General features: G+C 42.8%; 1 protein-coding gene across 1 annotated transcript; it reads left to right on the top strand.

The window, feature by feature from the left end:
* The first annotated feature begins 81,285 nt into the window (after positions 1 to 81,285).
* Positions 81,286 to 244,278, top strand: PLCXD3 (phosphatidylinositol specific phospholipase C X domain containing 3). Its single transcript, XM_073346169.2, has 3 exons — positions 81,286 to 81,439; positions 175,442 to 176,150; positions 241,694 to 244,278. The coding sequence occupies exons 1-3, from the start codon at positions 81,337 to 81,339 to the stop codon at positions 241,848 to 241,850; spliced, it is 969 nt and encodes a 322-aa protein (XP_073202270.1). The 5' UTR covers positions 81,286 to 81,336; the 3' UTR covers positions 241,851 to 244,278.
* Positions 244,279 to 288,358: the final 44,080 nt, after the last annotated feature.

Here is a 288,358-nt window from a genome sequence, read left to right as displayed (position 1 = left end):
ATTTTCCTCTGAAAACTTGGTTACTAGAACTGAAAGAGACAGGAAACAAATAAATATTTCTCTCTGTTTTGCCAATTTAAGTTGTCCATTGGAAAGCTGCTGATGGTTAGTCAGTTTCACTGTTTCATTGATGGTCATTTGCATTTCTCACTCATACAGCTCTGGGGTAGCTCTCAGGCCTGCTCATTCTCAGGCACTGCAAGAGGGTGTTTACAACACCCAGCAAAGCTGAACCTACAGAGGTAGGTCTGTACCAAGAGAAAAAGTGGCATGGGAGGGGATAAAAGGGAAGGCATTGTTGCCTTTGGCCTGCCCAAAAGACCCATATAAACACAGCAGAGGGACAGAAAAAAACTCAATTATCATTAAGGTAGTAAAACCCATAATTCAGGCTGTACTATTTGAAGAGTGTCGTATCAGATATTTTTCAAAAAAATAAAATTTGGCAGTGCAACAAAATTGTCCTTGGCGCTCTTAGAGAGCAGAGATGCCTGTCAACTGAGCTAAGTTTTGCCTTTATGCTTCGATTAAATCCCTTTGTTAAAATAGATGCATGTACTGTACACTTACCACACAGTGTGAGGCACTGCTGGAAACACTGATTTGATAGAGGAATGAATGTCATTAATGTCTAGAAGGAAAGAGAACAGTTGACTATCTTTCATAGTCTGTTTTAATACTTCTAAATAACATGATCTGTTCCAGACTAATCTGTCATTTCACAAATGAAAACCATGTTTTTAATCACTCATTTATCACTTAAACTGGATGCTTTTGTGGATTGTTTGCTTTTCACATAAACTGAACCTGAGGAATGTGGAGCCTTTGTTTTCTTATAGGTATATTTAAACATTTCTGTTGCCATCATCAAAATTTCATTAATTTGTTTTAACTCTATTAAGATAGTTTCATGTTTGAAGAAAATGTGTATCCCTCCATTCCTTTAAATATGTGATTTATTGGATTTACAGCATGCATAAAATATTTTATTATCTGTATTACCGTAGTGCCTGGGAGCCCCAGTCATGGCCTAGGCCCCCATTGTACTAGGTTGTCACAAATTTTAGCGAGCATCCCCTCCTGGCCACTCACTAGGACTGCTGTGAGAGGAATCCAATCCTCTATTGCTCTGGATCCGTGGGGTGTTGCAAGCTCCTGGAGCCATTGCTACAAGCTCTGTGTCCCTAGGCACATTCTCGGATTGCACACTTTCTATTTGGCATCCCCGCGCTGAGGATTGGAACCAACTGTTCAGTCACTTCACCACTTTAGGTGCAGCACTGGCCCTTCTGACTCCCTGGCACTTAAACACACCCCTCTCCTAGAACTCCACCCCAAACATGTGAAGTGTGATAGTTGTAAATGCTTAACATATACAGGTAGATCTAAAGGTCCCAGCTCTGCAGATGACCCATGTGGGGGCCAATTTCTGTATTTTCTGTTAGAGTTTTGGACAGCTAAAGATATCACATAAAAAAAACCTGTGTTAAACAAAAGTTAAGGTGGTGAAGTCAAGCAGTCAAATGTTAGGAAATGCCAGAACATATGCCAGGTGCCCTAGAGAACAGAACAGGTAATCACTGAGTGATCCATCCCGTCACCTATTCCCAGCTTCTGGCAATTGAGGTTGCCTGTGCAAGGGGGCTGAATTAAAAATGCAAAGACAACTTTAATTCTGGCATTTCCCAGCATTTGAGTGCTTGACTTTTCAGAATTAATGTTCTTTGAATGTGGATCTTTTGTTTGTAGTAGAATCATATAAATGTAGGGCTGGAAGGGACTTCAGTATGGTAGCTAGTCCACAAAGCAGACATAGAGCAGCTAAATTACAAATTAAAGCAGTTCTCCATGCTAACTCATTCCCAGCTCTTTGAAGTGTTATACAAGCTATGAGCGCTTTTCACCATCCTCTGAAGAATCTGGCATTGGCCTCTGTTTGAGACAGGATACTGGACTGCTGGGACCACTGGTCTATTCTGGTATGGCTGTTCTTGCATCCTTAATTGTTACAATTTAAAAGGAACTTTTAAGAAGACAGGAGAGAAAGACAGGGTGGATCTCTCCAAAATTGTTCTGTTCTGTACACTCCCCCAGAAGCGCCACTGCCAGAGACAGGATACTGGGCTACTTGGACCATTGATCTGACCCAGTAGGGCAGTTCTTATGTTCTCATCACTCAGGAATTAAATGAGCTCATTGTTCCATTAGTATGTGGTTGAAGGTAGGCACAGATTTAATTAGAACAGATAATGTCATAGGCACAGAATTTTGATATAAGATAATGTCTCTTGGCAGTATTTAAATGCCAAGACATTCATAGAAAATAAGCGTTCAAGTGACACAATGATATTTTAATTATACCAAATGATTGGTGTGGGTGCAAATGTTACCATCTGTGTAAAGAGTTCTTGTGCAGGTGAGTGGACTTTGCTCTTTAGCAATATTCTGAGTGAGCTGCTATGTATGTTTACCACTGCTCTCTACTGGGCAGAATCAAACCTCTCAATTCAGTGTCATTGGCCTTATAAGAGTAAAGGGCATTATCTTTCAGTTCTATTGGGAGAGGCCTGTACTTTGGGAACAAGGAAATCTAGGTTCTCTCCCCATTGCTCATGTGCAGTTCCAAGTGATCACTGTGTACAGTGGAGTAAGAACCATAGGTCCAAAATTGTTACAATATTGATTCATACAGAACAAAGTCAATGGCACATCTTGTACATAAGGCAAGCAGCATTTGGCCCTTGTGCTGTGTTCCAGCCACTCAGATGCCTGTGTATCCACGAAGCAGAAGTGGGTAGCAGGAGAGTCAGCTTTTGGGGGCTCTCTCTTGAGCCTATGTTTGTACAGCACCAATGTGATGAATTGGGAGTATGCCTGTACAAGTTATGAATTCTGTGTGAGATGTGTCTGTGCTTGTGACAGGCTGCAAACTCCAGTGTGAACCTGCGGCCTTTTGCCTTCTCTGTGGTCTGATTGCTTCCATGTTGGATTGAAAATTTCAAAGCCTGGTGGCAAAACAATAACAAGAGAGGGTAGTTGACTTTTAAGTGCACAATCATTGACAGTCTGTTCACTCTAGACAAAAGGCTGGTCCCTGCCAAGAAGAACTGATTTAGCAGGAGGAATATTGCCTTTGCAACTCAACTAACCAGGCAGAGGTTTGTGCTCCTATAGGGAAACTGGCAAAGGTGTCACCTAACATGGGGCTGAAGGTTTTTAAAGGGCAGAAGTTGGTCAGCTCAGAGGCCCGTTTTCTCTGGTTCATGAGGGAGAGATCACTCACCATGTGCCTGTCTGCCTTAAGACCCAGATGGTTCCCCAAGGATTCACGTAGGAAGGGTGTGCTAGAAAATTAGGGATATTTGCAATTTCAGATGTCTGTTGTTTTGCATGATCTGTATTCTCCTGTGCGCTCTCTGTTCAGTAAAGAGCAAAGGCACCAGGAATTGGTGTCCCATCACCCCATCAAACTTCTACTGTGCAGTCTATGATTTATCAGAAGCTTATAATTTGGCCAAATTGGAGCATTCTTTCATGGGAAGAGAAAACAGCACATTCCCAATACCAGGGAAATCCCATGCTAAATTTCAAATACTTGTGCCAAAACATGCAGGTTTCTCAATGAAACTGTTGTAAAAAAAAGTTTACATGGGCAAAAAATGTATTTTTACACAACCTCAAAAATGGAAATTTGCCCCCAAACATTTAAGCCTAAAGCAGTTCTCTAGCATGGAAAATTTCAGCCCCAATGGTTAAAGTTTGACAAGTTATAAGCAACTGCAAACAGGGCTTCATAATGCAAAGTGTTAGGTAAAATTAATTATAGGTGTCACTGCTGGGTCTCCTTATAACATATTTGTGACACTGGCTGGCCAGGTCATGCTAGAGTGTATTCAGGTCACTTCACTACTGGGTAGACAGATTGTCAGTTTGCTTTCTGTGTGAAGATACTCTACATATGGATTCCAAGATCCTTTAGCTGTTTGGACTCTTAGAGTGTGTACCAAATGCAAAGCAAAGTTATTCTGGGTAGCAGGAAAAGACTGTTGGAAGACTGGTAGTTTATTACATCACTGCCACCATTTGGACTTACAAACTGTTCATATATTTTATTTGCTTTAGCCTCTCAATAAGTCTCATTTCCTTTTCTTAGCTAATAAACCTAAGTCAGTTTACTATAAAATTGGCTGCCAGCATTGTCTTTGGTGTAAGATCTGGAGTATCAATTGATCTAGGGTAAATAACTGGTCTCTTGGGACTGGGAGAAACCTGATGTGATGTGATTTTAGGTTTAAGTAACCTTTTATCAAAAAGTTCAGCTTGTCTGGATGGCAAGATAGACTGGCGTGTCTAAGGGGACTGTCTGTGACTCCATGGTAAGACTGTTATAATGATCCAGGAGTTCACATTTGTTACTGGCTTGGTGAAATCGAATTAAAGGCCCAGAGAAGGAGAGCAGTCAACGGCAACAGAGGGAAACCTTACCACTGTTGGGACCCTCCTTCCAGATGATGTTGGGGTATCCTCTTGCACTGAGGTTACCTCTCCGGGGGACGGAACTCCAGTCATTAGGAAAAGGCAGGTGTTCATAATGGGAGATTTGATCATTAGAAACATAGATAGCTGGGTTTGTGAAGACCGGGAGAACCATATGGTGACTTGCTTGCCTGGTGCAAAAGTTGCGATCTCTCGAGGCATTTAGATAGACTTATGTGTAGTGCTGGGGAGGAGCCATTGGTCGTGGTACATGTAGGTACCAATGACGTAGGGAAGGGTAGGAGAGAAGTCCTGGAGGCCAAATTTAGGCTGCTAGGAAAGAGACTGAAATCCAGGACCTCTATGGTGGCATTCTCAGAAATGCTTCCAATTCCATGGGCAGGGCCAGGTAGGCAGGCAGAGCTTCAGAGTCTCAGTGCTTGGATGAGATGATGGTGAATCAAATGAAATAAAAATCTTAAATGAATCCACATTTCCATAGAATCTCTATGGATAGTAATTCCATGCTGTAATAAGAATATAACAGTAGGGATCTATTATCGACCACCTGACCAGGACAGTGATAGTGACAATGAAATGCTAAGGAAGATTAGAGAGGCTATCAAAATAAAAAAACTCAGTAATAGTGGGGGATTTCAATTATCCCCATATTGACTAGGTACATGTCACCTCAGGACGAAATGCAGAGACAAAATTTCTCGATACTTTAAATGACTGCTTCTTGGAGCAGCTGGTACAGGAACCTACAAGGGGAGAGGCAACTCTCGATTTAGTCCTGAGTGGAGCGCAGGATCTGGTCCAAGAGGTAACTATAACAGGACCATAATATAATAACATTTAACATTCCTGAGGTGGGAAGAACAACTCAACAGCCCAACACTGTGGCATTTAATTTCAGAAAGGGGAACTATGCAAAAATGAGGAGGTTAGTTAAACAGAAATTGAAAGGTACAGTGACTAGAGTGAAATCCCTGCAAGCTGCATGGACACTTTTCAAAGACACCATAATAGAGGCTCAACTTAAATGTATACCCCAAATTAAAAAACACAGTAGAAGAACTAAAAAAGAGCCACCATGGCTTAACAACCATGTAAAAGAAGCAGTGAGAGATAAAAAGGCATCTTTTAAAAAGTAGAAGTCAAGGTAATAACAAAATGTTTTTTAAGTACATCAGAAGCAGGAAGCCTGCTAAACAACCAGTGGGGTCCCTGGATGAACGAGATACAAAAGTAGCACGTAAGATGATAAAGTAATCGCAAAGAAACGAAATGAATTCTTTGCTTCAGTCTTCACGGCTGAGGATGTTAGGGAGATTCCCAAACCTGAGCCTTTTTTTGTAGGTGACAAATCTGAGGAATCGTCACAGATTGAAGTGTCACTACAGGAGGTTTTGGAATTAATTGAGAAACTTAACATAACAAGTCACTGGGACCAGATGGCATTCACCCAAGAGTTCTGAAAGAACTCAAATGTGAAATTGCGGAACTATTAACTATGGTTTGTAACCTGTCCTTTAAATCAGCTACTGTACCCAGTGACTGGAAGATAGCTAATGTAAGGCCAATATTTAAGAAGGGCTCTAGAGGTGATCTTGGCAATTACAGACCGGTAAATCTAACGTCGGTACCGGGCAAATTAGTTGAAACAGTAGTAAAGAATAAAATTGTCAGACATGTAGAAGAACATAAATTGTTGCGCAAAAGTCAAAATGGTTTCTGTAAAGGGAGATCATATCTTACTAATCTATTAGAGTTCTTTGAGGGGGTCAACAAACATGTGGACAAGGGGGAATCCAGTGGACATAGTGTACTTAGATTTCCAGAAAGCCTTTGACAAGGTCCCTCACCAAAGGCTCTTACGTAAATTAAGTTGTCATGGGAAAAGAGGGAAGATCCTTTCATGGATTGAGAACTGGTTAAAAGACAGGGAACAAAGGGTGGGAATATATGGTAAATTTTCAGAATGGAGAGGGGTAACTAATGGTGTTCCCCAAGGGTCAGTCCTAGGACCAATCTTATTCAACCTATTGGTAAATGATCTGGAGAAAGGGGTAAACAGCAAGGCTGCAAAATTTGCAGATGATACTAAACTGCTCAAGATAGTTAGGACCAAAACAGACTGTGAAGAACTTCAAAAAGATCTCACAAAACTAAGTGATTGGGCAACAAAATGGCAAATGAAATTTAATGTGGATAAATGTAAAGTACTGCACATTGGAAAAAATAACCCCAATTATACATACAATATGATGGAAGTTAATTTGGCTACAACTAATCAGGAGAAAGATCCTGGAGTCAGTGTGGATAGTTCTCTGAAGACGTCCACGCAGTGTGCAGCGGCAGTCAAAAAAGCAAACGGGATGTTAGGAATCGTTAAAAAAGGGAGAGAGAATAAGACAGAGTATCTTATTAGACTTATATAAATCCATGGTATGCCCTCATCTTGAATACTGCATACAGATGAGTTCCCTTCATCTCAAAAAAGATATACTGGCATTAGAAAAGGTTCAGAAAAGGGCAACTAAAATGATTAGGGGTTTGGAACGGGTCCCATATGAGGAGAGATTAAAGAGGCTAGGACTTTCAGCTTGGAAAAGAGGAGACTAAGGGGGGATATGATAGAGGTATATAAAATCATGAGTGGTGTGGAGAAAGTGAATAAGGAAAAGTTATTTACTTGTTCCCATAATATAAGAACTAGGGGCCACCAAATGAAATTAATGGGTAGCAGGTTTAAAACAAATAAAAGGAAGTTCTTCTTCACTCAGTGCACAGTCAGCCTGTGGAACTCCTTGCCTGAGGAGGTTGTGAAGGCTAGGACTATAACAGGGTTTCAAAGAGAACTGGATAAATTCATGGAGGTGAAGTCCATTAATGGCTATTAGCCAGGATGGGTAAGGAATGGTGTCCCTAGCCTCTGTTTGTCAGAGGGTGGAGATGGATGGCAGGAGAGAGATCACTTGATCATCACCTGTTAGATTCATAGATATTAAGGTCAGAAGGGACCATTATGATCATCTAGTCTGACCTCCTGCACAACGCAGGCCACAGAATCTCACCCACCCACTCCTGCGAAAAACCTCACCTATGTCTGAGCTATTGAAGTCCTCAAATCGTGGCTTAAAGATTTCAAGGAGCAAAGACTCTTCCAGCAAGTGATCAGTGCCCCATGCTACAGAGGAAGGCGAAAAACCTCCAGGGCCTCTTCCAATATGCCCTGGAGGAAAATTCCTTCCCAACCCCAAATATGGCGATCAGCTAAACCCTGAGCATATGTGCAAGATTCACCAGCCAGATACTGCAGAAAATTCTTTCCTGGGTAACTCAGATCCCACCCCATCTAACATCCCAGGTTCACTCCCTCTGGGGCACCTGGCATTGGCCACTATTGGTAGACAGGATACTGGGCTGGATGGACCATTCTTATGTTCTTATGTAAGGTACCTGACCTGGAGCTTTTAGCTGGAGAAAGTAACTATTTTTCTGAATTTGTATGTCCCTGTGGAATGTAATCATTCTACAATGAATACATTTGTACTAATAAGGTGGATACTTCATGTCCTGTTTTCATGATGCTACTTGGACAAAATCTGTGTACTGTGCTTTCTGGGTACCTCTTCCAAAAAGCCTTTTACCCCTGACACCCATTCCCCGTAGAGAAGAGTTGATTAACAATAGCCTAAAAACCATAAACATGGAACAGAACAAAATGGAAAGGAAAGAGCATGAAATGAAAAATATCCCAGCAAAAGTCATGTTGTGAACAGAGCCCAAGCTTGGCACCACTTATTTTCGTTGTTTCCTACCACTCTTTCCTTGTCTATTTCTTATTTGGGGCTTGATCTTGTTGTGCATGTGTTCTGTTCACAACACAATTTTTGTTGGGATTTTTAAAATGTATTTTGGATTATTATTCGTTAACCCTTCCCTGGGGGGGACAGGAGTAGAGGAGTAGGACACAAATTAATGAAAATAATTATTTTCTCCCGCTAAAAGCTTCAGATCAGGTACCTTCATGTATTAATTGTTATTGCTGAAGTCCTTCTGGCACTATATTTCCTCTCCTTAGCACATCTGGTAGTTGCCTTTATTTAAAGATAAACATCACTCCCATATGTACCATGTATATTATGCCCTGCGCTGAAGGTACTCTCTCTCTCTCTCTTGGAATGCAAAATTCTAGTTCAGGTCACAAAGTAAAAATTGGATCAGCTTGTCCTAGGTGAAGTGGGTTCAAGACTAAATACACCCTCAGGGGTTTGTATATATTTATTCTGAAGTACTAATATATGAAATCACAAGACCATTGTATTAAAATGAGGAAATTTTTTTGTCCCCCTTAAAGAAAATGGCACACACTTTTTTCTCAGCTCAGTTCTCTAAAAACATGAAAGATAAGAAGCACTTCTCATCAGGAGGGAATTGTGACATGTGCTTGAAAATAAATGACTTATTGTATCATTTTCTGAACATAAAAAATGTGCCCATCTTACTTGGAAAAGAAGTCATCATGGGACTGTTCCTTCTCTCATTGCAAATCATAGGACCCATTGTCAGCTGAGTCAGGCCCCATGTGGTATTAAATACTGGAGCCTAATGTAAGAGATTGCAAGCATTTTTAAAGTGTGCATAGAGTGTAAAGTAGATATAAAGTGCTACGGCTGTTGTGAGTGGAGAAATCTGATTGAAGTAGCATTTTATCCTTATTTTACATAGGTGTAAATGACTACACAAGGTGCAAATTGGTGGAGGATCAGGCCCTGAAAGAGCACTAATGCAAGATGATCCAATAATGAGACCTATTGTAAAAAGCCATGTTATTCTGCCTTGTATCATGTCAAGGAAAAAATAGCATTGATTTTTATTTTACTTTTGGTTTCAAAATTTCATCTTAATGGTGTTAGTGAAGTTACTCCAGATTTACGCTGGTGTAACAGATCTTGCCCCATTTGCAAAAACCATCTTGAAGACCGTGAAGAAACATAAATCTAGTGGCATATCCTTTTTCTTACCTCTTACCCTGCCATTTCATGTGCTCAGTGAATTCCAATTGGGACCCTCCTCTTCCACATGTGGAAAGATGTGAAGCTTCCTTCCAACATGGCTTCTTTGGCACACAGCCCATTTCGGTCTTTCATCATATATTAGGTATTCTGGGTACTCCCAATCAATCCATCTCTTTTTAACAAAAGCCGAAAGATCAAAAATGCCCAGGCTGTGAGCAAACTCGTCATTGTGAGTGCTCATGGTTGCCATGGCTTCTCTGGCAGCTTGGACACTTAGATCTTTCAGCTTCTATTTAAAAAAGATAAATTGGAAGGATTAAACACTAGTGATCTATGTTTTTTAATAGATGATGAAAGATCAAATTTGTCCAGCGGCCAGCAAAACCTTTTGGGAAATGTCAGCTGGGCCAGAGTTGAAGGGAGCCATAACTATTACATCAAGGAAACAAACCCATGAACTACAGCCTTTGGGCAGCTCCATTATTCTAAAACCTGAAACACATTATAAAATGTGTGTGTGGAGAGTAATAGTGGCAACTTGTTTGGAATACTGATTTCTACTGGTGCCTTAATCTTTCTGCAGGGAAAGTACAGCTTAAAATGAGTTGGTGACACTTTATATTAAGGTTCTATTTATAAGCCGTTTATAAGGTTAATGATTAGTAGATGTTTTAATAAGGGGTTAATTGTTATAAGTTGTTAGTCCACAGGTCAATATATTGTCTACAACCATGGCTTCTAATGATCAATAACCTTCTCTAGATGTAGTTATAACAGTCTATAACACAAACTATTCATATGTGTAACACGCTATTACATCATCTATTTATCGTTTAGTGACCCTTTTTAAACTTTTTACAAATCAAACCGTAATATAAAGTATCCAAAGATTTTAAAAGTTCGCCCAGTTTAGATTATAATTTAGAATATTTTTCTCATGAGAAATGTAAATTTTTATAATTATTTTTTAAAAAAACTTGATGAATGCTTTTAAATATATGCACTTCATGTGTTCATGACTTCATGCCTAAAAACTAGACCCTGGCAACATTTTATGTGCAAATTGTTTTGGAAATGTTTGCATCTTCAAAATATCAAAGACACACATCTTTGGGGATTTGTGTGTGTGTATGTTTAATATATTGGCTTGTGAAACCACTTTTGGCTTGGCATGGTGTCAAGGTTCCTCCCCCACTCTGAACTCTAGGATACAGATGTGGGGACCTGCATGAAAAACCTCCTAAGCTTATCTTTACCAGCTTAGGTCAAAACTTCCTCAAGGTACAAAATATTCCACCCGTTGTCCTTGGACTGGCCGCTACCACCACCAAACTAATACTGGTTACTGGGGAAGAGCTGTTTGGACGCGTCTTTCCCCCCAAAATACTTCCCAAAACCTTGCACCCCACTTCCTGGACAAGGTTTGGTAAAAAGCCTCACTAATTTGCCTAGGTGACTACAGCCCCAGACCCTTGGATCTTAAGAACAATGAACAATCCTCCCAACACTTGCACCCCCCCTTTCCTGGGAAATGTTGGATAAAAAGCCTCACCAATTTGCATAGGTGACCACAGACCCAAACCCTTGGATCTGAGAACAATGAAAAAGCATTCAGTTTTCTTACAAGAAGACTTTTAATAAAAATAGAAGTAAATAGAAATAAAGAAATCCCCCCTGTAAAATCAGGATGGTAGATACCTTACAGGGTAATTAGATTCAAAAATATAGAGAACCCCTCTAGGCAAAACCTTAAGTTACAAAAAAGATACACAGATAGAAATAGTTACTCTATTCAGCACAGTTCTTTTCTCAGCCAATTAAAGAAATCATAATCTAACACGTACCTAGCTAGATTACTTACTAAAAGTTCTAAGACTCCATTCTTGGTCTATCCCCGGCAGAAAACCAGCATATAGCCAGACACACAGACCCTTTGTTACTCTCCTCCCAGCTTTTGAAAGTATCTTGTCTCCTCATTGGTCATTTTGGTCAGGTGCCAGTGAGGTTACCTTTAGCTTCTTAACCCTTTACAGGTGAGAGGAGCTTTCCCCTGGCCAGGAGGGATTTCAAAGGGGTTTACCCTTCCCTTTATATTTATGACACATGGCATGCCAAATACATCACATTCAGTTTTATCATGTAGCAGTGCACCCCCACTAACTTCAGTGTCGTTGCACTGATGTAAAGAAGAGCGGAACTTGGCTCTTCTAGTTACTGTTTCCAATCAGATTGTCAAGGTTCCTTCTCTACTCTGAACTCTAGGATACAGATGTGGGGACCTGCATGAAAAACCCCCTAAGCTTATTTTTACCAGCTTAGGATAAAAGTTCCCCAAGGTACAAACTATTTTACCTTTTGTCCCTGGACTTTTTTGCTGCCACCACCAAGCGTCTAACAAATATAACAGGGAAAGAGCCCACTTGGAAACATCTTTCCCCCCAAAATCCCCCCAAGCCCTACACCCCCTTTCCTGGGGAAGGCTTGAATAAAATCCTCACCAATTTGCATAGGTGAACACAGACCCAAACCCTTGGATCTTAAGAACAATGAAAAAGCAATCATGTTCTTAAAAGAAGAATTTTAATTAAAGAAAAAGTAAAAGAATCACCTCTGTAAAACCAGGATGGTAAATACCTTACAGGGTAATCAGATCCAAAACATAGAGAATCCCTCTAGGCTAAACCTTAAATTACAAAAAGACACAAAAACAGGAATATACATTCCATTCAGCACAACTTATTTTATCAGCCATTCAAACAAAACAGAATCTAATGCATATCTAACCAGATTGCTTACTGACTTTTTACAGGAGTTCTTACCTGCATTCCTGCTCTGGTCCCGGCAAAAACAACACAGACAGAGAGAACCCTTTGTTCCCTCCCCCCTCCAGCTTTGAAAGTATCTTGTCTCCTCATTGGTCATTTTGGTCAGGTGCCAGTGAGGTTGTCTTAGCTTCTTAACTCTTTACAGGTGAAAGGGTTTATCCTCTGGCCAGGGTGGATTTAAAGGTGTTTACCCTTCCCTTTATATTTATGACACAGATGTTTCAGTAATGTTGGTTGTCCATAAAGACTGAATTTGTCAATTTATAAACAGCCAAACCAATATTTAGTTAAGTGTCATTATCATGTGCTTAATATGAGAGCCTACTGGCTGTTCTTCTTTACACCATAAACATCAGTTCTGAATAGACTGACATATATGATTTCTTAGCATCCCCAGCACATAGGAATCTTACACATTTATGTCTTAAGAAGATAATAATTTCCATGTTTCAGAGTAGCAGCCGTGTTAGTCTGTATTTGCAAAAAGACAAGGAGTACTTGTGGCACCTTAGAGACTAACAAATTTATTTGAGCATAAGCTTTCGTGAGCTACAGCTCACTTCATCGTGCATCCGAAAAGCTCACAAAAGCTTATGCTCAAATAAATTTGTTAGTCTCTAAGGTGCCACAAGTACTCCTTTTCTTTTTGCGAATAATGTCCATATCCTTTAAAGAGGGACTTTCATAGTGAGAGAACGCAGATGCATTTGCTTATTACCCATATTTAATAACTATTCCCTCTTACAGTCTATATGAGTGGTGGGCAACCTGCAGCCCGTGGGCTGCACGTGGCCTGTCAGGGTAATCTGCTGGCCGGCCATTAAACAGTTTGTTTACATTGACCATCCGCAGGCAGCCGCCTGCAGCTCCTAGTGGCCGCAGTTCACGTTTATCAAATTAACATTGTCTTCCGGAATTCCGTAGTGTTTCAGGATCACAAGGCTTCTCTGTAGAAACTACTTTTGTAAAATCAAGTTTAAAAATCATCTTCTGCTGGCATTCTAAGGCTTTCTGAATAAGTCTTCTCAAGCTGAAAATCTGGTCTCAACATGACTGAGTACACTGAAATCCAGCCTATTCTTCCCTGAGTACTTTTTCAAGAGCAGTTTTCATCCTATTCCAAATGGTAATGCAAAGCACTTTTCCGGGTATACATAGAAGTGTCACCCTGCTTCGATTATCACAAATAAGCTGGCCCTCCTCTCTAGGGATTTTGCAGGCAACACCTCTTCGCCAATCTGTAAGACAGATCTCCTTTTCTCAAACCATTCTCTACAACCTGCACATGTGTGATTCAACATCACTTCCTCCCCAGCTTTTAACATTTCACCATCTAACTTATCATTACCTGGTGCTATACCATTCTTCAGCTGGTTTATAGCCTTAGTTACTTCCTCAAAGTTGATTAATTCTAGTGATATTTTCACTATTTCTTCACACCTCTCAATGTGCTAGTGGTTCTGGCTGGTTAAGCACAGCCTGGCAATTTTCCATTTAACAGCCTCTCTGTCCTTTATCTGTTAAAACTATACCATCTCAGCCCTTCACAATGGCTAAAGAATCGTGATGTCATTTGTTTAGATACTAGAAAAAGCTTTTTAGAATCCCTTCTTATATGCCTCCTCAGCTTCTTTTGCTTTGCTTTCCATCCGTTCTTGCTGATCTATTAACTTCCGTGCCTTTGTCCACATTCTTGCTGCAGAATAGCTCTTCTAGTGCTTTCTTGTTGCTGAATTCTCTTCTTCAATTCTTTCTTCTCCTCAGCAAGCCTCCATGTTTTTGGTTGGGGCCATTCTTCCTTCTAATGTCCTCTCGCCCCCACTGTAGTCTTGGCTGCATTCACACTTGCTTCTTTGGAAAAACTGGGCATTGTTCCTCTGATATCCAACAGTGTCTTTAACTTTTCAACTCTATTGGTAAGTTGAAGCTTAAAATGTGCCTTCACTGCTGGATCTATTAACTTTCTAGTGTCATACATATCCTCTGCCTTGCATTCTTTTGTTTGATTTGATTGTCCCAATAACAAAATGGTGGCCATTTCCACCAGCAGTGGTATACTCCCTGGCATCCACCAGCAATCTTCTCCAGCACCTACTAATGTGAATAAAGTCTAGCCGTTTCTGGGTGAAGCCATCATTTGATCTCCATTTCAGTTTATGTCCTTCCTTGTATGGAAATAGTGTACCCCCCAATGCGAAGATTGCTGAATTCTGAAGCCTATGCAGAACATTCTCCATTATCAGTCTGTCCTGGGATACCACATGTGCCTTCAGTGTTTTCATATCCAGTATTATCACCAGCCTGGGCATCTAGATCTCCCATGAGGATATTGTCATATTTACTGATCTTGCTAAGGACACGCTACAATATTTCATAGTAACAAACAGATCGGCTTGTTGGCACATAACACTGAACAGCTGGTTTTTTGTTTTGTTTTTTGCATAGATGTCACAAAGCAAGCAGTAGTATTCTTTAGGTTATGATTTCTGCAACAATATTCCAGTGACAATTTTATTCAGCTTTCATCCGAATAATAGCAGCATTACTCATGCAGGCTCTGATTCTCCAAAGAATCACCCACATGCGTAACTTTATACATGTGAATCATCCCATTGACTTCAACAGGACTGCTCACATGTGAAAAGTGAAGTGCACAAATGTAAAAATGTTTCCAGGATTGGTCCTTCAACTGTTATGGTTTCAGAAGAGATGGTTGGAGAATAAACAACATTTTCTCAGCCTAAATTCTATTTCTAGTTATTTTCTATCATTTTCTACGGGGATCACTTTTAAATTATGATGATAAATCTACATTTTAAAGATGCTCTTGCCACTTGCTGTTCAAGTCAGCTTTGCGTTATTCTGGCATGCAGCCAAATTTTCATATGCTCTATAGTACCTCATCAGAAGTGATTCATTATACTTTACGGAAGGCCTCACTTTTCATTCTTTTATCATTCTGCTTTATGTTCATTACAAATCAGTCATTTATTTACTTTATTTACTACAATTGTGACAGTCTGACAGTATGTCATGGCAGTTTGTTTTACTGTACGTGAATAGTTTTTAAGATGCACCAGATGATAGTATTAGAAACCCAAGTGCTTCTGCTGGTACAATGTAGGCAGGAGTAGTGCAAGCTTCCCCACTTATCCATCAGGCAATGTATCTTATCAAGCAAGGACCACTGGTTTGTAACGGGACAGTAATCTCTGCTCAGATTGCCACGAGTATGTCAGTTAGTGCCAATTATTGTCTACTACGAGGATGGTCTTATGGCCCATGGACACCAGTTAGCCATGCTGACATGGGAGCTCATTTCACCCAGGACACCAGGTGTGATGAGTAACTTTGGTGAGATCTGGGTACCACTCTGACCCTTCACCTCTCTACTCCTCTGCTGCTGTGTTCAGAGTTTTTTGGATGTGACGAGATTGTGTCTTGAGGTAGTATGGCAACTGGTTTCCTTACAAACAAACATGTTAAACAACTTTGTGACCCAATCTCCTCTTGGCCTTGTTTCAGCACTCTGCGCTTCCTTTCAGCTTGCCTATTGCTCTGGTTTTGGTTGTCTCAGCGCTGCCTGATGCTGTATATGGCCTAGAGCAGTGGTTCTCAACCTTTTTCCCAGCTGGGGCTGGGAAGGAGGAGGATCTCTCCACCGCCACAGCAGCCACAGAGCTGGGGCTGGGAAGGAGGAGGGTCTCTCCCAGGCAGCCGCAACCGTGGAACTAGGAAAAGTCTCCTCTTTCTCTGGCCTCCACAGCCCTGCAGGCCCCAAATTCTCCCCACACCCTCTTCTCACCCCACTGCCCTCTCCCACCTACCCCTTATTCCCCCTCAAGGCCACCACCTCACCTTACATGTGTGTCTTCTCCAGGTCCAGGCATCTAATTAGTGGAGCCACGCCTGCACGGCTCCACTAATAAAGTGGGTGGTCCTTCATCCTTTCATCTGTGGCCTCCCAGGCGCGCACCTTAGAGGGAACTATCTGGACCACCTGAATGGAGCTCATGGACCACAGTTTGAGAACCTCTAGGCCCAAGAGGAAAGTTCTGAGCATGGCCACACCCTAACGCCTCTGCCTCCCAGAAATGTCTGCCTTTGAACCTACTGAGCTAGATTCTGTTCACACACTAATTTTACATTGCTGTAACCCACTGACTTCAATGGAGTTACCTTGATTTACACTACTGTGAGATCAGAATCAATCTCTCTCTTCCGGTTTCCTCCCAGTCTTTTCTCATCCCCTCCTGGCATATTCTAGGGATGGATTTTTTTTTTGAAGGAAAACAAAATTAATGACCTATTTTGTTTAAGGCCTCTTATCTAAGTGAGTCTCTGAACACTATTCCTGAAAACATAATAAAACCTATGTCTCACTTCTTGTAAATATAGTCAATGTCTTAGTCAAAGAGCTGCTGCACAGACACGGTTTCTTTTTATTGAGTCACCTGAGGCAGGGTTTAAGCAATACATTAATGGAATATTTTGACAGGTTTCAGAGGAACAGCCGTGTTAGTCTGTATTCGCAAAAAGAAAAGGAGTACTTGTGGCACCTTAGAGACTAACCAATTTATTTGAGCATGAGCTTTCGTAAGCTACAGCTCACTAAACATCTGATGAAGTGAGCTGTAGCTCACGAAAGCTCATGCTCAAATAAATTGGTTAGTCTCTAAGGTGCCACAAGTACTCCTTTTCTTTTTATTAATGGAATAAATTTTTTTCCATAATGTATATTTCTGAAATGGCAATCCTTTGGTAATATTATATCTGTATTAAATCAGATGGAAATAAAATCCTTCAGAGCAAAGTACAGCTGTGATTTTTTTTAACCAAATGGAGTCCTGCTCTCAATAAAAGCAATTTCTATGCTGTTTCTATCTGATCAAGTTCAACGTCAGGGTGAAAAGTACATTTCATGCTGCATTTAATTTTCAGTCATGGAGCATGAAATCCTTAACTACAAAAGAATGTAAGAATAAAACTTCTGTCTGCTGTGTCTTGAGGGGAAAAAAGTGATCCTGAGAAGGAAAGATGAAAGTTTCTTGGGGGTTGGGGGAGATTATTAGCACTAGGCCTGCACTGCTGTAGCTAATCTGACCCTAATTCTGAAATGAACCAAACTACCACAGAATCTCTATGGATAGTAATTCCATGCTTGAATAATAAGAATATAGCAGTAAGGATATATTACTGACCACCTGACCAGGATGGTGATAGTGACTGTGAAATGCTCAAGGAGATTAGATAGGCTATAAAAATAAAAAACTCAGTAATACTGAGGGATTTCAACTATCCCCATATTGACTGAGTACATGTCACCTCAGGACAGGATGCGGAGAAAAAGTTGGGTTGGTCTGATGTACAAAGTCCAAGGAGATATGGGGAATGAGGAAATGGTCCCAGGAATAAATAGTGCTTGGGGGAAAAAAATGTTACTGTAGCTTTTAGGAGCCCTGGAGCCTTGCAGGGTGGGTGAGGCAAGGCTCCTGTCTCCCAAACAATTGGGATGACCTTTGGGAAGGGGACCAGCATATATGCTTTTCCTCCCTCATAGCAAGATAGACATCAGCAGGAGAAGGCTTGCCTGCTGCACCCCCTAAGCTGGAGGACTAATTGGGAAAAGGTGCCTAGCTGATGGCAAAGCTGGCTAAAGCCCTTCAGCTGGCTTGAACCATAACCCCACCTCCATGGAGGAGAGCTAGGGAGACTCCTAGTCAAAGGAAGGCAACACTGCCAGCTTGAACCTCATCCCCAGCTCTGTGAAGGAGGACTAGGGGAACATGTGCCCAAAAGAGAAGGTTATTAGTGGTCCAAACCGTAACCTGAGCTCCAGGAAGCGGGCTAGGGGAAACTCCCAGCTTAGGAGAGGAACCATAAGGACAGTTTCGAGTCTAGCCTTGTGTGTGCAAAGAAGCTGAGGAGCCGCAAAACCAGTGTCTTAGAGGAGAGGACTATAAGACTGAACCAGAGGGACACTTACACTCGCTGTATCCACCCTCCACTGCTCAGTTCTTCAGAGCAAGCAGCATTTGTGGAACATTTGTCAGTGGCATATAATAGTCTAATCTCTTGTGGGCTATAATACTTTGGTCTAATTTTGCTTGTGGGTGTAATGTGTGGGTGCTGAATGGTGTTGATGGCCTGTGACAATCCGAAGAGATTATCTGGTGGTCCCTTCTAGCCTTAAACTGTGACTGTATTTCTGTATTTGAAATAATGTGCAAGGATACTACTCTGGGAGGAAACCGAGCCAAAGGCGGATGCATCAGGCTGCACATCAGATAACTGTGAACCAAAACAAAGCTGCTAGGTCTAATTTTATGCCTACCACCCTTGGCAGTGTCACTTGAACACAGGGAATGTTTAACTCTTCCCCCTCCTATCCAACCCATGCCAGAAGAAATTATTTATCACAGCGGTAATTTTAATGGTGCATCTCTCATATACTTTCCTATGTCCTGGAAAATGATACGACTGACAAAATGCTGCTAAAACATGAACATATTGGGTATGTCTATTCTGATGCTGGCAGGCCTGATCCCAGCTCTTGCTCAGTCTGCAGAATACATGGTGGCCAAAGTATGAAGGAACATATGAATCTTTAGTGCATCTGTCACATAAATATCTTGTGACACTGGCTACAACAGTGCCATGCGAACACCTGTTCTCACTTTCAGGTGATACTGTAAACAAGAAGTGGGCAGGATTATCTCCTGCAAATGTAAACAAACTTGTTTGATTGGCTGAACAAGAAGTAAGACTGAGTGGACTTGTAGGCTCTAAAGTTTTACATTGTTTTATTTTTGAGTGCAGTTTTTTTTGTACATAATTCTACATTTGTAAGTTCAACTTTCATGATAAAGAGATTGCACTACATTATTTGTCTTAGGTGAATTGAAAAATACTATTTCTTTTTACTGTGCAAATATTTGTAATAAAAATAATAATATAAAGTTAGCACTGTACACGTTGTATTCTGTGTGGTAAATGAAATGAATATATTTGAAAATGTAGAAAACATCGAAAAATATTTAAATAAATGGTATTCTATTATTCTTTAACAGTCCAATGAATTGCGATTATTTTTTTTAATTGCGTGATTAATCATTTTAATTGCACAATTAATTTTTTAACCACTTGACAGCCCTAGTAACAATAGTAGTATAGACGTGATGGCAACCGGTGCTAAAGTCCTTGTTGCCACGTCTACCCCACTGTTGTTACCCATGCTAGCTAGATTAAACTTAGCACTGGAATACCTACCTATGCTACAATCACACCTTCCCTTGCAGTGTATACATAGCCTAGGTGAGAACAAACCCTTTTGGTCAGAGGAAGGGAATAAAACCAATTTCTTCTCAAATTCAGATTCATTGTAACTTTTGTGATTTGTTTTGAAGTCAATTTGGTCAAAGTTTCACTGTTTTGGATAAAGAAAAGGAGTACTTGTGGCACCTTAGAGACTAACCAATTTATTTGAGCATGAGCTTTCGTGAGCTACAGCTCACGCATCCGATGAAGTGAGCTGTAGCTTACGAAAGCTCATGCTCAAATAAATTGGTTAGTCTCTAAGGTGCCACAAGTACTCCTTTTCTTTTTGCGAATACAGACTAACACGGCTGTTACTCTGAAACTGTTTTGGATATTAATGTACAACTCCAGGCAAGTGTTTACAAATCATCACAAATAGCAGGTGTGACTATGAAATCAAAATAAGAGTCACATCACGAGGAGTAAACCAGCTGTGGTTATCAAATGAATGGAATATTCAGGGATTATACCCAAGCAATCTGATACAGTAAAGAGAATTAATGCTCTGTGTAAAAACTATAACCCCATCAGTCAAGCTATCCAACAGACCTCTTGTACCTTCACCCTTCCTCAGGGATGAGTTTAGGTTTGGGTGCTGATACTGAGCTCTATGGTAGTCAAGGGCACTCACTGCAGTGCAAAATTGGCCTATAAATTACTTGTATACCTGGAAGAAATCACTAGAATATCCTGGTTTCCAGCGATTTCCACCTTAATACAGAGTTGATATGGTTCTTTTACCACACTTTGTAATAGTGTGTTATGAGGGGTATCAGGCCATAGGTTTTTCTCCTAACCTCTTAATCTGCCTAAAATTTGATCTTTGATACCAGCCCAGCATGGCTTTGTGGGAAGATAGAGCCGGGAAGTGGGCACAAAGTTGGGTTTGGGACTCCTTTGCAGCTCCCTAATCCTGGGCTCACTGGCTATCAGGCCAGCCCCAAAGCACAATTTACACTAGTCTCAGGGCTAAATTACACCTCAGCATCACGCTTTGCCAGCTGCCAATGGAGGCTTTAAAATTAAGTTTTAGGCTTAGTAATAAAGCAGTTAATCAATGAGGTAGCTGCATAAATTCCAAGGCCAGAAGTTACATTGTGATCATCTAGTCTGATCTCCTGTATAACACAGGCCATATAACTTCCCTGAATTAATTCCTGTTAGAACTAGAGCCTAGCTTTTTTACAAATAAATAAATAAATAAATAAATATTTTAAAAAATCAACATTAAATGATTGTATTTTAAAATATTTTAAATAGTAAATCCTGGCCCTTTGCAGTCAATGGTAAAAATCCTATTATTTCACTGGCACCAAGATTTCAGCCAGCAGCTTTAAACTTTCCCAGCTATTTTAACTGAAACAAGTCATATAGCAAGTGTATGGAAGCCCTGCAATCAGATCAGAGTGCGGGCTCTTTACTGTTTTTTATCAGGGAAGACACCATTTTGAGACTTACTCACAATTTCAATATTCCTTGTTCAGAATATCAATTTGAATGTGAACAGGACTGTAGCATCAAGTGTAAATATAAGATTTTAAAAGAATCATTCAATCCAAGGCTACTTTGTAATATTAACGTTGCATTCTCTCTTTTAGAGACCACAATCTAGGAATGCAATCACTCAAGCCTGTCAATATGGTAATTGAATGCATTAAACAAGCTATCTGATCAGCAATATCATAGACTAAGTATAACAAAAATGTTTTTCTCTGAGGGCTGGGTTTTGCAACTTGGTCTTGCTCTCAATGGCAAGACTCCCATTGAGAGGTGTGGATTCAGGCTCATTTTCCTCATATATGTTCATCTAAAATAGTGGCAAGTTGTCATCTGTTCTCACTCAAGTGTAAAAATTAGATTTCTCCTATAATTTAAGAGGTATGAAGCTTTTCGTCTTGTTTATAGCTAGTCAGTCTCTTTTTAAAATATATATATATATATATATATATATATATATATATATATATATATATATAATTGCTGTTTTCTTATAAAGTTGTGTTTATGAAACAAGTCTCTTTCTTGTATCCAGGTGTTTCAACTTGAGTAATATTAGAGAGTTGATTGGCATGCATAGGTACAACAGAATTGATACTGGATATGCAGAACAGGTACACTTAAACCATGTATATTCATGTTTGCAGCTGTCAGGTGAGCATTTTTTCTCATATGACAGAATCAACTCAAATATTTTTAGTTATCTCTCTGAGAACTCTGCAATGCATTTCTGCTATCTGCTAATCTTCCACATGCATAATGTCTGTCTGTATAGCTGCTTCTACTGATGTCATCAGCTGCCACTACCTCTGTGCTATGCACACTGGAATTCTTTTCACATCTGAGCTGATTGAACTTTTGAGCAATCTGATGTGCATAGGCTCTCTGGGAGCTACAGTTGATGTTGCTTTTGTAATGCTTAGGGGAACTATTTCACTGCTTATTATCTGAGCAGAAACATTCTTCTGCCCAGGTATTGTGATGGAGTTTGGTATTGTGGGTGAAATGCAGGAAAATACCACCACTTTCTCCCACTGTAAACTGACCCCTGTGGCTGTATCTCCAGCTAGAATCAAGCATCAGGCCTAATACTGATCCCTGAAGCACCTCCACTAGAAACATGCCCCCCCCCCATTCTATAATCATTCCAGCTGATTTTTTGAGATCACTCAGTGAGCCAGCTCTTAATCCATTTAACATGTGCTTTATTGATATTGTATAGTGGTCATTTTAAAAAAAATCCGTGTCCTACAGTACTAAGTATATTACATCTACAGCTGTTTGCACCTACCACCCCACAGTGGAACCCATACAGGGGTATCATCAAACAGTTACAAGCCATATTTGATGGGGACTACATCCTGAAGGAAATCTTTCCCAAGCACCCTTTCCTGGCCTTCAAACAACCTCCCCTCATCCATCTTGCCAAGCTCATAATCAGAAGCAAGCTCCCCACAAATTAGGAGACACCAACTCTAAGTTGCACCTGACCCTGCCATATCAACAGGTGCAAAATCAGCCGACATATCTCAATTTTTATAACCATCAATACCCCCCACAGCATCCCTTTCAAGATTAATGGGTTCTACACGTCTACCACAACATGTTGTGTACCTCATCCAGTGCATCAAATGCCCCAACAACTATTATGTGGATGAAACCATACAATCACTATGCTCTCAAATGAACTCTGATAGAAAAAGAAGACAATACCACCATATCACTTTTCACAAAGTGATCACTCATATTTGCCCTCTCAGTCCTTGTCCTCAAGGGAAACCTGCAAAACACCTTCAAAAATCAAGCCTAGGAACTTAAATTCGTAACTCTGCTCGACACCAAAAACCATGGACTCAACAGAGACACTGGTTTTATGGCTCATTTCAACAATTTGTAGCACAAGCCACTGCTTGCCAACCCTTAATTGCCCACTTCATTCAAAGTGGTCTCCTACAGCCTGTGCTTATGCTTGTAATATACTCAGGTACTCTGGGTAACTTTTCCAGACCTGAAGAGAGCTCTGGGAAGCTCAAAAGCTTATCCCTTCCATCAGAAGAAGTTGGTCCAATAGAAGATACTACCTCACCTACCTTGTCTTCCTTTTACATTATGTCTACTAATAAATTTGTAACATCCTGAAAGAATGAAATCAGGTTTGTTTTACAAGATTTATTTTCCATAAAACTGTGTTGAATATAATTTATATTCCTACTCTTTATCAACTGAATCCCATACCAGTTTTTCCATTATTTTGCCCACGACTGATGTCAGGCCTATAGTTATCCATATAATTTCACTTGCTCTTTTTGAATATTTGCACAATATTAACACTCTTCCAGTCTTCTGGAATTTCCATGGAATTCCAAGATTTTATTAAACTAACTACAGTTAAGATCAGGGCCAGAGATCTCAGTCAATTCTTTTAGAACCTCTTGCATACAAGTTATCCAGGTCTACTGATTCAAAAATGTTTATCCCCAATAGATGATGTTTTTACATCCTCCTTAATACTAATGGAATGAAAAGTACTCCTGCATCATCCTCATTTGATACAAATACATCATCCTGCTTCTTTCCAAATATAGGATAGAATGGAAATACTGATACTTCCACTTTTTCTGTATCAACAATTTTATCATCACTATCTAGTAATGGGCCTATATCATTGCTAGGATGTCTTTTGTTCCTAATACTTTAAAAGCTCATTGTCTTAAGTCATGTCAGCTATAAACTTTCCTCAGATGGATTTGGCATCCCTCATCAATTTTCTATGCTTCACAACTTCTAATTTATACTAATTACTGTCTATTTGTCTTTTTTTCATTTGTTATATATTTGCTTTTTTATTTCTAATTGCTGCCTTCACATCGCCACTGAACCAGAATGGGCTTTTAGCCTAGGTTGTCCACTTTATTGAGTGTGGGATCATGGCTTTTTGTCAATCTAATAAACTGTCCACATTTTTCTGTCTAAATTTTTCCTCCCAATCAATTTCTCTCATAATTTTCCTCAGTTTTGGGAAACTAGCCTTTTTGGAGCACCAAGTGTGTATATATATTATTGGCGAGGACTGTCCTGTTTCTCTGTATTGAATGGAATTAGATCATGATTACTGATGCCTAGGCAACTATTTTGTGTTGGGTGCAATACCTTTTTGTGTTAGCATGATCTATAATTTTTAAAACTGTAATGATGTTCTACTATTGACTCCATGAGACTTCCAGCATATGTCTCCTAAACTGAAGTGCCCTATAACTACACAATTTTTCTTTCTACGCACTACTGAGATAGGTGCTTAGGGCATAACTAACTCATCCTGTTCTCTGTTACATATATATTCACGATCTCATGGTTGAGTTATCAAGAACTATAGAACAGTTTATTTCATATACTAGAAATCTCCTCTCTCTTCAAGCAAAAAGGAAACATGGCAAATCCAAGGGACATCACAACACTTCTTCCCTTGTCCTCCATATCTGATACCAGATATAGAGCCCCCCTAAACAGAAGGGGGACTCATCATCTAACAGGGGTGTTTCTAGAGGGGTTCTGCAGGGATTGGTATAAGGCCCAGTGCTATTCAACATTTTCATCAGTGATCAGAAAGTAATTATAAAATCACTGTGGATAAAACGTACAAATATCACACGGAGTGGTAAATAATGAGGAGGCCAGGACAGTCACACACAGCAATCTGGATTCCTTGGTAAACTGGGCCCTTTCAAACAAAATATATTTTTAATATAACAAATGCAAAGTTATACATCTAGGAAGGAGGAATGCAGACCAGACCTACAGAATGGGAGATTGTATCTAGGCAAGCAGGGACTCTGAAAAAGATGTAGGTAGAGGTCATAGTGGACAATCAACTCAACATGACTTCCCAGTGTGATGCTGTGGCTAAAAGGGCTAATGCAATGCTTGGATCTATAAATGTGAGAGTAGAGGTAGGGAAGTGGATTTTACCTCTGTATGTGGCATTGCGTGAGACTGCTAGTGGAATGTTGCATCTAGTTCTGGTGTCTACATTTTTAAAATAATGTTGGAAAAATTGGAGAAGGGTGCAGAAAAGAACCACAGAAATTAAGGGCTGGAGAAAATGCCTCACAGTGAGACACTAAAAGAGCTCAATCTCTATTTTAACAAAAAGAAGATTAGGAGGATACTTGATTATAATGCGCAAGTACCTTCATGGGGAGAAATTACTGGGTACTAAAGGGCTTTTTAATCTAGTGGAGAAAGGATGAAAAAGAACCAATGGCTGGAAGCTGAAGCCAGCCAAATTCAAATAGGAAATAAGGCACACATTAATTGTGAGGGGATTAACCTTTGGAACAAACTGCCACTGACAGTGGTGGGTTCTCCATCTCCTGATGTCTTCTAATCAAGACTGGATACCTTTCTGGAAGATATGCATTAGCCAGATGCAGGTTACTGGGCTCAAGACGGGTAACTGGGTGACATTTAATGGCCAGTGATATATGGGAAGATAAACTAGCTGATTTAATCGTCCGTTCTGCCCTTTGAATGAGGTACTCTTTGAATTCAAAGTCTTTGAATGAGGTAGTGACAGCTGCTACAGATCATGCCTACACATGTATTGTTGATGTCCTAAACTTATGATTCTGAAGCAACTGTTTACAGACTAAAGCATATTATAACCAACACTGTATATTTAAAACATATGAAACATGATGCAACTGTAGATTATTCCTAAATCAATTTTATAAAAGCAGCAATATGCTTTAAGGACTAGATCTGTCATTGGTGTAAATCAGCATAGCTTCATTGAAACAAATGGAGCTATGGTGATTTACAGCCTGAGGATTTGCTCTAAACTCCTATTACTCTGGGAGCATTGGGCCAGATTCTCATCTGGTGACATCAGTGTAAATCATAAGTAACTACACTGAAGTCACTAGCATTACACTGGTATAAAACTGATGCAAGTCAGATGAGAATCAGATTAATTATTTCACTGTGTGATTAGGAGAAAGTGTTTTGAAAGTTTTCTGGACATTTCAACACTACTGAGTACTGGGCTATATAAGAGAAATGATATCCTTTGTCATAACTTCAGTTGGGTCCTGAACACAACTCTTGATTCTAAGAGACTTTATTTTGGGAGAAGTCCATTTAAAAACCTTCTGTTTAAGGGGTTTTGTGTGTTTAACCAAGGACCAAGCCTGGCCTCCACTTAAACTTAACATAGTAAAAGGATCCCAGTTGAAGTTTCTCCACTGGTTTGGATGCAAATAAAAAAGCCACTTTCTCCCAACTGTTTTTCTTCCTATAGTTTGTGGAACATAAAACGCCCCTCGGGCTGTTGCTCATATAACTGTAGAACATGTCTCTGCTATCTATTGGCAAACACAAAGATGCAGGCTAGATTAAAATGCAATACGTGTGAGACTAAACAGTAATCTGTTGTGTGAATGGTTCCACCAGTTAACATACTGGTACTACCTGGGGCAGAGGAGAGGGTTGGTGTTGCTTTTTGCAATCATTCTCTGTAAAATAGCTGATATAAATAGAACTGAGATAATAAAGGTGACTTAACTTGGATGATGGAGGTTTGCTCACTGATACTGTTAAGCAAGACTAGCCAAATTTTGCTTTCAGTCACCTTGGTGCAGCTCTCATTGATTCTGAGCTGCATACCGGTAAATGAGAGCAGATTTGGGCTCATCAAGATTATGGATATCAACAATAATGTTGTTCCAGTACATAAGGAATGGTCCTGAACAGCACAGGTACAGAGTGTTGCATAGGCAAGTGGCAGCTTAAAGTGAGGGGAAGAAAAGGGAGAGAAGGGGAATCCAAATCTGCATTAGTGTGCACAGTACTGCAAGACTACCAAAGTAGTCCTGCCTAGTAGCAGGAATGAGGTCAGAGAGGGAACTAAGACTCTAACTTGCAAGCTAAGTTCCTTCATTTTCAGATATTCTGTGCCTAACCTCCATTTTTAAACCTGCATCCCTGAGTCAAGAAAGGGAAACTTAAGGAGCTTGAGACTTGTTTCTCCTTAGCAGGGAGGATAATGCTAAGGGCTTAATCTTACTTGGGACCATGTGTATCCTCTGCTAACATGTGCTAGAGCATAACCACCTTGTGCACCTTATGAAAATTCAAGGCTTGAGTGTATTTGTCCAGATTCTGCAACGCTCTGCCAGTTTACAACATTGGCCCATTGTCTATAATAGCAATGGAGGGTCTGCTTCCTCACTGCCTTGTACTTTATGCCTTACGCTTTACCTGTGCAAAAAAGTGTAAAATGACTACATAGGTGCAAGGCAATAAAGAATCTGGCCATTGTGTTTAATGTTTATTGTATGTGATACACCATGGACAGGGGACTGGAGGGAATGTGCCATGGCTTCATAATGTGATGTCATAAAGGGATTCGAAATGTAAGCAAATCAGGGAAGGGAGGGATCAAGAGAATGCGCTAGGCACATTTGGACTAAAAAGGGCAGGTTTCTGATTTTAACCTGTGTGCTGCAGTGGGGCTTCTTCCGCCAGAATTTTATGTCCAGTTGGTCTGCAGTCAGCTCTCTTCACCATCTGAGATGAAGTATCTCACTCATTGCCAGCAGAACTAATTTTAAGGTGAAAAACTAATACACAGGAGTGAAAATGGCTAAGATACAACTAAGAAAAAGGCAGACTAATAATTACAGTGAATGAAGTAGCAGGGACTTCTGGATGAAACCAGGTCAACGTTGCAATCCAAACGCAGTTAGCAGTGGCAGGAGTGGTGTCTGGCTAGTAAATCAAGGGGATGTGCACTATGTTGATGACTCGCACTTAGGTAGTTTTCATTTGAGAACTGCAATACACCAATATAGTAATCTTATAACAACAGCTCTGAGAATTTTAAACTGACAGCAAGGAAATTAATTGAACAGAATCAAAATGGGGTTTCAATAGGACTTGTGTATCCAGGGGCTAGTGCTCCTTCAGTGCAAAAACTGCTTATTAAGAAAAGTGAAGACTCCTAATGGCTTGGACAGAAGGCTGGGAATATATCAGTATCATCAGCACATTCCTGACCCTACAGCTGTATTGATTCACAGCACCTAGGGACAGATTGTTCTGCATAAGTACTGAGCTGGGGTACAATCCTGATTGGCACAATCCTTCTCAGTAATCACAGCAGATCATGGAGGGTAATACCTGTTACCCCTCCCCCTCACCCACGAGCGTGCATTATGCTCCCACCTGCACATGCACCCAGATCTTGATGGGTAGGGCCATCCCCTTCTGGCTGGGATGGCTGGTGCCTGCTGGAGTCAGAATTTGATCCAAAGAGAGAACCCTGAAATGTCACCAAGAAGTGTGTGCATTTAGGAACTAAATATGTGACTTGCAATTCATTAACAAGCTGTGGGTGTGATTCTGATCTCAGCTATGCTGGTTTTACACTAATGTAATTTGATTGATAGCAGCGTGAGAGCAGAATTTCTGACACTAGCATTGACTAGGATAGACTCCAAGCCCATTCTTGCCTTTAGCAGAAAGAACTCATTTTCCCCAACATTCTCTTGCTGAGATAAGTTCCTTGTTAATAAAACAGAAATCAGTGTATAGCTACAATCCTAAAACTGACAATTTCTGGCTTACAGTGTTTTCTCTGTCAAGTCACTGGGTCCAGTTCTGACTTCAGTCTTGCCTGCACCCTTTTTGTATTGATTTGACTATATCTCTTTAGAAACAGATATAATGAAATCAGTGAAACCTTCTAGGGTGGACAGTTATACCAGTATAAATATGCTTATATCAGTATAGCTTATTTCCATAAATTTGCTGAAATAGTGCAAAAACCAGTGTGGATAAAGATCAATGCTTTTTTTAATATCTAAATCTGATTTGTTTTTTAATTTTTTTAAATCCATTTTCTTTTTTTAAAAATAAACCCATTTAATTTGAAATTGACAACTAGCTTAAGGCCTAAACATACAATAATCTATTATATCATTTAAATAAATAAAATAATATCCAAGCAGCCTATGTTTGCTGCCCAGGTTTTAAAGGAAGTCAAACCACTGACCTGTTACTAGCCACTGATTAAGCACCTGGTACCAGAGTTTGCTGAAGGGATAAACCAGCTTTTAACAGAAATAGCCTCTTCTGCCGGGGCAGAAAAAATATTTTCTTCATTTCAGTTTATTCAACTAGCGATACTCTAAACCACAGGACTTATAATGGGTGTGCTAAGCGTCATTGGCAGCTGGGGTTTCCTAGCATGGGGCATGCACTGACCATCCTCCTATACCTGGAGGGCAAGAAGTGGGTGGTGTAGAACCAATACTCTGGGGTGTATTAAGAGGGGTGTTGTGTGTGAGACATGGGAAGTAATTGGCCCACACTATTGAGCACTGGTGAGGCCTCAGATGGAATACTGTGTCAAATTCTGGGTGCCACACTCTAAGAAAGATGTAGACAAATTGGAAAGAGTCCCAAGGACAGCAACAAAAATGATTAAAAGTTTAGAAAAACTGACTTTAAAAAACCAAAACCTGGGTATGTTTATTGTTGTGAAAAGAAGACTGAGGGGGACCCTGATATGTCTTCAGATAAAGAAGTCAGTGATCAATTGTTCTCCATGGCCAGTAAGGTAAGACAAGAAGTAATTGGCTTAATCTGCAGAAAGGGAGAATTAGGGTGGATATTAGGAAAAAAATTCTAACTATAAGCTTTGGAATAGATAGTGGAATCCCTGCCATCAGAGCTTCTTAAGAACAAGTTTGACAAACACTTGTCAGGAATGGTCAAGGCTTACTTGGTCCTGCCTCTACGCTGGGGGCTGGACTTGATGACCGCTCTGTGATGTTACACCCCATATTCTTCATGGAAATATGGTTATGACATGAATATGGTATAACTAAAATATACTTTATGTAAGATGGCTCACGTGAGGTATCACTGGAAAGTTTAGGATTTACTGAATGTGTTTATCCAGTTTGTATGAATATATCATTTTTGTATCTGAAGCTGGGAATATTGACCATGTCTATGTATTTCAAATGTGCTATATTGGATGAGGCCAAACAATGTTAGTGGCTTATTGAAGAAATGCACACAAGCATAAGGATTACCCCAGGAACTGTGTGCAATAGAAACCTCTCAGAGATAGCACTACACAATGGGAACTGTTTGACCCAGGTTCAGATAGCTCTATACAATGGGAACTGTTTGACCCAGGTCATAGCAAAAATGCTTTCCAGCAAGTTGGGGGGGTGGGGGAAGAGATATAAATGAGGGACAATGACAACAGGAGGGGACTTCACTCTTTCTACAACACCACACCTGAAATTATCTGCAGAACAAAGACTGAACTGTGGGAAGTGATGGTCCCAGGCTGGAAGGACTTTTAGCCTGTGTAAGAAAACCTGGGAAAGCCAAGGCAACTTGTGCTTTAAGAATCTGCCAGCCTGTTTATCACTCAGGGTGAGAATTTGCTAATTTGTATCCTATCTATCTAGTGTGTTAAACTCAGTTTACGGCTTTTGTTTATTTACTAAGGTAATCTGCTTTGTTCTGTTTGCTATCCCTTTAACCACTTAAAATCTACCTTTTGTAGTTAATAAACTTATTTCTTGTTTATTATGAAACCCAGTTTATGTAATTTCTAACTGGGGAGAGGGGACAAGAAGTCGTGCACATCTCTCTTCCCATTGAGGAAGAGGGTGGATTTTTATGAGCTTGCGCTGTGCAGATTTTTCTGTAACGTGCAAGACAATATTATTTTGGGTTTATCTCCCAAAAGGGGTGTGCACATGAGTGCTGAGGGAGTCCTTTTACACATAGCTGACTTCAGTCTGTGTCTGCAGTGGGGTGTGATCCTAGCTGTGTGTGCATGCTGCAAGAGGCCAGAGAACATAATTCAGCAAAGCAGGGAGAGGGAACTCAGGCTTGTTGAGCAGGAGAGGCTCAGTGAAATCCCAGTACATCAGGTGGCATCCCAGAAGGGGGGGTCCAACCTGTCACACTCTCCAAGTCCCTTTCAGCCTTACATTTCTATGATTAATGCTGCTTTTACACCGTCAAACTATTCTCTTACTCTAGGGAAACCCTCAGCCTAGTTACGGCACCTTTATGCCCTTTGTGTGGCAGTGGAGCTGTGCAAAGGGGTTGTAGCATGTGCCAGCCATGACCCCTGAACCCCAGCTGCCATAGTGACCCTTAGAAGCAGTTACCAGCCATGTGGATTAGAATAGTATGAGTTGAACAAACAGAAATGAAGAAAATAGTTACATATAATTTATGCTCACAGAACCAGAACAAAAATATAAGAAAAGAAGGAAAAAATAAACAAATGGAAAACAGCATGCTACACACGTTTTAACTGAACTGTATTTTTTCCTATTTGCAGGAATTTAAAAGGCTGTGGCTTGTAATACGAAGTAACACTAGATAACAAGAACACTCCACTTCCTTCCTTAATGCTAACTGCTCTCCAGCTCAGTTGTTGTAATACATTCTATTCAAATGTGGCGTCCTCTTTCATTTTTCACTGTCAATGGACAGAATTGCGGGAAAGTCTTTAACTCCCTCTCTGTGTGATTAAGAATATCCAGCTTTTTAATTTGTGCGTCGGCACTGAGAATCTCTTGCAAGTATCAAGCACAAATGGAAGGTCGCTACTTGCATTTTCAAATCAATTCATTTGGCATTAAAGTACAAAGGAGGATGAATTTGAGGTTATAATATTGTCTTAACTCTTCAAAACAAAAAATCCTATTAAAGCCGCATATCACTCTGGTAAGCAGACATGTCCCAGGCAGATGAGCTATTGTATGTGTACTGGAAGATCACACATGAAAAGCTTTGCAATACATTTCTATGTTACTGTTATCTAGGTCTTCTTACCGCACTCATCATCATGATATCTGGGTGCCTGCAAAACTGGATAGTAAGGTTAGGGCCTCAAGTACATCTAAAAAGGGATGCCTGCAGAGTGATTGACATTTTATAGGTACTTAAGACAGACAGATGTTGTGTCCTGACAGATATCTTGAGCCACATTGTCAGTGTAGAATCTTGAGAAGACAAAGGGCCAAATTCTGCTCTCAGTTACAATGATGTAAATCCAATGTAACAGCTGATTTAAGCAAATACTCATAAAGGAAATTAAAGAGAAGGTGGGGGCCTATGCAGTGGCTACAAGCAGCACCAGAAAGAAGAGGACTAGCTGATTTTCCCTTCTGCCTCGCTCTTGAACTGTACAATCCAGACTTTGAGGATACAAAGCCCCTGCTGCCCCACCCCAGGATCTGGACGGGAGCCGTCCATGGAGGACCCAGAGGATATCAGCTATCTGGTGGACAAGCTCCCACGTCACCCATATACACCAAGATTTTAAAAAACATCCTTTCCATTTTGAGGTTGCTTACTGTTAATTCAGTACCATTTTGTCTGATCACTTAGAGCTGGGGACCAAGAAAATCAAATATACAATAGTTTGAGTAACTCCTTCTTTAAGATGCAAATTTCAGATAGAAGTGTGTCATGTAGACTATGATTTACCGTATGACAAGTTCTGCTAACTCTTTTGTTGCAAAAAGATTAGCTACTACTTAGCAATGAGGTTAATACTAGGACTTAAGGCACTAGCAAGACGTATTAAACCACCGACAGTGACTGGCAGCAAGAGATGGGGCTCTTCAAATAAATAAAATGTACAATTAATTTAAGAAAAGCAGCATGCATGTATAAAGTAAATCCTGGAGAGAAGGATAAAAAAAAGAGGAATGAACTTTTAAATAGAGAGGTGCTGTAGGGACATTCGGGAGTTATAAGATCTAAATGCTTTTCATCACACTCAAGGAAGCTGGGGTTCTCAGATTGCTTTGCCAAAATGTGAAGCCCTTATTAATTTATCGCCACATTTCTGTCAAAACTCCCATAGAAACTGGGAAGTACAGGCTGATTAAGTAAGGACTAAGTTAAAAAGTGGGTAAGGATTCAACATTTGGGCTGGAGTCTTTATATATGCAAAGACTTAAATCCTATGAAATAAGAAGATGGTTAGACCTCCTACTGTGTGTAGTCCTGATCACCATATGTTAGACCTAGACATCATACCTGACCATCATATCTTAGACCGTGAGCATGTTGAATTGTTAGGGCCAGATTCATTCAGCAGAGGAACACAGGCCATCTTTATGTTTTCTTGGCCCTGCATGGGACCTGCAGGGCCCCTGATGTAAGCTTGAGCAATGAGTGACTGCAAGGGCCACATGGTGCTATTCTTGAACCCAATAATAACTGGAGCTTAGCACCCAGCTATGCCCTCCCTTGGCCCCACCCCAACACACACCCTTCTCGGTGGTCCATGAGGGTGGGGTAGCATAGAGCTATATGCCAGCTGCTTTACAGACTCCTGAATGGTGCATAAAGGGGGCCACAGTTGAACTGAGTATGGAGAATTAAGAGGCTACCGAGCCAAGTAATCACATTGATGATTTCCAAATGATAAAGCTTAAATTCTCTGATCTGTTGTTGTAAACCTTATCCTGTCTCCCTCCATCTCTCTAGTGTTCTTCACCCTCACACATCATGCTACAGCTAGTATTTATACTGTATGCTCTTCGGGGAAGAGACTGTGTCTTTCTTTGTCTTCTGTGACACAACCAGCATGCTTCTGGATGCTGTGAAATACTATATACAAATCAGAATGACTTTCTCCTAATGCTGGGGCCCCCCTTTGTTCCCACTGACCTGCATTTTAAAAAAATGTATGCAAGTCAAAAAACCAAACCAGAACCAGGGATATGGATCAAAACTTGGGAAAACTGACAAAAAAAATCAGACAAAATATTTCACTTGGAGGGTTCCACATAATCTTCATGGTACAAATGAATCCCTCTCTCCACAGAAAAAGAAAAACTGTAACAGTCAAGAGAATCACTCGGATGCAGACAAAGTTGAGGAGGGTTTCTAAACACTAAAGAAGCTGCCAAAGGAAGTGGTGGATTTTCCATCTCCTGATGTCTTCAAATCAACCCTGGCTTCCAGTCAGACACAAGTTGCTGGGCTCAGTACAGGAATAAAAATAACAGGCCATAGCCTGTTTTGTACAGGGCTGACTAGAAGATTTACTAATGCTGTCTTATGGCCCTACAAAATCTGTGACTCTATGAATTAGCATGGTGGGCCAGGTTCTGCTCAGTTTCACTGATGTCTGCCTGGAATAACTCTATTGAATTCACTGCAGTGGTTCTCAATTCACACTGGTGTAGCTGCAAGCAGAATATCCTCCAGGGATATTAGAGCGCCTTGAAGTGAAAATGGCTAAAGATCAGGTTAGTAAATAAGAGCTATGACTCATGGGTTCAGATATCTTTTGCATTTCCTGGCATTTCTTACATTAAACAGTCTATATGGTCTTTTGATTTCTAGAACCAAATGCTAATCCATGATGCACGACACAAGTGCAGTATTGCTAATTCTAAATTATGCAGTGATGTGTGGTGTGCTTCAGGGGGCAGATTATAGCAGCAGGTTGTTACAAATATAACAGCATCTTGATCTATATTTTAGCATGTAAAATATTACACTTTAACTGATTTCTGCAATTTTTCTGCTTAGCTATCCATTTCTTGTTTCATAGAATCATAGAATCATAGAATATCAGGGTTGGAAGGGACCCCAGAAGGTCATCTAGTCCAACCCCCTGCTCAAAGCAGGACCAATTCCCAGTTAAATCATCCCAGCCAGGGCTTTGTCAAGCCTGACCTTAAAAACCTCTAAGGAAGGAGATTCTACCACCTCCCTAGGTAACGCATTCCAGTGTTTCACCACCCTCTTAGTGAAAAAGTTTTTCCTAATATCCAATCTAAACCTCCCCCACTGCAACTTGAGACCATTACTCCTCGTTCTGTCATCTGCTACCATTGAGAACAGTCTAGAGCCATCCTCTTTGGAACCCCCTTTCAGGTAGTTGAAAGCAGCTATCAAATCCCCCCTCATTCTTCTCTTCTGCAGGCTAAACAATCCCAGCTCCCTCAGCCTCTCCTCATAACTCATGTGTTCCAGTCCCCTAATCATTTTTGTTGCCCTTCGCTCGACTCTCTCCAATTTATCCACATCCTTCTTGAAGTGTGGGGCCCAAAACTGGACACAGTACTCCAGATGAGGCCTCACCAATGTCGAATAGAGGGGAACGATCACGTCCCTCGATCTGCTCGCTATGCCCCTACTTATACATCCCAAAATGCCATTGGCCTTCTTGGCAACAAGGGCACACTGCTGACTCATATCCAGCTTCTCGTCCACTGTCACCCCTAGGTCCTTTTCTGCAGAACTGCTGCCTAGCCATTCGGTCCCTAGTCTGTAGCTGTGCATTGGGTTCTTCCGTCCTAAGTGCAAGACCCTGCACTTATCCTTATTGAACCTCATCAGATTCCTTTTGGCCCAATCTTCCAATTGGTCTAGGTCCTTCTGTATCCTATCCCTCCCCTCCAGCGTATCTACCACTCCTCCCAGTTTAGTATCATCCGCAAATTTGCTGAGAGTGCAATCCACACCATCCTCCAGATCATTTATGAAGATATTGAATAAAACCGGCCCCAGGACCGACCCTTGGGGCACTCCACTTGATACCGGCTGCCAACTAGACATGGAGCCATTGATCACTACCCGTTGAGCCCGACAATTTAGCCAGCTTTCTACCCACCTTATAGTGCATTCATCCAGCCCATACTTCCTTAACTTGCTGACAAGAATACTATGGGAGACCGTGTCAAAAGCTTTGCTAAAGTCAAGAAACAATACATCCACTGCTTTCCCTTCATCCACAGAACCAGTAATCTCATCATAAAAGGCGATTAGATTAGTCAGGCATGACCTTCCCTTGGTGAATCCATGCTGGCTGTTCCTGATCACTTTCCTCTCATGCAAGTGCTTCAGGATTGATTCTTTGAGGACCTGCTCCATGATTTTTCCAGGGACTGAGGTGAGGCTGACTGGCCTGTAGTTCCCAGGATCTTCCTTCTTCCCTTTTTTAAAGATTGGCACTACATTAGCCTTTTTCCAGTCATCCGGGACTTCCCCGGTTCGCCACGAGTTTTCAAAGATAATGGCCAGTGGCTCTGCAATCACAGCCGCCAATTCCTTCAGCACTCTCGGATGCAACTCGTCCGGCCCCATGGACTTGTGCACGTCCAGCTTTTCTAAATAGTCCCTAACCGCCTCTATCTCCACAGAGGGCTGGCCATCTCTTCCGCATTTTGTGATGCCCAGCGCAGCAGTCTGGGAGCTGACCTTGTTAGTGAAAACAGAGGCAAAAAAAGCATTGAGTACATTAGCTTTTTCCACATCCTCTGTCACTAGGTTGCCTCCCTCATTCAGTAAGGGGCCCACACATTCCTTGGCTTTCTTCTTGTTGCCAACATACCTGAAGAAACCCTTCTTGTTACTCTTGACATCTCTGGCTAGCTGCAGCTCCAGGTGTGATTTGGCCCTCCTGATAACATTCCTACATGCCCGAGCAATATTTTTATACTCTTCCCTGGTCATATGTCCAACCTTCCACTTCTTGTAAGCTTCTTTTTTATGTTTAAGATCCGCTAGGATTTCACCATTAAGCCAAGTTGGTCGCCTGCCATATTTACTATTCTTTCGACTCATCGGGATGGTTTGTCCCTGTAACCTCAACAGGGATTCCTTGAAATACAGCCAGCTCTCCTGGACTCCTTTCCCCTTCAAGTTAGTCCCCCAGGGGATCCTGGCCATCCGTTCCCTGAGGGAGTCGAAGTCTGCTTTCCTGAAGTCCAGGGTCCGTATCCTGCTGCTTACCTTTGTTCCCTGCGTCAGGATCCTGAACTCAACCAACTCATGGTCACTGCCTCCCAGATTCCCATCCACTTTTGCTTCCCCCACTAATTCTACCCGGTTTGTGAGCAGCAGGTCAAGAAAAGCACCCCCCCTAGTTGGCTCCTCTAGCACTTGCGCCAGGAAATTGTCCCCTACGCTTTCCAAAAACTTCCTGGATTGTCTATGCACCGCTGTATTGCTCTCCCAGCAGATATCAGGAAAATTAAAGTCACCCATGAGAATCAGGGCATGCGATCTAGTAGCTTCCGTGAGTTGCCGGAAGAAAGCCTCATCCACCTCATCCCCCTGGTCCGGTGGTCTATAGCAGACTCCCACCACTACATCACTCTTGTTGCACACACTTCTAAACTTAATCCAGAGACACTCAGGTTTTTCTGCAGTTTCGTACCGGAGCTCTGAGCAGTCATACTGCTCCCTTACATACAGTGCTACTCCCCCACCTTTTCTGCCCTGCCTGTCCTTCCTGAACAGTTTATAACCATCCATGACAGTATTCCAGTCATATGAGTTATCCCACCAAGTCTCTGTTATTCCGATCACGTCATAGTTCCTTGACATCACCAGGACCTCCAGTTCTCCCTGCTTGTTTCCAAGGCTTTGTGCATTTGTATATAAGCACTTGAGATAACCTGTTGATCGCCCCTCATTGCCAGTATGAGGCAGGAGCCCTCCCCTCACATTCCTTCATGAGATGCTTTTGCACACAAACTGCCACCTTGGCATTCAAGATCCATTCCATCCTGAGTCATGTTGTGTATTACAGAATGTATTCTATCAGATATTGCCCCATCCCTCAGATTCAAAAAGGTTAAAGAAGCGAGGGAGGAGATATCACGTCTATGTATTGTCTATGTTTCTCTCCAAGAAGTTATGTTTATCTTCAGGTTGAATGAACTCACAATCTAAAGAAAACCATGTCATCAATGAAACTAGCAAAGTCTACATTGGACAAAACAGGCACACATGGGCCATGTACATAACCCTAAAAGAGATAGAGTCAAGCTGATTCATTCATTCGTGTATTTCCATTGCATTGCTTTAAACTGTGAATCTCAAACTTTGTCATAGCGTGGATCACCTCTTAATAGAGGAACCATGTCATGTATCTGCCCCTTACAGAAAAGACAAATAGAACTTAGTACAAGTGAAAGCAACAGGTTCTATGGAAAGTACTCTGCAATCCATTCTTTCTATGAGTTTTTTAAACTATCCTCTAGAATTCTAGATTAAATTATGATCCTGTATTAAATTCTATAAGATAGTTTTAAAATTACTTAAAGATTCTCACTTTTTTTTACATTCTGTGGGTCTTTCCCATGAGGGAGCTTTCCTCCCAAGTATTATCCCCTTTCTGATAGCACATCATCCCCATGACAACTGCAGTTGCTGCTTACATGAAAAATACAGTGACTGCCCTTAAATAGTTCATTCTCGTTGTAGGAGTATTATGGGTTTTGAGCAGGGAAATGAATCCACTATTTGTATTTTAAGCTGTCTTCAGTGGAGTGTTTTCTACTTTGGGGGGGAAAAAGCCAACCATGCTGTCTCATCTAGCTCTTCCTTTCATCTCCCCATCCCATCTCTCCTGTTCCTCCTCTCCCCCTGATGCTGCTTCTTCCTTTCCATTGCATATTTCCTTACCACTTGGTCCCTGCACTTGCTCCTGGGCAGCTTGTTTCTCATCTGTTCTTTTCCCCGGGAAATGCTGGCCCCTGCTGCCCCCCAATTCCCTTCTTTTCTGCTCACCTGGAGCTTTCTCTTCAACAGCAATTGGCCTCTCCTGCTGGCAGTTGCAGTCCCATTCATAGCTCCTGTTTCTCTCCTCTTCCTCCTCCAATATAGTCGCATCCTGTAGAGGAGAATGGAAAGTTTGGACATGGAGTTGTGCTATTTTCTTATGGCTGTTTTTGGCAAGCATTGACTCACATGCCATTGCTGGCAGAGATCAGCAGCAGAGGATTCAGAGCACCAGGCAGGAGCATGGGCATGGAGGGGGATTCTTACTGTCATACCCCTGTACTGGCCTGCCCTTCGGGGGACTGCTGTATTGACCTTGATAACTTACAAAAATTATGCCTAGGCTATTTGCACTGTTTCTGGCAGCACTGGCAAAGAAATCCTTTCTCCTATCTGAAGTGTTTATCGTGTTTATCGTAGGATGACCACCCATCCCTTGTTTTAAGGAACCGCCCCTTATTTCATTGATTTACCCCTTATTTTCAGATGTATTGAAATGTATTAAAACTGATCATATGTACCATTTTAAACATTAAATTGAAGCTTATGTTAATTGCATTGTATACCTGAGGGCAGTAGAAATGTACACTTGAGAGAAAAATACATGATATGCTAAGGGAAATGGTGTTTCCCTAAAATGTCCCTTAAAATAAAGCGTTAATAAGCGTTAGCTCAATACCAGGAGCAGATTTACCATGAAACAAACCATGCAGTGGCCCGGGGGCCGCAAGGACGGGGCGGCCCCCAAAATGCAGGACAAATCTCATCTGACAACCTGCCCCGAGTCTCAACCAGCGGCGCAGCAGGGTTCAGGCAGGCCGGCTCCCGGAAACTCCCAGGAAGCCCCCACCCTGGACAGCGCATGGCGACCTGCTGCCCCCATCCCCTGAAGGGGTGTGCAGAGACGTGCCAGCAGCAGGGCTAAGGTGACTCCCTGCCCGCTTTGCCTCTCTCCCTCTACCCTGTGCCACTCCCAGAAGCGGCCGGCACATCCCTGCGGTCCCTGGGGGTGGGTGTGTCTCCGCGTGCTGCCCCTGCCCCGAGCGCCAACTTCGCAGCTCCTATTGGCCGTGAACTGTAACAGGGGAAGTGCCCTGCCACCCAGTGACAATGGAGAGCATCTCCTTCACCTTAGAGATCTGTTGGAACTCAGAAACTTTGTGCAGGAGTCCCTCTCTATGCCACATAATCTATAATGAGCACCTGGAGGTGCTAAAACCGCATTTACAGTGTAGTTCCCAACCAGCCCATGGCCATAGAAATCTAGTTATTATATTGTCCTATGTCATATTGCCCAGTGCTGCTCTAGCTACAATTATATGGCCATATACTCTGCTCTATGCTCCTGGAGGATTCCAATCTCAGAGAGCCTACCTATAGCAAACCTGAACCACAGACACCTAGAGCACTTAGCCATCACTCCACAGCTCCCTCAGGACCTTACCCAAAACCCACTGAAGTCAATGGGAGCCTTTCCATTTGGCCCCAAATCAGGAGACCAAAGCTCCTGGTTCAGAGTGGCACAAAAAGTGGGAGTCTCCCATCCAGTCCAGAGCTATTTCCTTCACCCCACACCACTGCTACCATATACTGGCTGGCCATCTAAGCCTGGTGTTGGTGGGGTGAGGAAGATCATGCTGCATTTCCAAAAAGAACTTGTACATGTTGTTCCCATGTATGATACCCCCAAGCAGTCACAAGCTGACTGTATATTTTCCTGACACAGAACATTGTGATTTATATTTTATTTTATTTCATTTACATAATTAATTGTAGAGTAGCTTAAAATGCAAATCACAATCCTAGAGATGCTTGGAAAGTCATTATTGTCCTTTACATGGAGCACAATAACATGCAATATTTCCCAGGGGGAAAAAGGACAAATCATTCCCTTTTTAGTACAAACCCCACAGCGAAAAGTAACATTTTCTCTGCGTTGTAAAAATAAACCATGCTGCGCGAGCTAAGACACTACTTGATATATGTATTTAGCCAGGCTCTTTGCCTTTACCTTTGGTCACGCTTCAGCGTGTCCGAAAATGTTCTGTAAAGAAACAATCAACATTCATGTGTTTGAGGAGGTGAGGTTTGGATCTATTTATTTATTTGCAGTATTTGGAATGAACAAGATGACAAAAAACATATCTTTAATGAGTTCTGCAAAGAAAAACAGTTTGTAAAAGAGGCCCAAAAGCATTCAGATTTTTTAAAATGAGAAATATCAGATCCTGAATCTTTTTTAAAAATTCTATAGACGACTGGAGAACCAGTGGGATTATGAAATCACAAGGAATTGAAATCTATGGGGAGGGTATATGTAGCCAGACTCTTTTTCATGTCTCAAATCCTTCTTATTTCCTTTTTAAAACTCCACTTAAGTGCTGCACAAGCCATTTTGCTCTTAATAAATACATGTGAGAGTATCTTATGGGGAAGACATTAGAAAATGGTAAAGTAACTGTAATCTGTTTAATCAGTTACAAGTTTCAATTGATTTAATTTGCTAAATGAAAAATGATGTAACTGGAAAGGTACAATATTTGCTTTTAAAAGATGGCAATTATATTGACTATGTGGGTGGAGAATAAAAGTGGCAGCTGAGTACAATTCTTCGACTGAAGAATCAAATGAAAATTATGTCTGCATGTGTTAAAGAAGAGACAAATAGGCTAGTTTGGTGTGCTTACAATGACTGTTAATCAGTTTTGTGGAATCACAGAGCACATAGCTATTAATAATACTTTAGTGCTGCTTGAGGAAATTTTAAATAGAACCACAGTAATTCTTTACGGGTTAATGCCCCTACTTGGGACCCTTATTCTTAAAGCAATGGCTTAGTTGGCTCCACAATGAGAAGGCGCTCGTCTCACAGAAGTGTTTTTCATATGGATTGGATAGTTAGAGCTCTAGGGCTAACGTACATTTATGCTTAAAATATGGATATGAATAACTATCTTATTAGTCGTCTTAAAGCAATGGCTTAGTTGGCTCCATAATGGAAAGGCAGATTCTTCTCACAGAAGGGTTTTTCATATGGATTGGATAGTTGGCGCTCTAGGGCTAACGTACATTTACGCTTAAAATATGGATATGAATAACTATCTTATTAGTAGTCTTACCGAAGACTCTGTGGGATTATTTTTAAGGCACTATTTTTCAGTCACATAAAATGGAGAAAAATTCTCATAAAAAGAAAACGAATATGCATGGCATCCAGGGGCAATGGCAGAAAAGAGAGAGACAGTTCATAGACAGCCAAGAAAAAAGCCACAAAAAAGATGAATGAAGCCAGCTGTGTTCCTAACTGCTCCTAGAACAGATGTTTTAGGGTTTAAGAATTCAGTCTCAGAAATGCCATGCTCAGCTGTTTTACAGTCAACATTCCATTTCTAGATCAAGAGTAAGAGGAGGAAAGAGGAGAATGTAGGATTCAAGGCCACCAGAAACAAAAGAGGAGGTTCGTCAAAGGTTAAAGCAACGTGATATGTCATTGCTGTTTTATTCAGGGTGCAACAGGCCACTTGCCTAACATTAATTTACATGTACCCATTGAGCTGGAATATAGAGGTTTGTTACACTCATGCGTTGTGGGCCACTTAAAAATACATAGAAATCTGACCTTTCCATCATAGGTCACCAGTTATTTGCATGGGATTTTAACTCTTCAAGTGGCCTTACATGTGTTTGGGAGGAGCAATTTAATTTATACGTAATTTCTTCCATGAGCTGGTCATGTTTTGTGTGAGGCCTCCAATTTGTCAAGATGAAGGTTATCTGGCACCATCAATTCTATTTATCACATTTTAGCAAAGAAAATTTCCATAAATGTTTATTGGGTGGGTGATTATTTTAGAAAAAAAATCACATTCACTTAGTGTTATGAGATGATGAACTTTTTCATATGTGGGTTACATGTTGCACTATGGTATGTTTGTTTATAAGTTGGTATGAGAGAGTTAATGCAAAATAGTGGTGTAAAGAAAATGGCTTCTTCCACCCATTGGCCAATAACAACTGGTAAACAAGCATATCCACTAATGGCCTGATTCACCACTGAATTTCTCCAGATGGATTAAAACTGGAATAATCCAGTAGTGAATCAGTCGTGTTCTTGAGTTATTACAATAATCTACCTGTTGTTGTGTTCTTTTTTAACAAACACTGGAAAAACTTAAGCAGTGAAAAGCTGCATATTTATGAATAAGAGTCGACAGATTAAAATAAAAGCTTACATTTACCAATCACAGGCTGTTCTCTTTGATTAAAATACTAAAGCTAAATAAAATCATGACATTCAAAAGTCGGAGCTTGCCAAGGGCAAGCAAATGCATAACAGGCATAAATACTGGTAACAAAAGGGGGACTGGTGCCAAATAATATAATGACACTTTAAACTTTTTATAACACCTTGATAAAAGCATTTCAAAGTAGCCTAAAAGGAAGGTAGCATCATAATGAAGGGGGTTTGGCCCAGAGAGAGTTAAGATGTTTTAGAAGTCTTTTTTTACCATTCCAAACCTAAACAATGTGGTTCAGGGGTTCCATAAATTACACTGATTTATTCCCATTGTCAATGACCACTATGAAAACCTTTTCATAAATAAACATATTTAAAGAAGGTAACTGGTAAAGCATTTGAAAATTTATAAGTAAAGCTTCATTTTAACATTTTCTCTTATTCTGCATGGCAGTTCTTTAGATGCTATTAAAAGTCCTTATTGAGAAAAAGAGAGGCACTTTTAGATGATAGCTCTTGAGATGTGAAAGTCTGCTCATGTTTCTCTCTAAGACAAAACAAAACTAATGGGCTCACAGGGAGAGCTGAATATTGAAGGAAACAATGAAATAATTAACTCTTTACTTCTGTTAGTTGTGACTAGGGTCAGATTTTCCTCTTAAATTGGTTTTACACCAGTGCAACTCATAGGAACCATACTGGATCAGACCAGTGGTCCATCTAGCCCAGTATCCTGTCTTCTGACAGTGGCAAATGCCAGGTGCTTCAGAGGGAATGAACAGAACTGGGCAATTATTGAGTGATACATCCCCTGTCACCCAGTCCTAACATCTCACAGTCAGAGGCTAAAAGACATCCAGAGAATGGGGTTGTGTCCCCGACCATCCTGGCTCACAGCCATTGATGGACTGATCCTCCATTAAATTACCTAATTTTTTTAATCCAGTTATACTTTTGGCCTTCACAGCATTCCCTGGTAATGAGTTCCACAGCTTGATTGTGTGTTGTGTAAAGAACTTCCTTATGTTTGTTTTAAACCTGCCGCCTATTAATTTCACTGGGTGACTTTTGGCCCTTGTGTTATGTGAAAGGGTAAATAACACTTTTTCTCCACACCATTCATGATTTTATAGACCATTATCATATCCGCCCCCCTTAGTCGTCTCTTTTCCAAGCTGAACAGTCCCAGTCTTTCTAGTCTCTCCTCATGTGGAAGCTGTTCCAAACCCTTAATCATGTTTGTTGCCCTTCTCTATATCTTTTCCAATTCTAATATCCCTCTTTTGAGATTTGGTGAGCAGAACTTCATGCAATATTCAAACTGTGCGCATACCATGGATGTATACAGTGGCATTATGATATTTTCTGTCTTATTATCTGTCCTTTCCCAATGGTGTCTGACATTCCATTAGCTTTTTTGACTGGTGCTGCACATTGAGTAGATGTCTTCAGAGAACTATCCGCAATGACTCCAAGATCAAGATCTCTTTCTTGAGTGGTAAGAGCTAGTTTAGACCCCATCATTTTGTATGTATGGTTGGGATTATGTTTTCCAATGTGCACTACTTTGCATTTATCAACGTTGAATTTCATCTGCCATTTTGTTGCCAAGTCACCCAGTTTTGCAAGATCCTTTTGTAACGCCGTGCAGTCTGTTTTGGATTTAACCTATCTTGAGTAATTTTGTATCATCTGCAAACTTCAGCACCTCACTATTTACCCCTTTTTCCAGATCATTTATGAATATGTTGAACAGCACTGATCCCAGCACAGATCTTTGGTGGACCTCTCTCCTTTGTGAAAAGTGACCTTTTATTCCTACCCTTCTTTCCTATCTTTTAACCCAGTGGCTCTTAATCTTTACAGACTACTTTACCCCTTCCAGGAGTCTGATTTGTCTTGCGTACCTCCAAGTTTCACCTCACTTAAAAACGACTTGCTTACAAAATCAGACATAAAAATACAAAAGTGTCACAGCACACGATTACTGACAAATTACTGACTTTCTCATTTTTACCATATAATTATAAAACAAATCAACTGGAATATAAATGTTGTACTTACATTTCAGTGTATGGTATATAGAGCAGTATAAACATATCTTTGTATGAAATTTTAGTTTGTACTGACTTCACTAGTGCTTTTTATGTAGCCTGTTGTAAAACTAGGCAAATAGCTAGATGAGTTGAGGTACTCCATGGAAGACCACTGCATACACTCAGGGGTACATGTACGCCTGGTTGAGAACCACTGTTTTAACTACTTACTAAACCATGAGAGGATCATCCCTCTTATCTCATTGGTTCAATGGAGTTTTCCTGATTTACATTGGTGTAAGGGTCTGGTTTTTTTTTATATTCCTGTGATGGGGTATACCTGCCTTGCACTGGGCAAGAAGGGGTTAATCTCATATTGTGGACTGAGGAAGCCACACCCCCTCACCACTGCTGGGCATGCTCCAACTGGAGCCTCAGTATAAAAGGGAGCAGCCCTGGTCAGTCTTCCCTGATTGCTGAGGAAGGAGGACACACACTGCAGGCTCCCTCCTGGGAGCTGCTGGAACCCCAGAGGGCAGGTGTGCCGAGATCCAGGCTGATACCTAGCTGCCCACAGAAGCCCAAGAGGAGATGGAACCATTGGGAGTTTCGCCCACGAATGACCCCAGAGACCCAGGAGACCTGTGGACGGCAGCTCTGGAAAACATTTGTCCAAGGAGACTAGACATTGATCTGGTTGTGGAACTGGGACAAAGGCAGCATGTTTTGGACAGATCCCCGCTGACCTATTGGTGAATCCATTCACTGCTGACAGGCCCTGGGCTGGGACCCAGTGAGGTAGGAAGGGCCAGTTTCCACCTGGCCACTAGGCAATACAGTCCTACAAGGGAAGGCAGCCATATTGACCATGCAGCCCTGCAAGGGATGGCAGCTATATTGACTCTGGCCACTAGGCTGTGCAACCCTGAGGCTAAGGGCAATCATTTGGACTCACCCTTTCGGAAGGGCATCATAGCCCTGCAGCTGACAAGTGTACCTGCCCTGTGACACTTCCCATGAAGTGCTAAGCAGCAATCATCCATTAGTATCAGGTGGGCACATGCAAAATTTCCTTCACTTGTAGGGGAAGGCACTGGTGATCCTTGATTATCGTCTTTATTATAATTCTTTGTGACACCATCTTCAGTAAGTAATGTACATTGCTACAGGTATTTGGAGACTGGCCCAAGTCACGAAGTGCAGATCAGAATTCAGAATTAGCAAGGTACATAAGCAAGGATGAAAGTTTAAGCAAATCAACAGCCCCACTGACCCTAAGGGAACTGTTCACATGCTTAAAGTTACACAGATAGGGCCTGATCCAAAGCCCACTGAAACTGATCATATACTTAAAGCCCACTGAAACTGATACTTCACTGTATCAGGGCCTTAGATCTGAACATACTCAGAGGTTGAGAGATTAGAATTTGGTGTTGGGTTTGGACCTAACTCTGTGTGTAATCTTGGTTGGAAAATAAGCCAACTGTAGGCCCTGTATTTGTGCCAAAAGTTGAAAGGTGACCACCTCTGAAGATTTCTTTTCCCTTTAGATACTCACAAACACTCAGATCCAAGCTTCAGAGTCTGAATCTGGTCTTCAAACATCCCATGGTTCAGGGATATCAAATTCCAGGTTTTGTTTTAGCCCACTATAGAGATGGCATGGGGCATTTGCAAAAATTTAGGTCTGGAGCATTTGCTTCCAATATTTTGGATCAACCCTGTGCCTGTTTTTTTTTCCCCCTTCACAAAAAAGATGAATAAAGAAGTGCCACAGTGAACAAAACTTTCAGGAACATCTTCAATAGTTTTTTAAAAAATCAACTGTTGGCTATCAAAAGGATGAGAATTCCAGCAGATGAGTTACGAATTTTGTAATGAGAACGCTCACTCAGAAAGGAAACAATGAGAGAAATTCATTAGGGTAAAACCCACAGTGATAAATGTTTTAAGGGTGAATACACAATAAAATAAGATGTTTTTCCACAATCAGCACCCAGTAATACATTTTTCCAAGGACTAACCCTGCAGTGATGTTTCAGTGGGTGGGGAGGTGGACAACCACTCAACAAGAGAACAAGATCCAAGTGATGTGAACATATTTGCAAGGAAGTGGGAGGAGACAGCCCTGCTGTTGTGCAAATTTATTTAAAGAGATATCCCACAAAGAAGGCTCCACTGCATAGTTAAGCTGTTTAAATAGAACCCATAGTAGTGAAAAATTGAAAGCTTGAAAGTGATGGTAAACACAGTTGTACTAACAAAAATGTGCAGTGGTTAGCTGGGTTAGAATAAAGCCATGACAGATGCTGCCAGATGGGTCAGTGATATAAATGTAATTCTAATTACCTGGCTTTTTGCAGACCTCCAAAAAACCTAAGCTGGCATTGCAGTAAAATCACAGACCAATCCCCACCTAAAGGAAAGAATATTCTAATGAAGGAAAGAATGATTTGACAGCTAAGATAAATGATGTATTCTGACTTGCACATTTTGAATAAAGATTCTGACAAAGAATCTTTGACTTTAAACAATAGACTGAACCCTGTCTTTTTTATGTGTTCTAATAAAATGGTTTTGTCGTGACTACTGGCTGCTGCTAAGTTTCCTCCGAATGTGAAGCATTGTCAGAGCAGAAGCACTTCAGAAGGAAAGTCAAAGCCTCTTGCAGTCAACTCTTTAATGTTCAAAATTACTGGCTTTGAAGTACAATGAACTTAAAGAAAAATATTCTGCAAATTAAAAATGACACTGCAGTAGCAAAGATCCCAGTAGGACAGGGAGAGAATATATTGGACTAATATAATTCCCATTATTGAGGTAAATTGCTTTGTTAAGTCATTCTGCCTTAATAATTGATATGTTTGGTGTGGTGATGCTGAGAGAACACTTCCCCAAACTACTCATTTCATGGTGTGCAAGTTCATTCAGAACCAGACAGAACCATGTAGACACTGGCATGGAGTTTCCCCCTGGAGCTCCCTAGCTGCCTGCTTCTTGCAGAGGACTTGGCCTGCTCCATGGGCTGGGGAATGTGGACAGCATGGGATCCTGCCTCCTCACTCTCTTGCACCCCACTGGGTTATTTCTGTCTGTACAGGTGAAAGGAGGGAGCAATCACTATATTCTCCCAACATCTTGGGAGGGAGGGACCAAGTGGAGCAAGGGTCCTTGTGTCCCCACATCTTACAACTCAAAATATGCTTTGTGAGGAGGTATCACTTGAAAATGAATATCTCACTGATCATTAATATTATTGCATGATGTATACACATGGAGTGTATTAAGAGTTATGGATGTATGCTGGAATTATAACTAAAGTGTGTTTAAACCAGGCATATCAGGAGGAGTTGGTAAACAGGTCTGCCATAGACAAAGGAATGCATATTTGCTTCTTGGACCAGCCCAGCCCTCAGGCAGAGACAATGAAGTTCCATTCATTGTACAGGGAGCCTAGGTGCCAAACTCAGGCTTTGTGGATCTCACCATTGTTCTACTGATTTTTCTGGGTGCCCGAAAGTTACACATTGCAACACTCAGTGTTGCAACACCTAAATTCCTGATGTGAATCTGGGGTAAGTTAGTGTTGGCTGTAATATTTTGACACCATGTAATGTTTTGTTCGCTTGTGTGGGTATAATCTGTAGGCAGCAGCTCTGCACTCAAAAATGATTCCATTAGGACATATCTAAATGAATGCTTAGTTCAGGGAAAGCTGGGGTGTAAATCTAACCCACACTAGCATGCTGAACATGAAGTGTACATGTTGACCCTTCTGGTGCACACTTAAAGTTCCCTCATGCACTTTATTCACATTTCAAAGTGGGGTAGATCAAAGTGCACTAAATGCAGTAGCAGAGTCCACATGGATACTTAATGTGTGGCATGCTAGTGTGCATAGATTTACACCCCAGCTAGCCATGAACTAAATGTCCATTTAGCCAAGCTCTTAGAGAAACTAAAGCAGAAAGAATAGATTTAAGCATTGATATGCTCCACTTCTAAAGTGAGTTGCACCACAACTAACAGTGAACATTTCTCCAAGTACTAGTTGTCTGTGCTGTCCTTTACACAAACTTCTAGTACTACCTGGAATAGCACCATCTGGCAACCCTCACTAATGTTACAGTTGCTGTTAGAAACCCAACATTTACCAACACTTGCAACACTGTAATATATGAGATGCAAAAGTAACACTTTACACTTAGAACTGGAAATAACTGTGATATCTCAAGTATGCAGTATGGCAACTGTTGGTAAATGCTGACTTTTTAATGGTGACCCATTATGGAAATTATTCTCTGATGTGACACTATTCCCCTTTTTCACATGAATGTTCTAAATTACTGTTCAGAAAACACCATGTTATCACATGGTGAGCCAGGACAGAGGCTAGGAAAGTAGGAACTCAGATTTCTGGGAGTAAACTAAATGCTGACTGGTTGATTTTGAATGCTTTTTTCTTCAGATATAGAGCATTTGGCAGACTAAACTGAGGTGCTTACACTATCTGAATTAGTTTATTTTCATCTCTTTCTTGTTTATTTAGATTTTTTGTTTCCAGTTTGATGCCACCTGTATTTTTGTTCCATTGCCTTTCCTCAACTACATTTACATACTGTGCATACAACAGTTAGCTTTACAGTTTAGTTTGTTGCCTAGAGACAGCTGTTGGGAGGCATGGTATTATAAATCACACCTGATTCTGTTGCTAAGGAAATAAGGACAGCTTCCAGCATTTTCCTTTAGGCTTTGTAATAACAGAGAAACAAAGTGTTTTGTACTCAGGATATTTAAAATATTGATGTAATTTAACAAAAATGGAAATGAAGTTATATTATGTATATCTGCTAGAGCTTTTCTGGGGAACAAAGACCCTTCCTTCTAAGCGTGATTATTGTAAGCACAATATTACTGCATGTTGTAAGACAGAAGAGAACAATTAGGCAAAGTCTGGATTTAGGGCATAACAACTCTGTTTTTTTTAACAGAACATTGGGGCAGTGCCTAGAGCTCACCCGCAATGTTTGTGGAGCTTTACGAAGAATGCTTTATGAAACAAGTATTTTTGCTACCAAAAGCTCTTCTATAAAAATAAGAATTGGACTTGAGGAGAAGAGACTTTTTCAGTCTCATTTAAACTGGATCTTCAGTAAGAAACATGAAAGTGTTTAATTTCTTGAATGAATTTATGCTTCAGTGTGATGCGTAGAATCACAGAGCACACACTTAGTTGACTTTCAGTATTTCCTTCCAGCAGTTTTCTCATAGTTTCTGTCCTTGTAGAACTCCATGCAGGCCCAACAGCTGGTGTAGCTTGCTGAGTCTCTCTGTCAGGATGCCGAGATAAAGTTTCTTGACACCTTAAATGACTGCTTCTTGGAGCAGCTAGTCCTGGAACGCACAAGAGGAGAGGCAATTCTTGATTTAGTCCTAAGTGGAGCACAGGATCTGGTCTGAAAGGTGAATATAGCTGGACCCTGTGGTTATAGTGACCATAATATAATAAAATTTAACATCCCTGTGACGGGGAAAATATCACAGCAGCCCAACATGGCAGCATTTAATTTCAGAAAGGGGAACTACACAGAAATGAGGAAGTTAGTTAAACAGAAATTAAAGGGTACAGCGCCAAAACTGAAATCCCTGCAAGTTGCATGGAAACTTTTTAAAGGCACCATAATAGAGGCTCAACTTAAATGTATATCCCAAATTTAAAAACAAAACAGTAAGGGAACCACAAAAGTGCCACCGTGTAAAAGAAATAAAAGAAGCAGTGAGAGGCAAAAAGGCATCCTTTAAAAAAGTAGAAGTTAAATCCTAGTGAGGAAAATAGAAAGGAGCATAAACTCTGGTAATTGACATGTAAAAATATAATTAGGAAGGCCAAAAAAGAATTTGAAGAACAGCTAGCCAAAGATTCAAAAAGTAATAGCAAAAAAAATTTTTTAATTACGTCGGAAACAGGAAGCCTGCTAAACAACCAGTGGGACCACTGGACGATTGAGGTGCTAAAGGAGCACTCAAGCACGATAAAGCCACTGCAGAGAAACTAAATGAATTCTTTGCATCAGTCTTCATGGCTGAAGATGTAAGGGAGATTCCCAAATTGGAGCTATTCTTTTTAGGTGACAAATCTGAGGAACTGTCCCAGATTGAGGTGTCATTAGAGGAGATTTTGGAACAAATTAATAAATTAAACAGTAATAAATCACCAGGACCAGATGATATTCATCCTAGAGTTCTGAAGGAACTCAAATGTGAAATTGCAGAACTACTAACAGTGGTTTGTAACCTATCATTTAAATCAGCTTCTGTACCAAATGACTGGAGGATAGCTAATGTGACACCAATTTTTAGAAAGGGCTCCAGAGGTGATCCCAGCAATTATAGGCCGGTAAGCTTAACTTCAGTACTGGGCAAACTGGTTGAAACTATAGTAAAGAACAGAATGGTCAGACACATAGATGAACATAATTTGTTGGGGAAGAGTCAACATGGTTTTTGTAAAGGGAAATCATGCCTCACCAATCTACTAGAATTCTTTGAAGGGGTCTGCAGGCATGTGGACAACAGTGATCCAGTGGATATACTGTACTTAGATTTTCAGAAAGCCTTTGACAAGGTCCCTCACCAAAGGCGCTTAACAAAGTAAGCTGTCATGAGGTAAGAGGGAAGGTCCTCTCATGGATTAATAACTGGTCAAAAGGTATGAAACAAACGATAGGAAAAAATGTTCAGTTTTCAGAATGGAGAGAGGTAAATAGTGGTGTCCCCAGGGGTCTGTACTGGGACCAGTACTATTCAACATATTCATAAATGATCTGGAAAAGGGGGTAAACAGTGAAGTGGGAAAATTTGCAGGTGATACAAAACTACTTAAGATAGTTAAGATCCAGGCAGACTGCAAAGAGCTACAAAAGGATCTCACAAAACTGGGTGACTGGGCAACCAAATGGCAGATGAAATTCAGTGTTGATAAATGCAGGATAATGCACATTGGTAAACATAAGCCCAGCTATACATATAAAATGATGGGGTCTAAATTATCTGTTACCACTCAAGAAAGAGATCTTGGAGTCATTGTGGTTCATAGTTCTCTGAAAACATCCACTCAGTGGCAGTCAAAAAAGTGAACAGAATGTTGGGAATCAATAAGAAAGGGATAGATAACAAGACAGAAAATATCATATTGCCTCTGTATAAATCCATGGTATGCCCACGTCTTGAATACTGTGTGCAGATGTGGTCGCCTCATCTCAAAAAAGATATATTGGAATTGGAAAAGGTTCAGAAAAGGGCAAAAAAAATTATTAGGGATATGGAACAGTTTCCATATTAGGAGAGATTAATAAGATTAGGACTTTTCAGCTTGGAAAGGAGACTACCAAAGGGGGATATGATAGAGGTCTATACAGCCATGACTGGTGTGGACAATGTAAAGAATTTACTCCTTCTCATAACAAAAGAACTAGGGGTCACCAAATGAAATTAATCATCAGTAAGTTTAAAACAAAAGGAAGTGTTTCTTCAAACAACGCACAGTCAAGCTGTGGAACTCTTTGCCAGAGGACATTGCAAAGGCCAAGACTATAACAGGGTTCAAAAAAGAACTAGATAAATTCATGGAGGATAGGTCCATCAATAGCTATTAGCCAGGATGGGCAAGGATGGTGTCCCTAGGCTCTGTTTGCCAGAATCTGGGAATGGATGATGGAATGGATCACTTGATGATTACCTGTTCTGTTTATTACCTCTGAGGCACCTGGCATTGGCCACTGTCAGAAGACAGGGTACTGGGCAAGATGGATCTTTGGTCTGATCCAGTATGACTGTTCTTATGTTCTCCACAACAGAGAAATGGAAAAAATGCTTTCTTCACAAGTTTGGTGTGTCCTAAATTTCAGAGTCCATTAACATTTTATCCAATACAATTGCTGATTTACAGATCTCATAATTTCCTCACTTATTATTTTGGTTGATTTATACAACCAATAAAAAGGAGCTCCTATCCCAGGGCCCTAGGCACTCCTGATACATTTTTAAATATACAGTCCTAAAATGACTAACTTTTATCCTTAATAGCCTACAATAGCCCTGGCAACAAAAAAGAAATCATGCATATTTTTAAAAACCACTTCCAAATTCCTACCATTACGGCTACCCCCCCTCATGAGGCTTCACCTTCTCAAACCCCAGGGAGAAGAGATGGCTTCTGCAGCATGACTGGAAGGTCAACAGATTGGGGATGTTGTGGGATGAACAAAGGGAACCTTGTGGACAATGTTCTGCTGGTGGTTCTCTTTCTATTATACTGAGGGAATTCCAGCTGAAGTGCTGCTGTAGCAGTATTATTGCACGGGGAGAAGTATGGTCTCTCAGATAGGTAGGTCCCAGGCTATTTAGAATGTATTAATTAGGGTGAAATCTTGTTAAGTCAATGGCAAAACTCCCATTAACTTCAATAGGGCCAAGACTTCACCCCTAGATATTACCACCTAGAAAAAAATAGGCAAAATTATTAATTCTTCTGATTGGGTGGCTGCCCCTCAGTGGCAGAAAAAGGGTTAGAAGGAGCTGTGCCGCAGGCAGCCAATCAGAGAAGGGCTGAAGGGAGCAACCAATCAGGGCCAAGCAGGCCCATATAAAAAGGGAGCTGCTAGGCACAGGAGGGCAGGTCTCTTCTGGGAGATCAGGGAGGAAGGATGGACTGTGTCTCTGGAGGGCTGAGAGGAAATACCAGCACCCTGGCCAGAGCAGTGCTATGAGCAGGATCTGGGGGAGTGAGAGACAGCTCCTGGCTGGCTGCTGGGGTTTGCAGACTTAGGCCCTGAGGCAAGGGCAAAGAGGATGCTAGGGCCATGAGGAAATGGCCAGGCAATTTGCTACACTAGCTATTAAGGGAAGTGGCTGAAGAGCAGACTGCAGGTCCCCTGGAAAGGGGAAGCACAGAGTGTGGCTGTGGTCCTTGGAGAGACATGGGTCCTAAAGCAGGAGTGATGGTGACAAGCCACCACCTGAAGAGGGCACACTAACATGCAGAGCTAATTCCCAAGATGACCAGCAGGAAGTGCCACAGCGGTGAGTGGACCCTGTTACAATTTGTATTATTTATTTGTATTACAGTAGCACTTAGAAGTTTCTGATCAGGACTCTGTTGTGCTATGCATTGAATGTATATATAATGTAAAGTCCCAACTCCAAAGAGTTTACAGGCATTAGTATAGGACAGGAGACAACTGGTAAATATGAGAGAGGGAGAGCATAAGGTAACAGTGAGACATTACATGATTGCTAGTGCGTACAGCACATCAGCTACCTAACCATTGTCATGTGTCTTGTAGGCATCATGGCATAGGTAGATTAAAAGAACAGATTTAAAAGGAGGTTCTTCCATTGTTGTCTATCTCTTGCTCCCTGATTCATACATGAGGTTTTAGCAAAGAATGCAGTTCTACTTTATCTTTTTACTTTTACTTTTTTAAACATTTCTTTAATGCACTGAATATATAAGGGGCATGAGAAATTCCTTCTACTGCTAGCAGGACTTCCATTTTACCAATTAGCAGATCCTCAATGAAAGGAATAGTCTGGTTTATCCCACCATATTTAACCAAGGATTTGACCTTCTTCTTCTCTTCTTTTGTGTTTTGTTTTTTTTAAGGCCTGGTAATCACTTCTTAGTCTGTGAAACAGCTGTCCATTAGTAGCACACTGGGCAACTTTAGAAAGCCACTACTTTCACATTTTTCTGCTTATTTTTTTGTTTGCCCTGCAATTGTTTTGCTGTGTAGGGTCTTGAGAGAGAAGGTAATGTTCCAGAAAGCTGGACTTCTTAATTTTAGGGTGGGATAATAAGAGGACGAATGGCCCAGTTCAGCAAGATTCTTAAGCGCATGCCTATCTTCATGTATGAGTAGTTCCACTCAAGGGAACTACTCACATGCTTACAGTTAGGTATGTGCTTAAGAACCTTGCTGAAGTGAGGACTCAGAAGTAGCTCACTGAGAAAGTTACCTTATAATGGCCTTTACAAATACCATATTGAGCATAGGCAGAAGGGAAAGGAGATTCTTCCCTGACTTCCAGGCAACCAGGCTGACCACACCCCAGCACAGCTGCCAGGACCACTAATCATGGAGGCAAGTACCCACAGTTGGCACCAATAAGGAAAACAAGCCCAGCTATAAAGGAAGGGGAACAGGGAGAGATGGGGATGCAGAATGGCCTGGACTAGTAGAGGTGGCCTGATGTGAAGCTGTTGCCCCTCCAAGAAACTGACAGGGAGACAATGGAAGACTGAAGACTGCAAGCCCTGGAGTTTAAGGGCCTATGGACTGGGCTAATTTGAGATGACTAGAGGGAGACCATATAGGAGAAAGCTGAGACCACCTCAAGACTGCTCCAAGAGCAGTACCAGAAGTGTGGTTGACTTTAACTGTCCCTGCAAAAAAGGGAAGCTCAGAAAACAAACAAGCCCCACCACCCCTACACACTTTTTTCTTCTGGTGTGTGTGTGTGTGTATATATATATATATATATATATAATGGCAAAAGACCTAGAGAGGTGAATCAGCACTTGCAATGACTGGCTGACTTGCAAGCACAGCAGCAACTGTTTGAACAGATGGCATTGCACAAGCAACAGTTGTTACAATAGATGCTGGCCCTGGTACTGGCTGCTACTTTTCTGGGGCCCAACACTACAGGAAATGGGTCCCCAACACTTCAGGGAACCACTCCAACTTGCTGTCCCAAGATAATGACAGATGACCCAGAGTAATTACTGGTAATTTTTGAAAGGGTTGTCAGCCTCTCAGTGTCCCCCCAGCCCAGTGGGCAATCGAGTTCACTCCACTCCTCACTGGAAAAGCCCATGCAGCATGCCAGGGGCTTGACAATGCCACAGCCAAATACTATAAACAGGTGACGGCTGTCATATTGGACTGGCTCGGTCCACATGACAAAACCCACCATCAGCATTTCCACCACAAGTTCTACCCCAAAACACCACCACAAGCCATCATCCAAAGGCTAAAGGACTTCTGCAGGTGCTGGTTAAAGCCAGGGTCTCGAACAGGACCCCAGATAGCAGGACCCATTCTTCTAGAATAGTTTGTACAGATTCTTTCAATTCTGACAAGGCCAAGACTGGGTTTCCAGACACCAACTGGTAACCCTAGCAGATGTCTCTTGCCTTAGAGGACTACATGGCTCCTCAAGCCATCTGGGGGCCCTCTGCTGCAGAAGTACCCACTCCATGTACACTGGAAAAGGAAACTGACCAAGTATCCAAGGGTGGGGGTGGCCCATATTGGGTAAGCCCCAAGAAAACCCAAACACCTGACTGGTTTTTGGGCAGGATAGGTGACAGGGCAAGATTTTTCCCCTAGATAGCAGGTCCATGGCTTTAAATACCCCACCGGCCCCACACCCCATGCCAACACAGGAATGAGGATCCAGTGAAGTTCAGAAAAGATGACAAGACACAGACTTGATAGTCTGTCCCTCCTGTGGACAACAGGGACACAGGTTTAGCGACTCCCATACATGGAGTGTAATTTTGGGCAGGTGTGGACAGGCAAAAATAGGGCCCAGAAAAAAAGCCCCAGGGAAACTCATGACTCCAGTAGAGGTGAATGACCAAGGAACACTGGCCCTCGTAGATTCAGAGTCTGTCCAGACATTTGTCTGGATGGGGGTAGTGGGACCAGTAGGGAAGCTGGCAAAGGGGTAAATCTGCATTAAATGCATCCATTGAGATACTGTACAGTATCCCAACATGATCGTGACATTGACAGTTGATGGGAACCCAGGACAGATGAAGGTATGCATGTCTCTGGATCTCTCCTATCCAGGGATATTAAGCCAAGACTGGATATATTTCACTAAAGCTTTACAGAAACTTCCCTTAGTGCTAGAGCCTGAGGAAGACACTCCAGAAGAAATGTTATGGGTCCTGTTAGGGGTCCTCCTGGCCTAGAAGGAAAAAGTCCTGCAGAGAGAAGTGAATAGAAAGGAAAGAGTGGTGAGAGAGGCAACCCTTGCCATAGGCATAATCGAAACCACTGACTCTGTAGTAGATTCAGGCAATGCAGAAGATTGGGGGGGGGGCGGCTTCCACAGGCCCAAATGTGATGCCCCCTCTGCAACTGGACCCAGAGAGGCTAACAGGCTTCTTAGGTTTCCTCACAGAGCAAAGAAACTATGGCACTTTGAGCCAGGCCTTCAAGCAAGTAGCAGTGACAGACAACAAGGAGGTGGATCCCCTGAGGGCATTGCAGTACCCTTCACTTGTCTTTGTTCTACTGTGTAAGCCAACACAGGAGATATGGATGTAATTACTTGTGTCCCAGGTATATTGTCACAAGCTCCTACATCTAGCACACGCAATCCCAGGTGTGGGACACCTTGGGAAGGATAAGACGGTCTAGGATCCTGGCCTGATACTTTTGGCCGGGGGTCCTTAAAGAAGTTGAAAATTTCTGTCCATCATATTCCTGAATACCCATTAGTGCCCTGTAAGGGAGTCCCGCAGACTCCACTAGTACCCGTTCCCTTGGTGGAGACCCCCTTTGAATGAATAGGAATTGACCTTATAGGCCCTCTAGAGAACAGTGCTTCCAGAGAGCAGCATATATTTGTGAATTATGCCACTCAATACCCAGAAGCCATCCCATTTTGGTCAACAAATGCCAAGACTATTGCTAGTGACCAACTGAAGATCTTTGGGCAGGTAGGGATACCCAAAGAGATCCTGACAGACCAGGGAACGCATTTCACATCCTGGCTGATCAGAGAGATCTGTGGCCTACTGAAAGTCAAAGCATTATGTACATCCATGTACCACCTGCAGACAGATGGCCTCGTGAAAAAATCAGACTCTCTTGAGCATTCTCTTTAAAGTCAGTACCCAGGACCCTCAACATTGGGACCAACTACTCCTTACCCTACATTTTGCCATTAGGGAAGTACTGCAAGCTTCAACAAGGTTTTCACCGTTTAAACTTGTATACGGGTGACAGCCAAGAGGCATGCTTGGCCTGGTGCAGGAGACATGAGAAAGTCAGGCTCCAAGAGCTAAAACCTTGTACAATATGTTTTGAAGTTACGTGTGAGAGAGAAAGGGCTATGGAGGCCTACATTAGAGAACCTCAAAGAAACACAGGAACAATAACAGCAACATTATAATAAAAGGGCACAACTGCATGCCTTCCAGCTGGGTGTCAGCGTTCTGCTGTTTCTTCCAAGCTCTAAATCAAAGCTGATGGCCAAGTGGCAAGGCCCTTATGAGGTAGTGAAGGTAGGAACCGTGGACTAGTTAATCAGACAACTGGGGGGGGGGGGGGACAACAAATTTACCAGGCAAATTAACTGAAGCCATGGAAAGCCAGGGAATCCCTCTTCATCATGCTGTATCCTGAGGAACTGGACCCCCAAATTAATGACTCTTTCAGATGGCCAAAATTTCCCTGAAGGAGCCAAGTGAGAATGGAAACTACAATTTTTCCCAATTTACAGCTCAGCTAAATCTGAATGGAGTTTCATGAGACAAAGGCCCTCTTCTAATTTGCGGGGAGTGCCACGTGTCAAAGGCCTGCTGCAAATGATGGAGGTGTGAACTTCTCACAGGAAAGGGTTGCAAGAGTGTGCCACATATCTGAGCTGCTATTCACAGGGTCCTCAACTGGAACCCAGTAGACTAGAGAGCTGGGTTCCCCTACCACTGGCTCTTGCCATGGAACAATGTGGCCCAGATCACCACCATTAGGCAGTGCTGCCAGGTTTGGACTTCAACCCCCCAACAGTAGCTATGAGTTTCATTTTCTCTTATGAACTATTTCAGCAACACTACATTGTAGCTCATGCTATCACCCAAAATCTCCCAGATAGCAGCTGTAAGCAGTACCCCATCTCTGTGCTCAGAATGAGAACAAAGGGAAATGGGATTATGGGACTGTGATTTCTAAAACTAATGTGTTCAGGTCAGAGCCACTCATTTGAGTAAACTTGTCCTGGCTATTTATTAAGGCCGAGCAATGCCTGGAAATAAGGAAAGATGGATCTTCTTATGTAAAGGAAATCTAGTTGATATTTTATCACAGCAAAGTGCAGTGCATAGGGAGTCATGCCCAACAAACTGTTACAGTGTAAGTATGTCCATGAATAAAACCAAATTGGGTATGCTACTATATTACTAGTGTTGATCTAACACGGCATCCAGGCAGGGCAATGGAAATATTATTTTGAGACTTCCATTTTGCTGAATCTTAAGGGGGAGGCTGGTACATGCTATTTTTATTAATAAAGAGCTCTGAAAATACATCTTCTGCACTATGGAAAATATACTTCATTCTGTTGTCTTTTTTAAATAATGGGTAAAAGGGGAGACCTCAACCCAGTGATAAAACCTGATTGCTTATTTACAAAGGGATTTATTATTATTAATTTGTATTTCAGGACTGCCTAGAGGTCCCAATCAATTGTGCCTTCTATTTTTAAGCAAAAAATCAATAGCGGGTTTTGTCTGAACACTGATGGCATGATAAAGTGTAAAACTGATTGAACTGTAGAATTCTAATTCTATACCAGCAACATTAAAATCAACATCATGCTATGTATCTGGAAGACACCAATTGTATGTACAGTAGAAAACAGCATCTCGGAATGAGAGATCTTTCAGAAGCATTACCAGTGTTTAGGTAAGGTGTACGTATTTTATGTTCTAATTAGAGCTGTCAAGCAATTAAAAATTAATTATTAATTGCATTATTAAACAATAGAATACCATTTAAATTTTCAAATATATTTCAATTAGAACAGAATATGAAGTGTACAGTGGTCACTTTATATTTTATGACATATTTGCACTGTAAAACAAAAGAAATAATTTCAATTCACCTAAGACAAAGACTGTAGTTCAATCTCTTTATCATGAAAGTACAACTTACAAATGTAGTATTATGTACAAACACTACACTGAAAAATTAAAGTACAATTTTAGTCTGCAAGTCCACACAGTCCTACTTCTTGTTCAGCCAATCACTCAGACAATCAAGTTTACATTTGCAGGAGATAATGCTGCCCACTTATTTACAATGTCACCTAAAAGTGAGAGCAAGCTGTTGTAGCTGGCATTGCAAGATATTTACTTGCCAGATATGCTAAACCTTCATATGTCCCATCCGGCAAGTAAATATCTTGCAATGCCAGCTACAACAGCTTGCTCTCACTTTTAGGTGACATTGTAAATAAGAAGTGGGCAGCATTATCTCCTGCAAATGTAAACTTGTTTGTCTGAGCGTATCAAGGTTCCTTCCCCACTCTGAACTCTAGGGTACAGATGTGGGGACCTGCATGAAAACCCCCCTAAGCTTATTCTTACCAGCTTCAGTTAACCCCCACCCCAAGGTACAAACTTTGCCTTGTCCTTGAACCATACACTGCCACCACCAAGCATGTTCACAAAGAACAGGGAAAGAGCCCACTTGGAAACATCTTTCCCCCCAAGCCCTACACCCCCTTTCCTGGGGAAGGCTTGATAATATCCTCACCAATTGGAACAGGTGAACACAGACCCAAACCCTTGGATCTTAAGAACAATGAAAAAGCAATCAGGTTCTTAAAAGAAGAATTTTATTTAAAGAAAAGGTAAAAGAATCACCTCTGTAAAATCAGGATGGTAAATACTTTACAGGGTAATCAGATTCAAAACAGAGTCCCTCTAGGCAAAACCTTAAGTTACAAAAAGAGACAAACAGGAATATACATTCCCTCCAGCACACCTTATTTTACAAGCCATTAAACAAAAGAAAATCTGACATATTTTCTAGCTAGATTACTTACTCACTTTACAGGCGTTATGAGGCTTGCATTCCTGATCTGTTCCCAGTAAAAGCATCAGACAACCCTTTTTCCACCCCCTAGATTTGAAAGTATCTTGTCCCCTCATTGGTCATTTTGGGTCAGGTGCCAGTGAGGTGGTAACTTCTTAACCCTTTACAGGTGAAAGGATTTTGCCTCTGGCCAGGAGGGATTTTATAGCACTGTATACAGAAAGGTGGTTACTGTTCCCTTTATATTTATGACAGAACGATTGTCTGAACAAGAAGTAGGACTGAGTGGACTTGTGGACTAGAATTTTACTTCTATTTTTAGTGCAGTTTTTGTACATAATACATTTGTAAGCTGCACTTTCATGATGAAGAGATTGAACTACAGTACTTGTCTTAGCTGAATTGAAAAATACTATTTTGTTTACAGTGCAAATATTTGTAAAAAAAATACTGATTTCAATTACAACACAGAATACAGTATATATGAAAATGTGGGAAAACCCCCAAAATTTAATAAATTTCAATTGGTATTCTATTTGAGTGTGATTAAAACTGCAATTGTGATTGGTTTTTTTAGTTAATCATCTGAGTTAACTGATTAATCAACAGCCCTAATTCTAATGGATTTTAACTCTCCTGTTATAAGATACCTAGAGTGCTAAAGCGGATAAAAGCCATGAAATGGTATATATTGTCTTGGAACTTAGAGACATTGTCAACTTGATTTTTTTTTTTTTAAACTGACTAACTTAAACTTATCTGACAGGACTGTTCGTTTAGTATATCCTGAAATATTTTTAAATACATGTACTTTTTTCTGGGGCCATGGTTAGTTTATAAAGGCTGGTTAAAAAGCAATAATAATATGGTTCAGGCCATATCTTTCTCCCATTCATCTTTTCTGTGTTCATATCTGCCTCCTGTCTCTTCAGATGCAGATTTGTTGTAGCTCTTACTGATAAATACCCTTTTGCAGAACCTAAAAAAGACAGCATGCACAAGTGTGGTGTGGAAGTGAAACATTTAGTGCAAATGACCATCCGCAATTAACTAAAATAGAAATATATGCTGGAGCTACCACTACTCTGCATGAGTAACTGCTTCAGAATTGGGGGGTAAGAATCAGGAATTGGACTCTACAGTCTTAGTTTGCAGGCTATGTGCTAACTTCTAAATCACCCAGCAATATGCCTGCCGATTTACTATCTAACAAGTTTCCATTCCATCCTCAGCTAACTCAAATTTACAGATATACTTGAATTTAAGCCTGCCTAACTAAACAGGAAATACACTTCAGACTGATAACTATTTCTTGGTAATGGCACAGCTATCCTGACCAAACTTGAGCTTTCTGTAACAATCGGAACTGACATTCTATGGCTTTCCACAAACAAGACCATGTTTTAATTATGGTTTTTGTTTTTTGTTATGTAAATTGCTACCATTGACAATGGAAGTGCCTTTTAGTGGCTGAATTCAATGTACTTTAGGCATCTTTGTCTGTTTCCTCTAGAAGCAGGCTTGGAAGGATTAAACTTTGACGTTAACCAACATTTCCTGGTAAATTTCACCGCACACACACAAAGCAATGAAAAAAATATTTCCACTGATAAAAATCAAAACTTACAGATAGGCACAGTAAGTAAAATGCTGCTTGAAAAGTCCTTAGTTTGAATTAAGGACCGTTACTTGTATATTTTGACATGGGATATTGACAATTTGTTTTTTCATGGTTAAAAAGCTTTAAACTTTTTGCATCTCAGTATCCATTTTCATTAAATTGTCTGGCCCACTAATAGTTTCCTGAAACTGAAAATTTAAACTGATACAAATAAAGTGCTTAAAATTGACAGATAATATCCATGTTGATTTTAAAAATATTTAATTCTGCCCAGCCTAGCTATAATCTTGACCTTTGCAGTACCTGGAGTTGACATGATACAGTTAGTGTTGCACAGTATAGTACTATCCTGGTTCAACCAACTAAACACATAAGAAAATAAGTATCAAAGATACCTGTACTATTTAAAAGTAGCTTTCAGTTCAATCTTTTTGTGCTGTTAGGCTCTGATTCAGCAAAGTTTTCATGCATGTGATTAACGTTAAACACAAGCTTAAGTCCCATTGCTGGATGCAAGACCATATAGATGTACTTTGCTGCACTTGGGCCTTTATCCTGCCTAAAAACTAGTGCATCTAATGAGGGTGGGTTTAAATACAATTAAAACTAAAAAAAAGTTCAAGATAATTGCAAACCAATTTGAGTGTCTGCAATTCCTAGTTAAAGTTTTACTTATTTTTTGATTCAGGAGCCCAATGGCAGTTCCATGCAAGGAATACTGTCAGGATTGGGCTCTGAGAGTGAAATTCACAAGGCTCATGGCTTCAATGAAAACTGCAGGCGCTTAGTCAGCTGCAGCTGAAAATCAGGCCATTTTATACTCTATCGGCAATGACTTCCAGCAAAAATTAGCAAATTAACTCTACTGTAACTTGGTCTATATGCCTTCAGCATTTCTTACATGACATGAACTGGGAACAGGCTTTGGGCTTTCTCCTCCAGAGCAGTTAGAATAGGCAGTTCCTTTGTTTCAACTTAGTAGTTTTCATAGTTTGAGTTTTTTTATTCTGAACTGGTTTCTAATGGTTGCAGGAAACATTAGGAGAAGTCTCCTATGGCCTATTTAATGCCTGTCTTTCTATTGGGTGGTAGGCAAGTCCTGGGCAGCACAATGGCTGAAGTGTATAGCTTATATTGCCAAAATAATGAATTCAAATACTATAAGGATTGTATTAGAAATTCTTCATCTCTTTTATTATCTGTCAGATGAATGATTACATTTTCAACATTTAATTATCTTTAAAATCCAAAACTACTCTGCATTTAATGAAAATGTTTTACTTGAGCAAAAAACTGGTATGAGATGCAGCATTTTGGGCATTCCATAAGCAGAAATGTTTGGTTTGCATTAGGGCTGCTGAATTTTAAATAAAATGGTTATGAACTTTGGGAGCATGCATCCAGGTCACTATGAACCAGAGAAGTAATGCTAGTTACTAATTAGACACCATTATAAATGGTAGAGGCTAACAGCTTGTGACCGCTATGTAATAACCTCACAACCCCCTGAGGGGTCCCAACTGCCAGTTTGAGAACCCCTGAATTAGACTGGTAAACATACCTTAATCTATTGTATGGGCCAATGTTTAGCCAGTGGCTCTCTTCAGAGGTGAAGCACAGCTGTAGTCTACTATGGGAAACTTGGAAAGGGAGGTATGTCTCAGTAAAGCACAACCCCTGTGAGGGAGTGGCAAGTCAAGCTCCCTCTCTGTGCCCATGCCCTAAGCAATTGGGGGTCAAGGAGCAGGGCTGACCTTCCCAGCACTACTGCTGACATATGGAATGGGGAAGGGCTTCCATGCCCTTATTGGAACTTGCAGTACAGAGTGAGACTAGGCAATCTGCACCTTCCTTTATAACTGTCCTGCTCTGTCATGGACATACTTCCCTTCTAGCCTCCTTAAGGTGCTCCACTGAGGGAGCAAACTTAATTATGCTTTCTTAGGTTGCAGAGGCCCAGATTACACCTTCCTGCAGGAAAAACCATGGGGAAAGAGCCCTGGATAAAGAGGAAAATGGATTCCCACTGTAGAGTTTTCCCAAGATCAACCAACATGGGTTCTTCCCCAAAACCCACAAATCACTGCTAATTTGTGCCAATGCCAAGGGATCTGCAGAAGACTAAAGCCTTCTGTGTGTGTAGGACCTGAGCTTCCCCATTGGATCAGGATTCCTCTGAATCCCTTCTGGTTTCTGGGCAGCATTGCTCAAACTCACATTGCCAGGGAATCCTTTCCCCACAGTTGCCCCTGCAATCCTTCTTGTAGGGGAATTCCCCAGCACAAAGAGGACTCATAATTTAAGTTATTACACCTTGAGGCTATGTAGGCTTGAGGCTTCATCAGATTTGCCATGAGTTGTAGGACAATGCACATCCCTCACCAGCTCCTGCCCCCTCCCTAAATTCCTACTGGTCTCCTGTACACACGGGAAATCCTGCATGGGAGACATCTCAGTGCAGAAAAGCAATTGCTCAGTACTGCCCTTTAAGACCTTTCAGAGAGGAGGGAACAGTCATTCAAGCAACTCCATCCAGCCCTTTTAACGGGCTGCAGGCATGTTAAGAACACTAGCAGGCAGATCTAAAGGAATCAGCATGGCCACCAGCTTTCTCCATTGCTATAAGGGATCTTCTTCCTCTGTTCCTTCCCAGAATCCGTTCTGCTGTGTTCTTCCTTTCTTTGTTTTGGCTTGGTCGCTTTCCCACTCAGTTCTCCTTGATTATAACAGCAAATATTTCCAGTTCCAATTAACACACTGGTACAGAGGGCTTCACTGCTTAGCCCAACCTTTGCAATCCTTCTCATAGGCAAGGGATGCAGCACAAGGCTGGGGTAGCTGGGAGACCATAAAACTAACCAGAGAAACAACACAGCTTGAAGTTCAGGTCATTCCTGTGCCCCCTATTGTGATAGGATACACAACTCTCACTGGACAACCAGGGGTTAAGGAGCTGCTCTGAGCTCAGCCAGCTCCACTCTGCCACACCTGCAAGACATCCATAGGCTGGAGAAGGAGTAAAGAGGGAAGCAGAACAGCTCACCTGTGAGCAGAGCAGGGAAGAGAAGACCTGAAACCCTCTGCTCCAGAGGACAGGCCAAGGGAAGGCAGGAACTTCCCTGATGACAGCTGCCTGAAACTCCCATAGGGAAGGGATGACCTGATCCTGATACTCCCCGAGAGGGAGGTGTTCCCTTCTCTCTCATACTAACTCAGTTTGTTTGTGTTAACTCCCTTTGCTTTTTGTTGACAGACTACCCTGGAAGGGGAGAGGCTTTGAAGTGACCTGGATGGTGAACCAAGTCACAGGAACAGTGAGGCCACTACAGAGGTGGAGCAGCCAGAGGCAGTGCAGCCAGAGGCAGCAGACCCCAGTGGAGAGAGAGCTGCCACACCATGCCCAGCCACAAGGAGGCACTGGCAGTGAGGCAACTCCTTCAAACTGTCTTTTCAAAGGTATTCTCGCCTCTGCCTCCCAGGCAGCCACTTTTATAGCCCTTCTGTGAGGCATCCTGGGGCTACTTGGGCTTGTGAGGCACCTTGCTACCACTTACCCTTGGTGTGAGGAAGCCTTGTCTGCACCTGCCATGGGTCAGCTGCCCAACAACACACCCCTCCAGGCCTCCGCAGGCCCCATTCTCTCTACCAGTTGGCAATAAGCACATTCCAAGCGTCCTCTTGGAGTTTCCAGGCCCTGTTCCATTGGACACTCTCAGAATTCAGAGCCTCACCTTCCAGAGGAATAGTACAGCCCCGCTTACCAGTTATACCTCAGAATCACTGTGCCACTCAACACATGACACTTAAATATGTTGGTAGTCAACACAAGAAGAAGTTTATTTAACAAAGAACAGACTCAAGAAGAAGCAAGCAGATGGACGTACTGAAAACAGTTACATAAAAAAATCATTCCTTCTAGCACCTAGTATTGCTCACCTGTGTGTTTTCAGCGAGGTAGGCAGTGGCCCCTTTTTCATGAAACAAGCCAGGCTCTCTGCTTTTCTCTTCCATAAAGGTTCTCAAGTGTAGCTCTGTATCGACAGTTGTTGTCCAAAGGACCGTTGTCTTCCCTTGTAAACAGAACTCCCTCCTGCTGGTGTATTTCTTCTTGTAAATTCCCTTCCCTCTCTGGACGTTCTCACAATCCCTTCATTAGCATTCAGCTCACTGTCAATGGGTGTTTGTTGTGAACGAATATTCAATTTATCTGTAGCCAGACCGATAAACATTGCTCTCCTTTAAAAAAAAAAAAATTCTCACCCATTGGTGACCAGCCCCAAGTAACAGACCTTCAGAATATAATTTTCAGTGTGTGTATATATACATAGCTCCTTGCATACATTTCAGTGATTACAAGAACCAGTGTGACAGACTTTCAGGAGAGACCTTACATGACACTCTTTGATGAACAAGTGTCCCTGTAACCCTTATGCACCCCTGTGCCCTTTCTCCCTGGCTCACACCTTCTTCAAAGCACCTGCAAAAGGAGTGGGGAAGTGAAGCTGGAGTCATCTATTACACCAAGGACCAGACAGTGCTCCTGCATTCTGTTATATCCATTCTGCAACTGAGTGGGGGCAAACTAGACTAATGAAGCTGGTCATATTGATTATAGTGTGTATTTAATATAAAGGGTATTGTCACTCCCAATATGCACTTTCAGTTGTGGATTGTGAGCAGCATATTGATTTAGGTGGTTTGCATAAAATCTCATCAGTCCCATTGACTGTTTTCAGCATCTTTTGTCATTGCTTCATTACCATGCAAATAGAAAGAGATCCTTTGGGTATCCTAATGCAGGATATCAAAATACATCTGTCATGAAGCTAGGATAGTAAGAATGAAACTGACCAATATCATTACCTAAGGTAGTGTACAATTCATATCTGATGGGCTAGATATTATCCACCACGCTCCTTAATTAGAACCAAAGACTCCATGCTAAACCAGGGCAAATAATAGAGCAGTACTGGGCTAGAGTGGCCCTATCCCTCAGCAGCTGCAGGGTGTGCTCCAGATGGAGGGATAGTTTAAAAAGACACTGGTTGCCCTGGGGAAGGGGGCAAGAAGCTATAGTCTGTACCAGGAAGTGATGCTGTTGCCTAGAGCTGTGAGAGAAGTAGCTACAGCACTATTAAGGATCCTCTGGAAGCAGTGACCCAGATTTCCCTCCTCCCCTCCCCACACGGCCTTGAGAGTTGGAAACTCCAAAGAGATTGCAAAGAATGGGATGTGGTCCCACTGGAAGACTAAGTGGAGACTCCTAGGTCTGTTACCATGCACACAACAGAGAAGCCACAGCCTGGTAGGAAGCAACCAAAGGGGCAGCATAACTTGGGCTGGACTAATGAGTGGTCTGGATACTAACACTCCTCTAAGGCCCTGGGTTGGGACCTAGTGACATGGGTTGGCTCATGTCCCCCTACGTTGCTCTCCTGCAAAAGGTATTCTGGAAGGATTGAGGCCCATCCAGGGCCCCCTCAAAAATAACCAGTTTGGAAAGAACAGTGGAGGCGCTGCCTGACCACTAGGCTAGCTGGCTATCAGACTGACTCACTACAAAAATTGGAGGAGAATGGGGGCAGCAGGCACTCGGGCATAAAGGAAACTGCAGGTATTTAAAAAAAAATGAGGATCATAGAGATGGATCTCAACAGGTTGTTAGAATGGTTCATGGAGAATTAACAGCAACAATAAAAGAACCAGTTACTGCAGCAACTGATGACACAACAGCTTATTAGGGAGCTGACCACATAACACAGAGCAGCAGCAACAGCTGGTGCAACAGGTGGTAACACTGCTGCAACCCCAAAACATGCCACCCAACGTGGTTCCAAACCTCCTCCCTAAAACTGACAAAAGTGGGACTGGAAGATGAGCCTGAAGCACACCTGGTGACATTTGAGAGGGTCACCACAGTGGCCTGTTGGCTGGTGGATGGAAAGCTAGGTGATCCTAATCGTCCCCCATGTGACTGGCTATATACCAAAGCCTTGATGTGACAGCCTCACAGGACTATTCCCTACTAAAGGTGGCCATCTTGGGTGCTTTTGGCATCTCTGACAAGACTCACCTGTCACAGGTTCCAGGGAGAGAGCTTTTCAACCAAAGCTCCAACTACAGTGGCGGACCAGGTCCGAAAGGAATATTGATGGCAGTGATTCCAGACTGAGGAAAGGACAGGAATACAGCTGGCAGAGAAGATAGTGTTGAAATAATTCCTCCAGATTCTCCTGCCTGAAGTTTGGGAGATGGTGGTATGATATCAACTAGGAACTCATCAGAAGCAGTGATACCGACCTACAACTACATGCTGACCACAAGTGTTTTGATAAACACCAAGAGGGAACCCAGCCCAACTCAGACAACTGAAGGAAGAGCAAGAATGGAAGGGGCTAAAGGAACCAGGCTGCCCAATCCAAAGTGGCCTGTCAAGCACAGACTGACCTCAGGAGTTTGCCCCCACAGAGAGCTGGGACAGGAAGGTGGTTCCCCACATCAAACATGAGAGTACAAACAGCTGAAGCCTCTCCACTGTCTGGCAACTGCTTCCCTTGCAGGCAACTGGGCCACTTCTGATGGGATTGCCCATACATGGACTCCAATGAAGGTCAGGTCTGGGTAGCAGAATCCAGAGCCAACAAGAAGGGCCTGGAAAAGTTGATGGTTTCAGTATAGGTTAATGGGGTCAGGGTCCAAGGCTTATAGCCTCATTGTGTAGTTAGATGATGGTCAGAGAATACGTGTCAAGGGAGTGCCTTCAGTTACCCTATTTCTTCAGTGCATTCATGGGGACATATGAAAAAAGCTAAAGGATGGATTGAGTCCTGCTGCATATGATCCAGTCAGAGCCTCCTTTACAATAAACAGGCTGGAAAGAACTATTGGAGCCTCTGCCTGGCCCTCTCAAAAAGACATATCAGATTGTCAAATCTGTCCCTTGAAATCTTACATTATAGATTGGAGATATATCTGCTATTAAACTGATACCTGCTCTTTAGACTCTTTAGAAAGCTCTTTAGAAAGCTTTAGAAAGCTCATGCTCAAATAAATTGGTTAGTCTCTAAGGTGCCACAAGTACTCCTTTTCTTTTTGCAAATACAGACTAACACGGCTGTTACTCTGAAACCTGTCTTTAGACTCTGGGGATCTTAATCCAGGATACAGAAATACATCTGTCATGAAGCATAACTCTAGGACACAAAGAATGAAATTGACCAATATTAATACAGCCCATATCTGATATGCCAGGAATCCATTATATTTCTTAATTAGGATCAATGACATTAGAGCTAGAAAAGTTGTATCATTGTCAAATCCATCCCTTGAAAGCTTAGGAGATAGTTTAATTGCTCTCAAATCTCCTCTATCTTCTCTTAGGAACTGATACATGCTTTTCACTAAGGGACTGACCCAAATCCCACTGAAGTCAATAGAAATATTTTCATTGACCTCAACTGACTTTGGATCATGCCTCAAGAAACAAAGAAGTGATAATGAATTATCCCATTAATTGTTTAAGTAGTCATTAAGTATCTCTTTGCTTTCAATATCTTTTGTACTTTCTGTTCAAGTCCCCCTTAGAGGTCCCTTCTATTAGCCATTTGCAGGATATATAGCCTATAGTCATGTAGAAACTAGTATAAACTTTAATTTGTTATATTTTAATGGATTTAATAAGTAGCTTTGAAGCAGACTGACTTTGAGCCTTGACAGAGTGAGGTGATCTTTCACCAAGTTTCCCAAATGTGGTGACAGTTTTGCCAGTTCTTATTTTATGTATGAGCCTTTCTCCATCTTGAGGAAGTAAAGCATGAGATGTGAGTAGTAAGGAACTACTTTTGTATTCTTTTTGTTTGGTAAGTCAAAGGGCAATGGCTCATAAGTTATGACCAGGAAGACAACAGGTTCGATAGTCAAGAGGCCATTGAAGAGTCTGTTTTTCACCTTTAAAACAAGGGATACAGACCATATTGATGCAATCATCACCTTCTATTATTCCCTCAGTGTTTTTTGTCCCAAATAAACGCAGAGTGGTGGAGGTACTACTTCTTAGTCACCCTAAAAGGAGAGCCCCAAAAGTGGACCAAGAGTCACAATGACATCAGCAGGACTGGACAAAGCAGTTGGAGTGAGAAACTTGTGATCTCCTGATTCAATCAGAAGATTACAGGGAGGTCTTGTGGGATGATCCCAGCCTGTGTTTCACCCATACAAGACCAGGTAAATGGGGAAGAAGTGTCATCACAATGACAACTTGGCTGATACTCCTTTCTCTGCCAAGGAGAGTAGAGACAAAGATATTACATATCGGCCAGCTGACCCGAGAATGATGCCCGCTAGCGTGATGGTACCTGAGCTCGAAGACTTTGCCTAGTTCTCCAAACCAGTTACTGACTGACTTTGACATTCCACAAGACAAGCAAGCTAAAGTCCAGATACTTTTTCTAAATAACTTTATTCTTTTTGTTCCCTTAATAGGAGACACCTATGCAGTGACACCTGCCAGGAGACACCTGTCCTAGCCTTTGGGTGGTGGGAGGGGGGAAACAGGTGGCCATTAATAGTAATCGCATGTGCATATAAGCCCATAGTGTAACCTACCATTGGGTATTCACAAGCATAGGTTTGAAGCAAATCTTATCATAGGTTTCTAAGAGTCATCTGGGATACATAGGTTAAGTTTTAAATCTTTTTCTTTCCACAAGGGAAAGTATAAACGGCATAGAGATAGGAAGATTAAGTCATTTAATCATTTGTGTTAGGTTAATTTTGTGATTTGATTACTGGTTGTGTTCATACAATAACTTCATCATTTGTTGGTCTTAAGTTGTTCTCTTTATAATTACCCAGTTTTAAGTTGCATTATTGTTAACTCCTTGATTGGACTAACTCAGTTTATATTGTAAATCAGTATTAATCATATTGTTTAATAATTTAGGGAAATATAAGAATTTTTTAAAATTTTGTTGGTAGTGCTCTTGAATAAAAGTTGTAATAACACACCACATTTGGTTTTCTCTGATCAACTGGCAATGAGGTAAAAACAACCTTAAATTAAAGGGACTTTGAGTCCAATGCATATTTAATTAAGTCCTAAGAAAAGCCTTATTACACATTATAGGTCTAGCTAATCCTACCTCCTGATTCATATCTATGAAACCCATGAATATTTTTGCTATTTGATATTTTTGCAATGATCCTACACTAAAACAATCAGAACTGCATAAATAATCACAATATAGCATATATGACATTCAATCATAATTAAGATTAATTACAAGGTGTTATGCAGAATGTCTTGATGGTAAAAGAAATATACACCAGCTGTCATATCAAAGACTTGCATTTTTATAATTGTTCAGAATGTTTTGTATAATTTTCCCATTTAACTAAATTGGTTTATGCAGAAAATAATTTCTCTATTAAGAAGTCTGTGTAGACACTTTTTCACAATTGTCTAACATTGTGTAGGTATCCAAAATGACTGAGCTATATCTTAAACTGATAGTACAAATGAATTATGAGCAATCTATGCTATCCATGTCTAATAACCTTCTGCATCTGAGCCCTACTCTTCTCATTGATTTTTTTTTTCTAACCATAATGCAATAACAAACTAAATATTATCACTTGGTTTTTGACTGACGCTGTCTTCTCACATTTTCAACACTTTTTAAATTGTTCTTATCTGCTTATTATCACTTCATCTGCTGCTAGATAAAATCCACAATGGTAGGATCCCAGCAGGTGGGAATAGGTGCTAGAGAATTTAGATTCCTTCGCTGGACTACACTTCCTATGATCATGTCCAGTACTTTGTGAATGGTTTTTGGTGTCTTAGGTACATTTTCCATTAATCAAAAAGTGATTTTGCCAAAAAGAAAAGGTTTAATATTTTTTTTTCAAAACTGAAAAATTGGGGGCATTGCTTTGAGGGGGGGGTTTCTTGGACAAAGGATAGACATTTTCTACGGTGGGGCGGGGGGAGAGCTCTAGTTTTTAGGCTGGCTGCCTTGATGATGGCTATGGAATCTGTGTCTGAGCTGCCCACGGCTAGTTCAGCTGCTGTACTATTTTCTGGTCTGGATCTCATTTTTGTTTGACATCCTTAATTTTTGAGAACTTGCTGAAATCAACATGTTTGAAAACAAGGTGTTAAACAAGTTCTTTAACTAAGCCACACCTGCTCTTATTTATGAGAAAATGTATTTGTTGGCATTACAGTAAATTTCAGGTTGATGGGTCACATGGCAAATTTCCAAAACTTCTCTCCTTTGCTAAATCCTTCCCACCCAAATCTATACTTAAATTCTTTACATGGTCACATTAATTGGAGAATAGGGCTCTGAGTGATTTTTTTTTTCCCTCTTTGCAGTCAATAATTCCGTTACATTATTTGCAGAAGTACCAGCATTACTGATTTCTTTTTTCCCCCATGGAAAACCAAAAAAATATAATCCATTTTGCAGCAGTGCCACATTCCCAGTCATCAATTCAAATAATACATTTTAGGTGATAACTGAAGCTCCTTCATCTTTTAAGTTTGCACAGAGTTGTGCAAACTCAAAAGCTTGTCTCTCACCAGCTGAAGTTGGACCAATAAAAAGATACTGTATTACCTCACCCACCTTGTCTCTTTAACATCCTGGGATCAACCCAGCTACAACAACACTGCATAGGACAGATGTGGCATCTTTTCAAATTCAACAGGAACTAGGTGGACACCTTTTCATGGTAGTATAGTGAATAACTCAGCTGCTAACTTAAAAGTTTACGCATTCAGATCACAATGCAAGAGACACATTCATTTGTGTTTGTCTGAAAATATAAGCTGTGTACAAATCTTCCTTATAGAAGGAAGACCGGATTAATTGCTTTGGGTGTTTTTTTGTTCCTTCAGAACTGCTGCAAATTATTTGGAAAAAAGTAATGTTAGTTAATGCTGCATTCTTAACAAATGCAAGGTAAGGCTATAAAGAGATCTGTAAAAAGACTGTGTGGCCCCTCCTACACATCGTTATTGTGACTGTCAAAATGGCACCTTCATACTCAGCAGGTCTGCTTCCTGTGACTGTATTCAGAGTTATATTTTCTCACTTCGGGGATGAAAATAGCATTTTACTCCTGTTTGCTGTACAGAGCAGTGAAACTGAGAGACAATTATTTGGATTTGTGTGTGTGGCAACAACATAATTGATAATTAAGTTCCAATTAGTTATAGGCAATGGTATTGCCTGGGTGTCACTGAGGGAATAATTTGAAGACCGTGGAGTACACAGGTGTAAAGTTTGTTCTGCAGAGGACTTTTATTAATAGACATGAGATATGAGAAGGAGAGAAAACAACCTGAGTTCCAGAATTTGAGCCAGAAAAATCCAAACCCTGAAATTCCAGTGAAAAGTAGGAAAAACGCCAATTTTTTTTCTGATCGGTGGTGCTCATAAAACCGTTTTGAGTCTGTAAAATTGGTATTTAGATAACTATCTTTATTTGTAAACTGAGCACATTTAATTTGTCAAATGAGAGCCAGTGCCCCCCAAGGCCATTTTTCCAGAGTCACTTTTCAGAGTAGAAGTGTACTTTAAGGTGATTAAAGCAAAGGATCTTGTTACTTCTGTTTTTCACGTGACTAAAATAGAAGCCATTTCCTAAACCCAAGGACATGTGAAAAGACCATCTCTGGTAGCTAAAATAACAAAGTTTATCAGTGAAGTTTTATCATAAAATGCTACTTTTACTAGAACTAAAACTACAGGAACCATTTTCATTAAATGCATGTATTACTGCTAGAAAGTGCTAAACTGACATTTTTACTGCCTGAAATATTCCATTTTTCTACACAACTGCTCCAGAATAGGCAGGGGCACTTACTACTAACCAGCATGTTTACAGCCCTGTTTCGGAGGGAATACTACTAGTAGTGAAAGGGTAGTTCAGTCTTCATGGTCATTCATTCCTTGGCATATCTGAGTCTAACATAGTTGGTATTAACTGACCAGGAATTGTATTTCTAGATATGTGGAGATTCCCTTAACTTACTTTTTTTTCACAATCACCCACACTATTTTAATATGGCTCTCCCTGAATCCACCTCCTTTGAGACTCAAAGCTTGTTTGCATGTAGACATCTGTTTAACTGAAAGTTTTTTGATTGCTTTTTAAAACCTATTTAGTTGAACAGATGCAATATCACAGGGTGCTCCCTTCACTATATGGTGTGCCATGCTGCCTGGCCCATTTGCATGGTCTCTCATTCACTATATACACACACTCCACTTCTTTTTCCCATGTGTACCTTTAATCTTTAGATTCCAATCATTATAAAACATAGTGCAGGCATGTGTCAGGAGGAGCATCCCACCCAGCTTTTTATATTGCACTCAGCTCACTCTCTGAGCTTCCCCCCACCCTTTTCTTGTACCTTCCACTATACATATTCCCCTTATTGAGCTTATTGCCTCATTAGCCCAACCATTGCCCCCAAGTGTCAATAATCTCATAGCTTATCAGGGTTGGAAGGGACCTCAGGAGGTCTAGTCTAACAGCCTGCTCAAAGCAGGACCCATCCCCAACTAAATCATCCCAGCTAAGGTTTTGTCAAACCTGATCTTGAAAACCTCTAAGGAAGGAGATTCCACCACCTTTCTAGGTAACCCGTTCCAGTGCTTCACCACCCTCCTAGTAAAAAAGTTTTTCCTAATATCCAACCTAAACCTCCCCCACTGCAACGTGAGACCATTACTCCTTGTTCTGTCATCTGCTACCACTGAGAATAGCCTAGATCCATCCTCTTTGGAACCCCCTTTCAGGTAGCTGAAAGCAGCTATCAAATCCTCCCTCATTCTTCTCTTCTGAAGGCTAAATAATCCCAGTTCCCTCATCTTCTCCTCATAAATCATGTGCTCCAGCCCCCTAATCATTTTTGTTGCCCTCTGCTGGACTCTTTCCAATTTTTCCACATCCTTCTTGTAGTGTGGGGTCCAAAACTGGACACAGTACTCCAGATGAGGCCTCACCAGTGCCAAATAGAGGGGAATGATCACATGTGGCAATGTTCCTACTTATACATCCCAAAATGCCATTTGCCTTCTTGGCAACAAGGGCACACTGTTGACTCACATCCTGCTTCTTGTCCACTGTAACCCCTAGGTCCTTTTCTGCAGAACTGCTGCCTAGCCACTCAGTCCCTAGTCTGTAGCAGTGTATGGAATTTTTCCGAGGACTCTGAACTTGTCCTTGTTGAACCTCCCTCAGATTTCTTTTGGCCCAATCCTCTAATTTGTCTACATCCCTCTGTATCCTATCCCTACCCTCCAGCGTATCTACCACTCCTCCCAGTTTAGTGTCATCTACAAACTTGCTGAGGGTGCAGTCCATGCCATTCTCCAGATCATTAATGAAGATATTGAACAAAACCGGCGCCAGGACTGACCCTTGGGGCACTCCGCTTGACACCAGCTGCCAACTAGACATGGAGCCATTGATCACTACCCATTGAGCCTGATGATCTAGCCAGCTTTCTATCCACCTTATAGTCCATCCAGCCCATACTTCTTTAACTTGCTGGCAAGAATACTATGGGAGACCGTATCATATGCTTTGCTGAAGTCAAGGAATAACACGTCCACTACTTTCCCCTCATCCACAGAACCAGTTATCTCATCATAGAAGGCAATTAGGTTAGTCAGGCATGACTTGCGCTTGGTAAATCCATGTTGTCTGTTTCTGATCGCTTCCTCTCCTTGAAGTGCTTCAAAATTGATTCCTTGAGGACCTGCTCCATGATTTTTTCCAGGGACTGAGGTGAGGCTGACTGACCTATAGTTCCCTGCATCCTCCTCCTTCCCTTTTTAAAATGGGCACTACGTTAGCCTTTTTCCAGTCATCTGGGATCTCCCCGGACTGCCACCATAACACGTTAATTGCTTTGAAATAAGTCTGTAATCTTCTCTGTTATACAATTACCTAAGTGACCTGGATGCTAGCTAGCACTCTGTCACATGCAAACCAGGCTTATTTCAGTTTATATTAAATTAGTTAGGTACAGGTTTAAGCTAAACCAGAATAAGTCACTCTTAAATTGAAATAAGAATGTCTGCACAGGAGTGTGTTTTGGTGTTACCACGCTGGTGCAAGTTAATGTGTAGACAAGTCCTTATTCTGACATTCCAAACTTCTGAGCAGCTTCAAACAGCCATCATTTTACTTCTAATCAACCTTCCACAGAAATATTTCTTCAAGCTACCAGGCAAATGATTACTACTTGAGGAATTCCTCTCCTTCCCCTCTCCCTCCAAATTACACTGATCCACGGTGCAGGTCAGGAAATATTCAGTCCTGAGACAGTGACAGATTTAAGAATTGCAGTGGACTAGAAACAGGGACAAAGATTTTCAAGGATGTTTAATTTGAGACCCCTTTAAAGGGACCTGATTTTTAAAAAGTGCCAAGTACTGATGGTCTGAAAATCAGGCCCCTTTAAGGTGTCTCAAGTTGGGCATCCAAAAATTGAGGCACTCAAATCACTAATGGCTTGTGAAAGCTTTAGCCAGCGATTTTATACCACTGCAAAGGGGGAGATTCATGCCTCTCCAATGAGACAGAAAACAATGACTTCCAGCCCTGGAAAGTCCAAAATAACAGACAAACCCTGTCATTTTTAGATGTAGAAAAAAGCTTCTGAAGGTGTTTTGTTTTGTTTTTTTCTTGCCAGGAGTTCTATACAGTTCAACTCATGGTCTCCTGGGTTTTACAGGTGGAACGATACAAGCACTAGTACCAATTGTATGTTTAACTTTTCTAAACTCTTTATAAAATCATTTTTCTGTAAGAAAATGTCATCTACAGAATATACGCTGGAGTGATATAAAGATTTATCAGTACTTTTTGAGTTGCCCAGCACAATTCATTTGTAACTTTTGAGTAATGTGACCAAGCCTGTGTTTGATAAAAACTTTACCCTTCACCCCTCCTGTCATGGATTGTATTGATTACAAAACTTAAAGCACCAGTTTGAAAATGTGTAGTATTATATTGTATCTTCTTTCATGTCACTCTAAGATGATGCAAAATGATACCTTGTCTTTAGCTATAGAGTGCAGTTTGTTGTTTTGTTTCACAGCATGGACCATATGGACTTTTGTGTTCATTTATGGCATATAATAAGGCCAGTTACTTTGGAAGGAATGGATTTGCACATTAACCGGCAAGGAGTAAAGAATTGCTTATATTGGAGAGAAACATGGTAGCCTGGATGCCTGTTTGCCCACTCATCCCACAAATGTCTCTACACTTCTTTTCTATACTGCTCACTACAGATCAAACATCTTTCCTGGGGTGGAGCATCAGTTCAATACCTTCTCTTTATTCAAATCCCTCCTTGAGATCTACTTCTATTGAATACCTTCTTGTGGGGGTTAAAACAAAAACATCCATTTTTTTTATTTAAATGTTTTTTAAATGCTCCATATGCCAAGAAGTTGCTCCACTGTTCTTGGGACTAGAGAGATGCTTGTCTTATCTGTAGTGTGAATTTGACTTAAACGAGTAACTACTTCTTAGGGTTTTTTTTGTTTTTGTTTTTTGAAACTGAGTTGTTGCCTGCCACATTGAGTAACAATGCAATGCCACATTATACATCAGTTTCCTCACCATTAGATTCCAGAGAAGTTGATAACCTATAATGGTCCAAGTGGTTCATTTCAATAATTTCCTTTCACCTATCAGTTCAAACACATCACATCAAGCCTTTACTATTATTATTACAGTCAAATGAGCTAGCAGAGAAGTCAAAACAAATATCAAGAACTAGATAAAAATAAAAAGAGATAATGCATTCAATATTTAGAATTGTCAGAAAAAATTTGCAACATCCTCAGATGCTTTAGTAGGCGTACCAGTTGAGTGGCACTATTCAAACATTTGTCATTCAGCCTAAGTTTAATAATCTTCCTGAAGTGAAGGCACTTAACTTGGAAGTAGCTACAAAAGGAATTTAGAACCAGAAGAAATACTATGACAAAAATGCTCAACAATTACTCCCATTGCAAGTAGGAGAGAAAGTTAAAATCCAAACAAAAAGAAGCTGGCAGTTTACCAAGAGAATAGATATACCATGCATGCCAAAGCCACCTGTCATAACTATCCCTGACAGTGTGTCCTAGAGGAGGAGAAGACATTGAAACAAGGACACAGAGGCCTACTGACTTTGCTCTTGTATTGGCAGAACTAACCCATGCACCCCCAGTTACTAAGAAAAACACCAGGAATAGAAAAGATGAAGTCCATGTGGCTGATCTACCTGAGCACTGAAGAGCCTGCTGCAGAAAGAGCTATTTTGAGAACAAGCAGCCATGGGATCAGAAAGCCACTGACAGGATCTAAGACAGAAACTGTTAACAGACTAGATTGTGACTGTTACTTTTAGCTGAGTTTGTTTTATTTTCATGTGAATTTTTTAAAACAAGACTCCAGTAATTACTGGAGTCGTGAACACTAAAACTTCTCATGTGACAGGGAATTTGTAACTCTGGCACAGGGCATGTCACTGAAGCCAGGACAGGAAGTTCAATTTCCTGCCAGTAGTATTTATCAGTCCCTTGTTACATTACTGCTCCCCATCAGGCAGTTGTTGCAAATGGCCAAGACAAAACATGTTCCATCTGTGTCATAGGGGACCAGAGACCTGGAAGTCCTGAGTTAGGTCACCTCACTACTAGTCTAGTTTATATAGGTTCTTAAACTATCACTGCAATATCTGAGCGTCTTCCAGTAGTGCATTAAGTAATGTGACTGACCACAATCATGTTTGGTTCATTCACTCCCAAGGGGGAGAATTGTGTATGTGTTGTAGTATTTTGGTTTTGGTAGGGTTGTGACTTGCTGCTAGTTTTGATGTACATGCTGCTCTGTGTTTGTGTCAGAGACGTGCACATTCCACTTAGCATGGAAAGTGATGAGGTTTGTTTGGTTGGTTCCCTCTCACTTTGTGGGGGAGTTTGTTACAAAATTTCAGGCTGACCCCTGAGAATGCTCTGTCCCCGGCACAGTTGAGCTTGACCTTTAGGATAGAAACTAGAAAGTTCCATTGTGTCTGAAAAGCCAAGTCATTGATCCCAGTTCATCCCAAAGCTTTGTGTGATATTTTAGATGTGCTGGGTCCAGGCCAAAGAGCACTTGAAAGTAAGGACCAAGACCTTGAATTTAACTCTGTACTGTCGGAGGTGCCAGTGTAGGGAGCAGAGGACAGCCCTTCCATAACAAAACACTACACAATTGCAAAATGGGGAATAACTGGTTAAGTGGCTGAACTAGTGAACAGAATCTGGTGATAATAGTGGATGACAAATTGAATATGAGTCAACAATGTGATGTAGCTGCAAACAAAGCTAATATCATTCTGGAGTGTGCTAACAAGAGTGTTGTATGTAAGACACAGGAGGTAATTGTCGTGCTCTACTTGGTCTCTACTGCGGTTTCAGCTGGAGTATTGTGTCCAGCTCTGGGCACCACACTTTTAAGAAAGATGTGAACAAGTTGGAGAGAATCCAGAGGAGAGCAACAAAAGTGACAAAAGGTTCAGAAAACCTTATACGTGAAGAAAGGTTAAAAACCGGGGCATGTTTAGTTTTGAGAAAAGAAGACTTGAAGGGAGACCTGATAACAGTCTTCACATATATTACAAAGAGGATGGTGATCAATTGTTCTTCATGTGTACTGAAGGTAGGACAAGAAGTAACATCCTTAAGCTGCAGCAAGATAGATACTAGACAAAACTTTTTAAGGGTAGTTAAGCTCTAGAAGAGGCTTTTAAGGGAAGTTGTGGAAATTCCATCATTGGAGGTGTTTGAGGACAGGTTAGACAAACACCTGTCAGGGATGGTCTATGTATGGTCCTGCCAGCCCCCTTCACTGGGGTTAGGTGACCTCTTAAGGTCCTTTCCAGCCCTGCATTTCTATGTTTCTATGCGCTTGTGGATAGCCTGTGTTGCTGAAACCTTCGATGTGTGCTAGATGGAGGTTTTTAAGGGCTGATGGCTTCATGCCTGCTCCTGTTTAAACACTCCCCACTAGTGTCCATGCCCAAGTGTAGAGGGGGGTGTCCTAGTTATGTCTCCACCCCCCACCTAAACTGCTATACACATCGATATATTGAAAGGGGTATTTGAGTTCATTCATGAACATACACCACCCCTCTCGATGTAAAACAGACACTTAGATCATCCTTTTAATCGCAGAATGAAGTGCAGAAGAGGCAACCCTGAGTTGTGCCCTAAAGATCAAAGAACAAAAGAGGATGATGTCAGCTTCTTATTTTTAAATAAAGGAAGAAGCTCACTGTGAGGAGACAGATTGAGGGAGATGAAAATCATGCTTCTGGAGAGGGCCAGCCCCAGAAGCAGAAGCCTCTGTGAGGAGCAGGGGGAAACAGACCAGAAAAATAAACAAGCCCCTGAGGGAGGAAGTATTCTGCGCCATTGATGAAACATGAATGAGCAAAAATCCCAATCAGAAGCAGGGTAAATTGGTTCCAGCGAGTCAGGCCGAAACAGCAAACAAAGTGGGGGGGGGGGGGGGCAGCGAGAGGCATATGGCAGCAGCGTGGACCCGGTTAACATGCAAGGCAAAGTGGCTGGTGGAAGGGCCGGCGTTCAAGCCGGCGCGGTGACCAAGCGCACAAGCTCCAGCCGAGCCCGGGGGCTGCGTGGCGGGAGCGTGTGGACTCCCGAGCATGTGTCTGCGCCATCCCGTGGGTGTGGCGCAGAGCGGAGTGTCGACGCCGGCAGGGCGGGAGGAGCGAGCCGGGGATTACAGGCAGTCAGGCTGCCCGGCAGAGGAGTGAGGAGGGCTCCGGTGGCCAAGGCAGCAGCAGCCGCAGCCGCAGCATGGCTTCATCCCAAGGGAAGAGTGAGCTGCCATCCGCAGACTGGATGGCAACTTTGCCAGAAAGCATCCACAGCCTCCCCCTCACCAACCTAGCCATCCCAGGTAGGAGACCGCAGCTACGCGGGGTGGTTTGTTCCCCCCCCCCATCCCCGTCATGTTTATTACATGGCGATATGAACTAGCATGTGCCAAGAAAAGCCTCCTTCGCTGAGAAATGGGGCGAGCTCTTGCATTTCCACTTCTTGCCTCGGTGGGTTGAGGGGTGAAATCTCTCCCGGAGCGCTGCTTGCAAGGTGACTGCTTTTCTGAGCAGCCTTTGTGCCTGTGGAGCCGGGTCTGTCCCCCCCTCATTTCCCTTCTCCGTGCCCTTATGCCCCCCCCCCCCCGCCATGGTTTTGCAGCTCAGGTCCCTATCCTCCCTCCACCACGGCCATTCACCTCCTCCTTGTTGACACTGAATTGGATGGATCTGGCGATTTCTTTGCCAGACCCTCCCAGAGCCATTAATATTCTCCTCGAGTCTCCCTTAAAGAGACTCAGCCCCTCCCGGCGAGAAGAGGCGAGGAAAGTTCGGGGTAGCCCCCCAGCCGCAGCAAAGCTGCTCTCCCCGGCAGGGCTGCTTGACATGTTGGCCCTGGGGTGATCTGGTGCAGATGTGCACGGGAACCAGCTATTCAATGAAATGCAGAAGCGCGTGTGTTTGTGTGGCTGTGGGAGAGCGAGCCAGCAATTGCTGTGAACTCCTGTTCTGTGCTTGATGCTTGTATGAAGTATGTGTAAAGGTTCCTGTATGCAGTCTTCTTGTAGCTATGCTGGTCCCAGGATGTTAGAGCGACAAGGTGGGTCTTTTATTGGACCAACTTGGGTTTGGTGAGAGAGACAAGCCTTACTTTCTTCAGGTCAGTTTGACTGAGGGAAAGAAAGACACTGCATGCTTACCACATCCTTCTGTAAAAGACTCACTATGGGTTGGAAGCTCATACAGCCCAGGACACAGGAAACATTACTTTGTCTTAACTTTTTAAATGACCGGCACAATCTGGAGTGCTAAACTGTTTGACTATCCTTAATGCTCAGCCCCACCCCTGCGCCTCCATCTCCCACAGATCAATGAGCTGTAATTAGCAAAGCATCTTCAGCTTTGGAAATTGAAAGAGAACTTATTTAGGACTATTAAAGCAGTATCATTATTACACCCTCTCGACTGCCAAGGCAGTGTCAAATGCAGGGTACCAGTTTTGTGAGAGCATATAAGGGCTTTATAGTATATGATATATGTATAGTATATAGTATATGTTCAAAATCAACAAGAGCTGGTGAGAAGTACTGGGCTGTCATTTTATAGGAGCTGTAGTAGGAATATGCCACATTTGCCTGCTTCTGAACTCTCATTGTTCAGTGAGGGTTTGCAGCCAGACAGAGCAAAGGTAAAAACCAGACAGATCTTTGGAAATGCTAATGTGTTCTCTCAATAATTACGTGACTGAAATGGATTGGTGTGGCAGAATGTTCGGCAGGGGGGAGAAGCAATACCACCAAAACAATTACCAAAAAATAAAAAGCATTCGTATTCAGCAAATGCTAACTGGTGACTATTAAATGCTAATAAATTAATTGCCCTATCAGAGTGTTAACAGCTCACTGGGCTGCAACATGTTTATTTGCCAGTTGCATTAGTCTGAATTTTTAAAAAACCCAATAATCTCCCTCACCCCTTTTCTCTCTTTTTGAAGCTGTTCCTCAAGTACCTGACCAACGGTTCAACCCACAGCCTTTGAATCCCTGTAGCTACTTGTCGTATTAAAGGGCTGCACATGTGGAATATCTGACAAACTAAATTCGCTGCAGCAGAAGATGATAGTCTGCAGGGTGTGTCACTTAACACTGTGCTACTCATGCTTATAAGATTTCTAAAGAAATGAACTCTTTAGGGATAACACCAGAAATGAGTGCCTTGTGGTTACATGAGTACATGATTTTGTATTGACTTGGATGCTTGAAAACCAAATGAGATTAAGCATCTAATGGGCATTAGTGACATGCATTTTTATTATTAAAGTGATATTACATATATAGGTATAGCCTGGATTTGTCAGGCATTTCAGTGTAACTTAGGATGTATCCCTCTTTCTTTATATGTCATGCAATTAGTTTGCTATACACAAATGTTCAAAATGATCTTGTCAGTCTGATTACAATTTTTGCTTCCGTTCTTTAAAAGATCGTGAAAGAATCCCTCTCCTCCCACCCATTCCAGCTAGTATCCCCAACGGACAAACTTAAAAAACCCACTGCCATTAAAAATGGTGGTGCGGGGGAGGTATGGATATGTTGGACTGACTAGTTCTAAATGTCTTCTTCTGCTAGGCCATGTCTACACTACAAAATTATGTCAACTAACTTACGTCAGCTTACAGCCACCATAACTGTTACATTGCTTGTGTGCATGCTTGGCTCCTTGTGTCGGCAGTGTACATCCTCACCAGGAGTGCTTGTATCAATTGTATTGTCAGTGTGGGGACATTGTGGGATGGCTCCTAGAGGCCAGTAACAGTTGACATAAGCAATACAATGTTTACACTGGCACTGTGTTGACAAATGAGATCAACTGTGACTGTATGCCACTTGGGGAGGTGGTGTTACTAAATTGGTGTAGAGAGGCACTTATGCCAGCAGGAGCCAAATTTAAGTGAAGACACATCCACAGCTAAGTCAACCTAACCCTGTTGTGTAGAACAGGGGTTAGTCTTCTCTAAATGAGTCATTCGGATGCCACAATTACGTTGTAAAAGGACTGGCATAAATCCACTGATTTTAAACACAGCTAAAGAGATGAAATTGTGAAAATAGTAAAGCTCTGAAAATAGCGCTTCTCTCTATATGGCACATGAATGGTGGTGAACTACTGAGGAGGTAAACTAGCGTAGTCCATGCTACTGTTATGTCTCTCTCTTAAATTATGGTACCTTATTCCATCGTATTGCCCCTGTACAGACAGGAACACTGGCTGCATAATATTTATTTACTGCTGTATATGGCTGATTCCAAACAAATACATATTCTGTGGGTATGTGGAGGTAGTTCTCTTACTCCACACACACACACACACACACACACACACACACACACACACACACACACACACACACACACACACACACACACACACACACAATTTCCTTGAGAAATACTGTTTCTTTGTGTTACTTTACCAGAGTAAAAGGGGCAATACAAGAGTAAAATGCACTATCACTTAAAATCATGATAAACTACTGGTGTAAAGTAATCTTGTATTCTAGGAATTTCAAAGGACTTTAAGAGAGTTAGGTGCCCAATGCACATTGAATTTCAATGGATGGCAATTAATTTCCCTGGGCATATCTGAAAATCCCAGTTTTGACTGTGAGTTATGGTGTGTGTGTGTGTGAGAGAGAGAGAGAGAGAGAGAGTAAATACTGTGTTTCAGTATGTGACTTCATTTTCTATAGCATTTCAAAAACATCTCATGTAAAATGTCAGTCTGGTCCCTGAACCGAATAAGGTAAAGAATGACAGCTCACAATGCGTGATTTGCCATGATTATTAGAGCAATTGTTCCCCACCTCCTTCTCTTTTTTTCATCAAAAGATTTTATTTAACAATACACTAAATTGATGCCCAAATTGGTGTCGCAGTCTGAAATGCTAATCAAGGTGGTAAACCTAGATCAACCTGATGGTTCTGGGATTAACAGGAAGCCTGATTTGTGGGAAATTTTCTGTTATGTCCTTTGGTACTGTACTAGGGCTCTAACAATCTAATGTAAATTATAATGGCTTTTAGGTGTCCCAGTAAACACTTATGATAAATGTCAACATTTCTTACCTCATTTCCTGCAAGCCCTAAACACTAGCTGCCAGTGCTATGACATTTGTATCCCCAGTCAAAGGTACTTCAAGTCAATGTAATTGCAACTGTTGTTTACTAGTGTCCCTCTGTCTTTTGCTTCTGTTTTTACACATCATAGTAGTTTCTTCTTCTTTACAGTTTGTGCCTCTATTTTTGTGGTGTGTTTGCCTGGGTCTCCCACTGTCTTCACAATACAAAATGCCTAAATGGCTTACCTTCTGCAGCATTTTTGGTATTGGCGTTAATATCCAGCTATGGAAATCTATGAAGTACCAATCACTAGGTCAGATTGTGCTTGTGTTATAAAAAACTTGCTTATTATTTTTTGTTAATAGCTTTTGGTTGTTGTTGTTGTCACAGTGTGTTGCATATAATGATAAATAAGTTAACTTTAAATGTATAGGGACATTTACAGACCAAGTTTCCCTTCAAAATACAGGGCTTGTTTTTTTTTAAAGAGATATTTGTGTTAGTTTTGAGCAGATCATCAAATTTATTTATTTCCATACATATTAAATTACATTTGATACTCATGAAGGGTAGTGGTTACTTGGCTGACATCACAAGAGCCTTAAGATTTTAATGGGGCATCTGTGCTAAGAAATTTCATGCCATTTTCCAGCAACTGCAGCTGAAATGTCGCAGTAAAATTGGTACTAATTTTCCTCGTGTAGCTTTGTCCAGAGATCAGGTGCAGCACAGTCAGTAACAATGCAAGTTTCCTCCCTGCTAACATGCGTCAACACTCTTTAGGAACAGCTATTTCTAGGAATGTGAGGGTGATTCAGTCTCCATGTATGTTTGATCTATGACTGCTTTGCTGAATCTGCTAACCGTGCCAGACAGCACCAATATTATTAACAACTATGGAGCAAATTCTGTGGTCTTTAATTGAACAAAATTCCCATTGATTTCAAAAGGAGCTCTTGCTCATTTAAGAACTATGTACTTGATCCTGCTCTCATTAAAGTTAATGCAAAACTCCCATGGATTTCATTGGCACAAGATCAAACCCTCTGCAATTTGGCCCTTTGCTCCTATAAAGCATTAACAATCCCAAAGCACATCTGGTTATCCAAATCTCTAATTTTGAAATGCTGGTGTTAGCTAATGATACTCTTTGAAAAAATAAGTATCATCTTTAGGAAGCCTGGGACACGACTGTGGCCCAGATCCACAAAGGGACATAAGCATTGTGATGCTCAGCGTCACAATGCCTAACTTTTAGGTACTTTGGAAATCACTGGAACAACAATGGGATCCACAAAGTCTGGATTAGGCTTCCTGTGCAATGAATGGGGAGAGAGAGCCACAAAAGCCAGCATGCAAGACAGGGAGCCACCTGAACTAGCCAATGGGAGATGCTGATGAAAGGACTGTGTCCTAAGCCCCACCCCTCTGTGACAGAGTGCTAGCAGCAGCACCCTGATCACTGGGGGGCGGGTATGAGCACCTGGGTGGTAGTTACTAGGCTAATGAAGTAATTGAAAGGATATAAGTAGCAGGAACAGGAAGCAAGGAGGAGGAGCTCAGAAAGTTAGCTGTATGAAGGAAAGAAGCTGTGTGGAAAGCCCCTGCTGCAATAGGCTAGTGTCATGTTCTGTTTGCAAAAGAACTGTGCAATAAAAGGTATAAGAGGTGAAAGGCAAGCAGATTGGGTGAGTTCAGGACTGTGAGAGGATAGAAACTGGCTAGACAGCGTGACACACCAGGTAGCTGAGGGAGCACCCTGTGACAAGTGGGGGTTAGTCTAGGGTCCTTAACACTCTTGGTTGAGGGAACGTGACCCACGTGAGGGTAGTGGGTTCTGGATGCGAGGGAGGAAATGCTACTCTGGCTAGCCAAGTAACAGATGGAGATGCAGAAGACCCAGCAGATGGAGAGAATAGCACTCCTGGGTAGGCAGGCAGGCAGAGGAAAGACAAAGAGGCTCTAATGGACTTTATTGTCCTAGAACAAACAGTTTTATGCAAAGTTTCCCCGAGGCCACGCAAATCTAGGTTCAGAGGCATCAGCCAGAATCATTAGAATCATTAGAGGCTGTGGTGAAACTAATAGAGGAGTATGTGGAAGCAGACTTCCCATGTAGAAAACTCTATCCCCTCCTTTCCCCCCACAACCAGGGAAGGGGAAAGAAGGTTGAGAAACCTCCTTCATGAAAACCTGGCAAGAACAGGTTGAAGGGGTGAGGGGTGAACAAGGGTGCCGCAATTGCCCGTACAGTAGTCTGTTACCAGTGGACAGGGGGAAAGGACACAGAAACTGCCTATACATGGACTGTGGGTTCATGGAGCTCTGTGGATAGGCAAGTGGTACAAGGTGGGTCTGGGATAAAGACTGTTCCCATCTGAGTAACCTGGAGAGCCACAAAGGGAGTGGTAGACTCAGCAACTGCATGTTCCCTAGTTGTAAGTTAAACCGCACTGGCAACAGAGAGGGGTGACAATAACCATCCACTGTGTGCATGGGGGAAAAGAAAACTTACCCTCTGGCTGTCCTCCTGTAGAGGTGGAAGGAAGACTTAAGTTGCAGAGAGTAGGTGTAATAAAGTCATTACCCAGTGTGGTCATGATAGGGATAGACTAGACTTCTTGAGTAAGAAGGATAAAAGATGGAGGGAGAGACCCCAATAAATGGGCCTGAATGCGTAATTCTGAATGAAGACCCTCCATATAGTTACAGTGGGGGAGGTTTAGGTTGGATATTAGGAAAAACTTTTTCACTAGGAGCGTGGTGAAACACTGGAATGCGTTACCTAGGGAGGTGGTGGAATCTCCTTCCTTAGAAGTTTTTAAGATCAGGCTTGACAAAGCCCTGGCTGGGGTGATTTAGTTGGGGATTGGTCCTGCTTTGAGCAGGGGGTTGGACTAGATGACCTCCTGTCCTTCCAACCCTGATATTCTATGATTCTATGATATAGCCCTCCAGGGATAATACAAAAGCACCTTAGATGTATATTAACAAGGACTTGGGTGGGGTGGAGATAAATTTGAGAAGGGGGCAGTGGATCAGGAAGTACTGGAGCAGGGACACCTAGAGAAGAAGGAGGGCAGAGGCTTGGCTGATTCCCAGGAGGAACAAACTGTGAGCAAGGCCTGAGAGAGGGGGCATGCTACAGAGAGGGAGAAGGGTCCTAATAATGAGGCCTTCATGGGCAAACTTACTATGATAATTCTGAGTCAGGGACAAGATAAGAGAGAGGAGGACCGAGACCAAGGTATTGCATCTCTAGAGGGGCAACTTACTTGGCTGTTTACAAGTCAGGGGTAAAAGAAAGCAGAGTTAAGGTCAGTGGGGTGTAACTAGCTATGACCTACAGGCTGAGACAAATGTGTGGTGGAAACATCTATCTTCAGGTGTACTTTTTGTGGGTGGAAGGCAGGAAACCGTCACCGGTGGCCTATGGAAGGCTGATCTGAAAGGGCAGAAGAAGCCCCATTAGAACTCCAACCTCATAAAGAGGGTAGGGCTTAAACAGTGAAGAAGACCCCTAGGAGGCAAGAGAGGTTCTCAGTTGAAGGAGGCAGGGAGGTATGTGATAGTTCTAGCTATGGCATGAAGAAGGTTGTAAGTCCAGCTGGAGGCTGTTAGTCACTTTCTGTTGGGGGATTATGAGTGCCAGGGTGGTAATTACTGAGCTAATGATAGAATTGGGAGGATGTAAGTAGAAGAAACAGGAAGCTAGAGGGAGGAGCTCACAAGGTAAGCTGTATGAAGAGGCGAAGGTGTGTGGAGAGCTTCTGCTGCAAGATGTCTGTATAATGTCTGGTTTGTAGAAGAAATGTTTGGTAAAAGGTACATATTACGAAAGGCAAACAGCTTGGGTGTGTTTTTGAGATAATGGAAACTGGCTAGGCAGTGTGACACATCGGATTGCTGATGGAGCACCCTCTGACAGAATTTATCTTGGAAGTCTAGACTGCTGGGAGTCACCAATTTCTGCTTGCAATCCACACCTGGGAACTCCTCTTTTGAAGTCAGGTAGCTTAGGTACTTAAGTAATTTCTTGTGAGAACAAGTTCATGCTTACTTCACACCACGCAAAGCAGCTGGAGGTGGGGCCACTGCTGCTCTTTTTACATCTTTTAGGCCAGTGGCTAGAGAAGTCAACTGGGATTTGGGTTCAGTTCCCTCCTTTGATGAGGAGACAGGATTTGAATCCAGGTCTCCCACCTCTCAGTAGACTGTACTAGCCACTGAGCTGTGGCATGTTCTGATGTGAGCCTCTCACGGTCTCTCCTGTTGAAGTTGTTCAACTTGATATAAAGACTTAGTCATTGGGCCATAGAGAGAATGACTCTGTAGCATAGTAGGTTGGAGACCCAGGATTCAGTCTCCCTCCTTAAATAACTAATTACTGATCCATAGTGAAACAGCTGCAACAGGAGAGATTCAGGGAACATGACCTCAGAATATCCCATGTCCATCAATGACTAGAACACTCTCCTGAGAGACATAGGCTTTGAACAGGGATCACTTCCTTTCTCTCCCTCAGGCGGAGAGGGGAGAATTGAACTTGGGTCTCCCAAATCACAGGTGAGTGCTCTAACCACTAGGCTAAAAGTAATAATGTGGGCACTACCCTAATTTTGAATGCAATGTAATGTAATAGGCAATCTCTGTATGCCTGCCAGATTGGGGCCCCATGGACAAGACAGGCCTGCAACTTCCTATCTTCTCTTGGTTCATGGCCCTCTCTGGGGCTTAGGTGGAAGATAAGCATCTGGATGCTACAGGGAGGCAGTAGTGTGCATGCCCAGAGCCAGAAATGTAGGTACCAAGGGAATTTTCATCCTGAAAATTTAGGCACCTACAGGGTTAGAGGGTAGCTGAGTGGCAGTTTTGTGGTTTTCAGTGCAGCATAAAACAAGGTTGTAAGCACTCCAGGATTTAAAGATTAATCTTTAATTAAAGATTGTCATGTGATGAAACCTTCAGGAATACATCCAACCAAAATTGGCAACCCTACTTAAAACTGGGATTTAGGCATCTATGTCTCGGGCTTAGGTGCCTAAGTACATTTGTGGATCAGTGTGTGTCTTCCTTAGTGTTTGGAAAGAGCTTAGCACACTTAAGCACTACCAAAATTGTAATCATAAAGTCTGCTGTTAATATTGTATCCAACATTTATTTCCATGGAATTATTTCCATAACTGACAGACTTCAAAGAGCCAAGGGGGGAGAGGTAATATATTTTATTGGCGCAACATCTGTTGGTGAGAGAGACAAGCTTTCTCTCACCAACAGAAGTTGCTCCAATCAAAACTATTACTTTTCTCACCTAGTCTCTTGAATATCCTGGGACCAACATGGCTACTACGACACTGCATAGGCTTTACTTGAAAGTCAAACATAGGACTTCATTGAGAAGAAATTAACATCCAGGAGCTCATATTGCCATCTTGCAAATTCTTCCCAGTACATACACATTTTAACACTTAAATCTGAGTGCACATAACTGTTAAATATTTGGACAGGTGTACTTCCGCTATGTAAGGAAATGTGCAGATGCAAAAACTACAAATCTTCTTGGTTTTTAAACTTGTGAATTCTTAAGTCTTAGGAAATCAAAATGTAGTCACTAATGGGTAAAATCTCTTGCAACTCAATTTATTTCCCTCCTGTCTTCATTTTCTGGTAAATAGAGGCAGTTTTATTCTTTCGGATTGGAACTAAACTTCTTTGGCAACTGGTGAAGTATTGATTTTAAACAGCAGAGTAGATTAGAGTTTAATTCAGAGCCTGAATATTTATTCCTACGCTGTTGTCACAAGAAGCAAAATATTAACATTACCTTCACTTCCCTAATAGATTTATAATAACTTATCCAATACAAAAGATGCTCCAGTGTAATAGGAAACCTGCTGATTTATTAGCAAGTATCAGTACAATTTCTTGTTGCTTGGAATTAGATACAGTGTTTTAATTGCATAGGCATGTATATAACTGTTATTGTTTCCCTTCAACAATCTATTTTACAGATGTATTCAATCCGCAGTATAGTTTGAGTTACAGTAATTGTTTTAGTTATCTTTTACAAGGTTCTCACATTTGCTCTGTCACTTATTAATCTAATACATGGAGTGATTCATTCAATTTTTCACTACTTAAATTCTTGTCAATCACATTCCTAGAGTCGGTATTAGATTTTGCCACTACCTTGTTTTAAATAGATTAGCTGGCTGCAGTCTCAATAATTCTAACTGGGTATCTGTTTGATTTCCTAAAATCTGGACACTTCTCTTACACCACAGTAATGGTAAACTAGGAGATATATCCCTGAAATAACTGGTGGGTCAACTTTCTAACAACCAGAAACCTTTCAATTTGGGATGATCCCAGCAAATATTAAGACGATCCCCTATACCATGGCGTTTCCTCCAGCATTTTGTGGTGAAGTCTATATCTATTTTGTTCTGAAAGACTCTATGCTAACATACCTAATTATAATTTTCCACTAGTATCATACCCAGGAGAGGGAACTTGCAACTTGTAATAAATTGAAAATAATCTCAAACTACTGGAAAGCAAAATATGCACATTTCATCTCCTGTTGGTAACTGCATGGAGCACTCAGAATGGATATATTCCACTGAGTCTGTCCTAGTTTATACCTCCTCTGATACTGTTAATTTACCATTCATATTAGAAGATCCACCCAACTAAAGTTATAAGTCTGTTTCCAAAACAACTCTGTCTTGTTTGGTAGTAAAGGTAAAGTAAAATGGACTTTGTACCTGGTTTTAAAAAATGTAGTCTAGGTCACTTTCTCTGCCTTTGATAATGCCAGTGTAAAGAATACTGTTAGATAACCAGTCTAGGTGGTGGTTTGAATCTTTGTGTCTGCAAACCAGTAGAACTAGATTAAATATTGTACTTATTTATTCAACAATATCAATGTGCCCAAAGCTTGTTATCTGGGTTCTGGATACAAATGTTCTGCAACAAAGTAAGCACTCAGCAATAGAAAGCATGCCCTTAAGAAATCGCCCACTGATTATATACACATATCAGTGAATGTGTAGCTAGTTTTAATGTGACTTGAGGTATTGCATGTACACATGCAGTGCAGAGGTGCTAGTCATGGGATAAATTAATTTGCCGTGTAGCTTTTACCACCTCACCTGCACTCTGCTTATTAATCTATCTCTCTTGAGCTACTTCTAATATTCTGAATCTCTGAGCTGCCTTAAATATAACATATCACAAGATCTTTTCTGTTCTGCCTTACCCCCCAGTTTGTGTAATTGTCCCACCAAAATTAGTCTGGACTAAGACCTGGCATGAGCAATATTTGGTCCTGCATTAGTGACATGTTTAAGGTTTATACGTGGTGTCTATATACCTCCCTTCTGACTGAGTGTGTGTGCCTGATGTTGGTAACTCAAGTACACAGTGTAAGGTCTTCAGCTGCCCTTGAATGATACAGGCTCGTGGGTAGCTGGGACTGTTGGAGGTTGAACCATTTTTTAGCAGGTGCAGATCTTGCTACCCTCATCCATCTCACTTTTTGAGATTAGTCAGCTGCAATGCAGTTCACACCTTAAATCTGTGTGGATAGTGCTGAATATGTCACCATGGCTTCTCACTGGGAACACATGAGACCAGCACACTGTGATCTTCTCTGGCTGCCTTTTGGTTTCCAAGTAATTGGTTTGACCTGAAAAGCCCTAAATTCTGTGGAAACCACCCACCTAAAGGACACATCTCATTTCTATGCCATACTGTTACAGTTGCAATTACTAGAGGAGGCAGAGCTGGAATGTCATCAGTTTGGATAAGGAGGAACTGCTGGTAAGATGTTCTCTGTGGCCATGTCTAGGCTTTGATGTTTTTTAAAGGTGACCTATTTCTGAAGACTACACTACGCTAGAGATGTTCTGAGCTTTGAAATTTATACTTCTCCTACCCCTTCTGCAATCTATCTTTATTTTAAAAAAATACCCGAATCAGTTGATCTTAAGAAAAGTTGCATAATTTTTTTGAGGGATTAAGGTTGTTTATTTTAAAAGAAGGTAGGTTACTATATCTTTAACACTGACTAATGAAACTTTTGCTGGGGGGGGGGTTAGAATTGTGCTGCTAAACTTGTATTAATAATATGTTGATGGCTACATGAGGCCAGGGGTGGATACTTTGGCACTGTTTTTGCGCCACTGGAAAAAGGAAATTTGTAGCTTTTCAGTGAGAGGGACACACACAATACATGCTTCCACCTTGAAAAGACCAGCTTGACTTAGAAGGGAGGTAAAAGTAGCTGTAGTGTGTGTGTGTGTGTATAAATAAATAAAAAACAGGTGGTAAAGAGGGGAGGTTGATGATTCAAGAGTCCACACTTCAAGAAGGATTTTGACAAATTGGAGCGAGTTCAGAGAAGAGCCACAAAAATGAGCAGAAGATTGCAAAATGTGTATTATAGTGAGACTCCAGGAGGTCAACCTATATAGCTTATCAAAGTGATCAAGATGCCTTTTAATCTTCTGTCTAGAACTACATGGGGAACTGAAATTTGATAATTAAGGGCTCTTCAATGTAGCAGACAAAAGCGTAACAAGATGCAATGCTGGAAGCTGAAGCTAGACAAATTGAAATTAGAAATAAGGGGTAAATGTCTAATAGTAAGGGTAATTAAACACTGGAAAAACTTAATGACGGTTGTAGTAGATTCTCTATCATTGAAAATTTTTACATTATGATTGGATCTATTTCTAAGAGAGATGCTCTAGTTCAAGCACAGCAGTCGAACTTGAAGCAGCAGTTAATTCAGGGAAGGCTTCTGGCCTGTGTTGCGCTGGAGGTCAGACAAGATACTTACAATGCTTCCTTTTCTAGTCTTCAAGTCTTTCTCTTTAATGCTGTGACACTATTATGTGGTTCTTTTAATAGGCTATTTTAGAGTAGGGTTAAACGTATCTGTATTTAATTGTATGTGTGAGAAATTTTATTCTTGTTTTGTGACCCTCTCTTTTTAAACTTCTGCGTACAAATATTCGGTACCTCGTTTAGTAGCCATTTTGTTCTGAGAGCTCAGTGCACTTTTGGATGAGACATGCACTGTGCGCTCTCTGAATGAGACTTACTTTTTATTCAGAAAAGATCCACTTTCTCATTATTAAAGGAGAAACGTGAGAAATCTGGCAGCAACTACGGGATTTAGAGTATAAGGGCACGGGAGGAAAGAGCTGAGAGAAAATAAAGGTGCAGTACACGGAAAAGCAAAGGCTCCTCAGTTTCAGAGCTACATTTGCCACTACAAGTCTTGCACAGTTAGACTTGTGGCTTCACAAGTAAAGAAAGAGATAAGAAACAGTCTTTATAAAAAATCTTATGATTTAATAACGTGTGTCATCGTCAGAATTTATAGAATCATAAGAATGTAGGGCTGGAAGGGACCTTGAGAGGTCATCTAGTCCAATGGCTCTCAACCTTGCCAGACTACCGTATCCCTTTCAGGAGTCTGACCTGTCTTGTGTACTCCAAGTTTCACCTCATTTAAAAACTACTTGCTTACAAAATCGGACATAAAAATACAAAAGTATCACAGCACACTATTACTGAAAAATTGCGTATTTTCTAATGTTCACCATATAATTATAAAATCAATTGGAGTATAAATATTATACTTACATTTCAGTGTATACTACAGAGAGCAGAATAAACAAGTCCTTGTCTGTATGAAATTTTAGTTTGTACTGACATTGCTAGTGCATTTTATGTAGCCATTGTAAAACTAGACACATCTCTAGATAAGTTCATGTACCCTGGTTGAGATCCACTGATTCAGTCCAGGACCACATATACCTAAGATCATCCCTGACAGGTGTTTGTGGAATCCCTGTCATCAGAGGTTTTTAAGAACAGGTTAGACAATCTCCCCTGGAAACCTGTTCCACTGGTTAACTATCTTTATAGTTAAAAGATTTTTCCTAATATCCAACCTAAATCTCTTGCTGCAGGTTAAACTGATTACTACTTGTCCTACCTTCAGTGCACAAGGAGATCAGTTGTTCTCCATCCTCTTTATTACAGTCCTTAACATATTTGAAGACTATTATCAGGTCCGCCCTCAAGTCATCTTTTCTCAAGATTAAATATGCCCAGTTCTTTTTACCCTTTCCTTTATAGATCAGGTTTTCTAAACCTTTTATCACTTTTGTTGCTCTCCTCTGGACTCTCTCCAGTTTGTCTACATCTTTCCTAAAATGGAAACTGGACACAGTACTCCAGCTGAGTCTTCACCAGCAAGAGGTAGAGTGGGACAATTACCTCACGTATCTATCTTACAACACCCCTACTAACATAATTCTGGAGTATATTAACCGTTTTTGAACTGTATCATGTTGAATCATATTCAGTATGTGATCTACTGTCACTCTCAGATACTTTTCACCAGTATTACGCCCAGACAGTTATTCTCCATTTTGTATTTCTGCATTTGATTTCCCCCCACCCCTTTCCCAAGTATAGTACTTCACACTTGTCTTTATTGAATTTCATCTTGTTGATTTCAGACCAGTTCTCTTACTTGTTAAAGTCCTTTCAGATTCTAATTCTATTCTCCAGTCTGCTAGCAACCCCTCCCAGCTTGATGTCATTCACAGATTTAATAAGCTTACTCTCCATTCAATTAGCACTTGCATCACTCCTGGGTGGCCGCCCGACTGCGCAGCTTAGAGGGAACACAGCAGGCATCTAGTCTCAGCTTCTGGACCTCTCTGCTGTGTTCAACACTGTTAAGCATGAGATATTGCTGTCTTCCAGAGAGGGGTGGCAGGGTCCAGGGTAAGGTAATAAAATGGTTTGAGTTCTTCTTGGAGGGATGCACCCAATTGTTAAGGGGCTTATTCCTTCACCCACTTACTTCCCTGGTCCTTCTCGCATGAACAGAGAGCAACAATACCCGAAGTACAAAGGTGCAAACAATTCGATGTTTATTGGGGTGAACTTCCAGCAAGCATGATTCCAGTTTCCTTCCTTAGTATCCTCCTTCCCAGCTCTGACACCACAGAGCCTTACACATGTGTCCCTGTTCCCATTCCTACCCTTCGCCAAACATGAATGGTTTTGTTCAATATCTTCATAAATGATCTGGAGGATGGTGTGGATTGCACTCTCAGCAAATTTGCGGATGATACTAAACTGGGAGGAGTGGTAGATACGCTGGAGGGGAGGGATAGGATACAGAAGGACCTAGACAAATTGGAGGATTGGGCCAAAAGAAATCTGATGAGGTTCAATAAGGATAAGTGCAGGGTCCTGCACTTAGGATGGAAGAACCCAATGCACAGCTACAGACTAGGGACCGAATGGCTAGGCAGCAGTTCTGCGGAAAAGGACCTAGGGGTGACAGTGGACGAGAAGCTGGATATGAGTCAGCAGTGTGCCCTTGTTGCCAAGAAAGCCAATGGCATTTTGGGATGTATAAGTAGGGGCATAGCGAGCAGATCGAGGGACGTGATCGTTCCCCTCTATTGGACATTGGTGAGGCCTCATCTGGAGTACTGTGTCCAGTTTTGGGCCCCACACTTCAAGAAGGATGTGGATAAATTGGAGAGAGTCCAGCGAAGGGCAACAAAAATGATTAGGGGACTGGAACACATGACTTATGAGGAGAGGCTGAGGGAGCTGGGATTGTTTAGCCTGCAGAAGAGAAGAATGAGGGGGGATTTGATAGCTGCTTTCAACTACCTGAAAGGGGGTTCCAAAGAGGATGGCTCTAGACTGTTCTCAATGGTAGCAGATGACAGAACGAGGAGTAATGGTCTCAAGTTGCAGTGGGGGAGGTTTAGATTGGATATTAGGAAAAACTTTTTCACTAAGAGGGTGGTGAAACACTGGAATGCGTTACCTAGGGAGGTGGTAGAATCTCCTTCCTTAGAGGTTTTTAAGGTCAGGCTTGACAAAGCCCTGGCTGGGATGATTTAACTGGGGATCGGTCCTGCTTTGAGCAGGGGGTTGGACTAGATGGCCTCCTGAAGTCCCTTCCAACCCTGATATTCTATGATCCTATGATTCCAACTTCCTTACTCCCATTCCCTGTTCCCATTTCCCCCTTTAGCAAAACATGATTCCAATTTTCTTACCCCCATTCCCTGTTCCCATCTCCCTTACCCACGTGCCCACGCCCACCCCTACCCCCACCCACTCACTTCCTCATTGACTACAGATTATATAGTAAAACTTGAGTTCTGCTTAGCTATACCTTAACCAATCATTTTCCTGAAATTTAACTAACCAATCCTAACATATTGTAACATGATTATGTAACCAATTATATCCCACCACCTTAATTAGTTTACACCCAGCAAAATTAATTATACAGCGGACAGGAACAATCACAGAACCAGACAGAGATTATACAGACAAACAATAGCAAAGTGGAAACTATAATGACAATATATAGTGGAAACAAGACAATACAGTGGAAACTGTATTTTTTCCATATAGTGGAAACAAGACAATACAGAAGTGAGGGTTTCACATCCCAGCTATTGATAAGTGAGTTCTTGCCAGACAGGATGCTATCAAACTAAGTTTCCTTTTACATTTTCTAGGCACTTCCCTTTCTCTGGAGGTGATAGGAATACAATCCTGTCCTGATAGTGCCTAACAGCCCAATAGCACCTTATTTCAATGTGACTAGTTTGGAATGTGAGGATGTGACCGTTCGCTTCCCAGCTTATGGCTGCCTCTGCTGCTTAGCCAAAGGCCTTAGCCTAAGAACAGGGCCTCAGACTGTCACAGTAAGAGAAGGCCCTTACACCAGCAGACAGTGATTTTGATTCTTTCTTTTATACCTCTATAATTAGCCAAGTGATAAGAATACACCTAAATTCTTAAAGCACAGGCCTTTGCAGACAGGCCTGAATATCTATATCCTAACACCAATGATGTGATGTGAAACTACACCTCCACTACTAAACCCCTCACTTTTGGGGTTCCACAAAGATCAATTCTCTTTGGTCCTCTTCAACATCTGTATGTGACTACTAGGTGAACTGGTCAGATTCCATGGACTCAAATGCCAGCAATATGCAGATGAGACACAGCTCTACTTGTAAGCTGACGGGGCATGGGCAGCCTACCTAATGGATGGACCAGAAGCTTGCCAGGTGGTTGTGATGGCAATTTGGGTAATGGCAAGTGTAGATCCAGAAATCAGGCACTGATTCAAGGGTGAAGCCAGAGTCAGGCTCAAGGTGCCAAGCTGAAGGTTAGAACCAGAGTTAGAATCAAAGCCTAAAGGTAAGCCAGAGTCAATGTCTGGGTGTAGCCAGGAATCAGAAACTGGAATGGAGCATGTAGTCTGGAGCTGGAGCAGGAGCAGGGCTTGGAGCAATGACAGGAAGCAGAACTGAGAGCAGGGCAAGTGCAGCTGTAGGTGTGGCTGACATTGAGTTGCTGCTGCAAGACTCAAGTAGCAAACTGATGGCTCCCATGCACAATCAGGAAGCACGGCTATTTGGAGGGGGCTCATTGGGTCCAACTGAACTTGCTGGGTTCTGACCAGGCTGGGAGTCAGCTTTGCCCCTGACACTACCTATCCTTCACCACAACTAGCACCAAGATGGTTCAGTGCTTGAACAAGATCTGCTCATGGAAGATGAAAAAGAGCTGCTTGAAGCTGAATCCAACAAAACAGAGGTGATGCTGATGTGCAGAGGACAATATTCTGAGGAGTTTATAGCCACAGTGCAATCTCCTCTGATTGAAAGTTTACATCTACAGTTGGTCAATTCAGTCAGTAGTCTAGGAGTACACATTCTTTGCTGAGCTCTCATATTGTAATAGTTGGGAGTAATGCTTTCTACTATCTCTAGGTGGCTAGGAGAATGTCCCATTCTGACTGACAAATAGCTGGCATCTCTGGTGGACTACAGCAATGTGATATATCTGGGCATGAAACATTCAGCACTTAGAACTAACTCCAACTAATACAAAATGCTGCAGCACTTCTCTTGCAACACAAGCTACCATGAACATATCACATCTGTCTTCTGTGCTGTACCTTGGCTTCCCATAGAACTTTGAATCAAGTTCTAGGTATTGGTCCTTATCTTCAAAGTGCTCCATGGCCGAGGCCCAGTTACCTAAAAGACTGTCTAAAGCTCTGGGACGAAGACTGTGGTCACCAACTTCACTCCTTTGGCACAATGGAACTCTCAGCAATATGAGTAAAGCTTGTCTGTGAAGGATACAGAACCTTTGGAGGGTAGTCCAGGACACTGGACTGAACGCCCCTAGAAACTAATGACCATCACAAATCTCGCCACTTTCTGTTTCAAAAAGTGCAAATTGCTTTCTCTAAGATAAACACAGAGGAACAGGTCTATTTATGTAATAATAAACAAACAAAACAAAACCATACTCCACTACACCTGCTGCTCCCTCTGGAGAGAGGATGAGAGAACAAACGTGACAGATGTGTAGTCATGTTGTCTAATGCACTACTGGAAGGCAGTCAGATGAGCATGGCATAGAAAAACATAGAAGAGTGAGATATAAAAGTTCTACTGGACTGGTTTGGTATGATTGGCATAACTCACATCTCCTTCATTCCTTGTGAGCTGTGTAGCCATTTCAAGCTCATACTAATAATCTTTCTCTTATTTTACTGATTTAATTTGTTTCTGGTATTTTGTGTGTTTTGGAAAGAATATTTATACATTGTGGGAAATGAATGGGAGCTCAAGAATAATAGGGATGCTTGAAGTTCATATTCTTTTTACTGAGGAATACCCTACATTTTGAACATCTAGTAATGATATACTTCTTTAGAAGCCATTCCTTCATCCTTTGTTCCATGTGTTCTAAGTAAATTTCAAACAGTTTCGGGGGGGGGGGGGGGTTTGGGGAGGGGCCTCCTGTACACATCATAATTTGCAGCATTATTTGTTTCTTATATTATGCCAGCCGTCACATGCTTGGATAATGACAGACACAAGACTGGGAACTCGAGGTGCTTAAATGATTGTTTCTTGGAGCAGCTAGCCCTGGAACCCACAAGAGGAGAGGCAATTCTTGATTTAGTCCTAAGTGGAGCATGGGATCTGGTCCAAGAGGTGAACATAGCTGGACCGCTTGGTAATAGTGACCATAATATAATTAAATTAAACATCACGCTGGTGGGCAGGGAAAACACCACAGTGGCCCAACACTGTAGCTTTTAATTTCAGAAAGGGGGACAACACAAAAATGAGGAAGTTAGTTAAACAGAAATTAAAAGGTACAGTGCTGAAAGTGAAATCCCTGCAAGCTGCATGGAAACTTAAGACACCATAATAGAGGCTCAGCTTAAATGTATACCCCAAATTAAATAACATAGGAAGGGGAATCTAAGTAAAAGAAGCAGTGAGAGACAAAAAGGCATCCTTTTAAAAAGTGGAAGTTAAATTCTAGTGAGGAAAATAGAAGGAGCATAAACTCTGGCAATTGAAGTGTCAAAATATAATTAGGAAGGCCAAAAAAGAATTTAAAGAACAGCTAGCCAAAGACTCTAAGTAATAGCAAACATTTTTTTTAAGTACATCAGAAGCAGCAAGCCTGCTAAACAACCAATGGGGCCACTGGATGATTGAGATGCTGAAGGAGCACTCAAGGACGATCAAGCCATTGCAGAGAAACTAAATGAATTCTTTTAATCAGTCTTCATGGCTGAGAATGTGAGGGAGATTCCCATATTGGAGCTATTCTTTTTAGGTGACAAATCTGAGGAACTGTCCCAGATTGAGATGCCATTAGAAGAGGTTTTAGAGCAAATTAATAAATTAAACGGTAATAAATCACCGGGACCAGATGGTATTTACCCTAGAGTTCTGAAGGAACTCAAATGTGAAATTGCAGAACTACTAACTGTAGTGTGTAACCTATCATTTAAATTAGGTATCCTCCAGTCCTTTGATATAGAAGCTGATGTGATGCTAATTTTTAAAAATGTTTCCAGTGGTGATCCTGGCAGTTACAGGCTGGTAAGCCTGACTTCAGTACTGGGCAAACTGGTTGAAACTATAGTAAAGAACAAAATTGTCAGACCCATAGATTAACATAATTTGTTGGGGAAGAGTCAACGTGTTTTTTGTAAAGGAAAATCATGCCTCGCCAATCTACTAGAATTCTTTGAGGGGGTCTGCAGGCCTGTGGACAAGGGGGATCCAGTGAACATAGTGTACTCAGATTTTCAGAAAGCCTTTGACAAGGTTCCCTCGCCAAAGGCTCTTAAGCAAAGTAAGCTCTCTTGGGATGAGAGGGAAGGTCCTCTCAGGGATCGGTAACTGCTTAAAAGATAGGAAACAAAGGGTAGGAATAAATGATCCATTTTCAGAATGGAGAGAGGTGGATAGTGGTGTCCTCCAGGGATCTGTACTGGGGCTAGTCCTAGTCAACATATTCATAAATGATCTAGAAAAAGGGGTAAACAGTGAGGTGGCAAAATTTGCAGATGATATAAAACTATTCAAGATAGTTAAGTCCCAGGAGACTGCAAAGAGCTACAAAAGGAGCTCTCAAAACTTGGGTGACTGGGCAACAAAATGGCATATGAAATTCAGTGTTGATAAATGGAAAGTAAAGCACATTGGAAAACATCCCAGCTATACATATAAAATGATGGGGTCTAAATTAGCTGTTACCACTCAAGAAAGAGATCTTGGAGTCATTGTGGATAGTTCTCTGAAAATATCCACTCAATGTGCAGGGGCAGTCACAAAAGCGAACAGAATGTTGGGAATCATTAAGAAAGGGACTAATGATAAGATGAAAAATATCATATTGCCTCTATATAAATGCATTGTACTCCCAAATCTTGAATATTGGGTGCTGATGTGGTTGCCCCATCTCAAAAAAGATATATTGAAATTGGAAAAGGTTCAGAAAAGGGCAACAAAAATTATTGGGGTAGGGAATGGCTTCCATATGAGGAGAAATTAATAAGACTGGGACTTTTCAGCTTGGAAAAGAGATGACTAAGTGGGGATTTGATTGAATATAAAATATATGTAAAATCATAACTGGTGTGGAGAAAGTAAATAAGGAAGTGTTATTTGCTCCTCCTCATAACACAAGAACTAGGGGTCACCAAATGAAATTGATAGGCAGCAGGTTTAAAATGAACAAAAGGAATTATTTTTTCACACAATGCACTGTCAATCTGTGGAACTCCTTGCCAGAGGATGTTGTGAAGGCCAAGATTATAACAGGGTTCAAAAAAGAACTAGATAAGTGCATGGAGGACAGGTCCATCAATAGCTATTAGCCAGGATGGGCAGGGATGGTGTCCCTATCCTCTGTTTGCCAGAAGTTAGGAATGGGTGACGGGATGAATCACTTGATGATTACCTGTTCTGTTAATTCCCTCTGGGGCACCTGGCATTGGCCATTGTTGGAAGACAGGATACTGGGCTAGATGGACCTTTGGTCTGACGCAGTATGGCTGCTGTTATGCCTAATTTGGTTCTTCATTGAATAGGCCGCCTGTATTACTGTAGCTGTATTTTACCTGGTTTTTATGCATTATGTAGCATTGCATGAACCGCACTGTAGCTCTGTTTCAGATGACACTTTAATTTCAGTCCTTTATATTACTTGTCTTATAACTGTTGAAAAATATTACCTCTTGAGTGGACATTTCTCATACATATTGTCAGCCAAGTGAGGAAACTTCTTGGAAAGTTTTAAGACAAATTGTTGAGCCATTTTTGAGATTTCCAAAGAATGGAAGGGGGGGGGGGGAAATCGGCTACTAAATATTGTTCAGATGTTTTGCTTTGAGCTTGAATAGCAGATAATTCATACTTTTTTAGAAACTTGACACATACATAGTTTCCCCATTTATTCTTACCTTTAATGTTAACTACCATTCTTGCACTGAGGTGATCAAGTGATACATATATTTCTGTTATATTACAATCATTCCTTCCTTTTCAGTCTATGCTATGGCTTTGTCTCAATTTACTCTTGTCCCGGGGAAGTGCTTTCTTGTTTCAAGACAATAAATGAATGATCATCTTCAAAAATTCTGTTCTCTTCTTCCTTGACCCTTCCCCCCCCCCCTTTGTTTCTACTAATTGTAACCTTGTTCTCGCTCCTCTGTTCTTGTACTCTTCTCACGTCTGCCCTGTTTGTAAAACAGTCTGTCAACACCTCTCCTTCTGCCATTACCGCAATTTCCACCTCTGCTGAAATCCTGAGCCAGGGCTTATTTTTCTGTTGCCTTCGCTATTAATCTCCATTCTCAATCATCTCTCTGAGTCCCAGCTCTCCAGACTCCAGCATGCTCTGAATGATGAAGCCTGCCTCCTCAGATCTCCTAAAAAAGCAGAATCACCTCAGCCTCCTTCATTAGCTCCCCATCTACTGTCAGCTCTGATTCAGAACTACCTTACTTCTCTTAAATAAGAGCTGCCTATTTAATGCATCTCTGTCTCTGTCCACTCCGTATTCGCTGACTTAGTTCCAGTAGAATTGGCTTCTTCTCTGACCCTCCATAAAATCTCATGATGTTAGCCTGTATTATTCCTGTCTTCCTACCTCATTGACTTCCCATCTCCTTTCAAATCATGGCTGAAAACATCTTTACTCCTTGTCTGTGCATCCAAACTCCTCTTTTCCTCTGCTACGATGTAACTCTGCAATTGTAATTGTGTATTGTAACTTTTTAAAGTTGTATCACACCTTTCATACAAAATATTTGTTTTGCTACATTGTATTTGTATTGCCACACATGCATAATTTAAGTGCTCAAAATAAGTGTGCCATATAATGATGATAAAATCCTACTTTATAGAAAGCAAACAAGTTAAGGTTATGGGAACTAAAACCGTGGGTTTGCAGAGAGCTTTTTCTATTTAAAAGTCTTATTCATCATGTTCAACGCTCTAATGGCGGGGAGGGGGGAGGAGGGGTTTCTTCCTGCTTTTAATTAAATATAATTTGGTTTCTGCTTTTAAGACACTTTTGATTATATACTGCTTAGATTTAATAGGCCATCTGTTCCAGTGAGAATAACCTCTATCCTAGCTCATTCTGTGCTCAAAAGAGTTATAATTTTAGAGTCCTGTCCTGCAAACAGATCCTCATGTACAGTCCTTAATTCCAGCTTGGAGCCCCATTGAAATTCACAAGAATATATTTTGAAAGAGAGATGAATCTAAATTGTAAAGATTGGATTTCAGTCTCAACTTTCCTAGTATGTAGGACATGTTTGGAAGCAGGATTTTCAGTTGACCTATGATTAGGGATTTTGGTTTGGGCCTGTCTTTAGCTGGAATACATCTATAGTGTCAAAGAACTCAGCAATCAGTTATATAGTAATATTGTCATGACAGCAATAAATCAGTGGAAACAAATGCAATGTAACATTTTCCCCCCCTCTCCTCACGTAGCAAGTCAGTAATTGGAATCCTTGGTAGTTTCCTGTAGTCGCAGCGGTTCTCAAACTTCATTGCACTGTGAACTCCTTCTGACAATGAAAATTACTACATGACCCTAGCAGGGGGACCGAAGCCTGAGCCTCTCCAACCTGGGTGGGGGAGCCAAAGCCTGAGCCCCACTGCCCTGGGAGGGGGCCAAAGTTGAAGCCCAAGAGCTTCATCCCTATGTGGGGGGGCCTGTAACCTGATCCCTGCCACCCAGAGCTGAAGCTGGGGGTTTCAGTCCCAGGCAGTGGGGCTTGGGCTTCAGCTTTGGCTCTGGGCAGTAGGGCCCAAGCTTTGGTCCCGAACCCCAGAAAGTCTAAACGCCAGCTCTGGCAATCCCGTTAAAACAGGGTCACAACCCACTTTGGGGTCCCAAACCACAGTTTGAGAACAGCTGCTCTAGGGGTTTTGGTGAGGAACAGCTTGTGCATATATTTTCATGTACAAATGCGTATGTGCTGGTGGCATAATTTTGTAATGGTGCTGTACATCTCTTTAGGCCAAATCACGAAGATCATGTTTAGGATATTTTATAGCAAGAATGCGATTTCATAATTGGGTATAGCTAGGTAGCAGAATGCATGTTGTGCTCTAAAAAGCAGTGGGTTGTATGAAGAGAGGAAACAATTTCTGTTTGTTTAGTTATATGAAAGGATATTTAAATCAAACTCTAACTTTTACATTTATAATAGCAATAATCATCCCTTTCTCAGATATTCTCTACCTGTCAAATGATTGTCTTCTAGGGCTTGAGGAAAAGTTAAGGCTATTTCTCCCCTAATTGATCATTGTTCAACAGATGACAGGCCTCATTCCTGATAGGTACTCTGTGCTCTCAGCTCCTATGGGAATTGAGAGTGCTCAGCATGTCATAAGATCAGGTCCAAAGTTTCCTAAATGCGTCACTATTGCTTAAATGTCCCTCCTCCTGAAGTGGAGTAGAATGATAAATCCATTTAAGAGCTGACATTATTTCAATATGAAACTAAATATATTTTAAATCTTTTTAAAAGTACAAATTCTGTCATCTTTAAATTTTTGGCTTTAAATCACATGATGGTTTTCTGGTAATGCAACCTAAAGCCAATTAACGGAACAGTGTTCAGCGGCCTACCCACCTGATTTAATATCCTCACTTGTGATAAAAGATGTTTAACCTTTTCCTCATCTAATTTAAAATCTGACTGGCTTACATACTCCCTGAATGAGTAAACCATCAGATGAAATCTTTTCAGAAAGTTGAATACTTTCCACTGCACAGGTTCCAAATTTAACTCCACACTGCACATCACAGTCAGACAGGACACTGCAGATTAGCTGAGATGTTGCTAGGGAGGCTGTAGGTTTATTGGATTATGAAAATTACTCGTGATTTTTAAAAGGAGAGGTATAGAGGCAACTGAACTACTCTCACCTTTAAATAATTCCTGTACTGTGCAAAATTCAGGTGTAGCTTTAAGTTATGCACTTTCTGGTTTTAAATTGCTGGCTCGCTTTTATCTGCAATCAATTAATGTTCAGTAGAAGACAATATTTTCTTTTTTTTTTATTATACCTCTAGCATGTAACTGGTGTTCTGGCAGTCATACAAAATGGCTCTGTAAACCTTAATTCAGTATAATCTCTTATAGTTAAATAGTGGCAGAAAATATTCAGATTCTGTATTACAAGTACAAAAAGTGCCTATGGAGTCAAGTGATGGCCAAAGGCCACACAGTCTCTTCATTTCTTTTTTCTCAAAATGTCAAAAGTTCTTCAGCTAAAGTAGGGAGTTCCACAGCCCCTATCAATGAGCCAGTTGCTGATGGGGCAGTCTTCATCGGACATGATGGGAATGTTAACTGGTGTAAATGAATTGGTGGGCTGCGAATCTGGGGTCAGTGAGGTATGTGGTACTGGGGTCCCTGGTATGCACTGGGGTTGCGTTCTTGAAATGGGCGACGGATACTGAAATGACAGATACTGGGGAATTTCGCCCCCTAAGAAATAATGGACTGCCCCACCTCTTCCTGCCCCCCATCCATCTGCGCCCCACCTCTTCTCTCCCAGTTCCAGCCCCTTCTCTGAGCGTGCCCCATCCCTGCTCCTCCCTCCTCCCAGCACCTCCTGAATGCCATGGGGAAGCACACAAAGAAAAGCCGCACAAAAGGTGAAGCAACGGATATGCGGATCGGGACTGACATGAATTGGAACACGTTTCCCTATTGATGAGGAATGGATACGTGAAATGACCGATAAAGGGGAGATGTATACTGGGGACCCCCTATAGTGGGAAGGAATGGCTAATGTGGGCCTAGTTCCCTACAGTGCCAGTGGCGCGAGTCACTGAACAAAAGGGAGGATTGGCACGGCTGGTCAATTTTGAAGGTGTCAGTTTGTCTGCTTAGTAGTGCAGCTTCTGCAGCATATGAAATCTGTAATCATGCATCTCACAAATCGTGAGCAATTGGTTCTTCTTAGGCTGTTTTCAAGTTGTGCAGTATTGTTATGCACAGTTGGCATAGATTTAACAAAGGGTTAAGATGAGTTAGAATTGCTAAGAGGGAGAGAGGTAAGAGTTGAGAGCTAATTTCTTGTCCTGTTCTTCTGCTTCCCCTCACCCTGAGTCAAGCCATCTTGGAGGGAGCTAACATGCTGTTCTAATCTAGTTACAGCCAGTACTAGGTTGAACTGACAGCTGCCTGTTTGGTTCCTAATAGAGAATGGAGAAGGTGTAATTCCCAGACCAAATGCAACACTTCATTTTTTTTTTTTATCTTGTGATCAGGAGAAGCTGGTCATTTGCTATCTTCCTTACCTACTCCCTGTGGCAGAAAAAAACAGCACCATCAACATACAGGCCCTGGGGAAGAGCTTTGGGTGTTTTCATTTTTTCTTCCTGTATAGACTTCTGCATGAACCTCGGCTTGCCTATCGCTGGCTCCTGACAGTGTTGCCAACCCTTGTGATTTTCATCTTGATATTTGGGTTTTTTTTAAATAAATTAAAAAAGCTCCAGTTCCTGGAATCATGTGATAATTTTGGCTCCCCCCGCCCCTTTTTTTTTCTGTCCTTCCTGGTTGCAGAGGACAACCTGAAAATATAAACCCCAAAGACTCAAAATCCAGAAAGTAAATAAAAAGAAGCCAATATGTATTATTTTTTATTAAATCTCATGATTGAGGGGCCTAGCTCAGGACTTTTGAATACTTGGGGTTGGCAGCTGGCAATAGTGTGCCTGTCTAATTCAGACATCCACAGCCGGACCTACATATTTGGAGAGGACATATGAGAATTATCTAGACTGAAACCCTAGTTTCTCCCACATGCATGACATCCTGGTCGAGTAGTGCGAACCCAGCTCCATCAACAGCCACCTCCTGTTCATATCAGTCATCTTCTCATTGCTTCAAAGGGAGAATGTAATTTTCTCAGCCTTATGTAGCACTGCCACAGCCCGGAGGAACTTCTTTTTTGGACTCTTCCCAGTCCATTTTGTCCTTTTCCAGGACTCTTTGGATGCTAGGCAGCTGCCAATGTTAGCACTTGTTCTGCTGATTTTACCTCTCCTTTGGAATTTGCTTCCCCAGCTGCTCCAGTGTGTGTTAGCCTGGCAGTGCAGCATGAAGGTCATCTATAGGTTTTTGTCTGATAGGAAGAGTGTTTGTTTGACACTGTCATTTGAAGATTTAATTGTATCTGGTTTTTATATTTTGACCATGCCCCTGGAAGTGTCAATAGGGGAGTTTGATAAATTGGAAAATAAACTTTTTTCTTGCGTCAGATGAGGGACATGCCTTTTTCTTCCGATAGTTCTTATATGAATAAAAATGTCATAGTTTCGTGTTTTAAGAATGCTGCAAGTTAAGGAAAGGAATAACTAATTGGAATGCATTTTAGTTTGTTTTCCGTTATGCTTTTTCTATTGTATGGCACAGACAACCCCCTTTCTTCTTTTCCTGTGTACTGCCCCTCACTAATGTGGAAAAAGAAAAGGAGTACTTGTGGCACCTTAGAGACTAACCAATTTATTTGAGCATGAGCTTTCGTGAGCTACAGCTCACTTCATCGGATGTAGCTCACGAAAGCTTATGCTCAAATAAATTGGTTAGTCTCTAAGGTGCCACAAGTACTCCTTTTCTTTTTGCGAATACAGACTAACACGGCTGTTACTCTGAAACCTGTCACTAATGTGGGTATAAAACCATTACAATATTCTGGAGTGTGAGATCACATCACATTTAAAAAGAACTTCTGAGAGCTGCCCATTCTTTCAACCATATTTTTCATTTAAACTTCTTTTTAATAGAAGTCTATTCAGTAATGACAGTTAAAGTCTACTCTGATCAGGAAAATATGCTGACAAGGAGATGTATTAGGTTTAATAGTCTCTCTTGGGGAAGTGGTGGAAGCAGTATTGCTTAGTTCCTGTAAAACTGGATAGCACAAAACACTGGTAAAAACAAAATAAGGATTTATTGCATTTGGTAGGTATATGCACTAGATCAGTGTTTCCCAATCTTGGGACGCCCCTTGTTCAGGGAAAGCCCCTGGTGCGCCGGGCCGGTTTGTTTACCTGCCGCATCTGTAGGTTTGGCCGATCGCGGCTCCCACTGGCTGCAGTTCGCCGCCCCAGGCTGCCACCCCAGGCTGCGGGAAGCGGCGGCTGGTACGTCCCTCGGCCCGCTCTGCTTCCCACAGCCTCCATTGGCCTGCAGCAGTGAACTGTGGCCAGTGGGAGCCGCGATCAGCCAAACCGGTGGACGCAGTAGGTAAACAAACCGGCCCGGCCCGCCAGGGGCTTTCCCTGAATAAGCGGCGTCCCAAGTTTGGGAAACACTGCACTAGACGACATAACAGATTTTTTTTTTTCCAATTCTCATCTCTGACTCTAAGAAATCCAAGCTGATACCTAGTGATTCTTCAATATACCTCGTTCAGAGTAACTATATATTCAAAGTATTCCATTTGGATGCTTATCTGAAGCCCAACTAAAGATCTCCAGCCTTTTAGAGGTTGTTCCCTGACATCAACCTCATCCTCTTCAGTCTTCCAATGCACTTTCAGTTTTCTCCAGCTGACTTTCTCTTCTCTGGATCATATGGATCTGTTTAGCTATCCTGAATCTGGAGTATAATTCTCTGTGACAGTGTCAGTCTCCACTGAGCATCCGTTTGCCTCCAGGAAGTTGACTATTTAAATGTGACTGACAGGAAAATGATGGTTTATTAGTAAGAAAACTTTTCTTGGAATGTTCTTAGACAATGTTTAAAAAAAGGAATGTTGCTCAGCATTCTATTACCTTCAGTCAGAATGAGGTCACCTGCTGGCAAAAATTCTTTTAAGGAATTAATTTAGAGATTGACCACTCTGTGCCTGTCTCTGACTAAGAAAGAGAAATCTGCATCAGTGGAAGATAGATAATGCAAATCATTGAACTACAGCAACTATTCCCTTTAAAAAAACCTAATCCTGATAGTGCAGAAGGCAAGGGAATTTTTGTCTTGCTGACTCAGTATAAAAAGTCTGAGGTGAGAGTGGGAGAGAATGCTTTAATCTGACTTGTCCAGCACAGACCTGCTGTCTGCAGGAGGCATCTTACTTTCTGCCAGAAAGTGATTCTGCTCCCAGGTCAAGTTTTGTGCTGAGTAACTCGGTCTGGTTGAGAGCTGAGATTAGCGACCTTGGAGTTTTTCTACATGGCCCAAACCTGACTATTCTGTGCTGAGTTGAGCCTTAATTGAATAAGAGGCCAATAATTATGCAGCTGTCCTTACTCGTTAAAGGCCAGATTGTGAACCTATGACTGCCACTGGGGAGCGGTTACTGACCCGAGTAATCCCATTGGTGGTACTACTCATGTGGCAAATAACTACCCACAAATAGGAGTTGATCATTTACAATCTGGCCCCAAATGATTAATGCTCTAATTGAGCAAAGCACTCTAATATTTTGCTGAATCAGGGCTTTAGTTTGTAAGCTAAAACAGCCATTGTGGTATATTTTAAAAACTGTGCTGACATTGTAGCTTGTCACTTTAAATTTCAGAGGTCCTGCTTGCAGGCTACAGAGCTCTGTTGAGAAGTGAACAAACTGGGCATAGCATTGGTGAATGTGCAGCCAGCCTAGAGTAAGGTGGATTGAGTTGTGCCTCTGTGTTTTAGGGAGCAGCCTGCTTTGTTTCTCTCTGTTTGGGGGCTCTTGTGTGTGATTGTTCTGAATTCTAAGAAACAAAGTCATGTTATATTGCAACCTTCCAGCAAGAGTATTTGTTTTTATCTAACTTCTCTGTGTGTATGCAGTGGTTTTGGGGGAAATGCATTAATAGTGTGGTGTCATTGTTAAAAAAAAAAAAAAAATAAAGACACTGTATGCTGTCTATTTAGAAATACAATGCCACCTGTATGTATTTTAGCATTTTTAACAGGCATTGTAAGATTCCAGGGTCATCTGAATGTTGACCCTGTGCCTTTGCACTGGCTCTGCCTCTTGGTAGAGAATCTACCCTGGCAGTGCAGTTTCATCAGAACCAGGTTGCTTGAGGCTCCTTTCCCTAGAGATCCTGAGATTATGCAGACTGCAATATCACTTTTGTCTATGCAAGCTGAATTGGAAGGGGTGGGGAGGGGAAAGATAGCTTTTCTGTCTGTCCTGTCTCCAAGCCTGGACCACATGGAGAGATCTCCAGAGGGTCGAGAGAAAAGATGATTCAACAGAGAAATCACCATGTATGGATCTAGGAAATGTGTTCTGTCCCTTAATGTAATATAAAAATCTCCCCTAACATAAGGAGAAACCAGAGATTTGGGTGTTGGGGAGGGAGGAGTAGTGAGACCATCTATCTTTTTAATACAGATTAAATTAAAATAGGATTTTTTCTTTAGCAGTGTATTTTTGCATACACTGATTCCTGAAAGTGTACATGAAAATGCTATGAGGCATGGCAGGAAGTCATTACTGTACAGTATCCCATTACCCTCTTCTCCTTTAGAGGTCTCTGATGCAGTGATAGTAGTTTTGTGAGCTTTTGTGAAATCTGTAAAGAAAGTAAAAAAAACTCCAACTATTACCAGTGTATTTTACTATTTTCATACTATTCATACTGCCTACACAGACATATAATTCCTAATATATTCCACACCCTACAGTTGTTAAAGTACATTATGCCTTTTGTTGGAAATTTGACACTTCTATACATGGCAATTGCACTCTCCGTCTAAAATGGATCATTCTTACTATTCTGCACTCCACAACTATAATAATCTCTCTGCATAAGAATAGTGCATAACTGTATAATGTGTCACACTAGAAATCAGTCTATTAAAGCAACAACAAAGTAAAAGGACTGGTAATCTTGTGTTCGATACATTTCCTGATTGATCTACCAGGTAATCTGTGCTGGCAGTTCTGACATGGCTGGTTGCCACTTTTGCAAGAGAAACACCAATGGTGGAACATATGACCTTTATTATTCTTGTAGCTGCTGTGCTTCCGGGTCAAGTGGAGATTGTTATCATGCTCTTTGTGCCATCCATGGTTAAAGTAGATAGAAACAAGGAGTTCCCATTGCACCAGCCGGAATGGGGGAGCTGTGGTGAGGAACTGCTTAGTTAATTCAGGCAAAGAAGGGAGAGCTTCCTCCTGCTTTTAGGAGAGCAGGGGAAGCTGCATTCCCTACTGCTTTCCTATACTTTAACCCCTGTGCACTGTGTGGTGGCACATTGTTTATCATGTGACATGTTCCCAGGTTCATGACTTAGTTCAGGATGATGTATACTAAATTTTTCTCTTTGGTCCCTGTCTGTCAGCTCAATAGCAACAAATGGGGCCGAATGAAGTGTTTTTTTCACCACTTTCTATCTCATACCAGTTTCTCAGCTTCGTCTTTAAACATTTTCTCTCTGTCATTCTTCACCAACGCATCCTCTGTTTCTAGTTCCTTGCAGATTGGTATGTATTGCCATGTAGAATATCTTGTCCATGGTCATTCTTAACATGTGTCCAAACCATCACAATGATTTTGCTTGAATCTTCTGTAACAGCATTATTTCTTGCCTTATTTCAGAGTAACAGCCGTGTTAGTCTGTATTTGCAAAAAGAAAAGGAGTACTTGTGGCACCTTAGAGACTAACCAATTTATTTGAGCATAAGCTTTCGTGAGCTACAGCTCACTTCATCGGATGCATACTGTGGAAAATACAAAAGATGTTTTTATACACACAAATCATGAAAAAATGGGTGTTTTATCACTACAAAAGATTTTCTCTCCCCCCACCCCACTCTCCTGCTGGTAATAGCTTATGTAAAGTGATCACTCTCCTTACAATGTGTATGATAATCAAGGTGGGCCATTTCCAGCACAAATCCAGGGTTTAACAAGAACATCTGAGGAACGGGGGGGGGAGGGGGGTGGTTGGTTAGGAAAACAAGGGGAAATAGGTTACCTTGCATAATGACTTAGCCACTCCCAGTCTCTATTTGTGCTGGAAATGGCCCACCTTGATTATCATACACATTGTAAGGAGAGTGATCACTTTACATAAGCTATTACCAGCAAGAAAGTGGGGTAGGGGGAGAGAAAACCTTTTGTAGTGATAAAACACCCATTTTTTCATGATTTGTGTGTATAAAAACATCTTCTGTATTTTCCACAGTATGCATCCGATGAAGTGAGCTGTAGCTCACGAAAGCTCATGCTCAGATAAATTGGTTAGTCTCGAAGGTGCCACAAGTCCTCCTTTTCTTTTCTTGCCTTAGTCATTTTCTTATTTTTTGCAGTCTTGAAACTCCAAGCATGGTACGTTCTTACATTCCATGTTCCAATATATGTCTTATCCTTCACGTTCATCATGTAGTTCCCTGTTCTGTGCGTGTTTTCGAATCATATAACTTTTTGCCCCCCACGTCAGTTCTTGAGTACAGAGTGTTGGCATGGGCTGTCTTGGCAATGACAGAGCCAGCATACTCTTCTTTCTCTCTCCATTTTTCATTTGTTTTTTAAGGTCCAGTATTCGTCAAGTGTTTGACCATGATTCCTTGGCTTTGGGGCTGACCAGTGTATCGTAATCCATCTGCAACACTGATTGTCTGAATATATCCACAAGCTTGCTCTAGCACTGTTTCTACCAAATATTACTCTTTTTGAAAGTTGCTTTGCTGTAGTGCACGAAGTTTTCTAACTTCATATACTAACTTATTCCATGTGTATTAAGTTGTTGCCTTTTTAATCTTTACCTTTGAAATTCGAACACAGTCAGTTGGCACAGCAAAACCAAAAAGTGAGAGACTCATTATCACAGAGGTACTGTAGGTTCAGAATACTACTAGAATTGCTGGAAAACTGTTTTTCCCCCTCACAAAATACAAAAGTGTTACTGAATCTAATTAAAGAATATAAACAATATTTATCAGGATGGTGTTCCAGTAAGATAATAACTAACACAGCATGCTGTGGGGGAAGCAAGAGCAGTGAAATATAAATGTCACTTCAGTCACATATATAGTGAAAGTGGAAATAAAGTATAAGCTTTTAACAGCAAGGCTCATTAACCATTAGAATAATTTACTATGGGAAGAGATGAATTCTCCATCACTTGAAGTCTTTAAATCAAGATTAGACATCTTTGTAAAAGATATACTTTAGCACAACCAGACGTTATAGGTCTGGTGCAGGAATTACTGGGTGAAATTATTCTATGGCATGTGTTTGATTTCTGGCCTTAAACTCCTATGAATAGGGGCTGATCCAAAGTCCACTGGAAAGAGTCCCATTGCCTTAATTGAGCTTTGAATGAAGCCTATACTAGGATCATAAAGGCAACATTCCATTGTGTTTAAATCCCAGGCAAGCCACTATGTTTCATAAGTCTCCAGGTTTAAAGCTTGAAGTAGCTTTATCCTCCTCCAGCTACATGAGACTCCTCCAGGAAGGGGACCGTGTCTTCTAGAACAATCCAAAGACTGGCAAACCTAGAAGTTGTAGAATTTTGGTAAAGGAAGGGTAACACTTTGGAGGACTGGGAAGAGTGGGTTACTGGACTCCACTGTAACACTTTTTTTCAACCACAGCTCTTTTAAAACAAAGTTTAACTTTTTTTATTTCAAAATGACTAGATTTGGGGTAGGCCCCTTTTGCAAGGCACTTGGAATGTATCAAATCACTCCTGGGGGCATATCCCTGCTTTATGTAACTATGGATTTAAAATCAGAAAGTGTGGCTTCTGGAAGGGTGGCACCAACCACTTACAAGGTGCCAGAAGGGAGGGCTACCTGCCATCTTTACTAGCTACTGGATAGCATAAAAATCAATATTACTGCTTTTAGATTATTTTTAAATAGAGTTTTTGTGTCAGGATGTTTTAGGCAGTAACTGCCAGATCAACCTGCTAAGACTGTGGTGCAATGGTGGATCCTTATTGTGGATCTGCAACCAAAAAACTGTGATCTGGTAATTTCCCCCATGCAATCCCATTCCCTCCCCCACTCTCTCCCCTCCAGACCTCACTACTTTTCAGGTGCTATTTCACCAGAAAATGTGTGTGCTTAGAATGATGCATGATCACATGTAGAAATGGATTCTGCCATCTACTGCCTTCCGTAACAGCAAATGCTTCCTAGAACAGACTATAAAATCTGTTAGCTCCGACTCAGTGGTCCATCAAAAAGAAGCAGATGTTGTTCTCCACTGTCCTTGAGACCTTGGTAGTATGGCAGCCATCTGCCACTTTGTAGGCTTCCAAGATAAGTCAGTCAGAATTCAAACCAGTATCCTGTAATGTCTTGTAAATCTAAAGAAGAGGGAACTGGCAACAGGGATGTAAAAGAAGAGATGGCTATATGCATCCTGAAACAATTTTTTGCTGCTCCCTTCAATAAAGATTTAAACCTGTGTGGGCTAATTGATCTCTTCCTAGATGCTCCCAGGAAAGTGAGAATTTTCTTCTCTAACATTTCCTGGTCCTTAAATGACTTATTTGGGTGTGCAAGAATGGATTTAGGAGTCTACATTTACGTGCCCATTTGTGAAAATAGTGGCCTTAATTGAGAAGTGAAGAATTTCTAGGTAGACCTAGTTACTTCTAGACTTATCAAGATGAGATTTTTTTTTTAAGGACTTAATAAAACAAGCTTTTTTATCCATCTCTGACCTTGTTTTCTTATAACCTGCTTTTCTTTATTCTTTTCTTTTTTCCCCAGCTTTTATTCATTTTTCCTTTATATTAATCAAATAGTCAATTTCCCACAACTTTTAGCCCTTTTCTTTTCTACATACTCTTGCTGTCTATTTACTGAAACTTCATCTACAGCCTTTAAAAACTAAATAAAATTATTTGTAGCTTAGAGTTAGGCAGCCTCCCTTGCTTTCCTCTTTTTGGGGGTGGGGCGCGAGGGAGAGGGCTGAGAAACATGTCTGCTTAGGTATCCTCATCAGCTAACCTAATGTGGACAATTTAGAGTGAGCCCATATATGTACTAAGAAGTTGTTGTTTTTTTTTTTTAAATTGGTTGTAACATTAAAGAATGTATTTAGCAATAGTTTCTATTCAGTGTAAAGAAATATAAGCTGGCAAGGAAAACTGATGTCAAGGATTGACCCTTCTGGTACCATGACTGATCAGACTGGCTATGTGCTCAAGGTATGCTACGTGGCTCAAATTTCAATGCCTGGACACTTTTTTTTTTTTTTTTTTTTGAAAATAGAAGCAAGGAAAGGATGAAAAGAGGTAAGTCCATGATCCTAGTTCAGTGAGTGGGAATGACTTGAAACAGAAAAGTATTAATTTAAAAATATAAGAGGAGAAGAAAAGGTTTATTGGATGTAATGACATAATTGTTCCATTCAAGGACATGATATTAACAACCTTTCCTTCCATGAGTAATATGTGAGCTAATGTAAATAGTCCCCGTGGGCCTACTTGGAGATACTTGCTGTAAGGATTACTCACTGGCAGCTTTCCAAGCAAGTGCCTGGGGCGGCATTCAGAATGGGGCAGCAGTCTGTGTCCCATGGTGGCAATTCAGTGGCAGCTCCACCGCTCTTCCCGCCGTGGCAGCTTTTGGGCAGCAGCCCTGCCGCTCTCCCGGGTGCTGTGGCAATTTGGTGGCAGCTCTGCCGCTTTGGCGGCGGTGGCAATTCGGCGGCAACTGCCTGGGGCGGCAAAATTGGCAGAGTCGTCCCTGCTCACTGGAGAACAGGCAGCAGTAGAAGGCCCTGTATATCAATCAGATCCTATTCACCAAACAATCGTGTGAGCCAAGCAGACACAACATCCTCCATTCAGGCTAAAATACGTACTGAAACGACGTCAAATGGAAAAACCAACCTGTGTGGTTAGGGCTATTTCACTAAACTCGCTTTGCCAGCTTGATCGATCAAGCTTGTATCAGATACAGAAGCCTTGAAGCCAACAGTAAATGCTTCAATCAGTTTTATCAAGTTTTTAAGCATCAGGCAAAACACTCAGGGATGACTTAAGCACCTAAAAAATTCATGAGGATGAATGTTGTTAATTCCAAAATGTTGAATTTATACCACTTAAAGTTTTTGAAATATATTAGGTATACTGACTGAAAATATAAACAATTACACTTTCTTGTAATGCAAATGTAAATAAATAAATGCCATCATTAAAGCATTGAACCTTTCTGCTACTTAACGGTAATCAGCACAAGATTGTGTGTGTGTGAGAGAGAGAGAGAATGCCTTTAATTCCCTGTTTACTACATGCAATAATGGAAATACATGCCCAGGAAGAAAATGAGTGACATAATCTGCACTTATTCTTCAAGCTTGTCAGGTGCTTACCTCCAGATGGTCAAACATTCTAGTGCAAGATTCTCCTGTAGTAATTTAAAATGGTAAATGTAGAACCCCCATGCTGGGTTTCTGCTGGTTCTTGTTCAGGTTTTAGAGCCATGAGGGTCTATTTTCATATGAGCGTGTAGATATCATAGGTGGGATTTTCAAAAGCACTCAGCATTCACACAATTCAGCTCTCAGTGGGAATTTAATCTTTGACTTCAATGGGAGCAGAGTTAGAGCAGTGCTGAGCATTTTTGAGAATCACACCCTATGTCTGTAATTCTCATTAATGCAGCTAGGAGTTACGTGAGGAAACCTTGTGCACTCAGAAGAGACATCTGGCCCTGCAGTTATTTGTATCTCTTGTGGTGATCTCTTCTGAGGACACTGGCTTTGCATAATGTGGAGGCCGCTCTTGTGTAATGACTTGTTATCAGTGGTTGATTATTAGATTTTTTTAGCCCAGATATTTAAGCCCTGTCTACACTAGGGCTCTGTGTTGCTGATGCTGGTTGTGTTGAGCTGTTACTCTGAAACCTGAAAACTCTGAATTGATATTTCTCTCAATCTGGGTAGAAATTTGAGTCGGGGTTTGGTCTCCGATAAGCAAGTACAAGTCTCATTGATTTAGACCTTGATTCAGCTGAGCACTTAAGCATGTGCTTAACATCCAATGACTTCAAAGTTAAGTATGTGCTTAAGTGATCTGCTGAATTGGGGACCTTAAATTCGTCGTGTACATGCTTATCTGGGCAGATCTTGGTTTCAGGTTTGTAAGGCATTTTGCGTGCAGCTTATGATAGGATCCTATGTGTGATAATTACCACTGATCTAACTCAGGCCAGAATCCTGTATCCTTTTCTGGCCACAGCCCAGTTCAGCGAGGTCTCCCAGCACAGCCACACACCATCACCCTTTGGGGGAAAGCTGGGGGTGGGGACCGAAGGGAATGAATCCCCTCTAGGTGGATCCACTTATCTGTCCGTCCCCACCCCTGACGACCACCACCACGGTGATAACCCTTTACACTGCTGTAGAAGCTGCAGGATGGATCTTCTGTTCTAAGACCTCATGTAGAATATTCTTCCACCTTTGCCCCTGGAGAGACCTCTCAAAGTCCTGTCCAGCTACGGGCATTGTGTTTTGGAAAGAAGATTTTGATCCACAGTGGCCTGCCTAAATTACTTTTGTCCTATGCATAGGTCCCTAACAAAATGCGTTCTAACTTTTTTTTTATTGCCGTTTATCACTGGTTAATTTGAATATGTAATCATGGAAATAAGCACAGATGGATTCAATGTGCTTAGCTCTGAGTTATACACTAGCTCATACAGTAGGAGCTTTCACCTTTTTGAGCTGAGAATAAGCATGGAAAAATATCAACTGAAAGGCTAACTTCTTCCTTTTCCACTCCCAAAAATTTGTTTATCCACCTGAAAATAGAGCCTTATAATATCTTCTCAACTGTGAGTGCAAGTATTATTAGCATTTTATGGTCGGGACACGTCTGTGGGTCCTTTTCTGGCCCCCAAAATGTTCTGTCTGCCAGCAACTTGGATTAAAAAAAAAACCCAACCAATATTAAAAACTCTTTGAAATCTCTTGTTCAGAAAGGACTCCTTGTGGCGAGCAGGTCAAACTTGTACATCCTCCTGCTGTCAATTCTCAAGTGACAAAGGGATGAAATGGAACCTGCCTCTTGTACTGCACTATAGCTATCCTTGCAATTCCCAGACATAAGTAGCATGCACTGCAGTGCATGTTAGTCAAGTTATTTTAAACTCTCTGAATTTTGACAGTTTCATTATTTTTTAGCAACTGCTTGAAAAAGTAACCGTGCAATATAATGTTACTTTGGAGATTGAATCCCCCATTTGAGGGCATCTAAATTACATAGCAGTGGGCACCTAATGATACTTCTAATAACTATGTACCAGAAATGAATGGATGAAACCCACATAAACGGGAACATGAGTTATCAGTGTACATTTCCCCTGCAAGCACTCTCAATGAGAGAATAAATTCCTTAGAACAAGGGCAGGATGAATGATCTCCTTCAGCAAGAAGCTGGCCATACTCTGAGACCGTTCTTGGACCAGCATTAGCGGTAGGAGGAATAGAGGTTTTCCTTGCCAACCATTATTTCCTTTTGAGGTCAAGTCAACTCTTTCCTATCAGGACCATGGATCACCGTTGGAGGATGATGAAAAAAGTTTGCTTGCCAATGACAATAGGGAAGGACACTGTGCTGTCACTCTATTGATGGCCTAATACAGTAGGGATATTACAATTGTTTTATGGCCTCACTTTATGGCTGTCAAATGTTCTTTCCCTTGGCTTTGCCCTTACAGTTAACTGTTATACTGAAAGATGGTGATGGATGAAGCTGGAGTGAATGCAATTTATAATTTGCACAAGCTATGGATGTGATACAGTAATTCTGATCGTAATGAATATATTTTCTGTATGACAAGTCAAGTGCCAGAAGAGACAGACAATAAAAGAGAGAGGTTTAATTGCTAGAAAGATGTGATCTGGTTACATGGCTCTTCTGTAGCATTTACTCAGATTGAATGATCCTATTCAAAACTAGTTGTCATTGCCTCCTTTTTTTCCCTCTCCTTTAGTCTCTATTCCCTTATTCTACCAACACAGGTTTCATTCTCCATAGTGCCATCAAGTGGTGTGTAGGCCATTAGGCAGATGTGTCTTGCTCTGATAAATAGCCTCATTTGGGAACTTTTTTTAAAAAGAGTGTGCACAAGTGATATCTGCTCAGGAACTTTATGGTGGTGGTTACTTTGCTGTTCAATAAAAAAGGAATATTTACCATCGCAATCTATGAACCCTGTTGTAAATTTAGCACCTCTGAGATCCAGGCGCAGGTAAGAAGCACACTAATATGTAATAAATAGTTTTATTCTTTTAAAGGAAATATTTCCACACCACCACACAACATTTTTCTCAGAGGAAATATGCCTAATGTAGCAATATACCAAACTCTTTATATTCTTCTTTTAGTAGTGTCCCTGTGGGTTCTCCACTTCAATTATTTCAGGTGGGCATGGGCCTTTCAAGCCCGTGATAGGAGATTTTTCATTAGCAGTGTCCGTTTTGCCTGTGTGTGTGTTCTATACAACCTTGTGCTGCACACGAGGGTACATAGAGCTATGCAGGCAAACTGTCCTCCATTCCTTCTCTACTGCCTTGGCCTGAGACGGAGCTCTAGCATGTCCACCTTGTGCCTGCCTCAGCGTGTTCTAAGGGTATTTTTTGTTTTGTTTGTTAGTATAGAATTAGTTAGTCGTGAGAGGCTTGTTTTTTCCCTCTCCTTTCTCCTCCCCCACTTCCCTCTTCTTCTTTTTTTTTTTTTTTGCTGGGGCACTTATTTGGCCTTTCTGGGCATGCCTGGCTCACCAGACTTCAAACATTCTCTCTCTTGTCTGGAGGCTATCCCAGTCAGCGACAGCCACTGTAAGTGTATTTGTTTCTTGTGAGAGTCTCATATCTCCCCAAAGTGGAACTTTTTTTTTTTTTGGCTAGCTCTCAAATCTAGAGCACAGAAGAGTTGAGAGACCAAATTGAGGGTTTTGATGATGGAGCACTCTCTTCAACCTTCTTCAGAGTCAGTCAGGACACCCCTCCCCCGCATACATCTGTCTCTGGGCAGATTAGGCACCCAGTGTCTTGCCTAAGAGTGGGAGGACTCAGGGAAAGCTGCGAAGAAGTGGAGCTCTGTCTCCCACCACAAGAAGCCAGCTCCCAAAAGGCCCAATCTCCCACTGAGTCTACAGTGTTGGAGGCTTCAACTGCTCAACTTGGTACTGTGGAAGCAAAGGACTCTTTCTCTGATACAGCGGGGCCAGGAGATCCTGGAGCATTTTGGAGATGCATGGCTCCAGCAGGCCCCCAATGCCACCTATGAAGGACTGGGATGCCCAAGACATACAACTCCTCTAGAATGGCACCATCTATATCAGGCTTACTTACCATCTGCACTTATTTCCATGATTACATGTTCATGATAACCAGTGATGAGCTCTGATCAGAGGGGGAGAAAAGTCAGATTGCATTTTGTTAGGGACCTAGTAATTTAGGCAGGCCACTGTAGATCAAATCCTCTTTCCAAAACTCAGCCCCAATAGCTGGCTAGAACACTGGGGGTCTCCCCAGAGGCAAGGGTGGAAGAATACTCTGCATAAGGTAGTGACCCCTAAACTTTTCAGGATTGTCACCCAACCCCTGTCTGTGCCCCTCCCCTGCTGAGGCAGGGATCAGGGCCTCAGCTCCCTGGGAGAAAGGGAAGGCAGACGGGGTAAGGAGGCCGAGGCTGGGGGCAGGGCTGGGACGAGGGCTGTGCATGGAACTGCAGGTTGGGGCTGGGGCTGAGGTTGTGGGCAGAGTTGGAGTAGAGTGGGACTGGGTGATGCTTCCTCCCCACCCCCCAGGGGGGCTGGCTCAGGCTCTGCCATGCCTCCCTGAATGTTTCTCTGTGCCCCCTTAGGGGGGTGCGCCCCACAATTTGGGGACCTTTGGCATAAGGCTTGGGAACTGAAGACCCATCCTGCAGCTTTTTACAGCAGTCTAAAGGGTTATCAGAGTGGTGGGGGCGACAGATAAGTGGATAAAAACTCCCTAGTTTGAGTTGATTTTTCCGTCAATGTCTGCTTGTGTGTCCCTTTTAATGGTCCAGCTCAAACAATGACTGTGTGACAACAGATGCATCACTGTTATGGTGGGGAGCATATATCAATGCCCTCACAACTCAGGACAGATAGACACCTCAGGAAACCGGTCTCCATATCAACCCGTTGGAACTCAAGGCAGTCAGGAATGTCTGATTTCAGTTCCTACCCCTCATCAAGGGCAAGCCCATTCAGGATCATGATGGATAATGTTGCTTTCATGTTCTATATCAACAAACAGGGAGAAGGAAGATTCCGCTCCCTTGGTGCCAAAGCTGTAAAGTTATGGAACTGGTGTATAGCCCACTAGAGTTGGATCTCCATCACTTACTTTTCTAGAGTCCAGAATGACACAGCTGATATGATTAGCCAATATTTCTTCCAGGACTACGAATGGGAGTTGAACTCTCAAACTCTCCATGGGATATTGCAAAGGAGGGGACTTCCACAGATGAACCTATGCGCCATATTCTGCAACAAGAAGTGCCCCCCTACTCTGCTCAAGAGGAGGCTAGGTCACCACTCTTTTTAGGGAATGGTTTTCCCCTTTCCTGGACTAAGGGTCCTTTCTATGCATTCCCTCCAACACCACTAATACTAACTCTGATAAACAAGATCATACAGGACAAGACCAGGGTTATCCTTATAGTATTGCCCTGACTGAGACAGACTTCGTATCCTTACCTGCTTCACCTGTATGTCCACCTGGCAGTTAAGCTTCTGACCATCCCTCATCTCCTCTCCCAGAACACAAGTTGCATGCTTCACCCCAGCCTAGGGGTCCTCCACTTCCAAGTATGGTTTTATATGGTTCCCAGTATTAGAATCCACCTGCTCAAAAAGTATTACTAAACAGTAGAAGGGAGTTTACTTGAACTATTTACCGTCTGAAATAGAAAAGGTTCAATCACTGGTGTCACCGTCACTGAGTGGCAGAATCCTCTTTTCTTTCAGCCATCTTTGATTACCTGCTGGACTTGAAGAAATCAAGCTCTAGCTCTATTAAGGTTTATCTGGCCACAGTAGCAGCCTTTCATCCTGCACTAGAAGGGTTTTCTATCTTTGCTCACCTTATGTCCTCAAGATTTATTAAGGGTATAGGGAACCTGTACCCCCGGTTAAGGATCCTCCTACTTCTTGGGATCTCAGCTTTGTACTTAGATGCCTCCATAGGACCTCCATTTGAACCTATGGCAATGTGCTCCTTGCTTCACTTATCTATGAAGGTAGCCTTTCTAGTAGCTATCATGTCAGCTTGCAAGGTTGGGGAGATTGGGCCCTTGATGGCAGACCCTCCATTTATAGTATTTTTCAAGAACAAATCTTTTTATGGCCTCACCCTAAATTCCTACCTGAAGTGCTGTCAGATTTTCATTTTAACCAGGCCATTCACCTATCGGTATCTTTCCTAAACCACATAAATCTCAACATGAGACCTCCTTTCATACTTTAGATGTGAGATGGGCATTGGCCTTTCCCAAAATTTCTTTGTCCTATCTCGATAAATCACCTATGCTGTTGTCTCCATCGCAGAAAGGTCCAAGGGGACCACAATCTGTGTGTATCATTGCTTGCTACAATGCAGCTGGTGCAGTACCTCCCCAAAGGATGATAGCACACTCTACCAGAGCACAGGCAACTTCTACAGCTTTCATCAAGGACATTCCAGTGTCTGAGATATGCAGAGCTGCTACATGGGCCTCAGGGCATACTTTTTCTAAACACTATACTGTGGTCCACACTGGCAGATCTGATGTGGTGCTTGGTTCTGCTATGTTGTCATCAGTCTTAGACTCAGTTGCGAAGATCTCTCCTCCCTGCAGGGATACTGCTCAGGAATCACCTAAAGTGGAGCACCCACAGGGACACTACTCGAAGAAGAGGTTACTCATTTTGTGCTGTAACTGTGGGTCTTTGAGATATGCCCCTCTCTGGGTGCTCCACTACCCATTCTCCTTCCCCGCTGCTTTGGACTGTACTTCGTTGGACATTTGGATAGAGAAGGCACTGAGGTGTGTGTGGCACAAGGTTGTATAGTGCTCACGTACAGGCCAAATGGAGCTTGGTGCTCATGCACTGCTAATGGAAAACCTCGGATCAAGGGCTTGAGAGGTGCATGTGCACCTGAACTAACTGAAGTGGTGGACCTATAGGGAGGCATATCTATGAAGAACCACAGTTACTGAACAAGGTGAGTAACCTCCTCTTCCCAAGCAATTGGTCTCTCAGTTTTTGTCTTTCTTTTGTCAAAAATTAAGTTTTTAGTTGCAAGGGCAAAGGTAGCAAAGGCTGAGGGTTACATTTGTGTGATGGGTGAGCAGCTGCTACTTTTGTGTTCTTGGTGCTCATGCTGCTCAGGGGGTAGAGCTAACTTCTGGAAAAGTAACTTAATGAATTGCAAACAGCGTAGAGAAGAGAGCTCATCCTTCTGTGGCCAGAAATGCGTGATTTTGACCTGGTGTGTAAACATATCCACCCTTCTTAGTTGGTCAAATGTCACACACAGCCCTTCCTCTTACTAAGTGCAATTCCATTGTAGTAGAGGGTCTATGCAAGGCCCTACACACCATTTAAACCGTGTGTTAAGGGCTCTCTGCACTCAGTATCATAATCAAACCCATTGTTTTCACTCTGAAATATGCATTGAAGTCTGACATCCATATCTGTTACTTGTATAACTCCATTACCGTAATATCTAGACACCTCCCAAGTATTTAAAAATAGAGAGAAATTTTAATTATTTTCTTTTTTGCTTTCCAGACAAACCTGTAAACAAATCAAGCTATGTCTGAAGGAATTAATGAGGTAAAGCAAAATTGAAGAAATAAGATTTGTGCCATGGCCATTTGCATTTTGGGCAGGAGTTAGCTCCATGACAGCTCTGGCTGAGCTCCCACTTGTGGATGGGCACTTTAGGCCACTGTATTAGATTCTCCTTTTAACGGTAGATTCAAACACATTCTCTTTCTGTCCTTCCTCTGGGGTTTTTCCATTCTCTGATCCTCTATTCGTTGTAAAAGGAGCTGAAAGCCTCCTCCTGTGTTTGTTACAATAGTTATGAGTCATTAACAGGTGGTTCCATTGTCCTGCTAGGGCAATATTAGTAAATTGTTGATGGTCATAGAATCATATCATAGAATCATAGACTATCAGGGTTGGAAGGGACCTCAGGAGGTTATCTAGCCCACCCCCCTGCTCAAATCAGGACCAATCCCCAACTAAATCATCCCAGCCAGGGCTTTGTCAAACCTGATCTTGAAAATCTCTAAGGAAGGAGATTCCACCACCTCTCTAGGTAACCCATTCCAGTGCTTCACCACCCTCCTAGTGAAAAAGTTTTTCCTAATATCCAACCTAAACCTCCCCCACTGCAACTTGAGACCATTACTCCTTGTTCTGTCATCAGCTACCACTGAGAACAGTCTTGATCCATCCTCTTTGGAACCCCCTTTCAGGTAGTTGAAAGCAGCTATCAAATCCCCCCTCATTCTTCTCTTCCGCAGACTAAACAATCCCAGTTCCCTCAGCCTCTCCTCGTAACTCATGTGTTCCAGTCCCCTAATCATTTTTGTTGCCCTCCGCTGGACTCTTTCCAATTTTTCCACATCCTTCTTGTAGCGTGGGGCCCAAAACTGGACACAGTACTCCAGATGAGGCCTCACCAATGTCGAATAGAGGGGAACGATCACGTCCCTCGATCTGCTGGCAGTGCCCCTACTTATACATCCCAAAATGCCATTGGCCTTCTTGGCAACAAGGGCACACTGTTGACTCCTATCCAGCTTCTCGTCCACTGTAACCGCTAGGTCCTTTTCTGCTGAACTGCTGCCGAGCCACCCGGTCCTTAGTCTGTAGTGGTGCATGGGATTCTTCCGTCCTAAGTGCAGGACTCTGCACTTGTCCTTGTTGAACCTCATCAGATTTCTTTTGGCCCAATCCTCTAATTTGTCTAGGGCCCTCTGTATCCTATCTCTACCCTCCTGTGTATCTACCTCTCCTCCCAGTTTCGTGTCATCTGCAAACTTGCTGAGGGTGCAATCCACACCATCCTCCAGATTATTTATGAAGATATTGAACAAAACCAGCCCCAGGACCGACCCTTGGGGCACTCCACTTGATACCGGCTGCCAACTAGACATGGAGCCATTGATCACTACCCGTTGAGCCCGACAATCTAGCCAACTTTCTATCCACCTTATAGTCCATTCATCCATCCCATACTTCTTTAACTTGCTGGCAAGAATACTGCAGGAGACCATGTCAAAAGCTTTGCTGAAGTCAAGGAACAACACGTCCACTGCTTTCCCCTCATCTTCAGAGCCAGTTATCTCGTCATAGAAGGCAATTAGATTAGATTGCCCTTGGTGAATCCATGCTGACTGTTCCTGATCACTTTCCTCTAAGTGCTTCAGAATTGATTCCTTGAGGACCTGCTCCATGATTTTTCCAGGGACTGAGGTGAGGCTGACTGGCCTGTAGTTCCCAGGATCCTCCTTCTTCCCTTTTTTAAAGATGGGCACTACATTAGCCTTTTTCCAGTCGTCTGGGACTTCCCCGGATTGCCATGAGTTTTCAAAGATAATGGCCAATGGCTCTGCAATAACATCCGCCAACTCCTTTAGCACTCTTGGATGCAGCTCATCTGGCCTCATGGACTTGTGCACGTCCAGCTTTTCTAAACCACTTCTTTCTCCACAGAGGGCTGGTCACCTCCTCCCCATGCTGTGCTGCCCAGTGCAGTAGTCTGGGAGCTGACCTTGTTCATGAAGACAGAGGCAAAAAAAGCATTGAGTACATTAGCTTTTTCCACATCCTCTCTCACTAGGTTGCCTCCCTCATTCAGTAAGGGCCCCACACTTTCCTTGACTTTCTTCTTGTTGCCAACATACCTGAAGAAACCCTTCTTGTTACTCTTAACATCTCTTGCTAGCTGCAACTCCAGGTGTGATTTGGCCTTCCTGATTTCACTCCTGCATGCCTGAGCAATATTTTTATACTCTTCCCTGGTCATTTGTCCAATCTTCCACTTCTTGTAAGCTTCTTTTTTGTGTTTAAGATCAGCAAGGATTTCACTGTTAAGCCAAGCCGGTTGCCTGCCATATTTACTATTCTTTCTACACATCGGGATGGTTTGTCCCTTAACCTCAATAAGGATTCTTTAAAATACAGCCAGCTCTCCTGGACTCCTTTCCCCCTCATGTTATTCTCCCAGGGGATCCTGCCCAACAGTTCCCTGAGGGAGTCGAAGTCTGCTTTCCTGAAGTCCAGGGTCCGTATTCTGCTGCTCTCCTTTCTTCCTTGTGTCAGGATCCTGAACTCGACCATCTCATGGTCACTGCCTCCCAGGTTCCCATCCACTTTTGCTTCCCCTACTAATTCTTCCCAGTTTGTGAGCAGCAGGTCAAGAAGAGCTCTGCCCCTAGTTGGTTCCTCCAGTACTTGCACCAGGAAATTGTCCCCTACACTTTCCAAAACCTTCCTGGATTGTCTGTGCACCGCTGTATTGCTCTCCCAGCAGATATCAGGGTGATTGAAGTCTCCCATGAGAACCAGGGCCTGCGATCTAGTAACTTCCGTGAGTTGCCGGAAGAAAGCCTTGTCCACCTCATCCCCCTGGGCCGGTGGTCAATAGCAGACTCCCATCACGACATCACCCTTGTTGCTCACACTTCTAAACTTAATCCAGAGACACTCAGGTTTTTCTGCAGTTTCATACTTGAGCTCTGAGCAGTCATACTGCTCCCTTACATACAGTGCAACTCCCCCACCTTTTCTGCCCTGCCTGTCCTTCCTGAACAGTTTATATCTATCCCATGACAGTACTCCAGTCATGTGAGTTAAGGTCATTAAGGTCTCTTCCATTCAAGGACAGACACCAAGTACCATACCCCTTCCTCGTACCACAAGAGGGAGGATGTCAATCTATAGTGAAATATCTCAGTAAGGCTATACCATACAGAGTTCATAAAATCAAACTGGAATTCATAAGTTCATATAGTCATAAACTTCATAGTCTATGTCCAGCTCCTGTGAAAAATCTGTCTTTTGAATCTATAAACCTCCTTTCTATTGTTCTGGTGGAATGGAAGGACTTCTGGAAGGTTCTAGTTTGTAAGGAAAGGTGATCTCAGTAGGGACAATCCCCTGGAGAGGTTTGTGTATCAGGACAGAAACCTTTACCCAGAATCTCATCTAATTAGGAGCCAGTGCAGATAGCAGAGAGCCAGAGTGATAGCTTGATACTTTTCTTTCCCCTTGTGAGATCATTGTAAAATGTACATGGTCTGGATAGTTTCACAACTGTCCACAGCATGAGAGTTTTGTTAATTTCCCTCTGATACTGCTTTGGAAATCTCTTAATTGCTTTTGAAATAAAGCTTTCGTTCTGGAGATATGAATGGGCTCCTTACTTGCCTGGGAATGCTTCCCATGGCAATTAGGTAAATGGAGTTCTCTAGCTGTGGAATACAGGTGCAGAATAGCTCTAATTTTGGAACCATTTACACAGTGGGCCTGAGTTTAGGCTACAGTACTTCCTTTACATTAAAGTTGATGCATCTTATCCATCCCGGTTTCCCTTCAATTGTTCTATAAGACAGCCTTGCGTGCCTCCTTAGGGCATTCTCTACTGAATGGAGCCTAATATGGCTTTAAAATATTGATGAATAAAAGGTCAATTTTTAATTTCCCGTCAACTTAAACTTGCTAATTAGAATTTAGCATGCTTTTATCCCTGAAACCGTCTGACAGCATGTGACTTAATGTTCTTGCACATTGAAATAAATATAATACCATGGAATCTTATTTTGCCAGAGGCCAACACACTAGATTTATTAAAAGAAAAGGGTTTTGTGTAGTTCTAGGCATAATTACACCTCTTTTTAAACCGTCTTCTCTTTTTAAATTTTGATTCTTATTTATTCTTTCCATAATGCTGCTGCTGTTGTACCAAACTGGCAAGGAGGCCAGCAAGATCTGTTTCCTGTGAATTGTCAGTCTTGGCATTACTCCATTGATATTATATTTCTTATATTTATCATGAGTGGATTGCAACAATATTATCCTTGTGTAACCCACTTTCGTTCAAGCTGACTTGTGTTTTTAGCTTTCGAGGTTTCCAGTTCAACCCCTGGTGTTCACCAAGATAGTGGCTGTCACACTTGTCTGCTCATTCTTGTTTTTATTATGATGAAGGAAAGTGAAGCTAGCTTGTTAAATTGGGTTTAACCCAACTGAAATTCACAAATTCAAGAGTATATGTATGTATTCAGAAATGTGTTCATATATAACACTAAGGGACCAGTTCTGCCCCCAGGTGCAACCTCTGTTGACATAAGTGGGTGCTATTCACTCCTGTTGACCTCAGTAAGAGTTATGCCTGTGTATCAGATGATAGAACTGGACCCAAAACCTGACTGTCATTTACACTAAGCCAGGGGTCAGCAACCTCTCAGAAATGGTGTGCTGAGTCTTCATTTATTCACTTTAATTTAAGGTTTCACATGCCAATAATACATTTTAATGTTTTTTAGAGGGTCTCTCTCTATAAGTCTATATACTATATAACTAAACTATTGTCATATGTAAACAAGGTTTTCAAAGTGTTTAAGAAGCTTCATTTAAAATTAAATTTAAAATGCTGATCTTACACCGCTGGCCCGCTCAGCCCGTTGCTGGTCTGGGGTTCCGTTCACCTACACCGGCAGTGGGCTGAGCAGGGCCTGCAGCCAGGACCCCAGCTGGCAAGGGGCCAGCAGCCAGAACCCCAGACTGGCAGCAGGCTGAGCGGGACCAGCGGCCGGGACCCCAGACCAGCAGCGGGCTGAGCGGCTCAGCCCACTGCTGCTCAGCCCGCTGTCGGTCTGGGGTTCTGTCCGCCGGCTCCTGTCTGCCACTGTCCCGGCTGCTGGCCCCGCTCAGCCTGCTGCTGGTCTGGAGTCCTGGCCCTGTCCACATAGAGTGGGTACCTACCTTCTCCCTGGTTCTAGCCATTCTCTTCCTCTCTCTGCACTGAGATGAGGGTGGGAGTGTGCTGAGAACAGGGCTGGGGGTGAAGGAGCAGGTTGGGGTGCAGGGTCTGGCCAGGAGCTAGAATGAGGGAGGAGGCTCAGGGTTGGGGCAGGAGGTTTGGGTGTGGAGCGCTTACCTGGGCAGCTCCCTTTTGGTGCGAGGGGTGCAGGTGGGAATGGGTTGTGTGTAGGAGCTCCAGTTTGGTGCTCAGGGTGGGAGTGGGGATGCGGGGGGTGCAAGAGTCAGGGCATGGGCTGGGGGCGGGGGCTGGGTATGTGTGGGGGGTGCCAGAGTCAGGGCTGGGGTTGGGGGGGGTCAGGGCATGGGGCTGGGGTGTGTGAGGGGTGCAGGGGTGAGGGCAGAGGGCTGGGTGTGTGTGAGGGGAGGGCTGGGGTGTGGAGAGGGGTGCAGGGGTCAGGGCAGAGGGCTAGGGGTGTGGGCTGGGGTCGTGGGGGTACTCCCAGCCCCCTGCCCCGAGCGGCTCACAGCAGGGGGCTGGAGGGGATATGCTCTGGTTCCACCCCCTTCCCCAAGGTCCCCGGAGCAGAGAGTGTGCTGCGGCTCTGCCTTTCCCTCTCCCCCTTCATAGCAAGGGCTGTCACCTGATCGGCCACCGGGAGGGAGAGAAGGAGTGGTAGGAACCCAGCACGCTGGGGGAAGCGTGTCTGCCCTGCAAGGAGAGAGTGGTGGACGGGGGGCGGAAAAGAGTGGGCCGGGCAGGATTTTTAGTGCATGCTGCTGTCTGCCCGGGTCTGGCAGACAGCAGCGTGCCATTAAAAATTGGCTCGTGTGCCGTAGGTTGCCAACCCCTGCACTAAGCCCTTTACTCCACTCAGATAGTGTATCTGCTGTACACCATGGATGGGCCTTATACTTGTTGGAAAGTAATTTTCATTGAAGCAGGCAAAATATAATTTATGCCCACTTTACTCCACCCTGATGTTAAGGAGGCTTTAAAGGGGCTTGGTGAAGATAAGAATCCAACCCAATGAATTTAAGATGATGGGGAAATCCATTATCCAGTGGCTGGCACAGTGTGTGATCTGATTCTGCTGCCTGTCTGAGCTGTTACAGGGCCAGTTTTAGTACATTTCATGTCCAAATCACATTTCCTCTAAAGTGGGCATTGTTAGTTGCTGTTTTGTTCAACCAGAAAAATACACTGATCATGGTAATTCACTGAAATATCTGTTTTATTGTTGGTTATTGTACCAGAGAAGTTCAGCTTTGTATGTTCAACATCATATTAATACAAAGCTGTTTCATGTGTTTTGAGTTACAGCTGTACCAATGCCCGAGGAGAGAAATCAACTCTGTTCCTTTTGCCTCCTTTCTGTCTTCCCTGTGACTCTCTGTTACACAAGCTGAAATGATTGGTGAAGTTTGTACAGTTCTATTGCTTGTCAGACACAGCCAGCCAGAATGCTTCTGAATTCACATTTAATTTATTCATAGCGCAGCATGCAGCAGGGTTGATAGCTGCAAGTTAATATGGTGTGCTTTAATGAGATAACTTTGTTTGCCTCCCAGGTTTTGAGGTTTGTGCCAGTTTTATTTGTCAACATGACCAAAGCGAGAGCCATAAGAAATCATAGCTCTACACTGAAATATTTTATTTACTTAGTAAATGCTTTTGCTTGAAAACAAGTCAGTAAAGTAATTAAATAGTAGCTTTTCCTATTTTTGAATATAAATCAATTTTTTTTCTGTAATCTCTGCAGTTAACAATATGTATCTGTCAGAGTTCTGATTCACAAGTGTTGCTTGACTTAAAATTTCCCTGTATTTTTAGACCTGCATTTCTCTCTGTCTTATAAAATAAACCTCATATCCTTCTTTTCACTGATGCTTGCATTTGGGGTTTTTATGCAGAAAAATGCTACCATCCTAGGACAGGAAATGTCAGTCTCAATCTTCCCTAGAGGTGGCTGAAAAATCCTAAAGAACATTTGGCCTTACTTGATTTTCAAACTCCAGTGGCTATGTTTCCATTGCAGATAGTTGTCAGAGTTGGTGTGGTTGACTTAATTTACTACTCAGGTTTTTAACAGTGGCGAGTTCCTTCCCAGCAACTTGTTAGTATATCCTTAAGAAACTTGCTGTCTTTTCATTAACACAAATTTAGGTGCATTACAGTGCATCTTAACCTGGAACTGTGTCTCATCACAACAGGCACTAAAGGCTGTCAATAGGCTCATTCAGCCAACATTACAGAATATTGTTAAACACCACCACTTGTTATAGCCACACCTTCCATACTTTAGGAGTGGGGGAGGGGGAACACCGAAGGACACTTGACTCCTAGGCCTGGTTTACATGGAAAGTAGCACTGCTTTAACTAAAAGGTGAGTTTTTAAAACCGATTTAATTAAACAGGTACAAATTTGTGTGTGGACACTCTTCCATCAATTTAAACCTGGCTTGTATCAGTTTAGCTTGCATTGCATGTTCAAGCTATACCAATATAAACCAAGTTTAAACCAATGTAAAGTAAACTGGTTATTTGCACCAGTTTAAATCCGCTTAATCACATTTTAAGTACAGTGAGTGCAACATCTGTATATAGACAAGTGTGTGTTTGTTTAGTGGTTAATGGAAGAGGTCAGTCTGAGATTGACTTTAAACACCTTTTGTAATGCTCAAGCTTCAGGCTATCAAACCCCCTTAACGCAAAGGTGTTTCACTCTGTCTCGGATTGACCCCTCACTTTAAAGGCTTGCATTATGAAGTCCTAATAGCTACATGCATACACTCAGACAATCCTACGGCAAGCAAGGTATGTTAGAACTATTCCCCCTCACTCCAGTGTATTTAGCAGCCTTATATGAGTGTTTGCACAGCGATGGAACATGTCTTGAAGAAAATGTATATTTCCCCATCAGTTTTGTGCATTATTTCTGATGGAGAATTAGTCATCTTAAAGACTTTGTCCCAAATCAGGATGAAAAGTCAAAAACTAGAAACTTTTTGTGGGGGCGGGGGAAATTTCTGAAAAATTTTGTTTCAGGAGAATGAAAACAAAACTTTTGGGCTTGCTCATGGCTGCCTGACTGCATGGGCAGCTGCCTTCGTGGGCTTTCCCGCTCCCTGTGGAGTTGGGGAAGGGGCTCCCTGAGAAGCTGCCTCCCCACGTAGTCCAATTTTTCCAAGGAGCTGACTTCTCAGGGAGTCAGGTAGTCTTTGTAAAGAGAAAGGCGATAAATTGTTCTCCTTAACCACTGAGGACAGGATAAGAAATAATGGGTTTAAATTGCAGCAAAGGAGATTTAGGTTAGACATTAGGAAAAACTTAACTATCAGGGTAGTTAAGCACTGGAACAAATTGCCTAGGGAAGTTGTGGAATCGGCATCGTAGGTTTTTAAGAACCGGTTAGACAAACACCTGTCAGGGATGGGCTAGAGATATTATTTAGCCCTGCCTCAGTGCAGGGGACTGGACTAGATGACCTACCAAGGTCCATTCTAGGCCTACATTTCTATGAGGTAGCTAGTGGGGGAGCCCAGGTTGGTTGGCTGGCTGCCTAGAAACTACTGAAAGTTTTGACAGAATTGACACATTTCCACAGAAGGCTTCAATTCTACCAAGTCAGCATTTTTCTGAAGTGTCCATCTGAAAATTTTCAACTAGTTCTACTCAGAATGTCCTTGATTTAAGGAGTCTGCTCCCTTTCTCCCCATTTACACTCCCTACCCCTAGGTGTGTTTGGAATGTACCAGTAAATATCTTTATGTTGGGAATTAGGATGAGCAGATTTGTGTGCAGCCCTTTAATGAAAGAGACTGCAAACTAGATAGAAATAAACTTCTATTTGAAAATACTCTGTCACCAAGAATTATTCTTTACAAGGCAATAAGCTAGGCTTGTTGTTAATTCAGCCTACAGAAGGCACAAGTCACAACTGACCTTCCTTGAATTTCTTAGAATTGAGACTCTGTGTGTCTGCAGCACCGTACTGGGAGAAAACAAGGAGTCCATTCAAGCAAAGTCTGGATATTTGTGCATGCGCGCATGCACACACACACGAGAGCAAGAGAAAATAATAACCTTTGTATGTATGCACACACTGTTTTCCTAGTAAAAAGTTATTCCCTCCCCCTTGTTTGGTGTGTGGTTTTTTTTTTTTTTAAATAACAAAAAGCCAGTCCACTAACACATGGTGTCATTACCACAAAAGACTCACAAAAATTCAAAGGGAAGAATTTTTCACTCATGTCAAGGAAAAGTATAGAGCAGGAGGGAGGGTGAGTAAGAACAGAACGCTGCTGGCCTTGGGCTCCCAAACAAGAGCCATCTTGCAGATGCAGAACAAGATGGCTCAGAGGGCTGCTGACTGTGATTTGCTTCTTCTTTGATCACAAGCTGCATGTGCCTCCAGCAGCACATGTGTGAGGCAACTGGGAGGGCATGCCCCTTGCTTGCCATTGTATGTGAACCAGAGCTCGAGCCTCAGCATTCCTACTGGTGTTCTTTGGAACGCTATGGAGAGAGATTCTTTGCTTCTTATACCAGGAGAAAAGGCTTTCATCTAATATTTAGGGCTACATACAGAGTGTAGTCTGAGATTAATGGGTGTGTAGTTGGTAGATGGGAAGAGTAATAAACAGCAGATTGCCAAGTGGTATTTCTAACCCAGTAGGGGTCTGGCCGCTGGATTTGTCTCCTGTTGATAAAGAGTTAATGGGAACACCTTAATGAAAAGGCTTCTCCCAATTCAGGAAATATTAGAGGTGTAAGAAGTTTGCTTTTTTTATTAACCTCCAACTGTGCAAGAAAGAAATTAAAACACTTAGAAGGCCCGATCCAAAGACAAGTGGAGTTAATGGGAGTCTTTCCATTCATTTCAGTGGGGTTTGGATCAGGCCCAAACTGCATGCAGGTTTGCTTTTTTTAAAAAAATATATTCATTGAATTCAAAAGAAATGGAGTGGGGGCTCAGAAATTTTTGACTTATTTCCTGATTCACCTTTTCTAATTGCAGATATTATTGTTAGTTATTTTGTATTACAGTAGCACCTACTTATCATACAGTGCTAGCACTGTACAAATACTTATCGAATGACACTCCCTGCTCTGAAGAGTTCACCATTTAAATCGATAAGACAGACAAAGGGTTGGAGAAGAGAAATGTATTATAATTTATTCTCTCCATTAGATGAGGAGCAGAAGTGCAGAGAGATTTAGTGACTTTCCCAAGATCACACAAGATGTTTGTGCAGAGATGGGGATCTAAATCTTCTGTGTCCAAATCCAGTGCCTTAACTACAAGCTTGCACTTCCTCTCCCATATAGGGGAAAAAATAGGGCAAGATTCTATATAATGGGTTTCGATTTTCTACCAAGCAAGCTGTGTGGCAACAGAATGGGACCAACAATTCCGAAGACATCTGTAGAAATACCTTATCCTTTTGCTCCTAGGTTTCCATACTCCTAGCCAAACATCTCCTTACACAGCTTGGCCACATAATGATGACCCACGGGATGTAATTTCAACTCCAGAATGAAACCAACTCCACATCTTTCTGATTGAATTAAAAGTTTGGTTGTTAACACGTGATTAACACTGAAAAGGACATATGCAGAGTGAGGTTTGTTTTTTAAACTGTTCATACAAGAGTTGCTACCCTCTTCACTGAAATGTAGCCACCTGTGAGGTGGAATGTGACAGCTGTTTGTCATTATACAGCAGTTCTTCCCAAGAGATGAGAGCAGGCAGTGAGTTGTAATAATAGTATTATATCCACTTGACAATGACCATTGTATTTATGATGTATTTTTCACAAGCTTTAAGAGCTACAGGAACCCTCTACCTCTCAACTCATGTTGTCCATATCCTGGACCTGAGTTTCTCCTGTGCTATTGACCCATTGGGCAGTCCAGTTTGTCCACTGATTGCCTGTTTAGTTGTGATATTTCTTCACAGGTGATGCCAGGATGCATTCAGTATCCTCCTCTGTCACTATCTTCTGCCAGTTTTTTTCTTGGCCTTCCTTGCCTTCTCCTTCCTTCATGCAACCAAATCAGTGCTTAGCATGTCTCCCATTTTCTGTATGGCATATATATCCAAACCACCTGAGCCTTCTTTCTTTGATATTTGCTAACGTCCTGCTCTGTCAGCTCCCTTACTCTCATGTTTGTTGTTATGCCGTGTAATGTCTTCCTCAGCCATCTGTGATGGGCAGCCTCCAATCTTTTTTTTTTTTTTGAGCCACTATCATTAGCAAAATCTCTGCTCCATATAGTAGCATGCTTGCTACAGTCACATGACATAATCTGACCTTTTAATTTGGTGTGGAGACCTCTGTTTGACCAGATGCTGTTCATCCTTCCAAAAGTTTTTTTGCTAATCTTGTAAGAATATCCTTTATTGCAGCCACCTTCAAATGTCATCATGTAGTTTAAACAGCAGAACTTTTCTACCCTTTCGATTTCTTTTCCATCGACATACACCTTTGCATCTGTTCTCTAATTTCCTACCTTTATAATGTTGGATTTCTCTACATTTACTTTCAATCCAATTTTTGCTGTTTCTAGTTCTATTCCACGTCCTATTTAGTAAAAGTCAAGGTCATGTAACTCATCTCCACTAACCATTTTACACTCTCCACAATGCCTTTGTTGTCCACTTCATCAACCAGCCTACTGATAATGCAAAGAGGATTGGTACAACGCACACCTTTGTCTAACACCAGTCATAGTATCGAATCACTCACCCAGGCCTGTATCTGATCTTCCATATTATAATCTCTCTATTACGCTGATCAGCTTGTCTGGTATCCTATAGCTCCTGGCCATATTCCATTGGGTATCTCTGTGGACACTAATGAACACTTTCTTAAAGTCAAAATTTATTAAGATAGTTTTTGCCAAGCAATAATTTTTTGATGATCTGCCAAACAGTGAATGGGTTCACAAAGTGATCTGCCTTGATGGAATCCAGCCTGTTCTTCTTGTCCACAGTATTTTGTCCACTGTCACCTTTATTCTATTCAGCATAAGAGTAGCAGATACCTCTCCAGTTCATGCACTGAGTAAAGTATTGTACTGCTACCAATTCTGAGCAAAGTCACCCTTTTTTGGCAATGGCATGATGATAGACTTTCCAGTCTTGTGGCACTTAAACTTTATCGGTTAGCTGCTCAATCAGAATTAACCCACCTCCCGGTGAACCCACCTACTGTCAACCCCAGGAGCTTTCCCCTATTTGAGACCTTTGGTAACTCTTTAATTTCATCAGGTGATGTTGGTTCCTCTTCTTTTCTAAATTAGCATTGGCATTTCTCTGACCTGTGCATGATCGTCAGTTCTGGACAGTTTAATATGGAATGGAAATGTTCTGTCCATCATCTGGCTTGTTGTTCATGTGTTTTCAATATCTGTCCATGTGGCAGTCTGGTTATTTGTGAGAGATCTTTCACTATTCTATACAGCTGCTTGATGTCGCCCCTCTATGCGCCTGCTTCCGCAGCCGCCTTCTGAACCCAGGCATTTCTATCTTGCCTGCCTCTCTTCATTTCTTTGTCTTTTTTGCTATATCTAGCATCTGCCTCTGAGTTCTGTCAGTGTCTTGCACTATTCCTTTTTTTTTCTTCATAATTTTCAGCTTCTCAGTTGCTGTCCATGTTCCAGATATAATCCATGCATCTTTCTTCCATCCTCTTTGGACGCCCACTATCTCCTCTGATGTCTTGACTACTGTCTTCTTCCAGTTTCACCATCTGTCTTCCAGACTTTCATCAGCCTCACTCTGTAAAACACTGAAATAGTTGCTAAGTGCAGTCTGAGCTGCATTTCTTTGTCCTTGAACTTTTCTATTGCTATAACACTTTGTCCATTTTTGTAATCTTTTTGAGTTTGTTGTAATGGAGGACCACACGACAAGATAATGATCAGCGCCAACATCTGCTTTTCTGCTGACCAATTCTCTCTCAACCCCTCCCCCGTCAGCCTAGCAAGGATCTAGGAGAAGTAGAGTGATCAATATCCTGGTATTTTAATCACCTGATAACAGGATATTATTGCATGGAGAAACCTTCATTAAAAGAATGTTAAGATTGCAAAGCAAGCACTCAGAAATTTGAAAATGCCAGTGTGACCCCCTATGGGAGGCTTCATGGTCTTACCACACCCTGTCCCAGAAAGGAGCAGTGGAATTGAATCCCTCATGCAGCCAAACAGAGCAGGGGGCAGCCATTCCAGGCCCAGCAGGCCCATATAAGAGGAGCTGCAGTGCAGCCCAGAGGGCAGTTGGTGCCTGGAGCTGGAGGAGTGTGCTTAGGGTTCCTGGCTGGTTGAAGAAGCTACAGGACCCTGGATAGAGCAGTTTCTGGCAGGGATTGAGAGAGTAGAGAAAGAGTTCTTGGCTGGCTGCTGGGACTTAGCAACTGTAAGCACTAAGGTAAGAGCAAAGATGGTGAAGGGGCTGCAAGGAAGGGGCCCAGGGAAATGTTGTAGCATCATGAGTGGTCAAAGGGACACAGTGAGTGACTACTATTCGTAGAGTCCCTGGGTTGGGACCTGGAATAGGGGGCAGGTATGGGGAAGTGACAGCCAGCCACTGGGGAAGTGACTTAAGCCCTGGACCAGGCCCAGGAGAGGGGATTGAAGATCCCCCAAAGAGGGTCAGTGACATTGGATTATATTGGACTTTGATCCATCCTGCCTCTCTCCCCCACACCCCTCTGGATGGGAACTGAACTGTTTAGTGGCCTGGCTGGAGAGCTGGGGTCAGAAAGGCCCAGAGGGGGCAAAGAGTCTGCAGGGAGGAAGTCCTGGGGGCATGGCCCCATACCAGGGTTGGGGGACTATTAAACTGATTGTGAGCTGAGCCTAGGGAGGGCTACAAAGACTTTCCAGCCAAGGGATACTGGGATAGGCCCCTGCTGGACTGTTTACCCCAGAAGGGGTTTGACTTGTATTTTGCACAGACTGTGTGTAACTTGACCGGAGGACTGAGTCCTGAAGACCCACCACAAACTATGGGAGTGAGTTCAGGCACATGCACTCGGTCAGGGGATGCTTGCGAGAGGTTGCCTGTGAAAATTTAATTTGCCCCCTTGTGCATTATGATGTAGTCTTTAATTACATGATCACATATTATCTTTCTCTCACAGTACCCCTACCTTATTCAGCGCACAAAAAGGACAATGCTTAAGAAATAAGTCAGTTCTTCAGTGTTTCTTTTTTTCTTCTGTTCAACGTGTGGCCATATGCCATACAAACCCTACCCTCAATAAGGAATTAATTTCCTAAGGCTTTTCTGTGGTGCTCATCACTATGGTATCTGAGCTTTAGCATCCATGCACCACCCACATCTTTGCACTCTTCTCTTTTTACCCCCACATCAAACACAAACTGCTTGTATTCACTTTAGGACCCTTCATGGTTTAGCCTTGGTCTACTTATTATCTCTAATGTGCTATTGAGCCATCGATCCCTGCCTCCTTTCCATCATCAATGGCTGCCTCTATTGTGTATTATGCAAATTTTCCCACAAGTGCTGTCACCCTTTCTCTCATGCTGCTCTCTTTTTTGTGTGAGAGGAGCACCTTCAAATCAGCAAAGCCACAACATTCTCTTTCTTCAAACTTGCCTATGCCATGAAGTGGAGCTACGCAACTCAACAATGGTTAAGCAGCTGATGAGCACTGTTTGTTGTACTGTTGGTAATTTGTCTTACTGTTCTGTTGGGGTTCCCTCATCTATTTACTTTCACCTGTTGTCTTTCATTTTATATTTGGATTGTAAGATCTTAGAGGAAAGTTGTAGCCTCCTCGAACCACCATTTTCACCACTCTCATATAATTGTTTTGTACAAAGTAAGCTTTGTTAGGTATCATTTTGAAAGTCTTAATCTGTTGAACATTAACCTCTCAGTTGATGATTCCCATGAGTGGTTGGGAGGAGTATTCATGAAACTCAGTTGGGTGTGTCCCTGCCTGTGGATCTCTTTGTAAATGCAGTACCTGCCAGCGATTTGTAGCTTGCCAACAGCATCACAGTGTGAGAGAGAGCCCAGGTTGGTGGGAGAGAGGGCTCAGCAGTCCCACAGTCCAGGTTGCACCCTGTCACAAAAGTATGGGCTTTACATTACATGTCTGTACAGTACTTAGCATCCTGTCCATTTGATTGGGACTTCTTGGCACTATCACAATAGAAAAAATAACAAACCTTAACAAATGCATTTATCATGTTTGTTATAACAACAACCCTGTAAGATTTTTACAGGCAGCGGAACTGAGGCACAGAGAAATTTAGGACAATATTTTCAAAAAGTCTCCACCAATTTTGGGTGCACAATTAGAGACCTCCTGGGCCTGAATTTTCAGATTAGGTTTGGGATTTTTTTTTAATGCAGTGCTGGACAGACATTACTTAATGGTGTCAATGTTTCTGAGAGGTAGGTAAATTTGTGATATTTATTCTCATTCTATAGATGTGGAAACTGAGAAGAAAGGCAAAGTGACCTGGTTAAGGCCACACAGCTAATTCTTGGCAGGGCTGGGATTAGGACACAGGACTTGCTGACTCCTAGCCATATGCTCCTTCTACACTACATAGCCTTATTTCCAGAGCTACTTAGCATTCTCAGAACCTTTTGACTTCATTTGCAGTTGAGCGTTCAGCACTTCTAAAATTCATGCTCCAGGTGATTCAAGTTGAACAGCCCAAAAACTAGGAATGCAGAATTAGTGGCCACCTGTGAAAATTTTGGTTAAAGTGACTAGCAACCGTAACTTGTGGTTAAAGAACAAGACTAAGACTCTGAAATCTTGGGTTCAGTTCCTGGCTCAGCGACACATTTCCTCTCTGACTTTGGGCAAGTCACTTAGCCTCTCTGTACCTGAGTTCCCCATCTGTGTAATGGTGATAATACTTCCCTTCCCCATCTGGATATATTCATTCATGTCTGAGGTACTCATATACTTCAGTGACAGTGGTGATAGAAGTGCAGATCAACATAAGGAGATGGAGCATCCAGTATATTGCAGATCTTGAAGGCAGCATGTGTTTCTCACTGAGGACTGTTACACAGCTTACATTCTATGAAGACTTCCTAATCATTATGTTTAGCTTTTAATGCTAAGGATTGAAATCCACCCACACTGAGAACCATGAAATCTTATCTATCTAAATATCATTTTGTAGTTGCAGGAGCAAAGTCATAAGAACATTTGTTTCCTTTGGCTCATTTGCAAATAGGGAGACATCACTTTATCAAACTGCCTTTATTAGTACTTTAATTCAGCAAACGGAGATTGCTAAGTAAGATTCACTTTCTAGCCAAAATGTCAATCAAAACTACATGAGCCCTAGACTACTGTACAAGTTAACATTTTAACATCCCTAGTGTAGTAATTATTCTGAACATTATTCTTTATGACGCACAGAAAGGGGAGGACATTACATTGAGGCTTCTAGACTCTAATTTTCTCCCTCCAGCACTGTACTGTGCAGTTGTCTCCTTTCCAGAGGGGAGCTACCTTTACTGGGCATTGGACTGCCACAGTAGAGGGCAGAAAGGTTCAAAACAGCCTTTGCTTATGTGAACAGATGATTGGAATGAGCTGATGAATGGCTGGAACAGATGATTTGACAGAGTGAGGATTTGATAGGAAACCAAGTTCACTTACTGGCGAAGCTGTTCCGTGGTGGGTGTAGGTGTTATGGCTGTTTTGTTCACTCTTCTTTTTCTTCTTCTTCTGCCTGCGCTGAGGGGCAAAATCTGCCCCTGCCACCTCTAGAGGCTCCCTTGGCAGAGAACCAGTGCTGTTTTGCCGCACAATGGCGGGCACGCAGGCCTCCAGGGCACCACGCAATGGGGACTCCCTCCCTAACTATGGCACACAACTTGCCAGAGGGCTCCACCACAGCAGCATGCCAGTGGGAGTGTGGGGCGGGAGGGGGAACAGGTGGGAATGAATTCCAGGAGGGGCAGGAACAAGTGATCTGCTGCTGCATGGATCATCTTATTCCCACTTGCTCTCATGTGGGCTCATAAGTAGCTGCAGAGTCTACTGTAGTCACTGGGCTGTAGTAGCTTCAACAGAGTGGGAAAGAAGTTTGAAGGGTTCTACTTTCCTATTTGCCAGTGTGTCATCTGAGGACCAGGTTCAGAAGATATGTCCTGTGTGCTTAAGTTTTGGCCAACCAGTTCGAGGGTGGGATACTTAAAACTCGTGGAACTGCTATGGAGGGGCTTCCAGAAATTCCTGTGAAGCAGGAGATGGGCTTTTTTTTAGGGTTTCAGGGCCTTCTTACCCTGTTACCTCATGGCAGAAATGGGAGCATAAAGCCCTAAGGGGAACTGCAGAGTTTCACCCATTATTTTATTACTATGAATGTGTGCTTATTAAATTGGCCTAAGTTGGGTGGTGTGAATATCTCACTCAATCTAATTTGTTCTTGGAGCGCATCATTTACTACCTTGTGCATGTGCGAGAGATGGTAGTAAAAAATGATCAATGCTCTCCTTAGTTTATTGTATATGCAAGCACCCAGTAAGATTATTTCAATATATTACTATATCAGAGTGCCTCTGAGAGATCCTTTTGAGAGACACTGTTTCGGTGTATGTTTTAGTAAGGAAACTCTCTCTCTCTCTCTGATTTGGGATAGAGTGAACTACGTAGTTCAAGTAAGACAAGACGTAGTTCAAGTAAGACTTCGCTTTGGGAAGGAGCTGGAATTTATTTATATACTTTGGACAGCTCAATTGGCAGTACTTTAAATAGACTGAGGACAGCACTGTATTTTCATCATGTGTTTAGACTGAGAGCTTGCAAAATTCAGTGGTTTCATAGAATCATAGAATATCAGGGTTGGAAGGGACCTCAGGAGGTCATCTAGTCCAACCCCCTGCTCAAAGCAGGACCAATCCCCAATTAAATCATCCCAGCCAGGGCTTTGTCAAGCCTGACCTTAAAAACTTCTAAGGAAGGAGATTCTACCACCTCCCTAGGTAACGCATTCCAGTGTTTCACCACCCTCCTTGTGAAAAAGTTTTTCCTAATATCCAACCTAAACCTCCCCCACTGCAACTTGAGACCATTACTCCTCGTTCTGTCATCAGCTACCACTGAGAACAGTCTTGATCCATCCTCTTTGGAACCCCCTCTCAGGTAGTTGAAAGCAGCTATCAAATCCTCCCTCATTCTTCTCTTCTGCAGACTAAACAATCCCAGTTCCCTCAGCCTCTCCTCATAAGTCATGTGTTCCAGACCCCTAATCGTTTTTGTTGCCCTTCGCTGGACTCACTCCAATTTTTCCACATCCTTCTTGTAGTGTGGGGCCCAAAACTGGACACAGTACTCCAGATGAGGCCTCACCAATGTCGAGTAGAGGGGGACGATCACGTCCCTCGATCTGCTCGCTATGCCCCTACTTATACATCCCAAAATGCCATTGGCCTTCTTGGCAACAAGGGCACACTGCTGACTCGTATCCAGCTTCTCGTCCACTGTCACCCCTAGGTCCTTTTCTGCAGAACTGCTGCCTAGCCATTCGGTCCCTAGTCTGTAGAGGTGCATTGGATTCTTCCATCCTAAGTGCAGGACTCTGCACTTGTCCTTGTTGAACCTCATCAGATTTCTTTTGGCCCAATCCTCCAATTTGTCTAGGTCCCTCTGTATCCTATCCCTGCCCTCCAGCGTATCTACCACTCCTCCCAGTTTAGTATCATCCGCAAATTTGCTGAGAGTGCAATCCACTCCATCCTCCAGATCATTTATGAAGATATTGAACAAAACCGGCCCCAGGACCGACCCCTGGGGCACTCCACTTGACACCGGCTGCCAACTAGACATGGAGCCATTGATCACTACCCGTTGAGCCCGACAATCGAGTCAACTTTCTACCCACCTTATAGTGCATTCATCCAGCCCATACTTCTTTAACTTGCTGACAAGAATACTGTGGGAGACCGTGTCAAAGGCTTTGCTAAAGTCAAGAAACAATACATCCACTGCTTTCCCTTCATCCACAGAACCAGTAATCTCATCATAGAAGGCAATTAGATTAGTCAGGCATGACCTTCCCTTGGTGAATCCATGCTGACTGTTCCTGATTACTTTCCTCTCATGTAAGTGCTTCAGGATTGATTCTTTGAGGACCTGCTCCATGATTTTTCCAGGGACTGAGGTGAGGCTTACTGGCCTGTAGTTCCCAGGATCCTCCTTCTTCCCTTTTTTTAAAGATTGGCACTACATTAGCCTTTTTCCAGTCATCTGGGACTTCCCCCGTTCGCCACGAGTTTTCAAAGATAATGGCCAATGGCTCTGCAATCACAGCCGCCAATTCCTTTAGCACTCTCGGATGCAACTCGTCCGGCCCCATGGACTTGTGCACGTCCAGCTTTTCTAAATAGTCCCTAACCACCTCTTTCTCCACACAGGGCTGGCCATCTATTCCCCATGTTGTGATGCCCAGCGCAGCAGTCTGGGAGCTGACCTTGTTCGTGAAGACAGAGGCAAAAAAAGCATTGAGTACATTAGCTTTTTTTTCTATTCACAGGGTTTCATGCACCTCCAAAGTTTCACTTTCGGCTTGGGTTCAGATGAATGCAAAATCTTAAAGAGAAACTACTCAGTCATATCCATTGAGTTTCACATGGTTTTATGATAAAACAATGCAAATCTATCTTTTGCCTGATTTTACTCCAAAACCAGAAATCAACCCAGAGATGTTCTCATTTAGACTCCGAAGCACTTGAAAGAGTGTCAAATCTCAACAAATCTTTCAGTGAACATGGTCTGAGTTTTGTTGAAGTTGCAGCATAACATGAAACCAGTTGACTTTTGCTTACTTACTTTTGAGCTTTCTTGGGAACATTTCCAGAGTTGCAGTTCTAATATTCCTGTAAATATCTCAATATATGGAAGCTTATCTGACTCAATGTTGAAAAACGGGTGTAAGCCTCACAATTCATATCCACCTCTGAACTTCGCCAGAGTCTGAGGTTTTTGTTTAGTTGGGATTCTTACTTTTATGGGAACGGACTACAGTAGTTCTAGGTTGGGAGGCAGTTTGGCCAGTGACTAGTGCATTAGACTGGACCTGAGACCGGGGTTTACTCCCACCTCTGCCACTTGTCTGCTGGGGGACTTTGGGCAGATCACTTCACCTCTCTGTATCTCCATTTTTTTCCTTTTGTAAAGTGCTTTGAGATCTACGGATGAAAAGTGCTAGGTAAGAGCAAGCCTGTAGTGGTGCTAAAATTGATGGTACAGTCAGGATAATGTGTATAATGCGCAAACGTGCTCACTCAAGAGGCTCTATAGCATACTTTTAAAAAATAAAAACTATTTATGTTGATTTTATCCACAAAAGTGGCCATTTTGCTGCCATCTTCAGCTCACCCAGCTGTTATTTTGCCAGCGTCTTTCTGGTCTGCATATTGTGCTATACCTCTCGGGCAAGAGGAATCCTGTGCTTCAGTGGTTTTCCAATGCTTGTTCCTATGATGCTGTCTTCTGCCTTTAACAGGATCCTTCTGAGTTTCTGCAGACTAGCCCTGAACTTCTGCACTGTGAGCAATCCCATTGCCCAAGTGAAAATTCCCTTGCAGAAAGGCAGCACTTTGGCAATTGAGGGCTATGGGTGACAAGCTAAATTTCTCTGAACCATGGGTAGGGGTTGCAGCTAAGCGAAGGGATGTTTAGGGAACATGGGAAATCTGAGAGGGTGAGGCAACTGCCATCCCTGGCTCCAAAGACCCCAACACCTATTACACAGCTGAAAAGCTGCACAGCTGTAACTAACAAGCACTGATTATATTTGCACATTGTGATGTATTTTTTTTATTACTATTTGCATAAAGCTGAAGGAAAAGGAGTACTTGTGGCACCTTAGAGACTAACAATTTATTTGAGCATAAGCTTTCGTGAACTACAGCTCACTTCATCGGATGCATACTGTGGAAAGTTTAGAAGATCTTATTATATACACACAAAGCATGAAAAAATACCTCCTCCCACATACACACAAAGCATGAAAAAATACCTCCTCCCCGCTGGGGTGGGAGGAGGTATTTTTTCATGCTTTGTGTGTATATAATAAGATCTTCTAAACTTTCCACAGTATGCATCCGATGAAGTGAGCTGTAGCTCATGAAAGCTTATGCTCAAATAAATTGGTTAGTCTCTAAGGTGCCACAAGTACTCCTTTTCTTTTTGCGAATACAGACTAACACGGCTATTACTCTGAAACCTGTCATAAAGCTGAAGGTTATTCAATGATTTAATAATCCATTAACGTTGCTGGGTAATATTCAGTTTGCCCAGAATGAAGCATTGCCACAAACACTGCGAGATGGCCTTGTTGTAGGATGTTGGTCTAGGAGGCTGTGCTGTGCTAATGTGACTAGAATATAGAGGCTTACTGGCAGTAGGGGCATTTGAACATTTTAGAAAGACGAGATCAACATTCTGTGGTAAGGCAGTTCCTGCCTTTAGAATCAGCTAACCTGTAATCTTTTGTTAATAGCAACAGCACTGAAATATAAACCAGCAGGAACGTGTTTTACCATAAAGAATATTTTGAAGACTCCCAGCATATTAATGAAAAAACAAAATGTACAGGAAGACACTAATTCTGCATCTCGGTTAGCAATCAGCCATTATGGACATTGAGTTAGTGACATACTTTTGATAAGCTGTAATTCATATTTTATAATCACAGTTTAGAAAATTTGTGATGTGCTTGTTATGAAGCAGACTTGCATCTTTGTGTGTGTTTGTATGATACAAAAGTCATTAATGCAACAGAAGCTTTCCATATAGTGTAAAATCACATTATTTATGACTTACTTTTTGTACTCTGACAAAGTGCTCTCTTCTTGTCTGCACTTTATAAGCAGAAAGAATGCAGTATCCATTTACATCTATTTGCACTGAATACCAGTTTTAAAGAAGAAAACATTAAGGCAAAAATGTGTATCATTCCTTAAACATAATGATAATTTCAATGGGAGTTAAGCACCTAGCCTGCTTTGGTAATTTAGAAAATCATATTAGGTAATTTATTTGCATTTTTGTGTCCATTTACATCTTCAGGCTTCTAAGTATCTTTGAAAATCTGGCTTTTGGGAAACTGTCTTATTGAAGTCCATGAGCTTTAGGTGCTGAAGTGCTTGTCACTTTTGAGTGCTCCTAAGTCACTTAGGTCCAGATTCATAAAGGTACTTAGATGCCTAACTTTCCTTTTTACATACATTTGTCTCACCGTTGGGCACCACCGACATTCTCAAAAGTGACATTCGGCTGCTGCCTAAGTCCCTGCTGGTCACCATTTGCAAAGCCACCTAAGTTCTGATGTCACCCCTCAGCTAACAAATTGCTCGTAGACCTAGCTCAAGTTGAACTCCTGATGGCCCAGAAGCGGGATTCTCAAACCAGGTGGTGGAATGCCTGTTTCACCAGTGGGCCCAGGTTGTGTGGGCATGCTCTGTGTGCCTAGGGCTTGATACCCATTTCACTCTGCATCATAAGGGCTGGATGGAGGAGGGGGCATGAGGGGAGGCAGTACACCTGCACACAAGACAGCTGTTAAGGGGGGTGGGGGAGGACGGCGGCCAATATGAGCAGGTGGGGAATTTTTCAAAACTTTTTTTGAATGGGGAGAGAGAGAGTGTGGATGAGTCTCACCTGGCCTCTGAGAGACTTCAGGGAGAGTTCAGCTCCCTGCTCCAGGCCATGCAGAGTAGAGATTTGAATCTCTCATCCCAGGTTAGTGCCCTGGGATATTGTGGAGTGTCTCTGCCTCTGTTTTTTTTTTTTATAAATGGGATGGGAAAACTGGGCACATGCTACCTGAGTGGCTGACCTGGCTTAGGCCCCTAACTCCAGGAAGGGGTTCACAGCTGAGGATCCTAAGTGGAGGAAGGTGTCTCTCTCAGGCACCAGTCAGCCACTTTGGTGCCTAAGTTTCCTGCCCCAAAGCCCCTCCTCTTTCCTCTGCATTTCACTCCTGGCTGGTTTAGGCAGCTTCCCCACTCATCATGCAGGCCTCTAAGGATGCCTTTCGTAGGCGCCCAGCTGTCCCCATGCATTGTCAGAGGAGCCTGGGCACCTACCCCAGGGCTGAGGGCTCCACTAGGCAGCAGGACACCTAGGGGTGAGGCATTGCAGTGGTGAATGGAGCAATACAAAAGTACTGCTGTGGATCTGGACCCTCGATGCTTTTGAAAATTTTACCCAGTGTGCCTTAAACCAAATGTTCATTTCCATACCACTTAATAAACAAAAAATTTCTCTTATAGCCCAGGGGAGCAAATTCTTATCTCACTTATGCTATTAAGTCTGAAGGAGGGTAACTCCACGGAGCTACTCTGGATTTAAACCAACATGAGATCAAAAGCTGGCACTGTAGTTTAACACTTTAAAGTGTCCTCATTAGATAGTAGAGAAACTTATTTGCAAAACAAACCCTAACTTAAAATGGATTCACCACTGAAATTCTCAGAAACAGGCATCCGCTATCTTGCTGCTGTGGAAATATTCACAGCTGTAATGCTTAATACATACAGCTATTTGAGGATGTTGAGGAAACAGTTACTATGGATATATGCTCAAATAAATTTGTTAGTCTCTAAGGTGCCACAAGTACTCCTTTTCTTTTTGCGAATACAGACTAACATGGCTGCTACTCTGAAACCTGTGTATATAACTGATACTGTAAATCCTTACTCACACAAGCAATCCCACTGATTTCCCTATAGTTTGTTCAGCAAGCTCATTTTCATTAATCAGGCTTATTAGGGTCAGAAGGATCTCTCCAATGCTTCCCTCTCAAACTCAGTTTTGTAAAATCAGAGGAAAGCTGAGAGCATCTCAAAGTCACTTTAACTAACACATGATGGGATTTCAGTATGATTTGACTGCTGCTGTGCAGTATTACAAATTTAGTTCCTATTTTAATAAGCTTTGTTCCTGGCAACTCTGTAAAAGAGACCAGTGTTAAGTACAGATGTTAACCGTATGATAAGCACAAGAGCTATGCATGAAGCTCTCATTCTTGAAACCAGTGAGACTATTCTGACAAGAATACGTTAGTTGGATGAGTAAAGGTTTTCAGAAAGAGGCCCTTCATGCAAAGGCAAGACCAGAGGCCTGCTACCAATCTTGTCTATGTACAGAACACAATGGAATGTCTTGGAGTTATTCTAGCAGTGTAAAATCTTTGCAGAGAAAGCTAAACTTGACAATACAGATTTGTATCTGGCAGTGTTGGATTTTAGAAGTTTACAAGTAATATGATTGGCTTCTACAGCACAAATGTTTATGGGCAGACCAACAAGGGCTTTATTTTTCACAAAACCTAAAAGTTACTCAAAATGAAGCAAATTTGTGACTTACTGTACAGCAACTGGAAGAAAGGCAAACAGGAAATTTTTTTGACTATGACAGACATTCTCCAGTCTGGCACCTGATGCTATGTCTATATTTAAAATGCTTCAGTGGCACAGTTGTAACACTTCAGCATAGACACTACAGCACCGGGAGGGGTGCTCCCCTCAGTATAGGTAATCCACCTCCCCAAGAGGTGGCAGCTAGATCAATGGAAGAATTCTTCTGTCAACCTAGTGCTGTCTACACCAGGGGTTAGGTTGGCTTTATCTCTCGGGTGTGGATTTTTCACACCCCTGAGAGACGTAGCTATGCTGATGTAACTTTTCAGCGTGAACCAGCTCAGAATAGAACTGTGTAGAGCAGCTGCTATTGTTCTGTAAAGATTGGGAGTGTGGCTGCAGAGACCAAAGGTCATCCACCATTTTGCAAGGCAGGTTTCTGGACTGCAAGGGATAGAACAGAGTAAGTGGCAGGCTGCAGCTTACAGCACAATATGACGTTAATAAAAATAACTTAATTGTTAAGTACAAGGTCACCTCGCCTTAATAAGAGCAGCACAACAATTAAAAAACAGCCAGAGTCTTTACTATTGCAACAGGGTAGCAAACTGACAGTCTGGGGTGTAGGCAGATCCCTGCCAGTGACTTGACCTGAAATACCTGAGCTTGCCTTGGTGAGCTATAGAGGAAAGAAGACCCCATGCTAGTTTTGGCTGTAATAATTCTGCTGGTGATCTATGCTTTATTATGCTAAAGGGAAAAGTGACAGCTCAATTAGCAAGGAACAACAAAAGAACTTGTATTGGTGTCAGCAGAATCCTACCAAATATCAGCATCCCCCAAAGTTGCAGGTTTCAGGGTTACTGCAGACACCAGCATTGTCAAAGTTTCCAACCCCAGGCAGCATCATACTACAGCCACAACATACTCGTGCTGGAGAGAGACATGTTAGCAGGTGTGACCAGGGAGAACCTGTGGGGTATAGTTTATTTCAGTCTTGAATGTAAGTGACTCAGTTGCTTTGAAAAGTCTTGAAAATATATTTACCAGTCTATATGTTAACAGTTGAGACCAGAATTAAGTAGCTAAAATCAATGTGATGGGAGGATAAGGATAGGCATCAAATTACATGTACATGCCAGGGGTGCATTAGCACCCCCTGGCTTGAAGTGGTTCCATCATGTACAGGGTTTAGAGTTTGGTTCCAATGGCTCTCAGCAACCTCCCCCCCCACACACACGCTGTACAAATTGTTCCAGCACCCCTGTAAGTGTATATTTCTGATTATGCAAATGATATGTTGATGTAATTTTAGCAGGAAGCAACTGAGCTAATGTTTGTATTAAGCCATGAACATGCCCAATGTGAACTACATGTTTTCAGAAACCTGAGCAAACTCGGTCAGCTGAGTGCTCATTCAATTAATCTTAAGTGCTGTCTGTACTTGACTGCTTATTAAACGTTATTGACCAGATCTTCAGCTAGTATAAATTGGCATTACTCAGTTGAAGTCAATCCCTTTACATTTTGTGAACGTTATCTTGTTGCACTGATGTTTTTCAAAATGAAATAATAATTGTTTTCCTCATATTCCTTGGGGCATAGAGAATGTACACCAAGCGATGCAACTCGCTGCTTGACTTGTTTTACAATCCTGTCTATTATTCCTCTCTCACTAGCTTTCTCAATATTTTAACTATTTTACAAGGTGGTTTTTATTTTAATCTGCTAGTTGAAATAGCATCAAAGCTACTCTTATGTTCACAGAATATTGTTTGAGAAACCTCTCATGAGATCTTTTGTAGTTTGATAAATAAAAAAAAATCCCTTCCATTCTTTGTCAAATCCTGGGCCTTCAGGCTCAAAAGTAATTGGATATTTATATAAGCGGCAAAGAGTCCTGTGGCACCTTATAGACTAACAGACGTATTGGAGCATGAGCTTTCGTGGGTTAATACCCACTTCGTCGGATGCATGTAGTGGAAATTCCCAGAGGCAGGTATAAATATGCAAGCAAGAATCAGGCTAGGGATAACGAGGTTAGTTCAGTCAGGGAGGATGAGGCCCTCTTCTAGCAGCTGAGGTGTGAACACAAAGGGAGGAGAAACTGCTTTTGTAGTTGGCGAGCCATTCACAGTCTTTGTTTAATCCTGAGATGATGGTGTCAAATTTGCAAATGAACTGAAGCTCAGCAGTTTCTCCTTGAAATCTGGTCCTGCAGTTTTTTTGCTGCAGGATGGCTACCTTTAAATCTGCTAGTGTGTCCAGTGAGGTTGAAGTGTTCTCCTACAGGTTTTTGTATATTGTCATTCCTAATATCTGATTTGTGTCAATTTATCCTTTTACGTAGGGACTGTCCAGTTTGGCCGATGTACATAGCAGAGGGCATTGCTGGCACGTGATGGCGTATATTACATTGGTGGATGTGCAGCCAAATGTGTACCCAGAAGCTGCAAGACAAGCCCAAGAAAGAAACCAACAGAACTCCACTGGCCATCACATATGGTCCTCAGCTAAAACCTCTCCAACGCATTGTCAGTGATCTACAACCCATCCCGGACAATGATCCCTCACTTTCACAGGCCTTTGGAGGCAGGCCAGTCCTCACCCACAGACAACCTACCAACCTGAAGCATATTCTCACCAGCAACTACACACCGCACCACAGTAACTCTAACTCAGGAACCAATCCATGCAACAAACCTCAGTGCCAACTCTGCCCACATATCTACACCAGCGACACCATTACAGGACCTAACCAGATCAGCCACACCATCACTGGCTCATTCACCTGCACGTCCACCAGTGTAATATACACCATCATGGGCCAGCAATGCCCCTCTGCTATGTACATCGGCCAAACTGGACAGTCCATGCGTAAAAGGATAAATGGACACAAATCAGATACTAGGAATGGCAATATACAAAAACCTATGGGAGAACACTTCAACCTCGCTGGACACACAATAGCAGACTTAAAGGTAGCAAAATACTTCAGAACCATACTTCAAGGAGAAACTGCTGAGCTTCAGTTCATTTGCAAATTTGACACTATCAGCTCAGGATTAAACAGACTGTGAATGGCTAGCCAACTACAAAAGCAGTTTCTCCTCCCTTGGTGTTCACACCTCAACTGCTAGAAGAGGGCCTCATCCTCCCTGATTGAACTGACCTCATTATCCATAGTCTGATTCTTGCTTGCATATTTATACCGGCCTCTGGGAATTTCCACTACATGCATCTGACGAAGAGGGTATTCACCCACGAAAGCTTATGCTCCAATACGTCTGTTACACTATAAGGTGCCACAGGACTCTTTGCCGCTTTTACAGATTCAGACTAACAGGGCTACCCCTCTGATTCTGGATATTTATATGGCTATCAAGAATATCCTGCGTTATAATTAATGATGATGAAAATTTTGGAAGGGATATTAAACTGCATGCTTCAGGGTTTAAGCCAATCTCTAACTATTAGAGATCTGGATGAGACCTAATATGGAGGCAGATTATCCCTCATCTGCCTGTTGTTCCTGCATCTTGTCAGAGATTGGACACTGGGCTAGATGGTCCTCAGGTCTGATCCAGTTTGACAATTCCTGTGGTCCAGTGCCATGATTTCTCCATGTCCAGAGGCTGAAATAAAGGCAGAGAGGAGCTTACTCACTCCTCCCCGGCTTGGCTAAGTAGTGCTCCCCATGTCTCCCACTTTCGATGTGCAGTGAGCATTCCCCTTTCTGTTTCAATCTACTTTCACCGCTACCCACGCCTCAGTTACGGAAAATTAAGTAGCACAAGTCACCTGTCACTTGTTCCCATCGAGTAGTCATCAAATGATTGTGTTTTTGTTTTTTATTTGTACTCAAGGTTTCTTTTTCATATTGTATGCATTACTCAACTTCTGTCCTACACAAATCCATGCCACTTTCATGCCACTTGCAATGGACTTTTTGCCCATTGTCTTCTAATCCTGGTAACAGCAGGTTGCAGATGATTATTTTGTGGCAAAGATCATTTCATATGATGCTCCATGGTTGTCTTAACGCAGGGGTAGTCCAATTTTTGTTTTGTCAAGGTCCAGATTTCTTGGTCAAGGTATAATCAAGGTCCAGACTCCAGAGAAAATAATAAAGATAAGTAAATAAAAAATTGGGGGTAGGTCTGTTCAAAAGCATCTACTGGTCCGGATTTGGCCAGCAGTCTGCCTATTGACTACCCTGTCTTAATCCTTTTCCTCCTGCAACATACATATAGGGTCCTGGTTTTACAATTTCTACTAGAGATGTTTCTAATATACGTATCATGGCTAAAGCGGCTATTTTGTTTCTGATAACACCTAAAATGTGCTAGCCTGAGGGCAAACCTTAAAATAAGACATAGTCCCTGGCAGAAGAGCTTCCAGTGTAAAAACACCAGGCAAATAAAGGGTACAACATACGTGTGAAGTGGTGAAGGTGATGATTGGCTATGTCTTCACAATAAAATATATTAATTGTAGTTCTCTTCCCCACCCCCTTCCATCCCCCGATGAATTAACCTCAGTGTCCTATCAACCTTACCATTGTCTGTCAGCTAGTTTTGTGTAGGCATCATGGTAGAAATGGATCGATAGGAAGGATTTGTTCATGGAACTTTTGTGAACCAACTTCAGAAAGGAGAATTCTTCCCTATAGTATCTTACTGATGAGCAGAGTGCTGTCAAGATAAACCCTTTATTATGAACAGTAGCCACATACAATAATGGGGTAACAAAACCTACTATTCTGTGTAGCTGCAGCCTGCAAATGCCCAGACCTGCACTTCTTTATTTTTTTGCCCCAGCAGGAAGTGTGCCATAGTGAACCAAAGTCTGCCTCAAAACTGTACAGGAAATGTGGAATCACTGGAAGACTTGCTCTGTAGCCAGGGCCCTACCAAATTCACGGCCATGAAGAACGCATCAAGGACCATGAAATCTGTTCTCTACCCTGAAATCTGGCTGTTGTAGGGGGTGGAGGTATTTCCACCCTTCCTTTGTAACTGCCTTCAGAGTTGCGCGGCTGGAGAATATAGTATGGCGGCTGCTGGCTGTGCACCCAGCTCTGAAGGCAGTGCCAGAAGTAAGGATCGCATGGTATGGGGGCCGGGGGGGTATCGCTTTTTGTAGGGGCCAGGGTTGGCTTTATGGGTGGGTGATGTGGTGGGGGGGGCACCATGGTCACAGCCAGCCCTAGGCCCCTTTAGCACCCGAGGAGGGGCGAGGGTCGGGATGTCCCTGCCAGGGGATCCTACCTTGTGCCAGGCTCCAGCTACTAGTCCCAGCTGGGCTGGGGAGGGATGGGACCTACTTTTGGATCGGGACCCCCACGGTTACAACACTGTGAAATTTCAGATTTAAATATCTGAAATCATGAAATGGAAACATTTTTAAATCCTATGATAGTGAAATTTACCAAAATAGACGTGAATTTGGTAGGACCCTATCTATAGCATGTTCCCTACTTGGTCTCCCAATTTCCTTCCACAAGGATCAAGTGAACTACTTGGTTTTGCCCTTACTGGCTCAGTGACTGAGAAAATGCACATAGAAATCTAGCCTACGTCTCTTCCTGGTAATAGAGAACTCTGTCAACGGCATCCCGAGGCCAACCTATCCCCAGGCACTGTTACAGCAGTGGTCAGACTCAGTACATACATTAAGGTGCTGCAGGAATCCTTATTCTTTGCATGGAAGGCTTCCTTGCAGAAGAGTTTGAAGCTTATACAAACAATCTAAAAATCTTGCCTTTAAAAATTTCCTGGAGATGAATTTCAGACTGCAGTGGCTTTCTTACAGAGACATAGATGGTATGTTTTCACTGCAGTTGGGGTGTGTGATGTCAGCACATGGAGACATACCCAAGCTAGTGTTAATCTAGCTAGCTCATGTACCAATAGCAGTGAAGTACCCACCCAAGTAATCACTCAGGGTCCCTGGTGGGCTTGCACCTTTAGGAAGCTCATGCTGTTGGGGCTTCACTGCACAGGAGTTAACTAGATTAAAGCTGTCTTGGCTACGTCTACACATGCTACAATCACCTGCTTCAATTGCAGTGTGGAGATACACTAAGAGTCATAGAAAATCCACTTTTAATGCATCGAATCCCTCTTTCACTGGCTTTACATACAATCTCATTTAATCCAGCCATGCCTACCATCTTTTCTTTTTATCGAGGTTGCAATCTAATGGATAAAAATGTGAAAACTTGTTAGCTCCTACTTGGGTTCATTATTGGCCAGTTGTCATCCTTAACTCTGCAAACCTCATTTTTTTTACAAGGGATTTGAACTAGCATCAAAAAAATAAAACTATTATCCATGTTAAGAGGGTGTGTAAATCTCAAATTTAACTTAAGCCCACCAAAATACCAAGCATAATTTTCAGAGGTTCTAAGCACCTGCAGCTCCACTGGAAGTCAATCAGAGAACATGTGATTCTACCAAAAATGAGAATATATTTGTAACCCTTCTGCCCGTCAGAGTTGGCAGCAACAAGGGCCGGGTTCAATATCTAGGGGATCCATTCCCATAACACAATCAAACCAGCTCGAGCCCCCACCCAGTGACCTGGGACAAATATATACCACCCCCGCTGGGCACCTCCAAGAGGCAATACTTCCCCTCTCGCAAGCACGTAGTCTGAGTGTAGCAAAAAGCCTTTTAATAACAGAGAGAAACAATGTGGCATTATGTTGGGGAAACACCTCCAACAGGATTCATAACACAACCCATGAGCAAAAAAAACCCACCCCAAGCAAATTGGGGCATGTCCTTTCCCTTTGGTTCTTGAGTCCAGCAACCCCAAATCACCCAAAGTCCCAAAAGTCCAATGCCCCAAAAGTCTCTGTCCCTGGTCAGGGCAGCCCCAGAGTTTGAAAGTTTATCTGCGGAGCTTTACCTCCCAACCTGGGTGGAGATGGGGCACGGGTAAGAGGCACCTTACGTGATCTGAAGCTGACCGCCCCACAGCTCCATAGGCCTTCGCTTCGCTCCGCCAGCCGCCCCACAAACTCCTTCGCTCAGCTCCGCTCCGCTCCGCCTCCCACCAACAGCTCCCGCCGTCCCACAAACTGCTCCACCAGCCGGTCCACAAACTGCTCTGCGTCCCACCAGCAGCTCCCGCCGTCCTACGAACTGTTCCACCAGCCTGTCCACAAGGCACTCCAGCCATCCCGCAAACTGCTCCACAATATATCTTCAGGCTCCCCCACTACTTAACACAACACTCAGTGATTTCAGCTCTTAGTCAGTTCAGCTCTTTGGTGAATTCAGCTTGTAGTAGGGGAGCCTCAGTGCTGGTGCACTGTTAGCCCAAAGTGAGCTCAGCAGCCTGTAACTAGACTCCTAATGAAATCAAAATTAGCTCTGATATTCCACAGTGGAGAGAGGAGGAAGTGCAATTTTAGCATGTAAGGCCCTCACCAAGGGACCCATACCACCAAGTATTAATACTTATCCCCAGCCTCTCTCAATTCACTGAGTTTTGGAACCCATGACCCTTGCCTAGCGAGTGCCACTTAGTTGATGGTGAGTCCCTCCATCATCACAAAAGGCCACGTGCAGTTCCAAGCACAGTTCCCATAATCAGGGTAATAACAATTTATTCTTCCTGCCCCAATAACAGAGACACTGGGGATCTCACAGCAGCCAAAGTGACCATTTCGGCAGCTATGGCCTCATTCTAGGTAGGGTGGGTGTGCCTATGCAAATGAGATCAGCCCCTGAAGTTCTTTTCCACAACTTGCCACACCTCACCACCAGATGTCAGGGTGGAGCTCATCCTGACACTGCTTACATATTTTATCTATTTTTATTTTAAAAAATCATTTATCTATTTGAAATTGTGCATTGTGCGTAAAAAAAAAAAGTAGAGGTCAGTTTATAAGAGTATTTGCCATATTCTCTTTATTCAGAATGCAAAATATGTTTGTTTAAAGTTACTGTGGCAATCAAATATCTAGCTCTTAAAAGTGCCCACGGTACTGTAGTCCACAGCATAATATCGGTATTGCATTGTAGTAGGGAGCAACATGAGTTATATACTTTGGGGTCACTTAAAGATTTAATAGAATATGTTACAGTGATAGAAAAGGAAAGAGGCCTAATTAAATAAAGTCCATAGTGAAGCTAAAAATATACATCCAAGACAGCCTTGGATTAGGAAAGGACTGTACTGTCTGTAATAGAGGTGAAATGGGATGCATAATCCATGGTTGCAAAATATCCCTTTACAACAATAGATCCAGTAATTGGCAAGAAAGGAGGTTTTGTGAGGAAACCATATAATCAGAAGCAATGTATTTAATGGGAAATTTCTCTCCATAGTGGTACAAGTAGTACTAGTACAAACACGAGTAAGGACTGTTGCTATTCATGAAAGGAAATCATACAAATAGCAGCTCAGGGCTAAGGGGATGTCTTTGATTTGATATTTTTCAGAGTACAAAGGCTAAGTCATCCTGGGTCATATCATAAATAGGGTTTTATGTGTATCTGTGTGAAGAAGGGAGGATAGTAACAGATCAATATAGAATTTTGTTTTTAAAGCCTCTCACATGACATACTGCCCTTCAAGGCTAGGTGGGTAGCATCAGGGTTCTGAGCAAGAATTATAATAGGAAGGCACTAGGATTGCGGAGATGCCATTTCTCATGCTTAGCAGAACAAAGCCACTTTGGGTCATCATCGCTTAATGCTACTCTCGAAGGTATAAGCTCAAAACTCAAGCACTGCTGTTTGCCCCAAGAAGTATGACCATTATCTTTGAAAACTCATGGCGATCGGGGGAGGTCCCAGATGACTGGGAAAAGGCTAATGTAGTGCCCATCTTTAAAAAAGGGAAGAAGGAGGATCCTGGGAACTACAGGCCAGTCAGCCTCCTCTCAGTCCCTGGAAAAATCATGGAGCAGGTCCTCAAGTAATCAATCCTGAAGCATTTAGAGGAGAGGAAAGTGATCAGGAACAGTCAGCATGGATTCACCAAGGGCAAGTCATGCCTGACTAATCTAATTGCCTTCTATGACAAGATAACTGGCTCTGTGGATGAAGGGAAAGCAGTGGACGTGTTGTTCCTTGACTTTAGCAAAGCTTTTGACATGGTCTCCCACAGTATTCTTGCCAGCAAGTTAAAGAAGTATGGGCTGGATGAATGGACTATAAGGTGGATAGAAAGCTGGCTAGATTGTCGGGCTCAACGGGTAGTGATCAATGGCTCCATGTCTAGTTGGCAGCTGGTATCAAGTGGAGTGCCCCAGGGGTCGGTCCTGGGGCTGGTTTTGTTCAATATCTTCATAAATGGTCTGGAGGATGGTGTGGATTGCACCCTCAGCAAGTTTGCAGATGACACCAAACTGGGAGGAGTAGTACATACGCTGGAGGGTAGGGATAGGATACCGAGGGACCTAGACAAATTGGAGGATTGGGCCAAAAGAAATCTGATGAGGTTCAACAAGGACAAGTGCAGAGTCCTGCACTTAGGATGGAAGAATCCAATGCACCTCTACAGACTAGGGACCGAATGGCTAGGCAGCAGTTCTGCAGAAAAGGACCTAGGGGTTACAGTGGATGAGAAGCTGGATAGGAGTCAACAGTGTGCCCTTGTTGCCAAGAAGGCCAATGGCATTTTGGGATGTATAAGTAGGGGCACTGCCAGCAGATCGAGGGATGTGATTGTTCCCCTCTATTCGACATTGGTGAGGCCTCATCTGGAGTACTGTGTCCAGTTTTGGGCCCCACACTACAAGAAGGATGTGGAAAAATTGGAAAGAGTCCAGCGGAGGGCAACAAAAATGATTAGGGGTCTGGAACACATGAGTTATAAGGAGAGGCTGAGGGAACTGGGGATGTTTAGTCTGCGGAAGAGAAGAATGAGGGGGGATTTGATAGCTGCTTTCAACTACCTGAAAAGGGGTTCCAAAGAGGATGGCTCTAGACTGTTCTCAGTGGTAGCTGATGACAGAACAAGGAGTAATGGTCTTAAGTTGCAGTGGGGGAGGTTTAGGTTGGATATTAGGAAAAACTTTTTCACTAGGAGGGTGGTGAAACACTGGAATGCGTTACCTAGGGAGGTGGTGGAATCTCCTTCCCTAGAAGTTTTTAAGGTCAGGTTTGACAAAGCCTTGGCTGGGATGATTTAGTCGGGGATGGGTCCTGCTTTGAGCAGGGGGTTGGACTAGATGACCTCCTGAGGTCCCTTCCAACCCTGATATTCTATGATTCTATGATTCTATGACATGGATGGTGATGATATTTTTAGCCTGGATGGACTGATACTAGAGTAAAACATACCCTAAATGGTTGCTTGCTCATGAATTTTATGCTTAGCGGTGGATATCCCCCTTGCTATTTTTTCCTGCCACAGACCATTCACATTTTATATGCTATTCCTTGAACTAAAAGAAAAAATAGCTAATATGGTACTTTGCTGTATGAGACTACTACTTAACCAGACTCTCAGATCTGTTAAATGTTTTTTTCCCCCCTGATACATCTGAACAAACAGCATTGAGTTTTAACAGAGAAGGGAATAATAACAAACTCAGGTTTGTTTGCTCTTCTGAAAAAGGATGTATGCCACAAGGCTTGCAAAGATTTGGGAAAGTTCCTCATTAAAGGAGCTATGCTGATTTGTGCCTGCTGAGGATCTGGCCCCTTGTGGTTAATTTCAAAGGGGAGTTGTATTTGGGCCCCTAAATTCAGATCTGGGTGAGCTGTAATACACTGAAAAAAGTAGTGAGGAATGTGATGCACTTTAATTTTCGTATCAAACATACAGTTAAATCTTCATATGGTGTGCTGAAATTTTGATATTTTTAGCCAGAAGGGCCCATTATGATCTCCTATCTGACCTTCATAACACAAGCGATGGAATTTCACCCAGTAATTTCCTGCATCAAGCCCATAACTTTTGGTTGACACTACATCATCTTTTAGAAAGATAGCCGATCTTAATTTAAAGACTTCTGGTGAAGGAGAATCCACCACGTCCATTGGTACAATAGAACCTCAGAGTTGTGAACATCAGAGTTACAAACTGACCAGTCAACCACATACCTCATTTGGAATCAGAAGTATCTACTCAGGCCGCGCACGCACACACGCGCGCACACACACACACACACACACAAAGATTCAAAGCAGTATTAAGTCAATGTTCAGTTGTAGACTTTTGAAAGAACAACCATAATGTTTTGTTCAGAGTCGCGAACAACCTCCATTCCCGAGGTGTTTGTAATTGAGGTTCTACTGTAAATTATTCCAATGGTTAACTACTCTGTGGTAGAAATTTGAGCATTGTTTCTAATCTGAATTTCCTTCACTTCAGCTTGCAGTCCTTGGATCTCATTGTACCTTTGTCTACTAGATTAAAGAGCCATCTACTATATGATTTCTTGCAATATGTATATACTTATAGACCATGATCAAGTCACCTCTTAACTTTATCTTAGATAAGGTAAATAAGCTTCTTAAATTTGTCCACTGTGTGGTTGGTTTTCCATTTCTCCAGATTATTCTTGTGTCTCTTTTCTGAACCTTTCCCAATTTTTAACATCCTTTTCTATGTGTGAACAACAGAACTGGACAGTATCCAGTAATGGTCTCTAAAACAACCTCTCCTACCCCTACTCACCTACTCAAGATTCTCCTGTTCATGTATCAAAGGACTGTGTTAATCCCTTTAGCCACAATGTTGTACTGGTAGATAACTTAAATGTCAGTTTCCATGAATTCTAAATTATTTTGTGAGTCCCTTCCTATAAACTTGACAATGTGTTCCCTGTTCAGCACCACCATGTTCTAGGGCGATGAGAGAGCATGGTTTCTTTTGTGCTCTGCTATATTCAGGTCCATAGCTGGGTGAGTCCTGGGGAAAAGTATTTGGTGAATTGGAACCTGAACATGGATTCACTTGTTTGCAACTTGCTCTGTATTCATTCATGCTCATATGAAACAAGGTCGGTTGCAGAGTAGCAGCCGTGTTAGTCTGTATTCGCAAAAAGAAAAGGAGTACTTGTGGCACCTTAGAGACTAACCAATTTATTTGAGCATTAGCTTTCATGAGCTACAGCTCACTTCATCGGATGCATAAAGTGGAAAGTACAGTGAGGAGATTTTATATACACACAGGTCAGTTGGTTTGTCTGTGGATGTTATTAGAAAGTTTTGTTGAGGTTGGAAATGTGTAGTAGGCAGATTTTAATTTCTTAGGCAACAGTGCAGAGAGAGAGAGAGAGATGAAGAGGGAAGAGGTCCCACTCATTATGTGGGTGAGCCCACTGCACTGAGGTTGCAAGGGCCCGGACCTTTACACCTGATTACCTGTGGGGAAGGTATGCTAGTTGAGGTGCTGATGAGAGCAGGGTGGTCATCCCAGCACTCTGAAACACCTGTGGGATGAACTGGAGACCTTGCTCCGTCTCACCATCAGCACGCACAGAGCCCTCCCTGAGGGAGCAGTGGCAGAAGAGCACACAAGCTGCAGGACTCCGCACACAGGATGACCTATATGCAGAATAGCACCCACTTCTCTCCTTGGGTGAAGACCTCCAGAACCATAACTCTACTTCTAGTCTTGTTGAAAAGGGGGAAATTGGGCCTTGGATGCGGGAACTTCCTCTGAGGGAGATGGCCTTTTACACTTGAATAGGAGAGATGAAAACCATACTGTTGTTTTCAGTCCTCTCACCTCTTAACTTACTTTCCTTCCCTTAGAGGGATGTTACTCTCTACTCCTGCAGGTGATCTCAATCAACCTCCTACACTACATGCTCATTTCTCCTCCTCCGAGTCATAGGACACACTTCATGCTGCAGGAAATAATTTTCTGTTTGTTTGTTCACTCTTTTAGCTGATGTATAAAGTGCTTTAAATGTATATCGTAACAGTGTTATTAAATGCCTGTAGTTTTAATGTTTGCTAAAATTCTTCTGATGAAGTGAGCTGTAGCTCACGAAAGCTCATGCTCAAATAAATTGGTTAGTCTCTAAGGTGCCACAAGTACTCCTTTTCTTATTCCCATAGGAGTTTATCTTGTTCCCTCATAAGGAGCACCTGCTTTGTTAATGTACTAGGACAGCATGCAGTCTCTAATGAGCTGATTCAACATGCCGATTAGTCAGTTCTACATTGATTCTGTGTTAAGGCCTAATCCTGCTATCCTTGGTCTGTTAACTGAAGTTAAAGGACATTCGCTTGAGTAAAGAATGTAGAATAGGGTTCTTAATGTGTAGCCCACATTTGGTGAAATTAACCATTCTATGCTGAAGCACCCAAAAAGGGCTTGCCTTTGAAATAATCTTCCATCATGCTTTCATTTATCTGTACAAGTTCTAAACTGAAATCTGTCTGTGGGTGGTGGGTTGACTGGGAAGAGGTGGGAGGGTATCTACACGCAGGGATATCTTTTTAACTTTGTGAAATTTCATAGAAAACATTGCAACACTTCCTCCTATACAAATAATTACAAGAGACCAATGACTAAGGAATTATCAAAGGAGACAGGGAAACCTGCTGTCAGGAAGGCTGTATGAGTTTATATTGCCTTTTTTTTTAAATTGCCTCAGCAGTTGGTCTCATGAAACCCGTAGTTGTGGCATGTGCACCCTACTTGGAGAGCTATAAATACAAAGGAGAATCTCAGCTTGCTTTTTTTTATTTATTAACTTGTTTACAAAGGAAGTTTCTGGCCCTCTTCCTTGCAAAGGTAACCTTGAAAATGTGAACTGTGATATAAGCTGATTTACGGTTCAAGGAAACAAGTAACTGAGCTTTGCTTCTGCAGTAGGAATTGGGACAGACCTAAAGACCTTCCCCCCAATCTGTCTCTCTTGCACGCATGGATCCACACACTTTTTAGGTAAATTAAGTGTGGGGGTGTATCTCAAATACACATTTCATTAACCATCCCCTGTAGGGGAGTTGGGGGGCAGGTTTGCAGCAGGCACGGATAGGGAGATTCCTGGCAGTACTGCATGCAGCCACAGGGCAGCTCTTGGAGGCAGCTGTAACTTAGACTAATAAAGAGGAGAATTGATCACAGAACTAAAAATTAACAGTAGCTTAGGTGAATAAAGTCCATATATTAGGTGCCTTAAAGGAGTGAATTTCACAAAGCTGAAAACAATTATGAGCCAAGTCAACTGGGAGAAAGAATGTAATCAGAAAAATATGAATGATAATTGGGAATTGTTTAAGAACACTTTACTAGATGCTCAAAAAGCCACAATCAAGTAAGACAGCCATATTGTTAAAAAAAATGACCTGGTTTAGAGGGGAAGTGAAAATAGTTATAAAAAAATTAAAATATATGTATAAAAAATAGAAGAAAACGGAAGCTGATGGTAATAAATATAAATCAGAAGAAAGGCATTGAAGAAAAATGATAATGGAAGAAAGTGACAGCAGGAAAAATCGATAGCCTGTAGATTTAAGGACAATAAGGAGTATAAGTATTTTAAGTATATTAAGAGTAAGAAGAATCCTAACAATTGTATTGGTCCACTACTAGATGGAAATGGTAAGTTTATAAATAATAATGTAGAAAAGCTTGAAGTGATGCATAAATATTCTGAATTTGGGGGGATAACAGATGAGGCAGTCATAGCTAATGATGATGATAACACTCTTACCATTTCATTAGTATCTCAGGAGGTTGTTCAACAGAAGCTACTAAAGTTAGACATTTTAAAATCAGCAGGTCCAGATAACTTGCATCCCAGAGTTTTAAAAGACCTCGCTGATGAGCTTACTGGGCCGTTAGTGTTGATTATTCAGTAAGTCTTGGAATATTGGGGAAGTTCCAGAAAACTGGAAGAAAGTCCATGTTATGCCAGTATTTAAAAAGGATAATAGGATGACCAGGGTAATTTATAGTCCTGGCGGTCTGACTTCGATCCCAGGCAAGATAATGGAATGGCTGATTTGGGACTTGATTAATGAAAGGAAGGTAATGTAATTAATCAACATGGGTTTATGGAAAACAGATCCTGTCAAACTAACTTGATTCTCAATTTTGTGAGGCGTCTGACTTGGTCTCGCATGATATTTTGGTTAAAAAGCTAGAACAATATGAAATTAACATGGCATACATTAAATAGATTAGAAGCTGGCTAACTGCTAGGTCTCAAACTGTAATTCTGAAGTGGGAATGATCAAGTGGGTCTGTTTCCAACGGGGTCCCACAGGGATCACTTCTTGGCCCTATACTGTTTAATATCTTTATCAAGGACCTGGAAGAAAATATAAAATCATCTCTGATGAAGTCTGCAGATGATGTAAAAATTAAGGGAGTGGTAAATAATCAAGAGGATAGGTCACTGATTCGGAGTGAGCTGGATTGCTTGGTAAACCGAGTGCAAGGAAACAATACACATTTTAATATGGATAAATGTAAATGTGTGCATAGAATCAGAGAGGGGCAGGACTGGAAGGGACCGCAATGGGTCATGTAGTCCAGTTTCCTGCACTCAAGGCAGGACTTGTTGGATCATATTAAAGAAGTTCTGTATTAAAATCACAAATGAGTTTGATTCCCCAGAGTTTAAATTCCAGGGTATTACTAATTAAGAGGTCTCTTGGTTTTTGGTACTGTTTCTCTCCCTCTATGTGTGAAACTTGCAAGCTGCTAACTGTGTTAGTACATTCTAAGACAGAGTCTGTTCTCAAAGCAATTCACAAGAGAGAGAGACTCAAAGCAATACTCTAACAACAGAAACAGCACCCAGAGACTCCCCACCCTTTTGTTGTATTAACCATTGTGATTAAAATAGTGATAGAGGATGTATGTGGATGGATGCTTGGTGTGGATAATAACTGAATGATCAGGGAGGTGCCAGCCTAAGAATCCAGTGTCCATCGGCTGAAGAAGGTGTCAAGTGGAAATAACCAGAGGACCCCACCCGGAGGGCAGACTGGAATCCACCCAACAGCCTCAAGAATGGGAGAACCAAAGAACAAGATAACATCTTGGAGCCGTCAGGAATGTGCTATCTGCTGATTGATTCAGCAACAGCATGATGAAGCAATTCCCATAGACTGGCATAGGAAGAAATTCCTATAAAAATAGACTCTAAAAAGTGAGAACTTTGGGGTCTGATTCTGCAAACCAACTTCCAGGAGCATCAGATGAGCATCTGACAAGGCCCTGCTCCCTCCTCATGTCCAGGCCACCTGGCCAGTGACTTGGCATGAGCAACTCTAAGGCTGGTAACTATGATAACAACCTTGCAGAACCTGTGTGTGTGTGTGTGTGTATGTTTGTATGAATGAATGAATGTGAGAATAAATTTGAGATTGAATGGAATGTTATAACTATAACTAACTGCTTACTATGATCCTTTCTGTATTCACAATAAATGTGGTATTTTGCCTTTTTCCCTTTAATAAGATCCTGCTGGTTTTTATTTTATTGGTACAACAGACTGAGTAATAACTAGACCATTCCTGACAGGAGTTTGTCTAACCTGTTCTCAAAAACCTCCAGTGATGGAGATTCACAGCCTCTCTAAGCAATTTGTTCCAGTGCTTAACTGCCCTTACAGTTAAGGAGATTTTCCTAATGTCCAACCTAAACTTCCCTTGCTGCAATTTAAGCCCATTTCTTCTTGTTGTTTCCTCAGAGGTTAATGAGAACAATGTTTCACCATCCTCCCTGTAACAGTCTTTTATGTACTTGAAAACTGTTACCATTTCCCCCCTCAGTCTTCTGTTCTCCAGGCTAAACAAACCCAATTTTTCAATCTTCCCTCATAGGTCATGTTTTCTAGACCTTTAATCATTTTTGTTGCTCTTCTCTGGACTTTCTCCAGTTTATCTGCATCTTTCCTGAAATGTGGCACTCAGAATTGGACACGATACTCCACTTGAAGCCTTATCAGTGGAGAGTAGAACGAAATAATTACAGTACTTACAGTACTCCTGCTGATACGTCCCAGAATGATGTTCGCTTTTTTGCAACAGTGTTATACTGTTGACTTATATTTAGCTTGTGATACACTATAACCCCTAGATCCATTTCCCCAGTACTCCTTCCTAGACAGTCATTTTCCATTTTGTACGTGTGCAACTGACTGTTCCTTCCTAAGTGGAGTACTTTGCATTTTTCCTTATTGAATTTCATCCTATTTACTTCAGATCATTTCTCCAGTTTGTCCAGATCATTTTGAATTTTAGTCCTGTCCTCCAAAGCACTAGTAACACCTCCCAGCTTGGCATCATCTGCAAACTTTATCAGTGTGCCATTTATCTAAATCTGTGCCATTTATCTAAATCATTGATGAAGACATTCAACAGAACTAGACCCAGATCTGGTCCCTGCAGGCCCCCACTCAATTCTAGATTACTTCTCTCTGGGAACAGTTTTCCAAGGATTTATACACGCACCCTGCAGGAGCTCCATCTAGTCTATTTTTCCCTAAATTGTGTATGAGAAAGTCATGCAAGACAGTATCAAAAGCCTTACTAAAGTCAGGGTATATCACATCTACCACTTCCCCCTTATCGACAAGGTGTGTTATCCTGTCCAAGAAAGCTATTAGGTTGGTTTGACATGATTTGTTTTTGACAAATCCATGCAGACTGTTACTTACCACCTTATTATCTTCTAGGTATTTGCAAATTGATTGCTTGATTATTTGCTCCATTATCTTTCTGAGTACTGAAGTTAAGGTGACTGGTCTGTAATTCCCTGGATTGTCCTTATTCCTTTTTTCTAGATTGGCACTATATTTTCCCTCTTCAGTCCTCTGGAATCTCTCCCATCTCCCATGAGTATTTGAAGATAATCGCTAATGATTCAGGTATCTCCTCAGTTAGAGTATTTTAGGATGTATTTCATCAGGCCCTGCTGACCTGAAGATATCTATTTATCTAAGTAATTTTTAACTTTAACATATAGGAATAAAGTATGTAGGCCAAATTTACAGGATAGGAAACTCGTGGGCAGAGAGTAGCCAGGCGTGACCCTGCCCATGCTCCGCCCCAAGGCCCTCTTCTGCATCCTGCTCTTCCCCCATGGTGTCCCTGTTCTTCTTGCCACCCTTACTCAGCCTCTTGCCTCAAGTGGGTGGGGGCTGGGGCTAGGGTGAGCCTGCCACCTGCCCAGGACTTGGTGGCCCCAACACTTGCCCCAGTCACACCGAGCGCTCTGGGCCTGGGGTGCCTGTCCAGCTGGGACTTGGGCTGGCTGGGGCAGGGCTCCTCCAGCCGCGGTGGGGAGCTCAGGGCTCCAGCAGGGGAGGGTGGGGAGCTCAGGGCTCCAGCAGGGGAGGGCTTGGGTGGAAGGAGCAGGGCTGAGGCCCAGGGTGAGCTTCCCCGAATGGGGTGTTCACGCGTCACCCATGGGGAGACCCTATCCTGGGAAGCAGTGACTCTGAAAAAGATTTGAGGATTATGGTGTCAGAAAATGCGTGAAAGCTGTGTATCCTACTTGTGCCTTGCTATGACCTGTGAGTCTTGAGAACACTACTGAGGATATGATGGAGTCTGGCACTGCTTTGAAGAAGTATTTCATTTCAGGACAACTATTCTAGTTGGGAGTCACCAGACCCCCATTAAGCAAGAGGATCTAAGCATTTGCCGAGGGGTGGTGAAGGGAGAGAGACATACCAAAGTCCATTTATGCTTGCCCTTTTTATGAATGACGGGACAATGCTGGGAGCCAGGAAACAGTAGGCTAGCAGTATTTCAGTAAATCTCTAGGGAGCTAAAGAAACAACTTCTAAACTGAAATACATTCTCCCTTAGGGTCCTTTTCCCACCATTGAGTCCAATTATTTTTTAAATGGGGGAGTATAATCCTCTAGGGATTCTATAAATATGTTAATGAGGCTGCATAGTCCCAGTTGTCCTGTAAAAAGAATTCACTATAGAAGACTAAGACCATTTCCTTAATGAAAGTACCAGAAGCTTTTTGCCTGCAAGCTAGATGTCACTGTACACTTTACTCTTGAATATCTAAATAGTGCTTGACTACCTGTAAGTACATCAAAGCTTAATGTCTTAGTGGTTGAAATTGACCGCTTTATTTTTTTAACTGTGCATGCTGCAAATACTTAAAGCATCATTTGCAATTACTTCTAAAGCTGAGAGGCCAGCATCAAAAACATACACAGGGTGACTCCCTGCTAAAAAGGAGTTTGGCTGAGTGGGAATCAGTAAGTAAGCATTTTATTTTTCAAGTTTCTTTCTGACTAGCTATTTTGAAATGAGAATTATGAAAACGTTACCACTGCTGAGTAAAATTGGAGTGACTGATTAAGAGCTGTAAATGTAGGAACAGAAGCCAATCCTTGATGAGACTGATTGTGAGGGAACTGAGTGATTGTAGTGAAAAAAGGTATAAAAAGTTGGCAGAGCAGTGAGAAGATGTATGTGCACGAGAGAAAAGGTTGAGATGGAAATAGAGTGAGTCAATATAAAAAAAGAATTTGTTCTGAGTGAAAGATAAAGAGCGAGTGTCAGATCTTCTCCTTTGCAACTTAAAAAGCCTGCCAGTGAGCACTGTACTGACCTGCTGCCACTCCATTACCTAACCCTTCTTGGAGGCAGCCTATGGCAGAATATATGTTGCAGGAAAATTGGTCCTTGTGATATGGTCAAATGGATATGATAGTAGGCTAGCAATAAGATGTGGTTTTCGTTCCTGGGTCTCCTGCTGTGTGACTTGGGGCAAGTCACTTTGCTTCTCTGTGCCTCCTGCCCCCAGTTGTCAATCTTGTCTGTTTAAATTGTAAACTCTTTGGAGCAGAGATTCTCTTGCTTCCTGTTGTTTACCTATAGAATGGAGCCCAATATTGGTTGAGGCCTGTAGGCACGACTGTGACACAAATTATAAGGGTGCAGATCAGCAGCCTTCCATGTGCAGGAAGTTGTCTTCAAGGCCCTTGCAGTTACTAACATAATGCACCCCAAAGGTCTTGAAAAGAAACTGGAGCGTCACAGAGAACTTGTAGCAAGGCTGGGGATTTTTGGTCCTTAGAGTGCAGTTGAAGAATAGGTGACTAGTCCAAGACCACACAGCAAGTCAGTGGTAGAACAAGGATTAGAACTCAGGGAGTGGCAGGTTTCCAGTCCTGTGCTCTGTCAGTTGAACTGTGCTTCCACTTTCTGCCTCCGGGAGTGCAAATACACTTCCTTGAAGCATGGGACACTAAAGGGGAGGATGAGCAAGACAGAGAAAGATTTAAAAATACAATCTACCATTGTTTCATCTAATGTACCCCAGAGAAACCTTACCTCAGAAATGGCAGCATCCTTCCTTCAGTTATGGAAGCCACTGTCATGGTTGACAGAAAGAACACTGACATACAGTTGTCCCTAAAGACCCACTTCCTAGTGGAAGAAGGGGGAGGCGGATTCCTCACCCACCAAGGTAACCTTTACAATAGAATGGAACCCAGTTTGCTGTATAATAAAGGTGATGGTTGTAAAAGATCCTCTCATCATCAGGAATATCGACAATTAGATGTGATGGCAACGAGGACCATAAGATAACTTTTCTACCAGGTGCAAAGATGTTGGAATCTCAAAATCATATGAGTAGATTTGTAAAGGTAAAAGTCCAAGATGAAGACAGAGAAATGTTGATGTTGACAAGTGCATGATAAATCATATTGGAAGGAAATGTTCAAATCACTTATACCTATGGATGTTATGAGTTAGTTATACTCTCAAACTAGGAATAATATTTATATCATCATGGTCAGCTCCAGATATGATCACATCTGCTCAAAGCATAGTGTCAATCAGCAAACCAAACAGTACAGATTGATTTCATTTGTCTTTTGATACCTTTTAATAACTTCCTCCTGTCCAATCTGCACAACATGACACAGTGTCTCTAAACTTATGGCACTTTCCTCTCCTGTTGTCCCTGCCCCCAAAAGTCCCAGCTCTCTGGACTCCAGCCTGTGCATAAAGATATTAAAAGTACAAAAATTACTTTTCTAAATTTCCCTGGCTGAAAATATTCAGAAGCTTGCCAGCTGTGAAATGAATTTCCCCCTCGTCCTCTGTATTGTTTGTGATTGCTTTACAAAAGTTAAATAGTGTATATTGACAAGCGTAGTCTTCTGCAATGAGACTTTTGTGCTGTTCCTCTTGGCTCTAGCAATTTAAATAATGACTGTTTTATACTGACCAGGTATATTTTGGGAGTTGTATGCCTTCCTCTGGAACATCAGGATACCAGAGGCAACCTAGCAGACTAACAAGACCAGTGGTTTTCAAACTGTGGGTCGCAACCCAGTACTGGCTCGCAGAATGTAAGGCACTTGGTTGTGGTGGTGCTGCCCAGCTAAGGTAGGCTAGACCCCACCTGTTCTGACACTGTGCTGTGCCCTGGAAGTGGCCAGCAGCAGGTCCGGCTCTTAGATGGGTGGGCCATAGGGCTCCGCGCACTGCCTCTGCCTCGAGCATCGGTTCCCGGCCAATGGGAGCTGGGGGGGAGAGGGCGGTGCCTGCAGGCCTGCAACCCCAACCCCCTGCCCCAGCCCAGAGACCCCTCCCATACCCTGAACCCCTCATTCATGGCCCCACCCCTCAGACTTCACCCCCGCACCCCTACCTCTGCCCCATCCCTGAACCCCTCCCAAACCCCTCATCCTCAGCTCTGTTGCGTCACGAGCATCAACAATTTTCTTCAACTGGGTCACCAGAAAAAAAGTTTGAAAACCACTGAACTAGACCATTGGTCTGTTCCTATCTTCCCACAAATTTGGGGCTTAATCCTGCAATCAGCTGCTACTGTAGATCTCCTTACTTCCATTCAGAATCCTATGAAATCAAAGGGACTTTTTTTTGGTTTAAGGATATACATGGTAGTCAATGTTCACATGATCCATTCCAGGATAGTATCAATAACCTAAGCCTAGTCTTAAATAAGAGGTTTGTTTTAATCTCTAGATTAATACATGCTAGCCTGAGCAGAACCTTTAATGTACTCCATTTATTTTTCCTGTAATATGTTGAAACACGAATCACTGCTCTAATCTGGTGGTATCCATTTGATTTAGCATTAAAATGCTGTATGCAGATCTAGTCTTTTAGGGTATTTCTGTGTAATCACATACATCTCTATGATCTAACCATGCTGTGCAAGGGATATGGTTTCAAAGGAACACTTATCAGAAAAAAGTTTAATCACAACTCGCAATTTATTTAAAATAAAATGCAGTTGAAAGAGGCAGTTAAGACAATAAGGGAAAACAATGGGACTTTCAGGGAGTTGTTTAGTTGAGGTGGTTTTAATATTGGATGAAAGTATTCTTTGGCACACAGATGGATTCAGCCAAAGCTTGAGATGGGCAATAATAATTTTCTTTTTTCCATGTAAAGAAGAAAACCTTTCATCTGTCATTGCAATGTGTAAGGTTCATCATGGTTTAGCTAGTATGGTATCCAGAAATGAGCAGATTGGGGGACTTCTTTAACCTTGATACGTTGTTTGCCACAGCTTTCATGCTTTCAAAGTCGTTGACACTTAGGCGTTGATGAAAAGCCCACCCTTGATGCTAGGAATTTGAACTACTTGGAGCCTAGTTTTATGTTCCTAAAAGCTCCTGAGGGTTACATCTGGCCACCCCCTTCCCCAATACCGTCTGGTTTTTTTGTTTTGTATGTCTTTCCTCTTAAACATGAAAGATGGCCACAGCTGGAGATGGGACATTGGATGGGGAGGTCCAGAAGTGGCATTGAGCATTCTCTCTCTCTCAGGGGGTTGGCTGGCTCATTTTTGCTCACATGTCCAGGGTTTAACTGATCACCATGTGCTAAATCAGGAAGGAATTTTCCCCTAGATCAGATTGGCAGTGACCTTGGGGTTTTTTCAGTTTCATCTCCAGTGCATGGCTGCTGGTCACTTGCTGGGATTATTTGGGTATATCTCACTGAATCTTTTCCCTGCCATTTTGGGGGCCTTAGGCACTTGTGCACCTTGGTCCCTCTCATTCTCTGTATGTGGCACATAACTCTAGTCTCCTGTGGGCTGTAATACTTTGGTCTAATTTCAGTTGGATCCAGTGTGCAGTTGCTGGGTGGAGTTGGTGGCCTGTGATATAAGGAGGTCAGAGTACAGGCTAGTTGATCTGGTGGCCCCTTTTGGCCTGAAACTTTATGATTCCAGTGCTGCAGCTCATTCCAGGCACAAAAGTCCCATTGACACAAAAAGATTTGCACAAAATGCAGGATAGGTCTGGATGCAGGCCCTTTGTGCTCTGATGAATTTCACCCACAGTGTTGCCTGCTGTGCTTGGGCTCCATAAACCCATCCCAGGCAAGGTGATAGGATGCAGTATGACAGTAGGAAAGAGGGGTACATTTTTGTGCATTTTGTGATGAAGAACCAAAAGCTATTGGTAGCTGTCACTGTATAGGGTTGCCAACTTTCTAATCTCACGAAACCAAATACCCTTGCCTCACCCCTGCACCACCCCTTCTCTGAGGCCCTTCCCCCTGCTCAGTCCATTCTCCCTGCCCTCCTTCCCTCACTCATTTTCACGGGGCTGGGACGGGGTTGTGGTGCAGGAGGGGGTGAGGGTTCCAGCTGGGGGTGCGGGCTCTGGGCTGGGGCAGGGGATTGGGGTGTAGGTTCTGGGGTGGGGCTGGGGATGAGGAATTTGGAGTGCAGGAGGGGGTTTCAGGCTGGGGGGTGGAGCCAACAGGTTCGGAGTGTGGGAGGGGGTATGGGCTCTGAGCTAAGGGCCAGAAATGAGGGGTTCAGGGTGCAGGAGGGGGCTCCAGGCTTGGTCGGGGGGGTTCAGTGTGGGAGAGGGTCCGGGGAGCGGGCTCCAGGAAAGAGTTTGGGTGCTGGCGGGGGCTTAGGGCTGGGGCAGGGAGTTTGGGTGTGGGAGAGGGTGCAGGCTGCAGGAGGAAGTTTGGGTGTGGGAGAGGGCTTAAGAATGGGGCAGGGATTGGGGTGTGAGAGGGGGTGTGGGGAGCAGGGTTGAAAACGGGACACCTGTCAACCTTATTACTGTACTTGTTGTGGATCACAGCTGAGAGAACCAATTTCAGGTCAGACTAACAAAAACTGGGCAGACACTCCCACACTGGTGTTTGTTCTATAATCAGATTTAACAAACCAGCAACAAATGTGTGCTCCTGGATCACTATACTAGCTTAATATGGAGCCACAAGCGGTCCCTTCAGACCCTCCAGCAGCCCGTATTACCACTCGGACAAACTGGACTTCTGTGATGAAAATCACCACACATTAGGTTCTTCCAGCCCCAAGTCAAGGGATGCTAAGGACCTTACACCAAAAACAACGTTGTAGCCAATCCTTTAGTAAACTAACTAAAGACTTAACTGAGAAAAGAAATGAGCGTTATGAAACGGTTAAGGCAGATGAAACACATTACAGTTGTATCAGAGTATGTAGTCCAAAATGTTAGCAGGAATGTTAAATCTGCTAGTTTTCTGTAAGTCTCTCTGGGTTGTCCAAGTAGCTTTGGGGACCTCAGTCCTTTTGTTCAAAACTTCCCTTGTCAGAATTAACAGTTCAGAGATGGGGTAGGAAGGAGGTGGCCAGAGGCCTTTATTTCCCCTTTTTATATCTTGACCCTTTTTCTGGAAAAAAATCCTGGCTGTGTTACAGGTCAGGCAGTTCCATGGTATATGTGCTCTGCCATCAGTCCTTCATCTGAATTGTGGATTCTAGCTTGCACCTTTGCCTACATGCTGTCTGAGGGGTCTTAAGGGACGACATGCAGATGTCCTTGTTTACACCTATTTGTTATTTCTAAAGAGCTAGCCTGTGGGTGTTTCTCAGACCCACAACATGTTTGAGTTACAAACTCAGAGCAAATTTTCATAACTCCACACACAGCATCGATATACACATTATAACAAGATAATAATATTTAGCAGATTAGAACTTTTCCAGTGATGCTTCACAAGGCATATTTATACAACATTTCACAATTTTGTAACAGTGTTGACCATAGTAGTGTAGACTGTCACCTACCCCGTTAGACTGCATCACAGTACTTAAGAATGAAAAAGACCTACTAGATCACGTGCTTCTCCTTGCAATGCAAGATATAGTCCCCTTATAGAAAACTTATTCAATGTTAACACCCTTAACTTTAGTTTCAATTTTCATACAAAGTGGCTGCAAACTAGACAAAATAAGTGAATATTGCAAAATAAAGACAAATCCTTGAAACTAAGGAAACAGTGCAGTGCAAAGTGAGGGTGTCGTTGACCTTTTTTGATAGTACAAATTTTAAAAAATGTGCAATGCAATTAACTTCGGCACACAAAAAGGTACAATACAATTCATCATTGTTCAAAGTACACAATGAACCTCCTCATTCTAAGCAATGGAATACAGTGTCTGCATCAGCTATAACTATTAAACTATCATTCTTACACTGTTTCTCCCATGAGTGCAAAGGTTTGGGATATAATTTTGAGAAGTAACTGGTTTTGGCTCCTGACTGAAAGTCAGTGGGACTTAGGTGTTTTTGAAAATGTGACCTGTGCTCCTAAGTCACTTCAGGGCTATTGAAAACTTTAGCTTTTGTAAAATGTCAAGGATATGTATTTTTGCTCATCACAAAGGTCCTGATCCAGCTAACCATTAGTCAAGTGAACACACTGATTGGGCCTAATTCTCTTCTCATTTACATAGGTATTACACACTTCTACAAGTTGACTGACTTGTGGAGCTACTCCTGACTTACACTAAGAATCAGGCCCATTGACTTCAGTAGTACTAAGGGCATAAAAGTAAGAGGTACTCATTAAACTAATACACATTTCATTTAGCCCTCCTAAATTCATTCACTTTCAACACACGTGAATATTGATTCTATGAAAATAATGTACGGGGGGAAGGGGTTGGGAGGAAAAGGCCAATTTTAGAGTATCTGTGTGCTAACCAGAAAATTAGATTATCCTGAAAGAGAGGAGTATTTATAACTTTAAGTGTATGAATGCAACATTGATTTTGCTTTGTTATATTTGTAGGGTCTCATGACTCCTTTAGCTTCTACATCGACGAAGCCTCTCCAGTTGGACCTGAACAACCAGAAACTGTCCAGAATTTTGTCTCCGTATTTGGGACTGTGGCTAAAAAGTTGATGAGAAAGTGGTTGGCAACACAGACGATGAACTTTACTAGCCAGCTGGGTGCAGGTATACGATATTTTGATCTCAGAATTTCCACTAAACCCAGAGACCCTGACAATGAACTTTACTTTGCTCATGGGTTATTTAGTGCCAAAGTCAATGAGGGCCTTGAAGAGATCAATGCATTTCTGACTGACCACCATAAAGAAGTGGTCTTCTTGGACTTCAATCATTTCTATGGGATGCAGAAATATCATCATGAGAACCTGGTCCAAATGCTCAAAGGCACGTTTGGGAATAAAATGTGCCCGGCTATATTTGCCCAAGAAGTAAGTCTCCAGTACCTGTGGGAGAAGGATTACCAAGTGTTGGTATTTTATCATAGTCCAGTGGCTCTTGAGGTACCATTTCTTTGGCCAGGGCAGATGATGCCAGCTCCTTGGGCAAACACAACAGACCCAGAAAAACTGATTCAGTTTCTTCAGGCATCAATCATTGAGAGAAGAAAGAAGGGCTCCTTTTTTATATCTCAAGTGGTGCTGACCCCCAAAGCTAGTACTGTGGTTAAGGGTGTTACTAGTGGACTCAGAGAAACAATCACAGAAAGGTAAGTTTCTCGAAAGCATTGTGTGTTCAGACTGATTGTGCTCATTAACTCTGCTTTTATCGCTCCTGTTATGGAAGGTTTAGCATTTCTTTTTTCTCTGCTATGATGAATTAGAGTCAAAGTTCAAAGGTATCCTAAAGCATTTAAAGGAAACAATAATGAAAGATGAGTGCTTTTACCTGGAAAGAGAATTTGCACTAAAGCGTAAACAAAGTCCTGATTGTTTCTGGATACTTTTTTTTCCCCACATTTTGTTTCTTACCATTTAACACTGCAAACATTTATTCAGAAAATATGCTTTTTAGATATGGGCAAATCTATGCAATAACTGAACCCAGCCTGGGTTTAGTTATTGGCCCTGGGCACTGGTTCCAGGTACAGGAGAAAGAGGGATCAATTTCTGTCTCTTAACAAAGCCAGGCAGTGTAAAATTTTCTTCTTTACAAACCTTCACACATCCAATGGACTGACATAGGACGGAGCCACACATCCTTCTTTGTTTAACTTCACACATCATATCAAATGTGGCTGGACTCTTTTTAGAGTCTATTTCCTTCCCAAACACTCAGGCATTCATCATATAGAAAGGGGTAAGATTCCCTGTGGATCTAATGCATGCACAAAGTGAACAGAAGGTTGACAGGTTATTAGCTGTTACATTATAAAAATCTGTGCGCATATAAGAAATTTCTGACTGGACAAATCACAACCAATTTTCACCAAGGCACCTCTCTGTGGCTATGTGCCTGCCAAATTTCAGGTGGCCACCACACTACCATTGTGGCATGTCTACACTGGAATCAGAAGTGATTGCATCATGTGTCAACCAACTGGAGCTAGCTGTAATCTAACTAGCTCATGTACCAATAGTGATGAAGCTGTGGCAGCACAGACTTCAGGAAGGGCTCACCACTTGAGTATGTACCTGCCCGGGACCCTGAGTACTTAGCCCGTCGTGAAATCCACGCTGTTGTGGCTTCCTGGCTCTTGGTACCTAGGCTAGCTTTGATCCCTAGGTGCTTTCAGTTGCAGTGCAGGCCTACCCTAAGGCACATTGCAAAACAAAACAGTTGTAATGAGGAACAATGGTCTGTTCCTGGAGGAGGAATTTTCCTCCAGGGCAGATTGGAAGAGGCCCTGGAGGTTTTTCGCCTTCCTCTGTAGCATGGGGCACGGGTCACTTGCTGGAGGATTCTCTGCTCCTTGAAGTCCTTAAACTACGATTTGTGGACTCCTACAAAAAAACCTCACACCTATATCTGTGCTGTTGGAGTGGTGGGTGAAATTCTGTGGCCTGCGTTGTGCAGGACGTCAGACTAGATGATCATAATGGTCCCTTCTGACCTAAATATCTATGAATCTATGTTAATGTTTTGTTCTCTTTGCAAAGATGTGCATATCTTGGGAAGGTCCAGAGGGAATACTGTCTCCTTCCATATGATGAATGGCTGAATGAATGGATGAACCCGCTTTTCCCAAATAATTGTGGTGCACACCCCCAAACCCTCCCTCCTTGTTGAAAGAGGATGAACTGTTTTTATGACAGCTTTCCAAAACAAATTCAGGCAGGGAAAAACAAGGTTAAACTTCAGCCAAAATGATGAGACAGCAAAAAAATGATATAAGTACTGTAAATGAAAATGACTTCAGAACAGAAATGCTTGTGCAACCTGACCCACAGATACTGCTACATGCTTCACCTATATAAAATCTGTCAGCTCCTTGGGGAAGGGAATGTCTCTGAGGGTACATCTATACTGCGATTAAAAAAACCCGGTGGCACTGAGTCTCAGAGCCTGGGTCAGGTGATATGAGCTCACAGGGCTTGGTCTTGTGGAGCTAAAAGTCTTGCTGTGTAGACATTTGGGCTCAGGCTGGAGCCCAGGCTCTGAGCCCCTCCCCACTGGCTGGATCTCAGAGCCTAGGCTCCAGCTTGAGCCCGTACTTCTACACTGCAACTTTATAGCCACACAGCCTGAGCCGCGTAAGCCAAGTCAGTGGACCCAGCCAGCTGTGGCTGTGCAGCGAGTCATTTATCATAGTGTAGATGTACCTTTACTGTGTGTCTAGAAAGCACCCATGTTTCTTTCCTTTGCTTTGTCAGAGGCTTTTACTGTTGAACCTTCAGTAGCACAAGTGACAAACCACCAGTCTCTCACTCATTACTGGAATAATGTTTTTTAAAATTGAAGTGCAATGCGGGGGACGTGCAAGAATCTGTTTTTGTTTCCTACTGCTCAGAATGGTCTTTTTTGTAGTTGTTTGAAAGAAAATAGGGAATGAATGGAGTCCAGATTTTAATGATTGGTTGAGATTTGTATAATCTGAATCTCTATGTTTTCAGCATCTCATTTATGCATGGAATTTGAATCTATCACTAATTAACCTATTTGAAATGTCAAAAAGTAATTGGGCAGGAATATCTGGCGATCATGGCTTTCAAAACCATAATTGAGATTTTCCCACGAGCCGTAGGTGTGGATCCAAACTGTTCTGAAAGATTTATTCCCCCAATCCCTCTTGTAACAACTGCAAGAGAAGCAAACTTTCAAGATGTTTTAGAACTATTACATATTGCCTGCCAGGAAATGTCATTAGTTATGCAAAAATACTGTGTAGCAGGATACAGCCGATGGGAGTGTATGTGAGATCTACACAGTTAATAGCACTGAACTCACTGTGATAACTGCTTTGAAAATGAAGATCAAATATTCCAAAGCTGTAGCCCATGTGACTGTAATCCTGTTCAAAAATAGATAGATGAGCAATCCAAGGAAGCAAAACAATACAACTAAGTATAGAACTCTTCCCACGATCTCTGCATTCGAATTTTACTATTTATAAGCATGCAATCCATACTGCATGTGATGCATGTATGCAAGGCTCATTACCCCAATGCAGTAAGGCACATTCTGATTAATTGCAAAAACTTTACTCTGCCCTTTTCTGAGTGGCTGCGTAGTTCAGATTATGGTGTGGTATGTAGACAGCAACTATGTGTTCTCAGTACTGGTTAATTTATATAGTAAAAACAGCATGCATGTGCACACACACACACACTCTTTCCTCAAAAAGGACAGGAGTACTTGTGGCACCTTAGAGACTAACAAATTTATTAGAGCGTAGACTTTCGTGGGCTACAGCCCACTTCATCGGATGCATAAAATGGAACATATAGTAAGAGAGAGAGAGAGAGAGAAATTGGATATGTTACCATACAAGTTATAAGAGGCTAACTAGTTAAGATGAGTTATTATCAGGAGGAGAAAAAAACTTTTGTAGTGATAATCAAGATGGCCCATTTATACAGTTGACAAGAAAGTGTGAGGATACTTAACTTAAGGAAATAGAGTCAATATGTGTAATGACCCACCCACTCCCAGTCTCTATTCAAACACAAGTTAATAGTATCTTGTTTGCATATTAATTCAAGCTCAGCTGTTTCTCGTTGGAGTCTGTTTTGAAGCTTTTCTGTTGCAAAATTGCCACCCTTAAATCTTTTACTGAGTGGCCAGAGCGGTTGAAGTGTTCTCCTACCGGTTTTTGAATGTTTTGATTCCTGATGTCAGATTTGTGTCCATTTATTCTTTTGCATAGAGACTGTCCAGTTTGGCCAATGTACATGGCAGAGGGGCATTGCTGGCACATGATGGCATATGTCACATTGGTAGATGTGCAGGTGAAGGAGCCCCTGATGGCGTGGCTAATGTGATTAGGTCCTATGATGGTGTCACTTGAATAAATATGTGGACAGAGTTGGCATCGGGCTTTGTTGCAAGGATAGGTTCTTGGGTTAGTGTGTTTGTTGTGTGGTGTGTGGTTGCTGATGAGTATTTGCTTCAGGTTGGGTGGCTGTCTGTAAGCGAGGACTGGTCTGTCTCCCAAGATCTGTGAGAGTGATGGGTTGTCCTTCAGGATAGGTTGTAAATCTTTGATGATGCGCTGGAGAGGTTTTAGTTGGGGGCTGAAGGTGATGGCTTGTGGCGTTCTGTTATTTTCTTTGTTGAGCCTGTCCTGTAGTAGGTGACTTCTGGGTACTCTTCTGGCTCTGTCAATCTGTTTTTTCACTTCAGCAGGTGGGTATTGTAGTTGTAAGAATGCTTGATAGAAATCTTGTAGGTGTTTGTCTCTGTCTGAGGGATTGGAGCAAATGCGGTTGTATCTTAGAGCTTGGCTGTAGACAATGGATTGTGTGGTGTGTCCTGGATGGAAGCTGGAGGCATGTAGGTAAGTATAGCGGTCAGTAGGTTTCCGGTATAGGGTGGTGTTTATGTGACCATCACTTATTAGCACAGTAGTGTCCAGGAAATGGACCGTTTGTGTGGATTGGTCTAGGCTGAGGTAGATGGTGGGATGGAAATTGTTGAAATCATGGTGGAATTCCTCAAGGGCTTCTTTTCCATGGGTCCAGATGATGAAGATGTCATCAATGTAGCACAAGTAGAGTAGGGGTGTTAGGGGACGAGAGCTAAGGCAGTGTTGTTCTAAGTCAGCCATAAAAATGTTGGCATACTGTGGGGCCATGCGGGTACCCATAGCAGTGCCGCTGATTTGAAGGTATACATTCTCCCCAAATGTGAAATAGTTGTGGGTGAGGACAAAGTCACAGAGTTCAGCCACCAGGTTTGCCGTGACATTATCGGAGATACTGTTCCTGACGGCTTGTAGTCCACCTTTGTGTGGAATGTTGGTGTAGAGGGCTTCTACATCCATAGTGTCCAAGAGGGTGTTTTCTGGAAGATCACCAATGGATTGTATTTCCTCAGGAAGTCAGTGGTGTCTTGAAGATAGCTGGGAGTGCTGGTAGTGTAGGGCCTGAGGAGAGAGTCCGCATAGCCAGACAATCCTGCTGTCAAGGTGCCAATGCCTGAGATGATGGGGCGTCCAGGGGTCCCAGGTTTATGGATCTTGGGAAGCAGATAGAATACCCCTGGTCGGGATTCTAGGCATGTGTCTGCACAGATCTGTTCCTGTGCTTTTTCAGGGAGTTCTTGAGCAGATTCTGTAGTTTCTTTTGGTAATCCTCAGTGGGATCAGAGGATAATGGCCTGTAGAATGTGGAGTTAGAGAGCTGCCTAGCAGCCTCTTGTTCATATTCCAACTTATTCATGATGACGACAGCACCTCCTTTGTCAGCCTTTTTGATTATGATGTCAGAGTTGTTTCTGAGGCTGTTGATGGCATTGTGTACAGCATGGCTGAGGTTATGGGGCAAGTGATGCTGCTTTTCCACAATTTCAGCCCATGCACGTTGACGGAAGAAATCTGTGTAGTAGTCCAGTCTGTTGTTTCGACCAGGAGGAGTCCACCCAGAATCCTTCTTTTTGTAGTGTTGGTAGGAAGGATTCTGTGGGTTAGTATGTTGTTCAGAGGTATGTTGGAAATATTCTTTGAGTTGGAGACATTGAAAGTAGGATTCTAGGTCACCACAGAACTGTATCATGTTCATGGGCCTGGAGGGACAAAAGGAGATAGGACAGACTCTTCTGCCAGGCTAAGATTATATCCTGAAAGATTAACAATATTGTTGGGTGGGTTAAGGGAACCACTGTTGTGGCTCCTTGTGGCATGTAGTATTTTAGATAGTTTAGTGTCCTTTTTCCTTTGTAGAGAAGCAAAGTTTGTGTTGTAAATGGCTTGTCTAGTTTTTGTAAAATCTATCCATGAGGAAGTTTGTGTGGAAGGTTGTTTTTTTATGAGAGTATCCAGTTTTGAGAGCTGATTCTTAATCTTTCCCTGTTTGCTGTATAGGATGTTGATCAGGTGGTTTCACAGTTTCTTTGAGAGTGTGTGGCACAATCTCTCAGCATAGTCTGTGTGGTATGTAGATTGTAATGGATTTTTTACCCTTAGTTCTTTTGGTATGATGTCCATCTGTTTGCATTTGGAAAGGAAGATTATGTCTGTCTGTATCTGTACGAGTTTTTTCATGAAGTTGATGGAAGCTGTAATATGCATGCTCGGTAGCTAAGCACTGAAGCATCTCCTTGTTGATGCTGGAGCATTCTGACATCGCCAACAGTAACACAACACCCAGCACGTTTGTATCCCATCATGTAGCACCCACAAAAGAGCTTGCATCTGCACATAATTATTTACACCACCACTGTGCTTGTGCTTGCTCCGGACAAGGCTAAGCCTGGCATTTATCCACCACTGTATGACTCTACTGTTGCACTGCCAGTGCAGAGAGCAAACACTGGCTTAGCAGCAACAACCATGCAGTTTGTCATCCTAGTGTAATCCCACAGTGCTCCTGCCCATGTTTCAGTGACTGCTTTGGTAGCTCAGACCATTCTGCCACTTACCTATTGGCTGCTTGTAGACCCAAGAGCCATTGACTACTCAGCTAGTCTTAGCAGTGCACGTCCCCCATTCAGGACAGGTCTGCAACAACCGGAGACAAACATGTCTGGTATCTGCTTGGTTCTGTCCCTCCTCCACAGTTGCCCACTTCTCTCTCTCCATCCCCACCCCAATTTTCCAAAGCAGTAAAGACAGGCTGGAAAATACAACCTTGTTATTATTTAGGGCAGGTAAAACTGTAAAGTTTGTTTGGTCTTATGGGGATTTATCTGCAAAGCACAAACATCAAAGGATAGCAGCTAACCTAGGGTGCATATGCACAAGTACTTATTTACTGGGCTTAGACGCTGCATCACAGCGTCTCCCATCCTCCTGAGATCTGGAAAACAAAGAAAGGGTCATGAGTTAAAGGATACACAGCACACAATCCTTTCCCCACTATCCCCTAGTAGATTCATTTAGCTCCCCACTACACCAGACACCACTCATCCCACCAACAACCAGTCCGTCCTCTGGGCCCCCACTTCATGAAGTGAAGGATTGGGGCAGAGGTTGCCAACTGGGCACCACTGAGGAGCTGGCAGGGATAGCCTCCCTGCCATTGCACACCCAGACCATTTTAATCTCCGTCTCCCACAGGGGACCACAAGAGAAAAGGGAGCAGTCATTTAACTACAAAACAAAGCAAAACAATGAGTATTAAAACAAGAATAGGAAAAAATATTGAACTTAAAAAAATTGGAATAAGTGAATGACAATAATTAAATCCAGCTCCTATTTCCTGGTGCATCGCCCCTACACAAGAATAGCAGTGCTCCTCCAATAGTCCTCAAGCATCTAGGCCTGGAGTCGGTTCAGCAATGGCCTACTCAGAAGGTGAGTCTGTTGCCCTTTTGCCTTGGCATCTGCACTGTGAACAGAACAGATGGTGTATACCATTTCCTGTGTGCACCTACTCCATGGAGTGTGCTGCGAATAGTGGGATAGGGGCAGCAAACCATAGAGACTTCCAGTGCTTGCAGTGCGTATAAGGTTGCCACCCATCTAATTTTTACCTAGACAGTCCAGTTTTTGGCTTCTGTATCCAGGTGCCATTTAGGGTTGCCAGGTGCCCAGTTTTCAGGGACCTAGTAACCCTAAATGGCACCCAACCAAAAGCCCAGCTGCCGTGGCGTGGGAGGAGGTGCCAGGTCATTAACCCTGACGGGGTGAGTGACGGGGCTGAGTGATGGGGCGGGGGGGTGAGAGGGAGAGGAGTAAGTGATGGGGGCAGGGCCTTGGGGGAAGAAGCGGAGCAGAAGGTGGGGCCTCTGGGGAAGAGATGGAGCAGGGGGTGGTGTCGTGGGAAGAAGAGACAGGGCAGGGGCAGGGCCTTGGGGGTCAGGTTACCAGGAATTGGAAAGGTGGCAACCATAGGTGAGTGCTGCATGTAGATACAGTGCAGCTCTTTGCAGCCAAGACAAGACGGCTGGTATAGATGCCCTTCACCATTGTAGCTTGCCCTGGAGCAGCCCCACTTGTTCAAGATGCAACAGAACAAGCCCCCTAGTGCAGATGAAGCTATAGAGAGATGTTGATCAATCCTTCTCAGAATGGAAAATGGTTTTGTTCCCCCACCACTCCCTTTGGCATTGTAGCAGATGTACGATATGGGAGGATTATGGTAGCCTAGGTAAAAGAAGTTTATCTATAACAGATACGCTATTTGCTTAGAGGCTTTGCTGTTGATATTGCATATGACTCTCAGTGGGACAATAATTTGAAAGAAGGAGAAATTTATAATATTACCTGTCCCTGTTCCCCTACACAGAGATGGGGTGGCGGGGGGAGTCTTTTCTTATGAGCTCCCTCATATGACCACAAACTCAGTGCAGCTTGGAATTTTATACAGCAGCATTGGCCTTCAGTGGTTTAATTAAAAGAATTGTTCACATGATTATACATTGTTTCTTGGAGCTGATAAAAACTTTGAGAACTAACAATATGTTTTCAGGCTTAACATTCTGTCATGCACAGTTTACATGCCAAGAAATATTCTTTGGTTAGCAAACAGAAAACACCAAATGAATTACGTTCCCTTTGCTTATTGAATTAACTTGACAGTGAAACAGCTGCCTTTAGCACATCTGAAAGACAGTTGTGAAACCGTCTTTTTGATTCATGTAAAGTACAGCTTTATGTGTATCTATTTTGTTTTCTGACTTTTGGTGCAATTGCCAATTTTATCTGAGCCTGGTAAATGACATTGGAGCTGTTCTTACCCTTGCTGTCTCTGAAGTTGAAGAATGTAGGGTGGAATAACATAGCTCCCTTAGAGAATGCAGGAATGTTGAGGTACTTTTAATGTTCCTGGACTGGAGAACAGAATATAAGACACAAATCCACCCATCTCTGTAAAAGTAATACTTTATTTCCAAATTAATCTCTAAGGATAATGCATCCCTCAGCAGACACGTGACTAAATCCTTGCCTACCACACTAAAAATGTACCATTCCTCCTTAGCAACCAAGGCAAAGCAAAACAAAAACACATAAGAACCTTCGATAAAACCAAAGCCTAAGAAAGGAGAAAGAGGGTAACTGGGCCAAGAGAGGCTGCCTGCAGAGGGACCATCTCTGACTGCTGTCACAAGCTAAGTAGGGTCAGACCTAGTTGGCATGTAGGTGGGAGTCATTCAAAGAAAAATCCCATGTGCTGCAAGAAGTGGTGTTCACCAGTCAGTAGGTGGCACTGCCATACCTGCAAGTCATTTCTCATCCTAGCATAGTTTTCTATGCTGCTGGAGGTGCAGGCTTTTGATGTTTGTAACCCAAACCTTGAAGCAAGAAAAAAAATATTTTTTTTTAATTTTCTGTATAAAAAAAAAAGTTACCATTTTTGACCTGATTTACTGATTACATTGGTGTCTTGCATATCAACCTGCCTGCTTGGGACCTGAGGCTTCTACACACGCACTACCTCTCTACCCTCATTTTTGTTGACCAAGATTGGTGGTCCTAAGCCATTTTTATGAAGCCAAAGCAGAAGTTCAAGTCCCTGGCATCTGAATATATTTTCTAAAACTACGCAAAGAGCCAAATTCTTAATATTCCTTTCTCCTTGTGGCTGTTCTGACTATGTAGACTGTAAATTCTTCCAGCAGGGACTGGCTCTTAGAGAGAGTGAGTGAGGGGGAAAGAGAGAGAGCAAGTGCGCTTGGTGGGCACTACTGGAACACAAACACGAATAGTGGCAGTTGCACGGCACTTTCTGGGATATGTCTCAATGTTCATTTTATTGTAGTTCAGGGTATTTCTCTCGTGCTCATCACCATAGCTTCTTTGTATAAGTGGATCAACACAGTTTTCCCTCTTCAGTGTTTTGTTCTCATGTTCAATGCATCTGGAACAGTATAAATGAATGCAGCAGAATACAAAAACACAATGATTTTTTTAAAAGCCTTATATGTGGAAAGCTTTGTTAGGCATCTGAACACATACTAATAACCAATCAGTTTTACAACCAAGGGGAAATTGTTTTAGAGCTCAACAGTCAAAGTGTTAGTATCGTAGGATTCCACCCCCTCTGCCCCCTCCCCCACACACATATACCTTTTGTGGTATGTGTGTGATTTATAAGAACATTAGACATAGAAACACTTGTTTTGCAACACTTTTGTTAGATCTTATGTACTTGTATAGGTTTTTATATGACCCCATCACAGTAATATCTAAGCACTTGTTATCCCTGAGTATAGGGATAGGGATATTTTTCGTTATCAAAAATAACTTTTCTTTCACTCGGGTTTATCTTGTCCCAAGCATATGCTTGTCTCAAAGATGAGGTCATGCATACCTCAATACACATGGCTGAGGCAGTGAAACTGCAAATGGGCATTTTAAAGCAGTTGTGCTTTCTTTGCTCTCTTCAATATTACTTAGCCCTGGTCTACACTAGGAATTGAGGTCGAATTTAGCAGCATTAAATCGATTTAACCCTGCACACGTCCACACTACGAAGCACTTTTTTTCGACTTAAAGGGCTCTTAAAATCTATTTCTTTACTCCACCCCCGACAAGGGGATTAGTGCTGAAATTGGCCTTGCTGGGTCGAATTTGGGGGTAGTGTGAATGCAATTAGATGGTTTTGGCCTCCGGGAGCTATCCCAGAGTGCTCCATTGTGACCACTCTGGACAGCGCTCTCAACTCAGATGCACTGGCCAGGTAGACAGGAAAAGGCCCGTGAACTTTTGAATCTCATTTCCTGTTGGGCCAGCGTGGCAAGCTGCAGGTGAGTGCGGAGCTTATCAGCAGAGGTGACCATGATGGAGTCCCAGAATCGCAAAAGAGCTCCAGCATGGACTGAACGGGAGGTACGGGATCTGATCACTGTATGGGGAGAGGAATCCGTGCTATCAGAACTCCGTTCCAGTTTTTGAAATGCCAAAACTTTTGTCAAAATCTCCCAGGGCATGAAGGACAGAGGCCATAACAGGGACCCGAAGCAGTGCCACGTGAAACTTAAGGAACTGAGGCAAGCCTACCAGAAAAACAGAGAGGCAAACGGCCGCTCTGGGTCAGAGCCCCAAACATGCCACTTCTATGATGAGCTGCATGCCATTTTAGGGGGGTCAGCCACCACTACCCCAACCCTGTGCTTTGACTCCTTCAGTGGAGAGGGAGGCAACACGGAAGCAGGTTTGGGGAATGAGGAAGATGATGAGGAGGAGGTTGTAGATAGCTCACAGCAAGCAAGCGGAGAGACTGGTTTTCCCAACAGCCAGGAATGGTTTCTCATCCTGGACCTGGAGCCAGTACCCCCTGAACCCACCCAAGGCTGCCTCCCGGACCCGCCAGGTGGAGGAGGGACCTCTGGTGAGTGTACCTTTTAAAATACTATACATGGTTTAAAAGCAAGCGTGTTTAATGATTAATTTGCCCTGGCATTCGCGGCCAGTACAGGCACTGGAAAAGTCTGTTAACGTGTCTGGGGATGGAGCAGAAATCCTCCAGGGACATCTCCATAAAGCTCTCCTGGATGTACTCCCAAAGCCTTTGCAGAAGGTTTCTAGGGAGGGCAGCCTTATTCCATCCACCATGGTAGGACACTTTACCATGCCAGGCCAGTAGCACGTAGCTGGGAATCATTGCAGAACAAAGCATTGCAGTGTATGTTTGCTGGCGTTCAAACAAGATCCGTTCTTTATCTCTCTGTGTTATCCTCAGGAGAGTGATATCATTCATGGTCACCTGCTTGAAATAGGGTGCTTTTCTTAAGGGGACGTTCAGAGGTGCCTGTTCCTGTTGGGCTGTTTGCCTGTGGCTGAACAGAAATGTTCCCCGCTGTTAGCCACGGGGAGGGGTGAGGGGTTAGCCACATGGTGGGGGGAGGCAAAATGCGACCTTGTAATGAAAGCACATGTGCTATGTATGTAACGTTAACAGCAAGGTTTACCGTGAAAGACTGTACCCATTGTTCTATAAAATGTATCTTTTTAAATACCACTGTCCCTTTTATTTTCTCCACCAGCTGCATGTGTTTCAAGGATCACAGGATCTTCTCCTTCCCAGAGGCTAGCGAAAATTAGAAGGCAAAAAAAACGCACTCACGAAGAAATATTCTCTAACCTCATGCTGTCCTCCCACACTGACCGAGCACAGACGAATGCATGGAGGCAGACAATGTCAGAGTGCAGGAAAGCACAAAATGACCAGGAGGAGAGGTGGCGGGCTGAAGAGAGGGCTGAAGCTGATAGGTGGTGGCAGCGTGATGAGAGGAGGCAGGATTCAATGCTGAGGCTGCTGGAGGATCAAACTAATATGCTCCAGCATATGGTTGAGCTGCAGGAAAGGCAGCAGGAGCACAGACCGCTGCTACAGCCCCTGTATAACCAACCGCCTTCCTCCCCAACTTCCATAGCCTCCTCACCCAGATGCCCAAGAACGCGGTAGGGGGGCCTCCCACCACTCCACCCCAGAGGATTGCCCAAGCAACAGAAGGCTGGCATTCAATAAGTTTTAAAGTGCTGTGTGGCCTTGTCCTTCCCTCCTCCACCACCCCTCCTGGGCTACCTTGGCAGTTATCCCCCTATTTGTGTGATGAATTAATAAAGAATGCATGAATGTGAAGCAACAATGACTTTATTGCCTCTGCAAGCGCTGATCGAAGGGGGGAGGGGAGGGTGGTTGGCTTACAGGGAAGTAGAGTGAGCCAAGGGCAAGGGGGGGGGTTCATCAAGGAGAAACAAACAGAACTTTCACACTGTAGCCTGGCCAGTCATGAAACTGGTTTTCAAAGCTTCTCTGATGCGCACTGCGCCCTCCTGTGCTCTTCTAACCACCCTGGTGTCTGGCTGCGCGTAAACAGTGGCCAGGCGATTTGCCTCAACCTCCCACCCCACCATAAACATCTCCCCTTTACTCTCACACATATTGTGGAGCCCACAGCAAGCAGTAATAAAAATGGGAATATTGGTTTTGCTGAGGTCTAAGCGAGTCAGTAAACTGCACCAGCGTGCTTTTAAATGTCCAAATGCACATTCTACCACCATTCTGCACTTGCTCAGCCTGTAGTTGAACAGGTCCTGACTACTGTCTAAGCTGCCTGTGTCTGGCTTCATGAGCCATGACATTAAGGGGTAGGCTGGGTCCCCAAGGATAACTATAGACATTTCAACATCCTCAATGGTTATTTTCTGGTCTGGGAAGAAAGTCCGTTCCTGCAGCTTTTGAAACAGACCAGAGTTCCTGAAGATGCGAGCATCATGTACCTTTCCCAACCATCCCATGTTGATGTTGGTGAAACATCCCGGGTGAGCCACCAGTGCTTGCAGCACTATTGAAAAGTACCCCTTGCGGTTTATGTACTTGCCGGCTTGGTGCTCCGGTACCAAGATAGGGATATGGGTTCCGTCTATGGCCCCACTACAATTAGGGAATCCCATTGCAGCAAAGCCATGCACTATGACCTGCACATTTCCCAGGGTCACTGCCCTTGATATCAGCAGATCTTTGGTTGCGTTGGCTACTTGCATCACAGCAGCCCCCACAGTAGATTTGCCCACTACAAATTGATTCCCGACTAACCGGTAGCTGTCTGGCATTGCAAGCTTCCACAGGGCTATTGCCACTCGCTTGTGAACTGTGAGGGCTGCGCTCATCTTGGTATTCTGGCACTTCAGGGCAGGGGAAAGCAAGTCACAAAGTTCCATGAAAGTGCCCTTAAACAAAAATTTTGCAGGCACTGGGAATCATCCCAGACCTGCAACACTACGCGGTCCCACTAGTCTGTGCTTGTTTCCCAGACCCAGAATTGGCGTTCCACAGCATGAAACTGTGAGTGCTGAAGGAATTGGCGGCTGTAATTGCAGAGCCATTGGCCATTATCTTTGAAAACTCGTGGCGAACGGGGGAAGTCCCGGATGACTGGAAAAAGGCTAATATAGTGCCAATCTTTAAAAAAGGGAAGAAGGAGGATCCTGGGAACTACAGGCCAGTCAGCCTCACCTCAGTCCCTGGAAAAATCATGGAGCAGGTCCTCAAAGAATCAATCCTGAAGCACTTGCATGAGAGGAAAGTGATCAGGAATAGCCAGCATGGATTCACCAAGGGAAGGTCATGCCTGACTAATCTAATCGCCTTTTATGATGAGATTACTGGTTCTGTGGATGAAGGGAATGCAGTGGATGTATTGTTTCTTGACTTTAGCAAAGCTTTTGACACGGTCTCCCACAGTATTCTTGTCAGCAAGTTAAGGAAGTATGGGCTGGATGAATGCACTATAAGGTGGGTAGAAAGCTGGCTAGATTGTCGGGCTCAACGGGTAGTAATCAATGGCTCCATGTCTAGTTGGCAGCCGGTATCAAGTGGAGTGCCCCAAGGGTCGGTCCTGGGGCCGGTTTTGTTCAATATCTTCATAAATGATCTGGAGGATGGTGTGGATTGCACTCTCAGCAAATTTGTGGATGATACTAAACTGGGAGGAGTGGTAGATATGCTGGAGGGGAGGGATAGGATACAGAAGGACCTAGACAAATTGGAGGATTGGGCCAAAAGAAATCTGATGAGGTTCAATAAGGATAAGTGCAGGGTCCTGCACTTAGGATGGAAGAATCCAATGCACCTCTACAGACTAGGGACCGAATGGCTAGGCAGCAGTTCTGCGGAAAAGGACCTAGGGGTGACAGTGGACGAGAAGCTGGATATGAGTCAGCAGTGTGCCCTTGTTGCCAAGAAGGCCAATGGCATTTTGGGATGTATAAGTAGGGGCATAGCGAGCAGATCGAGGGACGTGATCGTTCCCCTCTATTCGACATTGGTGAGGCCTCATCTGGAGTACTGTGTCCAGTTTTGGGCCCCACACTACAAGAAGTATGTGGATAAATTGGAGAGAGTCCAGCAAAGGGCAACAAAAATGATTAGGGGTCTGGAACACATGACTTATGAGGAGAGGCTGAGGGAGCTGGGATTGTTTAGCCTGCAGAAGAGAAGAATGAGGGGGGATTTGATAGCTGCTTTCAACTACCTGAAAGGGGGTTCCAAAGAGGATGGCTCTAGACTGTTCTCAATGGTAGCAGATGACAGAACGAGGAGTAGTGGTCTCAAGTTGCAGTGGGGGAGGTTTAGATTGGATATTAGGAAAAACTTTTTCACTAAGAGGGTGGTGAAACACTGGAATGCGTTACCTAGGGAGGTGGTAGAATCTCCTTCCTTAGAGGTTTTTAAGGTCAGGCTTGACAAAGCCCTGGCTGGGATGATTTAACTGGGAATTGGTCCTGCTTCAAGCAGGGGGTTGGACTAGATGACCTTCTGGGGTCCCTTCCAACCCTGATATTCTATGATTCTGTGAAACTGCCCCATTAGCACCATGATGCCCACATTGCTAGAGCCCGTACTTTGAGAGAAGTCTGTGTCTATGTCCTCATCACTCTCGTCACCACTTTCGTTGCCTACTTTCCCAGTGTTGCTTTGGCAGGTTCTGGTGCTGCATATGCTGCTGGATAATGCGCGGGGTGTTTAATGTGTTCCTAATTGCCAAAGTGATCTGAGCGGGCTCCATGCTTGCCGTGGTATGTCGTCTGCACGGAAAAAAAGCACGGAAAAATTGTCTGCCGTAGCTCTGATGGAGGGAGGGGCAACTGATGACATGGCTTACAGGGTTGGCTTACAGGGAATTAAAATCAACAAAGGGGGTGGCTTTACATCAAGGAGAAGCAAAAACAACTGTCACACAGAATGGCCCCCTCAAGGATTGAACTCAAAATCCTGGGTTTAGCAGGCCAATGCTCAACCCAGTGAGCTGTTCCCTCCCCACAGTATTCCAGGCAGGACTGAGTCTCCATTAAAGTTTTCAATGTGCCCCTGACAGACCTTACTGAAACAATTGTCAGCTGTTGATTTTACGGAGGGAGGAAGGAAGGGGGAGCAAATGAATACAAAACAAATCTGTTCTATTTCTTGTTTTGATCCACTCCATCTATCTTCTACATCTTTGGCTGGCAGCAGATGGTGCAGTAGGACTGCTAGCCATTCTCATCTCCTGGCTGCTTGGCAGAAGATGGTGCAATAGGACTACTAGCCATCCTCATCGCCTGGCTCCTCGCCAGAAGACGGTGCAATATGGCTGCCAGCAGGACTAAAGAGAATGACCTGGTCGAGTCACTCTATTTTAGTCCCTGCGCCCATGTCTGCCCAGGCACTCCTGACCGACCTTACTGAGGAGGCCAAGAGAACCTCGGACCTGGTGACGGTGGTTATCAGGCCTATTGCACTGTCTGCTGCCACAAGGCAATGAGCTGCTGCTAGGTAGCAATGCAGTACCGCGTCTGCCAGCACCCAGGAGACACACGGTGACAATGAGCTGAGCGGGCTCCATGCTCACCGTGGTATGGTATCTGCACAGGTAACTCAGGAAAAAAGGCGCAAAACAATTGTCTGCCGTTGCTTTCACGGAGGGAGGGCCTGACGACATGTACCCAGAACCACCCGCGACAATGTTTTTGCCCCATTAGGCATTGGGATTGCAATCCAGAATTCCAGTGGGCGGCAGGGACTGCAGGAACTATAGGATAGCCACCCACAGTGCAACGCTCCAGAAGTCGACACTAGCCTTGGTACTGTGGAAGCACTCCGCTGAATTAATGCACTTAGAGCATTTTGTGTGGGGGAGGGACACAATCGACTATATAAAAATGATTTCTAAAAAACTGACTTCTATAAATTCGACGTAATTTCGAACTGTAGACATACCCTTAGATAACTCTGATAATTCTACAGCTAATAAATGCTGACAAGTGCTGACCTCAAGGATAAGTGCATTTATCTGTATACCAGTCTGGGCTCATCTAGCTGTTTGTACATCCAGTGAAAGAGACAAGTCATTGCCTGCTTAGTCCTACCCTTTTTCAATTGTGAGTTACAAGATGAACGCTAAGATTAACAGAAAAAAACCTTTTCAGATTTAGTCTCAAGATGGATTTCATTTATGGTTGATAATGGCTTCCTCCAGTATGAAAGAAATCCAACACTGGCTTAGGCAAACCATTAAATCAATGACAAAAACTGTTAATGCAAAGTTCGGATTGCTTGATGGCAGTTTATCCCCTTGCAGAACATTTAGTTGAGCAAAACTCAAACTTCTATAAATCAGGAAACGCACAGTTCACATTGCCCATGTAACCTTAACTCTGTCCTCTTTCAGCAATACACGAATATGCCCCGTTAACCCACATACCAACCCCAGCATTGAAAAATGGTACAAGGTCTTCACCTCCTTTTACAGCCCATTCACTCTCACCCACAAGATTCCATCTAACACTCTTAAAGGATAAAGTGGCCCATGCCACCTGTCCAATACCCTCTTTCAGCAGTGCCTCAATATGCACAGAGTAGATACAGTGGCCATAGGCACTTTAAAATTCAGGAGGTTCCAGATCCCAGCATATATTCCCACACCTAGCCAACTCCCCAGAAAGTATACCACACGTAAACTTTAAGAACAACTTCAAAGCCTTTTACAACTCCCTTACGCTTGTTCCCAGGATACCATCTTAACCTACACTTTCACTTAACCCCCATTAAAGCAGTAGAATCCTCTCCGATTCCACCTCAGTGACTGCCGACACTGTCCTTTATAATAGAAGCCCTAGGCCCTGCTACCAGCACAACCCTGCAGAGTTCTGCATAGAAATGATGCATATGCATCCCAAAGGCACACACGTATCTCATGGCTTTCCTCACACACGAGAAGATGGAAAACCGAGATCTCCTCGTATCACAGCCACACTCTATCACACACCCCAAAGTGATTCACAGATCTCACCAACACACCTCAACCAAGCGGAGCTAACTGCTGCCTCCAACATTCAATACAGCTGCACCTGACACTGACCACACTCGTGTTATTGGTGTGCGTGCAGATAACAAATGCTTAGACAGCTCTTGTCACGGTTCCTCCCCCACTCTGAACTCTAGGGTACAGATGTGGGGACCTGCATGAAAACCCTCCTAAGCTTATCTTTACCAGCTTAGGTCAAAACTTCCCCAAGGTACAAAATATTACCCCCGTTATCCTTGGACTGGCCGCTACCACCACCAAACTAATACTGGTTACTGGGGAAGAGCTGTTTGGACGCGTCCTTCCCCCCAAAATACTTCCCAAAACCTTGCACCCCACTTCCTGGACAAGGTTTGGTAAAAAGCCTCACCAATTTGCCTAGGTGACTACAGACCCAGACCCTTGGATCTTAAGAACAATGAACAATCCTCCCAACACTTGCACCCCCCCTTTCCTGGGAAATGTTGGATTAAAAAGCCTCACCAATTTGCATAGGTGACCACAGACCCAAACCCTTGGATCTGAGAACAATGAAAAAGCATTCAGTGTTTTACAAGAAGACTTTTAATAAAAAATAGAAGTAAATAGAAATAAAGAAATCCCCCCTGTAAAATCAGGATGGTAGATACCTTACAGGGTAATTAGATTCAAAAACATAGAGAACCCCTCTAGGCAAAACCTTAAGTTACAAAAAAGATACACAGACAGAAATAGTTATTCTATTCAGCACAATTCTTTTCTCAGCCATTTAAAGAAATCATAATCTAACACATACCTAGCTAGATTACTTACTAAAAGTTCTAAGACTCCATTCCTGTTCTGTCCCCGGCCAAGACGACTACAGACAGACACAGACCCTTTGTTTCTCTCCCTCCTCCCAGCTTTTGAAAGTATCTTGTCTCCTCATTGGTCATTTTGGTCAGGTGCCAGCGAGGTTACCTTTAGCTTCTTAACCCTTTACAGGTGAGAGGAGCTTTCCCCTGGCCAGGAGGGATTTCAAAGGGGTTTACCCTTCCCTTTATATTTATGACACACCCCCCAAATCTCAGCTAGGGTGAAACACTGGCTGGGATTTCTTCCTGGAGCTCTAGGAAAACAGAGTTAATAAGACACATGCATCTCTAAATATACTACCAAGTACATAAAGACTAACAATATTTTCCACATCTCAAGGACGATTTTAACCAGTTGATTCTGGGAAACTTTCACGGGAGAGTGCATCAGCCACTTTGTTAGAAGCTCCTGAGATGTGTTGGATGTCGAAATCAAAATCTTGGAGAGCTAAACTCCACCGAAGGAGTTTTTTGTTAGTTTCTTTGACGGTGTGAAGCCACTTTAGTGCAGCATGGTCGGTTTGCAGGTGGAAACGCCGTCCCCAAACATATGGGCGTAGCTTTTCCAGAGCGTAGACAATGGCATAACATTCTTTTTCAGTGACTGACCAGTTGCTTTCCCTCTCAGACAGTTTTTTGCTGAGAAACACTACAGGGTGGAATTCTTGATCAGGTCCTTTCTGCATTAAAACTGCTCCCACACCACGCTCGGATGCATCTGTGGTTACTAGTAACGGTTTGTCAAAGTCTGGGGCCCTTAGTACAGGGTCAGACATGAGTGTCGCTTTAAGCTTGTTAAAGGCCTTCTGACACTTTCCGGTCCACTGAACAGCATTTGGCTGTTTCTTTTTGGTTAGGTCTGTCAGTGGGGCAGCGATTTGGCTGTAGTGCGGTACAAATCGTCTGTAATAACCGGCCAAGCCTAAGAAGGATTGAACCTGTTTCTTTGACTTTGGGACAGGCCACTTTTGGATAGCATCCACTTTGGCCTGTAGGGGGCTGATAGTTCCTTGACCCACCTGGTGTCCAAGGTAAGTCACTCTGTTTAGGCCTATTTGACACTTCTTAGCCTTAACAGTTAGTCCTGCCTCCCTTACGCGCTCAAGGACTTTTTGTAGATGTTCCAGGTGGTCTGCCCAGGAATCTGAAAATATGGCCACATCGTCAAGGTAGGCGACTGCATATTCTCCTAATCCCGCTAGGAGACCATCTACAAGTCTTTGGAAAGTGGCGGGTGCATTTCGCAGCCCGAAAGGGAGTACATTAAATTCATACAGCCCGAGATGTGTGATGAAGGCTGACCTTTCCTTGGCAGATTCATCTAGCGGTACCTGCCAGTACCCCTTGGTTAAGTCCAAGGTAGAGATGAACTGGGCCCGTCCCAGTTTCTCTAATAGTTCATCAGTGCGTGGCATTGGATAGTTGTCTGGGCGAGTTACAGCATTTAGCTTACGGTAGTCCACGCAAAAACGTATTTCCCCATCTGGTTTGGGAACTAGAACCACTGGAGATGCCCATGCACTTTCAGAGGGGCGGATTACACCCATCTGTAACATATCCTGGATCTCCCGTTCTATAGCAGTTTTAGCTTGAGGAGACACCCGGTAAGGGTGGACCCTAATTGGGTGAGCATTACCTGTGTCAATGGAGTGGTATGCCCGTTCAGTCAGTCCTGGGGTGGCTGAGAACGTTGGCGCGTAGCTAGTGCACAGCTCCTGGATCTGCTGTCACTGCATACGCCCAAGGGTCATGGAGAGGTTCACCTCTTCCACACCACCAGCACATTTCCCTTCGTAATAGACACCTTCAGGCCACTCAGCGTCGTCTCCTCCCTGGGCTGTAAACTGACAAACCTTTAATTCTCTGGAATAAAAGGGCTTTAGAGAATTAATATGATACACCTTAGGCTTTCGGTTGGAGGTGGGGAACGCTATGAGATAATTAACAGCTCCCAGGTGCTCCTGGACCACGAATGGCCCTTCCCACGATGCTTCCATTTTATGGGCCTGGAGCGCCTTTAAGACCATGACCTGGTCTCCTACTTTGAAGGAACGCTCTCTGGCATGTTTATCATACCAGGCTTTTTGCTCTTTTTGAGCATCCTGTAAGTTTTCTCTAGCAAGGGCTAAAGAGGTTCGGAGGGTGTTTTGTAGGTTGGTTACAAAGTCCAGAATGTTAGTTCCTGGAGAAGGTGTAAATCCCTCCCATTGCTGCTTCACCAACTGCAATGGCCCCTTAACCTCACGGCCATATACAAGTTCAAATGGGGAAAACCCTAAACTGGGATGTGGTACAGCTCTGTAGGCAAAGAGCAACTGCTGCAATACTAGGTCCCAATCATTGGAGTGCTCATTTACGAATTTACGTATCATGGCCCCCAAAGTTCCATTAAACTTCTCCACCATGCCATTTGTTTGATGATGGTAAGGAGTGGCAACCAAGTGATTTACCCCATGAGCTTCCCAAAGGTTTTTCATAGTTCCTGCCAGGAAATTAGTCCCTGCATCTGTGAGGATGTCGGAGGGCCAACCTATCCTGGCAAAAATGTCTGCTAGTGCCTGGCACACACTTTTAGCCCTGGTTTTGCTTAGAGCTACTGCTTCCGGCCATCGGGTGGCAAAATCCATGAAAGTCAGTATGTACTGCTTTCCTCTGGGTGTCTTTTTCGGAAAAGGACCCAGAATATCCACAGCTACTCGCTGAAATGGAACTTCAATGATGGGGAGTGGCTGGAGAGGGGCTTTGACCTGGTCTTGGGGTTTTCCCACTCTTTGGCACACCTCACAAGACTGGACATAGGTAGAAATATCCTTGCCCATTCCCTCCCAGTGGAATGATCCCCCCAAACGGTCTTTGGTCCTGTTCACCCCAGCATGGCCACTAGGGTGATCATGGGCTAAGCTCAAGAGCTTGGCCCGGTATTTAGTTGGAACTACCAACTGTCTCTGAGGATGCCAGTCTTCCTGGTGTCCACCAGAAAGAGTTTCCTTGTATAAAAGTCCTCTTTCTACAACAAACCTGGATCGATTAGAAGAGCTGAGAGGCGGTGGGTTGCTCCGTGCCGCCGTCCAAGCTCTCTGGAGGCTTTCATCTGCTTCCTGTTCGGTCTGGAACTGTTCCCTTGATGCTGGAGACATCAGTTCCTCATGGGATTGTGGACCTAGGCTTGGTCCCTCTGGAAGCGATATAGGGGATGGAGCTGTTTCTGTTGACTGTGAACCGCTCTCCGCTGGTGCACTATGTTGGGATTCAGGCTCCGGCTGAGCCTCTTGTGTAGGGTTATCGGCTGCTGCCAGTTCAGGTTCGGTGGGGCCCTCTGGTGTTGAGGTTGCAAGTACTGGATTCAGTGCTGACACGGGGTCTGGTGTTGGTTGTTCGGCTGGTTCCGGTTCTGGGACTGGTTCCGTCTGGGTCTCTGGGACTGGATCCACTACTGCTGTTGCAGACATTGGCCTGGGGTCCAGGTCCATCACCTCTGACTGGGTCCTGATAGAAGTTTCCGGAACAGAGCTAGGCCTCACGGCTTGTTTAGCCTGGCTGCGGGTGACCATTCCCACCCTCTTGGCCTGCTTCACATGATTGGCCAAGTCTTCCCCCAACAGCATGGGGATGGGATAATCATCATAGACTGCAAAAGTCCACATTCCTGACCAGCCCTTGTACTGGACAGGCAACTTGGCTGTAGGCAAATTGAAAGAGTTGGACTTGAAGGGTTGAATCGTCACTTGGATCTCTGGGTTGATTAAATTGGGGTCCACTAAGGAAGCATGGATAGCTGACACTTGTGCTCCGGTGTCCCTCCACGCGGTGACCTTCTTCCCGCCCACACTCACAGTTTCCCTCCGCTCCAAGGGTATCTTGGAGGTATCTGGGCCTGTGGACCTCTGGTGTGATTCCGGTGCAATGAACTGTAATCTGTTGGGGTTCTTGGGGCAGTTGGCCTTTACATGCCCCAGCTCGTTACATTTAAAACATCGTCCAGCTGACAGGTCACCGGGGTGAGGTGGGTTGCTGGAGAATGGGGTGGTGGGACGATAAGGGGTCTGGAGGGTTCTTTGGGAGGTAGGTGGGGCTTTGGGCGGCCCCCGGTAATAGGGTGTGGTCTGGGGTGGTCCCTTCTGGTCTCCGCTCCAACTGCGACCAGTTTTCTTCTTCTCTGCCACCTCCACCCATCTGGCTCCAATCTCTCCTGCCTCGAATCCGTTTTTGGGTTTCCCTTCTAGGATGTATCTTTCTATTTCCTCAGGAACACCCTCTAAGAATTGTTCCATTTGCATTAGGAAGGGCAAATTTACTGGAGATTCAACACTTGCTCCTGATATCCAGGCATCCCAATGTTTCACAATGTGGTAGGCATGTCTGTCTGGTTTCCACCTTAGGGCTCGGAACCTCCGACGAGACTGCTCGGGTGTTATCCCCATTCTGACTCTCGCCTTGGATTTAAACAGTTCATACTTGTTCATATGTTCTTTAGGCATTTCAGCTGCCACCTCAGCTAAGGGTCCACTGAGCTGTGGCCTCAGCTCTACCATGTATTGGTCAGTAGAGATGTTGTACCCAAGGCAGACCCTTTCGAAGTTTTCTAAGAAGGCCTCAGTATCATCACCTGCCTTGTAGGTGGGGAACTTTCTGGGATGGGAAGTGGTACCTGGAGAAGGATTGCTAGGGTTTGTTGGTATATTCTGCTGGGCCTTTATCCTCTCCATCTCCTCCACATGCTTCCTTGCCTCCATTTCCCTCTTGTGGGCAGCCTCCTGTACCTCCTTCTCCAGCCGCATGAGTTCTATCCGTCTTTCATGTTCCCTTTGTTTTTCCTCAGCCTGAAATTTGGCTAATTCCAGCTGTAGTCGAGCCGAGGATTTGGCCATTCTAACCTCTCTGTTTTTAACTAACTTTACACCCGAGGTTTAGAAATAAACAAACAAAACTTGGCTGTAAAATTTTGCTGTGCTGGAATAGAATACCTATTCTCTGATAGTGATTGTCAGCCTACAGAAAAAGACAATTCCCTTGTCTCTGCTCTGGGCCCAAATTAAAGCAAAAAACCTCCAACTACTTCGAAACCTGCTTACCCAGCCCAAAGAAAAAAAAAAATTTCTTTTCAAACCTGTGCTCCTTGTAAAACAAAAAAAAAATCAAAATCCTAAAAAAAAACCCTGCCACTTTTGTCTCCAGGCAAATAGGTAGAGCACACACCCCCTATTTACTTTTAGGAAGAAAAGAAAAAAAAAAAACCTCTGGGTTGGAAGACTGTGAATTTCCCTGCAGGAGTTAAGTACCCTGCCTCCAGGCAAAGAAAACCTGCAATTCACAAGATAATCCCCTTTTGTCTCTGCTTGGCCACAAAGCGGAGAGAAACCAAGCTGCTTTCAGTTTCAAAGCTGCTTTCTGGACTTCCTAAAAATTCCTTTTTAAAATCTGTATTTCTAGTTCAAAAAATCTCAACTGGATCTCAAAATGATTTCAGGTTAATCCCACCACTGTGCCACCATGTCACGGTTCCTCCCCCACTCTGAACTCTAGGGTACAGATGTGGGGACCTGCATGAAAACCCTCCTAAGCTTATCTTTACCAGCTTAGGTCAAAACTTCCCCAAGGTACAAAATATTACCCCCGTTATCCTTGGACTGGCCGCTACCACCACCAAACTAATACTGGTTACTGGGGAAGAGCTGTTTGGACGCGTCCTTCCCCCCAAAATACTTCCCAAAACCTTGCACCCCACTTCCTGGACAAGGTTTGGTAAAAAGCCTCACCAATTTGCCTAGGTGACTACAGCCCCAGACCCTTGGATCTTAAGAACAATGAACAATCCTCCCAACACTTGCACCCCCCCTTTCCTGGGAAATGTTGGATTAAAAAGCCTCACCAATTTGCATAGGTGACCACAGACCCAAACCCTTGGATCTGAGAACAATGAAAAAGCATTCAGTGTTTTACAAGAAGACTTTTAATAAAAAATAGAAGTAAATAGAAATAAAGAAATCCCCCCTGTAAAATCAGGATGGTAGATACCTTACATGGTAATTAGATTCAAAAACATAGAGAACCCCTCTAGGCAAAACCTTAAGTTACAAAAAAGATACACAGACAGAAATAGTTATTCTATTCAGCACAATTCTTTTCTCAGCCATTTAAAGAAATCATAATCTAACACATACCTAGCTAGATTACTTACTAAAAGTTCTAAGACTCCATTCCTGTTCTGTCCCCGGCCAAGACGACTACAGACAGACACAGACCCTTTGTTTCTCTCCCTCCTCCCAGCTTTTGAAAGTATCTTGTCTCCTCATTGGTCATTTTGGTCAGGTGCCAGCGAGGTTACCTTTAGCTTCTTAACCCTTTACAGGTCAGAGGAGCTTTCCCCTGGCCAGGAGGGATTTCAAAGGGGTTTACCCTTCCCTTTATATTTATGACAGCTCTCATATCCCAGTTAGCTGCTGTCCATACCCTTTGTAATAAACCCCTGTGCCATTCTAATTGTGTAACATACACAGTTCTGCACTGAAATGATGCAGACTGAATCCTGAAGGTACACATGCAGCTCTTCTCTTTGCTCACAGATGAGAGAGTAGAAAACAGAGATCTCCCCATCTCAGAATCACAGCTCTGTCCCACACCTCAAAGTAATCCACAAATGTCCTCATATCACAAACACACTTTTACCAAGCAGGTCCCACTATTGCCTCCATGACATAGTGTAGATACACCTAACATCCTAACTGCACCGAGAGCATATGTAAATAATTCCCATTGGCTACTGCCAGCTCCAGCGGAAGAGAAGAAAGGTCACGTGGGTAAATGACCCCAAATTTGGGTCATTAACCCTATCCTCCACTCTCCTGAAACACATCAAATTTCAAAGGAATCAGTCTAAGTATGTTGATTTTAGAGAACTTAGAAAGGTTAACCTTTTAAACAGAAATTGTGACACAACCTTAATTAAGATGGCACCGCTGCATCACTGTAATAACAGAGACAGTCCCTGCCCCAAAGAGCTCACAAGTGAAATGGTTGATGGGTGCAGGATTTGTGCCTGAGTTGGGGCACATTGGCAGATCTGTGGGGTGAATAGATGTTGAGGCACGCTGGCCGAGTAGTTGTAGTGCATTGGCAGACCTGTGGGTTGCAGAGAGGTTGAGGTACAATGGCAGAGCTGAGGCTGCAGGAAGGTTGGGGAGATGCCATGCCTCCCTCACCTGAGTTCCCAACCTCTTTCTTCTCCGCTGTCATAGAATCACAGAATTGTAGGACAGGAAGGGACCTCAAGAGGTCCTCTAGTCCAGTCCCCTGCATTCATGGCAGGATTAAGTATTATCTAGACAGCGGTTCTCAAAGCTGGTCTGCTGCCTATTCAGGGAAAGCCCCTGCCGCGCCAGACCGGTTTGTTTACCTGCCACGTGAGCAGGTTCGGTCGATCGCAGCTCCCACTGGCCGCGGTTCACCGCTCCAGGCCAATGGGGGCTGTGGGAAGTGGCGCGGGCCAAGGGACATGCTGGCTGCCCTTCCCGTGGCCCCCATTGGCCTGGAGCGGCAAACCACGGCCAGTGGGAGCCGCGATCAGCCAAACCTGCGGACGCAGCAGGTAAACAAACCGGTCCTGCACGCGAGGGGCTTTCCCTGAACAAGCGGCGGACAGGCTTTGAGAACCACTTATCTAGACCATCCCTGACAGGGGTTTGTCTAACCTGCTCTTAAAATTCTCCAGTGATGGAGATTCCACAACCTCCCTAGGCAATTTATTCCAGTGCTTAACTACCCTGACAGGAAGTTTTTCCTAATGTCCAACCTAAACCTCCCTTGCTGCAATTTAAGCCCATTGCTTCTTGTCCTATCTTCAGAGGTTAAGGAGAACAATTTACCTCCCTCCTCCTTGTAACAACCTTTTATGTACTTGAAAACTGTTACCATGTCCCCTGTCAGTCTTCTCTTCTCAAGCCTAAACAAATTTTTTCATTCTTCCCTCATAGGTCATTTTCTAGACCTTTAATCATTTTTGTTCTCCTCTGGACTTTCTCCAATTTGTCCAACTCTTTCCTGAAATGTGGCACCCAGAACTGGACACAATACTGTAGCTAAGGCCTAATCAGCACAGAGTAGAGTGGAAGACTTACTTCTCCTATCTTGCTTACAACACTTTTGCTAATACATCCCAGAATGATGTTTGCGTTTTTTGCAACAGTGCTCCACTGTTCACTGATATTTAGGTTATGATCCACTATGACGCCCAGATCCCTTTCAGCAGTACTCCTTCATAGGCAGTTTTTGTATGTATGGAGCTGATTGTTCCTTCCTAAGTGGAGTACTTTGCATTTGTCCGTATTGAATTTCATCCTATTTACTTCAGACCATTTCTCCAGTTTGTCCAGATCATTTTGAATTTTAATCCTATCTTCCAAAGCACTTGCAACCCCTCCCAGCTTGGTATCATCTGAAAACTTTATCAGTGTACTCTGTGCCATTATCTAAATTATTGTTGAATTTATGGAACAGAACCAGATGCAGAACTGACCCTTTTAGGCCCCCACTCAATATGTCCTTCCAGCTTGACTGTAAACCACTGATAACTACTTTCTGGGAATGGTTTTCCAATCTGTTATGCACCCACCTTATAGTAGCTCCATGTAGGGTGTAATTCCCTAGTTCGTTTATGAGAGGGTCATGCGAGACAGTATCAAAAGCCTTAATAAAGTCAAGATATACCACATCTACCAGTTCCCCCCATCCACAACTCTTGTTACCCTGTCAAAGAAAGCTATTAGGTTGGTTTGACATGATTTGTTCTTGACTAATCCATACTGACTGTTACTTGTCACATTACTATTTTCTAGGTGTTTGCAAATTGATTGCATAATTATTTGCTCCATTATCTTTCTGGGTACTGAAGTTAAGATGACTGGTCTATAATTCCCTGCGTTGTTCTTATTTCTCTTTTTATATATGGGCACTATATTTGCCCTTTTCCAGTCCTCTACAATCTCTCCCATCTTCCATGACTTCTCAAAGATAAGAAGTACTTGTGGCACCTTAGAGACTAACAAATTTATTTAAGCATAAGCTTTCGTGAGCTACAGCTCACTTCATCAGATGCATCCGATGCTCACGAAAGCTTATGCTTAAATAAATTTGTTAGTCTCTAAGGTGCCACAAGTACTCCTTTTCTTTTTGAGAATACAGATTAACACGCTGCTACTCTGAAACTTCTCAAAGATAGTCGCTAATGGCTCAGATATCGCCTCAATCAGTTCCTTGAGTATTCAAGGATGTATTTCATCAGGCGCTGGTGACTTGAAGACATCTAACTTATCTAAATAATTTTTAACTTGTTTTTTCCCTATTTTAGCCTCTGATCCTACCTCATTTTCACTGGCATTTACTATGTTAGACATCCAATCGCTACTAACCTTTTTGGTTAAAACTGAAACAAAAGTGTCATTTAGCACTTCTGCCACTTCCACATTTTCTGTTATTGTTTTTCCCCTCTTATTGAGTAATGAGCCTACCCTATCCTTGGTCTTCCTCTTACTTCTAATGTATTTGTAGAATGTTTTCTTGTTACCCTTTATGTCTCTAGCTAGTTTAATTTCATTTTTTTGCCTTGGCCTTTCTAATTTTATGCCTATCATCCAATTCCATTTATCCCCCTCCTTATAAATCCCTCCCCTCACTGCAGCCTCAAACCCTTCTCCCTGTATTCCCCCACTTCTCCATCCCCTAATACTTCTCCCCTCCTCAGAAGCCTTCACATGTCTATTTCCCCCCCCAAAGACTTAGATTGCATTCCCCCTGGAATTGTAGCAACCTCCAGCTGCTCAGTCCAAAACTCTTTTTATCTAAGATGGGACTTGTTGTTGTATCCTTAATTACATTAACTGCAGAGCGAGTTCACAGCCATCTGTCTCAGTGAGGTCTGTGATTATCATTCATCCAGTCATGGTACCTCTCAGTTTAATAGTACAAAGCAGTAGAAGAAAACTGGTTTTGTGGCGCCTATAACTTGGGAACCCCTTAGTCATTTGACCCCAAATTTGGATTGCTAATTTCCTGCATGCTCCCATAAAGTGCACCAAATTTCAAAGCAATCCGATTAACCATTTGCATTTTAGAGCACTTAAAAGAGTTGAGCTTTAAAGCATATAAAATGGCGAGAATGAAAACCCTCCAGCTGTTTTTCTGTATTGGTGAATGTGCTCTATAAAAAAATGTACATTTTCTTCAATACCATTCTCAGTTTGGGTTCTCTCAAAGACTTAGTGGGGGCCATGCACCGCGTTGGTTAAAACTCAACAGAGTGAGGCCATTTTGACCCTCATCACATCAAGTTTAAGCTCTAGCTCCACAAAAAACAACAACAACAAAAAACCCTCACAATCCTAGAAACTCTTAGAAAAATGGCTATTTTTTCAGGGCTTATATCTCCACAACCCTCAGTTCAAATGACCCCAAATTTGGCTCACTAACCCTACCTTGTACCCTGCTGAGGCACACCAAATTTCAAGTAATTCAGCTAGGCATATTGATTTTAAACTTTAAAATGTTGACCTTTAAAAAGAAGTTGTGATGCCATACCACTGTAATAACAAGGGATCATATGACTTTGAGGATGCCATGTAGCCACAATGTTACATTAGTACAGGCCCACAAGAGGTGACACAGATGCTACAGGGCCATGTAATTAACTAGATACATAAGAGTCATTGCCATTTTCTGACCAGTGGGCTTCTTTACTTCTAGACTTACTGGCACCCACTCAAAAAAAATTCAGTGGACTGGATTTGCTGGTTTCCTACATGCCCTCTGTGCTGCTTGAGTGGTATGAAATGGATGGAAACTGGCTAGAAATGGCAAGCAGAGAATTCCTTTGGTGCCATAAAGCTGGCAGAGCTATTTCTCCCCCCAGCATTATCTGCTCTTGTCTTCCCTGTTCATCTCTCAATCACAAGTTTGCTTCTTTTGCATCACCAGTGAAATCAGCCATTCTTTCCTTTCTTTTTGACTCCTATAAGCCCATTACCTATGCTCTCTTCTTCTCAATGGAATTGGGAGACTCACAGCAGCCACCAAGACCCGGTGCTTTTTGGAGATTGAGAAAGGCATGCTGTAGGAGTCTCTTCCCCTTTTCAGTCCACGAAACATAGCTATTTATCCACAGATTCTTGCCTCCTCTGCAGTGGAACTAATGGGGGGTTCTCTCTCTCTCTTCCATGCCAAAGGAGCAGGAGCCAAGATTTCTTCCTTCACTGCCCATGGAGGAACCAGGGTTGTTTATAGACTCTCCACAGGTCAACATTGTGGAAACCAGGTCCTTATGCACAGTTCACACAGAAGGACTGGAGTTTCTTCTCACCCTCTTTGACTGTGCCAGGGGAAGGTGGCTTGTCTGAGTTTTGCTTTCCTCTTTTCTTTCTCCAGGGAACAGAGCAGGCTGTAGATTCAGCCTAGTAAATAAGCCACTGGATGTTAGGATGCAGCCAATCTGAGCTGGGGAGAGAGACACCCTCTTTTTCACACAAACCCTTGAGTTTCACCACTGCTGGCTAAGCACATGCATGATAATGCATGCTGAACAGAGCCCAAAGGAGAATGGGTGGGTGGTGGGGTGTGGAGAGAAAGAGAAATGCTGATCTACAAGGGATGCTGGGGCACTGCTATGTGGCGATATGGTAGGTTACGAAAAACAGTTGGTACATCTTATTGATCAGCATTGTCTCACTTGATGTCTCACATGAATGATCTGGAGGACGGTGTGGACTGCACCCTCAGCAAGTTTGCAGATGACACTAAATTGGGAGGAGTGATAGATACGCTGGAGGGTAGGGATAGGATACAGAGGGACCTAGACAAATTAGAGGACTGGGCCAAAAGAAATCTGATGAGGTGCAACAAGGACAAGTTCAGAGTCTTGCACTTAGGATGGAAGAATCCCATGCACTGCTACAGTCTAGGGACCGAATGGCTGGCAGCAGTTCTGCAGAAAACAACCAAGGGGTTACAGTGGATGAAAAACTGGATATGAGTCAACAGTGTGCCCTTGTTGCCAAGAAGGCCAATGGCATTTTGGGATGTATAAGTAGGGGCATTGCCAGCAGATCGAGGAACGTGATCGTTCCCCTCTATTCGACGTTGGTGAGGCCTCATCTGGAGTACTGTGTCCAGTTTTGGGCCCCCACACTACCAGAAGGATGTGGAAAAACTGGAAAGAGTCCAGCGGAGGGCAACAAAAATGATTAGGGGACTGGAACACATGATGTATGAGGAGAGGCTGAGGGAACTGGGATTGTTTAGTCTACAGAAGAGAAGAATGAGGTGGGATTTGATAGCTACTTTCAACTACCTGAAGGAGGGTTCCAAAGAGGATGGATCTAGATTGTTCTCAGTGGTGGCAGATGACAAAAACAAGGAGTAATGGTCTCAAGTTGCAGCGGGAAAGGTTTAGGTTGGATATTAGGAAAAACTTTTTCACTAGGAGGGTGGTGAAGCACTGGAATGCGTTACCTAGGGAGGTGGTGGAATCTCCTTCCTTTGAGGTTTTTAAGGTCAGGCTTGACAAAGTCCTGGCTGGGATGATTTAGTTGGGGATTGGTCCTGGTTTGAGCAGAGGGTTGGACTAGATGACCTCCTGAGCTTCCTTCCAACCCTGAGATTCTATGATTCTAAGTGCTGAAACCATCTCTGAAGTTGGGGGGAGAATGGAGCTAAATAGCTGCTAGACTGTCTGATCAGAAGACAGCTAAAGGTGAGGAGGATTGTATGAAGTAGGCTCTGAGGCCACTAGTAATATGCTTCAAGCTGGCTTAAGTCTTCTCTGAAGTTTGGGGCTATATCCAAACCTGAAACCAGTTTTGCCTATGAAAGGCTCCCACATCCTTTCAAACAGCCTATGTACATATCCTGAGTAAGCTCTTAATTACGCAGAATACACCTGGAGCTAGGCAGGTGAATGATGTACACAGGAAGTGACACAGGGACATTGGCAGATCCCTGTTATTTAATGGAAGAAAGGCAAGCCAGTATTTGGTGCAATGAATAGGGTGACCATATTTCCCTATGCTGAATATGGGACACCTGGTAAAATGACTCATATTCAAGTGAGTTCAATGGCAATCAATCAGAACTATGCAGTACAAATGTTCAAATTAACATCAACTTGACTGAGCCCCTGTTAAAAAGAAATACTGCATAGATGGATTATTTTTATTTACCTTTTTATCTTTAAGGCTTTAGGGTTCACATTGGGGAGAGGTCACACACACACACACACTCACTCACTCCCGTACACCCCTCTCTTATGGGGGGAGAGGGGGAAGGTGACCGACCGACTGACCCAACCCTCCCTGCCTGGTGTTCTTCACCTTCCATGCCTGGCTGCGTCCCCGGGACAGACCCCTCTCTTCTGTTACCTGGTGCCATGTCTTCCTGAGGCAACACGTGGATGGAGGCATGCAGGGTCACATGCCCTCCACCCCAGATTTCTGCCAGGGTTCACACCACAGTGTGGTCAGCAGCAGCCTTTCGGCACTGTGTGAGAGGGAAGGGATGGGAGCTACTTCCAGTCAAGGGTGAGGAGGTTGGGGGAGAGATGTCCTGGCCCATGTCTTTGCAGAGTTCATTCCTACCCCACCCCCCACGCCGCTGTGGCTGGAAGCAGCTTGTCCCTTCCTGCCCACACAGTCTCTAATGGCAGCTAACACCTCCAGGCTGCTGCTGGCCACCGACATAACCCAGCTGTCTACAGCTACAGCATGGGCAGGAAGGGGTTAAGCCCTAAGGATGCACTATGCAGCAAGGCCCAGGGAACCTGACTGCAGGGGCTTCGGTAAACCTGCCCAGAGAGGTAGCTCAGCAGGGGAGGGTGCCTAGGGGACAGAGCAGCCCCACGCTTCCTGAGGGCAAGACCAAGGACAGGGCGGGTGGATGAAGAGGGTGCTAAGCCCCTGCCTGGGAGTTGCTGTGGATCGGGGTGCAAACAGGCTGGAAATCACCCCACCCCCCACACACACTCCAGAACTTAGCTGAGGGGTGGAGAGGCTGTCCCGTGCCAGGGCTGAGCAGGGCTTTGGCACACGCAGGGCTCGGCTCCTCCTGGCCAGCGCCCTGGGCTGGAGGGTCTTGGGCTTTCCCCAGGCACTGGCCCAGCCAGAGGCAGTGGGAGAAGGAAGGAGCCTGCTGGCCAGGCTGTTGGTGAGCTGAGGTCTCTGACCAGGGGCTGGTTCTCTGTACAGCGCTGGGAGCGGGACGTGCCTTGCCAGGAACAGCAGGAGGTATGGAGGAGCAGCATGGCTGTGGGGAGGGGTGAATGGGCAAAGCAGGAAGAGGCAAAGCAAGAGAGGGAGCATGTAAAGGTTCGGTGGGTGGGCAGCACAGGTGACACATAACTAGCCACCATCTGGCGCGTACCTGCACTCACTGGCTGCTGCAGTATGTAGCCAGTGCTGGCCAGAAACAGAACAAGGTCCTGCTGGCCAAGACACACAACAGGACCTCCGCTGACAGACCAGCAGGGGGAGCGGCCACCCCTATGCACTACAGCTTGGCCTCGCCACCAGCCTTGCACACCCGCCCCTAGGGTTGGCCACTGTACCCCCCTCCCCCACTCACCACTGGTGGACTGGCAACCAGGGATATGGCCAGCAATAGGACCTACCAGTACTGATGGCAGGGAGACCAAAAATACAGGACAATTTGCCCATTTTTAAGAAAAAGTCGGGACACCTGCAGGAAGGCTTAAATACAAGACTGTCCCTTTAAAAACAGGACGTCTGGTCACCCCAGCAATAAATGAACTGGTAAATAGCACAGGCAACCATGCAGATGAGTCATGCAGGAGAGCATGATGTTGCATTATTATACATGAATCTTACAAACACAGCAGCCAGCAGAATGCCATCATTTGTGCAATATTTTCTTCCATTAGGTCAGAGACAATAATATTTACCTTTGTACGATTGAATTCATTAAGTATCATTCTTTATATGAACATAAAGCTTACGGTGATTTCCTTCCCGCTTAGAGCTCAGAAATAGCTAACCTGATTTTATTTACTCAACAAATTTCCTCCTAGGCAAAAGCTTTGTTATTCCGTTATCTGCTAGGAATGAATTTTATAGCCAAGATATAAACTTCATTAAAAGTTGTTAATGGAAATGCTTCCACAATTACAATGACAGTATTTCACTTATAATACTATATTACACTGTGGCTGTAACAGATGTACAAGCAATTACCGTGAAATGTCTTTCAATGTTTATATCAGATGTTAAGACAAATAATAAATATAGATAATATATATACACACACTTAAGACAGAAAGTATAATATATATATATATATATATTAAGACACTTTCTGATCATTCAGTGAGATTTGACCTTTGGCAGGATTTTAATATTGTAGCTGTTGACATAAGAGTTTTAGTAACCAAGCAACTGTCATTTAGAATATATCATATCATAAAATGGCAATATGAAATGAAACAAACTGATTGGTCAGAAGCAGTTGCAAGCCATGGTGAGATGCAAGCACTATCCCACCAAAAAAAATGTTTATAGAGCCTCATCGGAAGGAATGTTATACTCTGGGAAGCTTAAGATGACTGATATTGTAATACGTGCTGTAAGGCATTAAGCTCTGATGCCATTTGTGTTTCAGACGTACTTCTAAATAGTACAATAGCTCTGCTATTTAGTGTTCATGCTTAATTTGAGATATGGTTATCCAGCAGATCAGGCATTGGACTAGCATTTAGGAGCTGTGGATTTCAAGCTGTGTTACTGATTGCTCTGTGACCTTGGGCAAGTCACGTGACCACTGTTTCCTACCGGCTCTACACTGCAATTGAGAGGTGTGATTGCAACATGTGTGGACATACTGGAGCTAGCTAAAGCTAGCTTGAGTAACAATGCAAGGGTAGCTGCAAAACCTAGCTCTGCCCACCCATGTCCACCTGATTCTCTGTACCACCCTAGGTGCATATTCAAGCAGCCGCTGCCTATGCTGCCCCAGCTTCGCTGCTGTTACTTGAGCTAACTTTGATCTAGACAGGATGTTAACCTGTCAGTTAAGTTTAGTCTCTGGAAACTGTAATGCAATTTTGTTTTATATGGAACTTTGTTTGCAATATTCTTACTCACTGTCACTTGAATCTCTGTTCTTTCATAGGTTTCAGAGTAACAGCTGTGTTAGTCTGTATTCGCAAAAAGAAAAGGAGTACTTGTGGCACCTTAGAGACTAACCAATTCATTTGAGCATAAGCTTTCGTGAGCTACAGCTCACTTCATCGGATGCATAATAGACTTTCATAATAGACTTATCCTTATTTTCACTATAAATATATCGAAGTGCTGTGTTGTTAAGCAAAGTGATGGTCCTTAGCTGAATCTTGCAAGCTGGTATATGCTGTAATATAATTCTATGAGTGTTCGTGGACAAGGGGCTGGATGCTGCAGGGAATGTTCTGAGGATTGGGGGTTGGTGTGAGTCTATCGCTACCTACATAGAGTGAACGAGGTCTGTGGAGGTCTGGAAGGCAGCATATGTGCTGCCAGAGGCTGGTAGTTTCAGGGATCTGATTCACAGCTGGCACAGATATGACTGCTTCTTGCGAAAGGCAGGAGGTGATGAGGTGCTTCACACCTGGAGTATCCTTGGGGAGCATCACAGTCATGCAGGCATAATAAATATATTTTGTGAGCCATTTTCAGCCTGCATGTTTGACTCCCTGATCTAGAGGTAAAAAAAAACTGAAATGAGTTGGTGGCAATGGATGATTATGGGCCATCACTGAAGAATTTGAAACGCGGTGACCTTAAAGCTTCTATCTTATCTCCCATTTTCAATGTATACACTAAGTGTCTTGGTGAGGTCATTTCTAACCACGGATAGACTATATTAATAGGCTAATGATACTTAATTGTACACCTCTTGCTCCATGACCTTTTTCTACACTGGCAAAGTGCCTGAATGATACAGATCTCTGGCTGCATTGGATCTGAAAGACATTACCTCCAGCTGTTGAGAGGGATCAGTCAGGACAAGGAGATTCTCTTTATTGTGGCCCCACAGATGGAGGGAACACTCCGGGAAGTAGCAAGACAATTGATGTACCTTTTGCATTATTTTTTCCATGCTATTTCTAATGAGAGCTAAATGTTGCTATTACGTGAATCTGAATTTTCCAGCGCAGGCATCACTTTTCCTTATCCTGCAATGACCTTGAAAAGCAGCACATGCCCCTGATCACCAAGCTCAGCTATTGTAATTCCCTCTGAATAAAGCTCTCAGCAGGGCTTCTCTGCTGCTTGCAGCTAGTGTAGATCGCAGAGTGCCTGTTCACAGGACTGAGCAGCTGTAATCATATTATGTCCACCCCACTTTTCTTCCATTGATTTCATATAAAGTAACAGTTTGATTTTTTTTTAAGTTGGCCTGGCTGGCATTTCAAGTCCTGAATGGCTCAGGCACTGGCTATGGCTGAGACCTCCTCCCTGAGCTTTGTGCTGATGGATATCTATGCTGTGACCACACTTGCCATCACTGCCAGCACACTTGGAAAGAACAGGTGATGACACCTTTGCTGTCGAAGCTCGCAGACACCCACCTCTGTTTTGTTCTAATCAGATTTCAGTTGTAATTTTGGTTGTCTCCTGTGTAATATCGTGTTCTCGCTCAACCCCACTCCTGCTTCATTATTTGGGGGTATAATATATTATTAATAGGCAGCAGGTTTAAAATAAACAAAAGGAAGTACTCCTACACACAATGCACAATCAACCAGTGAAACAGGTTGCCATGGGATGTTCTGACGGCCAAAAGTATAAGTGGTTTCAAAAACAAATTAAATATGTTCATGGAGGATAGGTCCATCGATAACCTATCATCAATGACCTATTAGACAAGATCATCAAGGATGCAGTCCTATGCTGTGGGTGTCCCTAAGCCTCCAACTTCCAGAAGCTGGGACTGGATGACTGTGATGGGTTCACCGGAGTGCAACCTGGAACTGGGGTACTGCTAAGCCCTCTGTCTGACCAATGTGGGCTCTCTCTCACACTGTGATATTGTGACAAGCTGCAGACCCCGCCAGGTCCTGCACTCACACAGCCATTCAAAGGCAGGGACATACCTAGCTGAGTTACGTGAACGCTTTCGCCAGCCACTCATGAACCAATGATAGAGAGGCTCCAACCAATTTCCCCCAGCTCCCCAGCCTAGCACCTCAGATCTGTGCCATCCTGCCCTAGTCAGAAGCCTAACTAGTGTAAGTTTATTACCCAGTCTGCCCCTCCCACAATGTGTAGAGGACCTGCACCAGCCCCTGTTCCTGAGCAGATTTCCCTTTGCACTTCAAACAACACACTGTTTTAGATAAAACAGATTTATTAACCCCAGAAAGATAGATGTTAAGTGATAAGTAATAGCATACAGATCAAAGTTGGTTACCTGAGTTCTATTAACTAGACAGGATTTGAATTAAGCAATGTCTCACCCTGATAGTACAAGCAGCTTACAGATCCTCCATACGCAAGTGGAACTCCTTTCCAGCCTGGGACAACCCTCCCTCATTCAAAGTAGTTTCCCTCCGGAAGTGCTTCCAGGTGTTGAGTTGTGGAGGGAGTGAGGCCAAGTGATGATGTCACTTCCCTCTTTTATAGCTTCTTCCAGCTTGCTGGAAAGATCTTTTGCTGTGATATGAGTCAAACAGCCTCCATTGTATACATGCTATCTCTGAGAGGTTTCCAATGTATAGTTCCTGGGGTAATCCTTGTGAGTGTGTGTATTCCCCTTAATATTACTACTTCAACATTACCAAAAGAACCTTTTCGTAGATCTTAAGTGAAGTATTTCAGAATTTTTATTTTGCTGGAAATTTCAAGATTTTGGATTTTTGTTTCAGTTCAGAAAAACTTTGAAATGTTGGAATTTCAAAACTGAAATTCTGGTTTTCAGCTATCTCTATTTAATACCAAAGTGACTGTCTAGTTGAAACAGGGAAAATATGACCATCTTCAGCAACTAAACCCGATTATTAACAAAAGCACTTCATCTTGTGAACACATAGTAAGCAGCAGAGAAATAACAAATGAGGTCTGAGGGTGAGCGACTTTAATATAAGTTTCACACAGAAGCACATTTTCCAGGCTCTTTAAACCAGGAAAAATAAGTCAAAACTTAATACCAATTCTTGTAATTTTTTTATTAATTCCAGTTCAACCCATCTTCGTCATTGAAAGTGAATTCAACCCAAATGCCCTGTTAAAATTTACAATTATTTGAAATCAAGGAAGTCAATATGATGGTAGATGTAATTTAGATGCAATAATTTTAGAGATATGCAACATGAAAGAGCCTGGTGGAGATTACTTGGCTTTATAAGAGATCTAAAAATTGCTAGTCAATCATACTATACTGTCTTCAATTCAGATGTCATCTAAACATTTCATTATTGCTGACTGTAGGGATGAATGAAAAGCTAGGAATGATGGCTCTTAGTCTGCTGTTAATTAATCTTTTAACAGGACAGATAAGAAGATCAACAATGATATCATGGGTGACACGAGCTGATCTCATATCTGTCAATGAGATCTTGTGGCTTCAGGTGGTTGCAGTGAATAATACGTGGTACTATTCGATGAATACCCCTGTTCTGAAAGGATTATTATTAACTTAGGTCATCTTTATATTGGGAGAAGTATTTTATTTTTTCCTAGTCTGATTCTCCAAGGCTCATTTTTCATCCATAATAGGGTGTAAAATTACATGTAAACAGTTATTAAATCAAATCATAGAGGCCACCATTTCATTAACTCTCCTCTCTGAAAAAAGAAAAGGAGTACTTGTGGCACCTTAGAGACTAACCAATTTATTTGAGCATAAGCTTTCGTGAGCTACAGCTCAATTCATCGGATGCATACTGTGGAAAGTGTAGAAGATATTTTTATACACACAAAGCATGAAAAAATACCTCCCCTCACCCCACTCTCCTGCTGGTAATAGCTTATCTAAAGTGATCACTCTCCTTGCAATGTGTATGATAATCAAGTTGGGCCATTTCCAGCACAAATCCAGGTTTTCTCACCCTCCCCCCGCCACACACACACACACACACACACAAACCCATTCTCCTGCTGGTAATAGCTTATCTAAAGTGACCACTCTCCTTACAATGTGTATGATAATCAAGGTGGGCCATTTCCAGCACAAATCCAGGGTTTAACATGAATGTCTGGGGGGGGGGGGTAGGAAAAAACAAGGGGAAATAGGTTACCTTGCATAGTGACTTAGCCACTCCCAGTGTCTATTCAAGCCTAAGTTAATTGTATCAAATTTGCAAATGAATTCCAATTCAACAGTTTCTCGCTGGAGTCTGGATTTGAAGTTTTTTTGTTGTAATATCGCAACTTTCATGTCTGTAATCACGTGATCAGAGAGATTGAAGTGTTCTCCAACTGGTTTATGAATGTTATAATTTTTGACATCTGATTTGTGTCCATTTATTCTTTTACGTGGAGACTGTCCAGTTTGACCAATGTACTTGGCAGAGGGACATTGCTGGCACATGATGGCATTATCACATTGGTGGATGTGCAGGTGAACGAGCCTCTACACTTTCCACGGTATGCATCCGATGAAGTGAGCTGTAGCTCACGAAAGCTTATACTCAAATAAATTGGTTAGTCGCTAAGGTGCCACAAGTACTCCTTTTCTTTTTGTGAATACAGACTAACTCGGCTGTTACTCTGAAACTTCTCCTCTCTGAGTAATCTATCTATTCTTATTCAAGCTCTTCAGATGATTATCTCTGTTGGACTGAATGAACCCTAGCTCCCTGAAGGTAAGAGTGGGCATTTAGGCATTTTGGAAGGGTGTGAGTACTCACAGGGCAGCCAGAGCTCCCCACAGTCTGAATTGGCCACAATTCCTCCTGGGGGCTTCCATGCAGAGAACCCTGGGAGCCCAGATATTATGGTGACAGGCACAGTATAAAAGCTTGGCTAGAAAGATTGGTATAGCAGCTACCCTACCTTTGAGAATGCTTCCCTGTGCTTTCTCTCCCACCCAGCTAGCTCTGCTGCTGCCGGTAAACAGGTGAGCAAGGCCTCAGTACTGGGATCTGAGCTGTTTAACATATTCATAAATGATCTGGAAAAGGGGGCGAACAGTGAGGTGGCAAAATTTGCAGACAATTCAAAATCACTAAAGATAGTTAAATCCAAAACTGACTGCAACAAGTTACAAAGGGATTTCACTAAAGTGGGTGACTGGGTAACAAAATGGTTGATGAAATTCAGTGTTGATAAGTTCAAAATAATGCACATTGGAAAAATAATCCCAACTATACATACAAAATGATGAGTTCTAAATTAGCTGTTACCACTCAAAAAAGAGATATTGGAGTCATCATGGATAATTCTTTGAAAACATCAGGTCAGTGTGCAGCAGCAGTCAAAAAAAGGCTAGCAGACCCTTTCCTAATGGTTCCTAATAAAACAGAAAATATCATAATGTCATTATATAAATCCATGGTATGCCCAAACCTTGAATACTGTGTGCAGTTTTGGTTGACCCATCTGAAAAAAGATACATTAGAATTGGAAAAGGTACAAAGAAGGGCAACAAAAATTATTAAGGGATGAAACAGCTTCTGTATGAGCAGAGATTAAAAACACTGGGACTGTTCATCTTAGGGAAGAGACAATTAAGGGAGATATCGGAGTGGTCTATAAAATCATGAATAGAGAAAGTGAATAGAGAAATGTTGTTTACCCTTTCACCTACCACAAGAAGTAGGGGTCACCAAATGAAATTAATAGACAGCAGATTTAAAACAAAGTACTCCTAAACACAGCGCACAGTCAACTTGTGGAACTTGTTGTCGGGCGATGTTGTGAAGCTCAGAAGTATAACTGGATTTAAAAAAGAATTAGTTACATTAGTGGAGGACAGTTCCATCAATGGCTACTAGGCAAGATTGTCAATGATGCAACTGCATGCTATGGGTGTCCCTAAACCTCCAACTTCCAGAAGATGGGACTGGATGACAGGGGATGGATCACTTGAAATTGCCCCGTTCATTCCCTGTGAAGCATCTGGCACTGGCTACTGTCAGAGACAGAATACTGGGCTAAATGGACTATTGATCTGACCCAGAATGGCCATGCATATGTACTTATTTGTTTTTTAAAATGAAAGAATGTGGCCAGATTAATGTCGCCAAGAGGGCTGCAGAATGATTTGACCAAGGCTATGTCCACACTGCATGGGAGCGAGCCTCCCGGCCCAGGCAAACAGACACATGTTAGCTCTGTTCCAGGTAGTGCAGATGTTGTGGGATGGATGGCAGCTCAGACCAGCCACTAGAGAACAGATCCAGGAGTTCAGGTGGGCTTGTAGTTGGGCAACTAGGCTGTGGTGCTACCTGTGCCACAGAGTCCACACTTACTTTTAGTGCACTAGCTAGGGCAGAGCTAGTGCACGTCTGTCGACTTGGGCTGGGAGGCACACTCCCAGCTGCAGTGTTGATATGCCCCAAGAGGTCTTTCCAGGAAACACCTTATCAAGGAATACAAAAGGGGAATGAATGTTTTGTTGTCTGAGTACAGGACTTCTGATCTCTATCCCTAGTTCCTACACTGACTGTCTCTCGTTCGCCTTGAGCAAGTCACTTTAGTTCTGATCCACATGCAGAACTCTCAATGCCTTCGTCGGGAGTTAAGCAAGCAGAATATCTGCAAGATTAGGCCCTTAACCTCTCTGTTTCTGTTTTTCATCTGTAAAACAGGTGGGAATACTTCTCAGGTATTTTGTGAGGGTTAATTTCTTAATGATTGTGAAATACTTCGAAAATGGAAAGTGTTAAGCAATAGTTGAGGAAGGAGAACCTTTTGCTTTATAAATAGTTGCATTTAAGAAGGAAAGGAAGAGGGAGATGTTGGGAGCAAAGGAAGATTGCCATTTCAGGTTGATTTGCCTGCTGGAATACAGGCACTGCAAAAGCATAATCAAAACTTCTTTAGCAACAACGACGACGTTTACATATGTCCCTCTAGAGTTTCTAGGGGCAACCACAGACATTCCTTAATGTTCTCTACTTGCCCATGTATTTCTATAAATCTGCTCTCTCATTCTCAGAACTGAGCATAATTTGTAGAATTATGTAGCGTTTACTCTTTAAATTATGTAGGGTATTTTTAATCACCTTACATCCCACCTCATTTTTGCTTATATTGTTAGCAACTGAGTCATGTGCCCAATATGTTTGCAGGATGAGAGGACCCACCAATGTGAGATCATAGGTGCTATGTGGGTGCAAGTTAAACTAAGAACTTGGGCAGAAGGATATAAGCATTTCATAAGGCAGTTGAACAGAAAACTTGCTTTAGCCACTAACGAGAAACTGAGACAAAGCAAGATCTGGAATTAACATTAACATGTTTCCATCAAATTTGATTCTGCATCAGCTAGTAAAAGAATTCTTGCTATTATTACAATTTGACACACTCTGTTGATCTTTCCAGTACTAGGAGACTTTTTCCCAGTCCTGATTAGCTGTACTGTTCTGGGAGGTAGGCAGCCTAGTGAGTCCAGGGTTCCCCACTTTTGGATACAGAATCAACGGTTTTCCTCTGTGACAGATGTGTGGCTGCTCTGTAATAATTCAGGAGTATGACCTAGTTATCACAATATTTATGGTATGTATATGTTGGTTTAATTTAATAGCGGGCTAAAAGAAAAAAAGTAAGAAGAATAGAGAATTGCTTAATATAAGCCATCTCCCCGATAAAGACTTCAGATGATTGAGACAGTGCTCAGGAGATTAGCTATGAAGATTCTACCTCCAGGAGGGCTTAAATTCTCATAGTGTATTGCCCTGGAGCCCCCCCATGCCCTGCCCCTACCCCTCAACAAAACTCCAGGGGGTGTGAAAATATTTACTGGAGCTCCGCTCCAGACAGCTCCAGCTGAATTTAAGCCCTGACCTGCAGGATCTAGTGAAATTACCAAACTGTTTGGCCACACAAAGTCAGTGCTGGGAGCCAGCAGATTAAATGCTACAATCAGTTAAAATGTCTCCCTCTATCAAGAGCTGAAATAGTTCATGGGGTGGTACAGTTTTAGGGAAGGTAGACATGCACATGGACAGTTTGTTGTTTTAAAATCCTTTTCCCTATATGCTTTGTTCCTACAGTTAAGATTAAACAATACTTTGGGTTAAGAAGGTTGTCTGGTCACTGTATTCATCACTGGTCACAAGCTTCCAAAGGAAAGAACTGCAGGTACCCAAAGCCAGTCAGATTTGCTATGTAAGCACCTTTGAGCCATAGAATACTGTAGGCCAGCGCCTGGTCTGAGAGTGGGCAAATTGTGGGACTCAACCAAAGGAGAGGACACTGGAGGAGAGCCTCAGTGACACCAGGAAGGGGACAGAGGTGCTAGCCCTGCAACCATGACCCTTCACTGTGAGTAGTTTTCTATTTAGAGAAATGGCTCAGATTAGCCACCTCAATGATGTCAAATTCTTGTCGGGAGTGCTTGAGAGCTTTGGCCTGTGACCTGCAAATACACCCCTTGCTTAGTAAAATGTGTGGCGACACAATGGGCTCACTATTGGTGCTGAATGGCAGATCCTCCCTATTGTTCAGGTTGTACATTAGGCCTAAAGGGAGACTAAAGAGATGCTATGGGTGACAGTGAGTCAACAGTGTGCCCTTGAGTCAACAGTGTGCCGTTGTTGCCAAGAAGGCTAACGGCATTTTGGGCTGTATTGGTAGGAGCATTGCCAGCAGATGGAGGGACGTGATCATTCCCCTCTATTGGACATTATTGAGGCCTCATCTGGAGTACTGTGTCCAGTTTTGGGCCCCACACTACAAGAAGGATATGGAAAAATTGGAAAAGAGTCCAGAGGAGGGCAACAAAAATGATTAGGGTGCTGGAGCACATGAATATGAGGAGAGTCTGAGGGGACTGGGATTATTTAGTCTGCAGAAGAGAAGAATGAGGGGGGATTTGATAGCTGCTTTCAACTACCTGAAAGGAGGTTCCAAAGAGGATGGATTTACACTGTCCTCAGTGGTAGCAGATGACAGAACAAGGAGCAATGGTCTCAAGTTGCAGTGGGGGAGGTTTAGGTTGGATAGTTGGCAAAACTATTTCACTAGGAGGGTGGTGAAGCACTGGAATGCGTTACCTAGGGAGGAGATGGAATCTCCTTTCTTAGAGGATTTTAAGGTCAGGCTTGACAAAGCCCTGGCTGGGATGATTTAGTTGGAGATTGGTCATGCTTTGAGCAGGGGGTTGGACTAGATAACCTCCGGAGGTCCCTTCCAACCCTGATATTCTATGATTCTATGACAGTATAATGATGGTCCTCATATCTCTAATATGTGTCATCAGACCTTGACCTAGCACTCAGCTAGTTTCTCCAGTGTCTAGCTGAGATGTAGGGGCTTGGATGAGAAGGAAGTGGAGGGCATTCAATCCACATAAGAAAGAGCTGGTATTGGTGAAATGGCAGAAAACAGCAAGTGGAAATGGCAGAGGGATATCTAGACCCTCAGCTGAGGGGTTATGCCCACCTTTTGTTACTCAAGTGTGTAACATGAGGGGCTTTTACATTCTCTACTTCTTCTGGATGTCCGGATAGCAGCAGTTATCAAGGGTAGTTTTTTCCATCTACTTTTTTCTTTTGGCTGATGATTCTTGCCATAGCTTTCCAGACCAACTTCACCTCCAAGTTGGTTTACTTCGTTGTCTTCTACTTAGTGGTGTTTTACATATGGAGCACATTTCATCTGTACTCCAAAATCTGCACTTGCTCCCAGTTTCATTCAAAGTGCTGATTCTTCATCTAAAAAGCCCATTGTGGTTGGGTTCTGAGGCTCTCGGAGGTTGCCCCAGTCCTTTGCCCTGACAGTTGAAATCCGCTGGAAAGTTAGGGCTGACAGGCCCTACCTTGGAGGCTAGGAATTCTCTCATTTCTGGAATTTGCTTTTCTCCTTTAATCTAACAGAGCTAGTGTTTGTTGGCCTTCGGGGAACATTGCAAGACCCATCTATTTACTGACACTTTCTCTGAAGAGATTTTTGAGCTGGAAGGGTTTGGGTTTGTTTGTTTCCCCTTTGAGGAGGTAGGAGTGCTTTTTAGTATCAATTTGCCAATGTGGATTGTTACAGTTGTATCTGTTTTTAATTGTTTAAATTGTTGTGAGCCTCTGGGAATCGCATGGTTGCTTTATATTGGTTTAAAAAAATATATTAAAAACCCAGGCATGCTGCCATAGTAAGCGGCTGTATGCAGCATTGGTAACGCCCTTTGTTTCAGTTGTTTGCTTTAATTTCCCTGGAATTTATTGGGAGTTTTATTTAAAAATTTTAAAAATGCATGGGCAGGGGCGAGAATCGGTAAAAACCAAAAAATGAAGGGCACTGGGTGGAGTGTTGCCTGGTGTGCCCCCAGGGGGCTATCTACCACAAAGCAAATGAGGAAGCCTTCTAGACAGTTTCAACTTACAGGAGCTCCCCCTGCCCCACCACCACACACACAGGAGATGAGGCTGTGCTGAAGGGGCAGGGGCAGGCTGCACCCAGCAGGGGCCAGTTTTCATGGATGGCACCCTTCCACTCCCTGCGGGCCTGTCGCAGCATCAGTAGGGCAGTCTCAGCTGCCAGGACTCAGCTCCCAGACTGTCTTGCTTCCCCATTGCACAGAAGAAACAAACAAAGCAATGCTGAAGGGCCTGGAGCAGGTGAGGAGCAGAAGGCTGCAACACATACTTCCCCTGAATAAATACTGGGCCTACTGCTGCGGAGCCTGCCAGCCCTTCAGCACAGCCCTGTCTGTTTCCCCTTTGAAAAATGACTAGGTCCTACAAAAGCCAAAATTTGGGTTAAAATAGGTAAAACCTAAATACTACCTTTACAAAAAATGGAGTTTTTTTGTGTAAAATCAGTCAATAGCAATAACCAAGGGCCTTAAGTACTGAACATTTCAACCTAGCTTGGCATGTTTCATTCTTTCTTTGTCTCCCATCTTGTAATGCTGCAAACACAAATTCAACCAACTTCATTTTGTGGAATTAAAACCACTTCAAGCAATTTTATTTGGTGGGGGTAAAAGGTTGCTTTGCTCCATTTTGCTATGGAAAGGAATCAGATATGGGTGAGACTGAAGCATTTTCAACTAATCTGCAGGTAGCTGGTGAAACTAATTTATTTTGCAGTCTGCACACTGTATGAGATTGACAAAACCATAGTTTATCTAATTAAGTCACTTAGCATTATTGTAATATCTCTTTTAGGGGAAACTGCACAGCTGCATGTGAAATGCTGTTATAGCCAGTGCAGTTTAATGATATCCAGACAGCCAGAAGTTTCCCAAATAAAGTCTGCCTCCCCATTAGCTGCTGCACTTTACTGGTGGTGGTACATAACAATAAAAAGGAAAAAATAGTACTAATGAGGAGTTCAGTCAACATTTCACTGTTAGCTGAGTTACGTTCCAAGACTGTGGATGGGACTAGTGCAGATAAATAATTCCTTCCTTGTGATCTCCAAGGACCCCTCCTTCCACCACAGTCATTCACTGGGACAAGAAAAGAGAGTGACTCTATAGGCCAGTGATTAGGACACTCACCCAGGTTCAAGACCCTGTTCCAATGATGCTTTAATTATTTATACACAATAGAACAGTTTCAACAGGGGAGATTGAGAAAGCCCATACCACAATATCCCATAGCCCACTGGCTAGGACGCTCTCTTGCACTGTAGGAGACTGTAGCAGGGCAAGCTCCACTCCTGTCTTGAGATCCCATACAAACAGCATTGGACACCTCTGTTTGCTGGCTCCTCCATGAGTTTTATTTATATTACCTCCACCAAACCACCATCCCAATCCCCTTTTCATAACTCTATCTACAGTTTTCCTTTGTCCTCAGCCATTCCTCCAGGGACAGGGAGAGATCATACTTCCCCTGAATTCTGCTAGCCTCTTCCTTACACTTCCTTCGGTACTTTTTAACTACCCTCTCAGCTAATGAGATTTGGGGGTTATTGTGTCTACTGATTGTGTTGTTGTGTGAGTGGTTGTGTTGATTTGTGTCTGGCAGCTTGTGCAGGGAGATCTGTGTTGATTTGGGTGGGTGGGTGTTGGGTGCATGGGTGTGGTAGTTGGGCCAAATAATCCATCATTTGTTCAGTCTCCCTCATACAGCCATTGAAATTGTTGCATACAAATTAGCTGTACAGTAAAAATGGTGACTGGTTGAGTTACTTCTGATATCACAATGGTCTAGAATTCTTGGCATGGCATAAATACATGCTTTGCTGTAGCTGTACACCACAAAGGTGTAATTCATAAAGTCAATATAGAGAGATGTTTGTGGAAGATTATAATTTCAAGATGCTCCTGCATAAGGCACAGTATTATGAACATAGGAATTTGGAGATGTGCCCTGAACGCGGGGGTTGGGAACACTGCATGGCTTTGTGCAGCAATTCGACAGAGATACTCTTAAGTTTGTTTTATTGAAGCTTTATTCCTTTCTCGTTCACTGGTTTGTTATTTAATGAACCCCAAGATTGTTACAGTCAAAATGGCTGAGAACTTTAAAACAGGATGGTGACAGACTGCAAGACCTAGGGATGAAATCTGGTGATATTCTAAACACAAAGAGCTCCCAACCATGCTATTCGCTGTTGCTATCACTTCACACTGATTCATCAGAAATTTTAGGCTTTGGTGTGACCCAGAGAGTGACATTCCTGGAATCTGTTGTGTAGATACTAATTAGGTAGCTTGCCAAAGCAGCTAGCAAGGATTTTGCCCCCTCCCAAAAAAATCAATGAGTGTATGTTGTGGGATTGTGAGCACAGATGTGTATACAGGTGCAAGACTCTCTTCCCTCTTCATGAGGGATCAGAAGAGGAATTAAACAATTGTTTGATTACCTTTACGGTTCTTTAAATGCCTGCCAGGGAAGCACTTGTGCTGCTTGAAATGCAGTTTAAAGAGCAGCCACATTACATCTAACACATGCTTCTGTGCTCTTCCATCGTTGTGTCTTTTTATTATGTTAAAGTGAAAGGAGCACGGAGAGACCTAGATGTCACCCAAAAGTATCTTTTTATGTTTTCCTTTTATAGGTGTTTGTAACATCCTTGTAATTTTTTCTATATGAAACAAAACAAATAATTCACAGTAGTGGTGTTGCCAACTTCAAATATTCAAAAATCATGAATTAGGCCCCAAAAATAATAAGATTTTTTTAAAAAATAATGATTTGAGTGTCTTTTATTTGCCTCCTTGGGTCTTGAGACTTTGAGGCTTCACCTTTTCCTGCTTTTCTCCAGGACCAAAAGGGCTAACAACCACCTTCTCCTTTTAATGAAAACTGAGATGCTTTAAGAAAAGCACCAAAAATCAGGAGACTCTCAATACAATTTCAGGAGCTGGGAATACTGCAATGAAGTCTGTGCAAAGCTGTCATGATGATTTTCCAGCCCAGACCAAAATGTACAAACTTCAATCCCCCTCTCTCTTACCGTGATGATGAGGTTTTTTATTTGCCTATCAAAGAGGAGGTGTTTCACCCAGAGAAGTAAGATTTTGCAAGGCTGTGGTTACAAAACGGCTAAGCACTTTCATAAGGAAGCTTTTTAGTTTTAAGTTCCAGAGAATTATTTTAAACAGTGAGAAAATAAGTGTTTTCAAAATGATGATAATGACTTGTCCTTTTCAGGTCAGTGTCAGACCATGGTCATGTGATATAATCCATTCTATCTACTATCACTGTCACTCTGTTCTCGTCTTGCATATCATTTACATTGTCATTCTGTATACTAATGTCAAACACCTGTGCTGTTTCTTTTGAGTGTCTCTTGACTGCTCAGTGACATATGTGCATTCTGATCCCAGGGCTAGCTAGTTTCAGTTTTATTAATTCTCACATCAGTGCTCTGTTTTGCATTCACCTGGTTAACTGTCAGTTTGTTCCTGCTCTCAATTTTCCACTGACTAGTCCATCAAGCCAAAGGCAAATGCACATACCTCAGAGCAGGAGGATATCAATGCATTTTTAATTCTCACTGCAAGGGAGAAGCCGGAGAACCTTCATATTCTGTGTGTGCGGTGGTTGTGGGGGTTTTTGGAGGGAAAGGGGCAGAGGAGGCGGAAGAAAATAACAGAGACACAGAGGCACTCAGATCTATCACTGCCTGCAGCTGTACCACCTCAGGCAGCACTGTTGTCAGTTCTCATAAACTAAGCAGCGTTGAGCCCGGTCAGTAATTTGTTGGGAAAACTCCAGCAGATACCCAGCAGCGGCAGGCATGGAGGTTGGGAATTGGGTACTAAGGAATGTGCGCTGTGAACAGCTGAGGTTCCCACCCTGCCCTGAACACAATGCAGTCAGTGCACAGTTCAAGCTTAATCTCTGTCTGGCCTTTGGCTTTCTTTATTGGTAGTCACAACAGCATAAAACTCAGCCTTAGCTTTCTCCCCGCACTGAGACCTTCTGTTAATTAGGGGAAAAGGTGTGTCTTTTACCACATGCTAGCTAACACATGCTAAAATCCTAGTGAAGACAAGGCTGTTTCTAGCTTTCATGCCATTGTTTACCTTGGCTTGCCACCACATGTGAAGACTACTAACGGCCTTGTCTTCACTAGGATTCTTCTATACGTTAGCTGACACATAGTAAAAATCCACCTTTTCTCCTAGTGTGGACTAGAGGTAGGCACATTTTTGCAGACAAATAGTTTATATGATGAAAAATGTGGTTTCAATTGACCCAAAAACTAGTTGCAAATTTGACTTGAATAGTTTCAGCCATTCACAAAATGGCTGGAGAAGGAAGAGGTGCTGGTGCCAATGCCACTATCGCCTCTGCCATAACTTTCAGCCGAGAGGTTAGAGCACCTATATGGGATGTGGCAGAACCAGGATTGAAACCTCCCTGTGGAACACATGTGAAATGGACACTTCCGTTTCACCAAAAAATTTGAAACATTTCAAATTTGGTTTGACCTGAACAATTTTTTTCCCCAGTTGTTTGAAATTGCAACTGAACTGAAAAATGACTTATTCACCTAGCTCTATTTTGGGCACCCTCTTTACCTTTCCAAGGGTTTGCTTGAAGAGACCTCTCTGTGACAGATGCTGGGCACCAAGGGTCACTCCTTTCTCCTTATATATAGCCGTCTTGCCACAATGCATCAGTGCAACTAGCTCCACAGTTGAAATTTTTCGACTGAGAAATTTTCCTATCAGAAAATGCAATTTGTCAAAAATGAATATTTGTGTCAGGAATCATAGAATCATAGAATATCAGGGTTGGAAGGGACCTCAGGAGGTCATCTAGTCCAACCCTCTGCTCAAAGCAGGACCGATCCCCAATTAAATCATCCCATCCAGGGCTTTGTCAAGCCTGACCTTAAAAACTTCAAAGGAAGGAGATTCCACCACCTCCCTAGGTAACGCATTCCAGTGCTTCACCATCCTCCTAGTGAAAAAGTTTTTCCTAATATCCAACCTAAACCTCCCCCACTGCAACTTGAGACCATTACTCCTTGTCCTGTCCTCTTCCACCACTGAGAATAGTCTAGAACCATCCTCTTTGGAACCCCCTTTCAGGTAGTTGAAAGCAGCTATCAAATCCCCCCTCATTCTTCTCTTCTGTAGACTAAACAATCCCAGTTCCCTCAGCCTCTCCTCATAAGTCATGTGTTCCAGTCCCCTAATCATTTTTGTTGCCCTCCGCTGGACTCTCTCCAATTTTTCCACATCCTTCTTGTAGTGTGGGGCCCAAAACTGGACACAGTACTCCAGATGAGGCCTCACCAATGTTGAATAGAGGGGAACGATCACGTCCTTCGATCTGCTGGCCCTACTTATACATCCCAAAATGCCATTGGCCTTCTTGGCAACAAGGGCACACTGTTGACTCATATCCAGCTTCTCGGCCACTGTAACGCCTAGGTCCTTTTCTGCAGAACTGCTGCCGAGCCATTCGGTCCCTAGTCTGTAGCGGTGCATTGGATTCTTCCGTCCTAAGTGCAGGACTCTCACTCTCAGGATTTTCACGGTTTTTTTCTCCCCCATCCTATTTCCCCCCCACACCTCACTGAACACAATAGAATCAGTGATGACTAGAGGTTTTTCTTTCACGTTTTCCTTTTTCCTTTCTTTGTTTCCTCTTTTTTTTATTTCTGCACTAACTTTTCCAAACGTCTCCACCTTTGGAAAAGTTACACCATAGCAAAAGGAGACGAAAAATACTATAACTTTGGCACTCTATGAAAAAACAAAAAGGACAAGAAGCGGGGGGGACGGACAATTCAAATCTTCCCAGGGTTTTTGGAAAAACTAAACAAAGTTTCTATTCAGAATGAAAATGTAGACCTCTTAGTGAGGCCACTTAATCTTGTTTCCTAGATCTGTCAGTGTCAATCATGTACTGTCCATTTTTTGGGCCAGCCAGATTGTGCATGACCCTTATGCTGCTAGGGTGGTAGTGTGGAAGAAGAGTGCAAGAAACCTTCCCCACCCCCCTTGCATAACACATGTGTAAGGGCCACCCATGCACTCAAGCAGTGTTCCCTCCATGGGCTCCTAGGGGTGCACAGCATCCCAAAAGGGATTGGAGGGGAGGAAAGTGTCTGGCTCTTTCCCCATCACACACCAAAGGGCACAGGCTACATCAGTCTATAGGCTGATGTACTCTGTATAATACCCCTGTGCACCAAGCTCCTTTGGGAGAAAGTGTACTTCAAGGGCTACATCTACTACTCCTGATGGAATTCTGGCACAAAAAATTAAAAATTCTGGCACAAAAAATTAAAAATTCTGCACACAATATTTTAAAATTTTGCAAAATTCTGCATATTTTGTTTGCCAAAATAACACAATATAATCACACCTGTTTCAATTATTTTGGTCATTTATTTCAAAATACCTGTCAGCAAGTATGTCTGTAACAATACAGACAACAACAAAAGATTCAGGAAATGTTTTTTGACAAATAGATTCCTTACTAGGCATATTAATACAGAACTCTGAGTAATAATTCTGTATTTAAACTACAATACAGAGCCGTATTTCCCACACCTCTCAGAAGCAGTGCAAAGGCTTGGGGGAGTCAGGGGTAATGGAGGGAAGTAAATTGCTGGGAAGGAACCTGGGTGTGAACTTGGAGGGTTATTGGGTATGGGTGGGAAAAGTATGGAACAGGTTTTTTGGGGGATTGTTAAGGAACTTCCCCCTAGCCTCTCCCATTCAGTCAGGCACATTTGCCCCTGTCCCCATGTGTTCTTGCACCCCCATGTGTCCTTGCATCTCCTGTCCACATGTGTCCCTCCACCCCCACTCAGACACCCACTCCCCACATCTCCATGTGGGCCTGTACCCCTTCCCCCTGTCCCTATGTGGCTCTGTACTCCCTCCCCTGTTCCCATGTGTTTCTGTGTTCCCACCCAGCCACTCCCCTGTTCCTACATGTCCCTGTATCCCTCCCCCATCCCCATGTGTCTTTGTGCCCCTACTCAGCTACTCCCCTGTCCCTATGTATCCCTGTGCCCCTCCCCTTGTCCCCTTGTCTGTAACCCCATCCAGCCACTCCCCTGTTCCTCTGTAGCTCTGCACCCCCTCCCCCATCAGCATGTGGCCCCGCACCTCCCTCCCCCTGTGGCCGTGTGCCTCCACTTCCATTCAGCCTGTCTTCCCCCACTAGCCCTTACGAGCCCCTGTCTGACCCCTTAGCACCCCACACTGTCTGACTCCCCATAAACCCTGTCTCCTGACCTGGCCTGACAGGCACCGTGAAGAAGGCAGGCTTTCTCTTCCTTAGCTGGCCCAGAGTTGCTGCTTTGTTCTATCCCCACAGCACCCTCTGGTGGACAAAAGGCAGAACTGCAGAAGTTATTTTCTTCTGGGAGCTGCTGCTGTTCTTGTGCCACAGTACCCTCTGATGGGCAAAAGGTGGAACTGCAGCAACATTTTGGCAGAAGCTTTTTTCTGTGCAAAAAAATAAAAATCTGCGGGGCTCTTTAATTCTGCATGTGCACAGTAACACAGAATTCCCCCAGGAGTAAGAATCTACACATGGATAAAAGACCCACAGCATGACTATAGCTGGCTGGGGTCAGCTAAAAATTGTGGTCCCAGAGCTCAGGTTCCAGTGAGCCTGAACAGTCTACACAGCAATTCTAAGCCCTGCAGCCCGAGCCCCGCAAGCCCGAGTTGGCTGATCCAGGCCAGCCATGTTTTTTTAATCTCTGTGTAGATGTACCTAAGGAGCTCCATGCTGCCCCTAACTCAGACCAGTGGCTCACTATCACAACCTAACTGTCTGTCTACATGACATGCTATATTTCTATTACCATTTTCTTGTGCTTTTACAGATATTGTTTCTGGGTTGTTTATACATGCAAGATTTTAAAATGCAAATAAGTAAAGCTATGAGCCACTGGGCAGTGTGTAAGAGGAACTCTAGACATAATACCATAAAGAACTCCCACTAATCTGGGGTGTGGCTGTTGAATGGCCCTCAACTACTCTCCTGAAGGTTGTGGGTTTGCATCTGGCTCCATCTCACGCTGAAAGGCCAGCTCCAAAATGAGTATCTGCTCCATTGGGTTAAAGCAGTGGAATATGGAATAGTTCGGAATAATAGACTGACTCCCACCCAAGAAAGCTGGTTTAGCAAGGGAGAAGTTGCCTTTGGAAGGAAGTCAACTTGTGGGATTCTGTGGTCACTTGTTGAGGCTGAGCAGGATGTGACCTGAGAAAGGGGGCTAAAAGTTGTAAAAAGGCCTGGAGCTGCTCTTCTGGGTACCATTCATCTTCCTGACACAGATGGTCTTCCAAGGAAATGGTGAGCTACTGAGGGACATTGTGGTTGGGATGTTTGGTGCATTCTATGTGATCTGTACTCTCTTGTGCTTTATCTCTTAAATATAAAAGAGAGGCGGTGTTAGAAGCTATGAAAACTGTCTCTGCGTGTGTTATATGCTTCCCAACTGCCACTTCCCTCCTGAGAGAGTTAAACGGTAAACCAGAAGGCTCACTCCTTTGGTAGGGTTCTAGGAGCAGGGTGTATTTATGCAACTGGGGTGTCTTGGGAATCAGCACTGGTCCTGGGGACAAGACAGATGGGCTGAGGGGCTCCATTTCTCTGATGGGGTAGCAGACTCATGGTCAGTGCCCAGGAAATGTGCCAGAGAGGCCATGAGGGGAAACAGTGCTGCAGCCTGCTGAGACCAGGGAAGCTTAAAACACCCAGGAACCCAGAGGCTGGTTTTTCCTCACAGCAGTCTCATTGGCAACCAGCAGGGGGTGCCCTACAGGATCTCTGACTAGTGCTGCATAACAGTAGAGCTGGAAATTGCATCTTAACGGTTTGATGGAACAATTAGATAAATCTATTTCCAAACCTTGTGCAAATACTACCATGAATCTGTAGGAAAAGAAAGGTACTTATTAATAGATGGACCCAAACCAAAACCCAGAATCCAAACACCACTAAACTACAGGAATTTTTAAATCTAGGTGTGAATTCTGCAGGTGGATACTCTCTCTTGTGCCAACACAAGTCTCTGAGGCAGAACACAGCCAAGAAAAGTTGAGTAAAGATAAACCAACCCACAGTCAGCAGCCTACAAGTTAAATAGGATACAAACTGCTGAGCCAAAGCCCTGCCTGACAACTCCCAGAAATATGACTGATGGTGGTGAATGCAGGTCTGTGAAAGGTCCAGTAAAGATAACATGAATCGTCTTTTATGAGGAGAGATTAATAAGACTGGGACTTTTCAGCTTGGAAAAAAGACGACTAAGGGGGGATATGATAGAGGTCTATAAAATCATGACTGGCGTGGAGAAAATAAATAAGGCAGTGTTATTTACTCCTTCTCTTAACACAAGAACTAGGGGCCACCAAATGAAATTAATTGGCACCAGGTTTAAAACAAATAAAAGGAAATTTCTTCACACAACGCACAGTCAGCCTTTGCCAGAGGATGTTGTGAAGGCCAAGGCTATAACAGGGTTAAAAAAAGAACTAGATAAGTTCATGAAGGACAGGTACATCGATGGCTATTAGCCAGGATGGGCAGGGATGGCGTCCTTAGCCTCTGTTTGCCAGAAGCTGGGAATGGATCACTTGATGATTACCTGTTCTGTTCATTCCCTTTGGGGCACCTGTCATTGGCCACTGTCAGAAGACAGGATACCCGGCTAGATGGACCTTTGGTCTGACCCAGTAGGGCCGTTCTTATGTCTGCATTTAATAAATCAACTGTATACCTTCAACAAAGCACTTCCCATATTGCAGTAAACTCCAAAGCCTGAGTTTTTAACTGAACCTTAATAACTTTTTTCAAATAGTAGAAAGAGAAAATGTAAAACTGAGACTAAACAAAAGTTGAATATTTTCTTTACTGCTGATAGAGATTTCCTCAGCAAAGAGTGTGAAAATCCATGTAAAATATGACCGAATGAGTCCTGATTCCAAAAATAACTTCACTATTCTATGAATTATTACTGCTAATAAACAAACAACAACATTCCTTCAGCAGCTAGGCAGGTACTAGATCCAGAGCACATTGCCTTCTCAAGCACCTCAACAATTACGAGGTACCTCTACCTAAGCAAAGGTGTGCAGTGATACTCTGCAGGTAATGTTTAAAGAGCCATGAGTGGGATGGGAGGAATCCAAGCTGATTCACAGTCAGCTCTCTTAACTGAATGGCTAATTATGAAATAATTGGAAACAAGTTAATGAATTAAGCCTCATTACACCATTCGGAGGGATGAACTGTCCTCATTTGAGGAAAAGATTGGAAAATTAAGACACAGAGCAGTTAAGCAACTTGTCCATAATGATACAGTCATTGGAAGAGCCAGGTTTGGAACACAGAACCCCTGACACAAGCTCTGTGGCCTAACGATTAATGCTTGATCGTTCACTAAAAATTGAGTTTATTTTTCCAGGCTAGTGTTGTTACTTTAATGAGTGTTTCTATAATCATAGCCCCAGGCTTGTTGAAACCTTTCCTAGCTGTGAAATTGCTAACACCCTTAGATACACCGCTTGCCTCCCCATTGCTCTAAAAGCTCAACATTCCAAAAACAGAATCAGGAATAAAAGCAAGATACTGAGAACAAGCCACTCGCCTAGAGGGTCAACATTTGTTGCTATTAAATATCCCATTGCACTTTTTGCAAGAGTAAGGATATTGGTTCAGTAAATACTACTAAAATGTTACCATTCCCTGCCTTTGCAGGTGGAGACAGAAAGCTGACTTTTAAGTTCACGGTGTTCGTTTCAAAACCAAAAACTGGCCTGAAGTACAAAGAAAACTGGCCCCATTGATTCTGGAAAGACTATAGCGCTGTGATCAATCATATTAAAATATTCATCTGGCCCCAAAATTTTAGTCTGCACACTCTAGTTAAATGTGTTTCCAAACTTTATACAGCAATTGGAAAACCACTGAATTATAGATAAGCATTTCAGTGGAATAAATGCACAAGCTATTGGATGCTAGTGCAGCCAGCGCTTGCATCTTGCCAACTCATGAACAGTGTAACACTTTCATTCAAGATCCTGAAAAACTGACTCCCAGCAGGGTCCTGTGAGATTGAATGAATAATGTACCAAATTCATTTCAGCCAGTGTTCTAAAAATACAATGCACCTCAATGCCCAGAAGGATTGGCATAGCCCATTAAAATGTTTCAGATAGCTTTGTAACACTTTCAGCCCCTTCTCATGGAGACCTAGGCAGACTTGTATGATACTACCAAATGACAAAGGAAAAACTGTGGAATCTGAGCTGCTGGGGAACTGAGATTAACCGTTTGCATTCTGACATTTTCATGATTACCACCCCAGGGAATGATTCTGAGGATATATGTGGTTGCAGCTCCAAAAGGTTCACAGAGGGATTTCCAGACATATCAAAGTAGTACTGGTCAGGAAAATTATATTAGCAAATAAATTACATAGCACTGCGCAGATCAGGCAGACTGTGGTAATAGTTATTATTTTATTAAACTGATCTTCCACTGTTAGCCCTGCACATTGAGATTAGTAGAAGAGAAGGAACAACAAGTCAAATATATGTAGCAATGATAATTGGCCTTTATAGATAGTACTTCAAAGTACTGTATAAACAGGAAGGGTTTAAATGTAGCTTTAAGCCAAAGCCTGCAGTAGGGGTGGGTGACTGTGGAGGGGTATTGCCCAAATGGGAGCATTGAGAGAGAACTTCCTGCAGTACTGCACAGCATTGCTGGTGGTGTATCTTTTTACCAGGTAGAGCATGACCAATGCAGAGCCTCATCTGTAGTAGGGTTGCCAATTTTGGTTGGACATATTCCTGGAGGTTTCCTCACATAACAAACTTTAATTAAAGATTAATCTTTAATTCCTAGAGACTCCAGGACAATCCTGGAGGGTTGGCAACACTAATCGGTGGCCCCAGCAAACTCCCATTGACATTAAGGAAGCCACGTTTGTCTAACACTTGAGCATTCTTGAAAATCCCACCCAGAGAGTTTAAGACCTAACTATTCTGCTAATTCTGTGTGTGTCCAATTTTGGGTGCCCAATTTGAGATTCATGGGATGGAGATACACAGAGCACCCCAGATCCCACTGAAGTCAACTGAATTGCATGTGCTTGGCACCACTGAAAATTAGACCCAGCATGTGTCAATTTGGGCACCCAAAACTAGTGGATATTTTTACAAACTGGCCTAAAACTGGCAAATCAGTCCAGGCAGTTCAATTATTTGAACTAAGGAGTTCTTAACAGCAGCTCCTGTGCTCTTATCACTAGGCAGTGATGCAAAGGATCAATTATTGTCTTGCAAATGAGCATTTCTTGTAGGAAAGGGGGATTGGAGAGGGAAGAAACACTGAAAATTCTATCGCAACATGTAAATCTCATTTTTGTCCTGAGCAAATGGAATAGCTTCACGGTTCAGAGTGACTGTTGATAACTGGGGCACTTACTGATAGACGGTTTTGCAATCTGCACATGAAACCACTTCTCCCTTTCTGGATTAGTCATTGTAGTGGTTCCTTACAATCTGAAAGAAAACCTACTGTCTTCTCTTTAGCAATGAAACTCTCATTAGTAGCAATAAAAGCTCTTTTGTTTTGCGTTTACAGTGCTGCTTTTTTCCCTCTCCTCCCTTAAAGGCTCTGCTGAGAGAAATGGATGTTTCGCCACAGGAGGCCCCATGATCGAACACTGCAATCATTAACGTTCTGTCACATCCTCAGAGTTTTATGACTCAGACATAAAAATTCCCTCTGAGCTAAAACAGGCCAAAAGCAGATTTTCTTTTTACCAAATTGTAATGCAGTTAGCTTTGTCGTATTTTAGTTCTGAAAGGCAGCACAAGGGGATTTCAGTTTTGCTCCCTTAACTGAAGTTATATGAAGTTCTTTTTAATAAGATTTGACATGATGCTAGTCCAGGGGTTCCCAAACTTGGTTCACGGCTTCCCCAGCTCCCAATGGCCGGGGAATGGCGAACTGCAGCCACTGGGTCTGGGAGCTGCGAGTGGCTGTACCTGCGGACAGTCAGGTAAACAAAGCGTCTCACAGCCCGCCAGGGGCTTACCCTGAACAAGACGTGAACCAAGTTTGGGAACCCCTGTGCTAGTCCATTCTGGTTTTTGTTTAAGTTACGCAATGTTCTTCGGCTTTGAAACGGCCTATGAATGATTTGTTTGGACCCGATTCTCCTCTTGCTTTCATACCAGTCTTATCTCCATTGTCTTCAAACCAGCTACTCCTGATTTACCTGGGTGAAAGCAAGAGGCAAATCGGAGCATTGTTTCACAGGAAGCATTGGAGTTGAAGAAATGGTTTTTCCTCTTTCAGGAGAGAAGTGAGTGACCACAGACGTGCAGCAGCGTGTGTTTATTTACAGCACACTTTTGAGCTGGTGGAATGAAATCAAAACAAGAGAACAGACCACCCAAAGTAATAGACACTCTATCAGTCACGTGTTCAACACAGTAGGGTAGCCTGTCAGCCTGGACCTCTTCCTTCCTGTAGGCATTCTTCTTTCTTTTTCCTAGAACACCAATACAGACCTGCACTGGGGAAGCTGAGTTGTATTTCATCCTTTGTTCACCAAACAACATGGCACCCTGCCACAGGAACTGATTTTGACCTCACAGTGGTGCAACTCAAGCATAATCCCACTGAACTCAATGGAGTTACACCAGTGCAAAAGAGGGGTGAGTCAGGTCAGAGTGAGGCCTAGTGCATAAGGTTTATGGGACTGAAGGAAGGTATTTCTCTTTTCTGTTCACTTACTGGATAGGGTTGCCAGGTGTCCGGTTTTCAACTGGAACTCCTGGTCGAAGAGGGATCCTGCCGGCTCCGGTCAGGACTGCTGACCAGGCTGTTAAAAGTCCAGTCGGCTGTGCAGCAGGGCTGAGGCAGTCTCCCTGCCTGCCCTGGTTCCACACAGATGCTGGCATTTCCCTCCGGCTCCAGGGCAGAGGTGCCACACGGGCTCTGTGCACTGCTCCCATCCCAAGGGCCAGCTCTGCAGCTCCCATTGGCTGGGAACCACGGCCAATGGGAGCTGCAGGGGTGGCACTTGCGGATGAGGGCAGCACGCGGAGCTGCCTGGCCGCACCTCAGCCTAGGAGCCAGAGGGAAATTCCGGCCACTTCCAGGAGCCTCCTGAGGTAAGTGTGGTCCAGAGCCTGCAACCTGAACCCCATCCACACCCCAACCCCCTGCCCCTGCCCTGAGCCTCCTCCTGCACCCAAACTCCCTCCCAGAGCCCGCACCCCCTCCCGCACTCTGAACCCCTCATTCCTAGCCAGAGCCCACCCCCCGCACACCTCATCCCCAGCCCCAACCCAGAGCCCGCACCCCCAGCCAAAGACCTAACCCCCTCCGCACCCCAGCCCCCCACCCAGAGTCCCCCCGCACCCAGAGCCCCTCATTTCTGGCCCCAGCCTTGAGCCCATACCCCCTCCCACATCCTATCCCTCGGGCCCCAGCCCAGAGCATGCAGCCCCAGCCAGAGCCCTCATCCCCACCCACACCCCAACCCCCTGCCCAGCCTGGTGAAAATGAGCGAGTGAGGGTGAGGGAGAACGAGCAATGGAAGAAGTGGGGATGGAGTGAGCAGGGGGTGCGGCTTCTGAAAAGGGGTAGGGTAGGGGCGTGGCCTTGGGAAGGGGCAGGGCAGGGGCTGGGCAAGGGTGTTCAGTTTTCTGCATTCGGAATGTTGGCAACCCTATTACTGGATCGTGCAGCACAGTCTCTCTCAGAGCTATTATTTCAGCTGGCTGTATGTAGCCTAAGGCAGGCAACACTGCATCAGTTTGTTCATGTGGTCCATGTTATCAAGGTTATTTTTACAACCATAAGGACCGGAAGATTCTTTGGAAAAAAAAAAAAAGAAACTGAAATTCTGCAGCATAACTCCATTGCAAGGAGTGGATTCCATAGCAAATTCCTCAGCCAGTGAGTCAGCAAGGCTTAGCTAATTATTCTTAATAGATCATTTTAAAAGGGAGGCATCATAATATACAGATAATTTGCAGAAATTGGTGCTAACTTTTCAAGGCTTATCCAAATAGAAATGCACCACCAAACTTTTTGAAATGTGCCGATAACTAATTTGCATGTGTGAGAACTTCCAACTACTTGGCCATTAATTTACAGCAGCAATCAAACTCACATGGGGCTTTTCATCTTCTAAGCACTTTGGAACATTTACTGCCAGTAATTAAATCGCACAACAGCCCTGTCAGGCAAGCAAGCATTCTGATTTACTCATCAAGTAATATTATTGGTTGTCACGGCAGCATTTGACAGATAGGGAAATAGGGAAACTGAGGCGAAGTGAGTTTAAGAGATTTAAGGTTTTTCCAAGGCTATGAAGAGGTAGCACTGTTCTGGTCTACGTAGTTTTGGTACCAATATAACTATTTTAAGTAGGGGTGTGGTTCTTTTTTACCTAAATAGTAATACCAGTACAACCTCTAGTGTAGACACAGTTTTACTTGTACCAGTATATCTGATTCCACTTCCTGTGTGGTACTGATATAGCTGCCTCCATAATGGTTGTACCACCTTAACTGTGCCAATAGAGCTTAAGCAGTATAACTTTTGTGTGTCAACAAGGCCTGTGTGAGAGCTGAGATCAGTACTTGTGAATTTTTGGGGCGGAGACCTGTTCTCAGACCATTCTATCACTCTTTCCAGTGTAAGGTTAGGAAGCTTTGGCCCTGATACTGCAGGTGCATGGACAGTAAAATCCTTGACGCAGACTCCCAGTGGCCAAAGGGGTCTGCTTACATAGATGCAACTGCAGGGGGGTGGGGTCCATGGTTGGCTACAGTGCATTTATAGGGGGAGAGAATTGTTTATGCCCATGAACAAAATCCACTTTGTTAGAGAGATTAAGGCTTTGTTTACACTGGATTTTCGTCAGTAAAACTTGTCATTCAGGGGTGTGAAAAAAACACACCCTGAACGACAAAAGTTTTACCGACGAAAAGCACCAGTGTGAACAGCACTTTGTCGGCAGGAGAGCTCTCCTGCCGACAAAGCTACCGCCGCTCGTTGGGGATGGAAGTTTTTTGTCGGCGCAAGAGGTCTTTCCTGCTGACAAAGAACGGCTACCCTGTGCACCTTTTAGCCGCACAGCTGTAGCAGCACAGCTGTGTCACTAAAAGGTGCAAAGTGTAGACATAGCCTAAGAGAATATACACTAATGCCATGCTATCTACTGGGTTTCTGTGAGTGTAAAAACTTGTGGGTGGCTGCCACACAGCATGGTCTGCATTTTCCTGACTAAAACCCTTAATGAGGACAATTACAGTACTAGTTTGAGGCATGCTGGAAATTACAGTGAAGGGTAAACAAGTTTTGCATTGCCATTAGAAAGAGACCCAGAGGAATATTAAACCAGGATTATTCCCATAATTGCAGTTAACATGTGTGAGTGTTTGTACTAAAGCAAAACAATACACACAGTTTCTTGCAACCCCGGATGTAGAGCCGTTTTCAAGGTGGCATTATGGGAAGAGGGAAATGTACTGCCCTTTATGTGAACTTCTCATCATATGCAGTGTTAACGAAAGAGACTTTTGTAAAATACCCTAAGCCTAATTCTTGAGGTCAGTGGAGTTACACCAGCACAGAATTTGGGCCCCATGTATTTTGCTGCTTTTATTTTTTCTGTGCATTAATATGGAGAAGTCTTGTGCTTTGCTAGGCAAAGATTTATTTTATTTTATTTTATTTGCTGTCTAATCTAATCTATATATGATTTATGTTTGCAAGATCTCTAGATCAGCAGTTCTCAACCCACGGCCCAATTAGCACACAGCTCTGGCCCAGCTCAGCCGTGTGCTAAAGGCCGCCCACGTGGCAGGGTCTGGGATCCCAGCTGCCCACCGCTCAGAGTGCCAGGGTCAGGGCTGCCGGCCCACCCCATATGGCGGGTGTCCAGGGCTCAAGGCTGTCCAGGGGTCAAGGCTGCCAGCTGGCTCTGCGGAGTTGGGGGGTCTGGAGTCTGGGGCTGCCTGTGGCCCCATGGGGTCTGGGGCACCTGACCCGTGGGGTCAGGGGTCTGGGGCTGCTGGCCCACCCTGCAAGGTCCGGGGCTCACGGCCAGCCCTGTGGGGTCCAAGGCAGCCCCACAATGTGGGTCCTGGGTCTGGGGCAGGCAGCCAGACAGCCCCGCATGGCAAGTTCTGGGCTGCCACTACTCTGCCACCTGGCCCCTGCAGCCCAGGTAACACATTATGGGCTGCATAAATAAGTTGAGAACCACTGCTCTAGATCCATCAACCAAAGATCCTTATCAGTTTATCTGACAGTATGTGACTGGGGATGGTGCAATCAAGTTCAGTCTGAAATATTAAATGAAATCCGCTAGCTACCAGCACTGAACCTGAAAGAGTCTCATGTCAAGGCACACCAGCTCAGGTGAGCCTGAAATGGAATACTAGCCTAAAGTAAACCTGTCTAGTAAATGTTAGATTGATTTGAACCTGGCAAGAGAAAAAGAACACTGATTATAAATATCAAGGTGATAGGTACCTTATTACATAGGTTACATCAGAGGTTCTCAAACTGACGCACAGGCCCCCCTGTGGGGGGCGCTGACTGTATTCACGGGGGGAGAGGGTGAGAAGCTTTAGGAAAAAAACGTATGGCACACATTTTACCCACAGCAATAAATAACTAGCAAATCTGATTCCTCCTGATATATCAGGTCCTCAAATAGTGCTGTGCATTTGACTCTAGATGGTACTGTGCATTTTGACAGATTTCTGTTACCCTTGCACAGTATTATACAAAGCCATTGCCATCTGTACATTAATCTGTTTGCTAAGTCACGGAATGCATATTTAATTGTAAGCTCAACCACAATCGCAGTTTTGTTTTTGCTCATATTACAGTGGATTGTTGGCTCTGTTTTGAATCAAAGCATTTCTCTTTGTAATATTTAGAGACAGTAGCTTGTTGATTTTTTTTTTTTATCGGTATATGTACCTGTCTGGCCAGGGCATAAACTACTACAGATAAAACAAAGTGGGGGCATGATCAAATAAATTTGAAAACCACTGGATTAGATGATCAGAAAACTCTTGGGTTGGGAACAGAATTACAAAATTATCATCAGTTTCACAGCAAACAAATGGGATGCCACAAAGAGAAGATGTTATGCCTCAAGTAGAAATAAATATCAAAGGCAGATGAGCACTTAAGAAATAAAGAACCTATATCAAACTAGTTAGAGACAGAATCAGGTCCCTCACTTTTAAGTCTAAAAGACTTTCTGAGCTCAAATAGGAAGCTAGAATTAAAAGGAAAGTCTGTTTAAAGCCCTCCCTGGGAATTCTGCCCAATGTAGTCCTCCAGTGTTCAGCAAAATATTGACATTTCAATATGACACTGCATTTTGAGTGCTTTCAACCCCTTTTGAGCCATCCTTAATCAGTTTCCTCATGCTCTGGTTCATCTGTGTCATTCTGGTTATGATTTGTCCAGTTCCTCAAAAGCTGGTTGGTGTCATAGGCGCCGCCTTCCTCCAGACCCTGGGAGTGCTCAACCCGCTGCTCCGCCCCAGGTCCCGCCCCCACCAGACCCCAAGCCCCGCCCTCTGCCCCGCCTCTTCCCATCCACTTCCTCCCTCTCCCATGAGCATGCCCCATTCCCGTTCCTCCCCCTTCCTCCCAGAGCCTCCTGCACCACCACGAAACAGCTGATTGTAGTGGGTGGGAGGCGCTGTGGAGGTGAGGAGGGAGCTGGCTTCCAGTGGGTGTTAAGCACCCACTAATTTTTTTCCATAGGTGCTCCAGCCCTGGAGCACACATGGAGTCGGCACCAATGATTAGTGTCAATTCCTTTCAAATGTTGGTTCCTGGAATCATGACATGGTCTCTCTCCAGTTTCATAGTCTGTCTCGTGGTTCTTCATGCAACAATACCAAGTACAATTCTTCAGATTTATACATAATAAAATTACAAAGATACTCCATTAAGTCTGGATTCAGCAAAGCACTTGAACACATGCTAAGCACCTGCTTAAGTCCCACTGGAATCAATAAAATCAAATTTTATGCTTTCATGAATAGAGACGGACTTTGCATGTGTTTAAGTGCTTTTCTGATCTGAACCAAGGCCTGGGAGTGCTGTGCTTTTCTCTTTGTAATATTTTATAGGATCCAGGTTAACCTTTGTGTCAACAGTGAATACTTTTATAATTAAAGTAATTAAGTCACTTATAAGTAAAATCTGTATCCTTCACCCATTATGCATGCTTTCTTACTATTTTGCCTAAGGCCATTGGTCAGGAATAGATTAATTTACATTCAAAACATTAGACCTGATTGGTATTGCTACCAGATCAGAATTTTACACTTGCTTTGTATAAGGGAAAATTACTACCTCAGGTGCAATCCAGGAGGGAATCAGAGATTTGTAGATTTTAAGGCCAGAGGGGTCTATTACGTTCATCTAGTCTGAGCTCCTGCATAACATAAGTCATAGATTTTACTCTGTGCATTCCTCCTTTTAGCCCAGTAATGTGTGGTTGAACTAGAGCATATTTTTAGAAAGACATTTAATCTTGATGTTAAGACTCCAAATACTGGACAATTTGGTAATTTGCTACAATGATTGATTACCCTCACTGTTAAAAATGTGCACGTTTATTTCATTTGAACTTTGCTAACTTCAGCTTCCAGCTATTGGATCTTGTTATGCCTTTATCTGCAGGATTAAAGAGTCATCAACTATCAAACATCTTCTCCATATATAGCTTATTAGAGATCATAATATAGCCTTCATGGCATCACAGAGAGCTCTAGGCTATAAAGAGACACACAGAGATACATTTTGCAGTCCAATATCCCACTTCTGGGTTCCTGACCTAATAACTCCACCCTGTCTCAAAAACAACCATAAGTCTTATTTTCTTCCACTAACTAATCATAAAGACACAAACTCATGATGGAACATAGCCCATGACTTGACTATTGGACGTGTGATATACAGTTTTGTAAAGAAAGGGATATTCAGCACATTGTTCTGGTGTCCCAAACTAAGATTTAATATAAGTCTAAATTCTGATGGGAAATAACTATCAGGAGCAATGGAACTTTAGAGAAACAAAGGTCTTGTTTTTGTGAAGTGAAACAATGAAGAAATAAGTGTGAGAACAATAGACAACATCCACTATGTAAGCAGAATGTTTCGCAAAGCTTTGTATGATGTGTCAACCTAGCATGAACGATGACTTGTTTTCTCTGTTATTTCTCCTTCCTAACCAATTGCTGTGGGATTGCATGGCATGTTTCTATTAAATGTTTGCATTAATCCTTAAGAAACTGAAATATAATCAAGACATAGTCTACACAGGGAATTAAAGGAGGAAAGGGTGAAAATTTCAAATGTGCTCAGCCATGGCCTAATTGAAGTCAATGGGCATTTTATCCTGGGGAGCAAAGTGAAGTCAATGCTAAGTGCTTTATAAAACTCCACCCAAAATACTTGTCTTGCTTCTTTATTAATAATTCTTCTTCCTTTTCCTCCTCAGGGCTCTTCCCGCAATGATGCATTGGGTCCGAACTCAGAAACCAGGAGAAAGTGGTATCAATATTATCACTGCTGATTTTGTAGAACTTGGTGACTTTATCAGCACTGTCATAAAACTCAACTATATCCTGGATGAAGGCGAAGCTGATACTACTTGATACTACTGCAATATATTTGTTGTTCATTGAGTAGATTTGAAAGGAAAACCCAATTGTATTAGAAAAAAATATCTTGTAACACACAGATCTTCCTATAACACTGAATCTCTGAGGTGTTTAGGGCTGTAGTGGGTGGGCAAAGGGAAATGTTTTGATTGGTTATAATAATTTTCTACGTTAATAAACCCTCATGTTTTTCATTTGAAGAGCAAAACAGGATTTCTTTAGTGGTCGACTAGAGAAAGCCACTGCACATTTTCCACAAAGTACCAAATATAATATTTGTGTCTTACTTCCAAGGTTATGAATAGTGCCAAGCAATTTGCTTTATGTAGATTGGAGGGACATATAATGCCCTCTGTCTGCACAGGGAATTCCTACTGACATGAATGTTTTGCTGCAGACTGAGGGCACTGTATGACCCTAATGTTTCAATTCAACGAACTTCATCTGTTAGGTGGCATAACTGATTGCATTCATTGGCAGCCATCAGTTTATTGGCATTTGGGGAATAAATTCAATATAAAGTCATGCTTGCAATTCTTGTATCATCAGCAGACAGCAAATATTGAGAACCATATTCTGTAGCCTGTGCAGAATATGGGCCAAATCCTGATCACCTTGCTCACCTGGAGTAGGATTGTCAGAAGTGCTGTGCACTTGCTGAAGTCAAAAAAGTATGCAGCATTGGCCTAACTCGAATCCCATGAAAGCCCATGGGAGTTTTACCATGGACTTCAGTAGGAGCAGAGTTATGGCAATGCTGAGCACTTTTAAAAATCCCTCCCATGAGAAGTCCCATTTACAGATCTGATGCAAAGCCCATTGAAGTCAACGGGAGGCTTTTCATTCATCGGCTTTGGACTAGGCCCTAATTCAGTAGAATTACTCATCTGAGTAGGATGAGCAGGATTTGACCTCATCTATAGAAATTTACTTTCTGCAGGAATAAATCTATACAGACGAAACGTTGACTTGTTTAATACGAAGTTGCAGTATCAATTTCTCTTTAAGGCAGCTATAAACACAGAGCAACAGTTTTCTGCTGATGAAAAAATTGGTGCCAATTCAACAGTGAAAAATTGCTCTACTAAAGAGTGGAACAGTTCAGTGAGTAGCAAATAACATTAATCTATGGTCCTTTCATTCCTGTGAAATAATAAATCATGACAAGAGGTTTAGAATACCTGCTATTACAACAGCAGACCCTCCAGTCCCCCTACTCTTAATGAAACATATATCACTCTAATGGGTGAAAAAGTTGGTGAGATATAAAATAAAATGAGAGCAGAGTCATTGTATGGTTTCAACAACTCACAATTGGATATTAATAGAGTTAATCATATATACTGACGTGCATGTGGACAATGGAGGAAAGTAGAGCATTTAGTAAAATTTCTACAAATCATACGGACTCCAAAGTAGTACAATGAGAAATTGCTTATTGAAATATCATAGTTTAAATTTGAGAGGGTGAGGGTTAAGGTGGCATCCTTATTCAGTTGAAGTCCCCTTGATAGCAATGGAAGTTGCTTGAGTAAGGCCTAAGGATGGTTTTATTTGGCCCTTACTAATTTCCATTAAGTGATAAAACATGAGGAATAGAAACTGCAAATGCAACGTTCTGAGGTTACGAAAATGAAAATGGCGTCGCCAGGAATGGATATTTTTTCATTTCCAAAGTAGTGGAATAAAAGGTATATTCACTGGTATTTTGTATTTAGATGATGTGCCAGTGTGTGTCCATGCATGTATGTGTGCATTAAAGGCACATATATATATATATTGTCTCTATGTACATAATACAGAGACATGCACACACAGAACTGTGCCCTCATTTTTAGCTATAGGTATATATACAGGTTAAAGAATGTAGAAAGTAAATTTACGACTCCTTCTTCATTAACCATCCCTGTGTGTCAATTAGGGCTATGAGAACCAATCACAATGGGACCGCAAAACCAGGACAGTTTGGTTTCTTTACTAACCCAAAACTTGACCAAAACATTTGCTGAGGTTCACAAACACTGTCTCTTCCCATAGGAGATGGAGGAAGCTATGGTTTTCACACAAAGCGAGACGAAACTCAGTAGGTTCTGATGAAAGTAGTTTCCAGATTCTCTCAAAGGAAAATTCAACAGATGAGAGCTACATGAGTTGAAATGCACAAGTAAGTTTTGCTGAATCCCGTGCAAACTGAAACGGCCACATTTTGCACAGTTCTCAAGGCAGTGCCTTTCCTTTGAACAGGGCGTCTGGTGATATACATTTAGAACTTGTTTCCTTACTTATTGGAGATATGATTTAAGAAACTATTTTCATAATTATTTCAGTGAGCCAGATTGCTTTTTTTTCAATGTCTTCTGTCATTTTTCAGGTTTCAGAGTAGCAGCCGTGTTAGCCTGTATTCGCAAAAAGAAAAGGAGTACTTGTGGCACCTTAGAGATTAACAAATTTATTTGAGCATAAGCTTTCGTGAGCTACAGGTAGCTCACGAAAGCTTATGCTCAAATAAATTTGTTAATCTCTAAGGTGCCACAAGTACTCCTTTTCTTTTTGTCATTTTTCAGTTATTTAAATGTGGCCAAAGCATTTTAACTGCATAAAAATATTATATGTTAAAAAAAATAAAAAATCTGAGCAGTGCAAACATCTTTAGGGTGAGCAAAGAAAAAAGACTAATTTGCTTTTATTTTGTGATTGGGTTTCTATTATAAACAACTGAGAGGCACAATGTTGATTTCCTCCTGGAAACCCTGAGTCAAGCACACATAAAATGCCACAAGGGTTTCATTTATATAAATATGTACTGAAAACAGGTGTTTCGATGTATTTAAGAAAAAAGTATATATAAATATAACTATGTTGTATCTTGAGCTTATTGGCATTGTTAAAATGTTTGCTTAGTATCAGTTGTGTCCTATTTGTTGTTTGGGTGCTGGAAAATAAAAGCAAAGCAAAAAAAGTCCTCTGCAAAGATAGGGTAATAAACAAATTATGTAGTTTCTCCATTAGGCTGGGGGAGGGAAGGGATCTTTATACTGTTAGCTAAATGCACAAAAAAACTTTGTCAGCTAAATGACATTTTCATTCAGCTGTTAATCTCCTTCCCAATGGAGAAGAACAGAATTTAATGGCAAGGGCTGTGAATAAACAAACTAGCTTTAACTGTTGTCGGGGAGGGAATAGAGTAACGTGCAGTTCGCTAGTCTGTGATGGACAAACATCTTAATCCTGCCATCCTAACAGGGAAAGTTTCCATTGTTGTACTTGTGGGATGCTTGCCAAGAAACCAAACGCACCAGAAAGGAAGTGTGCAATACAACTGGACCCTTTTGGGGCTTGTCTACATAGGGAGTTATTTCAGAATAGCTATTCCCAATTAACTGCATGTATGGATGCTTATATTCCATCATGAGTGTCTTATTCCACATTAGCTTAATCCATACAGCACTCTTATTCCAGAATAAGAGCAAGTACTCGTGGAATTACTCAGGAATAGTTAATCTGCTTTAAATTCTCACCTTCACTTATTCTGCATTAATTTTTATGTGTAAACAAGCCCTTAGAGCCCAATCTCGCCATCTGTATGTAGGCAAAATTGACTTGAACATTAAATGTGTCTGCTTAAGAACTGCAGAATTGGGTCCTACTGCGTTCTGTTGTTTGACATAGCCTGCTTTGGTTTTTCTGCACACATACCACATGGAATCCTATAAGGGAAATAATGACTGTAATCTACTCATAAGAGCAAAAACCCCACCTAAGATACTGGGCATCATAATTTTTCCATGTGTTGTATTTTGCATCCTTCACTGTCTTTTGGAGCTAATAATGTTAATTCGTCGACTGCCATCACATTGTCTTTTTTCTCCTCTTGTACACATTTAACCACTCGTGTCTGTAGTCTAGTGTGTACATGTCAAGTAATATGAATCTTTCGGATGCTATGACATGGCTACTTAATGTTTTCTTTCAGTCAGATCTGCAAAAATTACCAATCACAACAGAGCACCACATACATTAAAGAGCTTAAAGGCAACGGGTCAGATGCTCAGCTGGTGTAAATCAGCACAGCGCCAATCGTTCCCTTGAGGCTATCTTGATTTACACCTTGTGAGAATTTGGCCCACTTATTTCACACCAGTATACTCATTGGCTTCAGTGAAGTTATTTCTGACTTACACCAGTGTATGTGGGATCTGCTCAGTTTTCACCAATGAACCCTCATGGAAGCCCACTGAAGTATCAATAGTAATGAAATCAATGATATTACAACTGGTGTAACTGCAGGCAGAATTTGCCCCAGTATTTTTATAGATGTAATTTACACATACATTCTTCCATTAAAATTATCATAGTGTTCATTTCTGTAAAAGTATGTACAATGTGTGTGTACCTCCTGAATGCAGAGTCAAATCCTGCTGTCAAAACAACTCTATTGGCTTCAGAGGAGTTACTGCAGATTTACTCTGGTTTAGTCAAGAGCAGAAATTGACCAGGGTGTGGTATATGGTATGAAAGGAAATAAAAAATTCTGAAGACTAGCTGAGAAATATCAAAAAAGAGAAGTCTACTGAGAACATACCTCTAATGGTTTTCATTCTGAATACAATGCATGGAGCGATGAGCAGTGCCATCTGAATGGGTTATATGCGGATTTCAAGAGTTCAGCTAACACCATTTTAGACAGCTAAACCCCTTTTCAGTGAAGCAAAAGTTAATAGTTTATATGATGTGTTTGCCATATTTCACTGGTAGCTTCTGTGTTATATACAGTTGTCAACATTGTTCTGAATTGTTCATTTACCCACTGACAAGGATAAAATATGCTGTAGAGTATGTAAAATGTATTGATGACCAGTTTCTTGGAGTTCAGTGATTTTTCTCTATTATTATTTATTATGTTTATTACTGTGCTGCTGTTTTATAGGTACTGGTTACATGTTTGTGTGTGTATGTGTGTGTGTATGCGTGTGTGGGGGTGGGGGTTGTGTTCAAAATGTGAGAAATAACTTATCCTAAAGGAAAAGGGCAGTCATGGTACCTGCCTTAATGTAGCTGCATTATTTTGTTAAGCCCTGTAGTTATGAGTTCAGATTTCAAAACAAGTTGTGTGGTGGCTGAATGCTTTTTCCAGGACTGGGTTGTTTTACTTTTTAGAAGGAGTTAAACTTGAACTTATTTGGAGCTCATTTAAAAATTGATAAGGATTAGCACATTTTTAAGATCAAATTAACTGTACACAAATATCAAGACCTAGTATGATATATCATATCAGCCAGATCATTCCCTCAGATATACACTCACAACTCCTATTTATGTCAATGGGAATTGGGCACATCTAATGGAGAGCATGTAATTTGCACTGGATTTTAGTGTAGCTATGACACTAAGGGCAAAATTTTCCAAGGTAATTCAGCTGTGGGTGGGAAAATACCTGGGTGCTGGATAATACTGAGAATGTCCTCTGGTGGAATATGACTGTGAGTTCACAGTTCGAAACCTGCCCCAGGATCCAGGTTCATTCCACATGTTGAAGAGGGAGGGTTAGGGACAAGGAGGTACCCAGGCCAGTCCTGCCCACTGACAGCATTCTGCTGTCTTGAGTGTACAGCTTTCACTAAGAAAGTGATGTAAGGTCCAACAGGCCAGAGTTGAAAGGCTTTATGCTCTAAGAAAGAAGGGGAGCGTCAGTACTTTCCACTACACAGAAATATGATGAATCAGCCAACCATGTCTCACAATCAAATACAGTTCCCCCTTCCCGTTTCTGCATGCAGCACCTCTACTTGATGTTAAGGGTTATTGTGTCCTCAACACCCAATATGTGACACAAGACAGGTCCAACTCCAAATCTGCCCAGCCAGACAGCTGCGTGCTGGCTTGCTCAGTCAATTGATATCATATGTGGGGGGGGGGGGCAGCTTCAGAGTCAAACCTGCTTAAGTAGCAGATAATAGGTTTGGGGTGCTGAGGTGAAAGCCAGTGAGAACCCACCCCGCTGGTTGGGGAGAAGCAGCTGCAGTACTTAATTTGTGCCAGAGCTAAGCCCTAGCACCTCTAGGCTTGCCACATCAGTTATGAAAGTAAATCATCGCTTGAGTCCTGGCACATCTTTCATTACAAATTAAGCACTGAGCAGAAGTGCTGGTTATCTAATTTCAGCACCCTTCTGCAATCTCTCTACCCTCTGTCCATCATCCCTCCTTACCTTCAATGTGCACTAATATGCCTTATCCTACTCTCAACCTCAGCTCCCTCCCAACATCACTAGCAGAGGTGAACAAACCCACATCCATGCTGGATATGGGTTGCTGGTTTCAATGCACAACTTCCAGCTTTGGTCAAGAACTTCCGTGAAGGGACACAGGGCTAGGAGAAGGCAGAGAGAGACTTAATGTCTCCTGTCACAGGCAGGTTTCCCACACCTCCACCACCCAGTCCCCATGCATACCCACATACTTGACCTGTTAGGTACACCCTTCCTTGGTTGGAGATAATTTAGCCCTAAACTTTGTAACTCCACATTTAAAACTCGAATAACTAACTAGTAAATGTATCTGTGGGAGTAATCCTGTACTAGCAGCAAGATGGACTAGAGCCCATAGGCCTCAATCCTGCAGTTGGAGCCACATGGGCAAACTTTTTTCACACATGCAGAGTCCCACCAAAGTCAATTGGATCTGCAAAGATACCTAGATTCTGGGATTGTATTTACATTAACAAATCTGTTTTGATTAGTGTTACACCACCTGGGAAGCTGGGATACATAAAGCAGAATGCACTAGTTTTAAGTGTCATTATAAAAACTGGGGGGAAATGTACTTGAAGATAAATCCATGGCAGGTGTTGGGTTATTGCCTGCCTCGGTGATGAGTAGTTTTAGAAGCGTGCAAGGTAGTTATTCTGACAATATTGCCATACTGCCTCTAACCCTATTAAAATTCTCTTTCTAGAAGCCTTACTATTCCAAATGATTGCATTGCATTCTAATGCATTGGAATATTATTTCATTTTGTGAGATGTGGGTGTGTCACATTGGTGACCTATAGCTCCTTGTGCATTGTGCACCAGCGGTTCACAGGGCTGTCCCTTCTCTTTTTAGGATCTAGTCAATGTACTTTAATAAATGTTGTGTAAAAAAAAATCGCCTATAGTTCTGTATGGCAAATGTGATTTTTTTTATGACAAGAATGTGCATTGAATGTGAAAAGCATAAAACCCAGTTTCTTTGTATTCAGTGAAATGTCTAATAAAGCCCTGGTACCTGTACTCTTATGCTGTGGTTTCATTGCAGTTCACAAGTTCTATGTCTAGATGCAACAAAGAACTTCCAAAAAGAACTGACCAAAGACATTATACAATGGAACCTTCTTCAGGGCACTTCTGTGAAATGGATTAGAGTCAATTCTGGCTCCCAAGAGCGGATGAGACTTGTCCTCCCTCATATACACCTGTATGGAGAAGGTGGGTTGCTGGAATTCATTGCACTTCCTGAGTAAAAGCACTGGGAGCAGGGGGAGCCACTAGAGCCCCCCAGCCCCCAACTTGAGGCTCTGCACCGCTCTCTGCCCCATTGTGCATTGCCTGGCAAACCATCAGCACAGCAAAAGGCTGCATCTCCAAAAAGGAAGTGGGAGCCTCTTGTCAAAGCCACACTGCAGCAGCCTGTTAGGAAAGTCACACATCTCAGGCCACATTCTCTTGTGAGTTATTCTGTGCATCTCCAATGGATTAAATGGAGTAGCACCACTGTAAATGACAGGACAAATGGGCTCACGGGCTCCACAGTGATGGAATGTAACAAGAAGCTATGTTTTCCTCTCCCATCTGTACAGAGGATCTCTTGTTATTTTGTCTTTATTCCCTATGTACATGGAATTCTCACTGATGTTCGTATGGAGCTCACCTTTGTCAAGGGAGAGCAACTTAGAAGGGATCTATCTGCCGTGCAGAGTGGAGGAGAGAATTTAGTTTGAAATTTGGTGGTTTTATAGTAAGCTTGCAGTATCCTGCTTTGAGTTATATCAGGGGGGTGCACTTGGTATAAGAGACGCCAGAATATGGCTCTCGTTCAGCAGACTGTACAACTGCATTGTTTGAACAAGTTTATAATTTGGGAGAAATGGAAGGGACTATACCTTGAAAGTGCCGTTCTACTCTAAGAAGTGACTGTAAACAATGCCATGGTGATGGTCTCTGCTGCTTGTCTCTCATTCACTCAAAATCACAGTCTTAGGGGCAAACAGAAGTGTTAGCGGCCAATCTTGCAGTCTCAACCATCATGCTGTGGGCTTTCCTATTTGCCTCATGGTCACCAATAAGAAAGATTCTGCAAACTTGTATTGCCAGGACAAAAGGGTTAAATCTCTGAGCAGGTGTTTGCTCTCCCTACAGAAACTAGTGAGGGAATGAGAGTGGCTCCAGGTGCAGATGGTTCATTGTTAGGAGGCTAGAAGCAGTGGATTAGTAGCTGTCAGACTCTCTGTTGGAATTTCTCAAAGGCTGAGTGAGAGACCCTAACTCCCAGAGTCAGTATTTCTACTCTATGTCTTCACTATAGACAAGGAATGAACTACTGGATTATTTCCCTAATTACAGAAGGGGGCAGTTGTTTTCTTGGCTACTCTAGTAAAAGGAACTTCAGTCCAGGCCAGCTTGGACCTGCTGTGGCAACAGCTACCTTAATGTGGGAAGTGTGTATGTCTCTGTTCAAGAATAATATACTAGTCTGGTGCCATGAGAGAGCTCAGCTGTCAGAGAAATCTTTAAAAATACCTATATTATTGTCAGCCTAATATCAGAGGAGGTAGTCCTCAGGCAGATTTAGAAATTCCAGAAGGTAATGTATTAGGTCACTAAACAAAATAGCTGGGGGGGAAAAGGATAAAACAGGATGTTTTTCCTGGATTTTTTTAGCTCGATCAGAGAGCTCAGTTACAACACAACTCCTCTCTAGTCTCAGACATCAACCAGAAATGGCTGTTCTAGAAATAACATGAGTGTGGTGAGCAGCTCAGTATAGGAATCAAGGCAGATAAACAAGACCTCCAGTTTTCTGTCTAGTTACCTGCTTCTCAGCCTTCCAGCTGCAGTCTCAGGCTTTTTAATTTTTTTATTTTTTTCCCCACAGCAAGTGAACATTTTAGGGGGGAGAATCTTTGCAGGGGGATGAGGCTGGTGTCAAACACTCAGTACAGTCCTCCTCCTTTGCGCTCTCTTTTCCAACAGAGGCACAAGGTGAGATTCTGATGCCATGCAAAAGGCCCATTGACTTCAGTGGGGCCAGACTTCTAGTCACAGTGTTTGGGGGAAAGCTGTGAGAGTGAGTGTCCTGAGCAGTGGGCAATGGTGGAATCTCAGTTACCAGCCTCCTAGCTAACCACTCAGCTTCTAGTCCACTCTTCTGGTTTTTGGTATCAAGAGCTGGCTGGCCCAGCAAGAGAGGACACTGGAGGAAGCCAGTCTGGAGAGAGGGAGCAGTTGAGCAGAGGGTTTTTGAGAGCAGGAGAAAGGAGGTAGCCAGACTTGAAGTGAGACCAGAATAAACTTCCCAGGATGCCACTGAAAGGGAAGAGGGCTCAATGAGACTTTGGTGAGAAGGACTTGAGAAAGATGGGGTGTGGGGAAAACCCTGAGGTAGAGAGGTCAAAAGAAAGAGTGGAACTTCAGAACAAGAGAGGCCCTTCGTCCGCACCAGAAGGGTTTTTCCTGAAGGTGCTGCAAGTGACAGGATCTGCTCTCTGCTCTGTGAAGAAGAAGTGCACATTTAAAATGACCCTGTTTCTGTCAGGCAGTAAGTACTGCATTGTTCAGTCACACGCAGTTCAGATTCAAAGCAAGGCTGCTTTAAATGACTTATGTGGCTTGTATTGGACAATGGGCACAGTTTTAATTAGTTCACACGAGCAAAATATATTCCATTTCCTCTTTCCCACATTGTGTATGCAGTCAAGAAATCTTAGTATTTGTTACTGAAGCCATTCTTCTGACCAAATCACTTCCCATTATGTATATTAATAGCCAAGCAGATTTACATGCCTTCTAGAAAGCTTAGAAAAGAAACTACGTATTTGCAGTCAAACACAAGAGAACTGGATGTCTGTTCTACTGCTGTACATTTCACAGTCTGTCGGTTGTACAATACCCAGGAAGTGGTAGGAGAAAATGCTGCTTTGGAACACAAAAGAGCATTCTTATAACCATACTTCCATCCCATTGGTTGAGCCGTTCTGGCTTTACTTTTCTGGTTGCACAGAACAAAGATAAAATAAACTCATATCCCTGAGTTCAAATCTAGAAGGATTATCCTGACATGAGCCTGAATCATCTCATAGATAAAGTAAACTTTTTATCTCGGAGAAAAGGATTATTTTCTAGACTCTGACAAATTCTAATGTTAAAATGGAGTAAAGCCAAACTTTGGTGGAGCTACTCTAGGTTTACACGAATATAAATGAAATCAGAATTTGCCCTTTCTGGTGCTACACTATCCAGTACGCAAAACCCAGAAACAAAATGAAAACAATATCCTCTCAGTCACTAGGGGGAAAAATGCTAGAAGAAAAGACAAATTTTAATAGGATCAAAAATATGGGTGAGTCATTTAATATATAAATTATAAAATATGTAGTGTAAAAACTCAGTGCTGACTTAGAATTGAAGATAACCATTGTGTAGCATCCCATTTGGTTGTCGAGCTACCTGTATGTTTAACCACTTGAGGACAAAATTCTAGTCGATTACCATATTCTTCCAAGTAGCTAATTCCAGTGCTATTAATGACCTTGTCATACAACTCATCTAACTCTGTCACCCCCTTTTAACTACTTCCCACCCAATCTGAGTTCATCTCAGTCTGTTCTTAGAATATAATAATAGTACCCAGATGAGTGCTAAGCACATTGTAGAATAAATAAGGGGCTGTGGCCTCTTTTTCCCCCAAAGATTTTGGCTACCCACACAATCTATTTAAATCAGGGAGTAATTAGCACATTTAAAAATCATCCTTGGAGAATTCATTCTTATATTATATGTAACACTATGCATAGGGGTGAAAGGATGAGGAAATCTATGAGGCTGGCAGTTAGACAAATCAGTTACTCAGTTTAGGCATGTGCATAATCTGATAGTGACACAAAATCAGTTACCACTTGAGGCATGTGTATAATCTGATAGTGCAGGTTTTGAAGAAATATAGTCATTGATTCACCCTAAAGCTAAGATGGAAGAAGCTATTCTTAAACAGGGAGCTGACTGAAGAGAGAGTCTTGTCTTGGCACACCAGAAAGGGGCAGGAACTCCAGGTATAGTGCTGGCATGCCCCAAAAAAACAAAGCAAAAAAAATGCACAGATACCATCAAGGTACATCAAGACTACCATTGTTGCTGCAAGTCCTACATTTATAACAAGCACCATGTGACAAATGAGATGTCCCTGGGTAGCAGTTCACCATTTTATGGTTCTTACATTTGACATACAAGGTCTTCTCTCCAGTAAGGTAGATTTGTTTTGAGAATAAGCCCCCTTTCCCGTCCTATCTTGTACCAAAGAAAAAATAGCCCATGGATGGTGATGATACTGGAGAGCAGGGGTGGGCAAACTTTTTGAGCCAAGGGCCACATCGGGGTTCCAAAACTGTATGAAGGGCTGGGTAGGGAAGGCTGTGCCCCTTATCTGCCCCCTCCCACTTCCTGCCCCCTGACTGCCCCCCTCACAACCCCCCACCCATCCAACCCCCCCGCTCCTTGCCCCCTAGCCGCCCCCTCCCGGGACCCCCACCCCTAGCCACCTCCCAGGACCCACCTGCTATCCAACCCCCACCCCTAATTCCCTGTCCCCTGACTGCCCTGACCCCTATCACACCCCTGCCCCCTGACAGGCCCCCCAGGACTCCCACGCCTATCCAAGCCCCCCTGCTCCCTGTCCCCTGACGGCCCCCATCCCAGAACCTCTGCCCCATCCAATCGCCCCCTGCTCCCTGTCCTCTGACTGCCCCCTGGGACTCCCTGCCCCTTATCCAACTCCCCCACCCCTCTCCCTGCCCCCTTACCATGCAGCTCAGAGCAGCATGTCTGGCAGCCACACTGCCCAGCAGGAGTGGTGGACCAGAGTGCTGGCAGCGCAGTGAGGTGAGGCTGCAGGGGAGGGGGGACAGCAGGGGAGGGGCCAGGAGCTAGCCCCACCAGCCGGGAGCTCAAGGGCCAGGCAGGATGGTCCTGTGGACTGGATGTGGCCCGTGGGCCGTAGTTTACCCACCTCTGCTATAGAGAGAGCTTCAGCATTGCTTCGCCAGACCTTTGGCTCATCAAACCAGATGTAGCAAAGTAAGAGCCAGCCAAACAACAGTTATGCTGGCTTTAAGCATTTATGAAGGCAGATTCTCACTGACGGCTCTGGTTTTACCAGTTCTAAATCAAATGTTAGTACAAAATATGCCTTAGAGCTTCACAGCCCCAGCTGCACATCATTGATGTAGAGAAGCCTCTGTGGAGTCCTAGGAAAGAAGACACATCCCCCAGAGTCATGGCATCCCATCTCACCATCACTACCTCCCCTTAACACACCTTCGGCTCCATTTTACTCTTCTTGTTCTCCCCTTCACACCGCACAATGAACGGGAGCGTAGAACTCGAACTGACTTGCCCCTTAGGCTACAGACAGAATGTTGTCAGATGCGGTTCTGCCTAAAATTCAGTGGCATGACCAGGATTAAGAGTCGCCGGTCCCCAGAGTGTGCTTGGACCACAGCTTTGACTGCATATATAGTAGCCTTCAGGCTATTCTGCTGTCCTTCTGGAGAACTGTGGAAAAGAGACAAATAAGAACTATGGAATGGAAGATAAGTGTCCAAGCCAATCGTTCCAACCAACTGTTGCTCAGGCTCTCGGCTGCTGTAAATCAGTGTAGCTTCAGTTACGTCAATTGAGCTATGCCAGTTTACATCAGCTGAAGATTTTTATATTCATAACATACAAATGCAGAAGTTAAATAAAAACGTAAAATACTCTTTCTTGAATGTTGCAGCATCACACTACTTTAGCGTTTAAAAATCCACAACCTTAACACGCAGGCTGCTCCCTGAAGCAAAGAGGCACTGCTCACTCCACCTAGCTCTAGGCTGGCTCTTTGCTGCTTAGACCCAGATTGCGCACTTCTCTCTAGAGTTCCCTAGCCTGCAAGCAGGAAAACCGCTGAAGATTTTTAAAGAGACAGTTTACAATTGTAATACAAGTTTTAATACGCCACAGAGCTGGCCCTGTAGAGTTTGAATTTATTAATCCCAGTGGAAGAATGGATATTTGACTGGCAGATACAGATGATATTATATAAAATTACATGGGAGAAATTTATGAAATTTCAGGTAAATTCTCTTATTCAGATACCAAAATATTAAAGTTTCAAAACATACAAAATACTTACAGTGTTTTATTTTTACTTACAGATAGAAGAAAAGTGATCTGGATTCAGAGGTTTTAATAAGGAAATAGTATAAAACAAAGAAGAAGCCCATACATTGTTGCTGCAGTTGAAATGTAGACATTGGACCTTGCATTATTAGGCATAATGTCTCTTCAAATTTATATCCATTTCTATTCTACTTATAAACACTTTCAGACATATCTAAAAACAAGAACTTTGCTAAAGCAAAATCTAAATGAGGATCTATGACCACAGATGGGGATGTGTCCTCTGCTTTATGACTTTATTGAAAATATGCTATGTGCAGCTGCTGTGTTGGGAGGCGGGGGGAAATGCCTGCTGTACAAAGGGGCTAGGAAAATTTATCCTCGGTCTGAGACTCTCCAACTCTAAATCTGTGGATAACTTTTAACTGGAGATTCTCTCAGGAACTGTCTAACCTCCATCTCCCCACCATCCCTCAGTCTATTCTCTTGGTCCATGCACTGCCAAAAAGAGCTCTGTGCACCATTGTAGTAGGAAGTAATTCAATGCGCAGCGCCCATCCTGATTGAGGCCTCTTGGCACTAACCTAATGATGATAGTAAAATCACCCAGCACTGGCAGGGGGATAGGCTAAGTGACTTCATAGGTCTTTGTTCTATGTCTAAGTTTTATGATTCTGCACAGGCCGGGAAGCCACTAGCTAAGAAGAGGAGGAGCAGGAGCCCAAAACTATTACTCCACTCACTGTCATTCCTCAAATTACTGCACATAGTCACACCCTGCGTACACTGACCTTCCAAATGGATGACTGGGTCTCCACTGCTTTGCACCTTGTATGGCCATTTACAGACAGGGCAGTACCAGACCAAATGGTACCCCAGGTGAGGAGCGTCTTTGGACCCCACCCCCCCATTGTTTTTCATTTGGAAGTGTAGTAGGCTGTTCTGTATGGATAACATCCATAGCTCCTAGGACTGCCAGGCTATTGGCAAGGTTTTATAAAATAAACATATGCCTTAATACTGCAGCTGTATATCTAAATGGAGCTAAGGAACAGTTTCCATTGAACATCATCTGCAAGCTACCCATGTGGAGTTTGCAGTAATCCTACTGCTTAGGGGGTGACAGACTGCATAGTTTTTTAGTATTGCATTTTTTAATATTTTCTGAAGATCAGAAGACAGCTGTAATCCTTTTGGAAACTAGCAAACTTCCCGGTGACTCGGATTTGGGATCTATCCACATTCAAGGTATTCTGGGCCCCAGTCATGGCTAGTTTAAATAAATGTAGTTCCATTTTAGTTACTGGAGCTACACTGTTTACACCAACTCCATATCAGGCCCTCATGTTGCTGTTACCAGTGCTCTGTTGAAGCAGAACACTGGATCCGAACTCTAGGATGTTTGAATTTTGCAGCTCAGGCCCGCCTCTAGTCCCATTCTTATAAGAGAGGCCGTCTATCTCTTCTAGCCAAAAGCACAGTCCAGTGAGCTTTTCTGAAACTGGCACCAATACTATCTTATGATTCAGCTGGCAAGAGCCTGCTAATAAAAATGATGCCCATTCCTTCTTATCCCTGTGCCTCTACCCCAGTTCTTAGAGACTTAGGACTTGCCAGACTGGATCAGACCAAAATAATCCATCGAGTCCAGTATCCTGTTTGGGACAGTGGTCAGAAAGAAATGATTCAGAGGGAAGTGCAAGAAATCTTGCAATGGACAATTATTGAATAACTTGCTCATGGAGAAGTCTCTTCCCAACAGTCACTTCATTTTCAAACCCAGATCCCTTTCACATGCAAATCATGTAGGAAAAGAAAATTCTAGAAATCGGCTCATGTTGCAAAATCCAGATTTGGATTTTATAGACCCCCAAATCTCAGAGGGGTTTGGAGGCAGGATGTTGGTTTGGGCCTGTCTCTGGAACTTTCTTTTACCGAACAGCTCAAGTACCAAAATATGAGAAACTGCCCCCAAAAGCCAGACAATGAATCTGCAGGCCAGTAGATTGCTGGTGATAGAATTTACTTCAGTTTCTTCAATCAATCAAGGTTGGGCTTGTAATGCTTTCCACAGCTTCATATTTCAATTGAAATGAAATTTTAAATTGTCAAGCTTAGCAAGCTATAAAAAACCAGCACTAAAAAGCCAAACACATGCAGTGCTAAATCCACTTAGATTTTTTAACCCATAGTTTTATTTTATTTATTTTCTGTTGTCTAACTACTCATGTAAGGTTTCATGTGACCGTTTCCATTGCCTGCCATTGGTAAAGGTTATGGGGCTTGCTCTTTGACAATGTGCTACTCAATTCAGTCTTTTTATGACTTAAAATGTATTTTGCTATGCATTATAAGACACAGTAATTTATACTGCATCATTGATTCAAACAATCTCAGGGTAAATTAGGCCTGGAAAGGAACAGTGAATACTAACTATATCCTCCTTATCATAACATGAATGCTGGTGCTGCATGCAAATCAGGTACCTGAACGTTGCTAACAGTGTTCCTCTGCAACTAAATTAATTAAAACCCAGGTTTTATAGTTGTCGTCAAGGATTAGAAACAGACTATTCATTGTTCACCTTCATAAATTCCCAAGCAGTCAGTGCAATTAGGCTTCAAGTAATATTTAAACATTCAACAAATATTTTTGTAGCACTTCTTCAGCATTGTTGCCACGTGTGAGGCAGAAGATAGTAAAACCAGCATGCCAAGCTGGTTTTATATATATAATTAGTCACTTACTGATACTGGTGTTAAATAATGTTTACTGTGGTATATTTGTGACGCTGTTGACTATATCACACTACAACCATAATGCATTGTTGTTAAGGCGCATCTTTTTCTTTCTCTCCATAAATAACTGTATATGTACCAATATAAATACATTGCTGTAGAATCCAGGCATCAACTTTAAACAGTTTCATTCCTATATTTAACAAAAGATCCCTGGAAATCTGACTCTAGGTCTCTACATTTCTAATCAGATAGTGAGAGCTCTGGAAGTAAAAAGTCTGTACTCCCCATCGTTATGATATATCCACTGCAATGGGTGTAATTAGATAGCATACACACTGGATAATTAATTTCTTTTCATACAGCTGGTCCTGCTTTTCCTTGGTTGTCCATATTCTTCCATGAGAAAATTAGAGTTTTCTTTGGAAATTCAAAACCCGAAGTCCTAAATCTGATCAGAGTAGCAGATTCTTAGCTCACTCATTCGTCTGGAAAAAAGAGTAAACTAACCATAGCAACATCTAAAACCGAATTTTTTAGACACCCCTTTAAAAAGCAATTAAACATGCTTCATATATTGATCTGAGCATATAAAAGATGCCCTTATTTGGTCACACATATTAAAAATTTCAGCTCTTATCAGCATACTGTTTTCTTCATACAGATCTTCTCTTATAAGCATCTAAAAAGAAACGTCTCACTTGACTTGCTTTTAATGGAAAGAAAGAAAGAAAGAAAGAAAGAAAGAAAGAAAGAAAGAAAGAAAGAAAGAAAGAAAGAAAGAAAGAAAGAAGAATCAGGCACAATCCTCGCAAAAAATCACAAGCATTTTGAAATGAAGAGTCCACCACGCTTCTTAAAAATGTTCTGTATTTGACCTTGCCACAAGGTTTGACTTTTTTTTTATTTTATAGCCAAAGGAATGGGCTGATAATTTATGGAGATGGAACAAGCAAATCCTTTTGTATTTTAATCATACAGCACAATTCCTACAGTGCACAGGGACTACAAATAAGTAGCTATTCTCCCACCTGTAAGAGCACAAAATTCATGCCATAACATCAGTTAGACATAACGACTTAAATTCCCTTTAATTAAATGAAAGGGTATTCTTCAGGATACATGAAATGACCTTCTTGAGCGGGGTGAATGGGGGCAAAATGGGAAAGCAAATCTGTGAGACTTGCTGTAGTTGATTCTGAATTTGCTCGCGCAGGCAAATTTAGTTATCAGAGTGCTAAATTCAGTTTCCTTTACACGGTTTGCTACCATTAACAGTATTAGAAAACCTCCCACTAGGATTATCTTTATAAGGCAAAGGCTATACAAAGCAGCTAATACGCGTAATGTACAGCTGATCCAGCAGCTTGTAAACATCTGCTCGCAGAGCATTTTGTACTGCCACCCAGTCCCATCGTGTCTGAGCATCTGTCACAATGTCAGTATGTATCTGCTGGCCAGTCTTATGTCTCAGTGTTGTGGTATATGGAATCTGGGTTAATCTGAGGAAGATGTTTTCTGGGAATAGGTTATTTGCATTAAAGTATTGCCCCTACCTGTGTTTCTCAAATGTGGCCACCAGGGGATTTTTCTGTGGCCACCACAGCCTCCTGGACAGAGATGGATGGGAGGGGAGGGCAAAGCAGCAGCGTCTCCCTGCAGCGCCCTGCTGTTGCTTGTGACTGTCTTGGTGTTTGCTGGCACTGCCAGCAGGGGATCAGTACCCAGCAGCATGCAGCCTCCTGGGGGCTCCAGGCAGTGCCTCTGCAGACACATGGGGCCAGTGTGTGCACTCAGCAGGCTTTGGGCTTCAGCCCCTGGGCTCTGGCTCTGAGCTTTAGCCCTGGGGAGCTGGGCTTGGAAATATTGTCACAGCAGCCACCAGCAAGGTGGTGTCCACACTTTGAGGTGCCCCAAAAAATTGTTCTGAGAACCCCTGCTTTAAGCTACACCTAAGAGCAGTGCTCTAGTGTGCTAGGTGCTGTACATGGACACGGTAAGAGAGAGTCCCACTCTTGAAAGGGTTGCAGTGTAAAGAGACAAGACAGACAAAGAGTGGGAGAAAAGAAGTACCATTATCCCCCTTTCAGGGATGGGAAAGTAAGACACAGAAAGACTAAGGGTACATCTACACTGGAATAAAAGACTCTCAGCACAGCTGCGGCTGGCTCGTGTGGCTGGTTTGGCCCATGGGGCTCAGGCTGCAGGGCTAAAAATTGCGGTGTTGACATTCAGGCTTGGGCTGGAGCCCTCCTCCCCCTAGCCCAGGCCCAAATGATTACATAGCAGTTTTACAGCCCTGCAGCCCAAGCCCTGTGAGCCTGAGTCAGCTGACCCAGACCAGCCACAGGTGTTCAATTGCTGTGCAGACGTACCCTAAGTGACTTGCCAAAGGTCATTCAGGAAGGTTGTGACAGAACCAAGAAATGAACCCAAGTCTCCTGACTTTGAAGGCAGTGCCTCAGCCTCAAGGCCACTCTTCCTCCATAACCAGGATGGAGGTGGCCCTTCTCAGTCCCTGGGTGCATTATACTAAACTGCTAGGGGGGCATCAGTCACCCTCAGCAGTACCCTCTGCCCTGGTACCACTACCCTAATCCTGGCCTGCTGTGGAGGTTGGAGAGGTGCTGGTGCCTAAACCCACGTCAGAGTACACATACAGCAGTGGTCCCTGTTCTGTGAAGCTGGGCCCCGCTCCCACTCTGGGCTTTCAAACCAGGTGCAGGGGTTTACAGCACCACTCAGGTTTGGCCTGGCCACCCCTCCGTGACTGGCATTGAAACCCCCTACACTAGATTGCCACATCCAAAATGGGGAGCCAGGCCCAGCCCCATGGGACAGGAGCTGCTGCTGCGGGGTGCGTGTGGGGTGGTCAGGCCAAACTTGAATGGTGCTGTGACCAAGTGTGCCAGGTTTCAATGTCCAGAGTGGGAGCTGGGCCCTGCCCCATAGGACAGGAGCTGTTGCTATGAGATGAATGCAGGGTGGGCTCACTCTCCAAACTGTAACCCCCCACCCCGAGTCTCCCCTCTGCACCAAGCCAGGAGAAGTGTATGTTTGCCTGGTTTTGCACCATTCGTTTCATGATTTCTGTGGGTGCAACTGAACCCATGAAACGCTGCAAAAGCTGCAGCTGCCGCTGCTCTGCACCCATCATTTGTGTGTCTCTAACAATTAGCTTCCAAAATCATTCTGAATTTCATATTATGTGCATTGATGCACATCACTAATGCCTTGTATGTCACAAGCAATGTATGTAACCCACAATTTGTTTTTCCCTGGATAAGAAAGCATGAAAGCAGTTGCTCACACACACACAAACACCTAATTTGCATGTCCCATTTTCATACTTAAATCATATAACTGCACGTGCAAATCAGTTAAAGGATCATATGTCTGTGGCCAGTTGTGCAGGTAACTGGGCATTAGTACATGCAAATATCAAATTAGGTGTGCACAATTACGTCTGAAAACCAGACCTTCAGTACACAAGTGAACTTCAGTGCAGAAATATGGTATCCCTAGAGAACTGAGTATAGCCAGCAAAATCAGCTGTGCCCCTTCTTACCATAACTGGCTCTTGCATAAAATTGTCTGAGACATGAAGAATGTTCACACTCAAAGGTGAGCTATAGAAAAATTACACTGAGGACGACAAGGCAATACAGCCTGTTCCATCTCACTGTGGCACTAAAGGATGTGTCAAAGTCAGCTCAGAGCTGTCAGCACAACCGCCTTAGGAGTCTGCCTGTTTTCCACAACTCCATATGTAGAGACTGACTGAGAAGCAGGCACTTACAGCACTGCTGAGACAGAGGAAAGGAGAGAGCGAGAGCCAGGTTTGTTCCTTTTAACTGAAAATGGAAGTTGCTGTCTTACATCAAAAGTATATAAATGTGTATAATGTGTGTGTATAAAATACCACTAGTCTGTGCCAAATTCATCCCTAGTATAACTCCATTGGCTTCAGCTGAGTTATACCTGGGATGGCTTTAGCCCATAAGACAACCTCCCAAAAAACTGTAGAACAGCAAATAGGTGAAAAGAAAAGGAGTATTTGTGGCACCTTAGAGACTAACAAATTTATTTGAGCATAAGCTTTTGTGAGCTACAGCTCACTTCATCGGATGCATTCAGTGGAAAATACAGCGGGGAGATTTATATACACAGAGAACATGAAACAATGGGTGTTACCATACACACTGTAAGGAGAGTGATCTCTTAAGGTGAGCTATTACCAGCAGGAGAGCCGGGGCGAAACCTTTTGTAGTGATAATCAAGGTGGGCCATTTTCAGCAGTTGACAAGAATGTCTGAGGAAGGGGGGGGGGGAAGAGGGGTACTCCTTTTCTTTTTGCAGATACAGACTAACAGGGCTGCTACTCTGAAGCACATAGGTGAATATCTAATTCTTAATTAGCATGCCAGGGCTCTTAAGGACTTTGGAATGCTAATTAGGCTGTACTTGTCTGCAGAGTTAATCAGGAAGCAATTAGCTCTCATTCATCATGTTGATGATGCTGTATAGCTGAATAATTCCCATCCACAAGGAATGGGTCCTTGTGTCCAGCAGGTCACTCTTAATGATACAATGAATATGGATCGAGAGCAGAGTGTGCTTCTTAGATCTTTATTAGACACAGCAGTATGGACTGCTGGTTTGAGCACTGGCCTGAAGGCCAGAAATACTTGTTATGCACTAATCAATGACTAACTTTGGCCTCAAGAAAGATACTTAACTTTTCTCCCTCCGTTTTCCTTTCTATAAGTCGGGGGTGGTGGAACCAGCATGGGCGGGGGGGCAATGGGAATTCTGTGGGAGCGGGAGCTGACCTACACACGACACACTCTGTCCTCTAACCCTGAGCTGCACCCCCACTTCAGCTGCCTTTGAGCCATGCCTCAACACCACCCTCTAACCCTAAGCCCTGCCCTAGACTCAAGTGGCCTCTGAGCCCGACTAGGCAGCAGGTAGGAACCAGACTGATTGGGCTGGGGCTGGGTGCAACTACCTCTGGCAAGAGAGATGCCCTGACCACCTCCTGCTGCCCTGACACCCCACTTCCCGCCTCACATTCAAAGTGAGCTTCTGCTGCCTCTGCTCTTTTATTAAAGAGCTTTGAAGGTGAAAAGTGCTAGGTAAGTGTAGCCCATTGGTCACTGTGTTACAGGTCTCCCACTGTGCCTGATCTGCTGAGGTTGAGAGTCTGTTTAAGCCACAGGCAGCCAAATTGCAGTAGCTCATGCTTTTAGCTCTAGAGGTCCCAGGTCCCAATCCCTGCTGTGTTGGCCAAGATGGCAGCCATCCACAAATTCCAATTATTTTAATGATGTTGTTGCTGTTATACAAGCGCCTGAGTCATGCCTGGTTTTTAGCATCACTTCTCCTAATAGCAAATAACATGTAATGGGTTACAGGGAAGAGATGAAATTGTGTATCTTTTGCTGATGAATGCCAAATGGTGGTTTCTGGTGTCATGGTCAAAGTCAGACTGGAATGGATATCATTATTTTACTGGGTGGATAATTTACTGTCTTTAGGTAGCCAGGTGAAGAAAGGACATGGAAATTATGATAGGAAGGGCAAACTTTGTTTTAATTCTGTTTAATTAATGCCCAAATAACAGTCATTTTTATAGTCAGATGTAAGCAGTGAGGCAGACATCCTGGCTGTTTGTAGGGGTCAGATTCCAACCTCAGTTGTGCTGGTGCAAATCCAGATTTATGCCAGTGCTCTGAGCTGCCTAAATTAGTTAGTAAGAAATGCCAAGGAAATGGGCGTGGCCTAAACCTTGCCCCTCAAAGGAAGTAAGGTGTCTAACTGGGTCAAAGAGAGAAACCTATTTCTGCTCAGGATTCATAGCCACGAACCTTTGCTGGGACCTAAGACAGATCATCCCTTTCCCAAGACAAACCAAGGATGAGGTGGTTGGAGTGCTCCTCTCCCCAATATCCAATCCAGGGCCATCCCTAAGGGGGTGTGCGGGGCCCAGGGCAGAAGTGACTAATCCATCACTTCCAGGAGTGACCACCCCGGCCAATCAGTCTGACCTGCGGGGGCCCCCAAAGCACAGGGCCTGGAGTGGTCACCCCAATTTGCCATAGCTAAGGGACAGTTCTACCAATAGATCTGTAGCTAGAGGACTCATCCAGGATGTGAGTGCCTGGGTTCAAATCCCTACTCTGCCTAGTATGGAGCTGGGACTTGAACCCAACTGGGTCTACTACCTCCCAGTGGAGTAACCTAACCACCAAGCTATGGAGTATTCTGGAGTGGGTCTCTCTCAGTCTTGCCTGTTGAAACAGTTCCACTTTGTATAAAATACTTAAATAGTCATTGGAACAGGGACTGGAAGGGATCTTTGATGGAAGTTTGTTGAAACCAAAACATTTCTGCAAAACTAAAACTCTGTTTTCTGATCAGCTGTACTTGGAACCTTCCCTGAGGCCACGGCATAAACCACATCACTGACTTCTGAGGGCCTATAGCCTCTAGAAATCTTTCTATAAGGACAGGGAAGTCTGGAGACAGAGATTAAATGCAGCCATCAGTGGGGAGGTATGATGGGATCTACAGACCCCACACAGAACCAGGGCTGGGAGTAGGGTTGCCAACCCTCCAGGATTGCCCTGGAGTCTCCAGGAATTAGAGATTCATCTTTAATTAAAGATTATGTCATGTGATGAAACCTCCAGGAATACGTCCAACCAAAATTGGCAACCCTAGCTGGGAGTAGAGCAATACTGGGCTAGGGAGGGCCTGCCCTTCAGCAGGTGCAGGGCATGTTCCCCGTGGAGGAACAGTTAAAAAGGAGCTGAGGAAAAGGGGGAATATGCTGTATGTGGCACTAGGAAGCAAAGCTGATGCTGAGAGCTTTGTCAGGCTGGAAACAGCTTTGCAAAAGCTGCTGTAGCAGCACGGACTTGGATTCTCCCCTTTTCTCTCCACACACTCTGCTTTGGGAGTTGCAAATCCTGAGAGACTTTGGCTAACTGAAGAGAATGCTAAGAGACTGAGGAGAGTCTGCTAAGCCAGTGACCATGCCCCAAGCTGAGGCACTTCAGGCTGGTAGGAAGTGATGTGGGTGAAACATAATTTGGGGTAGCTCAGTAACTGGGCTGGATACTGGTAAACCCATAGGACTGTAGGTTGGAAGCCTGGTGGAGTGGGTGGGCCTGGGTTTTTCTGCTTCGCTCCCCCCAGCTCCTCTGTAGTGATTAAACTCTGGAGGAGCAACTGGCGCATGAGGGGATGAGTGAAGCTGCCACCAGGGTCCCCTTTGGGATGATTATACTGGCTGAAACTGTAAGGCCTCTAGGCTAGCTGGTTATCAGGCCTTCCTGCTACAGGTGGGGAGGGTACATAAGTTGCAATCAAATAACAAACTTTCCCTTGTACCAAAGGGAAGTATGTTTTAAGAGGTTTCAGATAATGTGGTGAAGGATCTCCTACTTGTCTCTCTGTCTCTCCTAAGTGTGATTCATGGCACGCACAGATACCTTGTGTATTTCAGAGCATAGCCATGATAAAAAAAAGAGGTAATAATCATAGAAAATCAGAGTTGGAAGCGACCTCAGGAGGTCATCTAGTCCAACCCCCTGCTCAAAGCAGGACCAATCCCCAACTAAATCATCCCAGCCAGGGCTTTGTCATGCCTGATCTTAAAAACTTCTAAGGAAGGAGATTCCACCACCTCCCAGGTAACGCATTCCAGTGTTTCACCACCCTCCTAGTGAAAAAGTTTTTCCTAATATCCAACCTATACCTCCCCTACTTCAACTTGAGACCATTACTCCTTGTTCTGTCATCTGCTACCACCAAGAACAGTCTAGAGCCATCCTCTTTGGAACCCTCTTTCAGGTAGTTGAAAGCAGCTATCAGATCCCCCCTCATTCTTCTCTTCCGCAGACTAAACAATCCCAGTTCCCTCACCCTCTCCTCATAACTCATGTGTTCCAGTCCCCTAATCATTTTTGTTGCCCTCTGCTGGACTCTTTCCAATTTTTCCACATCCTTCTTGTAGTGTGGGGCCCAAAACTGGACACAGTACTCCAGATGAGGCCTCACCAATGTCGAATAGAGGGGAACGATCACGTCCCTTGATCTGCTGGCAGTGCCCCTACTTATACATCCCAAAATACCATTGGCCTTCTTGGCAACAAGGGCACACTGTTGACTCCTATCCAGCTTCTCGTCCACTGTAACCCCTAGGTCCTTTTCTGCAGAACTGCTGCCTAGCCATTTGGTCCCTAGTCTGTAGCGGCACAGGGGATTCTTCCATCCTAAGTGCAAGACTCTGCACTTGTCCTTGTTGAACCTCATCAGATTTCTTTTGGCCCAATCCTCTAATTTGTCTAGGGCCCTCTGTATGCTATCCCTACCCTCCAGCGTATCTACCTCTCTCCCGTTTAGTGTCATCTGCAAACTTGCTGAGGGTGCAATCCAAATGACCATCCTCCAGGTCATTTATGAAGATATTGAACAAAACCAGCCCTAGGACCAACCCTTGGGGTACTCCACTTGATACCGGCTGCCAACTAGACATGGAGCCATTGATCACTACCCATTGAGCCCGACAATCTAGCCAACTTTCTATCCATCTTATAGTCCATTCATCCAGCCCATACTTCTTTAACTTGCTGGCAAGAATACTGTGGGAGACCGTGTCAAAAGCTTTGCTAAAGTCAAGGAACAACACGTCCACTGCTTTCCCCTCATCCACAGAGCCAGTTATCTCATCATAACGTACTTGTTCAAGTTCCTTTTTTAAACTGTGATACCATATTATGTGTTATCCCTCAGAAGCAGCATGTTCAGGTCACAGTGTAATTAAATACAATTAAGGTAATTATATGCAAGTATGCTGCTTATGATACTCCAGATGCCACTATCACTTGATGCTTCCTGATACTTTCACTTGCTTATTACTGTCATTAGTCTCCTTCCAATCTGAGCTTTTGTCTAACAGCTGTAGTTGGACTAGCTGGCTGGAAATGGATGGGGAGAGTGAATTAAGTGTTGTTCGTACTCCCCTTACCCTCAGAAAACTTCAAATACATGTTTAAGTGAATTGAAACCAGTTTCGTTGGGGATTGGTCCTGCTTTGAGCAGGGGGTTGGACTAGATGACCTCCTGAGGTCCCTTCCAACCCTGATATTCTATGATTCTATGAAAAAGCCCCTAAAATGCATTCTTACCTTTTCCTCTTCTGTTTACTAAGTGAAGAAAAATAAACAGAACAAAAACTGGGCTACTTAATAATGTACTAAAGCTAGTGTTACATTGTGGTGTAAAATGGTCACAGCTCTTATAAAGCACTTTAATGTATTTTTACAATAGTCTGTGCTGCATTTAAGTACATACTAAATGTGCTGATTTCCACTAATGAGTTCTATAATTACAAGAGCCGAGTATTCAAGTAGGCTATAACTCTGCAGATAATAAAATTTGAAGGGGTTGAAGTGGCTATGACATTCATACATTCCTCTCACAGCCAGCTTTGTTTTCTTCTCTCCTAGCTGTTGTCAAGTAATTCACAGTTCAAGAAAGGCTAATAACAAATATTAACAAGTCTCTAACAAGATGCCTGTTTTTAGTTTCCTTTATTGGGTTGCATTGTTGAAACATCCCCACTGATTTGCCAGTGCTACCATAGGTGGGGACCCCGGTGGTTATGGAAATACTTGAAGTCCCATGTCTGTCCACAGAAGAGGTACCAAATAAACCACCTCATTGTCAGTTTTCCTTGGGAGGTACCAGCTCAAGGGGTGAGAACCTAAAATTCAGTTCAATCTCTATGCCCATTCAATCCTTAATCTCCCTGATATGGCTACCAATAGGATTGATAACTGTGGTGACTAATTTTGAATGTGGGCATTTGTCGACTGGAAAACGGACCTGGGCCACTACACTCAGTTCGCCCCTGGACAGGAACCAGAACTGTCATTACTGTGAACTGGCATTAGAGTCAAACAGGTGCTTTAAGTAAATAGCTGGATAGTCTACAGCTAACGCTTGAGCCAACCAGTCATCACATAAACACTGAAGTTAAACATCCTGGGCCTGGTTCTGTGCTCACAGCAGTGTAAATCAGGAAGATCTCCATTGAATTCAGTGGAGTTACACCAGTGTAAATGAGATCAGAATCAGACTCTTTGAGCCATGACATTTAGAGGCAGGTTCATCCCAGTGCTGGTTCTGGAACAAAGGTAGGTAGGTGCGTGTGTGTGTGGCATGTATGTCCTAGGGAGTATTATTCAGGGCCTACAGAAGACTGGTGCAGTGCTCCCACCCATCCACCCACAGCATAGGGTAGGACAGCCCTCAGGGCTTGAGTCTCTGTTGTAATGGCTTTTATGTTGTTTTGCAGAGGCATAGGATTGCCTCAACCATGTCCCTTCCTGCCTGCAGCATTGTCTGTCCCTCTTCTATCCCACCACTCCCCACCTACTGCTCCATCTTGGTCCACCCAAGAACACTCCTGATTCTAGATCTGCTGCAGAGGCAGCTCAGTGCCTAGATAGAGCGGCTCTTCATCAATAGCCCCTTTACCTAGCCAAGCTGTATGTAGTAAGACACTGAATCTGGCCATTAGTACTCAGGGATGATAGATGTAATTTTACAAGTGAACATAATCCACAACCAATCCCAAACTTTCCTATTATATCCCATTATGCATTTTCTGGTTCCAAAGAACACATTTATTATAGAAATAGGAGTACTGGGGGGAGCGTAATCTGAATCATCATGCCTTTAAGAGGCATCATCATCATTGACCTATTTGCATTGGTTCCACCATGCTGTGCTAGATGTTGGTTTTCATTTATTGTGTGGAAACTAAAGTGTTTTCTTCTAACTATGCACCATAAACTAGACACTAAATTCTTTTGTTGCTCATCCTAGGCAGACTCAACCTTAATGTGTTCAGGGCAATATATCTTTAGCCACCCACTCTGTCCTTTCTGCTGCTACTGGTCCTGCCATAGGGTCCACTGATAAAGTGGTGGCTTTGTATGCTAGCATTTCTCATGTTGGAACACCCCATGCCATGGAAAGAGACAAGAAGATGTCATGCTGATGCTGACAGTGGAATTGTTTGTATCCGTATGTGCTCATTATGATAACAAGCATGGATAGTGCTAATCTTCATGCCAGCAGAACTCTGTTCAATATAATATCAACATAAACAATTCTGCTGGTTCCTGCAGCTTGCTCCTTTTGACAGCTCATTGAGAGTCTGTTTACCTCAAGAATTTCATTTGCTTCGATCAACTAAATGTGTTTGTAGAATTGGCTACAGACAATAATATCCATGAACATTATATGTAGAGTGATATACTGTCAAACCACAAAGTGAGGATTAGCACTGGGTATGTTTGGAGGATGCTTTACAAAGGGTTCCATGTGAAAGCTGTCTTGTTTGCAAATCCAGCTTGACAGAGAAAACAAGGAATATGAAACATTGCAATTAATGTGGGTCCCATTGGACTAAAATGTTATGGCTAAATTCTGCTCTGAGTTATTGGAAGCAGAATCTGAGATTTTTAAAATATCAGATTTATATCTGTTGGCTACACACAATGTATGTTATATTTAAAATGTGTATGACCCAAGAAATTCAGACTTGAGCGTGTAACTGTCTTCAACTCTATGCCACTGTGCCTAGGTATTACAGCAATTATGATATACCTTGTACAACCTCATTTCATTTACATGCTTCAGGGACATCAAAAATGGTTAAGCAGGCTTTGGATAACTGGGGAATGATTGGGAGGTGGATTCATGTTGGCGGATGTAACCATGATTCAGATAAGAGGAACTTTCAGTTGAATGTAGGTTGGATAAACATACCTGGTCAATGGTGGGGTAAAGACTAAGTTTCACCCACAGCTCTGCATTTTTTCAGTTTTGTGGAGTTAGAATCAGGACTTGAGAAGTCATCTAGTCCAGTCCTCTGCACTCATGACAAACTAAGTATTATCTAGAGCATGCCTGACAGGTGTCATCTAACCTGCTCTTAAAAATCTCCAATGATGGAGATTCCGCAATCTCCCTGGGCAATTTATTCCAGTGCTTACCCACCCTGACAGTTAAGAAGTTTTTTCTTATGTCCAACCTAAACCTTCCTTGCTGCAATTTAAGCCCATTGCTTCTTGTCCTATCCTCCGAGGTTAAGAATGTTTTTTTTTCTCCCTCCTTGTAACAACCTATTATATGCTTGAAAACTGTTATCATGACCCCTCTCAGTTTTCTCTTTTCCAGACTAAACAAACCCAATTTTTTCAGTCTTCCTTCATAGGTCATATTTTCTAGATCTTTAATTATTTTTGTTCTTCTCTGGACTTTCTCCAATCTGGCCACATCTTTCCTGAAATGTGGCACCCAGCACAGGACACAATACTCCAGTTGAGGCCTAATCAACATGGAGTAGAACATGTCTTGCTTACAACACTCCTGCTAATACATCCCAGAATGATTGTAGCAAAAAAAAAAAAAAAAAAAAAAGAAAAAGCAAACATGTTACACTGTTGACTCGTATTTAGTTTGTGGTCCACTATGACTCCCAAATCCTTTTCCACAGTACTCCTTCCTAGGCAGTCATTCCCCATTTTGTATGTGTGCAACTGATGGTTCCTTCCTAAGTGGAGTACTTGCATTTGTTCATATTGAATTTCATCCTATTTACTTCAGACCATTTCTCCAGTTTGTCCAGATCACTTTGAATTTATAATCCTATCCTCCAAAGTCAAGTCTTAACTTTCCTGGTGTACCATTCCCTTCTGAATCTCCTCCAGCATAGAGGTGAAAGAGGAAGGGGTGGGTATAGCTTCCACTTTTAAAACTAATGGATCAGGTCTAGCTGAGATTTGCATTATATTCTTAATGTACTTTCACTGGAGAGGCTAATCACTCTGAGTGTGCAAGGTGTACACAAACAGTATTGGAAGTGTGTATTATATTTATCAATAACAAGTATTTTTACCATACAATCTCATACAAGGTGCTGAAGGAGTTAGCACTGAGTTCTCTATATGGCTTTTTAAAAGTCCTGTATTGCCCAGATCAAATATTTTGCACTATATGGTGTCAGTGAGATGTTGTACATTGACTAGGTAGTTAGTGCTACAAGCCTTGATAAAAGCAACTATATTAAAAATGAATTTAGTGTTCGTGAAGGGTGTCGGGTTAACAGCCTGAAATTCTCTATAGCTACAGATCAGATAAACTGGTTAGTCCTGTGCTGTCCTAGAAGGACCACATCTAGGGTGGAAAGTGTAGTTGAGTTTCCAATACTCTTGGCCTCTTTGCTGAGAGTAATAAAGATGCCACTCCAGTAGGAACTCGGCAGAAAACTTCAGCTAATTTCACAGATTCTACAGCACATCTCTTGGTTGGTCAGAATTTATGACCTTGTCGAGTGATCAAATAAACAGGCTCTTCTAGTCCACTGAGTCTTGAACCACCTAGTCCCCATATGAATAAATTTTAATATTACAACATTAAATATATTGGTTTTGCAGATCTATATTTTTTGCATTTGTTATGGGAAGTCTAAAATAGTCTGTATGCTGGTGCTCCCTAGTGGTGAAGTTTGTATTAAATAACCTTGTATGAATTCTGTTAATGATTATGCAACCCAATATGTTAATTATTAACAGGCATTTAAACCTCCTCAATAAGACATAAAGTTACTCAAGTGTATGTTTGCAAGCCTGAGGCCCTTTATAGCACTATAGATATGTTCTGTAAAGCATTGTGTATAAGACATGAAGATTTAGGTGGCAATTGTTTCATCTCTCTTGCTGTTATAAATAATAACCTGATAACTTTCAGCTGATTTAGGAGAGTTTATTACATGAGAATCCTATTTCGTTTCTCATTCAGTATTACACACATACATTAAGAATGTTTCTTTTTTTAAAAAAATCTCTTGATATGTCTTTTGTAGAAAGGCTTGCCAGTGACCTAGCAACATTCTGTCAAAAGCTGAGTTCGGTGGCTCACTACAAAGAGTTCTCACAGTAGTCCAAAAAAGTACCTTATTAGAGATTGACCAAAAGGTCTTAAATAAAATAAGAACTGACATTAAACTTTGCTTGTCCTTTGAACTGAGCATTATTAAATCAAGAAATAACTGAGAGAGGAGGCAAAGCTTAGGGAATAGGGCACTCTAATTTATAACATAACTGTACATACTTCCTAAATACACAGAGCCAGATTTAAAGGTGACACTTTAAGTTAATATAACACACATGCTGAGGGGGCTGAAGGAAGGCAAAAATTACATCCGCACCAGAGTCCCTCTTGATTTACCTAGGCCTTGTTTACATTAGAAAATTTCCAGTAGTGTAACTACATTGACCAAACCCCTAGCCCCTAGTGTTGATGGGTGGCACCAGCATCAAATGGATTTATCTGAGTGTCACTGAACTTGGTAACGGACTGAATTAAGCTATGCTGGTATGAAGCCCACTTTGTGTTGGAGCATCCAGCCTCTGTTGGGAATTTTCAGCAGCGTAACTAATTTTCACTGATGTGCATCAATTATTTTAATGCAGACAAGGCCTTAGACTTATTTACACTCAATTAAACTTATACCCACTCATCTCTATGTAACTTCCACACAACAACTGCATTTTACTCATTGTGTGAGTGGGGAGTGAATCCAGGCTATTTTCATTCTCATTTTGAAGGTCCAGAGGTGATCAATATAGTATGATAAATAACTAATAGGAAGGCATAAGAATGTGCATGTTAAAATACATGCCTTTACAGTGAATGACTAAAGACGCTCAATATATTTAGATTATCCAAGAGAAATTTGAGAGGTGATTTCATCACATCTACAAATACCCACCTGAGGAAAAGATTTCTGACAGTAGATGGTTCTTACATCCAGCAGAAAAAAGCACAATGAGATCCAACAGTTGGAAGCTGAAGCTTGACAAATTCAAACGAAAAATCAGGTGTAAATTTTTAAGTGAGGGTAATGACCATTGGAACAACTTATTGAGGATTGAAATGAAGTCTTTAAATCAAGACTGGATCTCTCTTTAAGAGATGGGACTCACTTCTGTTTTCACTTCCTAACGCAGAGAATCCTTGGCCTGTGTTCTGCGGGAGATGGTGGTTTAAGGGTTCCTCCTGACCTTAATGTTTATGAATCTACTGAAGTAAGCCATCCCCTTTTGCAGCTTTTTACATCTTGTTGGGATGAAGTTACGCCATCTTAGAACTCCCTTACACAGCAGTAAAATGATGTGACTAGGTCTTAGTGAGTGGTCTAAGTTAAATTACACATGTAATTCTGGTCTCATGCATGCCAGTGTTAGTCCATGGATTTCACCAGAGCTGCTGGGTTGACACTGATGTAGATAAATCAGAATCTGGTCCACAGAAGATGGCAGTTCTAGAAACGTCAGATCATGGAAGGCTGGCAGGGATATGCAAGTAATACAAGTCCCCTCTAATGTCAAATTATTATAGGGCTTGCAAGTGTTCCAGTGTATAAAGATAAAGAGAGTAAAATCAAACAGATAATAACTGATCAAAATGCTACATAGGAATCTTTTTAGCAGAATCAGGCAAGGGTTTGTCAATGGAACTTCACATGAATCTCTTTTGATTAAACTTAACCAATTACCTGAGTAAAGGAATAACCAGAAACCTTTAATATACTCTAAACAGTAAAGATACTGAAAACCTCAAGCTGTACCCAAGAGAACAGCATGTTCTCTCTGCCTCCCCACTCACCTACTCCTTTTCCCTCCTTCCACAGCAAGATGTATTACTCTTCGTAAATGCTTCTCATTTCCTGTTTGAATGTTATGGGGTAACAGCCCTGCAGTTAACCTACCTCCATTTGTATCACTAAAAATGGCATTATATTTATGCTGTTTGTGTAAGCATGAAAATGCATTCTTACAGTACCATCTCACTAGTTACACAAGATCACGAGGAAGACTTTGTCAGTGTACTCATGTTTCATTTAGATGTCTCAGTATTACAGCGCTGCATTGGCTGGAGCTCCTGTTTCCTTATAAGTCCCATCTTGAAAAGGGTTTTATTATTGAAGCTTCGCTGTATAGGGGCCTAGTGTCAGTGAGAGCTAGAGGCACACAGCACCACACAAGATCAGGCCTGAAATGTGTATCAAGCTAAATCTTAGCTAAACTTAGTCTATCTCAGTCTAGAATTCTATATATTTTAGATGGTTTAAAGGAAAACGGTAGCCATATTTAATGCAACACAGTTTCATTGGCATTCATAAACTGCAAAATTTTTCAGCCTGTAGACACAATGACATTTCATTCTGTATTTACAGTTGGCATTCTCAAAGTATTGCTGGGGGCAACCATTTGCAGAAAAGTGCCATCATAAGTGACACTTGATATCCTGCTTCAGAGAGAGTACTCCAGACCTTGTCCCTAAATAAAGAGCAACCATATGATTTCCGTCGGAATTAAATGGACGGAGACTAAGGAAAACAACAAAACAAGAAGGAACAAAAGTAAAGTTTCCATGCGAGAGCACAGCATGCATCTCTTCTATAAAAGCTGCATCCCCTGGGGTTGCAGTAGCCCCTGTGACATAATCTGCATGGGGGAGAAAGCGAGCCTCCTCCATCACTGGAATCCTATCAGTCTGTCTGAAAACAGTGCTTGTAGGAGGGAAGTTTAGGGGAAGGGCACAGGGACTCAGCAGATTTTACCTCAGGATGGGTGTGTCTTTGGGCCTATGAGCTCCTGCCCAGGGCTTCTTTCTGAGGGGTTGTCCAGTTGTGGTATTGGGAAGGAATCTGGCTGCTCAACTCTCTCTCTCTGTCCTTGTGGGTGATTTTATAGCCACTCCCAGACTGTCAGGGATTGGCCCTATCTCCCCCACAACATCACTGGCCACTAGGATTGCTGGCCATCCCAGATTGCCTGGGAGTCTCCTGGAATCAATCTCCCGAAAGCTATTGAAACCATTCTGGGAGATTTTAATAGGCCGCTAAAAGTCTGGTCGACGGTACAGCAGGGCGAAGGCAGGCTCCCTACCTGCCCTGGCTCCACACAGCTCCCGGAACAGATCTCTGCATGCTGCCCCCACTCTGAGCGCTGACTCTGCAGCTCCCATTGGCTGGGAATCATGGCCAATGGTGCCTGCAGGCAGGGGCAGCATTCAGAGTCACCTGGCCGCCCCTGAGCCTAGGAGCCAGACATGCTGGCCACTTCTGGGAGCCACCTGAGGTAAGCACCACCCAGCCAGAGCCCTCACCCCCTCCCACACCCCAACCCCCTGCCCCAGCCCAAAGCCCCCTCCAATGCTCTGAACCTCTCAGCCCCACCCTGCAGCCCAGAGCCCCCTTCTGCACCCCAGATCCCTCATCCCCAACCCGCTGCCCCAGCCCAGATTCCCCTCCCACGTCCAAACTCCCTTACAGAGCCTGCACCCCAACCCCTGCCCCAGCCCTGATCTCCCTCCTGCACCCAAGCTCCCTTCCAGAGCCCACACCCCTCCTGCATCCCTGCCCCAGGCTCAGCCTGGAGCCCATTCCCACACTCTGAACCCCTCCGGCCCCAGCCCAGAGCCCGCACTCCAACCCCCTGCCCCAGCCCAGTGAAAGTGAGGGAGAGCAAGCAATGCAGGGGGGGTGGGGAGATGGAATGAGCAGGGGGCGCAGCTCGGAGAAGGGGAAGGGCAGAGGCATGGCCTCAGAAGTGACAGGGCAGGGGGCAGGGCAAGGATGTTTTGAATTTGTGCGATTAGACACTTGGCAACCCTACTGGCCACCAACCCCACTATGAATGTTGGAGCATGGGATGGAAGCTGAAGTCCGGTGGAACCGAACTGGTGTTAGCAAGAGTAGAAATCTTTGATAAACTTCCATAGTGTAGACATATGAGGGACCCTCTCTTTTTCTCCCAGGTGTTTCTCATGCATTTGAGTGAAATAGGTATTAACAAAATCCAGTGAGTTTGAAGCAGTCTGACTAGAAATCCCTTCTGCTCTGAATTTTCATTCTTTAACCTGGAACTCTATAGATGACCATCATTAGACAGGACCTAAAGTTAATGTAAAAAAACAAGCAGGGGAGGAACACCCATCCTTCTGCATATAACAAAAAGAAGTCACAAAAAAGAGCACAACCAATTTTTTCCCCTTTGAAAGCCATCTTTCAGGGACTCACTTTGTGTGTTGGGGCCCATTCTCTGGGCCCTCTACCCTGGGGTAAATTTAACTATTCCTTAAATGGTAACTATCTATTTCTCTTAAAGCAAACATCTTTTAATTTTATTCTCAGAACAGAAGAACTTGATAAGCTCTTGATTGGTCTAAGATATAGTTGCTGGGGGAAAATTTAATATTTTTGAAATGGCAAATACAAATAATTCAAGTTAGTAAGTGAAATGGATTTCACATACACAAAACAGCCATATGGAGCCCAGAGTCACTTGTTAGACAACTAATATCAATGGGCTGGTGTTAAATGTATTTCAAGGAGCTAAGAATACAGGCTGCAGTACAGGGAAAATCTGAAATACAGTCAGCAAATACTTGTACAGTAAAGTTTAAAGCCCAACTTCTGCTCTGTGTGAAGGAAGCTCTGCAAAGCTCCCAGTGACTAGTGGTAATCTCATCAACTCTTTGCTTTTTTGGATTTTAATTACTGATGATGGTGAGAAAGTAGTTGAGAGGGGCTTAGCAGTTTGTGTTAAGCAATACAGTTTTCATAGAGCTTTTTAAGATTTATTCCCCCAAGCCACATTTAAAAGAGCCTTTAATCTGACAGAACAGCAGTCTGCAGTATGAACTCTCTCCAAATGCCTGATGGAAAAATGTTTCTCTGTTGTCAAAGATTTACCATTTATAGCCATTTTATTTTTTAAGGGAGCTGATACTGCCTGATCACAGAACCTAAAGCTACAATAGCACTAGAATATTGCTAGAGAGAAGTGGATTTATAAGGGCAGATTGTGTAAATGTTTGTCTTAAGTAGGGGGGAAAAAGCTTTATGGAATATGTTTTGTACAATGATACTTGAAGTAAGAACACTGATTTTTAGCAGTATTAATTATCTTTACAGATTCATATTCTTAATGCTATACACACCTGAATTGCTTTCAGTTTGTATATTTTTCTGTCATTGTCAGGTTTGATTCATTATAATAAAGTTTTGCACTTCTTTAGCACCTTTCCTCTGAAAAATCTCAAAGCACTTTACAAATGCTAATTGATTTAAGCCTCACAACAACCCTATGAGTTACCATTATTGACCTTTTATTGGGGAGCAAACACTGAGGCACTGAGAGATAAAGGTGTATTTTAAAAAGATCCTTTATGCAGCTGCCACATCTGGCCACCCAAAATTGGGCACAAGGAGACAGTATGTTGCACAGATGGTTTTATGCATACAGTGAGTATGACAGAATGTTTTCCCGTGTCCACATGTTACACTCTGTTGTAGTAATCTTTGAGTTATCAGATGATACCTTACATAGTTTGCTACTATCCTGATAAAATGTGTGCAATATTGTATGTGATATTATAAGATTCCCCTGTATGGTGATCTCAACACATGTTCCAGACTGAGGTTGGCAAACAGGTCTGTCTCAAGCAGAGCACACATTCCTTTCCTTTGTTTAATTTGCATTTAAGCAGTAAACAGGGCCTTCAAGCAGAAGGGAAGCAAAAAAACTCCAACAGGTGAGGGGAAAAACAGCAGGGAATATCATTTCCTATAGACTCTGTCTCCTGAATCTCAGCTGGAAATGTTTTCGAAGAGGAGAATTGAGGCCATAAAAATGAGGGACAAACACCCCTAGGAACCTTCTCTTCTTCTCTCTTTTTTTCTGCCCATCAATTCACCACATGAGAAGGGACAAAGGAAGCAGCCAATAAATAGAAGAAGGGGGCCTGGCCTAAGAAGTTTGGCCAGGAAGACTGATGAGAGCATGTGGTGAGAGAAACTTTGCTTTGAATGTAATAGTTTGTGAAGCTAGGTACTACTTACATTTTAGCTTTATTTTTCTTGTAACCATTTCTGATTTTTATTCCTCATTACTTTTAGTCGCTTAAAATCTCTCTTTTTGTAGTTACTAAACATGTTTTATTGTTTTACCTAATCCAGTGGGTTTAAAGTGACGTGTCTGGGGAACTCCATTTGCGGTAGCAAGGTACGCATATAATTTTTTATTAAAGAAATACAGACTTTATATGAATTTGTGTTTTTCAGGAGTGGGCTGGGCAGTACAGGAAATACATTTCTAGGGGAAAATCTAGGACTGGTGGTGCATTTGGGGAGGAGGGTCACCCTGCAATATAACCAAGGCTGGTAAGAACTAAGTTGTGGCTGGCTGGCAGTAGCGTGCCCACAGACATAGGTGGGAGTGCCAGGCATGCTGGAGGCTGTGAGGATTCCAGACTGGAGGCTGCAGCAGCAAAGCAGTGTAAAGGGCACCCCAGGCTAGACAGCATGGTGACACAGCTACTCGTTAGTCTGGATTGTACCCTGGGCATGTCACAGTGAGCAAAACTCCTTTTGGTGGGTACAAATTCTAAGCATTTTGCACAGCAGTATGGTTATTAAAAGTGCATGCACAGTTCCTTCACCTGCACAATATGGGCAGATGTAGGGGCATGCACAATCTTTCATATGCAAATATGGTAGCTGAAGACTGAAAATGAACTCCATGTGACTTACCCAAAGTCACTGACAGAGCCTGGAGTAGAAACCAAACGTTTTCATTTGTTTGTCAGTGAGACCAAAATTGTTCCCTGAACTCCTGTGCCTCATGACGATGCATATTTGCTTAATTGATAGTGATACCGCTGGAGATGCAACAAGCAGGTTGTGACAGAATGTTCCATTTCTAGGAGAAGAATAGCTTCTCAAGTTTGCAATAACCTGATCTGCCTTTCTACAGCCTCAAAGCAGTGTGAAGATGCAGAGTTGCTTTGCTGACCCACCCAGACTGCCACAAGAAGTGGGTCTTGTAAGCTCTCTTTTGAGTAAGTGCTAATAAGAAGGTAAAGGTTGGATCTGCAAAGGAGAAACATTAGAAAAAGCCAGCTTGGGCACAACTAAGCCCAAAACCATCCTGTTGAATGCCTGCATGGCACAGAAGTTGCAGTAGTGATCAATACTGAAAAGGGTTAATACAGATTTTTCCCCATTTGTGATCAACGCCAAATGTATTTTCCTTTGGAAAATAATAATGGTGCTAAAGGCATTTTTATAAAACACTTTCCCCTCATTGGGGGTTGGGTTCTCACTTGCAACTTTGCTACTCCCAGGTAATCACAAACCTTGTTCTTAAAGGCTGGGATTTTTGGAGGAACCTAAGAGAATTAGGCACCCACATTCTACTAAAATTCAATAGAAATTTGGTGTGTAACTCCTTCAGACCCAGTAGGAAATCCCAACTGAATGTTTTAAATAAATGGTTTGACTGAAGACTATTAAATGTACACATGCAATTTCTATACAGAAGAGGAAGTGGACTATAGCAGCTGTTCTGGATTGAATGAGAAGGCTGCCATATCTAGAAATTAGTTTTCATTACTTTGTGAAAGCCTTTTGGATCGTACTTTTTAGCTGTGAAGTTTCCAACCATAATACCTTGATCCAGCTTGCTGGAGGATGGTTTAGGTGAGTATGAGATGACTTAATCCCTTTAATCATAGATGTGAAATAAATACACTTGTCTGTTGTCACGTTTACCTACAGGCTTCAGTCCTGCAACAAGATCTGCAGATAGGCCTTGAAATCCACATGGAATTCTTCTGTTTAGAAGAGGACTCTGCACAGTCATTAGGATCTCTCCATCAGAAAAGTGCTGCAAGATAGGTTCACAAAGGAGTCACTTCATGACATGCACAGACACTGAGAGGCAACCTTTCCAGCAAGTTCAGGTCAGACTTGTTTGGTTTTGGTTTTTTTGCTTTCTCTGGCCATATATAATTTGCACTCCTCCATGTCAAATCTCAGCATTGGCACATGTTGGTACAAAGTGGGTTCTTATACCTGTACTGCTGGGATACTGCTGTCTTTTTAGAGATATGGTCTAGCTAATCATAGAATTATATAATATCAGGGTTCGAAGGGACCTCAGGAGGTCATCTAGTCCAACCCCCTGCTCAAAGCAGGATCAATCCCCTGCTTTATCCCTGATAATAATCACTTTCCCTTTAGCATAGGGTCTCAGTAAGATACTAAGTGAAGGAAATTTTTCCTCGGGCATTGAAAAGCCCATTAGAAACACGACTCATGATCAGGTTCTGTGTCTCCTTTTGTGTAGCAGGGGTGAGAAGTGAGTCCTAGCGAAGGACATGTGACCAATACCACTTCTGCTTTTTCTGTGTGCTTCTCACAAACACATCCAGTTGTACACAAATGGGTGTGAGTTCATATAGCAGTGGTTATCGGAGATGAGTTCAACTGTTTCCAGCACTAGGGCTATGTCTGCACTGCAGAAAAAGAAAGTGTTTTTCACACAGGTAACTGATGATGTAATATCCTAGTGAAGATAAGGCACAGAGAGGTTTTAGCTTGGTGCAGCTCGTCAAGAACAATACTTCATCCACCCCTGGGGTTTACTTCTGCAACCTACATTGAAGAAAAAAATGCCAGCATCTTGTCTCCATGAAAGCTTTACATTGAGATAGTTACCTTTTGTAGAAATGCACCTCTTTTGCAGTGAAAAGATAGTCTAAGGTCAGGTCTGTACTACCACTTACTTCTGTATAACTTGCATTGCTCAAGGATGTGAATAAGCCAACCTCCTGAGTGACATAAGTTACACCGACCTAAGTGCTAGTGTGGACAGCGCTGTGTCGGAGACGGAGTTTGTCCCTCCGACGTCGCTACCGCCTCTCGCGGAGGTGGATTTATTCTGCCAGTGGGAGAGCTCTCTCCTGTCAGCATATCACATCTTCACCAGATTCATTACAGTGGCACAGCTGTATTGGTGCAGCTGCGCCAATGTAGCGTTTCCACTGTAGACTAACCCTAAAACAGTCTACACTGGGGGGTCAAAACCCTTCAGCTTACAACGTTACCCAAGTTCCTGATCCTGAAATCCTCAGGAAAGACTATTACCCCTGAATTCAAAGCTCCACTTGTTTGAGGGTATCCACTGGTCATTGCCCCCCACACCATCTCTTGCAACTCGAGTGGTGTTGGCAGTAGCTTTCATGCCGCCTGAGGCTTAGAATAGCAACAGCAACCGTTGAGCAGTTCCACAGTCTTCCACCCAAAATTATTTTCCCCAAGCTCAGCAGAGAACCAGTGAGAGCAGCTGATGATTTACAGGATTTTTGCCCTGAGTAAATATAATAGAAAGTATGTACCTTCCTTCTGTGGTGTTATGTGATTATTATTCTGTCGCACATACTGTCATAAATATAAAGGGAAGGTTAACCACCTTTCTCTATACAGTGCTATAAAATCCCTCCTGGCCAGAGGAAAATCCTTTCCCCTCGTAAAGGGTTAAGAAGCTAAGGTAACCTCGCTGGCACCTGACCCAAAATGACCAACGAGGGGACAAGATACTTTCAAATCTGGAGGGGGGACAGGGGAACAAAGGGTCTATCTGTGTGATGCTTTTGCCGGGAACAGATCAAGAACGCAGCCTTACAGCTCCTGTAAAGTTAGTAAGTAATCTAGCTAGAACATGCGTTAGATTTCCTTTTGTTTAATGGCTGGTAAAATAAGCTGTGTCTTTTTTGTAACTTAAGGTTTTGCCTAGAGGGATTCTCTGTTTTGAATCTGATTACCCTGTAAGGTATTTACCATCCTGATTTTAGAGGTGACTCTTTTACCTTTTCTTTAATTAAAATTCTTCTTTTAAGAACCTGATTGATTTTTATTGTTCTTAAGAGCCAAGGGTTTGGGTCTGTGTTCACCTGTGCCAATTGGTGAGGATTCTTATCAAGCCTTCCCCAGGAAAGGGGGTGTAGGGCGGGGGGGGGATATTTTGGGGGAAGACGCCTCCAAGTGGGCTCTTTCCCTGTTCTTTGTTTAAAATGGTTGGTGGTGGCAGCATACGGTTCAAGGACAAGGCAAAGTTTGTACCTTGGGGAAGTGTTTAACCTAAGCTGGTAAGAATAAGCTTAGGGGGTCTTTCATGCAGGTCCCCACATCTCTACCCTAGAGTTTGGAGTGGGGAAGGAACCTTGACACATACATACTAAAAATCCCCTTGTAAGTGTGTGTTTGGGCGTTCATTTCAACAGCTGGCAGTGGTGTAATTTTGTAACTAGGCCCTTCGTGTGATTTCCCCGCTATAAAGAGGGGAGAAAAGGCCCACAAACTGTATCTCTAGTACTAAGTCCTCTAGTCCGTTCACACTTTAAGCACCTTAACTGATATTCTGCACCAACAGTCAGATTATCTTTCCCTACAGTCTCGGATTAATTTTTTTAATTTTCACATTGCTCCTTCTTTCTCAGTTCTCCATGGTCCCAGTCCTGCTCCCATTGAAAGCAATGTCAAAACTCCCATTAACTTTCATGCGAGCAGGTCTGGGCCTCATCCCATGAATTTTAGGGACCCTCTTCTCTCCAAGAGCTTGATTCTGTTCTGCAGACCTAATACAGCATCAGCATTCTTTCCAGCTCCAATTTCCTGCTGACTCCCTGAGCTGGGTCAACCACAGCCTTTTGTACAATGCTTTGTACTTCATTAGACATTCTCTTGAGTCCTCTTTTGTAGCAGGGAAGGGGCTTTTCCTTCTCTGCTTTAGACAGAGGTGCCAGCTTGTCTCCAGGAAGCTGAGACCAATCCTACCATTAATGAGCTGGCCGGGGAAAGCTCATGGGAGTCCCTTGTTAACAGAGCCAGCCTTTGGACCCTGGAAAGGAGAATGTCAGCTTCTGTTTTTCAAAATGTTCCCAGTCCTTTTACTTGTGAAAATTAGTCTTGAAAGCTGAAACTGATGCAAACTGATTAATAAGTTGTAAGAGCGTGCAACTAGGTTCCACTTCAGCTGCCGGAAACTGGGAAAGATCTGCCCCCTTCCTTCCCATGTCCTTTTAAAGGTTTGGTTAAGGCTTGGAGCATCACTCCAAGAATCATCTCACTGACCCTCTCCAAAATCCTTAAGCTGGCCATGCACATCAGAATGTGGCAATTGTGGACGGTAGCCGGTTATATTGGAAAAAAGGCTGGGGAAAATATTCCCCAAAATTCGAAGGCCAGCCCTGGTTGTTCAAAATACCCTATCCTCCCTGAGCCAGATCCACTGTTGCCATATCTGTAGCGAGTGCTGCAAAGTGAGCTCCCTTTTTGTTTCTATAAATGCACAGGGGAGACTCAGCCCTCCTCTCAGACATATTCTGTGTGTGTGTGCATACAACCATCCAGCACTCAAGAGGATGTCTGCAGTCCCTGGCAGGTGCCCCCTAGTTTCTCACTTCACCTCTTTGCATGGAGTATGTAGAGCCCTGGCTTTCAACCTGTGGTCCGAAGACCCCGGGTGTCTGCAAACTGTCTAAGATTTCCAAAGGGCTCTGCACCTCTATTCAGAAATGTTAAGGATCTGCAAATGAGGTTGAAAACCACTAATGTAGAGGATGCGATTTCCTTTGGCAGGAGTGTTTTGTCAGGGAAAAAAACAAATCACTATTTCTGTGGGGTTTAGGCTTTCAGAGACTGTGGACTGAATAGGCATCTTGCTGGTTCGTGGGCAACAAGAGTAGTTCACTGCCTGTGAAATGCTTCTAGGTATGGTAAGAAAAAAATCTGAAATCGTGTCAAGTTACATTTGATTCCCACCCACAATACATTAATGTAAACCCACAGCAGATGGTAGGGGGCATGTTCCACCCCACCCCTCCAATTCAGCTCTCCCCACAGCAATAAGATGTGACTGGCAGCTTGTAATTACTTACTTCAATAACTCTCATATGCAGCTGCACATAATATTCTGTCTCTACAGAGCTGCCTCTGCACTGAGCAATAAAACTGTTGCAGGGTTGTCCATTACATGAAATGATTAGTTGCATCATTTGTCCTTTGTTCAGTGTCTTCCCACACACAGTGCCTCACAACCATAGGTGTATCACAGCATTCTGAACCATCGGCTCTTACACTGCTTGGCCATTCTTGCTCAGAGCATGGCATTTGGAGAATTTACCAAAACACTGTTCCCCACCTAGTGAAGAGGATTGGTCCCACCTTCTGATCCTTTATGGGAGTTTTCCACCCCATTCAGTATCACTGCCCTTACTAACATGGATCTCTGCCAAATAGATTAGTACTACCAGGTTTTTACAGTGGCTTCCAGTTTTATATGAAAATGGATGCCAAGGGAGAAGTGAAAATAGCGATAGGAGGAATTTAGGAGGAGAGCATTAAATCAGGACATTATGATCTCATGGTCCACAGAATAACAGCCCAGGACAAGGATAAGAATGCCTGACCTTAATTGCCCACCTTATGGCCATCAACAGTGCTCAAAGGGAGTGCTGACTTTAGGCCAGCCCCAAGCCACTTAATGACTGTGTTTCAGAGTAGCAGCCATGTTAGTCTGTATCCACAAAAAGAAAAGGAGGACTTGTGGCACCTTAGAGACTAACAAATTTATTTGTGCAAAACTTTTGTGAGCTACATCTCTGTAGCTCATGAAAGCTCAAATAAATTTGTTAAAGCTTTCATGAGCTACAGAGCTGTAGCTCACAAAAGCTTTTTTGCTCAAATAAATTTGTTAGTCTCTAAGATGCCACAAGTACTCCTTTTCTTTTAAGGACTGTGGTACTTTAGGATGTGCCTGTGAGGGTTGACCTGTGGGTGGGGTGCTGCGGAAGTTCATGATGATGTTGTCCACAGTCAGTTGGAACTGGACACAGGATAAAGCTGATCACTTTAAAGTACCTTAAGGACTGAGTGATCACCGAACCCCCTAACAATCTCAGGACGCAGTTCTGGGAAAGTGGGATTGATGGTGAGTGGTTGAAGAACTTCCATTTGAAGAATGCCACCATAGACTCCTAGAAGAGTAGGATGGAAAAGGGACCTCAATAGGTCATCTAGTCCAGTCTCCTGCACTTAAGGCAGGACTAAATAATAACTAGACCATTCCTGGCAGGAATTATTATTGTTAGGCTCATATTACACACATTTGCTCCACCCCTAAATTGCTTTCTACAGATCCTGCATCCTCTCTGCAACTAGAGGCCATCACAGCTGCAGTAACGTCCACAGAGTAACCATGGTAAGAGACAGGAAGGCCAGTATAGGGGTCCTTAATTGTTTCCTGAAAGTAAAGAAAAAGTTATTTTTGGGACTGGTGATATGTCTTCCTTTCCTGCCTGCATAAAAAATGTTTCTTCACTCATATAGGCACCTCTCTTCCTCCCACTGAAAGCTCTGAAATGGGGCTGTCAGTCAGTGCTATTCTTTTGGGCATGAGGCACCTATTAATTTCTTCTTGTCTCAGCCTTAAAGGAATCCCTCCTGGCAACCTGTCTGCCAGCACTCATTTCTAGGAATCAGCTGCATGCTGTAGCCGCATGCTGAAAAGGTACCTTGTGTTATCACAGGCAGAAATTGCCCTATGCGATGCCTGATTAGAGCTATAAAAAGCAATGGGAATACTGGTACGTGGTGCTCACTGACGGATGGGGGAGAAATTAAGAGACTCTGCTGGGGAATGAAGCTAGATGAACCAACTGAACTGCTGTGAGTGCCATATGCAAAGCTTGCTAGCCACAGTGGGAAGAAAGCATTGCAGATTGTACTGGTTCAGGGAGAGCTGACATAAGCCTCTTGTCCTACACACTATGACTCACTAGTACAGCCAACTAGGTATGGGCTTGGTTAACCCTCACTGAAGCTGGTGAGTATAACGGATGCCTTTCATTCAGAAGAAGTGTAAAAAGCAATTGTGTTCCTTCATGGAACCAGATTGCAGAAACAATAGGAGCCACCACCCAAAACACAAGCACATAGCAAGGCTTAAATAGAAGCTGAACCATGTGGCCCAAGTGGTTCCCATGGGAATTGATCTAGCAAATGCAGGAGCAATGGAGCTGTGTGTGTCTATGTATGTGAGAGAAGCAGCAAGAAATGCCACAGGAGCTGAGATATAAGCAACAAAAGGGCCAAGACAGCCACAAAGCACCCATAGTGCAAAGCTGAGAGAGAGTCTTTGGGCAAAATGCTGGCTGTAAAGGGGTTGGAACTGTTAGCAAAGAAATTATCTCCTGTGGTTTGATTCCTGCTGTATTCAGGGAAATAGGATTTTTTACATTCTTTGTAAACAAACAGGTTTACAGCAAGAGAAATACTGTCTCCCTCACCAATTTCTCTACTTAACCAAAGCAACCTGCAGAAGCCCAAAAATTGGCTCGTTGCTTGAGTAACGGTATATAGACTGGCTGCTGTGAATGTATGTAAGGAGTTTTATAGGTGTAACAGGCTTGATCTCTGATAATCAATGGTTGTATCCAGCATCTTTTAGCCAAATATAGACAGAACATGGATCTCTCTATCCTAACACCACTTTTGACACATAGTCTGTTTGATTCTTTTGTTTTGTTTTTTAGTTTCCTTCACTTTGTTTAATGAATTTATTTCATTCTGGATACATGAAAACTGAACAATATCTGTACTGAATGGAGGCAATTTTTCCCTTGATATGCTGTCAGATTTAATCATCTAAGTGATTATAGTACTCCCAAGATGACAGAAAGGGACAGAGTATTGATGTGAGTCAGTTTCTTTCTTTTATTTATTTTCACATATATGTAGAGCTGGTTGGAATTTGTTTCCATGGAAATTTTTGGGGGAAAAAATGGAGAATCAAATCACTGTCAATGGAATATTTCTGTTGAAATTTAACTCGCTGTTTAAAAAAAACCCCAAACCTGAAAAATTCAGCCAGTCTCCCCTAAAACATTGTTCTTGAGGAAAAAAAAATCAAAAGTTTTCAAGGAAAGCAGATACTATTTGTGAGAATTTTTTGTTCAGTTGAAAAGCCAGTTTCCTTTTTTCTTTTTAAGTTTTGACAGAAAAATTTTAACTAGCCCTATATAAAACCACTGGTTGGAATATATTTTGCTTGTCATTGATAACTGTTGAGTCTTTTTAATACTTGTAAAATCTGTAATATATGATTTAATTTGGATAAAAGTATTCCAGTAATTCCATTAGTGATAGTGTCAAAAATTTGGACACTGATTCCCAGAAACACAAGCAATTGAAATGATGATGTTTCTTTCACAGAATATAAGAACTGCAATTGTCTCAGTTATGCAGGATCTTCCAAAACTACAGAAACTCACAAGTCTGTGGAATTTTCAAGGATGTAAAAATGCTGTGTCAATCAATATTTCCCAGTCTTGGTTTCCTGAATTCTAGATCTGCATTATAGCTTTGTATTTCACCTAAGCATCTAATGTGTTATCAGATCTTTCTGATGGGCAATGTTTGCATGGAAGAAACATTGGGCCATCTACATCTACTAGTAAAATGTTCTGCAAATACAAGTAACTTGAATTTGAGGCTTGCCATGACTTTTATTTTTCTCACTTTGCTGTAGATAAATTAGATTTCTCAGAACTTCAGTCCATGGCAGATTAGATGTTTTTACCTGTCTCGGGAAAGTCACTGTCCTTCGTCTACAGTTTGGTCCATCCCCTGTTCATCCCTCACCTGGTTTATCAGTGGGCATTAGTGGTGGCACAATATAGTTAAATGACTGAAGTTGAAGGGCGATCATTTGAACTCCATTTGATCTGTGAAATGAAGAAGGGATAAAATAAGAGACTGAAAGTATGACAGATTAAGGAAGACTTAAAGCTGGAGTCTCATTCTCTTCATATTTCTTTTCTCTGAGGCTTGAATGATCAGAGCACTAAACCTGCAAAGTGAAGTAGACGTAGGATTTCACAGAGTACTTAAAAAAAAAAAAAAAAGAAGCCTCCTTTAGCTGTGGTGTAAAAAAGAAGGGGGGGGGGGGAGAAAATACTTCTTTTTTTTTTTTTATGAAATGTTTGAAAATGTTCACTTCTAAGAGTCAATGGCTGGAAGCTGAAGCTAGATAAGTTCACATGAGAAATAAGACATTTTTTTTTAACAGGGAGAGTAATTTAATTATTGGGAAAACTTAGCAAGGGATGTGCATTCTCCATCAAGACTGGATGTCTTTCCAAAACAAGATGCTCTCGGACAGCCACAAGATATGGGCTTAATACAGTAATTATTGGATGGAGTTCTGTGGCCTGTGTTATGCTGAAGGTCAATGTACATGACTGTAATGACTCCACCTGACCTTAAAATCTATGAATCTGCTTCTCAGTGCTACAAATTGCATTGTGTATATTAAAATCGAGACCTGCCTCTCTTTGATTGTAATTATCTTCCTTTTTAAT

Source organism: Lepidochelys kempii, chromosome 5 (genome assembly GCF_965140285.1).
Source record: "Lepidochelys kempii isolate rLepKem1 chromosome 5, rLepKem1.hap1, whole genome shotgun sequence".
Taxonomy (NCBI): Eukaryota; Metazoa; Chordata; order Testudines; family Cheloniidae; genus Lepidochelys; species Lepidochelys kempii.
Note: the sequence above shows the minus strand (reverse complement) of the source record. Positions and strands in the feature narration are given on the sequence as shown.

Coding starts and splice junctions, on each gene's coding strand:
- PLCXD3 (XM_073346169.2), top strand. CDS start 81,337: ATGGCTTCATCCCAAGGGAAGAGTGAGCTGCCATCCGCAGACTGGATG. Junction 81,440..175,441: donor CACCAACCTAGCCATCCCAG/GTAGGAGACCGC, acceptor TTATATTTGTAG/GGTCTCATGACTCCTTTAGC. Junction 176,151..241,693: donor AGAGAAACAATCACAGAAAG/GTAAGTTTCTCG, acceptor TTTCCTCCTCAG/GGCTCTTCCCGCAATGATGC.